Source organism: Dendrobates tinctorius, unplaced genomic scaffold (assembly GCF_039654945.1).
Source record: "Dendrobates tinctorius isolate UK_male_01 unplaced genomic scaffold, ASM3965494v1 ptg000011l, whole genome shotgun sequence".
NCBI lineage: Eukaryota > Metazoa > Chordata > Amphibia > Anura > Dendrobatidae > Dendrobates > Dendrobates tinctorius.
In genome coordinates this window covers 93,305,235-93,593,592 of record NW_027361679.1, presented here as the reverse complement: position 1 = coordinate 93,593,592, position 288,358 = coordinate 93,305,235, and the positions used below count along the sequence as shown (strand labels likewise).

The following is a 288,358-nucleotide window of genomic DNA, read 5'->3' as shown; positions in this document are numbered from 1 at the left end:
CCATAGTCCCCCATATAGTATAATACACTCCCCATAGTCCATCATAAAGTAAAATACACTCCTCATAGCCCTCCATATATTAAAATACACTGCTCAGTCCTCCATATAGTATAATATACTCCTCAGTTCTCCATATAGTATAATGCACCCCATAGTTATCCATGTAGTACAATTCACTTTCCATAGTGTAATGCACCCCATAGTTCTTCATATAATGTATTCCCCATAGTCCTCGATACAGTATAACGCAGCCCACATATAGTATAATGCAGCCACCCCATAGAGCATAATGCAACCACCCCACAGAGTATAATGCAGCCCCATCAAACAATATAATGTAACCCCCCATAGAATATAGTGCAGCCCTTCTCTTATAGTATAATGTAGCCCCCCATAGTATAATGAAACCCCCATACAATATAATCTAGCCCCCCATAGAATATAATGCAGCCCCCATAAAATACAATGTATCCTCCTCATATAGTATAATGTAGCCTGTTGTGAATTCTCTCTCTGGCTTTCCTCTGGTGATTACTGAAGATAGTGGAGCTGGTCAGATTGAGAATTCTCTTTCTGGGCTCCCTCTGGTGGTTACTGGAGGTAGTGGAGCTGATCTGATTGACAGAGGCTTGACACCTGATAATGAGGAAGACGATTGGAGATCTGGGGTTTCTGATTGGGATTTAAGACAGCTGACTCCCTCTATCCCTGATGGTGATTTTCTTCCTGTGCCTCCTGAGTTCTGATTTCTCCTGCTCTTTCCCTACATGTTCAGCTAAGTGGTTCATTTGCTATTCTGTTTGCATTTGATCTGGTTTTGCTTATCTCTGCTTTGTGCGGGTCAGCTAGCTCCGGCTGGGGCTGTGCTGAATCACCGCCCATATGTTACTGCATGTGCCAGTTTGTTTTGTCCCCTTTTATATTGGTCTTTGCTTTCAGAATATACCAGAGTGCTGATATAGTGGGGGGCGAAGTCGTGCGACTTTAGTTTTTTTGTGCATCAGACATGTTGGACTTTTTGCAGGGTTTTTTGCGTGATTGCAGACAGTGTCTTTCCTTTCCTGTCCTGTCTAGTCAGTGTGGGCCCCATCATTTGCTCAGTCTATTTTTCTGCCTGTGTTTGTGTTTTCATCTTGTCTCACCGACAATATATGTTTGGGGGCTATCTATTCCTTTGGGGTCTGCTCCGGGTCAGTTTAGATTTCCCCTTTCTTGCTTTAGGCTTAGTTAGCTCTCCAGCTGTGCCGAGGCGTCTAGGATCATCATAGGTACACTCCACGGCTACTGCTAGTTGTGTAGACAGGATCATCAGGGGTCTGCATCCGCTTAGTTACCAACCTCTCTGGTTTCTGTGGCTTAACCTGGCCTGCTATCATCCTCGGTGACCCATTCATAACAGTAGCCCCCTCAAAGTACGATGCAATCACCCCTCAAAGAATTTAATAAATATAATACAGCCCCCATAGAATATAATGTAGTCCCAAATAGAATATAATACAGCCCACCCGACCTCCCCATAGAATATAATGTAGCCCCCCATATTATATAACACATTCGTCACCATAAAATATAATGTAAAATGTACCCCCCATGGTATATAACACAGCAGCATAGTATATAGCCCAGCACCATATGGTATATAGCCCAGCACCACATGGTATACAGCACAGCCCCACATGGTATATAGCACAGCCCCACATGATATCTAGCACAGCCCCACATGGTATCTAGCACAGTACCACACGTCATCTAGCACAGCACCACACGATTTAGCACAGAACCATACGGTGTATAGCACAGCCCACCATGGTATATAGCACAGCCCACCATGGTATATAGCACAGCACCACATGTTTATAGCACAGCACCATATGGTATATAGCACAGTATGGTATATAGCCCAGCACCACATGGTATATAGCCCAGCATTACATGGTATATAGCCCAGCACCACATGGTATGTAGCCCAGCACCACATGGTATATAGCACAGCCCCACATAGTATATAGCACTGCCCAACATGGTATAAAGCCTGCCATGGTATACAGCCCAGCATGGTATACAGCCCAGCATGGTAAACAGCCCAGCATGATATACAGCCCAGCATGATATACAGCCCACCATGGTATACAGCCCAGCATAGTATACAGCCCAGCATGGTAAACAGCCCAGCATGATATACATTCAGAAAGTTGTGGGAAGCAGGGTGTGTTGCAGTCCGCGCTGCCGAGATTAACAAATCACCTGGGATGCAAGATGTTGTAGCAGTGTACTCCTTTATTTCCTCCTACGTGTTTCGGCGCCCTTCCTGGCACCTTCCTCAGGGATATCCCTGAGGAAGGTGCCAGGAAGGGCGCCGAAACGCGTAGGAGGAAATAAAGGAGTACACTGCTACAACATCTTGCATCCCAGGTGATTTGTTAATCTCGGCAGCGCGGACTGCAACACACCCTGCTTCCCACAACTTTCTGAAGGTTTTTTCCACGTGTGAGTGGTTGGTGGAGGTCCTGCAGCAGCTGATTCTGTGATATGCTCTCAAGCCAGTTGTGGGTTACACAACTGGAATAGGTGAGTGGAACTGTATTATACCGCTCATACTTCAAGTGTCACTAGTGATAGGGCACTATTGCGCCTCTTGTTCCCCCCACCATTTTTTGTATTGATACAGCATGGTATACAGTCCAGCATGGTATATAGCCCCCCCAGAATGGCCCCTCAGTCCAGTACTCACACTGATTAAAAAAAACAAACAAAACACTCCTCACCTTCTCCAAGTGCCTGCGATGCTCCCAGCTCCTGTCTCCTGCACTGCCTGGCACACAGTGAGTGCTCAATGACGTCATCGTGCACCCGCTGTGTCAGAGGCAGAGTGGGGAATGATGGGAGAGGGAGCGTCAGCTGACGCTCTCTCCTCCATCATTGCCTCCTTCAATGCAGCGGTGGGGGGTGTCGGCACTGGGGGCAGGCGGGCCCCCCTGCCTCACAGGGGTTCCATAGCGGCTGCGTGGTCTGCCTGCCCCTAACGCCGGCCCTGGATGGTACTAAGGAATAACAGCGTCACCAGCCTCATCACTGATTGGAGCAATCGGACGATGACGTCCAATCGCATCAATCAGTGAACAGGAATGCAGTCTGAAGCCTCAGTGACCTCTCATTCCAGCTTGGAGACATTGCTGTCATTGTGTCATTCTGCAGCTGATCTACTCAGTCCTGTGGTGCGACAGACTATTTTAGCCTGTGCCACCACTTCTGCTGCAGCTGGCTGAAGAGCTGAAGAAAAGAAGAAAGAAAATCTGTTCCTGCCACTTGCTTTTTTCTAATCCACTCCAATCCCTCTATCCCCCACTTCCCCCCTCTCCCTAACCCCTTCCCAAACCCCTCCTCCAACCCCTCTTCTGTCACCAACACTGATCAGTTGATTTTTGGCATTTTTTCCCCCATTGCACCACCAACGTGCGTGCGTCCTGCAGCCGCTGATCAGTGTCACACATCACTGATCGGCATCTATGCTCACTTTTGGTTTAGGACTTTTTTTTCCCCTGTCCAATTTTTTTAAATTATTTTAAGTGACATGACTCACTGGTTTAAGGACATAAAAATTCAAAGTTTCAAAATTGCAACATTTTAAACATTACATTTTCACCAAATTTCTGATATTTTCATAAATAAATACAAAAATTTCTTTATAAATTTACCAACAGCATAAAGTACAATGTGGCACGAAAAATAATCTTAGAACCCTTGGGATCAGTTGAAGCGTTCCAGAGACACTGGTCAGAATTGTAAAATTTGGTTTAGTCAGGAAGGTGAATACAGGCTGGGGAGTGAAGGGGTTAAAGGGAATTTCTCAATAGGATCAACCCTCATAAGCTGACTATATGGGTACATTTATCATGGGAAGTTAAATAAAATAATGCCTTGATATCTGATATTCGATGTCTTATTCCAGAGAAATCCATTTTTTTTCTAATACGTAAAAGAGCTCTTGTAGGCTTTGGAACGGACAATGATCTGCATGAGAATCTGCCACCAGAGATTATTTTATATGAAATGAGCATTACCAGTTTGATATGTAATGGCTGACAGTCTGTTCTCATAATCACACACAACTATGCAGTGAGAACAGAATCAACACAATATAGCAGAGCTAACACAGTACTACAGGATCCATCTTTGTTCCATTACAAACAGATTTGCACCAAACATCTTCTCATAGTGCTGTCAGCACTGCTGCAGAGCTGTAACTGAGAATAAGACCGGGGTCAGACTTGCGAGAAACTCGCACGGTAATACCCGGCATTGCCGCCGGCACTTGGATCGGAGCGTTCAGCTGCATGTATTTCTGTGCAGCTGAATGCTTTGGTCCTGAGTGCTGGCGGTAGTTCCTGGTATTGACGTGCTAGACTTGTGCGAGTTTATTGCAAGTCTGACCCCGGCCTAACCTACACTATTCAGCAGAATTGATCCTTGTCTCATTACATGCACAACAAACACATTTGCAGTTGTCGTAACATAGTGCATAAACTTCTGTCACACAGACAGCTCATGCTGGGTGGAGGGGCAGTACAGCAGAGCTGGCATCTCTGTGATAAGATAATTACAAATGTTATTATGTTTGAAATCAGGCAATATTAAAGTCTGCTATACTGTGTTGTTTATAATTAGGCACAGCTCTGCAGCAGAGCTGACAGCACTATCAGAGGACAACAGCAAATGTGTTTGTAATAAGGCAAAGTTCACTTCTGCTGTACTGAGTTAGCTCTGATCTCACTGCAGAGTGGTGTGGGATTATGAGAGGAAAGTGTCAGTCATTACATATTACACTATTATCGCACCCTTTCACGTAAAATAAGCTCTGGAGGCAGATTCTCATGCAGATCTGTGTCGGATCGCAGATATCAAGGTATCATTTTATTCAACTTTCTATAACCTGCATGCCTATATATACAGTTTTGGAGGGATCCTTCTGGCAGATTCTCTTTAACATCATACATTATATATCCAAAGTATTGAGAGTCACATCTACACATTCATCCAAAAGAGCATTTATAAGCTCAGCCACTGATGTTGGAAAAGACGGCTTGGTTCAAAATCTCTGTTCTGATTCATCCCAAAGGTGTTCAATGGGGTTGAAGTCAGGGCTCTGTATGGGCCAGTTACGTTCTTCTACACCAAGCACAAGCAATCATAACTTTATGGACCTTGCTTTGTGTACTGGGACACAGTCATGCTGTAACAAAAATAGGGCTTCTCAAAACTGTTCCTACAAAGATGAAAGCATACTATTCTAAAATGTCTTGGTATGGTGAAGCATTAAAATGTTCTTCACTTTCAACAAGGGGCCTTGGTCAAATCTCTGAAAAACAACCTCCCATATCATTATCCTTCCCCCACCAAACTTGATAGTTGGCATAATGCAGTCACATAAGTTTTGCCTTATGCCAGGAGAACAATACCTAAGACTTGTCCAGAAAAAGAAGCATGATTTGCCAACCCACAGAACAGGGTTCCACTTCTCAAGAGCCCAGTGACAGCTACTCAGCCACGAAAACCCATGCGGTGAAGCTGCAGGGACATAGTTTTTTTTTTTTGTGCGCTCATGTTAATGAGAGAGGTTTGGAACTCTTCACCCTGTGGTTTTCCTTTAAGGCTGGAGTCACACACAAGGTAGAAAAATACGGACCGTATTTTACGTCCGTAATACGCATAAATGGTCCCTAAATAGTGCTCCGTATGTCATCCGTTGTCAGGGTGTGGCCGCGTATTTTTCTCATGTAAGCGTCCGTATGTATTCCGTATGGCATCCGTATACCGTTTTTTTCTCGCAACCTTGCAAAATGGACATTTAACGGTTTTGAGGCCTGCACATAATTTAAATCTTCAGCACCAACCCTATTTATTTCCTCAACATCAGGTGGCAGCCTCCAATCTGAACATTTTGGTGCTCTGCTTGTGTGGGTGTCTTGCTGGCTGTTAGCAAACATGTCTGACACACTTCAGTTCACCCCAACTGACCATGTTCTCTTCATCTGGGTTTTGTCCAGGCGCTTTGGCCAGCCATACCCAGTGATTGTGAATCCGAGGAGGAGGAGAAGAATGTGGGTGCATCCGCATTTGAGAAAACGCCTCAATAAAGGCCATTTTCACAGGCTTTATGCAGCTCTGAGGACACATCCTGACAAGTTTTTCCTCTATTGTCGGATGACCGTTTCTACCTTTGATGCTTTGCTGGAGACAATGCGCCCAGGGATCACCTTCCAGGACACCCGGATGCGCAAATGTATCTCTGCGGAGGAGCGCCTTCTTCTTACGTTACGGTATGTATTTCTCAGCTACAGAATGTATGTAGATGATTATTTTCTCAACTAATTATCTTACTCAGTAACCCCTTTTTGGCCAAGAAACATTAGGTATTGGTACCAAATATATGCTCTGAAACTTAGAAGACTTTGATGTGTTATTCTACATTACATAGCCGTGGGACATGTGTATATGTATTGTTCGCCTAGCTTCTTACTTACATACTGTTGTGGTGATCTATATGTAATGTGTGCATCCTTGAGAATGTATTTTAATGTATATATTTTCTACATTTGTTTAATTGTGGGTTCCTCTCAACTGGCCTTTCTTATGCAGCACTCCATCTGGAGTTTTTGATTGGGCGATCGACAATATCCGGCATCGTTCATGCTACATGTTCGAAAATCTGGTCCAGAGTTCATCATCTGGTCATGCCAGAGCCCAAGATGGTAGACTGGTTGAGGATTGCCATGGGATTTGAGTTGTACTGCCAATTCCCCAATTGTATTGGAGCCCTGGATGGGAAGCACATCCGTGTGCGTAAGCCGCCGAACTCAGGGTCCCAATTCTATAATTATAAACAATATTTTTCTATAGTTTTGTTGGCTCTGGTTGACAGCAGCTACAGGTTTATAATTGTAGACATTGGGGCTTATGGAAGAACTGGAGACTCTAGAGTCTTCAGTTCTTCCATTATGGGTCGGCGGCTGCGCAATAACCTGTTGGACCTACCACCACCACGTCAGCTGCCAGGCTCAAATCAAGAAGCGGTGCCTTATGTCCTAGTGGGGGATAAAGCCTTCCAATTGACCAGGCATGTCATGAGGCCATACCCGCGCAGAAACCTTGACCATCGGCGCAGGATTTTTAATGTGCGCCTTTCACGTGCCCGAAGACTGGTGGAGTGCGCCTTCAGCATTCTTTATGCCAAATGGCGTGTCCTCCAGTCTGCCATTCAGCTGAGTGAAGCCAACGTCAATGAGGTCATCAAAGTTGTGTGGTCCTCCATAACTTCACTAGACTGCATGATTGCTCCTCATCTGATGTGACTGAAGGTGTGGTAGACAATGGGGATAGGCCTACGCCACATGTGCTCCCTTTACAGCGTCCTCTCTCAGGACTCAAAGTACGTGATGTGTTCACCCAGTATTTTGTTTCACCTCATGGTTCTACTACTTGGCAAGATCAGGCTGTATCTATGTTGTGATGTTCTTATGTGTGTGTATATAATTTTTTTTTGTTTGGTCTTCTCTGATTTGTGTTGTCTGTTTATATGTGATAAAGTTGACTTACTTATTTGAATGCCTAAAATAATTCAGGAAGAAGGCCAAAGATGCATTTTCAAAGGTTTTATAAATTAAAAAAATAGCTTACAATGCGGTGTACCATATTTTTGTCATATGGCAGATATTGCCCAGGCCATTTAGCCTTTTCTGTATCTAACATTGTCATTTTTTACACACAAAGAGGTAACAAGAAATTATAAATACCAACAAAAAAAATTTACAAAACAATTAGCTATTTTATAACTGCTGGTAGCTTGGCGGAGATGATGGCGGGAGGCCTTCATCTCTTTGTTGGGGGTTGGGGTGCCCAGCTTGACCATCACCCTCTTGGGGTGGATGATCTTGGCCCTGTGGAAAGATGTGGCCATGTTCCTGCAGCTGCGCACCAAAGAGACCATAAGGATACTGTCAATTATAATCCTGTGGCTGATTGTAGCCACGTCCATCATACTCCCAATATGACCATGTCGTCCAAACCCAGGTTGGGGCCAGCCTCCAACACCAGGTCTGTACAAGTGGCCATATTGGGCAGGTTGGTTATAGGCTGCCATTTGGCCCTGTTGTGGCCAAGGTTGATTTGGAGGGGGAATGGGTGGAGGTGTAGGCACATGTGCAGGCGGACACTCAGATCCTAATTGAGCATGCACAGCTGGTTGTCGGACAAGGCAGAGACGGTTACGGGGTGAAAGCTGCCACCTCTCAAGATACTCAAACAACTCTTATGGGTCATTGGGGTGTGTGCATGTATCAATTTGGATCTGAATGGATCTGCGCACACATAGCCTCACCTCACAGGGTAGGGGACGGAGGTACCGGGCCAGGCTTCGGGAATATGCCTCTTCACCCTCATCCTGGGCAGCCCTGGACAGGTAATTTAGGACACCTGTGTCTACATGCCTCCAGGTATCAGAGACAGTGTTGTCCCTTCTCCGTCTCCCACGGCGGCCTACGGCTGCAGGCTGGGGGGACCCCTCAACACGGCCAGTAGGGCTGCTGCTGTTGCAAGGGTCTTCTAAGTTGCTGGCTGCTGGTGGCTCTGCTGGGTCTGGACCAGGTGCAGAACCTGATTCTGGGCCTGATGCTGGTGGAGCTTGGGGGTTGCAAAAGCTCTGGTCAGAAGATGGGCCAGCCACCTCTTCACATCCCCCGTCCGGGTCTACAATGGGCTCAGTATCCGACCCTGTCTCCCTCTCTGTGAGGTTGGACGGAGTTCTGTAAGGAAATGTACAAAAAAAAATGTAGCTCTGACCCTAAAAAGCATACGTGTCATGTGGTGTGATGTCTGTACTTACGGTCTGAAATCCATACTGGGTGCCAAAAATACCAAGCGGTCAAAATAAATGTATTTCCGCTTGGTCAGTGCTGCTGCCCCACTCCTGGCCCTCTGCTGTCTTTCCCGCCGGTACTGGTCGCGAATGCTGCGCCAGCATCTTATCACATCCTCAACTGCAATGTGAAGTGAATAGGGACTGTAACCTTTGGGAATTGTGCCAAGCAATATTCCTAACATTTCACATAGTCACGTGGCCTAGTAGGGGTGGTTTTGATGTAAATTTTTCTTTAGCAAACAGGGATACCTACATACACAGTTTAGGATTGTAGGGGCTACATTTAAAAAAGCTCACTTCTGGCCTTTAAGCTGATTGGTAAAAATGACATTTACTTACGAATGTGTTGTTGCTCCTCACGTGGCCGTTGGGCATAGTCTGGGAACATGTGCACACAGATGCGCCTCCATGCCGCCTCTTTGAGGCCCCGGTCAGAATAATGGGCATCCCATTGGTCCCAAAGTTCGGGCCTTTCCTGTACCAACACAATTAGGAGCTCTACATTAATGTGGCCAGACATGACGCTGCAGGACTCCGTCGAGACGTACTTCCTGGATGTCTGGAGCGCTATTTGAGCTAATTTGCATGTCTAAGCTTCCTGATGATGGATTGGCCCATTTCCTGTGACCAGGTAAAATATTGCGTATTTCTCGCAAGTCACACAGGTGGTCCGTGTGTAATGCGATTTTTTTGCGCACCCATAGACTTGCATTGGCGTACTACGGTCGTAATACGCTGACAGTCGCAGCATGCGGCGATTGGCACGGACCGTAGAAAATACGAGAGAAAAATACGGCTGATGGGAGCTACCCCATAGAGAATCATTGGTCCGTGGGCAATGTGTTTTTCTATCGCCTCTCACTCGTCTGTATTCCTCTCTAGTGTAACGCCAGCCTTATGGTGTTCACTCTGTGGTAAAAAATTACCTGTCAACATGATTCTCCAGGTGAGTTCAATTACAGCAATACTGAACTTCTACAGATTGTTTTTATTATTTAAAGAGAACCTGTCACCAGAAAAAATGGTATTAACCTGTATATATGGGGTTAATCTACATGTTAATAGCGTTATAATGTTGGCCGGTGCCTGCACATAACCTATCGCTGGGGGAGAAAACAAACTTTATTCTCCCCAGCAGTGTTCCCGTCTCAGTCACGGTGGCGGCGCTGGCACTGTTTCAGTCAACTCTATGAGTATACAGAGCAGCGGCTATAACTGTGGCCCCGGCACAGACTGACACTGGCTCTGCATTGGGGCTCAGCTGTCAGTCACGGCCAGTGGAGTGGCTTCAGTTACGGGTACGGCACAAGCGCAGGTTCAGTCACAGTTCTAAGTATACAGTCGGGCCAGCTATCAGTCAGGGTCAGGGGTGTGGTTACAGCCACCTCTCTGTATACTTATAGCGGTGACTGAACCAGCGCCGTCGCCATCCCCATGACTGAAACCGGATGCTGCCAGGGTGCTACTTGCAGGCGCCGATCAGTGTTATAAGGCTGTTATCCTGTAGATTAACCCCATATCTGTAGGTTAATAAAGTTTTTTCTGGTCAAAGGTCAACTTTAAGAACAAAAAAATTCTGAAGTTTAAGGCTATGTACCCACGTATGCAGAAAATTCCTGACTTTCCGGACTCGTTCCCAGAAAACGCGGGTTTTTTTCCGCGCTTTTTTTGTGCGTTTTTGATGCGTTTTTTCCCGGAGCGTCCCCAGTCTCATAGAAAATAGTTAGAAATGCGGATTTTTCCGCGAAATTAATGAGCATGCTGCGTTTATTACCGCAATGTGCTTTTTTCGCGGAAAAAAACTCATCAATGTGCACAAAAAGTGCAGAATTCATTAAAATGAATGGGATGCTTCTTGTAAGCGATTTTTAAGCGTTTTTGCGGGTAAAAACGCTTAAAAAACGCAAAAAAAAACGCTTACGTGTGCACACACCCTAAAACATTTTTTTCTAAGACATGTAACTTTTATTTTCCCATTAACCCCTTAACAACAAATGACGTTTATATCCGTCACAGATCCACCCGTGACTTTTAACTAGTTAAATGCCACTGTCAATCTCTGACCCAGGGTCTGCAGGAGACTCCTGTGGTCATTGTTGCCAAACTACCCTCAAAATAAGCCTTCACGCAGACCCAGATCCTCAAAAATGGAGACGCTATGGGTCTCGAAAAATGGCGGCATTTTTTTTTTTTACAAAGTTTGGAATTTTCTTTCACCACTTAGATGAAAAAGAACCTATACATGTTTGGTATCTACAAACTTGTAATGACCTGGAGAATCATAATCGCTGGTCAGTTTTAGCATTTAGTAAACATGGTTAAAAGAAAAAAAACAAATGTGGAACTGCACTTTTTTTGCAATTTCACCACACTTAGATTTTTTCCCGTTTTCCAGTAGACGATATGGTAAAAGCAATGTGTCATTCAAAAGTACAGCTCGTCCACAAAAAAACAAGCCCTCACATGACTGTATTGACAGAAAAATAAAAAAGTTATGTCTCTGGGAAGAAGGTGAATGAAAAACGGAAACGCAAAAACGGAAATACCCCTGGTCATTAAGAGGTTCATGGAGCTGATCAAGGGCTTACTGTTTGTGCCCTGAGTTTTTTAATGATACCTCTTTGGGGGTAGACATGACATTTTGAATGCTTTTTACAACATTTTTGGTGAAAGCGCGATGACTGAGAAATGGCAATTCTGGCATTTTTATTTTTATTCTTTTGAGCATTTAAATTACGGTTTATATAATTTTGTATTTTGATAGATTGAACTTTTTTGGACTTGACAACACCACATAAGAAAACTGGTGTGATTTACATTTTTGTATATTTTTCATTATTTTTATATTTTTAAAACTTTTTTTTTTTCATTTTGACTTTATTTTTTGAGTCCTCTTGGGGATTTTAAATTTGTGATTGTTTAGTTGCTTTTACTATATACTGCATTACCATAGAATTGCACTATATAGTGAAATCGTGGTTCTCCTGTAAATCTTAGCCCTTTTTAAACCACGTGACCGCTACAGAGAAACTCGGACGAGTCTCGCACGTCAACACCCCGTCACTGCCGCCGGCACTCGGATCAGAGCGTTCAGCTGCATAGAAATACGCTCTGATCCGAGTGCCGGCGGCAGTGCCTGGTATTGGCATGCGAGACTCGTCCTAGTTTCTCACAAATCTGACCCCGGCCTTAAGGTACTGTCACACTTAGCGATGTACCAGCGATCCCGACCAGCGATATGTAGCGGTCAGGATCGCTGGTACATCGCTAAGTGGTCGCTAGTGAGCTGCCACACAGGCAGATCTCACCATAGACATCGCTGGGGTCGGGGGTCGCTACTTACCTGTCACACTAGGCGATCTTGACGTCCTCCCGCCCTGCTCCACGCTCGTCGCTCGTCTCTCCACAGGAAGCTGACGATGAGAAACGGTCCAGGACGTTCTCGCGCGATCAGCGATAACCAGTGGGGGAGCCGGTCGGAGGTAAGTATCACACATAGCGATGTCGCTAGCAATATCGCTATAACGTCACAAGTTATAGCGATATTGCTAGCGATATCGCTTAGTGTGACAGTACCTTTAGTCAGAGAGGTCTTGAACAGCAACTGGTCCCCCATTCGCCCAGCTTTTGGTTTTCAACAGTATCTGCATCTTCAGATTGCAGTTAAGGTTTATTACAATACTGGACAAGGGAGCCTTTGTCTCCTTGATTCACCATTAAGCTTGTTTGTCACAAGCAAGTGCAATGGTGTCATTAAGTCATGACTGTGGCGGGGAGCCTCAGACCACAGACTGAACTTTAATCAACATAATATGTTATGGATAATTACCATAAAGACAAGAAGTGATTTGTAGCTGTATTAGAAATAAATTTCTTTATTAAATAACAATGAATTATAAAAACAATTAAAAAAGACAGGTGACAGAGCTTCCAGTAGAGTGGGGAAAGAGCGGCAATTAATGGTAAACTGAGGGTAGGTGGTAGGGAGGAAAAGAAGGGGAAAGTGGAGGTAGAATTATAAAATCACAGACACTGCTAAAACCATAATTACCTCTGACTTGAAGTTAGTCAGAAGTGCCATCACAAGATGGTGGTGCAGGACTGGTGTGATGCTGCGAACAGCTGTAAATGATGGCTGATAAGTATATTACTAGGTGCAATAAACTTACATTAGTGGCACCGTTCCAGCACTGAAATAAAAAAAAATGCTGGAGTGGTGCTTTAAGTGTGGTAAAGTATATACACACACTGAATATACACTATGAATTTTGAGTTGAAAAACTGCTATACAAACTATAGATATAAATGATTCTGTTAGCTCACATTTTGATCAAATTGTATCTACCAGTGACCTCTTTGGAAGGGAACCTACCAGTAATAGACTTACTGCTCCTAGCATACCAACTCAAAAAACAGGTACGATCCTGCTCTAAGGTAATGTATCTACTCCAAATTCCCCACACCTCAATGTGAGATATGATAATCCGTGGGATGAGCGGGAAAGACAGGTCTGATGCATGGAGGCCACACCTGACAAGTTACATGACATAAGAGCCTGTTACACATAGCGATATTGCTAAAGCATCACCGATTTTGTGACGCAGCAGCGATATAGCTACATGTAACACTCACCTCCGACCGGCCCCCCCGCTGGCTATCGCTGATCGCGCGAGATCGGCCTGGTCCATTTCTCGTCGTCTGCTTCCTGCTGGCGCCAACAAGCGACTCCATGGACGCGGGAGGAAGTCGTCACCCTCGCCGCATCTGACAGGTGAGTAACGTCCGCTGAGCATTGCTGCGTCGTGAGTGAGATCTGCCTGTTTGGCAGCTCACTAGCGACCATTTAGCGTGCACCTGTAGGGAAGGTGACCGGACGGACTGACTGGTCAGGTTTCAAAGGATTTGCACTTGTCAGGCAGGATGTCAGTTATGACAGAAGGGAAAACAGCTAGGAAAGTGTAGGTGACGTGCAGTACCTGGAATTGACATTAGAGGGCAGGGAGGAGTGTGAGCATAGGACTTGACATCAGCTTAGGGCTAAGAAACCTTTGTCATGGGGGGCGGAGTTACAGGGAACCGGGAAAGCTATAAATTTGACAGGAGGGTTCCAGAAGATTCCAGTTCCCAGGGGGAGCTCAAGTGATGAGGAGACTGTGACAGTTGCTGCACTGTGAGGAAAACCTAACCAGGGGGACTGAGGAGAAAGGAAGTCAGGGGGGTGGTCCTGACATGAAGTACCGCAGTACAATCGAGGCCCCGGGGAAACACATACCGAGTTGAAGACGATACCTGACCAGAAAATTACTGTTGGTGTACGGGCCTAAGGCGGCCACAGTGACCGAGCTGACAGGAACGTCGTTAAGCGAAAAGGGACGGTACGTGTATTTACGTCCCTGATGATAAGTACAGTGTGTGTGTAACGGGGCCTGGACACCGAGGGCCATGAAGAGAATTTGCGGCGTATCGTGAGGGCCGTCAGTCGGACGGCGGGAAATAAACTTAGACCTGTTGCACCCAAAATCTGCCTCCATCTTTTGTCTGTGCGTCACTGCATGGTATACAGAGGGACTACCCCCCAGCCCAGCCCACCGACCCTACACACCAGTGATCCTGACCGGGTCATATCGTGGTCGGGATCACTGGTGCATCGTTAAATGTAACGGGGCCTTTAAGGACTTGCTGCTGATTTGTTGGTGCCAGATACCACAACAAACTTCTGAGGTCATGTTCAGACCATGGGTGACAGTTATTAGCAGTTTTATTGAAACTCAAGCATTCAGTTCATAATCAGCCTGTGGTACATACTATGTAGAAATCCTCATCTACCACTAGCACATACAATATTACATTGTGGCTTATTTTTTTTCTTTTTAAATTGAAATAGATTGTTAGCAAAGAATCATTGGATAAACATTTTTTGAGAAACTACTGTCACATGAATGAGCATGGCTTACAGTCACATAATTTTTTGTTATTTGTGTTATTCTGTATTTTTTCTACAAAAAATTGATATATACCTGCTGGGGATATCACATTCAATAAAAAGGATGAAAACAGAATGTTAAATTCCAACTTGCTACACTGTGAATTGTAGTTGAACTCTTACCACATTTCTATAACCATGTAAGATGCCAACAGTACATTCAACAAAATTAACCCTTTTACCCCCAAAGGTGGTTTGCACGTTAATGATCAGGACAATTTTTACAATTCTGACCACTGTCATTTTATGAGGTTATACAGTGCCTTGCGAAAGTATTCGGCTCCCTGGAACTTTTCAACCTTTTCCCACATATCATGCTTCAAACATAAAGATACCAAATGTAAATTTTTGGTGAAGAATCAACAACAAATGGAACACAATTGTGAAGTTGGACGAAATTTATTGGTTATTTTAAATTTTTGTGGAAATTCAATAACTGAAAAGTGGGGCATGCAATATTATTCGGCCCCTTTACTTTCAGTGCAGCAAACTCATTCCAGAAGTTCATTGTGGATCTCTGAATGATCTAATGTTGTCTTAAATGATTACTGATGATAAATGTAATCCACCTGTGTGTAATCAAGTGTCCATATAATTGCACCTGCTCTGTGATAGTCTCAGGGTTCTGTTTGAAGCACAGAGAGCATCATTAAGACCAAGGAATACAACAGGCAGGTCCGTGATACTGTTGTGGAGAAGTTTAAAGCTGGATTTGGATACAAAATGATTTCTTAAACTTTAAACATCCCAAGGAGCACTGTGCAAGCGATCATATTGAAACGGAAGGAGTATCATACCACTGCAAATCTACCAAGACCCGGCCGTCCCTCTAAACATCTCCATTGACACCCACCAGCCAGCAGCCTCCAAACTCCTGTCACTTACCTCATCCTTTGGACTTACTCAGTGGTCCTCCACAGCCACCCACACAGGTGGACATACATTAGACCTCATCGTCACCCGCCTCTGTTCCCTATCCAATCTCAAAACCTCTCCCTTCCCCCTATCTGACCACCATCTCACTTTCTCATCCTTGTCCTTCTTGCCTGCCCCCCATGTCCAGCCACTAGCACATCCTCGCAGAAACCTCGCACACCTAGACATCCACTGACTCTCAGACTCTCTTCTACCTCTGTCCTCCATATCTTCACTCCACAACACGGACAGTGCCACCGCTTTCTACAACGCCACCCTCACATCAGCCATAGACTGAGTCGCTCCTCTCATGCATGGCAAAGTGTGACAAACCAATAGGCAACCGTGGCACAATAACTTCACCAAAAAACTTCAACAAGCATCCAGGGTCGCGGAGCGGTGTTGGAAGAAAATACGCCTGCCAGATGACTTCACTGCTTTCAAACAAGCTGCACTTGCCTTTAAATCAGCCCTCACCTCTGCTAAACAGACCTATTTCACAAACCTTGTATCTTCATTATCCCACAACCCAAAACAACTGTTCAGCACATTCAACTCTCTCCTCCGCCCACAACTGCCACCTCCAACCCCCCTCATCTCTGCTGAGGACTTTGCCACCTACTTCAAAAACAAGATTGACCAAACAAGGCAAACCTTTACAGTTCCACCACCCCAACCACTCCACATACCAGACCTCTGCCCTTCCCTAATAACCTCCCTCTCCAACATCACTGAAGGAGAGCTTACTAATCTCCTTTTTTTTTTTTCTTTTCAGCATGTCTTCTTCTGGCTCAATGTATTCGCCAACACAGCAAGAACTAGCCCAAGCTGATCGTGAGGTGAGAATCTTGCTGCCTTTTGGTAAGTATAGCTGTCTCTAGAAATGTGTTTGAATTTTTTCTTTCTTTACAGACATCAGACATGGGCACTGAAGAAGAAGAGTGGGAGCGGTCTGAGCGGCAGCGGTCTGAGCGGGAGCAGTCTTGACGGGAGCCATCTGAGCGGGAGCCGTCTGAGGATTCTGAGCGGGAGCAGCGTAGTCAAGTCGTGGCGAGGAGACGCAATGTGAGTGTATATATATATTTTTTTTTTTTCTGTCTTTATTTATCTTGCTTCTTTTCTGTTTCTTTTTGTATCTTTTCCAAAATTCTAAACATTCTATTTTTTTTTTTTTAGGTTCCACAACGGGATGACAAAGTCTACATCGACAACGAGCACCTTATCCGCCTTGTTGAGGAGCGTATTCCGTTGTGGGACAGCCGTGGCCAGCAGTACAAAGACACAGTAGTGACCCGGCAGCTCTGGAATGAGGTGGCCGCAGCGATGATGGATGGCTGGGACAGCGCCTCTGCAGCTTCAAAAAGGGCGTTCAGTAAGTATAAAGATGCTCTGTGATACTGCATTGATTTATGGTCCTGATGGTGCTGGTGTTTTTTTGGCAAGATATATTCTTGCATTTAAAACACCAATGCCTTGTGGAAAGCTGTGATTGATTTGTGTCTTCAACTGCTGCATTGATTTATGGTCCTGATGGTGCTGGTGTTTTTTTGGCAAGATATATACTTGCATGAAAAGCACCAATGCCTTGTGGAAAACTGTGATTGATTTTGGTCTTCAACTGCTGCATTGATTTATGGTCCTGATGGTGCTGGTGTTTTTTTGGCAAGATATATTCTTGCATGAAAAGCACAATGCCTTGTGGAAAACTGTGATTGATTTGTGTCTTCAACTGCTGCATTGATTTATGGTCCTGATGGTGCTGGTGTTTCTTTGGCAAGATATATTCTTGCATTTAAAACAACAATGCCTTGTGGAAAACTGTGATTACTTTTTCAACTGCTGTCTTGATCCTTTTTTCACTCTTGCTCCTGATGATACTGTTGTTTTCGCTGATACATATATTCTAGCAGGAAACATAACAGTGTCCTCAGTATCAACAGTGACTGCATTGTGTCTAGAATTTTATTTGTGCTGCAGCATTGACTGTTTGCAAAGTTCTATCCGGTGTGTGTGCTGATAATTAAGTTGCCTTAAGTGCATTTTCTAATTTTTTTTTTCTTTTTTTCCCAACAGGGAACAAAATCCGCACACGTTGGCGCTCGATGAAGGACCGCTTCAACACTGATGTTCGTGCTGAGGGACAGGTTCAGAGTGGTTCTGCGGCAAGGCGCAGAAGAAAGTACCGCTATCATCGCGAGTTGGCTTTCCGGAGACCGGTCCTTGCCAGCAGAGCGTAAGCGTTTTTTTTTTTGGTTTGTTATTACTACGTGCTTTTCTATTCCACAGCAGGTGATGCTTCTTGTAAATGCATGATACTCATGTTTTCCCTTTCTTTCCACAGCACTTGGAGCAGCACCCTGCAACCTGTCCCGGGAGCGGTTCTTCATTGATCGACCTCGGACCCGTCCCAGCCATTCGACAGCCAGGAAGCATCTTGCAGGTCAGCAACACAGACAGCTGGTGACCAGGAAGCTGGTCCATCATGTGTTCCCCTGTCCCAGGTCTCTGTCACTGGTAATGCGGGCCCTACCCGCCAGCGGCAGAGCACCTCGGACAGGCCTGTCATGCCCAACTTCATGCTCTTGAGCGAGGCCTTTAAGGCCAACCTCAAGGCGCTGGCCGTCAGAACGGAAAGCGGTTTTTCCCTGATGGAACGTGGTTTTAACCACATGGAACACTGCTTCCACTCTGTTGACCAGCGCCTTGACTGTCTGGAGGCTGACCTCAACAGACCAGCGCACCATTTTTTCAGTAAAATTGAACAGGGCATGGCGGAACACCTTAGTCCTGAGAAACAGCTGAGTGTGTTACAGGCATACAACACTACTTACTTGCAGGCTATGCAGCAGAATCGGTATGTTCAGCAGTCAGTGGTGTCATTTCCAACAGTTCCACCGCTGACTCGCGTTACCACACTACCGACTTCTGCTGCATACCACTGCACGGCCACCTGCATTCCAAGCGAAGGCGGACATCACTACACCACCTCAAGTCTGAGTGCTGTTGGACACTCTTCCACCACCACCACTATGGCAAGCGCTGCTCCTGTATGGAGCACCACCACAGCCACAGCACCACCAGCTTGGAGCCAAACCACCACAGAACCTGCTTAGGCCACCTACACCACCAGTCAACACCAAAGGAGCACCACCAGCACTCCGCAGCAACACAGCACCGCCAGCACTCCGCAGCAACAGAGCACCGCCAGCACTCTGCAGCAACAGAGCACCGCCAGCACTCCGCAGCAACAGAGCACCACCAGCACTCATCAGCAAAGGAGCACCGCCAGCACTCCGCAGCAACAGAGCACCGCCAGCACTCCTCAGCAAAGGAGCACCGCCAGCACTCCGCAGCAACAAAGCACCGCCATAACTCCTCAGCAAAGAAGCACCACCAGCACTCCGCAACAAAGGAGCACCACCACCACTCATCAGCAAAGGAGCACTGCAAGCACTCATCAGCAAAGGAGCACCGCCAGCACTCCGCAACAAAGGAGCACCACCACCGCCACAGCACCACCAGCTTGGAGCCAAACCACCACAGAACCTGCTTGGGCCACCGACACCACCAGTCATCACCAAAGGAGCACCGCCAGCACTCCGCAGCAACAGAGCACCGCCAGCACTCCGCAGCAACAGAGCACCGCCAGCACTCCGCAGCAACAGAGCACCGCCAGCACTCCGCAGCAACAGAGCACCGCCAGCACTCCACAGCAACAGAGCACCGCCAGCACTCCACAGCAACAGAGCACCACCAGCACTCCGCAGCAACAGAGCACCGCCAGCACTCCGCAACAAAGGAGCACCACCACCACTCATCAGCAAAGGAGCACCGCCAGCACTCCGCAGCAAAGGAGCACTGCCAGCACTCCACAGCAAAGGAGCACCACCACCACTCCTCATGTCAACATAACCGCCACAATTCTCCTCCTCTGAGTCCCCAAGAACTTTGGATGAGATCCCAGACAGGCAGCCTCCTGCTCAGAGCACCGACCCAAATTTCTCTCCTAGGAGCACCGCCACTTCTAGCAGCAAAGAGGTGATCCGCATTCCCTATTTTACAGGGCAACGCCACAGTCCACCGTCACCAGGTGGTCAACAAAAGTAAGGCGGTCACAGGCTGCAAGTCGGTCCGGGCAGGATATTCCTGCGCCAAAGAAGAAGAAAAAAAAAAACTTTGTCCATCCACCGTCTCCTCCTAATGTGTCTCAAGCTGGCTCAATGTCCATTCCAGAGCTCCCTTCCCCCAGTACTTTTGTCACCCCTTCTCCTAGAACCCCTTCCTCTACCTCCAGTTGTTCCTCGTCTCTCCACACACCCAAAGTCTCCCAATCTTCCCCCAAACGTCATTCCTAATAAAAAAATTTTTGGTTCTATTTTGTTACAAAATAAATGTGCACTTGTGCTTTCAAAAAATTTGGAATGGTTACTGTGTCTATCGCCGACTACACACACTGCGCCGTACACACACTGCGCCGTACACACACTGCGCCATACACTTAGCGTTTTTGCAACAACATATATCTCCATTACTGTTTCTTGAGTGAGACATGTTTCTTGTGTCAGTCTTGGAGATATGTGTCATGTCAACAAACCAAATCTACATGACTTGCCTTTTCAACAACAGTCTCTACATTCTAGTAATATTGCACATACTCGATCCAGCAGGGTTCCCCAACTCCAGTCCTCAAGGTCCACCAAAAGATCATGTTGTATGGAATCCTCTTTTTTTGGGGCTCTTGTGAAACAGTTATCAATGGAGCTATGGATTTCATTACAACATGATCTGATGGTGGACCTTGTGGACTGGAGTTGGGGAACCCTGCTGGATCCAGTCTGTCTGTGCAATATTACTAGAATGTCGACACTGCTGTGAAAAAGACAAGTCATGTAGATTGGTTTCGTTGACAAAACATATCTCCAAGACTGACACAAGAAACGTCAGTAATTTAGATATCTGGTGTATTGCACACACTGAATTGAGCAGGGTTTCCCAACTACAGTATTCAAAGCAAACCAACATAGCATGTTTTTAGTAATTAAATTTGAGTTAAAAAAAATTTAAAAAAAGTAAACATGATATGTTGGTTGACATTTAGGACTACATTTTGAAAACCATGGCTATAGAGGATGGTGTTGAGTGCAAGGCATATCTATAGTTCTCATTTAACTATTAGACAAAAAGGAAAGGAACTATAGATATACCTTGTAAATAACCACATAATCTATATAGTCACCTACTCTGGAGTATTAGTGAAATCATGATGCACAAAACACAGCATCATAAATTCACTGGTACACCTGGCTACTTGCTAATGGTATTGGGAGTGTAAAAACAGAGAATGCACTCGGTACAGGTACAAAACAGTTTTTTTTATTAACATACAAAGAACATGCAATAACATTTTTTTAAACCATTTGCTCTTGCCATTCCACCCGTCCTACATCTGAGTTGAAGTATGCCGCAAATTGGTCCCTCAACTTCAACGGATGACCTGAGAGGGTGCTGTGTAAATTCAGGCAATGGATTAGGATCAACATCATCAAGATCAAAGTTCGGGGGCTCTCAAGAAAGTACAAAGTTATGTAGAATAACACAGGCCTTGACCACCTCATCCACGGTTTCCAGTTTCAGATTAATAGCTGTGCCAAGAATGCGCCATCTAGATACAAGGATACCAAATGCACGCTCTACTGTTCTCCTGGCCCTGGTGAGCCTGTAATTGAAAATTCTTTTGTTGTGGTCCAAGTCCTGGCTGGAGTAGGGTTTCAGCAGGTTTTGGCACATCTGGAACACTTCATCACCAACCATTATAAATGGCTGTGGTGGACCTTCAGTGTTGGGAAGAGGCCATGGCATGGGGAAATTGAAGTTGTTGCCATACAACCTCCTGCCCATGTCCGAGGTCTTAAAAGCCTGGGAGTCATTACCACGGCCAAATGCCCCAATGTCCACTGCAATAAACATACAGTCTGCATCCGCAATGGCCATCAGTACAGTAGAAAAGTACTTTTTGTAGTTAAAGAACTCAGAGCCTGTTCTTTTGGGCTTGATAATCCGGATGTGTTTCCCATCCACCGTTCCCAAACAGTTAGGGAAATTGCAGACAGTCCAGAATCTTTCGGCAATTTCCAATCACTTTTCTGCGGTTGGCATGGGCATGAATTCGGGACAAAGAACGTTCCAGAGAGCTCGGCAGGTGTTCGCTACAATTCCAGACAACGTGGAGATTCCAATCCGGAACTGGAAGTGCAGTGACGAGAGGGTCTCTCCAGTAGACATGAATTTGTGACACAAAGAAAACAATAATTAATATTTGTGTATACATAATTTTTTTAACACGTTAAATTAAAAAAAAAAAAAAAAAAAATTCTGCAGCCTTTGGTTCAATACATGCCATCCAAAAATTAGCACAGCTTGTAGTTACCGACATGGCAGAACTGTAATTATGCCAGATTTGGAAGAGTACATGTCACAAGCAAGAAAAATCAACAGGCATTGGTTTAGCAAATCTACCTACCTTAATGTGACCAGAAGCTGTTCCTCAGGAGTAATCGCACGCCGGAGCTGCGTGTCCTGTCTCCGGATGACTTCTTTGACCTGACCAAGCAAATAGTTAAAGGTTTCTTGGGTCATCCCGGTATAATCCATAAATTTCTCCGGGTTTGCCTGTAGCTCACTGTAGAGGGTGTGGTACGCTCCACGGCTCTCCCGGAGTTCAATAATGGGATGTATCCACATACGCCGCTGTTGCCGTCTTCGCTGCCTCTCTCTCTCCCTCTGTTCATGGCAAGCAACGGCATAAGCCTGAGCCGTCCTCATGTCCAGATCCAAGTCAAAGTAAAAGCTCTTCCAGCACAGATCCATGTTTCTCAAGTCAAATGCAAGCACATGTGAAGAATTCAGGTGTAAACAGGGTATATAAAGAATTTCCATAGACACGCCCACTGGTGTCCCATTGGTGGAGTGTGTTGCAAGAATTTTTCAAGGATTTTTTCTCCTGTTTATTGCGCATAAAAAATGCAAACGCTTACAAACGCATAAAAACGCTGTGATTTTTTGTTGTAATGCGCACAATAATGATACAAAATAACGCAGCGTTTACCAGCGTTTGCATGCGCTTTTGGCATGCATCTCATGTGCGCTCCAAACGCAGCGCAAAAAAACGCTAGTGTGAAAGTAGCCTAACATGAACATTCCAGCCCTAACCCATCTCTTCAACCTATCCCTAACTTCTGGTACCTTCCCCTCTGCCTTCAAACATGCCACCATAACACCCATCCTCAAAAAATCAAACGTTGACCCAACTGCTATGCCCAGCTATCGCCCATATCACTGCTCCTGTTTGCTTCCAAACTCCTTGAACAGCATGTCCATGCTCAACTTTCCTCCCACCTCTCATCTAACTCCCTCCTTGGCATCCTACAATCTGGCTTCCGTCCCCACCACTCCAGTGAAACTGCCCTGACCAAAATTATTAATGACTTACTCACAGCCAAAGCTAACAGACAGTTCTCCATCCTCCTCCTTCCTGACCTGTCCTCTGCCTTTGACACAGTTGACCACTGCCTACTGCTACAAATTCTTTCTTCCCTTGGCATCAAAGACCTTGCCCTGTCCTGGATTTCCTCATACCCCTCATACCCCTCCAATCTATTCTAAACTCTGCTGCCCGACTAATCCACCTGTCCCCCCGCTATTCCCCAGCTTCTCCCCTCTGTCAATCCCTTCACTGGCTCCCAATTGCCCAGAGACTCCATTACAAAACCCTAACCATGACATACAAAGCCATCCACAACTTGTCTCCTCCATACATCTGTGACCTCGTCTCCCGGTACTTTCCTGCACGCAACCTCCGATCCTCACAAGATCTCCTTCTCTACTCCCCTCTTATCTCCTCTTCCCACAATCGCATACAAGATTTCTCTCGCGCATCACCCCTACTCTGGAACTCTCTACCACAACATATCAGACTCTCACCTACCATCGAAACCTTCAAAAGAGCCTGAAGACCCACCTCTTCCGACAAGCCTATAACCTGCAGTAACCACCGATCGACCAAACCGCTGCACGACCAGCTCTACCCTCGCCTACTGTATTATCACCCATCCCTTGAAGATTGTGAGCCCTCGCGGGCAGGGTCCTCTCTCCTCCTGTACCAGTTATGACTTGTATTGTTTAAGATTATTGTACTTGTTTTTATGTATTCCCCCCTCACATGTAAAGCGCCATGGAATAAATGGCGCTATAACAATAAATAATAATAATAATAATAATACCTTTCTGACCGCACATTCAGCGTTTCCCACTCCCACACTACCTCCTCATCCCGCCCCCTCTCTGTTGGAGTCCCCCAAGGCTCTGTCCTGGGGCCCCTACTTTTTCCATCTATACTCTTGGCCTAGGACAACTCATAAAGTCCCATGGCTTCCAGTACCACCTGTATGCAGATGACACTCAGATCTACCTCTCTGGCCCAGATGCCACCTCTCTGCTGTCCAGAATCCCGGAGTGTCTATCAGCCATATCCTCCTTTTCACCTCTCGCTTCCTAAAACTCAACGTAGACAAAACTGAATTCATTATCTTTCCTCCATCTCACGTATCTTCATTACCCAATCTATCTATTATGGTAAACGGCATCACGCTCTCTCCAGCACCAGAAATCCGCTGCCTCGGAGTAACTATCGACTCTGAGAAAATGGGTCTGAGCAGAAAAAGTAAATTAATGTGCATGCAAAATGTAATTGCATATGAACACCTGACCTTTACACAGAGAAAACCAAAAGCAAAACACAAAACAAATATCCTGGAATAAAAAAAATATATTGCAAAAACTGCATGAAGGTAGTAATAATAGTAATAATAAGGGTATTTAGTTAACATAATTTTGATCATAATTTTTTTTTTTTTTTATTCCAGGATATTTGTTTTGTGTTTTGCTTTTGGTTTTCTCTGTGTAAAGGTCATGTGTTCATATGCAATTACATTTTGCATGCACATTAATTTACTTTTTCTGCTCAGACCCAGATTCTCATTTGTTTCATTGTGCATTCTGTGCATATATGGGTGTGACCGCCCTGTTTCTGAGTTGGAAAATCCATCCTGTCTGGCCTATACTATTACTGGTGGTTCAGTCCCTCTGTCCTTGTTCACATTTACGTCACTTGACAAGTGGAAAGGTTTTAAATACAAGAGTTAGGACTGTCCCACAAGGGTTGCCGTGACGTGGCGGGATGGCTTCTACATTATTTTGATCAAAATTATGTTAACTAAATACCCTTATTATAACTATTATTACTACCTTCATGCAGTTTTTGCAATATATTTTTTTTACTTTTTTATTCCAGGATATTTGTTTTGTGTTTTGCTTTTGGTTTTCTCTGTGTAAAGGTCATGTGTTCATATGCAATTACATTTTGCATGCACATTAATTTACTTTTTCTGCTCAGACCCAGTTTCTCATTTGTTTCATTGTGCATTCTGTGCATATAAGGGTGTGACCGCCCTGTTTCTGAGTTGGAAAATCCATCCTGTCTGGCCTATACTATTACTGGTGGTTCAGTCCCTCTGTCCTTGTTCACATTTACGTCACTTGACAAGTGGAAAGGTTTTAAATACAAGAGTTAGGACTGTCCCACAAGGGTTGCCGTGACGTGGCGGGATGGCTTCTACATTATTTTGATCAAAATTATGTTAACTAAATACCCTTATTATAACTATTATTACTACCTTCATGCAGTTTTTGCAATATATTTTTTTTACTTTTTTATTCCAGGATATTTGTTTTGTGTTTTGCTTTTGGTTTTCTCTGTGTAAAGGTCATGTGTTCATATGCAATTACATTTTGCATGCACATTAATTTACTTTTTCTGCTCAGACCCAGTTTCTCATTTGTTTCATTGTGCATTCTGTGCATATAAGGGTGTGACCGCCCTGTTTCTGAGTTGGAAAATCCATCCTGTCTGGCCTATACTATTACTGGTGGTTCAGTCCCTCTGTCCTTGTTCACATTTACGTCACTTGACAAGTGGAAAGGTTTTAAATACAAGAGTTAGGACTGTCCCACAAGGGTTGCCGTGACGTGGCGGGATGGCTTCTACATTATTTTGATCAAAATTATGTTAACTAAATACCCTTATTATAACTATTATTACTACCTTCATGCAGTTTTTGCAATATATTTTTTTTACTTTTTTATTCCAGGATATTTGTTTTGTGTTTTGCTTTTGGTTTTCTCTGTGTAAAGGTCATGTGTTCATATGCAATTACATTTTGCATGCACATTAATTTACTTTTTCTGCTCAGACCCAGTTTCTCATTTGTTTCATTGTGCATTCTGTGCATATAAGGGTGTGACCGCCCTGTTTCTGAGTTGGAAAATCCATCCTGTCTGGCCTATACTATTACTGGTGGTTCAGTCCCTCTGTCCTTGTTCACATTTACGTCACTTGACAAGTGGAAAGGTTTTAAATACAAGAGTTAGGACTGTCCCACAAGGGTTGCCGTGACGTGGCGGGATGGCTTCTACATTATTTTGATCAAAATTATGTTAACTAAATACCCTTATTATTACTATTATTACTACCTTCATGCAGTTTTTGCAATATATTTTTTTTACTTTTTTATTCCAGGATATTTGTTTTGTGTTTTGCTTTTGGTTAACTATCGACTCTGCCCTGTTCTTCAAACCACATGTCCAATCTCTTGCCACCTCCTGTCGCCTCCAACTCAAAAATATTTCCAGAATCCGTCCCTTCCTCAGTCCTCAATCTACTAAAACTCTTGTACATGCCCTCATCATCTCCCGCCTTGACTACTGCAACACTCTCCTCTGTTGCCTCCCTGCTAACTCTCTTGCACCACTCCAGTCTGTCCTCAATTCTGCTGCCCAACTAATCCACCTCTCTCCTCGCTACTCCCCTGTCTCCCCCCTCTGCAAATCCCTCCATTGGCTCCCAATTCCCCAACGAATCCAGTTCAAACTACTAACACTGACCTGCAAAGCCATCCACAAACCTTTTCCCCCTATATCTCTGAACTAATCTCCCAATGTCTTCCCTCACGTAATCTTCGATCCTCCCAAGACCTCCTACTCTCCTCCACACTTATTCGTTCCTCACACAACCGCCTCTAAGATTTCTCCCGAATATCCCCTATCCTCTGGAATGCCATGCCTCCACACGTCCGATTATCCACCACCCTTGGATCCTTCAAACGGAACCTGAAAACCCATCTTTTCAGGAACGCTTACAGCCTGCAATGACCATTCTTCTGCCTCACCACCGCCTGAGCTGCCACCTCATCACCCCCAGAGCTGCTGCACCCCCGACCTTCTGTCTCTTCCCCACTATCCCATAGAATGTAAGTCCGCAAGGACAGGGTCCCCTCCCCTCTGTACCAGTCTGTCATTGTAAATTTGTTTACTGTTAACGATATCTATAACCTTGTATGTAACTCCCCTTCTCATGTACAGCACCATGGAATTAATGGTGCTATATAAATATATAATAATAATAATAAACTTTCATCTCAAACAAGGAGAAGACTGATCAGAGATGCAGCCAAGAGGCCCATGATCACTCTGGATGAACTGCAGAGATCTACAGCTGAGGTGGGACAGTCTGTCCATATGACAACTGTTAGGCGTCAGGTTTCTGCGTCTTCTCTGCAGGAATCCAGAGCCTCACATTTTGCGGTCTCCTGCTGTCTATCTACTGCAGAGAGGATTACTTTGCAACAGACCGCTCCAGAGACTAAGTTCCTCTGTGCTCCTACTGGGCATGCTCATGAGACGATCTCCCATTGGAGATCGGGAGTTATGTGCCCAGGTCCTGCTCCAGATCTCATTGGTCCATCTTGGAGATCTGGAAGGTCCTGCACGGCTATAAAAAGCGCGCATGACCATTCGGCCATGCGGTAGTATAAACTTTTCAAGCTAAATGTGTGAATGGTGACGGATGTATGACTCTGGTGACTGACTCATTTGAAACCCCTTCCCTCTGATATTATGCATGTGGATAGGGAATTAGTGCAGCAATCAGCGCCAGTCAGTGGCAAGCCTTAGGCCACTGTGCACACCGCACCTCTTCCCTAGCGTCCGACATTGCGCCTGCTTCCTAGCTTTGTCGACTAGTGGCAGTGTCCTACGCCGCGCTGCAGTTGCAGCCCTCCTCGGCGTCCGCAGTAGTGACACCGCACACACAGTAGGTCTAGACGGACGCAGCTTCTCTGTCTTGGGTCCTGATCCAGTGACCTGATACCGTGTGTGCATTTCCCTGTGGTCTGTGACACTAACAAGCTCAGCGTTTTTGTATGTTTTTGTTGCGGCGCCTCTGTGTGTGAACAGAGCCCGCTTTGCGCACTTCGGGTGAAGTTGAACCCGTGCGCTTTATACTGCCATATTGCTCGTCTGTCATTACCTAGCAGCGGTGTAACACCTACTGCACGGTGGACCCCGAGCGGCGAACGCACTTTATTATTTATTTTTATTTAGTGCGTTCCACCGTTTCTAACAACAACAATCAGTCGTACACTGCACAAATCTTGCTTTTATGGACGAGTAGCAAGAAGAAAGCCATTTCACAAAGATATCCATAAAAAGTGTTGTTTACAGTTTGCAACAAGCCACCTGGGAGACACACCAAACATGTGGAAGAAGGTGCTCTGGTCAGATGAAACCAAAATCGAACTTTTTGGCAACAATGCCAAATGATATGTTTGGCGTAAAGGCAACACAGCTCATCACCCTGAACACACCATCCCCACTGTCAAACATGGTGGTGACAGCATCATGGTTTGGGCCTGCTTTTCTTCAGCAGGGACAGGGAAGATGGTTAAAATTGATGGGAAGATGGATGGAGCCAAATATAGGACCATTCTTGAAGAAAACCTGTTGGAGTCTGCAAAAGACCTGAGCCTGGGATGGAGATTTGTCTTCCAACAAGACAATGATCCCAAACATAAAGCAAAATCTACAATGGAATGGTTCACAAATAAACGTATCCAGGTGTTAGAATGGCCAAGTCAAAGTTCAGACCTGAATCCAATCGAGAATCTGTGGAAACAGCTGAAAACTGCTGTTCACAAACGATATCCATCAAACCTCACCGAGCTCGAGCTGTTTGCCAAAGAAGAATGGGCAAGAATTTCAGTCTCTCGATGTACAAAACTGATAAAGACATATCCCAAGCAACTTGCAGCTGTAATCGCAGTAAAAGGTGGCTCAAGAAAGTATGAAGTTAAAGGGGCCGAATAATATTGTACGCCCCACTTTTCAGTTTTTGAATTTCCACAAAAATTTAAAATAACCAATAAATTTTGTTCAACTTCACAATTGTGTCCCACTTGTTGTTGATTCTTCACCAAAAATTTACATTTGGTATCTTTATGTTTGAAGCATGATATGTGGGAAAAGGCTGAAAAGTTCCAGGGAGCCGAATACTTTTGCAAGGCACTGTAACTCTGGAACGCTTCAACAGATCCAGGTGAATCTGAGAATGTGTTTTCATGACATATTATTTCAAGGTAGTGGTAAAATTTCTTCAATATGACTTTGTGTAAAAAAACAGAAATTTGGAGACAATTTTGAAAATTTTGCAATTTTCAAACTTTGAATTTTTATGCCCTTATATCACAGAGATACAGTATGTCGCACAAAATAGTTAAAAAATAACATTTCACACATGTCTACTTTACATCAGCACAATTTTGTAACCATTTTTTTTTTAGGAAGTTAAAAGGGTTAAAAGTTGACCAGCGATTTTTCATTTTTCCAGCAAAATTTACAAAACCTTTTTTTTAGGGACCACATTACATTTGAAGTCACTTTGAGGGGTCTATGTGATAGAAAATACCCAAATGTGACATCATTCTAAAAATTTAACCTGTCAAGGTGCTCAAAACCACATTCAATAAGTTTATTAACCCTTCAGGTGCTTCACAGGAATTTTTGGAATGTGTGAAAAAAAATGAACATTTAACTTTTTTCACAAATAAGGAAAAAATGAACCCCAAAATTTGTTGTGTAATTTTTTATGAGCAAGGCAATACCCCATAAGAGGGAGAAAACCACTGTTTGGGTGCAAGGCAGAGTTTGGAAGGGAAGGAGACCCATTTGACTTTTTGAATGCAATGCTTGCTGGAACAATTAGTGGACGCCATATCGCGTTTACAGAGCCTCTGATGTGCCTAAACAGTGAAAATCCCCCACAAGTGACACCATTTAGGAAAATAGACCTCTCAGGAAACTGATCTAGATAAGTGGTGAGCACACTGAACCCTCAGGTGCTTCACAGAAATTTATAGTGTTGAGCCGTGAAAATTAAAAAATAAAATCACATTTTCCCCAAATATGTTTTTAACCTCAAATGTTGCATTTTCATAAGGGTAATGGGAGAAATTGCACCATACCATTTGTTGTGCAATTCTCCTGAGTACGCATATCCATTATGAGGGAGAAAACAACTGTGCGGACGCACGGCAGGGCTCGGAAGGGAAGGAGCAACATTTGACTTTTTGAATGTAAATGTAAAATTTCCTGGAATTGTAAGGAGGTGGTGGAGAACCTCGTTTGCCCCTCCCCCATGTGGAGCCCATGCTGCCCTGTTACACATTTTATATGTCATCCTGCTATGTACTACTGTGTATTACCTTGCAAATATGGTCATATTATTTCATGTTGGGAAGTTCTCCTTTAAACTGTCTATATTGTATTGCACTGCACATGTCATGCAATTTTAATGCGCTGACTTCTGTGTTTGCATTGTTCCAATTGTAATGTGCTGTGCTGTGTTTGCCCTGTTTTGCCATGTTCCTGGATGTGTCACTGTTGTAGAATTAGGCAAACCAAAGAGTCAATGATATGAGCTGGGCCAGCAGCAGAAAAGGGTCAGGAAGCTGCTGCTCCAGTTCAGTAGCCCGGCTACGTTGTATGGCCTGAGCCGGGGCATTGACAGACTCCTAGGAGGAAGAGGATCTGCTGCCCCAGGCTAAAAGGGACACAACGGATCATTGCCAGACTCCCAGGAGGGAGAGGATCTGCTGCCCAGGACTAAGGACGTAAAGACCATAACACGGGACCCAGGACTTCGGAAGGGCCCCTCGGTGAAGGGACTATAAGCGACCAGATCCCAGCGAGTGGACTACTGTGTAACTTCGGCTACTATGGATGTTGTGGGTACGGCTATGGATAGTGTCAGGAAGAGAGCAGGAACCAGTGTTGTATTCTTTTCTTCCTCATCAACATTCATTAAAAGTTATTCCCTGTTACCCGCATGCGTGTTTTTGGACTTTACTTGCCTGAAGTACTGTGGCTGGAGGGAGGAAAGGTAAACCGTGGGAAGAAGCTGTGTCAGTCCTGTCTATTTATGCACAAGCGGCAGGGGGTGTTCGCTGACTGTTTGCTCAGTGGACTCTGTCTGTGGACTGTGCCTTTAAGTAACTCAGCCATACCTACCCCCTCGTGCCACCTTTTTACAGAATCATTAGCGGACGTCATGTCCCATTTGGAGAGTTACTGATGTACCTAATCAGTGGAAAACCCCCACAAGTGACCTCACTAGACTCTCAAGGAATGTATTTAGATATGTAGTGAGCACCATGATCCCCCAGTTGCTTCACAGAAGTTTGTAACCTTGAGCCTTGAAAATAATAAAATCACATTTTCCCCACAAAATTGTTATTTTGCCACCAAATTTTACATTTTCAAAAGGGTAACAAGTGAAATTTCACCATACAATTTGTTGTGCAATTTTTCTTGAGTACACCGATACCCCATATGTGGGAAATATTACTTTTGAGACACAGTGCAAAGCTCAGAAAGGAAGAGGTGCCATATTGGAGTTCAGATATAGCTGGAATGGTTTGAGGGTGCCATGTCACATTGGCAGAGCCCGTGAGATGCCAGAACAACAAAAAAAAACCTATATGTGAACTCATTTTACAAACTACACTAGGGGTGCAGTGATCATATTGACACCACATGTGCCTCATGGTATTTTATACCATTGAGTGGTGAAGAAAGAATAAATTACATTTTTACCACTAAAATGTTGTTTTAGCCCCAAGTTTTCAATTTTTCTAAGGGCTAATTGGAATCTTTTTTTATAACGAACTGAGGTCCATTTTTTCCTGAGTGCGCCAATACCCTACATGTAATCGGGAAATATTTTTCAGGCACAGTGCAAAGTAAAGGGGGTTAACTAGTGGGACAGTTATACAGAATGGGTCGTTCTGGATGCAGCGGTACCAAAGATGTGTAATTTTATTGTTTATATTTTTTTTTTCAGACAAATATTTATTTATGGGTAAAATATCTTTTGTTTTCTTTATTATTATTCTTTGATATTTTTATAATTATTTAAAAAAAAATTCCCTTTAACTTTTTTTTACTTTGTCCCTACTATGGGACTATTATTTTTTTGCAAGCTGATCGCTTGTATAGCATGGGGATGCTGCAGCATCCCTATGCTATGCAAACTGTCAGCTCTGCACTGACAGTTAAAGTTGCTGATCATGCACTGCGCATGATCAAGTCACTTTCCTAGCTCTGGTGACCCAGATGTTGTCATGATGGCATCGGGTCACCATGGCAATGATCAGGTCCCGCGTGATATCGTGGGGTCTCCGATCCAAGGGCAGGGGGGCTGTTATCTCTTTTCCAGCTCCCGAAATGCTGCGATTGAGTTCGATCGCAGCATTTATTGGGTTAAAAAGCCAGGAGCCGTGTGGGACTGCTCTTGGCACTTAGATCTGAGTGTCAGCTGTCAGAATCAGCTGACACTTGGTAGCGATCACGCGCGCACAGCATGTGTGTGCACGATCACGTGGACGTAGTAATCTGTCCCGCGTCAATAAGTACCAAGGCATGGGGACATATTATTACGCACCACGTCAGAAAGGGGTTAAAACTTCCCCATTTTTGTCATTTATGTTCAGTCTGTTAACAATTAACAATAATGAACTCCTTGCAGGGAGATAACAAGAAGGGGGAAACCAGGATAAACAGTAATAAAAATAATAAAAATCTTTATTTATATTACGCTAGCATATTCCACAGCGCTTTACAGTTTAACAGTTCTAAAGCTAGTTTCAGACTAGCGCATTTTACATGCAGCGCACGGCGCCGCTAAGCCCCGCCCCCTGCCCGCCCCATCCGGTCATTTCCTCCTACTATCGCACACGGCTGCATGCGATCTGCACACCCTATCCTTAGCATAGGGTGCGCAGACCGTGCGCTGGCCGTGCGCTAGTAGGATTTTTGCATGCGCTGTGCACTTTTGAAGGTGCGCCGAGCGCACCAAAATGCAACATGGTGCATTCGGCGCACCTTCAAAAGAGCGCAGCGCACGCAAAAATCCTATTAGCGCATGGCCAGCGCACGGTCTGCGCACCCTATGCTAAAGATAGGGTGCGCAGATCGCATGCAGCCGTGTGCGATAGTAGGAGGAAATGACCGGATGGGGCGGGCAGGGAGCGGGGCTTAGCGGCGCCGTGCGCTGCATGTAAAATACGCTAGTCTGAAACCAGCCTAAAACACAAGTCATAAGTAACAATGTTAACAATAAAATAACTAAAGCAAAATAAGACAACCCTGCTCGTGAGCGCTTACAATCTACAATCAGTATAAATGTGGCTCAATGCAACAGTCTATCAATTTTCACTTATCGTGACTCTTCTGTCTGTTAGTTGCCTGTAGTCCAATAGATGATGTAATGGTGGAAGCCATCACTGCGTCTTTAGGCTTTCCTTCCCAACACACGGTCATGCTTCTGGTGGCAGCGGGCGGTTTCCGGTTTTGTTCGCTGAACCTCTAGCCCATAGAATGGCAGAGATGAATTGTGAAGCTCTGCACAAGTCTCTACTTGGCATGTGCTCCCCTGCGCACCTGTCAACAACTGGATGCACGCACTATAATGTCTTACTTGTTGGTCATCCCTCAGTACACCCACCGGTAACTGAACATCTGCACCACGCTGCTTCACTCGGCGCCCATCTCTCTGTGCACCCAATGGTACCCAGGAGTCCTCACTGACCCCATCCTGGGTCTCTGCTCTGCGCTTCAACTCACTCCACAGCACGCAGCCGGTCCCTGCTCTCTCTCCTTCAGCAGGAACTTTTTGCCTTTCTGGCTGTTGTGCAAATGGAACAGACAACAGATGGAAGTTATTGGCAATTATCAAGACACACTCAATAAAGTAGTGGTTCTGCAGGTGGGGAACACAGACCACATCTCAGTACTAATGCTTTCAGGCTCATGTTTTGGTCACTTTTGAATGTGGTTGTGCTTTCACACTCGTGGCAGCATGAGACGGACTCTACAACCCACACAAGTGCCTCAGGTAGTGCTGCTCATCCAGGATGGCACATCAATACGAGCTGTGGCAAGAAGGTTTGCTGTGTCTGTCAGAGTAGTGTCCAGAGGCTGGAGGCGCTACCAGGAGACAGGCCAGTATACCAGGAGACATGGAGGGGGTCATGGAGAGCAACAACCCAGCAGCAGGACTGCTACCTCAGCCTTTGTGCAAGGAGGAACAGGAGGAGCACTGCCAAAGCCGTGCAAAATGACCTCCAGCAGGCCACAAATGTTCATGTGTCTGCACAAACGGCTAGAAACCAACTCCATGAGGATGGTCTGAGTGCCCGCCGTCCACAGATCAGGGTTTTGCTAACAGCCCAACTCCGTGCACGCTTGGCATTTGCCACAGAACACCAGGATTGGCAAATTCGCCACTGGCGCCCTATGCTCTTCACAGATGAAAGCAGGTTCACACTGAGCACATGTGACAGAGTCTGGAGATGCCGTGGAGAGTGATCTGCTGCCTGCAACATCCTTCAGCATGACCAGTTTGGCAGTGGGTCAGTAATATTATGGGGTGGCATTTCTTTGAACAGCCACACAGCCCTCCATGTGCTTGCCAGAGGTAGCCTGACTGCCATTAGGTACCGAGAGAAGATCCTCAGACCCCTTGTGGGACCATATGCTGGTGCGGTTGGCCCTGGGTTCCTCCTAATGCAGGACAATGCCAGACCTCATGTTGCTGGAGTGTGTCAGCAGTTCCTGCAAGATGAAGGCATTGAAGCTATTGACTGGCCCGTCCGTTCCCCAGACATGAATCTGATTGAGCACATCTAAGACATCATGTCTCGCTCCATCCACCAACATCACGTTGCACCATAGATTTCCAGGAGTTAATGGATGCTTTAGTCCATGTCTGGGAGGAGATCCCTCAGGAGACCATCCGCCGCCTCATCAGGAGCATGCCCAGGCGTTGTAGAGAGGTCATACAGGCACGTGGAGGCCACACACACTACTGAGCATCATTTCCTTGTCTTGAGGCATTTCCACTGAAGCTGGATCAGCCTGTAATTTGATTTTACACTTTGATTTTGAGTATCCTTCCAAACTCTGACTTCCATGGGATATTAATTTTGATTTACATTGATCATTTTTATGTTTTCCTGTTCTCAATGCATGCCACTATGTAATGAATAAAGATTTGCAGCTGCGATATTTCATTCAGTAATATCTATGATGTGGTATGTTAGTGTTCCCTTTATTTTTTTGAGCAGTGTATGTATATATATATATATATATATATATATATATATATACTTATCTTCAATGGAAGATGTATGCAATTGACAGTAGGACATATTTCCTTGTTTCTTACACTGATTAGTAATAGTAAAGGCCCAGTCACACATAGCGATCTCGCTAGCGAGATCGCTGCTGAGTCACAAGTTTTGTGACACAACAGCGATCTCACCAGCGAGATCGCTGTGTGTGACAGCGATCAGTGACCGGCCTCCCTGCCGGTATCGCTGATTGCTGCAGGAAAGCCCAGGACATTTCTTTGGTCGCTGGGCTCTCGCTGGCCAGCACGCATCGCTGCGTGTGACAGGCGGGAGACCAGCAATCAGCTGGTAACTAATGTACACATCGGGTATCCAAGGGACGTGCGTCCCTTGGATACCCGATGTGTACATTAGTTACCAAGCGAGCTGATGCAGGTACCTGTTAGGAGTCTGATTTCTCCCTTCTCTATGGTGAAATCTAGACCCTTACATGCTGCAGTCTCCTGCGGTTCATCTGCAGTAAAGGAGATTGCAGAGTAGAGTGCTTTGCGACAACTCTCTCCAGAGGCTAAGTCCTCTGTTCCCTCCACTGAGCATGCTCATGGGACGAGCTCCCATTAGAGTTCGGGAGTCACATGCTCAGGTCCTGTGTCTAATCCTATTGGCTCCTCCTGGAGTTTGGGAGATCTCCGGAAGGTCCCGTTTGGTATAAAAAGCGCGCATGACTGTTCTGCCATGCGCTAGTATTTTCATACTGCTGCTGTATGTATGGTGATGGATGCTTGGACTGGTGGCTGACTTATTATGAAACCCCTTCCCTCTGATATTACGACTGTGTGAGTGATTGGGCAGCCGCCAGTAGCAGTGCTAGCGTCAGCGCGCTCCAGCTATTTCTGTCTCAGCAGCTAGCGTCCTGCATCGCGCCAGCGATATCGCGGTGTCTCCGCTGAGGCTCCGTTCTCACCACGCTGCGTCTGCAGTTCTTCGAGCGTTCGCAGTTGCGACGTCTCGCACCTCTCTCACGGTAGGTCTAGATGGAGTTGTCCTGACGTCTAAGGCTACTCCTGTGACTATTTATACCGTGTCTGCTCTGCTGGAGTCTGTGACCTAGAACAGACTCAGCGGTTTTGTATGCTTTAAGTGTGCAGCTCTGTGACTTTAACAGAGCTTGCTTTGGTGCACTCTGGGTGCAGTTAACCCCGTGCACATTAACGCCACAGTGCTCTGTCTCTCTAGCAGCGGTCATATCACCTGCCGCACGGTGGACCCCGAGTGGCGAAGGCACTTTAATTATTTTTTTTTTTAGTGCCTTCCGCCACTCCTAACATAATACTAGCGCCAGGGTCTGGCTAGAGATGGCAGATCAGCAGCAGCTGTTACAGCTTGTGCGTCAGCTCGAGGATCGTCTTGCCACCCTCGAGAGGTCTCTCGCAGCTGCGCAGGCCACAGATGCTGCTGTTCAGGCACTCACAGATGCTGTAGGGCGTATGTCCGTGTCCTCCCTTGTGCCGACAGCTACCCGCCTCCCGTTGCCCGAAAAATTTTCTGGGGATGGCGCCTCCTGCAGGGGTTTAATCAGCCAGTGCTCTATACACCTGGAGCTGCTGGCTGCGCAGTTTCCTACAGAGCGGTCTAAGGTGGCCTTCATTATCTCCCTACTGTTGGGCAAGGCTCTGGAATGGGCTACGCCTCTATGGGAATGTGGTGACCTCGAGATTCGGACTGCGGCCAACTTGCTAACAGCCATCAAGCAAGTATTTCTCGATCCTCGGGTCACGCACGATACGTCTCTGCAGCTGCTCGCCCTTACTCAGGGGTCGCTCTCGGTTAGCCAGTATGCCATCTGTTTTCGGACACTGGCATCCGAGTTGGAATGGTCCGACAGAGTGCTTATCCCTGATTTTTTGGCGAGGTTTAGCAGATCACGTAATGGATGCTCTCTCCACTAGAGAGATCCCCACCAGCTTGGAGGAGCTAATCTCCGTCTCCTCACGTATCGACCTCCGTTTTTCAGAGCGCGGTATGGAGCGGGCTCACTCCAAGCGAAGAGCTGTCTCAGCTCCTAAATTTCTTGTACCTCCTGAGCTGTACGAGCCAGAGGTTACACCTCCTGAGCCCATGGAGGTGTCTCGTATCGATCTCACTACAGACTCTGACCAGGAATCTATTTGCGGTTGTCACCATGTATGTGCGGTTTCTCCGGAGACCAGCTCCCCGCAATGGTCAGAGTCTGAACCGGTCACTGAGACTTTTGTCCCTCCTCATCTTAGGGCTCAAGTTCTCGCATGGGCACATGCCTCCCATGCGCCTCAACATCGAGGTTACATGCAAATCTCGAAGCTCTTGGCTGGAGCGTATTGGTGGCCTCATAGAGCTCGGGATATTAAAAAATGTATCAAGGCTTGCACTTTATGTGCCCAGGGTAGCTCTCCTAAGCGGAGAGTGGTGACGGCCGCAGAGTCACAGCGGCGTTCAGTTGCTTCGCCAGCTCCTGCCATCTCTCAGGTGTCTCTGTTGAGACCTGGTGACCTTGCTCCCACTGATGCCTTCCAGGTGTCCTGGTTTACTGTAACACCTACCAGGACATCAAGCTCGCCTTCGGGTGAGTTTGAGTCCAGGTTGATGGTTCGGAAGGCTCAGGGAGGAGGGGGCCCTAGGAGGGGGGGTAATGTTAGGAGTCTGATTTCTCCCTTCTCTATGGTGAAATCTAGACCCTTACATGCTGCAGTCTCCTGCGGTTCTTCTGCAGTAAAGGAGATTGCAGAGTAGAGTGCTTTGCGACAACTCTCTCCAGAGGCTAAGTCCTCTGTTCCCTCCACTGAGCATGCTCATGGGACGAGATCCCATTAGAGTTCGGGAGTCACATGCTCAGGTCCTGTGTCTAATCCTATTGGCTCCTCCTGGAGTTTGGGAGATCTCTGGAAGGTCCCGTTTGGTATAAAAAGCGCGCATGACTGTTCTGCCATGCGCTAGTATTTTCATACTGCTGCTGTATGTATGGTGATGGATGCTTGGACTGGTGGCTGACTTATTATGAAACCCCTTCCCTCTGATATTCCGACTGTGTGAGTCATTGGGCATCCGCCAGTAGCAGCGCTAGCGTCAGCGCGCTCCAGCTATTTCTGTCTCAGCAGCTAGCGCCCTGCATCGCGCCAGTGATATCGCGGTGTCTCCGCTGAGGCTCCGTTCTCACCACGCTGCGTCTGCAGTTCTTCGAGCGTTCGCAGTTGCGACGTCTCGCACCTCTCTCACGGTAGGTCTAGATGGAGTTGTCCTGATGTCTAAGGCTACTCCTGTGACTATTTATATTGTGTCTGCTCCGCTGGAGTCTGTGACCTAGAACAGACTCAGCGGTTTTGTATGCTTTAAGCGTGCAGCTCTGTGACTTTAACAGAGCTTGCTTTGGTGCACTCTGGGTGCAGTTAACCCCGTGCACATTAACACCACAGTGCTCTGCCTCTATAGCAGCGGTCATATCACCTGCCGCACGGTGGACCCCGAGTGGCGAAGGCACTTTAATTACTTTTTTTTAGTGCCTTCCGCCACTCCTAACAGTATCTGGTAATTAACGTACACATCGGGTATCCAAGGGACACACGTCCCTTGGATACCCGATGTGTACATTAGTTTCCAGCTGCCTGCATCAGTGCGCTGGTAACTAACAGAATACAGCGATGCCGTGCGCTCGGCATCGCTGTGCTAATCGCTGGTGTAGCTGTCTGTTTGACAGCTCACCAGCGATCACACAGCGACTTACCAGCGATCCTGACATGTTGATATCGCTGGTAAATCGTCATGTGTGACGGGACCTTAAGTTCACACACAAAAATCCCCGGGAGGAAGCAGGGTTATGTTTTCTTTCATTCACTTGCTTACAATTCCTTAGTGGGTTTGAGATACTGTCCAGTGATTACACAGGTCAACGAAAAAAAATTTTTTTTCTGGTGTCCAAAATATTTTAATGAATTTGGGGTATTTTTGGGGTGCTGATTCTGAATATGTCATCAGTTTTGCCAGATTGGCTCAAGTTTTTGAGATTTTTGGTATCTTATTTATAGCACTTGTTGGTAAATGCGACGCATCATCTCATTAATTTCTTTGGATTAGTACTTGAACTGAGCAGTTCTCAATATAGTTTTGTGTTAATTAGTGTTCTAAAAGTTTGTTCATAGCTTGATTTTTGCACTAACTTTATGTTGTTGTCTGTTTTCCAGTGAAAAGCATGAACTCATCATGAAGAAGTTGTCTTAACGATCCAGACTCATTCTGTTACATTTGTGGTGAATATACACTGCCAAAACATAGAAGAAACATAACACACTTCGTAAAAAAAGTGTATTTTGCCTATTTTGGGGTTATGCTTGGGGACCAAGACAAGTTTTGGGCACCACACATAGTGTGCAAAGCATGTATCGAATTATTACGAAAATGGAGCAAAGGACAAAGAAAAAGCTTCAAATTTGGTGTTCCAATGGTGTGGAGAGAGCCAAAAAATCATCATGATGACTGTTATTTCTGTGCAGTGCAAGTGCAAGGATTCAATAAGCATAAGAAACGAAAATGGGAGTAACATGGAATCTGCAAGAAGGCCTGTCCCTCATTGTGAAGATGTGCCTGTACCTGTGTTTACCATAAATAACAGTCATCATGATGATTTTTTGGCTCTCTCCACACCATTGGAACACCAAATTTGAAGCTTTTTCTTTGTCCTTTGCTCCATTTTCGTAATAATTCGATACATGCTTTGCACACTATGTGTGGTGCCCAAAACTTGTCTTGGTCCCCAAGCATAACCCCAAAATAGGCAAAATACACTTTTTTTACGAAGTCTGTTATGTTTCTTCTATGTTTTGGCAGTGTGTATTCACCACAAATGTAACAGAATGAGTCTGGATCGTTAAGACAACTTCTTCTTGATGAGTTCATGCTTTTCACTGGAAAACAGACAACAACATAAAGTTAGTGCAAAAATCAAGCTATGAACAAACTTTTAGAACACTAATTAACACAAAACTATATTGAGAACTGCTCAGTTCAAGTACTAATCCAAAGAAATTAATGAGATGATGCGTCGCATTTAACAACAAGTGCTATAAATAAGATACCAAAAATCTCAAAAACTTGAGCCAATCTGGCAAAACTGATGACATATTCAGAATCAGCACCCCAAAAATACCCTAAATTCGATGAAATATCTTTGGCACCAAAAATGCTGTTGACCAGTGTTATTGGCAGAATAGTAAAGGTTTATTGATTTTTCCACCCAGTGCCATTAACTGCATACATTGAACTGATATTCCATTGTTCCACAGTGATAACATATCTGAAGGAATATTACCACATCCAAGCTAAAGTACCAAACAGGGGTAGGGAATAGGGTGGTGGGCAGAGTTTAAAGTGGTAGCAAGAATAGGGATAACATTCAGTACAAATACCGCGTTGTTTTTCACCTTCACATATTATAGTATACTGTATATCATAGTAAGGAGACTGTATGCATAAATAATCATATTATAAAATACTTTTGGATAATGAGGCTGTGTGCACACGATGCAGAATTCCTGCGGATCCGCAGAGGATTTTACCGCGCAGAAAAGCTGCGGATCCGCAGTGTGATTTACAGTAGCATGTAAATCAATGGAAAAAAAAACCGCTGTGCAGACGCTGCGGATTTTTCCGCGCGGTTTTCCTGCGGTACAAAATCCACAGCATGTCACTTCTTTTGTGCGGTTTTCCACCTCCCCAGTCTCCAAATCCGCAGGGGGAAAACCGCACAAAAACCGCATTAAAAATGGAAGAAATCAGCAGGAAAAATGCAGGTCATTTGACCTGCGGATTTCTTCAATTCTGCGCGGAAAAATCCGCAGGGCAAAAAAGTACGTGTGCACTTAGCCTGACTGGGAATCGAGGTATTAGGCTAAGTGCACGCGTTGCAGAAATTTTCTGCTCAAAAAACAGAATCCCTTCCCAGAAACCGCACCTATTTTTCCGCTTGCGTTTTTTGCGCGGTTTTGATGCGTTTTTTTTCCGCAGCGGTTTAAAACCGCATGGAAGAGGCCTAAAACGGGGAAAATCCGCAAAATTAATGAGCATGCTGCGTTTTTTACCGCGATGCGGTTTTTTCGCGGTAAAAAATGCATCAATGTGCACAAAAAGTGCAAAATGCATAGAAATGACTGTGCCGCTTATGTTTAGCGGTTTTATAGCGAAAACCGCGGTAAAAACCGCTAAAAAAACCGCTGTGTGTGAACACAGCCTTAGGTTTTGAGAGAATCACAGTTCATGGAAGCGGCCATCTTGGGATTGGCAGCTCAGCCGTTCTGAGATATGCCTCCAGATTCCAGGCTGGTTGCTAGGCAGCGCCTGATCCTACAGAGTAAAACACTGCATGGGTTACAAATAGAGTTGAGCGATACCAGCCGATACTTGAAAATATCGGATCGGAATGGATCGGCCGATCTTTAAAAAAAGTATCGGTATCGCCGATTCCGATACCGGGAACCAATGCAAGTCAATGGGGCCAAAATATCGGAATTAAAAAAAACCCTTTCTTTCCTTGTAGGTTAATTCTACATGAAGAAAAACAACTAAGAATAATGTAGAATGTATTGTGGGAGGTGGAGGAGACATTAAAGCCATAGAGGTTTAGCCCAATCAAATGGAATAGCAGGAATTAAACTTTTTTTTTTAAAGATGTTAGGAGTTACAAAGATATTGACTATGTTAGCCTCATTTATATTTTGCCAGACATGTATGTCTTCTTCTTCTACTTCCTTTTTTTACATTCTTCTTCTTCTTCTTCTTCTACTTCCTTTTTTTACATTCTTCTTCTTCTTCTTCTACTTCCTTTTTTTACATTCTTCTTCTTCTTCTTCTACTTCCTTTTTTTACATTCTTCTTCTTATTCCTTTTTTTACATTCTTCTTCTTCTTCTTCTACTTCCTTTTTTTACATTCTTCTTCTTCTTCTTCTACTTCCTTTTTTTACATTCTTCTTCTTCTTCTTCTACTTCCTTTTTTTACATTCTTCTTCTTCTTCTTCTACTTCCTTTTTTTACATTCTTCTTCTTATTCCTTTTTTTACATTCTTCTTCTTCTTCTTCTACTTCCTTTTTTTACATTCTTCTTCTTCTTCTTCTTCTTCCTTTTCTTACATTCTTCATATTCTTCTTATTCAACAATTATTATTCTACATATTCAGCTTCTTCATCTTCTTCCTATTCTTCTTCATCATATTCTTGTTTGTGTCAGGCATTCCTGTAGTTGTTATCTAGAAAAGTTAGAAGTTTACACCTTCCGTTCTGCCTGTCACAAAAGATTTACAACAGGATTTGTCCGCGTTCAGTTTGGCCTGCAGAAGCAGGCCTTTTCCAGGGGCACCACGAGGAGGAACGGACTCACCCCCATACACTGCTTAGTCTTCTTCTGCTTATAAATAAGATAATATCATTTGCTCAGAGTATTAGTCTTATGCTTAATGTTCTTCTGCTTTGTTTTTTTTATGCTTCTTTGTCTTCTCTCTCTTGTTGTTCTGCATCTTGGTGGTTGTCTTCCTGTTCTTTGTCCTCTTGAACCAGCTGACGGTACTGGCACCCGGAGGGGCAGCAGAAGGAACAAGAGCCAATGGCACTACCGAGGACCAGCTGACGGTGCTGGAACCCGGTTACTAAGCAGGAGGTACCTGTGCTACAAAGCACTACCAAGGACCAGCAGACGTTGCCGGAACTCGGATACCGAGATGGAGGCACCTAGGCCAAAGGCTCTGACGAGAACCAGCTGACGGTGCTGGAACCCGGAGGGGTAGCATAAGCTGCAAGAGCAAATGGAAATAGCGAGGACCAGCTGACAGTGCTGGCACCCGGAGGGGCAGCAGAAGGAATAAGAGCCAATGGCACAACCGAGGACCAGCTGACGGTGCTGGAACCTGGTTACTAAGCAGGAGGTACCTGTGCTACAAAGCACTACCAAGGACCAGCAGACGTTGCCGGAACTCGGATACCGAGATGGAGGCACCTAGGCCAAAGGCTCTGACGAGAACCAGCTGACGGTGCTGGAACCCGGAGGGGTAGCATAAGCTGCAAGAGCAAATGGAAATAGCGAGGACCAGCTGACAGTGCTGGCACCCGGAGGGGCAGCAGAAGGAATAAGAGCCAATGGCACAACCGAGGACCAGCTGACGGTGCTGGAACCCGGTTACTAAGCAGGAGGTACCTGTGCTACAAAGCACTACCAAGGACCAGCAGACGTTGCCGGAACTCGGATACCGAGATGGAGGCACCTAGGCCAAAGGCTCTGACGAGAACCAGCTGACGGTGCTGGAACCCGGAGGGGTAGCATAAGCTGCAAGAGCAAATGGAAATAGCGAGGACCAGCTGACAGTGCTGGCACCCGGAGGGGCAGCAGAAGGAATAAGAGCCAATGGCACAACCGAGGACCAGCTGACGGTGCTGGAACCCGGTTACTAAGCAGGAGGTACCTGTGCTACAAAGCACTACCAAGGACCAGCAGACGTTGCCGGAACTCGGATACCGAGATGGAGGCACCTAGGCCAAAGGCTCTGATGAGAACCAGCTGACGGTGCTGGAACCCGGAGGGGTATCAGAAGTTACCCCTGAAAAGCAAAGTTGGCATGCCGCAAGCTGGCCACAGTTACCGAATCACACAGTCCTACAGGGGGTGCTTGTCCTACTGGCACTATGGAACAAACCTTTCTTACCAGAACCCGCAGTCCACATAGGAAGCACCTAAACTGCTGGCACCCTAGCCTCGGCTAACCCAACCGCAACACGACATGGCAACTTGGGGTGGCAAACTGACATTGACACTTCCCGGAAACAGCAGGCAGGGCTGGAACCAAGCTGGGCAGGAGGGAGTACCCGTGCCAAAGTCAGTTATGAGCAGCAACTGGCGATGTTGGAGCCCAGGACAAGCACTTAGCAGGCTGAGGCCTGATGTGCTGTCAATTGGGAGGCAGCAGGACAGATTGCCATCAAAACAGCAGGGGAACAGCTGACGTTACTGAACCCCACAAACACAGGAGCTAGTGTTTTACTCTGTGAAGACGGCACTTCCGAGCAACAACTGGCTGTGTTGAAGCCCAGGGACAAGCACGGAGCAGGCTTAGGCTGCATTGAAGAAATTTTAAGATCGGTTGTAGACTACTAATTTGAACCAAGCTCCACTTAGGCCTGTGGCTTCACTGATTTTCGTATTTCCCCTGTCCTCCAACCCCGCCAGTTACAGCTCCGAAGTGGCGTCTGCACAATCCACACTTGTTCCTGTGTTACAGGTGTTCAGTCCGGTCAGTTAATCCCCTGATGTGTGTCCGGCAATGTCGCCTGCTCTGTCCACATTCCGATAATGGGAATGTGGACAGAGCAGGCGACATTGCCGGACACACATCAGGGGATTAACTGACCGGACTGAACACCTGTAACACAGGAACAAGTGTGGATTGTGCAGACGCCACTTCGGAGCTGTAACTGGCGGGGTTGGAGGACAGGGGAAATACGAGAGACAGTGTAGCCACAGGCCTAATTGGAGCACGGTTAAAAATCAGTAGTGGTACGACTGTGTAGGCAGCAGGAGACTTTGCCATCCACACAGCAGGGGATCAGCTGACATTACTGAACCCCACTGAGACACGGGAGCAAGTGTCTCTTTCCGTGTGGACGGCACTTCCGAACTACAACTGGCTGTGTTGAAGCCCAGGAAATAGGAGGGTGTAGGCAGAGGCCTACTGTATTTTGAATGAGTTTACAGCAGGAGAGACTGCCATCCACACAGCAGGGGATCAGCTGACGTTACTGAACCCCACTGAGACACGGGAGCAAGTATCTCTTTCCGTGTGGACGGCACTTCCGAACTACAACTGGCTGTGTTGAAGCCCAGGAAATAGGAGGGTGTAGGCAGAGGCCTACTGTATTTTGAATGAGTTTACAGCAGGAGAGACTGCCATCCACACAGCAGGGGATCAGCTGACGTTACTGAACCCCACTGAGACACGGGAGCAAGTGTCTCTTTCCGTGTGGACGGCACTTCCGAACTACAACTGGCTGTGTTGAAGCCCAGGAAATAGGAGGGTGTAGGCAGAGGCCTACTGTATTTTGAATGAGGTGACAGCAGGAGAGACTGCCATCCACACAGCAGGGGATCAGCTGACATTACTGAACCCCACTGAGACACGGGAGCAAGTATCTCTTTCCGTGTGGACGGCACTTCCGAACTACAACTGGCTGTGTTGAAGCCCAGGAAATAGGAGGGTGTAGGCAGAGGCCTACTGAATTTTGAATGAGTTTACAGCAGGAGAGACTGCCATCCACACAGCAGGGGATCAGCTGACGTTACTGAACCCCACTGAGACACGGGAGCAAGTGTCTCTTTCCGTGTGGACGGCACTTCCGAACTACAACTGGCTGTGTTGAAGCCCAGGAAATAGGAGGGTGTAGGCAGAGGCCTACTGAATTTTGAATGAGGTGACAGCAGGAGAGACTGCCATCCACACAGCAGGGGATCAGCTGACGTTACTGAACCCCACTGAGACACGGGAGCAAGTGTCTCTTTCCGTGTGGACGGCACTTCCGAACTACAACTGGCTGTGTTGAAGCCCAGGAAATAGGAGGGTGTAGGCAGAGGCCTACTGTATTTTGAATGAGGTGACAGCAGGAGAGACTGCCATCCACACAGCAGGGGATCAGCTGACATTACTGAACCCCACTGAGACACGGGAGCAAGTATCTCTTTCCGTGTGGACGGCACTTCCGAACTACAACTGGCTGTGTTGAAGCCCAGGAAATAGGAGGGTGTAGGCAGAGGCCTACTGTATTTTGAATGAGTTTACAGCAGGAGAGACTGCCATCCACACAGCAGGGGATCAGCTGACGTTACTGAACCCCACTGAGACACGGGAGCAAGTGTCTCTTTCCGTGTGGACGGCACTTCCGAACTACAACTGGCTGTGTTGAAGCCCAGGAAATAGGAGGGTGTAGGCAGAGGCCTACTGAATTTTGAATGAGTTTACAGCAGGAGAGACTGCCATCCACACAGCAGGGGATCAGCTGACGTTACTGAACCCCACTGAGACACGGGAGCAAGTGTCTCTTTCCGTGTGGACGGCACTTCCGAACTACAACTGGCTGTGTTGAAGCCCAGGAAATAGGAGGGTGTAGGCAGAGGCCTACTGAATTTTGAATGAGGTGACAGCAGGAGAGACTGCCATCCACACAGCAGGGGATCAGCTGACGTTACTGAACCCCACTGAGACACGGGAGCAAGTATCTCTTTCCGTGTGGACGGCACTTCCGAACTACAACTGGCTGTGTTGAAGCCCAGGAAATAGGAGGGTGTAGGCAGAGGCCTACTGTATTTTGAATGAGTTTACAGCAGGAGAGACTGCCATCCACACAGCAGGGGATCAGCTGACGTTACTGAACCCCACTGAGACACGGGAGCAAGTGTCTCTTTCCGTGTGGACGGCACTTCCGAACTACAACTGGCTGTGTTGAAGCCCAGGAAATAGGAGGGTGTAGGCAGAGGCCTACTGTATTTTGAATGAGTTTACAGCAGGAGAGACTGCCATCCACACAGCAGGGGATCAGCTGACGTTACTGAACCCCACTGAGACACGGGAGCAAGTATCTCTTTCCGTGTGGACGGCACTTCCGAACTACAACTGGCTGTGTTGAAGCCCAGGAAATAGGAGGGTGTAGGCAGAGGCCTACTGTATTTTGAATGAGTTTACAGCAGGAGAGACTGCCATCCACACAGCAGGGGATCAGCTGACGTTACTGAACCCCACTGAGACACGGGAGCAAGTATCTCTTTCCGTGTGGACGGCACTTCCGAACTACAACTGGCTGTGTTGAAGCCCAGGAAATAGGAGGGTGTAGGCAGAGGCCTACTGTATTTTGAATGAGTTTACAGCAGGAGAGACTGCCATCCACACAGCAGGGGATCAGCTGACGTTACTGAACCCCACTGAGACACGGGAGCAAGTATCTCTTTCCGTGTGGACGGCACTTCCGAACTACAACTGGCTGTGTTGAAGCCCAGGAAATAGGAGGGTGTAGGCAGAGGCCTACTGTATTTTGAATGAGTTTACAGCAGGAGAGACTGCCATCCACACAGCAGGGGATCAGCTGACGTTACCGAACCCCACTGAGACACGGGAGCAAGTATCTCTTTCCGTGTGGACGGCACTTCCGAACTACAACTGGCTGTGTTGAAGCCCAGGAAATAGGAGGGTGTAGGCAGAGGCCTACTGTCTTTGTAATGCGGAGACAGCAGGAGAGACTGCCATCTCCACAGCAGGGGAACAGCTGGCAGTGCTGAACCCCACTAACACTTGAACGAATGTGTTTGGCTCTGTGGAGACGACACTTCTGAACACCAACTGACGTTGTTGGAGCCCAGGATTAGGCGAGGAGCAGGCTGGGGCCTACTGGATTTTGGCAGGTGAATGCAGCAGGAGACTTGCCACCTCCACAGCAGGGGAACAGCTGGCAGTGCTGAACCCCACTAACACTTGAACGAATGTGTTTGGCTCTGTGGAGACGACACTTCTGAACACCAACTGACGTTGTTGGAGCCCAGGATTAGGCGAGGAGCAGGCTGGGGCCTACTGGATTTTGGCAGGTGAATGCAGCAGGAGACTTGCCATCTCCACAGCAGGGGAACAGCTGGCAGTGCTGAACCCCACTAACACTTGAACGAATGTGTTTGGCTCTGTGGAGACGACACTTCTGAACACCAACTGACGTTGTTGGAGCCCAGGATTAGGCGTGGAGCAGGCTGGGGCCTACTGGATTTTGGCAGGTGAATGCAGCAGGAGACTTGCCATCTCCACAGCAGGGGAACAGCTGGCAGTGCTGAACCCCACTAACACTTGAACGAATGTGTTTGGCTCTGTGGAGACGACACTTCTGAACACCAACTGACGTTGTTGGAGCCCAGGATTAGGCGAGGAGCAGGCTGGGGCCTACTGGATTTTGGCAGGTGAATGCAGCAGGAGACTTGCCATCTCCACAGCAGGGGAACAGCTGGCAGTGCTGAACCCCACTAACACTTGAACGAATGTGTTTGGCTCTGTGGAGACGACACTTCTGAACACCAACTGACGTTGTTGGAGCCCAGGATTAGGCGTGGAGCAGGCTGGGGCCTACTGGATTTTGGCAGGTGAATGCAGCAGGAGACTTGCCATCTCCACAGCAGGGGAACAGCTGGCAGTGCTGAACCCCACTAACACTTGAACGAATGTGTTTGGCTCTGTGGAGACGACACTTCTGAACACCAACTGACGCTGTTGGAGCCCAGGATTAGGCGAGGAGCAGGCTGGGGCCTACTGGATTTTGGCAGGTGAATGCAGCAGGAGACTTGCCATCTCCACAGCAGGGGAACAGCTGGCAGTGCTGAACCCCACTAACACTTGAACGAATGTGTTTGGCTCTGTGGAGACGACACTTCTGAACACCAACTGACGTTGTTGGAGCCCAGGATTAGGCGAGGAGCAGGCTGGGGCCTACTGGATTTTGGCAGGTGAATGCAGCAGGAGACTTGCCATCTCCACAGCAGGGGAACAGCTGGCAGTGCTGAACCCCACTAACACTTGAACGAATGTGTTTGGCTCTGTGGAGACGACACTTCTGAACACCAACTGACGTTGTTGGAGCCCAGGATTAGGCGTGGAGCAGGCTGGGGCCTACTGGATTTTGGCAGGTGAATGCAGCAGGAGACTTGCCATCTCCACAGCAGGGGAACAGCTGGCAGTGCTGAACCCCACTAACACTTGAACGAATGTGTTTGGCTCTGTGGAGACGACACTTCTGAACACCAACTGACGTTGTTGGAGCCCAGGATTAGGCGAGGAGCAGGCTGGGGCCTACTGGATTTTGGCAGGTGAATGCAGCAGGAGACTTGCCATCTCCACAGCAGGGGAACAGCTGGCAGTGCTGAACCCCACTAACACTTGAACGAATGTGTTTGGCTCTGTGGAGACGACACTTCTGAACACCAACTGACGTTGTTGGAGCCCAGGATTAGGCGTGGAGCAGGCTGGGGCCTACTGGATTTTGGCAGGTGAATGCAGCAGGAGACTTGCCATCTCCACAGCAGGGGAACAGCTGGCAGTGCTGAACCCCACTAACACTTGAACGAATGTGTTTGGCTCTGTGGAGACGACACTTCTGAACACCAACTGACGTTGTTGGAGCCCAGGATTAGGCGAGGAGCAGGCTGGGGCCTACTGGATTTTGGCAGGTGAATGCAGCAGGAGACTTGCCATCTCCACAGCAGGGGAACAGCTGGCAGTGCTGAACCCCACTAACACTTGAACGAATGTGTTTGGCTCTGTGGAGACGACACTTCTGAACACCAACTGACGTTGTTGGAGCCCAGGATTAGGCGTGGAGCAGGCTGGGGCCTACTGGATTTTGGCAGGTGAATGCAGCAGGAGACTTGCCATCTCCACAGCAGGGGAACAGCTGGCAGTGCTGAACCCCACTAACACTTGAACGAATGTGTTTGGCTCTGTGGAGACGACACTTCTGAACACCAACTGACGCTGTTGGAGCCCAGGATTACGCATGCCGCATGCAGAGGCCAATGGGCATCGGTTTTTATGGAGGTTGTGGACTACTACTGATTCTAACCATGCTCCACTTAGGCCTCTGGCTCCACTGTCTCTACTATTTACCCTGGCCTCCAACCCCGCCAGCTACATCTCTGAAGTGGCGTCAGCACAATCTACACTTGTTCCTGTGTTACTGGTGCTCAGTCCCATCAGTTGATCCCCTGATGTTTGTCCGGCAAGTTCGCCAGCTCTGTCCTCATTCCCACTACTGGTTATGGGAATGTGGACAGAGCAGGAGACCTTGCCGGACACACATCAGGGGATAAACTGATGGGACTGAGCCACAGGAACACAGGAACAAGTGTAGATTGTGCTGACGCCACTTCAGAGATGTAGATGGCGGGGTTGGAGGTCAGGGGAAATAGTAGAGACAGTGGAGCCAGAGACCTAAGTTGGGCACGGTTAAAAATCAGTAGTGGTTTGAATGTTGATGGAGCTGGTGACTCTGCCGTCCACACAGCAGGGGATCAGCTGGCATTACTGAACCCCAGTAACACAGGAGCTAGTGTGTTTCTCTGTGCAGACGACACATCTGAGCGACAACTGGCTGTGTTGAAGCACAGGGATTATAGTTCAGGTGGTAGAAAAATGAACACACCAGCAGACCTGGATACAGTTGCCAACCACTAATTTAGTCTGTAAGAGGAATGGCAAAGTCTTTGGAGATCCAGGCCTTGTTCATTTTCAGAAAAGTCAGCCGGTCAACATTATCGGAAGATAGTCGCGTGCGACGGTCTGTTAGTACACCACCTGCGGCACTAAAGACACGTTCCGATAATACACTGGCAGCAGGGCAAGCCAGCACCTCCAATGCATACTGGCTAAGCTCTGGCCATGTATCCAGCTTAGAGACCCAAAACTTGAAGGGGGAAGAGCCATCTGGGAGTACAGCGACAGGGCAAGACATGTAGTCTGACACCATCTGACGGAAGCGTTGCCTCCTGCTGACTCGAGGCGTCGCTGATGGTGTAGACAATTGTGGTGGACACACAAAACTTTGCCACATTTGGGCCATAGTGGTCTTGCCTTGTGCTGCGGCACTGCCTCTGCTCCCTCTTTGTGCAGAGTTTCCTCCACTGCCTCGACGCACAGAGCTGCTTTGTAAAGCACTAGCAACAATGCTGTCGGGTGGAATGGAAAACATTATGGACTGCACCAGTGACTCTTCGTACTCCCGCATTTTACGCTCCCGGTTCAACGTTGGTATGAGCCTTTGTACGCTGTCCCGGTAGCGAGGATCTAGGAGGGTGTACACCCAATAATCAGCCGAGACGAGAATGTGGGCGATGCGGCGGTCGTTTCTCAGGCACTGCAGCATGAAATCAACCATGTGCTGCAGACTCCCAACTGCCAAAGAACCGCTGTCCCCTGTTTGAGGCGTGACCTCGACCTGCTCTGCATCACCCCACCCTCGCTGTACATACTGAGTAGAGGTTTGTGTACCTCCCTCCTCTGGAGAGATGTCTTCCTCCTCCATCGACTCCTCCTCATCCTCCTCACAAAGTGTCCCCTGCCTAGGCCTTTGTGAGGAAACACGTAGCGCAGACTGTCCAGAAGCAGATGGCATTTGGGACTCCTCATCCTCCACCTCTTCTGAAACCTCATCCCTTAGTGCTTGCAGTGTTTGTTGAAGCAGGCAGATAAGGGGGACAGTCATGCTGACTAGTGCATCGTCTGCACTCGCCATCCGCGTGGATTCATCGAAGGCACGCAAAACGAGGCAGATGTCCTTCATAGAGGCCCACTCAATGGTGCTGAAGTGTGAACGGCGCACAGTGCGACTTGTTTGCGCCTGATGCAGCTGGTACTCCATGACTGCTGCCTGCTGCTCACACAACCGCTCCAACATATGTAACGTTGAATTCCACCGGGTGGGTAGGTCACATATGATGCGATGTTCCGGAAGGCCAAATCGTCGCTGCAGAGCAGCGAGGCGCGATCTTGCCGTGCTGGAACGTCGCAAGTGAGCGCACTCTATGCGGACCTTGTGCAACAGTGCATCAAGATCCGGATAGTCCCTCAGAAAGCTCTGCACGACCAAGTTAAGAACATGTGCCAGACATGGGATGTGTGTGAGGTTGCCTAGGCCAAGAGCTGCCACCAGATTTCGGCCATTGTCACACACTACCAAGCCCGGCTGGAGATTCGCTGGCCCAAACCACACATCGCTCTCCAGCTTGATAGCATTCCAGAGCTCCTGCGCTGTGTGGCTTCGATTCCCCAAAGAAATTAATTTGAGTACAGCCTGTTGACGTTTGGCCACGGCTGTGCTCATATCGGTCGTAACAGGCTCCTGCTCTGCTGTTTCTGAGGAACTTGAGTAGGAGGAGGAGTCTATGTGTACAGACTGGAGTCCTGCAATCCGTGGCGTTGGAAGAACACGTACAGCGCCACTCTCCAGATCCGTACCCGGCTCCACAACATTGACCCAGTGGGCAGTGAGGGAAAGGTATCGTCCCTGTCCATGGTTACTGGTCCACGCATCGGTGGTCAGGTGGACCTTGCTACTAACGGCGTTTAGTAGCGCATGTTTTATTTTGCCCTCAACATGTTTCTGCAGGGCAGGGACGGCTCGCCTGCTGAAATAAAAGCGGCTGGGCACGTTGTATTGGGGGACTGCCAATGCCATTAAGTCCCGGAAGGTGTCAGTGTCCACCAGCCTGAATGACAGCATTTCAACTGCCAGAAGTTTGGCAATGCCAGCATTCAGAGACTGTGCTCGGGGATGGTTTGCCGAGTAAGGGCGCCTTTTATCCCATGCCTGTGCTACCGATGGCTGTGATGGATGGGAACGTGCTGTTATGGGTGGAATCTGACAGGGTCTCCGGACAACAGTGGCAGAGGTTCTTCCTTGGCGATCCTGTGAGGAAGCCGAACCAGCAGTGTGTGAGCTGGAGGAAGAGGGCCCAACACGAACTGAAGAGGTGGTAGGTGGTGCTGTACGTTGGCCTACGTCTTCAGGGTGTCTCTGCAACTCCAACTCGTGCTTGGTGCGCACATGTTTCCACATATTTGTGGTATTGAGGTTGCTGACATTTCTCCCTCTTTTGACTCTCTGATGACACAGCTTGCATTTGACAAAGCAAATGTCATCTGCAACTGTGTCAAAAAAGGACCACGCACTGCAACTCTTGTGAGCGCCCGGTTTGCCTTTGGAAGGAGGAATGCTCCTAACGGGTGCCGAAGTGGAGGGTACAGGCAACCAAGTCTTCCCCCTCCCTCTGCCTCCTGTTTTGGCCGGTAGGGGAATCTCTTCCTCCGAGCTGCTCCCACCACCTTCCTGTTGCTCACGCCATGATGGGTCAAGGACCTCATCATCTTCCCTCCCCTCTTCAAACAGCTGCTTCTCCGGGGTTGTCTCGCCAGCACCGTACGCACCAGAAAGTGGCAACTGAGTCTCGTCATCATCTGATGCGTACTGAGGTGTGCTGACCATAGGCACTGGCCCACTCGCCTCTTCAGATTCAGAGGGACAAAGAAGTTGCGCATCACTGCATACTCCCTCTTCTTCACATTCAGGAATGCTGCTTGGCTGGCCCCCTCTTTCCAAGCCAACAGATTCCGAGAACAGAAGTAGAGACTGTGATGGCTCCTGTCCATGTCTCTCTGACTGCCTGGGCACTTTGGCAGGTGGTGAAGAGACAGATGGTTGCTCTTCGGTGCTCTGACCCTGAGAGGATGCGGAAGTAATTGAAGTCGATGCGTTAGCTGCCATCCATCCGACAACGGCTTCAATTTGTTCCTCCCGCAGCAGTGGGGTACGTTGAGGTCCTACAAAGCTGCGCATAAAGGACTGTTGCCTGCTAAAACTGGGGGATGCTGATCCACTGGTGCCCGCAGCAGGCCCAGAATCCCCACGTCCTCTACCTGTAGAATCCCCACGTCCTCTCCCTGCTGAAACTCCACGCCCACGCCCATGCCCCCGCGCCTTACTCCCTGCCTTCTTCATCTTGCAAGACTGCTTAAGATAGGCAAAAAAGTACAAAGGGGGGCCTTAGTGTGCTTATTCCTGAACAGCTGGTTACAGGTACAAGAAACACTAATTTTATGAAGTGTGTGTGTGTGGACTAGACTTTAATAGGAGCTGATGTGGCCTACACAAGTTCAAAATGTAGTGTTTGGTGAACTTTTTATGTGGTTTCTTTGTTTGAAACAAACTCAAAGTATGAGAACAAAGAATTGAAACTGATAGTATCACCAACTTTTTGGAGCTATTACAATGCAGGCAGGTAACCTACAATGCAAAAGATGAGGCTCCAAAAAAATTGGGTAATACTAATCTGGCTGCGCCGGCAGGGCACAAGCCAGAAAAAAAGGCTCCTCTATCTACTCCTATATAGTGTTTGCAACCAACCAATGTTGATGGATACGGATGGATGCACACTAATAGGAGAAGAAAAAATGAGCTGCACTCAAAGACAAATATGTGTGAGGCAGTGACGCACGTTGAGCGTCCTACAACCAGACGTAGCTGCAGGACACTCTACTCAGCGTGAGCTGCACTCACACACAGTCAGAGGCCTCTCAGACAGCCGTCAACAGTGCAGCTAAGTGGGCACTGGCACTGACAGGCTGCAGAAAGGCTCCGCTGTGTACTCCTTTATAGTGTTTGCAACCACCGTAGATGGAGACGGATGGATGCACACTAATAGAAGAAAAAATGAGCTGCACTCAAATAAAAATATGTGTGAGGCAGTGACGCACGCTGAGCGTCCTACAGCCAGACGTAGCTGCAGGACACACTACTCAGCGTGAGCTGCACTCACACACAGTCAGAGACCTCTCAGACAGCCGTGAACAGTGCAGCAAAGTGGACACTAGCACTGAAAGGCTGCAGAAAGGCTCCGCTGTCTACTACTAGTGTTTGCAACCAACGTATATGGATACGGATGGAAGCACACTAGATTGAAATTATTTAAAAAATGCAGCTCAAAAAATAAAAGATGTATGAGGCAGCAGTGATCACACTGGGTGGCCTACAGCCTGACGTGGCTGCAGGACCCACTCCACAGCGTGAGCTGCACTCACACAGCCCTTGCAGACAGCTGTGAACACTGCTGCTAGGGCAAAGAAGGCTACAGTGGTGGTTTATGTAGCCTGGGTAAAGCACTAGATGTTTGGTGGAATCGCTATTTCTAACTGTCCCTCACAGTCTTCTACAGCAGCCTGTCCCTAACTGAATTCACAGCAGAGTGACCAGAAATGGCGGCTGCGGTGGCTTTTATAGTGCATCATGACATCATTTCGGCAGCCAATCACAGCCATTCCAATAGTTAACATGCCTACATGCCTAACAGGATGTGCCCACACTTCGGAGGATTCCCATTGGCTTAATCAAAGCAAGCAGGCTCATAGCATGATGGGAACTTCCTATTCCGATTCCGATCCCGGAATCCGATATGAAAAAAGTATCGGAATTAAGTATCGGAATTCCGATACCGCTAATATCGGCCGATACCCGATACTTGCGGTATCAGAATGCTCAACACTAGTTACAAATATTAACTAATAAACTAGTTTATAGAGAGTGGTCGCATTATAAAAGTTTACATTTAGGCCATGTTCACACATTCAGTATCTGGTCAGCTTTTTACCTCAGTATCTGTAAGCCAAAACCAGGAGTGGAGAAATCTGAGAAAAAGTATAATAGAAACACGTCACTACTTCTGTGTTTATCACCCACTCCTAGTTTTGGCTTACAAATACTGAGGTAAAATGCATTGCTGACCAAATACTGATTGTGTGAACGTGACCTTAGGGTATGTGCACACGCTGCGGACCCGCAGCAGCTTTAGCTGCGGTGTACAGTACCATTCAAATGAATGGTAAAAACAAAACGCTGTGTAGACGTTGCGGAAAAATCCGCGCGGATTTGCTGCGGTTTTGAAACCGCAGAAAGAAGTGACATGTTAATTCTTTCTGCGGAATCCGCAGCGGGTTCCTATCTCCACCATTGTGGAGATGGTGAATCCGCAGGACCAAACCGCAGGCAAAACCGCAGATAATCCGCAGGTCTTTTGACCTGCGGTTTTTGCAAAATCCGTGCGGATTAATCCGCAGCGGATTCCGCAGCGTCTGCACACACCCTAAGGCTGTGTGCACACGCTGCGGATTTTGCTGCGGTTCCGCAGCGGTTTTGGCCGCTGCGGACCCGCAGCAGTTTTTGCTGCGGTGTACAGTACCATGATTCCCTATGGGAATCAAAAACCGCAGTGCAGACGGTGCGGAATTTTCCGCGCGGATTATCTGCGGTTTTCAATCTGCAGAAAGAATTGACATGTCAATTCTTTCTGCGGATTCTCCTGCGGTTTGCCATCTCCTCCATTGAGGAGATGAAAAACCGCAGGGCAAAACCGCAGAGCAATCCGCAGGTAAAACCGCAGGTCTTTTGACCTGCGGTTTCACCTGCGGATTTTACAAAATCCGCGCGGATGAATCCGCACATAATCCGCAGCGTGTGCACACAGCCTTAGAGTAACACAAAGTGTTTCTATATGGATATGTTATATGAACACTCAGTATCGGGCTTGTAAAGGAATTGCTCATGGAAATCCCTCTACCAGCCCAATGCCAATCGCTAAACAGCAGTCAGTCTGCGCCCTGGCTGGCACTGTGACTGTACCTACATATGCTGATCTCTCCTGACAGCTATGGATCACTGGTGTCTACTGCAAGTTAGAAGCGGTGCTGCCTCCTGGTACAAGGAAATGTCTGAGTGCTGCGCATCTTGTTACTCTGATTATCCCTCTACCAGTCCAGTGCTCATCAGTAGCACAATAGTGAATGCGGTTATTCGGTAGGCCCTCAGCCCAAGAGAGTAGTTCCACTTAAGGGCCCGTTACACGTAGCGATATCGCTAGCAATATCGCTATAACTTCAATGGTTTTTGTGACGTAGCAGCGATATCGCTATGTGTGACACTTACCTCCGACCGGCTCCCCCGCGATGATCGCTGATCGCGCCAGAACGTCCTGGGCCATTTCTCATCGTCAGCTTCCTGTGGCGCCGGCGAGCGATGCGCGGGCGTCAGGATCGCCGCGTCTGACAGGTAAGTAGCAACCCCCGACCACTGCTATGTCGTTGGTGAGATCTGCCTGTGTGGCAGCCCACTAGCGACGCACCAGCGATCCATATCGTTGTTGGGATCGCTGGTGCATCGCTACGTGTAACGGTACCCTTATTCCTGTCAGAAGCACTCAGCATATACAGTATTAGCGCTTTCAACGGGCCAGCCACTGGGCTTGCAAGGCCATGTGCACACCTTGAGAATCACCCCAGATGACGTAGCGATCACGTGACTGCTATGTCATCAAAGGCCCATCGCGCAAAGCACGCCTGAGCAGAAGATTCTGGCAGCGTAGCTGAGGGCCAGGACGACTCCGGGGGCCGCCAGAAGGTGAGTATATCCCTATTTTTTAAATTATTTTTAACATTCTAGCTTTACTATTGATGCCGCATAGGCGGCCTCAATAGTAAAAAAGTGGTCACACTTGTCAAGCACTATGCTTGACGAGTGTGACCAACCTGTCAATCACTTTCCAAGCGATGCTTCAAATTGCTTGGAAAAGCGCAAGCATTCTGCAAGCTAAAAACGCTTGCAAAATGCTTGTGTTTTGCGGGAAATCGCATGCGAATTCCACAAGCGTTTTACCCGCAGCAGGGAGTTGCGGAAATGCTGCGGACATTTCCGCAGCATTTCTGCAACGTGGGCACATAGCCTAATAGAAACATGTCATCACTTCTGTATTTATCACCTACTCCTGGGTTTGGCTTACAGATACCGAGGTAAAACACTGACCAAATACTCAACATGTGAACATGACATAAAAGGTTTCACTATTCAGTGCTGGGCTCTAGTCACATGCAGTGCAGCAGTGTCTCTCTTCCACTAGGAGGCAGCACCCCTTCTAATTTGCAGTAGACACCACATCCCAGTCAGTAGAGTTCAGAACATGCTGTACAGTATAAGTTTAACCTTAGCACAGACTGACTGATCGCTGCGCACATCACTGACCAGCCCTGTCACTGTATGTGCTGACATTTAGGTACTCTAATGTAAGTAGCTGCAATATTATGCTGCTATAAGTGGTTGTGTCCTCCCAAAACGGCTGCTGTAAAAGAATCCTAATGTAGCTAATCAAGTAATAAGTGCAATTCCAAATTGCATGTTTTTTTTTTTTATACCATGACTTGGTAAACAGGAAAAAACAAGGCAATGGAGTCTAACTGTGGTGCAATTTCATGACTTGCATCATATTTAATGTGTTTTAGACACTTTGTGCACCTTTTCCAACAAAGGGGTTATGCCCTATTAAAAGGCAGTGTGCCAAAATGTGTCCCGAAACTTTAACGGGGCACATTGTAAACCAACTAATAAGTTGGGTGAACTTAAAAGGGGTTGTCCGGCCCTAGTGTCGCACTGCGTGCTGTGAGGATTCTAGGAATGGACGGCCATGTGACAGCATGTATGTGACTTGTACGCTTCCAGCCACATTCTGACTAGACCTTCAGCCTTCGATCAATACACTTGCATTGAGCTAGGCCGCACACGTCTAGTCAGCATGTGACCACATGTATATAAATAACAAGAGTGACTTCAGAGTTGTAGCCCCTTTAAACTAGACAGTCTAAAGATACACCAGATTTATCAAACAGCAAGAACCACTGTGATAAATCTGGAGCATTTTGAGACTGATAACAATGACAAGTCTATGATTCCATCATCTCAGAATTAGGGTGTGTTCACAAGTTACAAGCTTTTTTTCTGCAAAATAACAGCATTTTACCATCTCAGCTAAGTGACTTGACATTTCTGAAATCTCAGATACATGTTGCATGTTTTCCTTCCAGATTTGAATCAGTTTCATTTCTGCAGAATGTCAGTTCTTTGTATTTTTGCAGTGTTTTTCACCTATTCAAATGAATGGGAAAAATCTCCTGTATTATGTTTCCTTCTAAGAGACACATTTTTGGTAAAGAAATGTCTGCATCCAATACTTAACGTGTGTACATACTCAGACAATATTTATAAATCTGCAAAAATATGCTGATATGAGCCAAAATAATATACCAACAAGGTAAATGATGTAGTTTTCAACTGACTACCCTAAAAGTGGTTTCAATATTAAAAGGCTTTGCCAATTTATTCTATGACTACACAGCTATTGGTAATGAAACAATATATTGGTGGGGGACTGCCAACCGGCACTGCACTAATCAGCTGTTATCACCTTTGATGTTAACAGGGTCCGACACCTGGCGCCTCTGAACCATACACTATTTACATCGGACCCCTACCTAAAGATAGATCATCAATTTAAAAGTAGGGGATTACCCCTTTAAAGATCACAGATTTAGCTAAAAAGCTAATTTTACTCATAAAACATATGTTGTAGCACGTCTAATGGGTTTTCATATTCAGGTCTGTGATACAGTTTTTGAAGCCAAATTCAAGAGTGAATTAACAAAAAAAAGGTCTCTTCGCAGGTTATTGCTGGTTTAGGATTACAGGCTTTGACTTCAAAAACTAAAAAATGCAGACCCTTAAATGGGTTGTCTAGTCAGACTACAAGTCTGCAGTCACTATTAGACTGCAGACTTGTGAATCCTGAGGATGGATTCTCCAATGCCGATAACAGGAGTGGGGGCGTATGACCGCATTTTCCAGATTTGCATACATGCAGTTACATGACGACTAGCCGTGTGCTGCCTAGTTCAATGTAAGCGAGGCTGAGCACGTCTAGTTGGAATGTGGCTGGAAGTATGAAAATGGCATACTTGCGGGCACATGACCACCTCCGACGGAGAATCATCACAGCACGCAGTGCACGTGATGTGAGGATTTACAAGACTTTTGTAACAGAGTGACTGCAGATTTGTAACATAAGGACAGAGGCCTTTAAATATATACCTTGTAGGAGCTGCTTCATGTTAGATACTAATTTATTGAAGAGGTTTGGCTAAAATCACAAGTTATCCCATCCTAAAGATAGGGGAGAGCTTGCTGAATGTTGAGGGACTGATATCTAGGATACCATGTGATCCCGAGAATGAGGCTCTGGACCCCGGAGAAAGGGGCTGCACAGAGCCCCATCTCGAATGGAACAGAGCTAATTTTGGCAGCCCCTTTGACAATGACTTAAAAGAAGGCCAAGTATTGGCACCTTTGCTCCATTAAAGGGGCAATATAGATCCTCGGTCTTTGAATCAGTGGGGGGTCCCACAGGCTGAACCCTCCAGCAATCAGGAACTTATTTATTCTAATAAGGAATAACTTGATTTTGGAAAAAAAAAACCTTAGCGCTTTACCTTCTTATATTAGAATGAATACGCAACAAACCTTTCTACGAACACTCATCAAGATTGGGCGAAACACTTGTCAAATAATGTTCTTAGATACATGTGAAAGCTAAATTCCTGCAGGGAAAAATTGTACCTTCCATGCATCACTTCACAAGCACCTCACAGACCACCACAACCCTGATATTCTGTACTGATGAGGGGCATCCACCATAAAACGGTGCTGTCTTTAGACAGGTGTCTCTGATTTGAATGCTTTTTTCAATTATGGACATGCATTATAACTAGTTGCCTATAGGTGGCACTAGAGGGTTAGTTTTATTATTGGAGAACCATTGTGCTTTTTTTTTTCTGGATACAGCTTAGACAACACTGAAAATAAAGTTAATGCCACATGCAGAGTTGCATGCATACAAGTATCATTTTTAACCTCAAATGTGTGCCCCATATCTAGTTAAAAAAATCGAGCCTTAACACAGATCGTCCCAGAGGACAAAGAATCACTAGCTTGGTTCCTAAATAGCAGTTTTTTTATGTCTACATGAGCTTCACATGCATTTAATACATAGTGAAACATGTTACTGCATGTCCCACCGTCTGGAAACCATCATGTAATCAGGGATTTTTACTTGTACATTGCTCTAATGTGCTTCCATTTTGCTTGGGCAGAGTAAGTGTAGATCGAGTTTCTATTATTGTAGGCTTCAAACCTAATTATAGGTTTCATGTTTAGGAGTTTAGAGATAATTACAGGCACTCCAAAGAAAACACGTAACCAACCACACACTGTACAATAGGTATATATCCGAACACACACAGTGCAGACGGTATAGAAGAAATACAAACTACACAAATCAGTATATGATGATACATACATACACAGACACCACAGTAATGTAGACCAAAGAGAAAAACAAGCAAATGCATCGCAAGTTTCATGCTGAACATACAATTGCCCTTCCATCAAGAACAAAAAATTCACCAAACTATCATTTACACCATACTTTATTGTACATAAGAACACTAAAGTACTGGATATACTGGAATGTGTAGTACAAAAAAAAAGGTTAAAAACATTGTTCCCAGTATAACATAAATATAGCAAGTAAAATCAAACACTTCAAACAAAACAATTTCTGTAAAATGTTACATTTACATTATTTTACAATCTGGTGTGCAAGCGTGGCACACCTAGTCACTACTCCAATGGAGTAGCTTGCAATATCAGAAACCCTCTGGCAAGAAAGAGGTTAGAAGAAACACAGAGGAATGCCCCCTCTTCTCCCTGCTCAAGACCTTGTAAACAATTAAGGCAGTAAATATGCAACCAGCACTAATTGCACTTGGTATATTCAGAGGAAACCAAGTTTGTCTAGAACATGTTTTATGAATAAACTTCTATGTGGTGTAAACGTGGGTCCTGGAGGAGGGGAAAATGCCCCCACGACTATACCCTTCAGAATTAACTCTGCTTCGCTCAGGCACTCCGGATCCATATCTGTCCTGCATGTATAAAACTACAAATGATCTCCTAAAAATAAGTCCTTTTCTACAATGTAAACTGAAGCATGTTTTAACCACTGACAGTTATCTGAGCTTTGCCTCCAGAAAGGAACCAGCTTCACAATGTCACTGCCTCTTGGACAATGGCTATCTATGGTGTTACAACAAACAAGACAATAGTCTTTGGTTGGGCCAATGATTCCTCTTCTGGAATGAAGTTTATCAGTAGGCATAACAAGAGAAACTGGACACAAGCCAAGCTTTAATAAGCTTGGACTTGCTGAGGAAGAAGCTGGCAACCACTGTTGACATGACTCATGACCTTCTGCTTCAGCTGGGCCACCTGTTCCCTCAGCAGGTTCGCAGTAGATGCCAACTCTGTATTTTGAGTTTTAAGGCTTTTTACTTTATCCTCCAGTCTAGAGATCCTCTCTAATTTCCTCTTCCTGCATTTAGAAGCTGCTATTCTGTTTCTTAGCCTCTTTCTCTCAGCCTTGATTCTTTCCTGATTGTCCATATCAATTGGAGACATTGGTGGACTGTCTCCAAAACTTGCTACTTCTGGCACAATTTGAGGTTCATCTTTCAGAATGTGTAATCTAGTTGGTGGTGCCACAGACTGCTGTGACAAGCTTGATGGTGGAGGTGGAAATGGTACAGTTTCCGTGCTGTAGTTTACAGTGGTGCCCATTGATCCACTAGAGTAGCTACTGAGATTGGCATACACAGGGGCATCACCGGGTGGGGGAGGCTGCAGATTGGCTCCAGCAGGTACAGAGCTCAAATCCACTGCATTTGGCATCCCAACTTGGTTTTGTTTATGAAGATCTTCCAGAGCTTTCACAAATCCTTCGGCAAACTCCTGCTCTTCGCTGGCCACCTTTGGGTAGATGAATTGGCTGCTGGTCGGTGTGGTAGTGACCAGGCCATTGGACTGAATTATGAGCCTCTCAAGTTCTGGAGAAGCTAGTTTCAGGAGTCCCAGATCAGGGGAGGTGAGCAGGCCATCAGAATCACGAAGAGGCTTAAGGCTGTTTGCTACCTGCTCAGTCAGGTTGAGGTTCAGGTCTTTCTTCATCATGGTGGCTGCAGTGTAGAAGCTGGAAAACTGATGTAAATTCAACACCTCATCATGGTAGAAGGGTATTTCCATTATACCATAGGACAGTCTTAGGAAGAACAGTGTGGGGTTCAGCTACTTATACCCCATCCGACCTCAGTGGGTACAAGCTTAAAGGAAAAAAGAGTCTTCTGTAGGCGTGCCTGAACTCCAAGTGGAAGTTTCCTGGGAATTTGCTCCTTTGTTCTTGGAGTGTTAGTTCCCCTTTAAGAGGCAGTCAGCTTTTGTCTACACCACGGGACAGGCGGTGCCCACAGATCAGTTCCGCCAGAGTCTTTACTAGGCGGCACCCAGAGATCAGCTGTAATAGGGTCTTTAACAGGTACCACCAAGAGCCAGGAGGTGTTCAGAGATCAGCTCTGCCAGGTCCTATACCGGGTGGCAGCACGGTACAGGCGATGCCCACAGAACAGCTCTGCCAGGTCCTATACCGGGTGGCAGCACGGTACAGGCGATGCCCAAAGATCAGCTCTGCCAGGTCCTATACCGGGTGGCAGCACGGTACAGGCGATGCCCAAAGATCAGCTCTGCCAGGTCCTATACCGGGTGGCAGCACGGTACAGGCGATGCCCACAGAACAGCTCTGCCAGGTCCTATACCGGGTGGCAGCACGGTACAGGCGATGCCCACAGAACAGCTCTGCCAGGTCCTATACCGGGTGGCAGCACGGTACAGGCGATGCCCACAGATCAGCTCTGCCAGGTCCTTTTCCAGGTGGCAGCACGGTACAGGCGATGCCCACAGATCAGCTTTACCAAAGTCTTTTCCTGGTGGCAGCACGGTACAGGCGATGCCCACAGATCAGCTCTACCAAAGTCTTTTCCTGGTGGCAGCACGGTACAGGCGATGCCCACAGATCAGCTCTACCAAAGTCTTTTCCTGGTGGCAGCACGGTACAGGCGATGCCCACAGATCAGCTCTGCCAGGTCCTTTTCCAGGTGGCAGCACGGTACAGGCGATGCCCACAGATCAGCTGTCAGGTCCTTTTCCAGGTGGCACCACGGGATAGTCGGTGCCCACAGACCAGCTCTGCCAGGATGATTACCGGGTAATTCTAGGAGTGAGCAATCCTTCCAGCCCGTCGTCCCCTTGGAGCGCCACTTCCGTAGTAATGCTGAGAAGTGCAGCACCCAGCGAGCGATTATTAAGCCGCGGCGCCGCCGCCCGTACTTCCTTATATAATGTTCCCGCGGACATTATGTCACTTCGCTGTCTCCTGATTGGTCCGATATGACGTTAGCCGTTCCCTGATTGAGCTTGTGGGCGGGCTGAACCGTGTAGTGATGCACCCTGGGCTGATGTCATTGGTTAACTAATTATCCGCTGAGAGCTCCGCTCGTCCAATACGAAGTCGCCTTCGCGTCACGTGTCGCTGACGTCTCGCTTCGCTAAGCGCTCCCTGAGCCCAGAGACGTCACGGGTTATTTTTAGACACGTGGACAGGGAGTGGCGCTCGTCAGAGCGGGGACAAGTGAGTGGCTTCCTTTGTGTATGGACATATGTAGAGGGAAGACGCGCCTCTTCTCCTCAGGCAAGTCACTTCACCGTGGTAATTGACAGTATAGAAGTTCCGTTCTCTTCCAATTCTTCAGGCCTTTATGGGAAGCTGTGGCCTGTAATTGGCTTACATTGAGCAGCACAAGACGTCGGAGGGCACACTGCTAAAATCACCTGACCGCTGCAGCAGATCACCGTCTGCAGCAGTCTGATGGAACAGTGACATCCATTCCTGCACTGGGTGCAAGTGGGTGTCAGTAGGTGGATGTGATTCAACTTGTGACTTTTTTTTACATATACTGTCAACCGGGTAATGGTTTCATTTCTCCTGACAACCCCTTTAAGTAAATGAATTTGAGCATTTACCATTATGCAACAGGGTTGTTTCCATTCAGTAATTGTTGGTCCTTGGCTGCAGGTAAAGAAACAAAGTGCGCTCCCGGTGTCCGGCATTGATTGTGGTGCTCACAGCAACAATGAAGAACCAGTTATGGTGCTGTCACAATGCGTTCTGTGTCCCCGTCGGGGCACCTGTCAGAAATCCCCAGCAAAGTGGGGTCTGCCGATGGGGCCATAGACTGTAATGGTGACAGCAGAGCGAGCGTGAGCTCTGCCATGCACTTTTTTCAGAGCGTACACCGACAGGATGCGGACACTCAGCCGTAGCAGCATGAGCGTACCCAGGATCAAAACTAGGGGCAAGCCATGGTCGCCAACCCAGCACCTGTATACATCACCAGGCAGCCCAGAACCTGTATACATCACCAGGCAGCCCAGAACCTGTATACGTCACCAGCCTAGCACCTGTATACGTCACCAGCCCAGCACCTGTATACGTCACCAGCCCAGCACCTGTATACGTCACCAGCCCAGCACCTGTATATAGATCACCAGCCCAGCACCTGTATACAGTTGTGGCCAAAAGTATTGACACCCCTGCAATTCTGTCAGATAATACTCAGTTTCTTCCTGAAAATGATTGCAAACACAAATTCTTTGGTATTATTATCTTTATTTAATTTGTCTTAAATGAAAAAAAACACAAAAGAGAATGAAGCAAAAAGCAAAACATTGATCATTTCACACAAAACTCCAAAAATGGGCCAGACAAAAGTATTGGCACCCTCAGCCTAATACTTGGTTGCACAACCTTTAGCCAAAATAACTGCGACCAACCGCTTCCGGTAACCATCAATGAGTTTCTTACAATGCTCTGCTGGAATTTTAGACCATTCTTCTTTGGCAAACTGCTCCAGGTCCCTGATATTTGAAGGGTGCCTTCTCCAAACTGCCATTTTTAGATCTCTCCATAGGTGTTCTATGGGATTCAGGTCTGGACTCATTGCTGGCCACCTTAGAAGTCTCCAGTGCTTTCTCTCAAACCATTTTCTAGTGCTTTTTGAAGTTTGTTTTGGGTCATTGTCCTGCTGGAAGACCCATGACCTCTGAGGGAGACCCAGCTTTCTCACACAGGGCCCTACATTATGCTGCAAAATTTGTTGGTAGTCTTCTGACTTCATAATGCCATGCACATGGTCAAGCATTCCAGTGCCAGAGGCAGCAAAGCAACCCCAAAACATCAGGGAACCTCCGCCATGTTTGACTGTAGGAACCGTGTTCTTTTCTTTGAATGCCTCTTTTTTTTCTCCTGTAAACTGTTGATGCCTTTGCCCAAAAAGCTCTACTTTTGTCTCATCTGACCAGAGAACATTCTTCCAAAACGTTTTAGGCTTTTTCAGGTAAGTTTTGGCAAACTCCAGCCTGGCTTTTTTTATGTCTCGGGGTAAGAAGTGGGGTCTTCCTGGGTCTCCTACCATACAGTCCCTTTTCATTCAGACACCGATGGATAGTACGGGTTGACACTGTTGTACCCTCGGACTGCAGGGCAGCTTGAACTTGTTTGGATGTTAGTCGAGGTTCTTTATCCAACATCCGCACAATCTTGCGTTGAAATCTCTTGTCAATTTTTCTTTTCCGTCCACATCTAGGGAGGTTAGCCACAGTGCCATGGGCTTTAAACTTCTTGATGCGCACTGTAGACACAGGAACATTCAGGTCTTTGGAGATGGACTTGTAGCCTTGAGATTGCTCATGCTTCCTCACAATTTGGTTTCTCAAGTCCTCAGACAGTTCTTTGGTCTTTTCTCTATGCTCAATGTGGTACACACAAGGACACAGGACAGAGGTTGAGTCAACTTTAATCCATGTCAACTGGCTGCAAGTGTGATTTAGTTATTGCCAACACCTGATAAGTGCCACAGGTAAGTTACAGGTGCTGTTAATTACACAAATTAGAGAAGCATCACATGATTTTTCGAACAGTGCCAATACTTTTGTCCACCCTCTTTTTATGTTTGGTGTGGAATTATACCCAATTTGGCTTTATGACAATTCTTATTGTGTTTTTTTCATTTAAGACAAATTAAATGAAGATAATAATACCAAAGAATTTGTGTTTGCAATCATTTTCAGGAAGAAACTGAGTATTATCTGACAGAATGCAGGGGTGTCAATACTTTTGGCCACAACTGTATACATCACCAGGCAGCCCAGCACCTGTATACATCACCAGCCCAGAACCTGTATATACCACCAGGCAGCCCAGCACCTGTATACATCACCAGCCCAGAACCTGTATATACATCACCAGGCAGCCCAGCACCTGTATACGTCACCAGCCCAGCACCTGTATACGTCACCAAGCCCATCCCCCAGCCCAGCACCTGCATATGTTACCAGCCCAGCACCTGTTTATACATCACCGGGTAGCCCAGCATCTGTATGTCACCAGCCCAGCCTCCAGCCCAGCACCTGTATATATATCACCAGCCCAGCACCTGTTTATACATTACCGGGTAGCCCAGCATCTGTATGTCCCCAGCCTCCAGCCCAGCACCTGTTTATACATCACCAGGTAGCCCAGCATCTGTATAAGTCACCAGCCCAGCAATTGTATATTTCACCAGCCCCAGCCCAGCACCTGTATAAACAGGTGCTGCGCTGGTGATGTATATACATCACCAGGTAGCCCAGCATCTGTATAAGTCACCAGCCCAGCCTCCAGCATACGTCACCTCCCCCAGCCCAGCACCTGTATATACATCAGCAGGCAGCCCAGCACCTGTATATACATCACCAACACCTATTTACATCACCAGCCCAGCCTCCAGCCCAGCACCTGTATATACATCACCAGGCAGCCTAGCATCTGTATACGTCACCAGCCTCCAGCCCAGCACCTGTGTACGTCACCAGCCCAGAACCTGTATATACATCACCAGGCAGCCCAGCACCTGTATATTCATCAGCAGACAGCCCAGCACCTGTATACGTCACCAGCCCAGCCTCCAGCCCAGAACCTGTATACGTCACCAAGCCCAGCCCGGCATCTGTATATGTCACCAGCCCAGCACCTGTATATACATCACCAGGCAACCCAGCACTTGTATACATCACCAGCCCAGCACCTGTATACGTCACCAGCCCAGCCTCCAACTCAGCACCTGTACACGTCACCAGCCCAGTACCTGTATATACATCACCACCAGGCCAGCCCCTGTGTACATCAACATCACCAGCCCCCAGCCCAGCGCACCTTTATACGTCACCAGCACCTTTATAAAACATCACCACCAGGACAGCCCCTGTATACATCACCATCAATAGCCCAGTGCACCTGTATATGTCACCAGCCCAGCACCTGTATATACTGTATTTTTCCGACCATAAGACGCACTTTTTTCCCAAAAAATTTTTGGGGAAGGGGGGGGGGTGCGTCTTATGGTCGCAATATACTAACCTCCAATCATGGCTGGTGCGGGTGCCGCGGGGCTCTGCGGTGCGGTGGTGGCAGCGGGCGGGGCTCTGTGGTGCGGTGGTGGCAGCGGGCTGTGCTCTGGTGCAGGGGCGGCGGCTCCGCCGGCATTTCCTCGCAGCCCGGAGGCCCCCGCACATCCGTCGCTGGCTGCCGCCATGTTGCGGTGGCCTCCGGGAACATGGACGCCGGGAAGATGGCCGACGGTCCGTGTCGGCGGGTGCGCGGGTTCAGATCTCGTCCCGAGATCTCGTGAAATCTCGGCAACGAGATCTCGGGACGAGATCTGAACCCGCGCGCGCGCCATCCCCGGACCGGTAGCCATCTTCCCGGCGTCCATGTTCCCGGAGGCCTCCGCAACATGGCGGCAGCCAGCAACGGATGTGCGGGGGCCTCTGGGCTGTGAGGAAATGCCGGCGGAGCCGCCGCCCCTGCATCGGAGCACAGCCTGCCGCCACCCTCACCCCGCAGAGCCCAGCTGCCCCAGCCCAGTACAGCCCTCTTGCCCCAGCTGCCCCAGCCCAGCACAGCCCACCTGCCCCAGCCCACTTGCCCCAGCACAGCCCACCTGCCCCAGGACAGTTGCCCCAGCCCAGCACAGCCCACCTACTCCAGCACAGCCCAGCTGCCCCAGCACAGCCCACCTGCCCCAGCCCACTTGCCCCAGCACAGCCCACCTGCCCCAGCCCACCTGCCCCAGCACAGCCCACCTGCCCCAGCACAGCCCACCTGCCCCAGCACAGCCCACCTGCCCCAGCACAGAGCCGTCACCACCGCACCAGCCTGGAGCACTGAATGACAACTGTGACCACTCCTCCACCTGTGCCGGATCCCTTCCCAAGTAAGCTGAATTCGGACTGTAAGACGGACCCCCATTTGACACATTATTATTTTTTTCCCTATTTTCCTTCTTAAAATTGGGGTGCGTCTTATGGTCCGGTGCGTCTTATAGTCCAAAAAATACGGTACATCAGACCCACTGTATTACAGGTGCTGGGGGCTGGGCTGATGTATTTTACGTTAAACTGTCAATTATTATTATTATTCTAATATACACTCAGTCTGGGTGACACACACCCAGTCCCAGAGAGACCGGCATCACTCATCAGAATGTGATGATTATACCCGCGCCACGTGATTGCAGCAGGCAGGGCAGGCCGCAGGCGCCAGGCACGTGCTGGTAGGGAGGATGCAGCGCTCACACCTCATAACCAACTGCTGCAGCAGACCTGCAGTCAGGGGCGGGAGAGCAGAGCACGCTCTCTCCACCCACAAAGAACGTCCTGACGTATAACCTCAGGACGTTCTTAACCCCCTTACCTCTATGTGCATCGCAGCCAAGCACCTTTTAAAGGGCTGGTAGACCGGGTGGCCTCATCATGACAGGTGCGCCCACAGCGCGCCCCTGCTTCTAGGGGGAGCGGCTGCCCCCCCTGCCCCACAGTGGGTACGCCCATGCGTAGCAGACTGCGTACCAGTGTCTGCCTCCTGTAGGCGTATACTCCGAGAAAAGAGCTTGGCAGAGCTCACATTCGCTCTGCCGTCGTCACCATTATAGTCCCCGTTGATGCATGCGTCCTGACACCGTTTTGCGGGGGATTTCAGACATATTCCTCGACCGAGACCCAGAACACAATGTGAAAGCACCCTTAGTGAACTCTGCGGCTCTGAAGGGAGCATTCCCTCTACTCTGGCAGAGCCACTGAGCTCACTTATTGGCTGCTGCACTGTTATCGTGGCGTCAGTGCCACAGCCAAGCATTGGTGGAGTTTTGCTGGTGGACCCAGGGAAGGTGATTACAGACAGTTTTCTTCTTTATAGTAACCTGCAGCCGGGGACCAACATCTGTTGAAAGGGAACACCTACTTTAAAGACAGAGACAGACTGCCTTATGTCTCTGGCGAGGATCGCATTGTACACCTTGTACTGGCTGTATGTTCTTCTGAAATGAACTTGCTGCATAGACATACTGTACATCACACTGTCATGCTCAGGTCAGGAGAGATGCCGGGCCAGTCCGTGCAGTGCGATGCAATCATTGTACGAGTTATACAGCTGTCTCTGCCCTAAGAAATGATGAATTATCCAATGGCTAGGTCATCAGTCTAAAATCAGTGGGGGTCCATCACACACCAGGCCAACTGATCAGCTGAAAACTGCTCTGGTAATGGATGGAACTTGGAAAAAGACTTAGGCATCTTAGTCAATAAGAAGCTAAATTGGAGTGACCAGTGTCAGGCAGCTGCCACCAAAGCAAATAGGGTCATGGGATGCATTAGAAGAGGTCTGGGGACACGAGATGAAAACATAATTCTCCCTCTGAACAAATCCCTCGTCAGACCACACTTGGAGTATTGTGTGCAATTTTGGACGCCGGTGCTCAAGAAAGACATTACTGAACTTGAAAGGGTTCAAAGGCGGGCTGCTAAAATGATAAATGGAGTTGGTTCGCTACAATACCCAGAAAGGTTATCAAAATTAGGTCTATTTACTCTAGAAAAGAGAAGACTTAGGGGAGACTTAATATATATGTACAAGTATATCAGAGGGCAATACAGAGATCTCTCCAATGAACTGTTTGTACCAAGGACTGTGACAAGAACAAGGGGGCATTCTCTTCGTTTGGATTAAAGACAATTTCTGCACCAGCGTAGAAGAGGGTTCTTCACGGTAAGAGCAGTGAGGCTCTGGAATTCTCTTCCTGAGGAAGTTGTGATGGCCAACTCACTGAATGAATTTAAGAAAGGAATGGATGCTTTTCTTGTGAGTAACAGTATAGAAGGTTACGAATAACAGAATATTATAGGTAGATGGTTGACCCAGCTTAGGGGAAGGAATTTTTTTTCCCTATGGAGAAAATTGGCTTCTACTCTGTGGGTTTTTTGCCTTCCCCAGGATCAACAATGCAGAACAGCTGCACTAAAAATAGGCTGAACTAGATGGACATAAGGTCTTCCTTCAGCCTTCAAAACTATGTTGCTATGTTACTATGATGTACAATACACTGCTCAAAAAAATAAAGGGAACACTCAAATAACACAACCTAGATCTGAATGAATGAATGAAATATTCTCATTGAATACTTTGTTCTGTACAAAGTTGAATGTGCTGACAACAAAATCAAACAAATCATCAATGGAAATCAAATTTATTAACCAATGGAGGCCTGGATTTGGAGTCACACACAAAATTAAAGTGGAATGTAATATCCATAAAACAAGTCAAAATGAGGATCAGTATTGTGTGTGGCCTCCATGAGCCTGTATGACCTCCCTACTGTACAACACCTGGGCATGCTCCTGATGAGGCGGCGGATGGTCTCCTGAGGGATCTCCTCCCAGACCTGGACTAAAGCATCTGCCAACTCCTGGACAGTCTGTGGTGCAACGTGACGTTGGTGGATGGAGCGAGACATGATGTCCCAGATGTACTCAATCGGAATCAGGTCTGGGGAACGGGCTGGCCAGTCCATAGCTTCAGGCTGTGTGCCCACGTAAGCGTTTTTTAAGCGTTTGTCCTGGTCAAAACGCTTCACAAACGCTTAAAATAAGCATCCCATTCATTTTAATGCATTTTGCACTTTTTGTGCCAATTGATGCGTTTTTTTTCCGCAAAGGAAACGCTTAGCGGTTAAAAACACAGCATGCTCATTAATTTTGTGGAAAAGTCCGCGTTTTTGCTATTTTCTATGAGTCAGAAACGCGCTGAAAAAACGCATCAAAAAGAGCGTTTTTAAGCAAAAAACGCGTGGAATACGCGCAAAAAAACCGCGCGTTTTCTGGGAAGGTGCCCGGTTTTGAAGCAGAAATTTTCTGCATACGTGGACACATAGCCTAAATGCCTTAATCTTGCAGTAACTGCTGACACAGTCCAGCCACATGATGTCTGGCATTGTCCTGCATTAGGAAGAACCCAGGGCCAATTGCACCAGCATAAGGTCTCACAAGGGGTCTGAGGATCTCCTCTCGGTACCTAATGGCAGTCAGGCTACCTCTGGCGAGCACATGGAGAGCTGTGCGGCCCTTCAAAGAAATGCCACCCCACACTATTAATGACCCACTGCCAAACCGGTCATGCTGAAGATGTTGCAGGCAGCAGATCGCTCTCCACGGCTTCTCCAGACTTTGTCACGTCTGTCACATGTGCTCAGTGTGAACCTGCTTTTATCTGTGAAGAGCACAGGGCGTCAGTGGTGAATTTGCCAATCCTGGTGTTCTGTGGCAAATGCCATGCGTCCTTTACGGTGTTGGGCTGAGAGCACAACCCCCATCTGTGGACTCCAGGCCTTCAGACCATCCTCATGGAGTCTTGTTCTAACGGTTTGTGCAGACACATGCACATTTGTGACCTGCTGGAGGTCATTTTGCAGGGCTCTGGTAGTCCTCTTCCTGTTCCTCCTTGCACAAAGGCGGAGGTAGCGGTCCTGCTGCTGGGTTGTTGACCTCCTGTGGCCCCCTCCATGCCTCGTGGTGTACTGGCCTGTCTCCTGGTAGCACCTCCAGCCTCTGGATACTAAGCTGACAGATACAGCAAACCTTCTTGCCACAGCTCGCATTGATGTGCCATCCTGGATGAGCTGCACTACCTGAGCCACTTGTGTGGGTTGTAGAGTCCGTCTCATGCTACCACGAGTGTAAAAGCACAACCAACATTCAAAAGTGACCAGAACATCAGCCAGAAAGCATTGGTACTGAGATGTGGTCTGTGGTCCCCACCTGCAGAACCACTCCTTTATTGAGTGTGTCTTGATAATTGCCAATAACTTCCATCTGTTGTCTATTCCATTTGCACAACAGCATGTGAAATTGATTGTCAATCAGTGTTACTTCCTAAGTGGGCAGTTTGATTTCACAGAAGTTTGATTTACTTGGGAGTTATATTCTGTTGTTTAAGTGTTCCCTTTGTTTTTTTGAGCAGTGTAGTTACCCCCGTACATTTCTTAGTGGCCACTGCTGAGTACTGTACTTTATCTTCCATTCACTTTACAACTCCTATATTTCACTGCTGCAGGAGAATTTATCATTGATTATGGGGGTGCTGTGGTAACCTATGGATAGGTCATCATTTGTTAAGAGGAACCTGTCACCGGCACTGGCCCCCCTAAACTGCCACTATATATGAATAACAACATTTTTCTGCATTTTAACAAGCCCTGTTATCTGGCTTATTGATTGCTGAAGTAATAGATAATCACCTTTTGAAGCTGCCCTCACGTAATGCAGGTTAGTGGTTGACTAGTTGTGGAGCGTGGGGCCTTTGAATACTTCAAACTAACCCTTTGTCTGCACACACACCCCTGTGGGCATGATTCGCAACAGCAATGTCACTGCTGTTTCCAAGCAAATATCCCGCATGCATGAGACGTTCTCCCTTCCTGGAAACGCACAGGGAAGCTGAGTGTACATCAGCAGCTAAGTTGCCATACTGCACTTGCCAAGAGCAATTTATTTCAATGTGAATATAGTTATCATTGGTTGTTTGTGTGTTTCATTGGTGGCATATGGGGGCTGTAAGACCGACCCTATGTTGTTGGACTATAAATTTGAAGCTCCTTCCCAACTGTCAGAGACCTTGAGCATGCGTAGTGTGCCCATGAAGCGGGAATGGTGCACATCGCAGCATTGTGCATTCCTAGGGAGGGAGAATGTTGCATGCATGCGCAATATTTTCAAAGCGCAGGCTGTGAAGCCGCTCTTTTAAATCATATCTCTTGGAAGTGCTTAAATAATGAGAGGGAGGATTAGTCTAGGGAAATCAACACCTACTGTCCCCAATACAGAAACAAATTAGAACGAAATGCATTGTGTCTGCATCACATAAGATCCTCAGAATTCACATATACTGGGACCTGGACAAACATGTCATTAAATAGGAACACTCATTTAGCAATATGATAAGGAAAAAACACTGAGTGTATATCCTAATTATATAAAGAATGGGTAAGAGTGGCTTTGTTAATATTCTCTGATAGTATTATGCACTTCTCTGGATACTCTTTGCTCTTAGTGGCTATACTTAGCCATTAGGATACTCTTATAATTACTTAGCACCAATTTTTTGTGAATTGCCTTCTAATAGTGGCCTCAGTGCTTAATTGAATGTGACTTCACTATGCACTTTATTACTTTTTTATCCATTGAGCGCATTAGTGTATATTTCTGTGCACTGTTTATTTTGATTGATTTATATTAGTCTGCCGCTCTCCCACCTCTACATATTTGTAAATACCCGACCCGGTGTTACATATTTATTTGTCTGTCTGTCCCCTCTATCATGAATTTTATTACTATGTATTTATGACATTATTTGTTATTGTTGTACATTTTATAAATAAAGTTTTGTAAAAAATTCTTTATATAATTAGGATATACACTCAGTGTTTTTTCCTTATCATATACCTACTGTCCCCAAGTAGTCAACGACTAATCTGCATAGCATCAGAGGTGATCTTATATTAATTAACCCCTTCGCGCCGCAGCCCATTTTCGTTTTTGCGTCTGTTTTTCGTTCCCCTTCTTCCCAGAGCCATAACTTTTTTATTTTTCCATCAATATGGCCATAAGAGTGATTGTTTTTTTGCTGGACAAGTTGTACTTTTAAACAACATCATTAGTTTTACCATATCGTGTACTCAAAAACGCGAAAAAAAATTCCAAGTGCGGTGAAATTGCAAAACAAGTACATGGTCAGTCCGTTCCTCCGTTAGACTGGGTTTATATGAGCGATTGCAATATTTCCCATTACACAGTGGGGGAAAAAATATTTAGTCAGCCACCAATTGTGCAAGTTCTCCCACTTAACAAGATGAGACAGGCCTGCAATTGACATCATAGGTAGATCACAACTATGAGAGTCAAAATGAGAAAACAAATAAAAAACAATCACCTTGTCTGATTTGGCAAGATTTATTTTTCAAATTATAGTGGAAAATAAGTATTTGGTCACCTAAAAACATGCAAGATTTCTGGCTCTCACAGACCTGTAACATCTTCTTTAAGAGGCTCCTCTGTCCTTCACTCATTACCTGTAATAATGGCACCTGTTTGAACTTATCAGTATAAAAGACACCTGTCCACGGCCTCAAACAGTCACACTGTAGCCCTGCACCAGGCTGGGAAGACGGAATCTGCAATAGGCAAGCAACTTGATGTGATGAAATCAGCTGTGGTAGCAATATTAAGAAAATGGAAGACATACAAGACCACTGATAATCTCCCCCGATTTTGGGCGCCACGCAAGATCTCACCCCATGGGGTCAAAATGATCACCAGAACCGTGAGCAAAAATCCTAGAACCACATGGGGGACCTAGTGAATGACCTGCATAGAGCTTGGATCACTGTACCAAAAGATACCATAAGTAACACACTACGCCGCTAGGGGCTCAGATCCTGCAGTGCCAGACGTGTCCCCCTGCTTAAGCCAGTACATGTCCGTGCCTATCAGACGTTTGCTAGAGAGCATCTGGATTAGCCAGAAGAGTATTGGGAGGTTGTCATATGGTCTGATGAAACCAAAGTACAACTGTTTGGTAGAAACAAAAATTGTGTTTGCAGGAGACAGAATGCTGAGTTGCATCCAAAGAACGCCATACCTACTGTGAAGCATGGGGATGGCAACATCATTCTTTGGGGCAGTTTCTCTGCAAAGGGACTAGGACGAATGATCCGTGTACATGAAAGAATGATGATTCATACAGCTCACACTAGTGTGTGCTGAGATTTTTTTACACTAGGATTATCGGTCCACATGTAAAAACTTTTATGTGAATAGCATTGTTCAAGGCATGAATTGGTATTTGTGCTGTCCGTATGCGATTTGTTTTGCATATGGACAGCACATTTAAATAGCTGACGATACTACAGCATTGTCCACATGTAAGAATTGAAGCATCACCCACCAGGTCAAAAACAAGTTACTGGGGAGTCTACAAGTTATGTACCTGTAAGAAGATAAACCAGACCGCGGGTACCTGCATACCGGTCTGGAACTGAAAGGGCTGCATCTTCTGTTCCCGGGGGGAAGCCTGAGAGGGGCAGACCTTCCCCTGAAGCCTGGGGGAAGCCCAAGGGAGACGGAGCTTCCTGCTGACAGGAGGGAGCAGGGAGAGCCAGAAAAGTGCCCACAGCAGGAGGGGGATAAAAGGAAAAAGCACGCGAAGGACTGCAGTCTGGCGCCGGCGGGGAACAGCGCAGAGAGCAGAGCGGTGAGCAGTGCGCTCTGCATCCCCCACCTGAGAGGACTGACTTGGCGACGGGCTACATGGAAGGAGCCACATTGTCTGAGGAGAGAGCCGTGCAGAGCAGAGCTGTTCCAGCAGAGCAGAGTTGTGTCAGCAGAGAGTCATCCAGAACAGAGCTGTTCCAGCAGAGCAGAGCAGAGCTGTGCCAGCAGTGAGAGCCATACCGAGCAGAGCCTTGCACACAGAGCGGAGCCAAGCTGGGTGTCACAGCAGACCAAGAGAGGAGTGCTCCGGCTGGGAGTGCCAGGCAGACCAGCTTCGCCCGCCGCCAATGGCGGGGACCAGGGAGCCGGACGTGCGATGTGTGTCCAGTGACAGCCAGAGAGTACCAGGTGCCGTACACGACCTGACCGTGAGTACCGCACACGCGCTGCCTAAGAGAGAACACATAGGACTGACACTCGTACACTGACGCGAACACAGAATAGTTGTCCTGACCTTTGTGACCTCACTACATCAGTTAAGACAGTTAAGGACTCACATTGGGCTTGTACCGGTCTGTGGCCTGTGCTCTTAATAGCCCCAGCAGTATATGGACAAGGGGCAGTGAAAGGTACCGGAGCCCACCACTGATACCAGAAGACGGGGTATTGCCATCTACCTTATCCCACTAGAAAGGACATCGCGCCAGCCGTTGCGGCGCAATTGAGTTCGCAGCAGGAGAAGCCGTTATAGGACTTCCAGATACTCTTGCTACCTAATTGTCGTGATTTGAACCGTTGTATTGCACTGTGCCTTTAATACCGTTTAACTCTTTTCCTCCCTGTATTGAGTATTTCCCCTTGTAAATAAACCTGTTAACCCTTGCTCTGCCTGCGTCCCGTCACTGCATCCGGCATTCCTGTTCGTACTCTTACATACCCGTAAATATCTATGACAGGGTACACCCACTTGCCAGAGAAGGGTTAATCTTAAGCCACATGTTTGCCAATAACTATGCCAGTTTATAGTATACCTGTTGATACAGCCACGTGCTATTTACAGGCAACACAATGTAAATCATTGCTTATTAACATTTGATAATACACTATGGACAAAAGTATTGAGACACCTACACATTAGGCTGCAATCAGATGAGCATCTGAAAAATCGTCTCCGTTTGACCAGAAAACTTAGATGATTTTTATCCCATTTGCATCCATATTACCATCTGGGTGCCATCCGTATTTCTGTTTGATAATCTGTGTGAGATTCTTGTGGCACCCTTTTTGATACCTTGAAAAATGTCCACGTTCAAAAACCGTTTCTTAGGTGATTACTGGCAATGTATTTGTAAAAATCAGATGCCACATGGATGTTCTGAATGGGATCTTTTTTTTTTTTGGTGGACACATAGATTTGAATGGACAACTCTCTTGCAAGACTTGGACGAGAATAATGCATGTGATTTTTTTTTTTTTTTCATACAGTTCTCACTTGGTTCATGTGAAAAACAGTGCTGGTGAGTTACATGGAACAGTAAGCTGTCCAGTATTTACTCGGAAAGCACATGTCCATATATATTAAAGGCTTGTCTGAACAAGCCTTTACACCTATAGGATCTTTCATTACATCCCTTCCTAAATCCATGGGCATTAATGTGTTTGGCCCCTCCACTCTCATTATGCAGATAACACTGCTTCCACTCTTATAGAAAGGCTTTCTACAAGATTTTGGAGTGTGTCTGTTGGAATTTTTGTCTATTAACGCTTTTACCAAGGTTGCCTCCCATTCCCCACAACTGCACCATGGAGAGAGAGGATTTGCCCTCAATGACAAGAAGCCCTACATCTTTAAAAGAGAGAGTCCACTTGTACTCTTCAGTGGTTCCCTGTCCTTGAGGGAGACCTTACAGCTCCCCAGTGGTGCCAGAGGAGTGAAGATTCTATCTGTGTTGAAGTCCCAGCAGCGCGGAGCCTCTGGCGGGTGGAGCGGCAGAGGTTCGTGGGTCATGTCCTCAGAATCATGGCTGGATAAGGCGGCAGTGCATCCCTGGGAGCCGGCGTAAATGGACTGACATCCGTACTGGGGCACTGCCTGGTATGGTGTGGTGCGTTCCTGGAATGGAGCTGAGCGTCTTCTGGGCGCATGGTCTGAAGTAGCATAGTGCATCCTCGGCAGCAAATTGCAGCAATGACCTATCCATGGATAGGACCAATACCTACTCCAGGCTCGATCTGGGGGTGGACCTGGGAGATATACAGGATTAAAGCTTCCCCTTACTTTGAACCATGCTGTGGGAGGTACTCCAGATGGAGCACATCAACCAGCCTGGAGAACCTTAGTAGTCCTGCGTCAGATGGGGTAAGTCAGGGTTGAATCCCTGGAGAAAAACCTTTCTAAATGCCTATATTTTTCTTTTATCTATATGTTTCATAGGACAGGCCTGCATTCTTTAAGGCCCTGGTTCTATCCAGACATGGGCCCTATGACAAAGTCAAGCAACAGACTAAAAAAAGGGACAGCCTAGTTCTCAAAGTCAGAGAGCTACTTGTCAGGATAAAAGCTTATGACTTGAACAACAGGAGATACAACCACTTGCTATTTTTGCCAGTCTCCCTAGTAATAGTTTGTTGGCATTGTAAAAAAAAAAGCTAACAGGCACTAAAAGAAGGTTAAGTACCCATTGACCATACGATTTAATTAGCTGTATAACTCCATGTTGGCGCCATCTTGCTGGAGAAAGAAAAAAAATTATCCTCCAGGATGGCGCCGTCTGTGCAGTAGCAGCTCTCGGCGATCTCCGAGAGCTGGCGCGGGCGCGGATGGCGCCATCTTGGAGTAGGAAATTTTTCTCCTCCAGCAAGATTGCGCTAACTGTGCAGTAACAGCTATCGGATCTCTATACACACCGATAGCTGCTACGGCGCATGCGCGGCAGATGCCATTTTCAAATTGATTTTTTTTGTACTTGCTCAAGTAGCATCAAGCATAGTTATTAACTGGACACTAAGGCCTCTTTCACACATCAGGTTTTCGCCGTCAGGCGCGATCCGGCGCTTTTGACAGAAACCGGATCCGGCGAAATGCAATGCCGGATCCGGTTTCCCCCCCATTGACTTGCATTTGCGCCGGATCGCGCCGTATGGCCATGCGTTTCATCCGGTTTTCGCCGGATCCGGCAATGTGTCGCGATCCGGCGTCTGGAAAAAACGGCTACTGTAACGTTTTTTGTCTCCGGCGAAAAAGCCGGACACGCCGGATCCGGCACGTCCGGCTTTTTCACACAATGAAAGCCTATGAGCGCCGCAATGCGCCTGATCCGGCGAAAGCCGGATCCGGTGGCCGGATCCGTTTTTTTTGGTCTGAGCATGCTCAGTAGCTCTGCCCACAAGACATATATAAAAGCAAGACAGTGGGACCCACAGCCACACCCAACATGCCACCCAAGAAAGCAACCAAGCGAAGCAGGAGAAGGCAGGAGACCACTGCAGCACCATCAGCACCACCACCCCAAATGGAGCAGCAAATGGAACATGCTGAGGAGGGGAGGCCAGCAGCAGATGAGAGACTGTAATTATCAAATCCCCCATTCCTCCAAACTAGGGCTATTGAATATCAAGATATTCATTGGCCCTTTGTTTCTCTTTATTCAACAGCCGCCCAATAGATGCAGCAGCAGCAATGGCAGCAGCTGGAACACCACCCACAGGCATGGAGTGTGGCCACCAGGAAGACAGCACATCATCTTCTGGGAGCCCTCCCTCGCATCGTCAGCGTTTGACGGTAAGTTTTTATTTCCAAAATCCATCATCTCTGTAATATATGTCTATTCATTGCCTTTTATTTCAAAACAGGATTCACAAGATGAAGAGGAGCTCCCAGAAGAAGAAGGAAGGGATGGACAGACACCTAGAGTGGGCTCACAATTGGTAAGTTTTTTGCATCAAACGCAGAAACACAACATCACACTACACACAACACATAGAAAACAATGTTCTGCAGACCACACACAGCATACAAATGCCTACATCCAAAGACATAACATTTTTTGTTTTCTTCTCTAGTCTTCCCAATCTGGTGCTCGGCCAAGAGGTCCTCGCAGTGCCTCCCAGGGTCGTCGGCGACAGCAACGCGGCGGTCACCAGCGTGTAAGTATAAATATTTTTGCTTTGTTTTTTTGCACTTTTTATTTCATTTCTTTTGTGGAGGCTAATTATGTTATTTTTGTCTTTTTCTTTAACAGCCTTCACAGCGTGCTCCCGACTCTGACGGTGAGGATGGAGGACTCGATGTGGACCACCTCATCGATCTCGTCAGAGAAAGGGAACCGCTCTGGAATATGGCTGACCGCCGCCACGCTGACCTTATCGTTACCCGACGACTCTGGGAGGAAATCTGTTCGCTCCTTGTGGGCCGCTGGGAGGACCTCGATGTTCGGGCCCAGATTAAAGAGCGTAAGTATATACAGTACCGGTTGCTTGATGTAAACCAGTGTTTCCCGAACTCCAGTCCTCGTGGTCCACACGGATCATGTGTTCAGGATTTCTATTTACTATGGAAATCCTGAAAACATGACCCCTGGGGACCATGAGGACTGGAGTTTGGGAAACAATGATGTTGTATACTAACCACTTTGTCCTTTCTCGTTTCAGGGAACAGAATTGTGAATCGGTGGCGGTCTGTGAGGGATCGTTTCAAGAAGGAGTTCAATAAAGAGATGCGGGCCCCGAGTGGATCTGGAGGACGCAGGAGCAAGTACAAGTACGCAGAAGCCCTGTCGTTCCTCCGGGAAACAATGGTCACTAGAAGGTAAATATTACACACCACATGTGAAAAAAAATGTTAGATGTAAATTTTTTTTTTCAGCCAGGGCCATACCATGTCAGTATTTTAATTGTTTTTTTTTCTCTTTATTCCACAGCACGGTGAGCAGCACTCGGGAGCCTGCACGATTGGACCCTTCTGAGGCGATCCCTGAGGAGACCAGCACCGAGGGACACTTCGACCGCCCCGGTACATCTGCCCCTTCCCAGCCTTCCCACACATTCGACCCATCTGTCCCATCCACCAGCACAGGAGCATCGTGGCCGCCTACATTACATGAAGCTGCTGGTGAGGAGATCGCTTTCCCTTTACCCCACCCTTCTGCCCCTGCCACCTCTAGTACCCCTGCGGGTACTGGGCGGCAGCGGCAGAGGGGTCAGGAAAAGAATTATGCGCCAGAGTTCTTGCATCTGAATTCATCTTTCCAGAACTGTCTAAAAGTCTTGTCAGAGCAAATCTCCGCAGGCTTTCAGCAGATCAACTCCAGCATTCTGGAGGTGAAGACACTTCTGCAAACCATGCATTCAGAAGCAAGATCTTCGCCAAACCACACCTTTTTCAGGTCTGTTGTGGAGCGCATGGAAACGCTCTCTCCTGCCCAGCAGATGCATGTAATGCATTCATGCCACGCTGCTCTCCAGCAAGTTACCTCCCAACCTCCTCCTCCCACCACAGTAGTTCCTCCACCTGCACCCCCTCCAGCCACTTTCCATCCTCCCCCTCCTATTACATCTACACCCCCTCCAGCCACTTTCCATCCTCCCCCTCCTATTACATACCATCCACCTCCCCAGTACCAGCAACCTCCCCAGTACCAGCAACCTCCCCAGTACCAGCAACCTCCCCAGTACCAGCAACCTCCCCAGTACCAGCAACCTCCCCAGTACCAGCAACCTCCCCAGTACCAGCAACCTCCCCAGTACCTGCAAACTCCCCAGTACCAGCAACCTCCCCAGTACCAGACATCTCCCCACTTCCAGCAACCTGCCCCGTACCAGACATCTCCCCACTTCCAGCAACCTGCCCCGTACCAGACATCTCCCCACTTCCAGCAACCTGCCCCGTACCAAACTCCTTCCCCATACAACTTGCCATCAACATCATCTGCTCCTACAGTCCCTGCCCAACCCTCCACTCCACCACCCACCACCTCTTCTGCTTCCCACATGTCCACCCATTCTGTAGTTTTTTCCACACCTTCACCTCTAACTGTTCCTTCCCCACCACGATCCCAGTCCTCTCTCCACACTCCCAGTGTCGAAGTGTCCCGCAGCCCCTACAGCAGTATTTCCACCACACACTACACAGATTTATAATGTGTGTATTTAAATAAAAATGACCAGTTTTATGGTTTCAGTTTTATAGTTTCAAAGCTTTATTAAACAAGTTTATTAAAATTTTAAAAAAGTTTACTAAAAAAAACATTTTTCAATAAAAGTTAAATTATTTTACACTGGTTGTCTGTCATTTCTTTCTGCGGCGAAAAAGGTTAAATACAGGGTATTTAAAAGGTGAAATGGTATTCAAAACTAGGTATATAACTGTGGGTAAATTTTAGCTTTTTGCCACAGTTGTGTTCCTGGTTGTGTTTGAAGCAAAGTATTTCACCTAAAAAGTTGTGTTTATTGTTGGTGATTTCCTAACAATGTACACAACTTTTGTTAAAAGGTGAAATACTTTGCATAAAACACAACCAGGTACACATCTGTGGCCTAAAGCTAAAAATAGAGACCATGACAAGATAGCCAACTTTGTTTGGCAAAGGTATATACTGTTGGTACAGAAGGTACACAAGTTTGGTTGGGCACAAATCTTTCACACTCTGTCATCCTGCCAGTGTACTCTGCCTTGAGGTGACATAAAGTATAGTGCAAAATTGTCCCTCATTACTGAAACCGTCACAGAACTTCTAGTGGTAATGTCATGGTAATCTTGCAAGGTGGTTTCTTCAGAGGTGTCCTCAATGGAAATGGGTTCCTTGCAGATAACAAAATTGTGGAGTACCACCCACGCTTTGATCACCTCGTCCACAGTTTCTGTCTTGAGGTTGATCGCAGTCAATAGGACCCGCCATTTGGCTGTCAGAATACCAAAGGTACATTCAACCATTCTTCTTGCTCTTGTGAGGCGGTAATTAAAAATGCGTTTTGGTCTTGTCAATCCTCTGCTAGAGTACGGTTTCAAAAGGTGTTCTGACAGCTGGAAGGCTTCATCCCCTACACAGACAAATGGCATAGGTGGACCAGATGTTTGCGGCAGCGGTCTAGGTGGTGGGAACTGGAAGGTGTTTCCATACAGTTTACGCCCCATGGCAGACAGTTTGAAAACTTGAGTCATTGGAGCGGCCATAGGCCCCAATATCAACCGCAATAAATTTGTATTCCGCGTCAGCGATGGCCATGAGGACAATTGAAAAATATTTCTTGTAATTGAAATATTCCGATCCCGATCCAGCTGACTTTACAATGCGGATATGTTTCCCGTCCACAGCGCCCAAGCAGTTTGGAAACTGACATATCTGTTGAAACTTGTCAGCAATTTCAATCCACCTCTCTGTTGTGGGCTCTGGTAAAAACTCTTCAGCTAAGGAGTCCCACAGTGCACGGCATGTGTACTTCACAATTCCAGATATGGTGGAAATCCCGAGTCTGTACTGGAGATGCAGTGACGAAAGGGATTCTCCAGTTGCAAGAAATCTGTGGGGAATTAAAAAACAATAAATTAGTTTTAAATTACAGCATTACATACCAAAACTGACCTATAACACTTGGAGATACAAACTACCACCAACAAGATTGCAGTGAAAATGTGCTCTGATGCGAGCATATCCAATAAATGTGGCTTACCTTAAAGTCACCATCAGACGCTCTGCGGGTGAAACAGAGAAGCGGCAATAGGTGTCCGCTTTTCTTATGAGGTGTGCAATGCGCTCCACCAAGTAATCAAAATTCTCCATTTTCATCCTAACATATCCAAAAAATTTATCCGGGTTTCGTCGAAGGTCCATGCAGAGTGTAGAATAGACCCCACGCGTCATTCTCTTGGCTGTGATGGGGTGGATCCACAAACGTCGTCTACGATGCCTGATGCGCTGCTGTCTCGCTCTCTCCTTCTCCAGAACAATCACCCTCAAACGATTCGCCTCCGCTGTAAAATCCGCCAAATTCTTCAAAATATTTCCAATCACAACATCCATCTTCGCCAGTAACTTGCTCTTCTCTCCAACCTGCACTTTCTCCTCTACAACCTGTCAAAGAAGGGCTGTAGGAACATGCTATATATAGTTTTCCAGTAGCCAATCCCGTTCGGAAGGCCACAAGGGTCAATTTTAAAAACCGGATCCGGCGTAATCCGTCGAAAAACGGATAGAAAAACGGATGAACCGGATGAGACGGATCCGGTTTTGTCTGTCAAGAAAAAGACGGATCCGGCAGAAAACCGGATCCGTCACATCCGGTTTTACGAAACATTTGCCGGATCCGGCGTTCCGGCACGACGCCGGATCGCGCCTGACGCCGAAAACCTGATGTGTGAAAGTAGCCTAAACGTGATTATGCTGCAGCGCAGGGGCCACAACTGGCACCTGCCTGCAGAAGCTTTTTTTTTTTTTTTCTTTTATGTACAGCTTTTCATTATGCAAACTAGGGGGCAGCAGTCTGCATTATGAATACCTAAGCAGAGCACCACATAAAGACCCCCTCCCTGGCCCACCCCACAGCAAGGGCATATTATTAACTCACAGCTGCAAATAAAGATTAACCAACAACTATAAGATGGATTTTATCAACAAAAGTATCATTTTAATCAGTTTAACAGTGCCGACCTGACACTGTAGGTTACTGTGCACAATCCTGCTGACAAGTTCTCTTTAAGCTAAAAGTAAATCTGTGGTTCAGATGCTGATGTTGGGTGAGAGGGCTTAACTCATAATCTTTATTGTAGTTTATCCCAATGGTGTTCCATAGGGTCAAGTCAGGGCACTGTATGGGTCAGTCATGTTCTTCCACATTAAATTCAGTCAACCATGTATTTTTGGACCTTGCTTTGTGCAATGGGGAATAGTAATATTTTAACAGAAAACTGTCTTCCCCAAATTATTCCCACAAAATGTTAGTATTGTCTAAAATGTCTTGGTATTATGAAGCATTGAGATTTCCCTTTTCTGGAACTATGGAGCCAAAGCCAACCCCAGAAAAAACAACCCAATATCAGTATCCCTCCTCCATCAAACTTTACAGTTGGCACAATGCAGTCAGGCAGGATTTTTGTTCCTGATGAGCCAAACGCAGACTTGTGCATTAGACTGCCACATAGAGAAGTGTCATTCATCACTACACAGAACACATTTCCACATGATACAGTTACTTGCCTGTGATGACCATGGCTTCCTTCCTCTATTACCAGCTTAATCTGTGCTAGTTCGTGCCAAGTTAATGTGCAAGCATCAATTAAGTTAACATCGTAGGCCTTTTAAGGATGTCTCAATGCCTGAGTATTCAGGTATTATTAAGAAGTATAGCACCCTACTGCCACATGCCTTTCCAAGGGTGAAGCTGCAGGGATGTAAAAGTAGGATAAAAAATGGTTCCCATCAACACATTGAAATATCACTTTAGAGAGGTTGTCCACTAATTTTTCATTGATAACCTATGGTCATCAATGTTTGATCAGCTGGGATCTGAGGATTTTGAGGATTGGTTCTGCACATAGGTCATCAATGACAAAGTAGTGGACAACCTCGTTAAGGTAAAGTAATGGAAGTACAGGTGATGGAGGTGAGATAAAAAATGAGGCCATGAAAAATAGGAGAGCGAGGTTTTAGAAGACAGAAAAATTGGGTACTCAATCACTGTTCATGAGTAGTCAGGCCTATAACATTGAGAAAAGAGAAATAAGTCTTCCACTGACTCCTACGGCAGCGCATGTCTGAAAATAAAATCTCATGTTCATTTTAGGGTAAGTTCACACTAGGCATTTTTTCACCTTTTTTTTCTGCAGCAAAACCTGATCTCTTGGCAGGAAAGAAGCTGCAGAAAAAAGCATGTTGTTCTTGCGGTTTTTGCTGCGTTTTTTGTACGTTTTTTGCTGTCGTTTTGACATGCTAGATTTGTCTCTTGTGCATGCTGATAAAGTTAAGCGTTGGGAAAAAGTCCTATTCTATAGAATCTGGTTGTGGCACTAAAAAGGCAGCAAAATCTGATACCTGCATTTTTGGGGTGTTTTTTTTCCAGTGTTTTTTGCACTTATATCAGTTTTTGCAGGATGTAGCTGGACCTCTTTCTGTTGGCTTGGTCTATTGGAGCGTCTGTCACTGTGTGTTGCATACTATAGTGCTGGAGCAGCCCGCCTGATAATACTGTGGGCGTCATTAATAGGTTGCAAGCCAGTCACTTTGCATCACACTTGCCTGTGTGACTAGCATCCTATGCAAGCCTTATCTATGTGCATTTTTCTACTAGGCAGCCAACCCCTCCATGGTCTGGTAGGTGTGGGGTGGCTGTTTTTGTAAGTAGTTTTCACCTGTGCTGCCCCTTGCCTTTATTAGTGGAGGCCTGCTGCATCCTGCTAGATGTGCATTAGTCATCAGACAGGGTTTTGGGAAGGCCATATCTTGTGGTATGAGTTTTTTTTCTATGTTAGCTGTTTTGATATTAGTGTTAGGACTCATAAATATGAGGTGGTACTAAAAAGGCAGCAAAATCTGATACCTGCGTTTTTGGGGTGTTTTTTTTCAGTGTTTTTTCACCACCCATTCATTTCAATGGGTGAAAAAAGCAGAGAAAAAAACACAAAGAAGTGATGTTCTGCACTGTGCAAAAAACCACGCAAAGCACAAAATACTGATGACAAAAAAAACGAAGCTGTGTGCATGAGATTTCTGAGATCTCATAGACTTTGGCAGTACTGTAAAACGCAGTTGAAAATTTGCAAAAAAAAGCATAAAAGAACCACTGCAAAAACGCCCAGTGTGAACTTGGCCTTTGTGGTACACTCATAATTTCAATGGGATTGATCGTCAGAGATGAGACATGAATGAGTATACCACCGTGTACCAGCGCAGCACATAAGAAGTTTACATGAGATTCTACCATAAGGCTAAGTGCCCACATTGCCTTATGGTACCTCCAGACCCTGGGTACCGTCCGCACATGAAGCGCTCACTTTACGCATGGTGGGCATAGCCACATGCGTAAAGCGAGCGTTTCAATGCAATCCTATGGCGGCAGAATCGCTGCGATTCTGCAGATTTAATGGGCATGCTGCGGATTTTACTGTGATGCGATTCCACAGCGGTAAAATCCGCAGCATGGGCACAGCAATTGCAGAATCTCATAGGATTGCGTGGAAATGCTTTTTTAAAGTGTTTCCGCTGTGGCAAAAACATTGTGGGCACACAACCTGAAGGTGTCTATAAAACATGCACGATTCATACTACAAGCAGTATCTAATATTCCCTTGCTTGTGTCCAACTAATTTACAACTTTGTTTCAAGCATGTGATGCTCGTTCAAACTCACCAATGGCAAGTAATAGGTGTGGGCATTATGAATCACACCTGAAACCAGATAAAAAGAGGAAAGGCTAGCTCTATCTTTGCATTGTGTCTGTGTGTGCCACACTAAGCATGGACTGTATGACTGTACCTGCTTAGCAGCATTTTGCTTGTCGCCGCTTATTTGCAAGTTGGAGGAATGAAACTTTAAACCTAAAGAGTTGAGAGTCTCACTTTGTCAGACTCTTATGATCATATATGTCAATTGCTTCAAACTACACAGTGTATCGCCTAAGAACTACCTTATACTTATTGTGATTTTTTTTTAATTAAAAATAATCAATTTCAAAACAAATTGTTAGGACTGGCAGAACGCACCAAATTATAAAATAATAGTAGGTACGTTCGCAGCCCGGGGTCCACCATGCAGAGGTGGTACACTGCTGCTAGGTAATGGCGGAAGAATAGAGCAGCGTAAAAACAGTCACACGTGGGTTACATCACCCAATGTGAACAGGAGCCGACTCTGTTACTTCACAGAGCCGCACAGCCGCTGAACGTGGATGCCGGGGCCTGTTTAACTCACAGAGCCCGGCCAAAGAGCACACAGCAAGCGGCCACAGAACTGTACCCCAACGACACGGGTTAGAGTCCTTCTAGGCCCACTGAGCGAGCGGCGTCGCTGCCATGAGCGCAGCTATAGACGCTGACTATGGAGTGTGGCGCACGGGGCACTGAGGCGTGCCGAGTCACTGATGATGGCTAAAGCCTGACTCAAACTCTGACCTACGCCTAAGCCTGGGCGCTAGCATAGGCTGCACAACACATGCGTACCAAGGGTAGGGGTTTCATAATGAGTCACCAGAGACATTCATACGTGCATACACCACTCACTCCTTATAGTCTGAAAATACAGGCTATCCTAGCACATGGTCAAGCGACCATGCAAACCTTTTATAGCCGCGAGCGTCCGGGACCTTCCTGGCTTCTCGGATGGGCCAGTCCGAACACGAGCAGGACCTGAGCACGTGACCCTTGGTCTCTAATGGGAGATCACTCCACGAGCATGCTCAGTGGCCCGACATGGGGACTTGGAGAATCTCACTGCTGAGCAGCATGCATTGCCATAGCTGTGCCAGAGGTGGCAGCAGCAAGCAAACCCATGGAGCTGGTCTGGGCAGAGCGCCAGGACCAAAGAGTTTGCTGAACAACTTCCTCTGCGGCTGGAGAGGAATGGGAGACTGCTGGAAGTAAAGCTCGGGACGAGGGGCATCACCAGATATTCATAGTGCCCGTCTCTGGTGTTAAATGCTGTCTTCCATTCGTCCCCATCATGGATGCGAATCAGGTTGTAAGCCTCCCCGCAGATCAAGTTTGGTAAACACTCTCGCTCCCCATAGCCTATCAAACAGCTCCGATATCAGCGGTAGAGGATACTTATTCTTAACGGTGATGGAGTTAAGACCCCTGTAATCGATGCAAGGACGTAGTTCCCCACTCTTCTTCTGGACGAAGAATCCGGCCCCCTCTGGTGACACTGACTTCCTAATGAATCCTCTTGCCAGATTCTCCCTGATGTATTGAAACATGGCCTCTGTCTCCGGGAGAGATAGGGGATAGACTCGACCCCAGGGAGGCTCAGCACCAGGCAAGAGGTCAATAGGACAGTCATAGGGGCGATGCGGTGGAAGTGTCTCCGCCGCCTTTTTGGAGAACACGTCCGCAAACTGTCGATAGTATTTGTGAAGCGAGAAAAGATCTGCGGGGTCCTGGTGGAGGCAACCTGGATGCATTCCCTCAGACATCTACCCTCACATGACTTACTCCAACCAAGAATTCTCCCCGAGGACCACTCTATATGGGGAGAGTGATACTGCAACCAGGGGACCCCTAGAAGAACCTGGTCGATACCCTCGAGGAGGGTCGAGGAGGGATATCGTCTCCTGATGAGATGGAGACACCGAAAGTAACAGTGGAGCGGTTTGGTGGGTAATCTGTGAGGGCAGAGTCGTGCCATTCACTACTGTGACGGTGACTGGCTTTGACATCATAAGCAGTGGTATTGCGTGCCGTTGAGTGAAGGCAGATGACATAAAATTGCCCTCCGCTCCGGAATCCACGCAAACCTCCACCGCCAGAGTGGAAGAACCAAACCCAAGTGTCCCCTTTAAGGACAACTTGGAGGAAAACGCCGTGGATTCTAGTGAGCCGCCTCCTACGGCCACTAGGGGTGAGCGTCTTCCCAGCCGCTGTGGGCACTGGTTGGCAAAGTGACCGGACTGCCGGCAACCATGACAGATCACAGGGGCTCGAGCGGTCCGGGGCCTGGATCCCTCGCGGGAAGCCCGCTGACGCTCAGACGCCCGATCGGGAGATTCTAGAGGTTTAGCAAAACTGGGTGCCAACCTAAACCTCTGCCTACACTGGGACTGCTCCAACCTTCGCTCGGCAAAGCGAAGGTCTATACGGGTGGAGACGGTGATAAGCTCCTCCAGTGTAGCAAGGAATCTCCCTGGTGGCCAGAGCGTCCTTCAAATGGCCAGCCAAACCTCTCCAGAATGCCGGAATGAGGACCTTATCTGGCCACTCTAACTCCGAGGCCAGTGTCCGGAACTGGATTGCAAAGTGGCTGACCATGGACGAACCCTGTGACAATGCCAGCAGCCGGAGCGCGGTGTCATGGGTGACTCGCAGTCCCAGGAAGACATGCTTCAGAGTGTCCAAGAACCGAGAGGCACTCTGCACCACGTGACCACCACGCTCCCAAAGCGGTGTGGCCCACTCCAAAGCCCTGCCCGACAAGAGGGAAATAATAAATCCCACTTTGTCCCACTCGGAGGGGAATCGTGCTGCCAGCAGCTCCAGCTGTATCGAGCACTGGCTCACAAAACCCCTACAAGAGGCACTATCACCCGAGAACTTCTCGGGCAGTGGGAGGCGGGACAAAGTCGGGGCAGAGATGGCAGTGGTCACACGGGAGACAGCTGAGACTGGACGCTCGAGAGCCGCCAACCTGCCCTGCAGCTGCCAGATGTACTGCAGCAGTCGCTGTTTGTCCGCCATTACTAGCCAGACCCTGGCTCTAGGATAATGTTAGGACTGGCGGAACGCAACAAATTATAAAATAATAGGTGCGTTCGCAGCCCGGGGTCCGCCGTGCAGAGGTGGTACACTGCTGCTAGGTAATGGCGGAAGAATAGAGCGGCGTAAAAACAGTCACACATGGGTTACGTCACCCAATGTCAACAGGAGTGGACTCTGTTACTTCACAGAGCCGCACAGCCGCTGAACGTGGATGCCGGGGCCTGTTTAACTCACAGAGCCCGGCCAAAGAGCACACAGCAAGCGGCCACAGAACTCTACCCCAAGGACACGGGGTTAGAGTCCTTCTACGCCCAATGAGCGAGCGGCATTGCTGCCACGAGCGCCGCTATAGACGCTGACTTTGGAGTGTGGAGCACGGGGCACTGAGGCGTGCCGAGTCACTGATGATGGCTAATGCCTGACTCAAACTCTGACATACGCCTAAGCCTGGGCGCTAGCAGTCTAGGCTGCACAACACATGCGTACCAAGGGTAGGGGTTTCATAATGAGTCAGTCACCAGAGACATTCATACGTGCATACACTACTCCTTATAGTCTGAAAATACAGGCTATCCTAGCACATTGCTGAGCAGCCATGCGAACCTTTTATAGCCACGAGCGTCCGGGACCTTCCTAGCTTCTCGGATGGGCCAATCCGAACACGAGCAGGACCTGAGCACGTGACCCTTGATCTCCAATGGGAGATCACTCCACGGGCATGCTCAGTGGCCCGACATGGGGACTTAGTCCCTGGAGAATCTCGCTGCTGAGCAGCATGCATTACCATAGCTGTGCCAGAGGTGGCAGCAGCAAGCAAACCCACGGAGCTGGTCAGGGAAGAGCGCGCTCCTCTGCGGCTGGAGAGGAATGGGAGACCGCCGGAAGTAAGGCTCGGGATTCCCGCTGTGCAGCGACAGTAACCTGACGCCTAACACAAATATAGCATGATAAATAGTGTCCTCAATGCAGTGGGATGGGGTGGAGATCCAAATCTAAGTACTGCTTTATTAGTATCGATGAAGTAGTCCCACCCATCTTCTGCTCATAAAACAGATTTAGGTTTTATATTCTTGGCCCTGTCAGCAGCCTTAAAAGAGAATCAGCTGGAAAAACAAATGTGCATTCAAAGGAATTGTGAAGAAATCTTAAAGTCAAAGTTCTTGATTTCCATTTACTAATCAGTATAAAATAGGTCTAGCAAAATAAGTATGAAACCTCAAAGACATTAAGTCGCCTATTTTGTTGAGAACCATATAATCACTGTTTGTCTGTTCATTATTTGTTTCTTGTTCAGCTGAAGGTGTGTCACAGTTTACGTACCCACACATCAGTAGTTTTATATGAAAATATTCTAAGGATACTAAGAAATAATTTTCAATTCATATTTTACAAGCAAACAATACTTTTATGCATAGTGACTTATCTGATATGGGAAAAAAGTAATTTTACGTTTTAGTTGTTACCTTTAGTCAATGTAATTTTTCAGTCTTCAATCTTCATTTCTTCATTTTTTTTCAGACTTCCTCATTTGCAGTTAGCATAGTGACCCAAATATCACATGTTATCAGTTTGGAAGTGTCTCTCCCAGTAATAAAAGTTGGATGTATAGTATCTCACAAAAGTGAGTACACACCTCACATTTTTGTAAACATTTTATTATACATTTTTATTGAATGATAGTGAAGATATGACACGTTGATAAAATGTGAGGTAGTCGGAATTCAGCTTGCGTAACAGTATAAATTTGGTGTGTGCCCTCTAAATAACTCAACACACAGCCATTAATGTCTAGACCGCTGGCAACAAAGTGAAAATGGCCAAATTATGTCCAGAGTTTCAATATTCTGTGTAGCCACAATTATTTTCAAGCACTGCTTTAGCTTTCTTGGTCATGTACAGTGCCTTGCGAAAGTATTCGTCCCCCTGGAACTTTTCAACCTTTTCCCACATATCATGCTTCAAACATAAAAACACCAAATGTAAATTTTTGGTGAAGAATCAACAACATGTGGGACACAATTGTGAAGTTGAACGAAATTTATTGGTTATTTAAAATTTTTGTGGAAATTCAAAAACTGAAAAGTGGGGCGTGCAATATTATTCGGCCCCTTTAACTTAATACTTTGTTGCGCCACCTTTTGCTGCGATTACAGCTGCAAGTCACTTGGGGTATGTCTATCAGTTTTTTTACATCGAGAGACTGAAATTCTTGCCCATTCTTCCTTGGCAAACAGCTCAAGCTCAGTGAGGTTTGATGGAGATCCTTTTTGAACAGCAGTTTTCAGCTCTTTCCACAGATTCTCGATTGGATTCAGGCCTGGACTTTGACTTGGCCATTCTAACACCTGGATACGTTTATTTGTGAAACATTCCATTGTAGATATTGCTTTATGTTTGGGATCACTGTCTTGTTGGAAGACAAATCTCTGTCCCAGTCTTAGGTCTTTTGCAGACTCCAACAGGTTTTCTTCTAGAATGGTCCTGTATTTGGCTCCATCCATCTTCCCTTCAATTTTAACCAGCTTCCCTGTCCCTGCTGAAGAGAAGCAGGCCCAAACCATGATGCTGCCACCACCATGTTTGACAGTGGAGATGGTGTGTTCAGGGTGATGAGCTGTGTTGCCTTTACGCCAAACATATCGTTTGGCATTGTTGCCAGAAAGTTCGATTTTGGTTTCATCTGACCAGAGCACCTTCTTCCATATGTTTAGTGTGTCTCCTAGGTGGCTTGTTGCAAACTTTAAATGACACTTTTTCTGGATATCTTTGAGAAATTGTTTTCTTCTTGCCACTCTTCCATAAAGGCCAGATTTGTGCAGTGTACGACTGATTGTTGTTCTATGGACAGACTGTCCCATCTCAGCTGTAGATCTCTGCAGTTCATCCAGAGTGATCATGGGCCTCTTGGCTTCATCGTTGATCAATCTTCTCCTTGTTTGAGATGAAAGTTTAGAGGGGCGGCCGGGTCTTGGTAGATTTGCAGTGGTATGATACTCCTTCCATTTCAATATGATCGCTTGCACAGTGCTCCTTGGGATGTTTAAAGTTTTGGAAATAATTTTGTATCCAAATCCGGCTTTAAACTTCTCCACAACAGTATCACGGACCTGCCTGTTGTGTTCCTTGGTCTTCATGATGCTCTCTGTGCATCAAACAGAACCCTAAGACTATCACAGAGTAGGTGCATTTTTACGTAAACTTGATTACACACAGGTGGATTATATTTATCGTCATTAGTCATTTAGAACAACTTTGGATCATTCAGAGATCCACAGTGAACTTCTGCAGTGAGTTTGCTGCACTGAAAGTAAAGGGGCCAAATAATATTGTACTCCCCACTTTTCAGTTTTTGAATTTCCACAAAAAATTAAAATAACCAGTACATTTCGTTCAGCTTCACAATTGTGTCCCAATTGTTGATTCTTAACCAAAAATTTACATTTGGTATTTTTATGTTTGAAGCATGATATGTGGGAAAAGGTTGAAAAGTTCCAGGTGGCCGAATACTTTCACAAGGCACTGTAGTTCACTAGATCTTCACAGGTTGCCACTGAAATCCACTTATATCCCTCTATGACAACATCACGGAGTTGGTGGATGTTAAAAACATTGCACTCCTCCATCTTCTTTGTAGGTCTGGAGACATGCTTGGCCAGTCCAGCACCTTTACCTTCAGTTTCTTTAGCAAGGCAGTGGTCGTTTTGTATGTGTGTTTGGGGTCGTTACCATGTTGGAATACTGCCCTGCGGCACAATTTCCGAATGGAGGGGATCATTCTCTGCTTCTGTGTGTCACAGTACATATTGGCATTCATGGTTCCCTCAGGGAACTGTAGCTCCCTACAGCTGGTAGCACTCATGCAGCATCAAACCATGACACCATGCTTGACACTTGTCTTTGTACTCCTCACCTGGTTGCCACCAAACACACTTGACACCATCTGAACCAAATAAGTTTAGCAAGGTCTAATCAGACCACAGGACGTGTTTCCAGTAATCCATGTCATCAGTCTGCTTGTCTTCAGCAAAGTGTTTGCAGGATTTCTTATGCATCATCTTTAGTAGAGGCTTCCTTCTGGGATAACAGTAATGCACACCAATTTGATGTAGTGTGCAGTGTATGGTCTGAGCGCTGACAGGCTGATCCCAACCCCTTTAAACTCTGTAGCAATGCTGGCAGCACTCATAAGTCTATTTTGAAAAGAAAACCTCTGGATATGATGTTGACCATGTGCACTCAACTTCTTTGGTCGACCATGGTGAAGCCAGATCAGAATGGAACCTGTCTTGATAGACCCCTGTATGGTCTTGGCCACCGTGCTGCAGCTCAGTTTTAGGGTGTTCACAATTTTCTTATAGCCTATGTCACTTTTATATACAGCAACAATTCTTCTTTTCAGATCCTCAGAGAGTTCTTTGCCATGAGGTAACATGTTGAAATTCCAGTAACCTGTATGAGAGTCTGAGAGCGATAACACCAAATTTAAGACACCAGTTCCCCATTCACACCTGAGACCTTGTAAAACTAATGAGACAAATGATATCGCTGAGGAAAAATGGCTAATTTGGCACAATTTGTCCATTTTCATTTAAGGGTGTACTCACTTTTGTTGTCAGCGGTTTAGACATGAATGGCTGTGTTGAGTTAATTAGAGGGCACACCAAATTTTCACTGTTATACGAGCTGTACGCTGACTTTGTTTCAAAGTGTCATATCTTCAGTGTTGTACCATGACAAGATATACAATAAAATATTTGCAAAAATTTGAGGGTTGTACTCACTTTTGTGAGATACTGTAAGTTCTGTGTGTATATTGAAACACTGTCTTCACTTGCTTACATTTCATAGAACAGCTTCTATCTTGCACTTATTTCCTCTTTGTGCGCTCCCTTCTCTTCTATAGCCAGTTCTCACTAGCCTCCCTGAGACCCTAGATGGTTTTCCCTCTCCACTCTTGGGAGCTGTGTACGACTCCCCCTTGCCATTTGCTTAGGGCTCATGTAAATGTGTTATCTATGATATTCCCTCATCCTGCAATTTATTTTGGACTCATGCAGATGTGTTTATCACGGATAAAACACTAACCATTATAGTCTGTGGGCGGGTTTATATGCCATCGGTCTGGAAATAAAAAGGGAGGCATCAATTTGTATTGGATTTGCAATTTATGGGTGTTGGAAAAATGGATTTCATTGAGCAGCATGGAGTTTTGGGATTTCCTATCCTGTGTTATTCCCTGCTTATATTGTATGTCTGTTTGATATTTTCTGAGGTTTCTTTTTATACTTCCAAAGTATCAAGCCACTTGGTATTTTTCTCTGTGTACTTATTGACCCTTCTGCTATATCTATATGCAAAATTATAATTTTGTTTAGGAAAAATAACAGTAATTTTATTATACCCACTCTCTATACGTTTCACTGTGAAATTCCCTTTGTGTATGGCCTTCTCCCTTCTATACATCTTTTTTAAGTGATTTTTTTTGTTTTTTACCTTGATGTATTAATAAAATTGTTTTTTATTGAATAATATTTCTTAGTTTGTGTTTGATCACGTTTATTAGTAGGATATAGTACTTGAACTGTGAATATTCACATATGCAATGTTTAGCTACAATTTTTTTTTGGTGGTGGTGTATTCAGTTAATGAAAGCTTAAAAAAAATTATACAAGAAAATTGGATAACACATGGATATATGAGGTTGTTGAGTTTGAGTCAGGAGCCTCATGGCTGGACCTGACATTGCAGCCCGTACTACGATCATATGCACCAGAGCACCTGTGAGTTACTCACATAACCTATCACCATTATGTGGGCGGCGCAGGATTTTAAAAAGGAGGTCAGCAACATAATCAATGACCTGCACAAGAAGCAGAGGAGACTGGTGAGGAGAGGAGAATGAGAAAAAGAACCTGCCCCATATGTCTCATCCCGAAGCACAGAAGATGTCATTTTATGAAAACTACATAAGGTGAGTATTAGGGCTCACTCCCAATTGTGATTAAATCGGACTAATGCAATCCGATTAAAGATCGAATGTCATTTGTTCCAATTTAATGCTATAGTTCTGTAGTCAATTGCATTTTTTTCCTGCTTTGATCGGATTGCGATAGGACAGGAAAAAAATTGTAGCATGCTGAATTCGGATCGCAAGCAGCCATATAAGTCTATGGTTGTGTGTGATATCCAAGCGCAGTGCAATTCTGCAATTCCTGCCGATGCCAGCAGCTGAGGAGATGGAGAAATTAATTTCACTGTGCTGCGGAGGAGACTGATTTTTTAATATATATATATATATATATATATATATATACACACATACATATACAGCTCTGGCAAAAATTAAGAGACCACTGCCCAGTTTTATAAAAATCAGCTTCTCAACATATCTGACAGCCATTCCATTCCAGTGTCAGTTGAATTCCAAACAGAATACACCTCATTCTACTTCATGTGCTTCTGATTAGGTGTTCACCTGAACCAAATCCTCTGAGTGAGGAAAAGAAGAGCTAAATTCTGGCTTTTTTTTAGCAGAGGGATACAGTTAGCATCATGTTGTCTCCATCCTTAAAATTTCTAAGACCGCAGTCCATTACAACAAGGTCAAGCAGCAGACATTGGGGACAACAAAGCTAAAGACCGGCAGAGGATGAAAACAACGCTCCACTGACCAGGATGACCGTCATCCTATTCGAATGTTACTCAGCAACCGCAGGATGATATCAAGTGACCTAAAAAAGGAATGGCAAATGGCAGCTAGGGTGAAGTGCATGGCAAGAACAGTTTAACAGGCTCCTATAGGCAGGGCTCAAGTCATGTAAAGCTATAAAAAAGCCTTTCATCAATGAGAAACAAAGGAAAGCCAGGCTGAAGTTTGCCAAATACCATAAGGATTGGACCATAGAGAACTGGAGTAAGGTGATCTCTGATGAGTCTAATTTTCAGCTTTGCCCAACACCTGGTCATCTATTGGTTAGCCGGAGACCTGGAGAGGTGCACAAGGCACAGTGTCTTGCACCCACTGTGAAATTTGATGGAGGATCAGTGATAATCTGGGGATGCTTTGGCAATGCTAGAATTGGGTAGGTTAATCTTTGCAAAGGACGTATGAATCAAGCCGCATACAAGGTTATCCTGGAAAAACAGTTGATTTACTCTGCTCAGGCAATGGTCCCCAACTCTAAGGGCTGTTTTTTCCAGCAGGACAATGTGCCATGTCACACAGGTCAATCAATGTGTGGATGAAGGACCATCACATCAAATCTGTCATGATCCAAGGTGGATCTGACAAGTAAATGGACAAAGTTAACTTTTTTTTCCTTTGGCTTGGTGCCAAAGTGGTGTGATTGCCCCCGGTGGCCATTAGAATTATTACACGTGGTGTCGTTCATTCTAAGTTGCCCCGGTGGTGGTGAATGGTATTACACTTTAGTTTTAATGTGCACGTATTACAAATCAGGTGTGAGGCTCTATAAAAGAGAGTCAGGTGTGTTCAATCACTGGTGGTGATATTGTGAGTTCGTCATTTGGGAAGCAAGCCTGGGTGATGAAGGAGCTGAACAAGAGTCCTGGGCAGCCCAGCCAGAGGGGTTGAGTCTGCAGGGAGTGCTGGCATGGATTGGTGGAGTTCTACGATGTGGTCTGCAAGAAGGGCTGGCATGGTGTGGTGGAGTCGCAGTTTATGGTGTCAGCAGGAAGTGCTTGCATGGCTTGGTGGAGTGGCGACTTTGGTGAGAGTTGCACTCAGCATGCTGGACTTGGTTACTGAAAACTGGACTCAAGCCTGCTGGACTTTTTGGCAGAAGCTGGACTCATCTTTGGGACTCTGTTTACTGGGCAGCTGCAACTGGTGGTGGACTCTGCTCCAAGGCTGCACTGTGGTGGTGGATCCGGTTATGGTGATGGATCCGGGTGGAGGAGAATATGCACGCAGGTGGTGGGCTCTGTTGCTAGGAGCGTACGCAACAGAGCAAAGCTAAGTGGTGTTTCCCCTGTATTGTCATTTTTCCTCATGTGTGTTTAGTGCAGTGGTGGGATTAGTTTCCGCACCGACCAATTCCCTAGTGAGGGTTTAGGGTCAGGGCGAGTCAGGGTTTTAAGGTTCCGGTGCGTCGCCCGGTGCGGAACCAGCATAGGGAACGTTAGGAGTGCAGGGACTCTGGCTCAGGGGAGTGCAGGAGGTCTCCACGTCCCTATTCCTTATCGCAGGGCCCACCATTGTTAATGTTACCCAGGTTCCCCTTTATTATTTAAATTCGCCTTACTGGAGGCGGGGTTTCCAGACTATTGTATAAATACGTGTAATACCTAAATTCGCCAGGTGGAGGCGATGTATCCAGCTGCACGTCTTATTATTTAAATTCGCCCAACTGGAGGCGGTGTATCCAGGGTCACGTGTGTCATATGGGTTCGCCTTGCGGTACTCGCACAAAATATTGATTTCTGAACTCTTTCCGAGTTAAAACATTAGTATTGTTTTTTCTAAATGATTATGAACTTTTTTTCTTAGCATTATTTGAGGTCTGCAAGGACTGCATTTTTTTGTTCTTTTGACCATTTCTCATTTTATGAAAATACAAAATGTAATGCTCGGAAATTCAGACACATCAGTAGTTTATAGAATAAAAAAGCAATTTACATTTTACTCAAAAACATACCTATAAAGAGAAAAATCAGACAAACTGAACATTTTGCAGTGGTCTCTTAATTTTTGCCAGAGCTGTATGTGTGTGTGTGTGTGTGTGTATATATATATATATATATATATATATATATATATATATATATATATATATATATATATATATATATATATATATATGTGTGTGTATATATATATATATATATATATATTATTTTTTTTTATTTTTTTTTTTAAATTACAAAAAGGAAAATGTACTGATGCTAAAGTTTGGGCAAGCTTGGAGATTTGTGTTCTTAGATAACTTTGCTCTTTTGTCTTCACCATAGTGGAGTTTGGAGTGTGACTGTTTGAAGTTGTGGACAGGTGTCTCTTATACTGATAACAAGTTCAAACAGGTGCCATTACTACAGGTAATGAGTGGCAGACAGAGGAGCCTCTTAAACCTAGCATGCGTGACGTCACAAATCTACACTTATACGTAATGGAGGCCTTTTAGACCCCCGTGCAACTCATATGGAGAAACTCACAAGTTTATTTCAAAATTGCAAAATAAGATATGAATAATGCACAACATTTTAATTATAATTTTTTGCAGAAAACACCCAAAAACATTTTTTTTCCAAATTTCGAACAAAGATATGAAAAGCACAAAAAGATATATAAATCTAGAGTAAACTAGCTGCAGCTACATTTCTTTTCTAGCTCTTTTCAATTTTATTGGTCTTCCAAACAATTTTCACATGTCATCTTTTCTGAAGAATATTATTTACAGACATTTTCCCCACAAGTTGTACAATATCGCTCAGTTTTCCTCTCTAAGTTTCTTTTGTCAAATGAAACAGCAATTTCGTTTTCTTTCTCCTAGCCCTGGAATATCCTTAAACTGTACGCCACACCATTTCATTGCTTCTTTAGTTTGTTTTGGCAAGCATTTCATGTTGCTTCGCTCCATTATGTGAGGCATTACAAGTTCATGGCAAAGGTCCTTCAAGAATAGGCGTCACTTGACTTCCTCTCAACATCATATCATCACAGGTCCTTCAGCAATTAGCTCACAGCGAATACCTCAGTACTCTCTACACAGCTCATTACTGTGTTCAGAAGAACCTAAGATGATGTCATGGCCTTATCACTCTCTCCCAAAATCATATAACCTCCTCATATGGCATGATCCACATCCCGGCCCCTCCACCAGCAACCCTAACTACAAATAAAGTAACTTGAGACAAAAAACACTCCTGAGTACATGATAAAAATAGCAGGGCCCTAAAAGGCCCCCATTCCATACAGATGTGGATTTCTCCAAAAAAACATTGTTACACCAAAATGCTTATAAAAAAAAAATTATATGAACAACTGGATATTACCAACAACGACATAATTGAGGATTACCTAGAGTTTCATAATTCTAACTAAAGTAATTTTGCAGATAATAGCAAAAAAGTAAGCATCGGGGCCTAAAAGGCCCCCCAATCCACATTGTAGGGTTAAAGAAGAAGTTACAGGTCTGTGAGAGCCAGAAATCTTGCATGTTTTTAAGTGACCAAATACTTATTTTCCACCATAATTTGAAAAATAAATCTTGCCAAATCAGACAAGGTGATTTTCTGGATTTGTTTTCTCATTTTGACTCTCTTAGTTGTGGTCTACCTATGATGTCAATTACAGGCCTCTCTAATCTTTTTAAGTGGGAGAACTTGCACAATTGGTGACTGACTAAATACTTTTTTCCCCACTGTATGTCTACTGCTTTTGTAAGTCAAGAAGTAATTTGGTTGAAACAACTTTTGGAAGGTTTCGGCAAGCCATTAGCTCAACCTCCAGTTATCTATGAGGACAACCAAGGATGCATTAAACTTGCCAGCAGTGAGAAGATTAGTGCAAGGATTAAACACATTAATGTAAAACATCACCACTTACGTGACTTAGTGGAACATGGTGTACTCGAGTTTGTTTATTGCGAGTCGGACAAGATGACAGCTGATAGTATGACAAAACCATTATCAAGAGCCAAGTTTGTGGACTTCAGAACCACAATAGGACTAACAGGACAAGTAGATGTTGATTGGGAGTATTGGAATATGTTTGGTGCATCAACTCCATTCCTGTCTATGAGTGTTTAGTTGCTAGATTTGTATGCTGTTTATAAAGGTAAGAAAAACTCCCAGAGGCTCACACAGGGAGAGCACGTGACTGTATTTCCTGTTTTCTTGTGTCTGTGTATGAGAGAAGCAGCCTGCTGTAGATGCTGCACAGATAGAGACACACAAAAGATTTATTCCTGATCTTTTAACCCCTTAAGCCCCAAGGGTGGTTTGCACGTTCATGACCAGGCCAATTTTTACAATTCTGACCACTGTCCCTTTATGAGGTAATAACTCTGCAATGCTTCCATGGATCCCGGTGATTCTGACATTGTTTTCTCGTGACATATTGTACTTCATGTTAGTGGTAAAATTTCATTCATATAACTTGCGTTTATTTGTGAAATAAATGGAAATTTGGCGAAAATTTTGAAAATTTCGCAATTTTCCAACTTTGAATTTTTATGCCCTTAAATCACAGAGATACGGCACACAAAAAATTTGATAAGTAACATTTCCCACGTTTACTTTACATCAGCACAATTTTGGAACCAAAATTTTTTTTTGTTAGGAAGTTATAAGAGTTAAAAATTGACCAGCGATTTCTCATTTTTGCAACACCATTTTATTTTTACGGACCACATCACATTTGATGCCACTTTGCGGGGTCTATATGATGGAAAATACCCAAAAGTGACACCATTCTAAAAACTGCATCCCTTAAGGTGCTCAAAATCCACATTTTAGAAGTTTATTAACCCTTTAGGTGCGTCACAGGAATTTTTTGAATATTTAAAAAAAAAAAAAATGAACATTTAACTTTTTTTCACAAAAAAAATACTTCAGGTTCAATTTTTTTATTTTACCAAGGGTAACTGGAGAAATTGGACGCAAACGTTATTGAGCAATTTGTCCTGAGTACGCTGATACCTGAAATTTGGGGAGGAACCACTATTTCGGCGCATGGCAGAGCTCAGAAGGGAAGGGGCGCCGGTTGACTTTTTTCCAATGCAAAATTGGCTGGAATTCAGATCGGATGCCATGTCGCGTTTGGAGAGCCCCTGATGTACCTAAACAGTAGAAACCCCCCACAAGTGACCCCATTTTGGAAACTAGACCCCCCAAGGAACTTATCTAGATATGTGGTGAGAACTTTGAACCCACAAGGGCTTCACAGAAGTTTATAACGTACAGCGGCACAATTAAAAAATCATATTTTTTCCAAAAAAGTGATCTTTTCACCCTCAATTCTTATTTTTCAAAGGGTAAAAGGACCCTAAAAGTCATTGTGCAATTTGTCCTGAGTGCACTGATACCCCATATGTGGGGGTAAACCACTATTTGGGCACATGGCAGAGCTCGGAAGGGAAGCAGCGCCATTTGACGTTTTTGGCTGGAATTGTGATCGGACACCATGTCGCGTTTGGAAAGCCCCTGATGTACCAAAACAGTAGAAACCCCCAACAAATGAGACCATTTTGGAAACTAGACCCCCAAGGAACTTATTTAGATGTGTGGTGAGCACTTTGAACCCCCCAGTGCTTCACAGAAGTTTATAACACCCGGGCGTGAAAATAAAAAAAATCGTATTTTTTCCACAAACATGATCTTTTAGTCACCAATTTTTTTATTTTCCCAAGGGTACAAGGAGAAATTGGACCCCAAAAGTTGTCCAATTTGTCCTGAGTACGCTGATACCTCATATGTGAGAGAAAACTACTGTATGGGCACACGTCGGGGCTCGGAAGGGAACTAGTGACATTTTGGAATGCAGACTTTGATGGAATGGTCTGCGGGTGTCATGTGCGTTTGGAGAGCCCCTGATGTACCTAAACTATTGAAACTCCCCACAAGTGACCCCATTTTGGAAACTAGACCCCCCCATGGAACTTATCTAGATGTGTGGTGAGCACTTTGAACCCCCAAGTGCTTCACAGAAGTTTATAACGCCCGGGCGTGAAAATAAGAAATCATTTTTTTCCACAAAAATGATATTTTTGCCCCAATTTTTTATTTTCCTAAGGGTAACAGGAGAAATTGGACCCCAAAAGTTGTTTTACAATTTGTTCTGAGTAGACTGATACCCTATATGTGGGGGTAAAACACTGTTTGAGTGCATGACAGAGCTTGGAAGGGAAGGAGCACCATTTGACTTTTTCAACGCAGAATTGGCTGGAATTGAGATCAGACGCCATGTTGCATTTGGAGAGCACCTGATGTGCCCAAACAGTGGAAACCCCCAATTCTAACTCCAACCCTAACCCCAACACACCCCTAACCCTAATCTCAGCCCTAGCCCTAACCCCTAGCCCTAACCCTAATGGGAAAATGGAAATAAATACATTTTCTTTTAGTTTTATTATTTTTCCCTAAGGGGGTGATAACGGGTGTTTTGATTTACTATTTATGGCTGTTTTTATGTTTGGCAGCTGTCACGCTAAAAGACGCTTTTTATTGTAAAAATAGTTTTTGCATCACCACATATTGAGTACTATAATTTTTCCACCGAGTCATGTGAGGTCTTATTCTCTGCGGGACGAGTTGACGTTTTTATTAGTACCATTTTCGGGCACGTGACATTTTTTGATCGCTTTTTATTCCGATTTTTTGGGACGCAGAATGAACAAAAACCAGCGTTTCATGAATTTCTTTTGGGGGGTGCGTTTACACCATTCCGCATGCGGTAAAATTGATAAAGCGGTTTTCTTCTTCGGGTGAGTACGGTTACAGCAATACCTCATTTAGGTCATTTTTTTATGTTTTGTCGGTTTTATGCAATGAAAACTATTTTAAATAAAAAATAATTATTTTTGCATCGCTTTATTCTGCGAGCTATAACGTTTTTATTTTTTTGTGGATGATGCTGTATGGTGGCTCGTTTTTTGCGGGACAAGCTGACGTTTTCAGCGGTACCATGGATATTTATATGCGTCTTTTTGATCGCGCGTTATTGCACTTTTTGTTCGGCGGTATGATAATAAATCATTTTCTGCTTCGTTTTTTATTTTTTAAGGGGTTCGCTAAAGGGGTTAACTAATGGGACCGTTTTATAGGGCGGGTCGTTATGGATGCGGCGATACCAAATATGTGTACTTTTATTGTTTTGTTTTTTTATTTTCAAAAAATGAATTTATTGGGGAATATTTTTTTTTTTTTACTAGTTTATTTAGCGATTTTTAAATTATTTTTACATTTTTTTTTTTTAACTTTATTATATTGTCCCAGGTGGGACATCACTGTCCTGTGACAGATTGCTAATCTGTCACATCACAGATCACTGTGACAGATCAGCGAAGGTCCCCGAAGGTCCCCGTCGTCATCTTGGATCCGGGGGCCTGTAGGGAAAGAGCCCCCCGCAGCAGCGCTGCATATTGCGCTGCCGTGGGGGGCTCAGGGAAGCACGGAGGGAGCCCCCTCCCTGCCGATGCTTCCCTTTAACGCCCGGTACACCGCGATCGTGTTTGATCGCGGTGTACAAGGGGTTAACGTGTCAGGGGCGGTCCGTGACCGACCCTGACACATTGTGCCGGGTGTCAGCTGTGATAATCAGCTGACACCCGGCCGCGATCAGCGGCGCTCACCACGTGGAAGCCGCTGATCGCTATGACGTACTATCCCGTCCCTGGGAATTAAGTCCCAGGACACATGGACGGGATAGTACGTCTCATGGCAGAAAGGGGTAAAGCATATTGTTCCTTCTTGTTCCTGAATAAAGAATCTCTGTCACATGCTTGTAGATTATCCTGAATAATCTGCTGCCAACAGCCACACTATAGTACAGATTTTACTGTTATGGTTTGCTGGTGCCATGACCCACTGGGAGAGTTCCTGAAGTGCCAGAACAGCACAACGCTTCATAATTAACTCCATTTTACAAACTACACCTCTTGATGAATTAATCTAGAGGTGAAGTGATCATATTGACACCACAGGTTTGTCACAGAATTTTATACCATTGGGTAGTGAAGAAAAAATAATTACATTTTTACCACCAAAATGTCATTTTAGCTCCAGATTTTACATTTTCATTTGGAGAAATGAGTAAAATTGGCACCAAATTTTGTAACACGATTTCTGCCAAATGTGGAAATACCCCATATGTGGCTGTATAGTACTACTTAGCCTCCTGGTTTGCCTCCTGGAGAGCAGATTTTCCTAGAATAGCTTGCGGATTCCATATACAGTGCTAGAAAAACAGAATCCTCCCTCAAGTGACCTCATTTTGGAAATTATACCCCTTTGGGAATTTATCTACAGGTGTAATGCTGATTTTGATTCCATGTGTTTTCCAGAAACAAGCAGCAGTGGGTGTTGCCGAGTGAAAATTGCAAACTGCCGAAGTATTGACCATCAAATTGTAGTCACCAGTACGTTTTTCACAGCTAATTCTTCTGGAGACACGCACCAGTAAATTAGGAGGTCTGTCATTGCTACTGAAATGCCATGTGGATTCTAAATGTGGTTTAGGCACACTGGGGCTCAGAAGTGGGGCACATTTGGATTTTGGAGCTCAGAATTTTCTGAATTTCTTTTGTTACTTTTCCAGAGACTTTGTGCTACCAGTAACATGAAAGCCCCCTATATTTTTATTGACAGATGATGGAGTGGTGGCTTTTTTTTTTATTGATTTGAAGCTTTTCTTGGGATCATTTTACATAACATTTAGGATTACATTTATCCTGCACTCTTTGCTAAGCACTTATATAGGGTTTCCATCTAAATCTCTGTGTCGTGATTCAGATGAAACCCCAAAGGATCCTTACACTATAATGAGGGAACAGAAATTTCTGGACTCCATCTGGCCTCTGTTCACCTGTGTCCCACTTTTCAGAAGGGTACAAAAATGTGGCCGATGGCACTTTTACGTACGCCTAAAGAAACACACTGCTGGATCATAGTTCACACTGCATCCACGGTGCCTCCATCTGCCTCATTATCGGGAATCTTCAACATGGGGTTTTGTTTGAATCAGTATTTCAGAGATTTACACGGAAAGCTCCATGTAAGTGCTCAGCATAGAGTGCAGGATAAATGTGAGGCAAGCCTTAGGCCAGGGTCACACTTGCGAGTGTGATGCGAGAAACTCGCGCATCAATACCCAGCGCTGCTGCTGGCACTCGGGACCGGAGTGTGCGGCTGCATGTATTTCTATGCAGCCGCACACTCCGGTCCTGAGTGCCAGCGGCAGCGCCAGGTATTGCTGCAAGTTTCTCGCAACACACTCGTAAGTGTGACCCCGGCCTTAATACTCTCTTTGGGAGGCAGGATGAACAAATCAACAGCAGGTGAAAAATTGTTTTTATTTTTTACACCTTTACTTCTGCGGTATAAATTAGACGACTTTATTCTTCAGGTCGGTGTGCAAGATCATGGGGCAGGATGGATACGATGGAAACAGATGGGGCAGAATCATAGGACAGATGGGACAGGATGTGTCTCCATCCTGCCGGGGAAACATATTTCCGCTTTCAATAATAAAATAAAATTTAAAAAATCTTTCTTCTTACCTGGCTGCGCTCCTGCGGTGAAGATGCAGCTGCTGCTGTGTGTGCCGAAGGACCTGTGATGATGTCATCGTCAGGTGATCAGGGGGCGGAGCTGATAAATGGTGAAGGCCTGTGATAATGATGGCATCACCACAGGTCCTTCAGCTCTTCCGCTTCTATAGCTCTCTGATATCAGCCGCTGTGGCACCTCTGCTGATGTGTGCACCACAGGCCTGGCCGCAGCGCACAGCACTTGGGGCCCAATGACTAGAAGCACAGGAGCGGGGCCCATGACCTGCGGGCCCCTTCTATACTGCTGTTCACCGGGCCCCATACAGCAGTAAGGGCAGTAATGCCCTGATGGCGGCCCTGCTTAAAGGGAATCTATCTCCCTCGGGGACACTTTTCAGCTATTACTCTGGGCACACAGGTAACAGAAATGTTAATCTCGGCTTACCTGTATGCTTCATAGATGCTGTCTAGATGTGGAGAAATAGACTTTTATTTCATTTTGCTAATGATTTCTTCTGGAGCATGCAGTGCCTGGAAGAAATCCCTGCCTCCATTCTTCTCTTCATTATACTGTCATCCCCCTTCCATGCACATCATACTGACCTGTGATATGCAGTTGTGACTCTGGAATCCAATGCGTATGCCCTGCACTCGCTTGACAATCTGTACCTTTTCCTTCTCTCTATGGTCAGTGTATTCAGCATTCTCGTGTGCTTGCGCACAAAAACTGGACTGTCACGATCTCCACTCTGTTCCTGTCTGATATGTTACTTTGTGTAGGGGTTGTGCTGGGTTTGTGCTGCATCATCTGCGTTCACTTTCCTTTATTAGTCTTCTACTTGAGCATGCTAGCTCCTTCACTCTGTGTCCATCGTACACTTGCTGTTGCCTGTGTAAGTCTGATCACTCTGTGCTCTACGCCTGACTTTATTCCCGTCCTTGACATAGACTATTTGCTTGTGACCTGACTTCTCTTTTGCCTACTCCCTGTAAACTATATTGCCTTACTGGTTTTCCTGATTCTGGCTCGTGAATTGGATTTTGTCTCTGACTACCCCTTCTTGTACTACGCCATTTCCTGGACCTGACCTCGGATCGTTTGACCTCTCTTTACGTATCCAGTAAGTAGTATTACATTACTATCTGTTATAGTAGTCTTTCTCTTCATTGTTGGGACTTATTATTTCTATAGTGACTCGCGTCAGATTGCCCATAGAAAGAAGGAAGAGGCACAGATTGTCGAAGTGGAGAGTGCGTGCGCGGGATTCTGATGTGGGATTCAAGCACCACAACTGCACGTCACAGGTCAGTGTGACGTGCATGGGAGTGGGGTAGTATTGTAATGAGTAAAGGAAGCATGGATTTCTTCCAGGCACCACATGCCACGGAGCCTCAAAGAAATCATTAACATAATGAAATAAAAGTCTATTTCTCCACATCTAGACAGCAACTATGAGGCATACAGGTAAGACTAGATTAGCATTTTTATTACCTGTATGCCCATAGTAATAGGTGAAAAGTGTCTTGGGGTGACAGATTCCCTTTAAAGTTAAAAAGCACAGAGTACTGTTGTAACCTGTGTTTGGCTTCAGCAGTCACATAACTAGAAGAGCACGTCATCAGAGAAATATCCAATGATTGCTTTTCTAGTCACCTGACCTTCGCTAAAAATCTCAGCGTTCAGCTGTCTTTTGGCTCCCGAACAGTTCAGGTATCACTTCCGGTGTTCGTGTAGACCTCTGCCTGCATTGGATTCGTGGGGATGCTGGTAGGTGAGTATGCTACCATTTTTATATTTTAAAGCCATCAATGCCATGTTTCACACCACTTCATTGCCTTTGCACATGTTGGGGAAATTCAAAGCTAATTTCTACAATCTAGTATTAGTAGGTGAATATTACACCACATATACATACGATACATGATAATATTAGAACGTAGTTATTTCATAAGTAGGGAGGGATCTTTCTAGGATAGGCTTATGAAACGAGTTGGAGCATGCATGAATCGCAGTTTAGCACTGTCAACTTAACTTTTTACTAATAAGTGGTAAAACACATGGGAATGACAGACAGGCAGTTTCCTGTCCAGACTAATCTCAGTGAATGCCCTAAGCCACACTTATACAGAGCTGACTGCTTACTGCCTACAGAAGGATTGCAAAGGAGTATATAAAATACAGTGGCATGTAAAAGTTTGGACACCCCAGGTCAAAGTTACAGTTATTGTGAACAGTTGAGCAAGTTGAAGATAAAATGAACCCTAAAAGGCTTAATGTTAAAGATGACACATTTTAGGTAAGAATATGTTCATATATTTTCATCTTTTAGATTTTAAAAATTACAAAAAGGAAAATGGTCTAATGCAAAAGTTTGGGCACCATGCATGCTTAGTACCTAGTAGTGCCCTCTTTTGAAGGTATCACAGCTTGTAAACGTTTTTTGTTGCTAGACAAGAGTCTTTCAATTCTTCTTTGTGGGATTTTCATCTATTCTTCCTTGGAAAATCCTTCCAGTTTTTTGATTCCTGGGTCATCCTTCAAAAAAACCTTCAGCTTGCACCTTTTGAAGAAGCCTATTGTTGGATTTTGATGTGTGTTTAGGGTTATTATCTATTTGTAGAAGTCATCCTCTTTTCAACTTCAGCTTTTTTTTTTTTTTTACAGATGTGGCTTTTGATACGGTGCCACACAAAAGGTTGATACATAAAATGAGAACAATGGGGATAGGGAAAAATATGTGTAAATGGGTTAAGAGCTGGCCAGGGATAGGAAACAAAGGGTGGCTATTAATGGAGCACACTCGGACTGGGTCACTGTTAGCAGTGGGGTACCACAGGGGTCAGTATTGGGCCCGTTTTATTTTAACATTTATTAATAACCTTGTAGGGGAATAGAGAGTAGAATTTCAATATTTGCAGATGATACTAAACTCTGCAGGGTAATCAATACAGAGGAGGACAATTTTATATTACGGGAGGATTTATGTAAACCAGAAGCTTAGGCTGATAAATGGCAAATGAGCTTTATTGGGGATAAATGTAAGGTCATGGGCCGAATCCCAGGGTCGACGAACAGTGTCTGCGGGTGACACCACTTCTGCTGTTGTGCGTGAAAGCCAATCCCCTGTCCATGGTGCATGCAAAGATGCCTCCTTCCCTGTACCGGTTGTTGCACACACTCAACTAGCACCATCATCAAACATCCACATCCTTTTCCCAGCGCAGTGTTCTGATGTCCATACCCCAGTCCTTAGAACGCAAGCGCAAAAACGCAGCCAAGGCCCCACAAGCCACACTAGTAAATTCACACATTTCTCGTCTGCTTGAGCTCGAAATGTTGCCTTTTAGGCTTGTGGAGACGGAAGCTTTCCGCAACCTGATGGCGGTGGCCTTCCCTTGGTGCTCTGTATACAGCCGCCACTAAATCTCTGTTGTGCCGTCCCCGCATTACACAAGCACGTGTCCCACATTAGCCGTACCCCCAACAATGCAGTTACTGGGAAAGTACAACTAACCACAGACACGTGGACAAGTGTTTGTGAGCAGGGACGTTACATCTCGCTGAAGGCACACTGGATTAACATAGTGGAAGCCGGAACCCAGTCAGACCTTGGGATGGAACACGTCCTCCCGACACTGAGGATTTTGGGCACTACATCATTCAGGGTTGTCCCCACAGTCTACAGCTCCTGCACATCCTCCTCCTCTTCAGCCTCCATCTTTGAAATGAACACATCAGTCACAAGCTGGAAGCACTGCAGCACTGCCTCATCCCAGTGTTATCAGGCTATACTGAAGCTAATATGTTTAGGTGACAAACCACACAATGTTGAAGAGTTGTGGACAGCTCTGAAAGAGCAGCCTGATCTGTGGCTGACACCGCTGAACCTACAGCTAGGCATGGTCATGCGTGACAATGGCCGGAACCTTGTGACGGCTTTGAAGCGAGGCGAGCTCATACACATACCATGCCTGGCCCATGTGCTTAACCATATTGTTCAATGGTTTCTCAAAAGCTACCCAGAGCTGTCAGATCAGCTCGTGAAAGTATGCCACCTGTGTACCCATTTTAGAAAGTCAGCTACAGCTTCCGCCACCCTTGTCGTGTTTCAGCAGCATTTGTAGCTTCAGGCTCACCGACTGTTTGATGTCCCCATACATTGGGACTCTCCACTACAGATGTTGGAAAGAGTTTGTGAACACAAGAGGGCAGTTGACTACCAGCATCAACAAGGCCATCAGTATTCAGTTCAGACTCCATACATAAGACCTCAGGAGTGGACATGGAGGTCAGACATATGTACCATCCTCCAAAACTTTGAGGACTCCACCAAGATGATGAGCGGCGATGACGCCATAATTAGCGTCACAATCCCACTTCTCTGTTCTCGGAAATGATCTCTGCTCACAATCAAAGAGGATGCATTACAGGCGGAGCATGATGAGATGGAGCAAGGAACCATACAGGGTGAATACACACAGCCCAGGCTCATCTCATCCCAATGTGGATTTGGTGACAAGGAAGAGGAGGTGGAGGAAGAACAGGAGCTAGTTTCATGTGCTATAGACGGTACTACAAGCACAACTGTCATGCTGTCTGTTCAGCGTGGATGGCCTGAGGACAGGGAGGAGGAGGAGAGCATGGTCAGCCCTCTTGGTAAGGACACGGAATTCTTACCTGTCAGCAGTCTGGCACGCATGGCTGAGTTTATGTTACACTTCCTTTCACGTGACCGTCGTATTCTCAAAATTTTTGGTGACCGTTTTTACTGGTTGGTGACACTTCTAGACCCTAGGAGAACTTTCTATCTCTTATTCCAGAGGCAGACGGGTGAACTAAAATGGTGCAGGACCTGAGGACCCTTGTTGCAGAATAATTAAAAAAATTCCCATGTGAAAATGCTGGCGGCAGAGGTCACACGTTGGAAAACCAAGGAGTACAGGTGAGACACAGCTCCAATCCAGCAGAGGCAGGGGAACATTGGCAAAGTTCTGGGAGACTTTTCCTAGACCCTCACATCGCACTGGCCCTGAGGCATGGGGTACTCTCACAAAAAGTGCAAAGTTTGGGAAGATGCGGAGGGAGTACCTTGCTGACCGTACCAACGTCCTCCGTGATTCCTTTATGCCTTATAATTATTGGGTATCCAAGCTGTTCATGTGGCATGAACTGGCTCTCTATTCCTTGGAGGTCCCGGCCTGCCCTGCCACTAGCGTTTTTTCAGAGTGGGTTTTTAGTGCTGCTGGTGGAATTATAACTGATAAGCGCATCCGCCTGTCAACTGAAAATGCTGACAGGCTGACTCTTATAAAAATGAACAAGAGCTGGATTGGGCCTGACTTCTCTACACCACTGAATGATAGCAACAGTAACATAAAGTCAAATCCAGTGTCTTTTTTGGGAGGTCTATTCCCATGCACCGCTTCACACCCACACATGGGTATATGCTTCATGATTTTGGCTATTTGCTGTTGTCCTCCTTCTCCTCATCATCATCCACCACCACCCGATCACCAGGGTGACCGTGCTCCATGATGCAACACCCACACTAGTGTTGTAAATTGTGTTTATGATGCCCGTAACCAAAATTTTTAGACAGTATGTTGATGTATACCCCCCAGGGGGAAATGTTCATCAGCCCATAGTTACTGTATGGGCATTACAAGCTTAGGCGACCCACTCCTTTGTAATGGGAACAGATTTTTAGGAGACCCTCCTTCACTTCTCTTCCAAGGGGTATTGGGTTGTGTCCAAATTTGGTGCAGGCCTTGCATTCACTGCATAGGCAAACAGTGTGGGAGACCCACTTCCTAATAATCTGAACTTTGTTGGTTGGTCAGCTTCAACAATGTAATTCTCCACTGCCAGTTCTTCAGCCTCAACACTGCAATGCTCCACTGTCGGACTTCATGTTTCTGTTCTTCCTTCCAGATCTGTTGTCGCTGCCTTAGGCTTTCCCCCACATCTCATGTTTTGGTGCCATTTTTCTTATGTATTCCTGGATACTCCTTGTTTCATCTGTGATGGTGGCTTGGATGCTTATCAAGCCTCGACCACACTCCTTTCTGTTGGTATACAATCTTTGGGTGCTAGACTTAGGGTGGAGACTTCTATGCATTGTGATGAGCTTTCGTGTCTTCACATCTGAAGCTTTCGTCTCTTCTTTTGGACAGCACACTGTGCCAGCAGGGTATCTGATAACTGCCAGAGCATATGTATTGATGGCACGGATTTTATTCTATCCATTGAGCTGGCTCTTCAGGACCTATCTTATCCTTTGATGGTATTTGGATGTTGCTGCTTTCCTTGCCACCTAATCATGGTTACCATATCCCTGTGGAATGCCGAGGTACTTGTAGCATGTCTGTACATCTGCTATGTGCCCTGCTGGTAATTCCACTCCATTGACTACCTTGCCTCTTTTTATTACCAACTGACCGCACTTCTCCAGTCCAAAGGACATCCCGATGTCTTTGCTATAGATCCTTGTCAGGTGGATCAGTGAATTGATGTTTCGTTCGTTTTTCGCATACAGCTTGATATCATACATGTAGAGAAGGTGGCTGTTGGTGCTTCCACTCTTGAACTTGTATCCATAGCCAGACTTTGTAAATATCTGACTGAGGGGTTCAAGCCTATGCAGAACAGAACAGCAATGGGGACAGTGCTTCACGTTAGTACAGTGGGTACGGAAAGTATTCAGACCCCTTTAAATTTTTCACTGTTTCGTTGCAGCCATTTGGTAAATTCAAAAAGTTCATTTTTTTCTCATTAATCTACACTCTGCACTCCAGCTTGACTTAAAAATATATATACAGCACTGGCAAAAATTACCACTGCAGAGTTTTATAAAAATTAGCTTCTCAACATGTCTGACAGCCATTCCAGTATCAGTTGAATTCCAACCAGAGTGCACCTCATTCTACTTAATGTGCTTCTGATTAGGTGATCACCTGAACCAAATCTTATTTAACAAAGGAAGGTATAAAAAAAAACCCTGCTGCGGTGTTTACAATCCTCTTGCAATTGGACAAGCTGGATGGCAAAACAAGTGCTAGTAATATCTCAAAAGTAATAGGAATGAAAAAAATAACTTTTAACCATGCCAAAGGAGTTGAAAACAAAAGTTTTGAGTGAGGAAAAGAAGAGCTCAATTTTTTTGCTCTCAATTTTTGCTTTACTAGCAGAGGGATACAGTGAGCGTCATGTTGCCTCCATCCTTAACATTTCTAAGACGGCAGTCCATTACAACAAGGTCAAGCAGCAGACAATGGGGACAACGAAGCTACAGACGAGCAGAGGGAGAAAACAACTCTCCACTGACCGGGATGACCATCATCTTTTTCGAATGTCACTCAGCACTGCAGGATGACATCAAGTCACCTACAAAAGAAATGGCAAATGGCAGCTGGGGTGAAGTGTATGGCAAGAACAGTTCATAACAGGCTCCTAGAGGCAGGGCTCAAAACATGTAAAGCTGGAAAAAAGCCTTTCATCAGTGAGAAACAAAGGAGAGCCAGGCTGAAGTTTGCCAAAGACCATAAGGATTGGACCATAGAGTACTGGAGTAAGGAGATCTTCTCTGATGAGTCTAATTTTCAGCTTTGTCCAACACCTGGTCATCTAATGGTTAGATGGAGACCTGGAGAGGCGTACAAGCCACAGTGTCTTGCACCCACTGTGAAATTTGGTGGAGGATCGGTGATCATCTGGAGATTTCAGCAAGGCTGGAATTGAGCAGGCTAATCTTTGCGAAGGATGTATGAATCAAGCCGCATAAGGTTATCTGGAAAAAACAGTTGATTCCTTCTGATCAGACAAAATGTGTGAATGAAGGACCTTCACATCAAATCCCCGTCATAGCCAGCCCAATCTCCAGACCTGAACCCCATTGAAAACCTCTAGAATGTAATCAAGAGGAAGATGGATAGTCACAAGCCATCAAACAAAGAACTGCTAACATTTTTGTACAAGGAGTGGCATAAGGTCACCCAAAAGCAGTGTGAAAGACTGGTGGAAAGCATGTCAAGACACATGAAAACTGTGATAAAAAAATCATAGCTATTCCACAAAATATTGATTTCTGAACTCTTCCTGAGTTAAAACATTAGTATTGTTGTTTCTAACTGATTATGATTTAGACCATTTCTCATTTTCTGAAAATAAATAAAAAATGTATTGCTTAGAAATTCGGAGACACGTTGTCAGAAGTTTATAGACTAAAAAATATACCTATAAAGAGAAAAATCAGACCAACTGAACATTCAAAACAAAAATAAAAATCACAGCAAGTCATTAACTCCTTAGTAACAGAGACAATTTTGTACTAAACGACCGTGCCAATTTTTACAATTATGACCACTGTCACTTTATGAGGTTATAGCTCTGGAACGCTTCAATGGATCCCATTGATTCTGAGATTGTTATTTTCATGATGTATTGTACTTCATGGTAGTGGTAAAATTTCTTCGATATGACTTGCTTTATTTATGAAAAAATGGATATTTGGCAAAAAATGTAGAAAATTTTGCAATTTTAAAACTTTTAATTTTTATGCCCTTAAATCAGAGAATCGTATCACACAAAATATTTAATAGATAACATTTCTCACATGTCTAGTTTACATAAGTACAATTTTGGAAACTTTTTTTGTTAGGACGTTATAAGGGTTAAAAGTTGACCAGCGATTTCTCATTTTTCCAACAAAATTTACAAAACCATTTTTTATTGACCACCTAACAATTGAAGTGAGGTTCGGGGGTCAATATGACAGAAAATAACCAAAAGTGACACCGTTCTAAAAACTGCATCCCTCAAGGTGCTCAAAACCACATTCAAGAAGTTTATTAACCTTTCAGGTGATCCTCAAGAACTAAAACAATATGCAAGGAAAAAATGAACATTTTACTTTTTACACAAAAAATTTACATCAGACCCAAACTTTTTTATTTTCGCAAGGGTAACAAGAATAAATGAACCACAAAATTTGTTGTGCGATTTCTTCTGAGTACACAGATACCCTGTATGTGGGGGAAAGCCACTGTTTGGGTGCATGGCAAGGTTCAGAAGAGAGAGAGCACCATTTGACTTTTTAAATGTAAAATTGGCTGAAATCAATGGTGGGGGCCATGTTGCGTTTTTCGAGACCACCTGAGGTACCTAAACAGTGGAAACCCCCCAATTCTAACTCCAACCCTAACAAAGCCCAACCACTAACCCTAATCCCAACCCTAACCCTTACCACAACCCTAACTCCAACTCCAACACCACCCAAACCCCAACAAAACTGTATCCCAAACACAACTCTATTCCCAACACAACAACCGTAATGCCTACACCACAAGCGTAACACCAACACCACAACGATAGCCCCAACCCTAGCCCTATCCCCAACCTTAACCCTAGCCTCAACCCTAACCCTAGCTCTAGCCCCAACCCTAACCCTAGACCCAAATCTAACCCTAGCTCTAACCCCAACCCTAGCCCTAACCCTAGCCACAACTCTAACCCTAGCCACAACTCTAACCCTAGCTCTAACTCCAACCCTAATGGAAAAAATAACTTTTTTATTATATTATTTTTACCTAACTAAGGGGGTGATAAAGGGGGGTTTGATTTACTATTTTTTTTATTTTGATCACTGTTTGATCCTTTTTTATTTTTCACATACTGCAAACGAGAAAGGCATTTTTAAACCCATTCATGCCTATAGAGGTAGCTCAACTCAATTTTAAAATGTTTCCATTGTATAGTATGTGCTATTGGACATTGAGTTCTTACCTTCTAAAGCTGTTTCAATATCAAATTAACATTGTGCACTGACCACAGCATATCTGGTGATATCATATTCGTTCTCTGCATTGATTTCCTTGAAAGGTAACAGCTAAATTTCCCTAACGCAAAAGAAGATGTTCCAGCTACATCCTAACAGCAGCTGTGAGATTGAAAAATGACTCATCGTAGCACATAGTACTAAACATTAGATACACTTGTAACTGAAATGTCACGATTGTTATTCTGCTCTGTGAAGAGTCCTCCACCTCCACTCTTGTCCATGACACTTATGAGCTCACCACACGGTTTTTCTTTTGCAAAACAGAACATTTTGGTAGCTCTATAGTGTACATTTTACTTGTTTTACTTTTGGTTATTACAAGAATCTGACAGAAATATCAATACATGGAACCACTAGTGTGGTTTTTTGCTGAGGTATTTGGATGTTCCAGTTATGTAATATTCCAAATTAAAAAGCTGTTCAAAAGAAATTTCTGACTCAGTTGCTATTTCTGAGAAGTGGAATTGTGATTTTATATCTACATTGCCTATATATATATATATATATATATATATATATATACACACAGTGGGGCAAAAAAGTATTTAGTCAGTCAGCAATAGTGCAAGTTCCAGCACTTAAAAAGATGAGAGGCGTCTGTAATTTACATCATAGGTAGACCTCAACTATGGGAGACAAACTGAGGAAAAAAAAATCCAGAAAATCACATTGTCTGTTTTTTTTTCATTTTATTTGCATATTATGGTGGAAAATAAGTATTTGGTCAGAAACAAGCAATCAAGATTTCTGGCTCTCACAGACCCGTAACTTCTTCTTTAAGAGTCTCCTCTTTCCTCCACTCATTACCTGTAGTAATGGCACCTGTTTAAACTTGTTATCAGTATAAAAAGACACCTGTGCACACCCTCAAACAGTCTGACTCCAAACTCCACTATGGTGAAGACCAAAGAGCTGTCAAAGGACACCAGAAACAAAATTGTAGCCCTGCACCAGGCTGGGAAGACTGAATCTGCAATAGCCAACCAGCTTGGAGTGAAGAAATCAACTGTGGGAGCAATAATTAGAAAATGGAAGACATACAAGACCACTGATAATCTCCCTCGATCTGGTGCTCCACGCAAAATCCCACCCCGTGGGGTCAGAATGATCACAAGAACAGTGAGCAAAAATCCCAGAACCACGCGGGGGGACCTAGTGAATGAACTGCAGAGAGCTGGGACCAATGTAACAAGGCCTACCATAAGTAACACACTACACCACCATGGACTCAGATCCTGCAGTGCCAGACGTGTCCCACTGCTTAAGCCTGTACATGTCCGGGCCCGTCTGAAGTTTGCTAGAGAACATTTGGATGATCCAGAGGAGTTTTGGGAGAATGTCCTATGGTCTGATGAAACCAAACTGGAACTGTTTGGTAGAAACACAACTTGTCGTGTTTGGAGGAAAAAGAATACTGAGTTGCATCCATCAAACACCATACCTACTGTAAAGCATGGTGGTGGAAACATCATGCTTTGGGGCTGTTTCTCTGCAAAGGGGCCAGGACGACTGATCCAGGTACATGAAAGAATGAATGGGGCCATGTATCGTGAGATTTTGAGTGCAAACCTCCTTCCATCAGCAAGGGCATTGAAGATGAAACGTGGCTGGGTCTTTCAACATGACAATGATCCAAAGCACACCGCCAGGGCAACGAAGGAGTGGCTTCGTAAGAAGCATTTCAAGGTCCTGGAGTGGCCTAGCCAGTCTCCAGATCTCAACCCTATAGAAAACCTTTGGAGGGAGTTGAAAGTCCGTGTTGCCAAGCGAAAAGCCAAAAACATCACTGCTCTAGAGGAGATCTGCATGGAGGAATGGGCCAACATACCAACAACAGTGTGTGGCAACCTTGTGAAGACTTACAGAAAACGTGTGACCTCTGTCATTGCCAACAAAGGATATATCACAAAGTATTGAGATGAAATTTTGTTTCTGACCAAATACTTATTTTCCACCATAATATGCAAATAAAATGAAAAAAAAACAGACAATGTGATTTTCTGGATTTTTTTTTCTCAGTTTGTCTCCCATAGTTGAGGTCTACCTATGATGTAAATTACAGACGCCTCTCATCTTTTTAAGTGGTGGAACTTGCACTATTGCTGACTGACTAAATACTTTTTTGCCCCACTGTGTATATATATATATATATATATATATATATATATATATACACACACACACACACGTGCATCTCACAAAATTGGAATATCATCGAAACGTTAATTTGCTTCGGTTCTTTAATACAAAGAGTGCAACTCTGATGTTATATAGAGTCATTACAAACAGAGTGATCTATTTCACATGTTTATTTCTGTTAATGTTGATGATTATGGCTTACAGCCAATGAAAACCCAAAAGTCATTATTTCAGTAGATTAGAATACTTTATAACACCAGCTTGAAAAAGGATTTTAAAAACCGAAATGTTGGCCTACTGAAATGTATGTTCAGTAAATTCACTCAATACATGGTCGAGGCTCCTTTGGCATCAGTTACTGCGTCAATGCAGCGAGTAATGGAAACAATCAGCCTGTGGCACTGCTGAGGTGTTATGGAAGCCCAGGTTACTTTGATATCAGCCTTCAGCTCATCTGTTGTGTTGGGTCTAGTGTCTCTCATCTTCCTCTTGACAATACCCTATAGATTCTTTATGGGGTTAAGGTTAGACGAGTTTGCTGGCCAATCAAGCACAGTGATACTGTTGTTTCTAACCCCTTCCCGACCTTCACCGTACTAGTACTACTCTGCGGGAACTGCATTTCTGCCCGCAAAAGTACTGGTATGGTGGCACTATTACCACGGTCTCACGTTGAGCGCTGCGGTGATCAGGTGCCGGTGTCAACTGTATGTGACAGCTGTCACCCCACAGCAACGCCCACGATCAGTGCTAGCACTGATCATGGGCATTTAACCCCTCTGATGCCGCTGTCAGTACAGACAGCGGCATAGAGAAGTCTCCCTGCGCGCTCCCACCGGAACAACGTGATCATGGAGACCCATGGCTCGAAGATGGCCATGGGGTCCTTCCGAGTCCTTCAGTTAGGTGGCTTGTGAGCGCCTGCTGAGAGCAGGCGCTGGCAAGCCTCCTTCACTGCCTGTCAGATTGCTGATCTGACACCGTGCTATGCAAGGTGTCAGATCAGCGATCTGACTTTATATAGTAATGTCCCATAATGGGATAATGTAATAAAGTGGAAAAAAATATTATAGTGTGTAAAAATATTTTTTAAAAATCCCCAAATAAAGAAAAAAATAATAAATATATTTTACCAATAAATATATTTATGTAAACAATAAAAAAACAATAGAAGTACACATATTTGGTATCGCCGTGTCCGTAATGACCCAACCTATAAAACTGTCTCACTAGTTAACCCTTTTAATGAACACCATAAAAAAAAAACAAGGCAAAAAACCAATGCTTTATCATCATACCGCTGAACAAAAAGTGGAATAGCAAGCGATCAAAAAGACATACAAATAAACGTGGTACCACTGAAAACGTCATCTTGTCCCGTAAAAAACAAGCCACCATGTAGCTCCATCTCCGGAAAAAATAAAAAAGTTATAGCTCTCAGAATAAAGTGATGCAAAAATAATTATTTTTTCTATAAAATAGTTTTTATTGTATAAAAGCACCAAAACATAAAAAATGATATAAATGAAGTCATCGTACTGACCCAAATAATAAAACTGCTTTATCAATTTTACCACATGTGGAACGGTATAAAAGCCCCCCCCCAAAAAAAAGAAAATCATTAATTGATGGTTTTTGTTCATTCTGCCTCCAAAAAATTCGGAATAAAAAGCAATAAAAAAAGTAATGTGCCCAAAAATGGTACCAATAAAAATTTCAACTCGTCCCGCAAAAAACTAGACCTCACATGACTCTGAAGGCCAAAATATGCAAAAATTATAGCTCTCAAAATGTGGTGATGCAAAAACTATTTTTTTGCAGTAAAAAGCGTCTTTTAGTGTGTGACAGCTGCCAAACATAAAAACCCGCTAAAAATAGTAAATCAAACCCCCCTTATTTATGGAAAAATAATAAAATAAAAAAAGTATTTATTTCCATTTTCCCATGAGGGTTATGGGTTGGGGCTAATCTTAGGGTTAGGGTTGGGGTTAATCTTAGGGTTAGGGTGGGGGCTAAAGTTAGGATTAGGGTTAGAGTTGGGATTAGGGTTAGGGTTGGGATTAGGGGTAGGGGTGTGTTGGAGTTAGAATTGGGGGGTTTCCACTGTTAGGCACATCAGGGGCTCTTCAAACTTGACGTGTCTGGTCTCAATACCAACCAATTCTGCGTTGAAAAAGTCAAACGGTGCTCCTTCCCTTCCAAGCTCTGCCATGCACCCAAACATTGGTTTACCCCCACATTTGGGGTATCAGCATACTCAGGACAAATTGCACAACTTTTGGGGTCCAGTTTCTCCTGTTACCATTGGAAAAATAAAAAATTGGGGGTGAAAAGATCATTTTTGTGAAAAAAAAAAAAAAATTAATTTTACGGCTCTACATTATAAACTTCTGTGAAGCACTTGGGGGTTCAAGGTGCTCACCACACATCTAGATAAGTTCCTTAGGGGTCTACTTTCCAAAATGGTGTCACTTGTGGGGGGTTTCCACTGTTTAGGCACACCAGAGGCTCTCCAAATGCGACATGGCATCCAATCTCAATTCCAGCCAATTTTGCATTGAAAAAGTCAAACAGCTCTCCTTCCCTTCCTAGCTTTGCCATGCGTCCAAACAGTGGCTTACCAGCATATATGGGTTATCAGCGTATTCAGGACAAATCATACAACAACTTTTGTGGTCCAATTTCTCCTGTTACGCTTGGTAAAACAAAGCAAATTGGATCTGAAGTAATTTTTTTGTGAAAAAAGTTAAATGTGCATTTTTTTTTTAAACATTCCAAAAATTCCTGTAAAGCACCTGAAGGGTTAATTAATTTCTTGAATGTAGTTTTGAGCATCTTCAGGGGTGCAGTTTTTAGAATGATGTCACTTTTGGATATTTTCTATCATATAGACCCCTCAAAGTCACTTCAAATGTGATGTGGTCTCTAAAAGAAAGGTTTGTTGAAAAAATGAGATATCGCTGGTCAACTTTAAACCCTTATAACTTCCTAACAAAAAACAATTTTGGCTCCAAAATTGTGCTGTTGTAAAGTAAACATGTGGGAAATGTTATTTACATATAAACTACAGTATTTTGTGCAATCTGACTCTCTGATTTAAGGGCAAAAAAATTAAAATTTGGAAAATTGTGAACTTTTTAACATTTTTGCCAAATTTCTGCATTTTTCACAAATAAACGCATGTCATAGTGAAGAAATTTTATTGCTATCATAAAGTACAATATGTCTCAAGGAGACAGTCTCAGAATCAGTGGGATCCGTTGAAGCGTTCCAGAGTTATTACCTCATAAAGGGACAGTGGTCAGAATTGTAACAATTGGCCGGGTCAGAAAGGTGAAAACAGGCTGGGTCTCGAAGGGGTTAAAGCAGGAATAGGTACTTTTGGCAGTGGACAGGGCGACGAAGGAGTGGCTTCGGAAGAAGCATATGAAAGGTCCTGGAGTGGCCTAGCCAGTCTCCAGATCTTAACCCCATAGAAAACCGTTGGAGGGATTTCAAAATCATTACAGCCCCCCGAGGAAGCCCACACGAAACGCGCGTCGGGGCTGCGTTATCTGACGGCACAGTGGACTTATTGTGGTATGACCCCTTTACTTTCTTTATATCTTGGCTCTAATCTACTGACTGTTTGATGGTTCTATACTCCTGTTAGCTGCGCTATTTGTGCAGGACACTATATATTTGAGAGTGCACTTGGTACTATAGTCAGTAGATATATATACCTTAGTAAATAAAATACATGGCTTGCATTTAAAATTTGGAGGTCTTTTTACCAGGTACTTATATACATAATTTTGTAGCCTCAGATTTTTTTATCTGTCTATGTCCTTCTACATTTACTCTTTTGTCTATACGATGTAATTTTTATAAAAAAAATTTAAAATAATTGATTTACTAAAAATATTTTCAATTTTATATAACATATATATGTTTTATTGCTCCTTTTTTCTTTGGTGTCTTCAACAAAGATGGTTGTGGTCTGAATTACTGCGCCTGCGTGAATTTCGTGCAGGCACAGTGAATCATTAGGCTGATACCAGCGGCAGATGCGTGACGTGTTTACAGGCAAACGAAGCCGGTCACGTTAAAGGGGTTTTCCCACGAACGAAAGTTAATTTTAAAAATTGTCTGTGTCTGACCATGTACCGAGCATATCACATCTTCTGGGCAGGGGAGGAATCAAAATACAATACTGACATTACAGCAGGGGATCACAGAGGATTCTTTTTGTCAGGTAAAATATTTCACTGACTGTTTTTTAACAATATTTTAAGACAGCAGATGGGGGATTGAGAAAGCGCACAGGGGTGAGAGAGACAGAGCACAGGGGGGAGACAGCTCAAACGGGACAGCACATGAGGGGAGGACACAGCACAGGAAGGAGAGAGACTGCAGACAAGGGGGATAGCACATGGGGTGGACAGGTCAAAGAAGGGAAATATAGAGTGGGTAAGTGGGTGAGCACATGGGGGAAGAGATTCTCAACTCTGCAAAGCATGCCCCCACTGTGACATTACCGCCTTCCTGATGCGATAGCATCAGGACTCCATCTAGTGTGTGTATATGTATGTGTATATATATACAGTATATATATATATACACAGTACAGACCAAAAGTTTGGACACGCCTTCTCATTCAAAGAGTTTTCTTTATTTTCATAACTATGAAAATTGTATATTCACTCTGAAGGCATCAAAACTATGAATTAACACATGTGGAATTATATAATTAACAAAAAGTGCGAAACAACCGAAAATACTGTATGTCTTATATTCTAAGTTCTTCAAAGTAGCCACCTCTTGCTTTGATTACTGCTTTGCACACTCTTGGCATTCTCTTGATGAGCTTCAAGAGGTAGTCACCGGAAATGGATTTCACTTCACAGGTTTGCCCTGTCAGGTTTAATAAGTGGGATTTCTTGACTTATAAATGGGGTTGGGACCATCAGTTGTGTTGTGCACAAGTCTGGTGGATACACAGCTGATAGTCTTTGAATAAAGAAAACTCTTTGAATGAGAAGGTGTGTCCAAACTTTTGGTCTGTACTGTATATATCTAATATATAAAGCTCAAAGTGTGTATGTATGTATGCATGTGTGTACAGTTGTGGCCAAAACTATTGACACCCCTGCAATTCTGTCAGATAATACTGTTTCTTCCTGAAAATGACTGTAAACACAAATTCTGTGGTATTATTATCTTTATTTAATTTGTCTTAAATGAAAAAACACAAAAGAGAATGAAGCAAAAAGCAAAACATTGATCATTTCACACAAAACTCCAAAAATGGGCCAGACAAAAGTATTAGCACCCTTAGCCTAATACATGGTTGCACAACCTTTAGCCAAAATAACTGCGACCAACCGCTTCCGGTAACCATCAATGAGTTCCTTACAATGCTCTGCTGGAATTTTAGACCATTCTTCTTTGGCAAACTGCTCCAGGTCCCTGATATTTGAAGGGTGCCTTCTCCAAACTGCCATTTTTAGATCTCTCCACAGGTGTTCTATGGGATTCAGGTCTGGACTCATTGATGGCCACCTTAGAAGTCTCCAGTGCTTTCTCTCAAACCATTTTCTAGTGCTTTTTGAAGTGTGTTTTGGGTCATTGTCCTGCTGGAAGACCCATGACCTCTGAGAGAGACCCAGCTTTCTCACACTGGGCCCTACATTATGCTGCAAAATTTGTTGGTAGTCTTCAGACTTCATAATGCCGTGCACACAGGCAAGCAGTCCAGTGCCAGAGGCAGCAAAGCAACCCCAAAACATCAGGGAACCTCCGCCATGTTTGACTGTAGGGACCGTGTTCTTCTTTGAATGCCTCTTTTTTTCTCCTGTAGACTCTATGTTGATGCCTTTGCCCAAAAAGCTCTACTTTTGTCTCATCTGACCAGAGAACATTCTTGCAAAATGTTTTAGGCCTTTTCAGGTAAGTTTTGGCAAACTCCAGCCCGGCTTTTTTATGTCTCGAGGTAAGAAGTGGGGTCTTCCTGGGTCTCCTACCATACAGTCCCTTTTCATTCAGACGCCGACGGATAGTACGAGTTGACACTGTTGTACCCTCGGACTGCAGGGCAGCTTGAACATGTTTGGATGTTAGTCCAGGTTCTTTATCCAACATCCGCACAATCTTGCGTTGAAATCTCTTGTCAATTTTTCTTTTCCGTCCACATCTAGCGAGGTTAGCCACAGTGCCATGGGCTTTAAACATCTTGATGACACTGCGCACGGTAGACACAGGAATATTCTGGTCTTTGGAGATGGACTTGTAGCCTTGAGATTGCTCATGCTTCCTCACAATTTGGTTTCTCAAGTCCTCAGACAGTTCTTTGGTCTTCTTTCTTTTCTCCATGCTCAATGTGGTACACACAAGGACACAGGACAGAGATTGAGTCAACTTTAATCCATGTCAACTGGCTGCAAGTGTGATTTAGTTATTGCCAACACCTGTTAGGTGCCACAGGTAAGTTACAGGTGCTGTTAATTACACAAATTAGAGAAGCATCACATGATTTTTCGAACAGTGCCAATACTTTTGTCCACCCTCTTTTTTATGTTTGGTGTGGAATTGTATCCAATTTGGCTTTAGGACAATTCTTTGTGTTTTTTCATTTAAGACAAATGAAGATAATAATACCAAAGAATTTATGTTTGCAATCATTTTCAGGAAGAAACTGAGTATTATCTGACAGAATTGCAGGGTTGTCAATACTTTTGGCCACAACTGTATGCATGTGTGTATGTCCGGGATAGGCATCCGCACCGTCGCAGCTACAGCCACAAAATTTGGCACAGTCACACGTCTGGACCCCGAGAGCGTCCTAAGCTATGTTGTGAGGCGAAATTTTAACCCCGCGCGTTCCAATTCACCAAACAATTTTGCCCCTATCTACATACTGGGGAAAAAGTCTGTGCGCGTCAAGCCCCACCCCTCATTATGATGTCATAATGCCTCTATTTGCATAATGGGGAAGCAGTGTGTGCGTATCAAGCCCCGCCCCTCATTATGATGAGACAATGGTTGCCATGACGACTGATGTCATCATAGGTAGCAAGCCCCGCCGCTGCTCATTATGATGTCATAATGGTTGACTATGGGATGGAGGATGTGTGATGGGTATATGGGCACTGGACTATGGGATGGAGGATATGTATGATGGGTATATGGGCACGGGACTATGGGATGCCGGATATGTATATGGGCACAGGACTATGGGATGGAGGATGTGTGATGGGTATATGGGCACTTGACTATGGGATGGAGGATATGTTTGATGGGTATATGGGCATGGGACTATGGGATGGATGATGTGTGATGGGTATATGGGCACTGGACTATGGGATGGAGGATATGTATGATGGGTATATTGGCACGGGACTATGGGTTGGCGGATATGTATGATGGGTATATGGGCACTCGACTATGCTATGGGATGGCGAATATGTATGATGGGTATATGGGCATGGGGCTATGGGATGGAGGATGTGTGATGGGTATATGGGCATGGGACTATGGGATGGAGGATGTGTGATGGGTATATGGGCATTTGACTATGGGATGGAGGATATGTATGATGGGTATATGGGCACGGGACTATGGGATGGAGGATAATTATAATTTGCAATAACTAACCACAGTTAGTTACTATGCCCGGGCAGCGCCGGGCTCTTCAGCTAGTGTATATATATATATATATATATATATATATATATATATATATATATATACACAGTGTCGAACTGGGGTGCCAAGGGCCCACCAATAACATTGACTTTTTACCTGCATACAAATATTGCACGACCCTGGTTAACAAGTTTACCTATATCTCTATATAATAATAAATTGGGTAGTTTGGTTAATAAATGATGAGATGCTGCTTTTTTTCTGAACAGAGTGAATAAAGTGAATTATGACAAGTCCTGTCCATACAGTAAGGCTGGGGGCCCTGATTTGCACAGGGGCCCACTGGCGGATTCCCCTGTTCCCCTATGGGCCAGTCCAAGCCTGTGTGTATATGTGTATATATATATATATATATATATATATATATATATATATATATATATATATATATATATATTAGTACCATTAGACGTCTAAGACTCAAGTGAAAGGTCCTACCCAGTGACTGACAGTCTCCTTCTAAGGCTATCATCATACGCAGCATATTTCCCTTTTTCCATTTTCTCATTGTTTTCTATGGGTGAAAAAAATCCTACAAAAATGCTGCAAAAACTCTGAAAGAATGGACATATTTTAGACTTCAAAAACACTGCGGCTCTCAAATTCAGCCATAAAGGGAATCTTTAAAGGGAATCTGTCACCCATTTTTTGTGATATCATGTAAATATATCACCCAATTGTGTATCCCATAAGGATTCTATTAGGACTTTTGATTCCCCCCAACCATGAACCATTGATGCACAAATACCTTTTTTTTTATCTTGGTGGAGATGTATGGAAATTGGCGCGGTCCGGTCCGATGGGCGGGGCTTATTCACCTTCTCCCCCCCTCCTCGGCTTGCTGAACGTAATCTTCATCTGTGAATACCACAGATGCCATAGTTTTCCACGCTTGCGCATTGAAAAGGCTTCCGGCGCTTGCGCAGTATGCTTTGCCCAACTGTGAGCAAAGCATATAATCAGTACTGCGCATGCGCCGGTATTTTTCAGCATGATCTATGCCCCGGAAGTCTTCACATGCAGGACACACTTCAAGGGGCATAGACCATGCTGAAAAATACCGGCACATGCGCAGTACCGATTATATGCTAAAGCAAAGCATACTGCGCAAGCGCCGGAGGCCTTTTCAATGCACAAGCGCGGAAAACTACGGCATCTGTGATATTCACAGATGAAGATTACGTTCAGCAAGCCGAGGAGGGGGGGGGGAGGCAAATAAGCCCGGCCCATCGGACCGGACCGCGGCGATTTCCATACATCGCCACCAACATAATAAAGGTATTTATGCATCAAAGGTGCAGGGTCGGGGGGAATCAAAAGTCCTAATAGAATCCTTATGGGATACACAATTGGGTGATATGTTTACATGATATCACAAAAAATCGGTGACAGATTCCCTTTAAAGGCTGTAGGTAGAGCACCTCTCCACCTTCAGCTGTGAAAGGCACATGATGATTGATTAAATGAGTCCACATGTGTCGGGAAAGATGTGGGCTCGCTTCCTGAAGGCAGAGAGATGACTTTTGATGTAAACATACGTTAAAGGTCGTGAAGGGGTTAAAGCTTTTTGGTATTAGTTGCAGGACACCTTGTCAGCAGCATAACATCAGGGTACCCTTGACAGTAAGGCTGGCGTCACACTGGAGAGAAACACGGATGAGTGAGAGGCGTTAAAAAAACGCATTGCACACGGACCAATGATTCTCTATGGGGTAGCTCCCATCAGCCGTATTTTTGTCGCGTATTTTTGTCGCAGCATGCTGCGATTGTCAACGTATTACAACCGTAGTACACCAAAGCAAGTCTATGGGTGTGCAAAAAAAACGCATTGCACACGGAACAATGATTCTCTATGGGGTAGCTCCCATCAGCCGTATTTTTGTCGCGTATTTTATACGGGCCGTGCCAATCGCAGCATGCTGCGATTGTCAACGTATTACAACCGTAGTACGCCAATGCAAGTCTATGGGTGCGCAAAAAAAAAACACATTACACGCGGACCACCCGTGTGACTTGCGAGAAATACGCAAGACTTCTCCTGGTGACAGAAAATGGACCAATCCATCATCAGGAAGCTTAGACATGGAAATTAGCTCAAAAAGCTCTCCAGACATCCAGGAAGTACGCCTCCACGGAGTCCTGCAGCATCATGTCTAGTCACATTAATGTGGAGCTCCTAATTGTATTGGTCCAGGAAAGGCCCGAACTTTGGGACCAACGGGATGCCCAATATTCTGACCAGGGCCGCAAAGAGGCGGCATTGAGGCGCATCTGTGTGCACATGTTCCCAGACTATGCCCACCGGCCACGTGAGGAGCAACAACAAATTTGTAAGTAATTTCCATTTTTACCAATCAGCTTAAAGGCCAGAAGTGAGCTTTTTTAAATGTAGCCTCTACAATCCTAGACTGTGTATGTAGGTATCCCTGTTAGCTAAAGAAAAATTTAGACAAAAACCACCCCTACTAGGCCACGTGACTATGTGAAATGTTAGGAATATTGCTTGGCACAATTCACAAAGGTTAGGCTAGTTTCACACTAGCGTTTATTCCATGCAGCGCACGGCGCTGCTAAGCCCCACCCCCTGCCGGCTCCCTGCCCGCCCCATCCGGACATCGCCGCCTACTATCGCACATGGACGCTTGCGATCTCCGCACCCTATCTTTAGCATAGGGTGCACTGGCCGTGCGCTAGTAGGATTTTGGCGTGCGCTGCGCACTTTTGAAGGTGCGCCGTGTGCTCCGAAATGCAACATGCTGCATTCGGCGTGCACGGGCGCACCTTCAAAAGTGCACAGCGCATGCCAAAATCCTACTAGCGCACGGCCAGCGCACGATCTGCGCACCCTATGCTAAAGATAGGGTGCGCAGATCGCAAGCGTCCATGTGTGATAGTAGGCGGCGATGACCGGATGGGGTGGGCAGGGAGCCGGCAGGGGGCGGGGCTTAGCGGCGCCGTGCGCTGCATGGAATAAACGCTAGTGTGAAACTAGCCTTACATTGTCATTTTTTGACACACAAAGAGGTAACAAGAAATGATAAATACCAACAAAAAAAATAAAATAAAATAATTAGGTATTTTATAACTGCTGGTAGCTTGGCGGAGGTGATGGCGGGAGGCATTCATCTCATTGTTGGGGTGCCCAGTTTGACCATCACCCTGTTGGGGTGGATGATCTTGGCCCTGTGGGAATATGTGGCCATGTTCCTGCAGCTGCGCACCAAAGAGACCATAAGGATACTGTTGATTATAATCCTGTGGCTGATTGTAGCCACGTCAATCATACCCCCCAATATGACCATGTCGTCCAAACCCAGGTTGGGGCCAGCCTCAAACACCAGGTCTGTATAAGTGGCCATATTGGGCAGGTTGGTTATAGGCTGCCATTTGGCCATGTTGCTGCCAAGGTTGGTTTGGGGGGGGAATGGGTGCAGGTGTAGACACACGTGCAGGCGGACACTCAGATCCTAATTGAGCATGCAAAGCTGGTTGTCGGACAAGGCGGAGACGGTTACGGGTTGAGAGCTGCCACCTCTCAAGATACTCAAACAACTCATATGGGTCATTGGTGTGTGTGCATGCATCAATTAGGATCTGAATGGATCCGCACACATGTAGCCTCACCTCACGGGGTAGGGAACGGAGGTACAGGGCTATGCTTCGGGAATATGCCTCTTCACCCTCATCCTGGGCAGCCCTGGACAGGTAATTTAGGACACCTGTGTCTACATGCCTCCGGGTATCAGAGGCAGTGTTGTCCCTTCTCTGTCTCCCATGGCGGCCTATGGCTGCAGGCTGGGGCTACCCCTCAACATGGCCAGTAGGGCTGCTGCTGTTGCCAGGGTCTTCAAAGTTGCTGCCTGCTGGTGGCTCTGCTGGGTCTGGACCAGGTGCAGAACCTGATGCTGGTGGAGCTTGGGGGTTGCAAAAGCTCTGGTCAGAAGATGGGTCAGCCACCTCTTCACATCCCCCATCCGGGTCTATAATGGGGTCAGTATCTGACCCTGTCTCCCTCTCTGCGAGCTTGAACTGAGTTCTGTTAGGAAATGTACAAAAAAGAAAATTTAGATCTGACCCTAAAAAGCATATGTGTTAGGCTGGTTTCACACTTGTGGTTTTTTTAGCGGTATTTTAGCGCTAAATAGCGCATGCGTTTTTTTTTCCTATACTTTGCATGGGATGCGCTTATGTGCGTATACACATGCGTTTGTACGCGTTTTTCCGTGCATGCGTTTTTTTGCGGTATGCGCTCGGGCGCACAAAATGCAACCTGTAGCATTTTATGGGCGTCCGACTTGCCTCAAAAAAACGCATGCGCACGCAATGCGTTTTTTTACAGCAAGACACCCATTATAAGTCTATGGTGAGCATATGTGCGCATTGGCATGCTTATGTATGCGTTTTTTTGCACATGCGTTTTTTTTTTTACCATTAGTTTAGACAATGGAATTTAGGGGTTTGGGTTAGAGTTAGGGTTAGTTAAGGGGGGTTAGGGTTAGGGTTAGGATCAGGGTATGGTTTGGTTAAGGGTTAGGGTTAGGATCAGGGTATGGTTTGGTTAAGGGTTAGGGTTAGGGTCAGGGTCAGGGTTAGGGTTAGGGTCAGGGTTAGGGTCAGGGTCAGGGTTAGGATCAGGGTATGGTTTGGTTAAGGGTTAGGGTCAGGGTTAGGATCAGGGTATGGTTTGGTTAAGGGTTAGGGTCAGGGTTAGGGTTAGTAAAGTCATGGTTTGGGTTAGTGTGAGGGGCCACCTAATGTTTGGAAAAAACGCAAACGCGGTAAAAACGCACTAAAAACGCATACAAACGCATAAAAACGCTGCGTTTTTTTCATGCATGCTCATAAAAATGCTTGAAAAAAACGCAGCAGTTGTATGCTTTTGTATGCGTTTTTTCAATGCGTTTTTTTGCGGGAAAAACGCGCTGCATAAAAAAGCAAGTGTGAAACTAGCCTTATATACAGAAAAGGCTAAATGGCCTGGTCAATATCTGCCATATGACAAAAATATGGTAAACCGTATTCTAAGCTATTTTTTGCATTTTTAAAACTTTTGAAAATGCATCTTTGGCCTTCTTCCTGAATTATTTTAGGCATTCGAATAAGTAAGTCAACTTTATCACATATAAACAGACAGCACAAATCATAGAACACCAAAAAAAAAATTATATACACACACATAAGAACATCACAACATAGATACAGCCTGATCTTGCCAGGTAGTAGCACTATGAGATGAAACAAAATACTGGGTAAACACATCACGTACTTTGAGTCCTGAGAGAGGACGCTGTAAAGGGAGCACATGTGGCCTAGGCCTAGCCCCATTGTCCACCACACCTTCAGTCACATCAGATGAGGAGCAATTACTCAGTCTAGTGAAGTTATGGAGGACCACACAAGCGTTGATGACCTCATTGACGTTGGCTTCACAGCTGAATGGCAGACTGGAGGACACGCCATTTGGCACAAAGAATGCCGAAGGCGCACTCCACCAGTCTTCGGGCACGTAAAAGGCGCAAATTAAAAATCCTGCGCCGGTGGTCAAGGTTTCTGTGCGGGTATGGCCTCATGACATGCCTGGTCAATTGGAAGGCTTCATCCCCCACTAGGACATATGGCACCGCTTCTTGATTTGAGCCTGGCAGCTGACGTGGTGGTGGTAGGTCCAACTGGTTATTGCGCAGCCGCCAACCCATAATGGAAAAATTGAAGACTCTAGAGTCTCCAGTTCTTCCATAAGCCCCAATGTCTACAATTATAAACCTGTAGTTACTGTCAACCAGAGACAACAAAACTACAGAAAAATATTGTTTATAATTATAGAATTGGAACCCTGAGTTCGGCGGCTTACGCACACAGATGTGCTTCCCATCCAGGGCTCCAATAAAATTGAGGAATTGGCAGTGCAACTCAAATCCCCTGGCAATCCTCAACCAGTCTCCCATCTTGGGCTCTGGCATGACCAGATGATGAACTCTGGACCAGATTTCAGAACATGTAGCACGAACGATGCCGGATATTGTCGATCGCCCAATCAAAAACTCCAGATGGAGTGCTGCATAAGAAAAGCCAGTTGAGAGGAACCTACAATTAAACAAATGTTGAAAATATATACATTAAAATACATGCTGAAGGATGCACACATTACATATAGATGACCACAACAGTGTGTAAGTAAGAAGCTAAGCAAACAATACATATACACATGTCCCACGGCTATGTAATGTAGAATAACATATCAAAGTGTTCTAAGTTTGAGAGCATATATTTGTAACCAATACCTAATGTTTCCTGGTCAAAAAGGGGTTACCGAGTAAGAGAATTATTTGAAAAAATAATCATCTACAAACATTCTGTAGCTGAGAAATACATACCGTAACATAAGGAGAAGGCGCTCCTCCGCAGAGATACATTTGCGCATCCGGGTATCCTGGAAGGTGATCCCTGGGCGCACTGTGTCCAACAAAACATCAAAGGTAGAAACGGTCATCCGACAATAGAGGAAAAACTTGTCAGGATGTGTCCTCAGAGCTGCATAAAGCCTGTGAAAATGGCCTTTATTGAGGCGTTGTCTCAAATGCGGATGCATCCACATTCGTCTCCTCCTCGGATCCACAATCACTGGGAATGGCTGGCCAAAGCGCCGGGACAAAACCCAGTTGAACAGAGCATGGTCAGTTGGGGTGAACTGAAGTGTGTCAGACATGTTTGCTAACTACCACCAAGACACCAACACAAGCACAGCACCAAAATGGGCAGATTGGAGGCTGCCACCTGATGTTGAGGCAATAAATAGGGTTGGTGCTGATGATTTAAATTATGTGCAGGCCTCAAAACCGTTAAATGTCCATTTTGCAAGGTTGCGAGAAAAAAACGCTCTATGGATCACATACGGATGCTTACATGAGAAAAATATGCGGCCACACCCTGACAACGGATGACATACGGAGCACTATTTAGGGACCATTTATGCGTATTACGGACGTAAAGTACGGTCCAGATTTTTCTACATTGTGTGTGACTCCAGCATAATGCATTTGTCCTTTAAAATCACTTCAGATACAATCTCAGGACTGGACACCTATATTTAGCCTGGATATTTTTTTTCTTTAGTAATATTCTGGTAGTTGTCATGGCAAGTGGTATTGCCTTGACTTTGAGATTAGTGTTTCTCTTCAGTGGGGAATGTGCTAGTTGTAGGCGGCTGATGCGCGTAGTTAGTCATCAGCACAGTATATGAAGAGAGAGAGGCAGGCGTAGCTGACGTCACTATTCTCATTCAAAGCTGAGTTACCTGTCTGAATGCGGCTTACAGGATTACAGACAGAGCCTGAGTGGGCAGTGCTATGCTGTTTGCCTAAGGCCTCATTCAGACGTAAGTGACTTTTCTTGTAGGGTCCGAGTTTCATCAGTGTTTTTGATCGGTGTCATCAGACTTTCTTCGGTGGGTCAGTTATTACCTTCAGAGTTTAATCAGATTTTCTCAGATAAAAAAACTGATATGGGTTTCTCCAGCTTCTCTTATCAAACAGTCTGTGAAAAATGGACAGCACACAGATGACATCCAAGTCCTGTCCGATTTTTTTCAAGAACCAGTAGTCTTGCATTGGCAATTTTGATTTGAGACTTTGATCATAACTGATTGCGTCCCCATGCTTTTGTGTAGACCTCTCAATCCTCCAGAATGCATCTTAATTTCTCCATAGATTGTGATAGTTGTAAGCTCTCTCTGTAAAAATGAAGGATAAAACTCATATGAGAAAGACTAATGTCTGAATGAGTCCTATCATAAATAATGTGGCTTACTGTGCTATGTTGTTTTCGTAATTCCCACCTAGGACTCATTCAGATGTCCGGTTTTCGTGTACAAGTGCTATCTTTGGTTTACATGGAAGGCAGTCGTACCTGCAGAGGTGTATCTTGAAGCAAGGAAATGAAGTGTGTAATAAAGGTCATGATCAACCACACAATGACAACAATATATAGAAAAAAATTATGGCAATTTTATTAATGTAAACACACTCATAAAGACAATATTAAAAGCAGTTAAAAAAGCAAAAAAAAGGCCATATAAGAGAATCACCCCAGGTCCATATAAGGACCCCACCTCCTCCAAAGTTCTAGGCAAATAACATACAATGGTGTATCTAGGTTTTCTGGCACCCAAGGCAAGAATTCAGTTTGACGCCACCACCCCCTCCCAATAAGCACATATGCAATTTGCACACTTAATCAAGTGCCAACTCCCTGCTTTCCCTAATTCAATGTTCAGTGAAAAACTGTGAGAAGCAGGAAGAGAAAATCATTGTCACGTGACTGTGGGTCGCCCTCCCAGGGCTGTGGGGTACTCGGTACCGGGCCGGTGTCAGGGAGGGAAAGCTTCACGGCCGCTGTGACCCGGTCCGTGGCCCTGGGCGCCCAATATCAATGGCGGTGATGTTAATGGTGTTAAAGTTTATATGAATACTTTGTGACGCCACCCGTGGTGTTTGGCAAGGGAGATGGTAAGCCAACGCTGCATACAGATCCACTGGGACTGATGGTGTGGTGCAGCGGAGATGGTATAGCTCCCCACAGGTGGAGCTGTAGTCCCAGGGCAGTGTAGGTGCAATGGATGAGGAGAGGCGCAGAATGGTATGGATGCTGGTACCCAGGTGTAGTGGTGCGGGAATAACTGGAGGACACCAGAGTATGCGGTTCCAAAGCTTTACTCACTGTTTTCAGTTCACACAACTGCCTGCCTCCGTACAGTGTTCTCCAGGTCAGGGCTCCAGCCAACCTCCAGGCAGGATATGATTCTCCCTTCCACACTCCGCCAACATGTACCTGACTGAACAACTCCTCTAATGCACCTTTAGGTGCGAAGCACTCCAGTACTTAGTTACCCTGGAATGCCTCTCTCTAGGTGTTCCTAGTCTTTACTTGTATGACAGACAGCTGTAGCCTGCTTCGGGGACTCCACTCTGCGTCCCGGCTCTCTATTCAGTTGCTGTTGTGTCCCAAGTCTATGATGGGAGCAAGGTGTTAGTGGCTCACTACTCCGGTGTCTGTTGCCGGACATAAAGATCCAATCAACCTCGGGGCCCCGGCCTTTGCGCTCTCTGGACTGGAAGGGTTCTCTATCTTTCTTCAACCAGCTTCCCACCGTCCTTCTATTCTCCTTCGTTCCGATCTGTTTTATCTCTCTTATGGAAGGTTAGGATATCAATCTTATCAGTCACTTTCTCTGGTCTTTCTCGTGCCAGCTGCCCAGATCACTGGGACCTGCTGCAGCACGTCCTTCAGACACCCATCTTCTCTCTTCTCTCTCCTCTAACCAACTATCTCTCACTCTTCCCACTCTTTTGTATCATCTCACTCCACCTGCCTCCCAGCACATCTCGTGTTACGAAGCAGGGTTCCACAAAGGGTGCTCTGCTAACCCCCAGCATGAAGCTGTTAGGTGGCCCCACTGAACTATCCTGTGTGTGGGATACAGGTGTGCAGTGTGGTCAGGAGTTCCCACCTTACCTGGATGGTGGGGCACTACACCTTAGGAGAAGGTGCAATACCTCTGTGGCGACTGAAGCCTCAGGGGCGCCACAACTGTAAGTCCAAAAATCGCATATGAGTGAAGTGGTCCTGTGTGTGGGATACAGGTGTGGAGTGTGGTCAGGAGTTCCCACCTTACCTGGATGGTGGGACACTACACCTTAGGAGAAGGTGCAGTACCTCTGTGGCGACTGAAGCCTCAGGGGCGCCACATACCCCCCCGTTAAACACAGCACATCCGCAGGCTGCAAGACAACAAAAGTACAATACAGGAACACACAAAAAATTTTAAATGCTGGTTAACAATACTTATCTAATCTTCCTAATGTAGGAGGCACATTTCTTAAACATTACAAACAGGCTAACTTCCTATCTTAGTATCAAAAATTTACTTAAGTGCAATTCTCAATTCAAAGTGCTATACTCAACACATTTTCTTTATTACAGTTTCTATCAATTATTCTCTTTTTCTTTTTCTCTCTCTACTGGACGCAAGACACTGACCATCTACGCTTGGCCTGTCACCTGTCACTTTCAATTCTTCAGTCTTTATTCAATTCTCACATTCTATCTCAAAAATTTTCTAATTCTCTATATCAAACATGCTATAAAAGACATTTACTTTTCATAAGACACAACATTATCAAATACGTTATCATAAAACATACAAAATTATGGCATAGTGCTGAACACTGCTCCCAGCTGGGATTTCTTGCAGTGTCACTTGAGGTAGACATCATTCTTCGAAAAGTGTCCATTCAAAAACATCATCTTCGCAAAGAGTCTTTATATGTAAAACCAAGAGAGAGCACCCAAAGGGGTGGAAACTATTTACAATAAAAGTTTTGGATCACAGCGTTCATGATCTCCACAGTTCCATTTGTAGAAAAACACTGCCAATCAAAAGCAGGCAACAAAAGTGCTACCGGAAAAGCATGATAGCAAACTAAGGCACAACTGGTGCAAACAAAACCCTCCTAGGTAACAAGATTTTGTAAATTATTTTAACTGTGGTCCCCTCCTGGGGTTCTGGTAGCTGAACTGGAACTGTTACCAGATTTAAAGTAGTCGTTGGCAATCCGCAGGTACTCCTCTTCCCACGGTGTCAAGCCAGGGATCTTTGGTTTGGGCTGCCGAACTGGAGATGATGCAATAGCAGCCTGGTTCTTGGAAACAGGTACCTGAGCAGTCTGTGGGGTACCAGTGGATAGAGCATTGACGGGTCTTGACGGCAGGTACCTCTTGATGAACTCTGCAGGGATACGGCGTACATTCAGGGCGTACCATCCCCTGAGTCCCTCATGCCGGGTAAAGGTCACATATTCCCCGGGCTGCAGGTCTCTTTTAGGGTGTCCTTTGGGCAAGTGGGGTTCAACGTAATCTGAACCCCCATTCTTGATTGACGTTAAGGACCTGCCCCCATCCTATGGCATCCTGGGAACATGCCCAGCACGGGTCCTCTCTTTTCTCTTCAGATCCGGGCCCAGTACAGCCAATCTCCTCTGCTCCTTCTCCCGGTACTCAGCTGCCATTTTTTTAATGGTGGCTCGGCGATAGGCCTCATTCTGCTCTTCCTCCTCCCGGGACCTGCTTTTGCCTACGGGGGCCTGTGGCACCACCGTTGGGGGTTCCGGTGTCTCCCCCCGGGGACTGGCTTCCTGGTCCCAGATCAGGTCTAGTACAACCTGGCCGGCCTCTGCAACAGTGGGGCAACCCTGGGTCTCCTTGGGTGAAGGGGCGCCGAACATACCTGAGGTCTCTTGGTGGTGCGGCCTCGGCTCCTGTGCAGATGATGAATAAGCAGTTGCGGGTTCTGGATCCGCAGGGGTCTCTGTGGGGACCGGCGCAGCCGCGCCCGGTCCAGGCGGCAGCTCTGCTTCCACTCCCGGGTCCTCCGGTAACCTGTCTGGGCCGGTGGTGCTCAACCGCACGGTCAAAGTAGATGTGTAGGTCAGCGCTGCCTGGGAACAGTCCATTGCGGTAGCGGTGGGTACCGATGGAGAGGATGGTACCGCTGGTGTAGGCCCTGCCGGGGAGCGCTGTCATCTCAGCCTCTCTAAGGCTTCCTCCTTAGCTGCAGACTGGCTGTCAATTCAGCAATCTCGGCTTCCAGTTGCTGGCGGTTCATTCCGGAGTTCGGGTTGGAGCCGTCAGCCATGGCGCCAGGGAGATCCGGTTCCCCGTGCTCCGCAGGCCTCCATCCCCTCACTCTCCAAAATGGCGTTCTTCTTCTTGCTCCGCCCTTCTGCTCGCCACTGGCTTCCTCTGCCCCTCCTTCCAGGGGCGGCGTCTTCTTCCCGCGCCTCCATACCAAGCCAGTATACGAACCCCTCGGGGGGGTGGGCCATGCATCGGTCACATAGTAATTCAGGCAGGGACGGCCCAATACTCTTTGCGGTCTTTTCTTAGGACCTCCCATCTCTTCACGCCCTTCTTCTCCGCACCAGCGGCCATTTCTAATGTCCATTTTACAGTCTAATAAATTTGGTCTTCTGCACATTTTCAAAAGTTGTAAATCCAAGGCACACAGAACCCGATGTCATCGGGTCTCATCATCCTGTTCGTAACGCCAAAATTGGGTCGCCCTCCCAGGGCTGTGGGGTACTCGGTACCGGGCCGGTGTCAGGGAGGGAAAGCTTCACAGCCGCTGTGACCCGGTCCGTGGCCCTGGGCGCCCAATATCAATGGCGGTGATGTTAATGGTGTTAAAGTTTATATGAATACTTTGTGACGCCACCCGTGGTGTTTGGCAAGGGAGATGGTAAACCAACGCTGCATACAGATCCACTGGGACTGATGGTGTGGTGCAGTGGAGATGATATAGCTCCCCACAGGTGGAGCTGTAGACCCAGGGCAGTGTAGGTGCAATGGATGAGGAGAGGCGCAGAATGGTATGGATGCTGGTACCCAGGTGTAGTGGTGCGGGAATAACTGGAGGACACCAGAGTATGTGGTTCCAAAGCTTTACTCACTGTTTTCAGTTCACACAACTGCCTGCCTCCGTACTGTGTTCTCCAGGTCAGGGCTCCAGCCAACCTCCAGGCAGGATATGATTCTCCCTTCCACACTCCGCCAACATGTACCTGACTGAACGACTCCTCTAATGCACCTTTAGGTGCGAAGCACTCCAGTACTTAGTTACCCTGGAATGCCTCTCTCTAGGTGTTCCTAGTCTTTACTTGTATGACAGACAGCTGTAGCCTGCTTCGGGGACTCCACTCTGCGTCCCGGATCTCTATTCAGTTGCTTTTGTGTCCCAAGTCTATGATGGGAGCAAGGCGTTAGTGGCTCACTACTCCAGTGTCTGTTGCCAGACATAAAGATCCAATCAACCTCAGGGACCGGGCCCCGGCCTTTGCGCTCCCTGGACTGGAAGGGTTCTCTATCTTTCTTCAACCAGCTTCCCACCGTCCTTCTATTCTCCTTCGTTCCGATCTGTTCTATCTCTCTTATGGAAGGTTAGGTTATCAATCTTATCAGTCTCTTTCTCTGGTCTTTCTCGTGCCAGCAGCCCAGATCACTGGAACCTGCTGCAGCATGTCCTACAGACACCCATCTTCTCTCTTCTCTCTCCTCTAACCAACTAACTCTCTCTCTTCCCACTCTTTTGTATCATCTCACTCCACCCGCCTCCCAGCACATCTCGTGTTACGAAGCAGGGTTCCACGAGGGGTGCTCTGCTAACCCCCAGCATGAAGCTGTTAGGTGGCCCCACTGAACTATCTTGTGTGTGGGATGCAGGTGTGGAGCGTGGTCAGGAGTTCCCACCTTACCTGGATGGTGGGGCACTACACCTTAGGAGAAGGTGCAATACCTCTGTGGCGACTGAAGCCTCAGGGGCGCCACAACTGTAAGTCCAAAAATCGCATATGAGTGAAGTGGCCATGTGATGACTGCTGGAACCAGCAAGCAGAGCTGAACCCTGACAGTGAGTATATTACAGGCTGTTAGGATTGGCATGGTACCGTGCTTCATTTCATAATTAAAGGGTGTGTCCAGGTTTGAGATGAAAATCTGCAGTCACTATAAGTGTCTGCAAGCTTGTCAATTCTCAAAGCGCAAGCACTGCACACTTTTAGGATTCTCCCTTGCACAAGTATGTGATTTGTACACTTCTGTCCACATACTGACTAGACATGTCCGGCCTCGCTCAATTCATTTTCATTGAGTGAGGCCACACATCTCTAGTCGACACATGACCACATATATTCATATCGCTGGTACGAGGGAATCCTGACATCATGCAGTGTGCACTGTGAGAATTCCGAAGCCTGCAGTCACATAGAATGGCTGCAAACTCATGACAAACATGGAAACCCCTTTAATGCTCTTTACATAAATAAAAATATCAGAATTGATCAGTATCCCAAAAAATCTTTTTACATCCAGGTACCCGATAGATGATGACTAGAGTTGAGCGACTTTTGTTTTTTTATGGTCGAGTTTCGTTTCGTGAAACCCGACTTTTCCAAAAGTCGGGTCGAGCAAGATCGGCCGATTATAGGGAAAAGTCGGGGTCGTCCCGAAACACGAAACCCAATGTAAGTCAATGGGGAATAAAAGTCGGCAGTGAGAGGAGGACAGGAAACACACCTACAGTGCTCATTTGAATGCCAAAAGCATCAATTCTTCTTACTTAAGCTGGTCAACCTTAATTAACTTCATAATACAAGTTACGCACTGAAAAATGGGGGTTATTTGGCTTAAGTTGTGGGGGGGTAGGGCTGGCTCCAGGTTTTCATGTGCCCTGGGCAAAAGAGCGCCCCTTTAACACATAATACCACAACTCATCATGCTCCGATACGGCAGAGAAATAGCGGTATAGTACAATGAAAAATACTTCACTTTTTACATCTCATGACGAGGCCCATCTATTTCTCCATACAGAATCATTGGTCCCATATAATGTTTGAAACAGTATATGATGAGCTCCACATAATGCTACAGTATATGTTGGTCCCCATGGATGAAGCTCCACTGTCTTATGGGCCCAAATAATGCTCCAAACATAATGGGCCCCATTTCTAATGCTCTATTGTATAATGGGCCCTGTAAATGCTGCTCCAGTGTCTGATGTCCACCTTTGGAATGTTCCAGTGTATGGTGGGCCCCATCTATCATTCTCCAGAGTATAGTGCTCCCCAAAAATTGCTGTCCCAACATTGAAAACAATCAAATAAGTCTCCTCGCTAGGGAATCCCTGTACTAGTCTGGACTAGAGTTGAGCGACTTTGGTCGGATCGGGTTTCGTGAAACCCGAATGAAACAAAATAAGTTTCAGATGAAACTCGTCCGACTAGAGCAAAAAAAGTCGGAGTTTCGTCCGACTTTTATTTCCCATTGACTTGCATTGGGGTCGGGTTTCGGACGAAACTCCGACTTTGTTTTGCTCTAGTCGGACGAGTTTCATCTGAAACTTATTTTGTTTCATTCGGGTTTCACGAAACCCGATCCGACCAAAGTCGCTCAACTCTAGTCTGGACTCCTCGTCGTCCCCATCTTCCATCTCACTGCACAGTATTTCAACCTTGCAAGTGCTGTGATCCTGAGCAAGCAGGGGGGGCCCACTCGTTGGCGACGGCACTGGCACAGGGCCCCTGATAGTACGGTGGTGTGTCTGATGGCGGGTGGGCCGAACCTGCACTTTCATCTGCAGCTTCCTCTTTGTCACCGTGTAAGATGGAACTGTATATGGGAAGGGTAACCTGAGTTTCATCAGGGTCAGATTCAGGCCGGGTAGCGTGCGAGGGGAATGTAGTGGTCTGGGTCAATGTACCAGCAGATTCATCGAGCAGTGGCTGGGCATCAGTGCACTTGTGTCGCCCCCAGGAGTACGGTCGCCACAGTGGCATTACCTTCCTCCTAGGGAGTGTGATGTCATGCTTGGGAGCAACGAAGGATCTCTCTAGCAGGTTAACTGATTGGGCGGCGTTATTCCCACGAGTCATGACCCTCCAAACAGCGTTCATGAAGGCAAAGTGTTTGTTTTACGTGGGCAGTATGGTTGCAAAGCTGAACCTTAAAGGAATGTCCAGAAAGGCACCACCAGGAGTGGAGCCTACGGCGTGATTTGACTCAACACGGGCAACCTCAACCATGCCAGCTACAGAACAGATGCACACATTGCAAGCTTAATTCCATTAACGAACGAGACTCCGTCATGCCCCGCGGTCTGAGTCCGGCTTACTAGAGGGACACGTGAGGCTCTGGCACATGAGATTGGCCAATAACTGGTGTGTCATGCCCTTACATGTCCGTGGCTGCATGTGCGCTACACTGAAAAGGCCAGCGTTTGTCGCTTACAGGTGCAGATAACCCGCTGAACAACGTTAGTGATGGGGATCACTGATTACAATTATTACTCGAACGATGATTTCCCAGTAAGTGCAGGTCAACCGCACTTCCGGAATTAGGCCTAACCGTCATTCCTGAAAAAAATGAAAAACTTACGTGTGCAAACCACAGGTGCTGTAGCTTGCTTAACAGCTCGCCAGCCATTCTCACGCCCAGTATGGGTTACACGTGATTGCACAAAGGTGAGAAAGAGTACCGTATCCCCGGATAACATGTATGGATAGCGTACACATTCAAAAGATATGTCTATACATCAGGAGGCAGGCTCAGACGGTGTTAGGCCCAGTATGGCTTGCACGTGATTGCACAAAGGTGAGAAAGGGTACCGTATCCCCGGATAACATGTATGGATAGCGTACACATTCAAAAGATATGTCTATACATCAGGAGGCAGGCTCAGACGGTGTAAGGCCCAGTATGGCTTGCAAGTGATTGCACAAAGGTGAGAAAGGGTACCGTATCCCCGGATAACATGTATGGATAGCGTACACATTCAAAAGATATGTCTATACCTTAGGAGGCAGGCTCAGACGGTGTAAGGCCCAGTATGGCTTGCAAGTGATTGCACAAAGGTGAGAAAGGGTACCGTATCCCCGGATAACATGTATGGATAGCGTACACATTCAAAAGATATGTCTATACATCAGGAGGCAGGCTCAGATGGTGTAAGGCCCAGTATGGCTTGCAAGTGATTGCACAAAGGTGAGAAAGGGTACCGTATCCCCGGATAACATGTATGGATAGCGTACACATTCAAAAGATATGTCTATACATCAGGAGGCAGGCTCAGACGGTGTTAGGCCCAGTATGGCTTGCACGTGATTGCACAAAGGTGAGAAAGGGTACCGTATCCCCGGATAACATGTATGGATAGCATACACATTCAAAAGATATGTCTATACATCAGGAGGCAGGCTCAGACGGTGTAAGGCCCAGTATGGCTTGCAAGTGATTGCACAAAGGTGAGAAAGAGTACCGTATCCCCGGATAACATGTATGGATAGCGTACACATTCAAAAGATATGTCTATACATCAGGAGGCAGGCTCAGACGGTATAAGGCGCAGTATGGCTTGCAAGTGATTGCACAAAGGTGAGAAAGGGTACCGTATCCCCGGATAACATGTATGGATAGCGTACACATTCAAAAGATATGTCTATACATCAGGAGGCAGGCTCAGATGGTGTAAGGCCCAGTATGGCTTGCAAGTGATTGCACAAAGGTGAGAAAGTGTACCGTATCCCCGGATAACATGTATGGATAGCGTACACATTCAAAAGATATGTCTATACATCAGGAGGCAGGCTCAGACGGTGTTAGGCCCAGTATGGCTTGCAAGTGATTGCACAAAGGTGAAAAAGGGTACCTTATCCCCGGATAGCATGTATGGATAGCGTACACATTCAAAAGATATGTCTATACATCAGGAGGCAGGCTCAGACGGTGTCAGGCACAGTATGGATTTGACGGCCCAGACTACACAGCTGAGGAGCAGGGAGAGGTAAAGATTGCAAATGCTGGGGCCCTGCCCAAGCAAGGGGGGCCCACTCGTGGGCGTCGGTACTGGCACTGGGCCCCTCATAGTACAAGGGTGTGTCTGACGGCGGGTGTGCACCACCACCGTCAGAGACACTTGATTGCACTATGAGGGACCCTGTGCCAGTGGCCGCGCCCAAGAGTCGGCCTACCCACCTGTCCAGGGAAACGGCACTCGCACGGTGTCATGCGCTAGGTGGTGACCCCGGCCATGGGGGGGGGAGGCAGCACAGTTAGGGAGTTTTAGAAAGTGGCATATGTTGATGTTGGACATTCAGCTGATGCAAAAGGCGAAATAGGTCAAGTCCCAGGAAGAGGTGGACCAAAGCAAGCCATTTTTCTGTCACCCTATGTGTCATCAGGGGAAGGTGGGACAAAATCCTTGGAAACCCATGCATGGTTCATTTTAATGAAGGTTAGATCATCCACATTTTGGGTTGACAGACGGGTCCTTTTTTCTGTCAGGATTGATCCAGCTGCACTGAAGACTCTTTCCGATAGCACACTTGCAGCTGGGCAAGCGAGCTCCTGTAAGGCATATTGTGCCAATTCAGGCCAGGTGTCCAGTTTAGAAGCCCAATTGTCAAAGGGGAATGACCTGTGTGGGAGAACATCGATATGGGAGGAAAAGTAGTTTGTAACCATAGTTGACAACTGCTGTCTCCTGTCACTTTCCATCGATGCTGTATTACCAGTTGTGTGAGCGGTACTTGAAAAATCAGTCCACAACATTGTCATGAAACCCTTTTCTCCAACGCCACTTCTGCTGTGTGCACCATGAACACCTCTGCCAAGCTGCCCCCGGCCCGTACGGCTCGTGTGAGAACCATCACCGCTGTGTGCTGGGAATGCCTCAAGCAACCGATTTACCAGAGTTGCTTGTTTATTAGCCAATATTAGGTCAAGGTTCTCCTGTGGCATGATGTTTTGTAATTTGCCTTTATAGCGTGGATCCAGGATGCTGGCCAACCAGTAGTCGTCATCGTTCATCATTTTGGCAATGCGGGGGTCCCTTTTTAGGATCCGCAAGGCATAATCTGACATGTGGGCCAGTGTTCCCGGTGTCAATGATGCACTGCGAGTGCTGGTTGGAGGAGCACTTTCTGGCAAATCCACATCCCTCCAGTGCGCACAAACCCTGTACCAGACCTTGCCACGCCAACATTTTCACTTGCCCCACGAGATGCATCCTCCTCCCCTAAGTAATCATCCCCATCATCATCCTCCTCCTCCTCCTCTTCTTCCTCCAACTCGTCCAGGAGAGGTCCCTGAGCAGACAATGGCTGAATGTCATCAACGATTCCCTCCATCTCTTCCTCCTCATCAACATTGGCTGCAGACGCCTGCTCCTTAAGGTGCGTCAAAGTTTGCATGAGCAGACGCATAAGTGGGATTCTCATGCTTAGGATGGCGTCGTCTGCGCTTACCAGCCGTGTGCATTCCTCAAAACACTGAAGGACTTTACAGAGGTCTTTCAGCTTCGACCACTGCACACCTGTCAACTCCATGTCTGCTCTCAAAGTGCCTGGCCGTGTATCCTCCCACAAATGCATTATGGCCTGCCTCTGCTCGCACAGCCGCTCAACCATGTGCAGGGTGGAGTTCCACCTTGTTGCAATGTCGATAATGAGGCGGTGGTTGGGAAGGTGGAGCAATCGCTGCAGCTTCTGCATACAAACGGAGTGTACAGGCGACCGGCGGATGTGCGCGCACAGTCTTCGCACCTTATGGAACAGGGCTGTTAACTCTGGATAATTTTTGAGGAAGCACTGCACCACCAGGTTCAAGGTATGAGCCAAGCAAGGTATGTGGCTGAGTTTTGAAAGGGCTATGGCTGCCACAAAATTACGGCCGTTATCACTAACTACCTTGCCTGCCTCAAGATGTACACTGCCTAGCCATGACTCAGTTTGTCGCTTCAAGTACTCTGCCAGCACCTCGGCGGTGTGTCTGTCGCCCAAATACATCATCTGCAACACAGCCTGCTGACGCTTTCCACTAGCTGCTCGATAGGGGGACACCTCGTGTGCAACAGTGGCAGCTGCAGATGGAGTGCTCGTACGACTGCGCTCTGTGGACGAGCTTTCGCTTCTGGAGGAGGAGGAGGAGGAGGGTGGAACGCCTACAGCCAACTGTTTCCTATACCGTGGGCTAGGCAGCACTGTCCCACCACCGCTGTCCCCTGTGGACCCTGCATCCACCACATTAACCCAGTGCACAGTGATGGACACGTAACGGCCCTGGCCATGCCGACTGGACCATGCATCAGTTGTGAGGTGCACCTTTCCACTCACTGACTGCTTGAGTGCATGGACAATGCGGTCTTTCACATGATGGTGGAGGGCTGGGATGGCTTTGCGAGAGAAGAAGTGGCGACTGGGTAGGTCATAGCGTGGTACTGCATAGGCCATGAGTTCGCGGAAAGCTGCGCTTTCCACCAACCGATAGGGCATCATCTCAAACGAGATTAGTTTGGCAATGTGGGCATTCAAACCCAGTGTACGCGGATGAGAGACTGAGTACTTTCTTGACCTACTCATAGTGTCTGGGAGGGTGAGCTGGACTTGAGAGCTGCATATGGTGGAAGTAGCGGTGGACAGGGCGGACTGAGAGAGGGTTGATGATGGTGATGGAGTTGGTGTTCTTTCTGATGGCCTAGATTCAGTATTTCGTTGATATAACAGTGGGATTCCCTGACTGCTGTGGCCTTGCAACGACACCTCAACATTTGCTGCTGTGCTAACCGGTGGGCTTACAGTGGGGGAAACAATGTAGCGTTGCTGACTACCTTCTTTGTGATCAGTTGCACATGTGGCACTTGAGGTTTGGTGTTGTGTCCACGCTTGCAAGTGCATGCTGGTTAAATGTCTAAGCATGCAACTGGTATTCAAATTTTTCAGATTTTTCCCTCGGCTAAAGGTCTTTGCGCACTTCTTACAGATAACCTTGGCCTGATCATGAGGATTTTGTTCAAAAAAGTGCCACACTGCACTCTTCCTACTTTGGCAGACATTTTGCAGCCTAGCACGCTGTGATGTTTTGACCCTCTGGACAAGCTGTCCAGCAACTCTTTTGATTTTTGGAACCATGTCTTTGGAGTGCTCCGGGCCTGCCAGATAACAGCTGTTGCGATGTTGATGTCTGCTGTGGATGCTCCTCATCTGAGCTATTGGAAGCAGCACCCTCTTCCCCCAATGGATGCCAATCTGGGTCAACAACTGGGTCATCCATCACCTCCTCTTCAATGTCATGTGCACCTTCCTCTGAGTCACCGTGTATGGTGGTATAGTGTGCGGGAAGGGGCACCTGAGTCTCATCAGGGTCAGAATCTGGCTCTGTACACTGCGAGGACAATGTAGTGCTCTGAGTGAATGTACCAGCAGAATCATCTATCAGCGGCTGTGCATCAGTGCACTCCATGTCAGATTCATCTTGGCCTGGGTAATTCACCATTTCACTTGATAATCCAGGCATGGTATGTGAAAACAGCTCCATGGAGTAATCAGTAGTATGGCCTGCGTCATCCTTCAATCTTGGTTGTGGTGAAGGACACAAGGAAAGGTGTGGTTCATGAACATGAGCCTCCAATGACGACTCAGTGCTTTTACTTTTTACAACTTCAGAAGAGGAGGCGATAGAGCGGGAGGCTGAGTCAGCAATGTAAGACAAAACTTTTTCCTGATGCTCTGGCGTTAAAAGCGGTTTGCCAACTCCTAGAAAACTAAGCCTTCAAAGCCTTATGGAGCCAGACGATGACGCAGGCTCAACACCTCCTGCATTCAGTCCTATTTTGCTTTTGCCACTACCATCAGATCCACCACCAACACCATCATTACCAGCTGCCAACCCCCGCCCAATTCCACGGCCTCTTCCACCAGCCTTCCTCATTTTTGGTAGAAATGTAGACAAAATCCTACAAACTATATAGTAATGTAAAACAAGGTACAAGGTGTCTATAGGACAGGGGAGATTTTGAATTTCTGCAGACACTTGTGGACACTGGACACTTGGATTGTGTGAGGCCCACTGAATATCACAGTGCTATGTCACAGGCTCGATGGCACAGGTGTGAAAAAAGTGACTACAGGATAAGGGAGATTTTGAATTTCTGCAGACACTTGTGGACACTGGACACTTGGATTGTGTGAGGCCCAGTATGGGTTACACGTGATTGCACAAAGGTGAGAAAGAGTACCGTATCCCCGGATAACATGTATGGATAGCGTACACATTCAAAAGATATGTCTATACATCAGGAGGCAGGCTCAGACGGTGTAAGGCCCAGTATGGCTTGCAAGTGATTGCACAAAGGTGAGAAAGGGTACCGTATCCCCGGATAACATGTATGGATAGCGTACACATTCAAAAGATATGTCTATACCTTAGGAGGCAGGCTCAGACGGTGTAAGGCCCAGTATGGCTTGCAAGTGATTGCACAAAGGTGAGAAAGGGTACCGTATCCCCGGATAACATGTATGGATAGCGTACACATTCAAAAGATATGTCTATACATCAGGAGGCAGGCTCAGATGGTGTAAGGCCCAGTATGGCTTGCAAGTGATTGCACAAAGGTGAGAAAGGGTACCGTATCCCCGGATAACATGTATGGATAGCGTACACATTCAAAAGATATGTCTATACATCAGGAGGCAGGCTCAGACGGTGTTAGGCCCAGTATGGCTTGCACGTGATTGCACAAAGGTGAGAAAGGGTACCGTATCCCCGGATAACATGTATGGATAGCATACACATTCAAAAGATATGTCTATACATCAGGAGGCAGGCTCAGACGGTGTAAGGCCCAGTATGGCTTGCAAGTGATTGCACAAAGGTGAGAAAGAGTACCGTATCCCCGGATAACATGTATGGATAGCGTACACATTCAAAAGATATGTCTATACATCAGGAGGCAGGCTCAGACGGTATAAGGCGCAGTATGGCTTGCAAGTGATTGCACAAAGGTGAGAAAGGGTACCGTATCCCCGGATAACATGTATGGATAGCGTACACATTCAAAAGATATGTCTATACATCAGGAGGCAGGCTCAGATGGTGTAAGGCCCAGTATGGCTTGCAAGTGATTGCACAAAGGTGAGAAAGTGTACCGTATCCCCGGATAACATGTATGGATAGCGTACACATTCAAAAGATATGTCTATACATCAGGAGGCAGGCTCAGACGGTGTTAGGCCCAGTATGGCTTGCAAGTGATTGCACAAAGGTGAAAAAGGGTACCTTATCCCCGGATAGCATGTATGGATAGCGTACACATTCAAAAGATATGTCTATACATCAGGAGGCAGGCTCAGACGGTGTCAGGCACAGTATGGATTTGACGGCCCAGACTACACAGCTGAGGAGCAGGGAGAGGTAAAGATTGCAAATGCTGGGGCCCTGCCCAAGCAAGGGGGGCCCACTCGTGGGCGTCGGTACTGGCACTGGGCCCCTCATAGTACAAGGGTGTGTCTGACGGCGGGTGTGCACCACCACCGTCAGAGACACTTGATTGCACTATGAGGGACCCTGTGCCAGTGGCCGCGCCCAAGAGTCGGCCTACCCACCTGTCCAGGGAAACGGCACTCGCACGGTGTCATGCGCTAGGTGGTGACCCCGGCCATGGGGGGGGGAGGCAGCACAGTTAGGGAGTTTTAGAAAGTGGCATATGTTGATGTTGGACATTCAGCTGATGCAAAAGGCGAAATAGGTCAAGTCCCAGGAAGAGGTGGACCAAAGCAAGCCATTTTTCTGTCACCCTATGTGTCATCAGGGGAAGGTGGGACAAAATCCTTGGAAACCCATGCATGGTTCATTTTAATGAAGGTTAGATCATCCACATTTTGGGTTGACAGACGGGTCCTTTTTTCTGTCAGGATTGATCCAGCTGCACTGAAGACTCTTTCCGATAGCACACTTGCAGCTGGGCAAGCGAGCTCCTGTAAGGCATATTGTGCCAATTCAGGCCAGGTGTCCAGTTTAGAAGCCCAATTGTCAAAGGGGAATGACCTGTGTGGGAGAACATCGATATGGGAGGAAAAGTAGTTTGTAACCATAGTTGACAACTGCTGTCTCCTGTCACTTTCCATCGATGCTGTATTACCAGTTGTGTGAGCGGTACTTGAAAAATCAGTCCACAACATTGTCATGAAACCCTTTTCTCCAACGCCACTTCTGCTGTGTGCACCATGAACACCTCTGCCAAGCTGCCCCCGGCCCGTACGGCTCGTGTGAGAACCATCACCGCTGTGTGCTGGGAATGCCTCAAGCAACCGATTTACCAGAGTTGCTTGTTTATTAGCCAATATTAGGTCAAGGTTCTCCTGTGGCATGATGTTTTGTAATTTGCCTTTATAGCGTGGATCCAGGATGCTGGCCAACCAGTAGTCGTCATCGTTCATCATTTTGGCAATGCGGGGGTCCCTTTTTAGGATCCGCAAGGCATAATCTGACATGTGGGCCAGTGTTCCCGGTGTCAATGATGCACTGCGAGTGCTGGTTGGAGGAGCACTTTCTGGCAAATCCACATCCCTCCAGTGCGCACAAACCCTGTACCAGACCTTGCCACGCCAACATTTTCACTTGCCCCACGAGATGCATCCTCCTCCCCTAAGTAATCATCCCCATCATCATCCTCCTCCTCCTCCTCTTCTTCCTCCAACTCGTCCAGGAGAGGTCCCTGAGCAGACAATGGCTGAATGTCATCAACGATTCCCTCCATCTCTTCCTCCTCATCAACATTGGCTGCAGACGCCTGCTCCTTAAGGTGCGTCAAAGTTTGCATGAGCAGACGCATAAGTGGGATTCTCATGCTTAGGATGGCGTCGTCTGCGCTTACCAGCCGTGTGCATTCCTCAAAACACTGAAGGACTTTACAGAGGTCTTTCAGCTTCGACCACTGCACACCTGTCAACTCCATGTCTGCTCTCAAAGTGCCTGGCCGTGTATCCTCCCACAAATGCATTATGGCCTGCCTCTGCTCGCACAGCCGCTCAACCATGTGCAGGGTGGAGTTCCACCTTGTTGCAATGTCGATAATGAGGCGGTGGTTGGGAAGGTGGAGCAATCGCTGCAGCTTCTGCATACAAACGGAGTGTACAGGCGACCGGCGGATGTGCGCGCACAGTCTTCGCACCTTATGGAACAGGGCTGTTAACTCTGGATAATTTTTGAGGAAGCACTGCACCACCAGGTTCAAGGTATGAGCCAAGCAAGGTATGTGGCTGAGTTTTGAAAGGGCTATGGCTGCCACAAAATTACGGCCGTTATCACTAACTACCTTGCCTGCCTCAAGATGTACACTGCCTAGCCATGACTCAGTTTGTCGCTTCAAGTACTCTGCCAGCACCTCGGCGGTGTGTCTGTCGCCCAAATACATCATCTGCAACACAGCCTGCTGACGCTTTCCACTAGCTGCTCGATAGGGGGACACCTCGTGTGCAACAGTGGCAGCTGCAGATGGAGTGCTCGTACGACTGCGCTCTGTGGACGAGCTTTCGCTTCTGGAGGAGGAGGAGGAGGAGGGTGGAACGCCTACAGCCAACTGTTTCCTATACCGTGGGCTAGGCAGCACTGTCCCACCACCGCTGTCCCCTGTGGACCCTGCATCCACCACATTAACCCAGTGCACAGTGATGGACACGTAACGGCCCTGGCCATGCCGACTGGACCATGCATCAGTTGTGAGGTGCACCTTTCCACTCACTGACTGCTTGAGTGCATGGACAATGCGGTCTTTCACATGATGGTGGAGGGCTGGGATGGCTTTGCGAGAGAAGAAGTGGCGACTGGGTAGGTCATAGCGTGGTACTGCATAGGCCATGAGTTCGCGGAAAGCTGCGCTTTCCACCAACCGATAGGGCATCATCTCAAACGAGATTAGTTTGGCAATGTGGGCATTCAAACCCAGTGTACGCGGATGAGAGACTGAGTACTTTCTTGACCTACTCATAGTGTCTGGGAGGGTGAGCTGGACTTGAGAGCTGCATATGGTGGAAGTAGCGGTGGACAGGGCGGACTGAGAGAGGGTTGATGATGGTGATGGAGTTGGTGTTCTTTCTGATGGCCTAGATTCAGTATTTCGTTGATATAACAGTGGGATTCCCTGACTGCTGTGGCCTTGCAACGACACCTCAACATTTGCTGCTGTGCTAACCGGTGGGCTTACAGTGGGGGAAACAATGTAGCGTTGCTGACTACCTTCTTTGTGATCAGTTGCACATGTGGCACTTGAGGTTTGGTGTTGTGTCCACGCTTGCAAGTGCATGCTGGTTAAATGTCTAAGCATGCAACTGGTATTCAAATTTTTCAGATTTTTCCCTCGGCTAAAGGTCTTTGCGCACTTCTTACAGATAACCTTGGCCTGATCATGAGGATTTTGTTCAAAAAAGTGCCACACTGCACTCTTCCTACTTTGGCAGACATTTTGCAGCCTAGCACGCTGTGATGTTTTGACCCTCTGGACAAGCTGTCCAGCAACTCTTTTGATTTTTGGAACCATGTCTTTGGAGTGCTCCGGGCCTGCCAGATAACAGCTGTTGCGATGTTGATGTCTGCTGTGGATGCTCCTCATCTGAGCTATTGGAAGCAGCACCCTCTTCCCCCAATGGATGCCAATCTGGGTCAACAACTGGGTCATCCATCACCTCCTCTTCAATGTCATGTGCACCTTCCTCTGAGTCACCGTGTATGGTGGTATAGTGTGCGGGAAGGGGCACCTGAGTCTCATCAGGGTCAGAATCTGGCTCTGTACACTGCGAGGACAATGTAGTGCTCTGAGTGAATGTACCAGCAGAATCATCTATCAGCGGCTGTGCATCAGTGCACTCCATGTCAGATTCATCTTGGCCTGGGTAATTCACCATTTCACTTGATAATCCAGGCATGGTATGTGAAAACAGCTCCATGGAGTAATCAGTAGTATGGCCTGCGTCATCCTTCAATCTTGGTTGTGGTGAAGGACACAAGGAAAGGTGTGGTTCATGAACATGAGCCTCCAATGACGACTCAGTGCTTTTACTTTTTACAACTTCAGAAGAGGAGGCGATAGAGCGGGAGGCTGAGTCAGCAATGTAAGACAAAACTTTTTCCTGATGCTCTGGCGTTAAAAGCGGTTTGCCAACTCCTAGAAAACTAAGCCTTCAAAGCCTTATGGAGCCAGACGATGACGCAGGCTCAACACCTCCTGCATTCAGTCCTATTTTACTTTTGCCACTACCATCAGATCCACCACCAACACCATCATTACCAGCTGCCAACCCCCGCCCAATTCCACGGCCTCTTCCACCAGCCTTCCTCATTTTTGGTAGAAATGTAGACAAAATCCTACAAACTATATAGTAATGTAAAACAAGGTACAAGGTGTCTATAGGACAGGGGAGATTTTGAATTTCTGCAGACACTTGTGGACACTGGACACTTGGATTGTGTGAGGCCCACTGAATATCACAGTGCTATGTCACAGGCTCGATGGCACAGGTGTGAAAAAAGTGACTACAGGATAAGGGAGATTTTGAATTTCTGCAGACACTTGTGGACACTGGACACTTGGATTGTGTGAGGCCCACTGAATATCACAGCGCTATGTCACAGGCTCGATGGCACAGGTGTGAAAAAAGTGACTACAGGATAAGGGAGATTTTGAATTTCTGGGAGATTTTGAATTTCTGCAGACACTTGTGGACATTGGACACTTGGATTGTGTGAGGCCCACTGAATATCACAGCGCTATGTCACAGGCTCGATGGCACAGGTGTGAAAAAAGTGACTATAGGATAAGGGAGATTTTGAATTTCTGCAGACACTTGTGGACACTGGACACTTGGATTGTGTGAGGCCCACTGAATATCACAGTGCTATGTCACAGGCTCGATGGCACAGGTGTGAAAAAAGTGACTACAGGATAAGGGAGATTTTGAATTTCTGGGAGATTTTGAATTTCTGCAGACACTTGTAGACACTGGACACTTGGATTGTGTGAGGCCCACTGAATATCACAGTGCTATGTCACAGGCTCGATGGCACAGGTGTGAAAAAAGTGACTACAGGATAAGGGAGATTTTGAATTTCTGGGAGATTTTGAATTTCTGCAGACACTTGTGGACACTGGACACTTGGATTGTGTGAGGCCCACTGAATATCACAGCGCTATGTCACAGGCTCGATGGCACAGGTGTGAAAAAAGTGACTACAGGATAAGGGAGATTTTGAATTTCTGCAGACACTTGTGGACACTGGACACTTGGATTGTGTGAGGCCCACTGAATATCACAGTGCTATGTCACAGGCTCGATGGCACAGGTGTGAAAAAAGTGACTACAGGATAAGGGAGATTTTGAATTTCTGCAGACACTTGTGGACACTGGACACTTGGAGTGTGAAGCCCACTGAATATCACAGCGCTCGCTATGTCACAGGCTCGATGGCACAGGTGTGAAAAAAGTGACTACAGGATAAGGGAGATTTTGAATTTCTGGGAGATTTTAAATTTCTGCAGACACTTGTGGACACTGGACACTTGGACTGTGTGAGGCCCACTGAATATCACAGCGCTATGTCACAGGCTCGATGGCACAGGTGTGAAAAAAGTGAGTACAGCATAAGGGAGATTTTGAATTTCTGCAGACACTTGTGGACACTGGGCACTTTTGGATTGTGTGAGGCCCAATGAATATCAGAGCGTTATGTCACAGGCTCGATGCAGCAGGTGTGAAAAAAGTGACTACAGGATAAGGGAGATTTTGAATTTCTGCAGACACTGGACACTTTTGGATTGTGTGAGGCCCAATGAATATCAGAGCGCTATGTCACAGGCTCGATGCAGCAGGTGTGAAAAAAGTGACTACAGGATAAGGGAGATTTTGAATTTCTGCAGTCACTGGACACTTTTGGATTGTGTGAGGCCCAATGAATATCAGAGCGCTATGTCACAGGCTCGATGCAGCAGGTGTGAAAAAAGTGACTACAGGATAAGGGAGATTTTGAATTTCTGCAGACACTGGACACTTTTGGATTGTGTGAGGCCCAATGAATATCAGAGCGCTATGTCACAGGCTCGATGCAGCAGGTGTGAAAAAAGTGACTACAGGATAAGGGAGATTTTGAATTTCTGCAGACACTTGTGGACACTGGACACTTTTGGATTGTGTGAGGCCCACTGAATATCAGAGCGCTATGTCACAGGCTCGATGGCACAGGTGTGAAAAAAGTGAATTGTAGAATTGGGCAGAATAGGAATCTCCCTAGAGTGTAGGTCTGTAAGAACGGAACAAGTCCTCCACTTATCCTTCCACAGTGACACACAGATAGCTTCACTGTGGCTGTGATAACAGCCGTTACACGGTACTGTGTGAGGAACGTACACCGCTGTATGGTGTGAATAAATGCACGCTCAGTACCTTAGCAGGACAAAAAAAAAATTGGGATTGCTTTTAAAAAAGCAGTTTGCAGAGCAGTGGGGAAACAGCAATGCAGCTGTCAGGAAGCCTTAGAAGGCAGCCTAACAACCAACACCGCTGATCCACCACAATATAGCCTCCCCTTGCACTGCACACACAGTGACTGGTGTGTTGCACAGGCAAAATCGCTAGCAGCAGAAGCAGTTTTCTTGTCTTCTTCCCTGCCTAATGCTCTCCCTACAGAATCAGCAACCTCTCCCTATGCTAATATCGGCAGAAGTAAGATGGCGGTCGGCGTGCACGCCCTTTTATAACCCCTGTGACGCCCACCAAAGCAAGCCAATCACTTGCATGCCCTTCTGAAAGATGGTGGCGACCCCTGCCTATGTCATCACATTGCCCACAGTGTCCGTGGATCCTGATTGGCTGAAAAAGAGCGCTAAACAAACTTTTGAAATGCGACTTTGGCGCGTAAGTCGCCGAACTCGTGGCCGACCTCATCCTAGGGTCGGGTTTCGTTCCATGAAACCCGACTTTGCCAAAAGTCGGCGACTTTTGAAATTGTTCGACCCGTTTCGCTCAACTCTAATGATGACGTCTCTGGAGTTATTCTCTTTCTTTCCTTCTTCATCTTATGCAGACTCCATGATGGTGTTTCTTATCCACAGCTCATCTCTGCAGACTTCCATCTTCTCCAGTCTTCTGCAGCACATCCCCACATGATGCCCTTAAAGTTACCAGAGCCATTATAATGCTCTTGAATAAAAATATCTGTCCTACACTGAGTCCCTGAATAAATAATTGCCCCTCACTATATTCCATGCACAAACTATGACCCTCACACTGTCCCTCTTATGGTATACTGTATGTCCTCCACACTGCGCCCTCCTTTCCATACTGGGCCCTCTCTTCACTCTGGGTCCCATCTACCAATCTATAGGGCCCAAGCTCTATACTATGCCCCCTCACCACACTCCCCCTCATTGGTATGCCACTGTTCCCTCATGCTATCCCCCAGACTACTCATTCTCTATTCTGTGCCCACTCACACTTTTTCTTCCCCATACTGTCTCATTACGTTTCCCCCTTCCTCCTCACACATTTCCCCCTTTCTTCTCACACATTTACCCTCTCATTTTCCAAACTGCCTCCTCACACACCCCTCTGACTCTCCATACTGTGTCTGCACTCATTCCATCACCCTTGCTCCCCATATTGTGTTTGCACCCATACCCCCACTCAGCATACTGTGTCTGCACCGATCTTCCCATACATGCCCCCATCTCACCCCTTCCTCATATTGTGTCTTGAAATTTCTCCTGCTCCCCATATTGTCTGCTCTTGTCCCTTCTTTGCTCCCCAAACTGGTGTCCTCAAATCATCCCCCATTAAACTAAATACACCCATCACAGTAAATCTCCCCAGGCCCGTTACAGTAAATCTTCACACACAGTAAATACACCCCCCACACACAGTAAATTCACCACCCCACAACCCCTTCCATTTTCGGTGTCTTCAGCTCCACTAACGTGGAGCACTTATCACCAATGCTTTTCTGTGCTGGCTAGTGATATTAGGAGTGTGATCACAAGACCTGATCACGCTCCTGACATTGTTCTGACCCAGCAGTCAGAGCTTCAATAGTACTTTCATCTGAAAGACGCAAGTACAATTGATCAATGGGAGCCGGTGCACTGCAGACTCTTGGAGCCGGCTGTCAGCTTGAAAGCTGGCTCAGAGAACCTCCAGCTCAGAGTCCGGAGGGAGGCAGAACGCAGCCACCAGGGAAGATACTTTGGACTGCCACATTAGGTGGCCCGACTGCACCCCCTGCCGGCTACACCCGGGGCGCATGCCCCTGCTGCCCCCCCCAGATATGCCTCTGCATACCTGTGATAGTTTATGGCACCACTGACATGAGGGTTGGATTAAAATCAAAAATATAAGTTTATGGGTCTGTGAAAACATTTTTCATTGAGTGTCAGAAAGGAGAAGGTATAACAGAAACAGGTTAGCTGTAATTCTAGCCGCCCCGGACAACCAAATATAAACAGGTATCTTTTTTTATGTTGCGGTACATTGGCGATTTGTAAAGCATAATGTTTACATATCTCTTTATCGTGAGGTGGTGGAAGATTGTGGCTAAAGTCTTAACAGTTATGTGTATGACCAGGCTTAACCTGTGGTTGACCTGGGTAAGATTTTTCAGGTGTATGTGGTGAGATTAGTTCTTTTTGTTCACTCAAAAGTGTTCCTCCGTTGGATATATTACATGTGTTACATTATTGATTGTACCTATTTTAACATATTTGTATTGTCCTGGAAGAACCATCAAGCAAACAAAATACTGCACTATGCATAAATGTTAAAGAGAACCTGTCATCGTGTTTGGCCGATATAAGATACGGCCACCGCCTTTCAGGGCTTTTCTACAGCATTCTATAATGCTGTAGATAAGCCCCTGATCTGACCTGAAAGATAAGAAAAATAAGTTTTATTATACTCACCCAGGGGGCCGTTCGGTTCGATGGGTGTCGCTGTTCCAGTTCTGGCGCCTCCCATCTTCTTGCAAGGCCGCCCTCCTGCTTGCTTCACATGCTCACCGGCATTGCGCGCCTGTGCAGGCATAATTATCTGCCCTGTTGAGGGTAGAGTAAAGTACTGCAGTGCGCAGGGAAAGGTCAGAGAGGCCCAGCGCCTGCGCACTGCTGTACTTTGTTCTACCCTCAACAGGGCAGATAAGTATGCCTGCGCAGAAGCGCAATGCCAGGGAGCCATGAAGCAAGCAGGAAGGCGGTATCACAAGAAGATGGGAGGCACCGGACCAGGACCTGACCGCCTCCGGGTGAGTATAATAAAACTTATTTTTCTTATCTTGCAGGTCAGATTGGGGGCTTATCTACAGCATTACAGAATGCTATAGATAAGCCCTGAAAGGCAGTGGCCACATCTTATATCGGCCAAACCAGATGACAGGTTTGCTTTAAGTTCCCACACCTGCACATGGCGTACAGACTGTTGCTGCACAAGGAAAAAAATTCACATCAATAGATTTCCTTTTGCAGCCCTCTTGGTGGTGTTATTAAGAAGAAAGTGTGGATGTCTTGGCGTCACTACTGAGCTGACAGGGCAGGACTACAGGCGTGTGAGTGGGTGGGACAGCATCAGCCTAGACTGACGTCAAGCAGCCCCCACACACACAGCTTGAGAGGACCGTGGTGGAAATTGAAGCTGTGCAAATCCCACACCCCCTCCCTGAGAGGGAAATACAGCATAACGTAACCCTTGCTTTACTGCCAGAGAATCCCAGCTGTACTGCCACAATGAGAGTTGAGGGAGCACCACAAATAAATGGCTGGTTGGGGGAAGTATGGCTTTCATAGATTGTAAGCTTGCAAGCAGGGCCCTCACTCCTCTTGGCATCTGTTGATTTATGTGATTATTGTTATTCTGTAATCTTTTATTGTCTGTACAAGTCCCCTTAAATTGTAAAGTGTTTTGGAATATGTTGATGCTATGGAAGTAGAAATTATTATTGTTATTGGTGGTATCAGAGCTCAGAACTGAGAGGAAGCATTCAGTTACAATCTGTAAATAGCAGGATAATCTATATAGATTCACGTCTGAAGGCCTTGTATGAAAAAAATGCTCTTTTGTAAGCTTCTAAATATTTTGGTATACAAAAAAAACGGCACTCCCGAGAAAAACAGAGGAGAATTGGTGCTCAAGTAAGGTTTCCAACCCATAGAGATATACAAAAATACTTGGTCCTGCCCTCACGGCTGCACCCTGGATTGTTTCAGCGGCCTCTTAGCGCTGCAGCCACTTGCAGATACTGCTACATATAGCGCTGCCACTCTCTCCCTAAGGCCTGCTTCATCCAGTCACATTGTATCCAGTCCCTTTGATAGACTCGAGTCCCAGCTATTACAAAACAACCAGTCTACTCTAAAGAAACAAAAAGACCTTTCTGATGAAGGTCCGTTGTTGGACTGAAAACATTCATATATGACAGGAGTCTATTTTGTCTGGATGCACAACAAAGAAAAAATTGCTTCCCCGATTTTGAGTGCCAAGTATTTTTGTATATGTCTAAATATTTTGGAGCAGACATCACCATAACGCCCAACTTTGAAAGATAAAAACAAGGGCCAAATATGATGGCACATGCAGTTTTTATTTTATGTTAAATCAATTCCCTATCCTCGTTTAGTCCTTTACCTGCCCACACAGAAAAATCTCTCATAGCCAAGAAAATTAACTGTAAAGTGCTGCCAAATTTTGCATAAAATTATTATTATAAATAGTGTTCCTACTTGGTATAATAGCCTTTCATGGTTCGCACAGTGCTCCCCCCCACACACAACATAATGCCCCCATAAAAGATGATGCCCCAACAGCACATGCCGCCACAGCATGATGCCCAACCCCCACTGTATAATGTAATGCCCTCCACACTCCACTCAAGGAACATACAGTATGATTCCCCCCACAGTACCCACCGCACAGTATGCTGCCCTGTACAGTACACCCAAGGAAATTGGAATCCCCAGTATGATGATCCCACAGTCCCTCCCCTACACATAGCATGATGCCCCTACAGACCCCACACTGTAAATTGCCCCACAGCTCTTCACAAACATTAGGATGTTCTTATAGCCCCTACAGAAAATTCCCTCCAGTATCCCCCACACATGATGCCCCTTTTGTCTCTTTTTGCCCTATGGCTACAGGCAGCACACATGAAAGAGACCCAACTTGGATTCTCCACATTTCAAAAAATTATTGTCACACACCACTAAAGTGACATCAATTTCCACAGAGTAGAAACAGTATAATGGAACTCTGATACGCCTTCCACAACAGGCAACCCACCAGATGCGGACTCATCTTGGAGTCCAAACATTTAAAAAAAATTGTTTGTAACATCAGCAGATTGCAATAACCCAAATCAATGCATGACAGTAAAAGCTACACTATCACCTAGGCTGCCCAGTCTGCATCTTGGGTGCAAAAGTCATTGGAGTTCAATGGCTTGTTCATTTTGATAAAAGTTAGGCAGTCTACATTTTCAGTGGACAGCTGGTATGCGCTTATCCGTCAGGACACCAACAGCAGCACTGACGATGTTCTGATAGAATGCTGGCTGCTGGGCATGACAAAATCTGCAAGGCGTGACAGGCGAGCTCAGGCCACGCTTCCATTTTTTTGAAGACCAAAGGGCAAAAGAGTTCCTGCACTCTCCAGTCGTTCACAACATGTCAGATTTGTTCTCTGTTCTGCTGGTGCACGGGCTGGTCTAAAAAATTAGTTAAAATGACTCACAGAAATTGCTTATGCCACTTACTCTGCTGCTGTTTTTGCGGTGACGTTTTGACGTTCCCGGGTTTGAAAGTCTAGAAATGTGAAGCACACTGTGTGCCTCACTGCTGTCTTGGAAAAAATCACTCTTAAGATTGTCTACAAGCATGTTTCAGTACTCCAGCATGTGCGTGTCCCTTTCCAGTGGGGGAAAACATCTGGCAAAGTGTACTCTTGTACTGTGGATCTATCAGAGTGACAATCCAGTAGTTGGCATTATTTCTAATCCTATGAATATGGGCATCATGTTGAAGATAGTGCAGCAAGAAGACGCTCATGTATGGGGCGCTTCCATGAGGTCCAAGTCCACAGTGGGTTGGTGGCAGGGTAACACTCAAGCTTGCTTCCTCCGTCCAACCACGGACAACAAAGAGGGGATCATTATCCTCTAAATCATTTGACTGTTGCGCGCCCATCATCTCTTCCTCTTTGTCTTCCTCAATTTGTCCCTCGGCTCCTGCACCTTCACTAACAGTTTGCCTTGTGCTATAAGGCTCCCTTAATCTCTGTGATCTACTCTTCCATGGCACATAAAGATATTGTTATCCCTTCCGCTTCCACCTCTTCCTCTGGGACCACCACCTCTTCCCACAGACTATTCAAAGTATGCTATTGCATGTAAATGACTGGAATAGTGATGCTGATGATGGCATCAGCGCTAGCCATCTTAGTAGTCATTTCGAAAATGTGCAGAAGGGTGCAGAGGTCCTTCATCTGTACCCACTCCATAGACGTGATTTGCAACACGTCTGTAATGCGATGGCCCAGGCTATGCAAAAGGACAGATTGCATCAAGGCTCATCGATGCTGCCACAGTCGCAGCAACATTTGCATAGTGGAATTCCACCATGTTGATACATTGCAAATCAAACGATTAACTGGTATGCAGAAAAACCTCGATAGCGATGTAAGTCGATGACCTGCTGGGTGCGAATGGCGGAAGTGAGCACACAATGAACGTGCTTTCTGCAACAGCGCATCCAGGCCAGGTTAGTGGCAGAGAAATTGCTGTACCGCTAGGTTGAGTTTGCTAGCCATGCAATGCATGTGTGTGAGTGTGCCCTGGCTATCACCAGGTTCGCACAGGTATCACACTTGGCCTTCCCTGGCTCCAGTTTCAGTGGAGATAGCCATTGCGCTAACACAGCCTGGATAGCTGTCCACAACACTTGAGCTGTGTGACTACTATCTCCAAGGCATATCTACAGGTTCTTCTCACTAAATTAGAATATCATCAAAAAGTTAATATATTTCAGTTCTTCAACACAAAAAGTTAAACATATTATATAGAATCACTACAAACATAGTGATCTATTTCAAGTGTTTATTTCTGTTAATGTTGATGATTATGGCTTACAGTCAATGAAAACCCAAAAGTCATTATCTCAGTAAATTAGAATACTTTATAACACCAGCTAGAAAAATGATTTTAAAATCTGAAATGTTGGCATACTGAAATGTATGTTCATTAACTCCTTCACTACCAAGGGTGGTTTGCACGTTAACTCCCGGGCCAATTTTTACAATTCTGACCACTGTCCTTTTATGAGGCCATAACTCTGGAACGCTTCCATGGATCCCAGTGATTCTGACATTGTTTTCTCGTGACATATTGTACTTCATGTTAGTGGTAAAATTTCATTCATATAACTTGCGTTTATTTGTGACAAAAATGGAAATTTGGCAAAAATTTTGAAAATTTCGCAATTTTCCACCTTTGAATTTTTATGCCCTTAAATCACAGAGATATGGCACACAAAAAACTTAATAAGTAACATTTCCCACATATTTACTTTACATCAGCACAATTTTGGAACCAAAATTTTTTTTGTTAGGAAGTTATAAGGGTTAAAAGTTTACCAGCGATTTCTCATTTTTGCAACACCATTTTATTTTTACGGACCACATCACATTTGAAGCCACTTTGAGGGGTCTATATAATAGAAAATACTCAAAAGTGACACCATTCTAAAAACTGCACCCCTTAAGGTGCTCAAAACCAAATTCTAGAAGTTTATTAACCCTTCAAGTGCTTCACAGGAATTTTTTGAATATTTAAAAAAAAAATGAACATTTAACATTTTTTCACAAAAAAAATACTTCAGGTTCAATTTTTTTTATTTTACCAAGGGTAACAGAAGAAATTGGACTGCAAAAATTATTGTGCAATTTGTCCTGAGTACGTTGATACCTGATATGTGGGGGGGAACCACTGTTTTGGCGCATGGCAGACCTCAGAAGGGAAGGAGCACCGTTTGACTTTTACAATGCAAAATTGGCTGGAATTCAGATCGGACGCCATGTCACGTTTGGAGAGCCCCTGATGTACCTAAACAGTAGAAGCTCCCCACAAGTGACCCCATTTTGGAAACTAGACCCCCCAAGGAACTTATTTATATGTGTGGTGAGAACTTTGAACCCACAAGGGCTTCACAGAAGTTTATAACGTACAGCGGTACAATTAAAAAATCATATTTTTTCCACAAAATGATCTTTTCACCCCCAATTTTTATTTTCCCAAGGGTAACTGGACCCTAAAAGTTATTGTGCAATTTGTCCTGAGTATGCTGATACCCCATATGTGGGGGTAGACCACTATTTGGGCGCATGGCAGAGCTCGGAAGGGAAGCAGCGCCATTTGACGATTTTGGCTGGAATTGAGATCGGACACCATGTCGCGTTTGGAAAGCCCCTGATGTACCAAAACAGTGGAATCCCCCCCACAAATGACACCATTTTGGAAACTAGACCCTCCAAGGAACTTATTTATATGTGTGGTGAGCACTTTGAACCCCCAAGGGTTTCACAGAAGTTTATAACGCCCAGGCGTGAAAATAAAAAAAATCATTTTTTTTTCCACAAAAATGATATTTTTGCCCCCAATTTTTTATTTTCCTAAGGGCAACAGGAGAAATTGGACCCCAAAAGTTGTTTTGCAAATTGTCCTGAGTAGGCTGATACCCCATATGTGGGGGTAAAACACTGTTTGGGCGCATGGCAGAGCTTGGAAGGGACGGACCACTATTTGACTTTTTCAATGCAGAATTGGCTGGAATTGAGATCAGACGCCATGCTGCGTTTGGAGAGCACCTGATGTGCGCAAATAGTGGAAACCCCCAATTCTAACTCCAACCCTAACCCCAACACACCCCTAACCCTAGCCCTAACCCTAGCCCTAGCCCTAATGGGAAAATGGAAATAAATACATTTTTTAAATTTTATTATTTTTCCCTAACTAAGGGGGTGATAACGGGGGGTTTGATTTACTATTTATGGCGGTTTTTATGTTTGGCAGCTGTCACACGCTAAAAGATGCTTTTTATTGTAAAAATAGTTTTTGCATCATCACATATTGAAGCTATAATTTGTCCATATTTTGACCCACCGAGTCATGTTGGGTCTTATTTTTTGCGGGACGAGTTGATGTTTTTATTGGTACCATTTTTGGGCACGTGACATTTTTTGATCGCTTTTTATTTTGTTTTTTGGGACGCAGAATTTACAAAAACCAGCGTTTCATGAATTTCTTTTGGGTGGTGCGTTTACGCCGTTCCGCGTGCAATAAAATTGATAAAGCGGTTTTCTTCTTCGGGTCAGTACTGTTACAGCGATACCTCATTTATGTCTTTTTTTATGTTTTGGCGCTTTTATGCAATGAAAACAATTTTATATAAAAAATAATTATTTTTGCATTGCTTTATTCTGCGAGCTATAACTTTTTATTTTTTCTCTGATGATGCTGTGTGGTGGCTCGTTTTTTGCTGGACAAGATGACGTTTTCTGCGGAACCATGGATATTATTATGCGTCTTTTTGATCGCGCGTTATTGCACTTTTTATTCGGCAGTATGATAATCATTTTTGCTTTGTTTTTTATTTTTATTTTTTAAGGGGTTCGCTTAAGGGGTTAACTAATGGGACAGTTTTATAGGGCGGGTCGTTACGGACGCGGCGATACCAAATATGTGTACTTTTATTGTTCTTTTTTTTTTATTTTATATTATTTTTATCTTGAATTTATTTAGTGATTTTTTTAAAATTATTTTTACACTTTTTTTTTTTTCACTTTATTACAATGTCCCAGAGGGGACATAACTGTCCTGTAACAGATCACTGATCTGTCACATCACAGATCGCTGTGACAGATCAGCAATCTGTCACAGGCAGTGTGCAGGTTTCCTCCTTGCCTGCGCTTTGCAGGCACTGAGGAAGCCAGCTTCCTGCAGGCCCCCGGAGGTCCCCGCCGCCATATTGGCTCCGGGGACCTGCAGGAAAGGAGACCCCCGCAGCAGCGCTGCACATTGCGCTGCTGTGGGGGGCTCAGGGAAGCACGGAGGGAGCCCCCTCCCTGCCAATGCTTCCCTTTAACCCCCGGTACACCGCGATCGTGTTTGATCGCTGTGTACAAGGGGTTAACGTGTCGGGGGCGGTCCGTGACCGCCCCTGACACATTGTGCTGGGTGTCAGCTATGATAATTAGCTGACACCCGGCCGCGATAAGCGGCGCTCACCACGTGGGCGCCGCTTATCGCTATGACGTAATATTCCGTCCATGGTAATTAGGGCCCAGGGCACATGGACGGAATATTACGTCCAATGAAGGAAAGGGGTTAAATGCACTCAATACTTGGTCAGGGCTCCTTTTGCATCAATTACAGCATCAATGCAGTGTGGCATGGAGGCGATCAGCCCGTGACAGTGCTGAAGTGTTATGGAAGCCCAGGTTGCTTTGCTTTGATAGCATCCTTCAGCTCCTCTGGATTGTTGGGTCTGGTGTCTCTCATCTTCCTCTTGACAATACCCCATAGATTCTTTATGGGGTTAAGATCAGGTGAGTTTGCTGGCCAATCAAGCACAGTGATACTGTTGTTTTCAAACCAGGTATTGGAACTTTTTCATCTCCAAAAATCTTGTCGGCAGAGGGAAGCATGAAGTGTTCTAACATTTCCTGGTAGACGCTGCACTAAATTTGATCTTGATAAAACACAGTAGAACTACACCAGCAAATGACATGGCTCACCAAACCATCACTGATTGTGGAAACTTCACACTAGACCTCAAGCAGCTTGGATTGTGTACCTCTCCACTCTTCCTTCAGACACTGGGAACTTGATTTCCAAAAGAAATGCAAAATTTACTTTCATCTGAAAACACCTTGGACCACTGAGCAACAGTCTAGTTCCTTTTCTCCTTGGCCCAGATAAGACGCTTCTGGTGTTGTCTATTGGTCATGAGTGGCTTGACACAAGGAATGCAACACTTGCAGCTCATGTTTAGATAGTCTCTGTGTGATGGCTCTTGAAGCAATGACTCCAGCAGCAGTCCACACCTTGTGAACCCCTCCTAAGATTTGAATGGTCTTTTCTTCACAATCCTGTCAAGGCTGCAGTTATCCCAGTTGCTTGTGCACCTTTTTCTGCCACACTTTTTCCTCCCACTCAACTTTCCATTAATATGCTTTTTAAACCCTTAGGAAGCATTTGCAGGTGTTTTTTTGGTTAATTATTCTAATTTACTGAGATAATAACTTTTGGGTTTTTTATTGGCTGTAAGCCATAATCATCAACATTAACAGAAATAAACACTTGAAATAGATCACTCTGTTTGTAACGACTATATTTACGAATTTCACTTTTTGTATTGAAGAACTGAAATAAATTAAATTTTTGATCATACTCTAATTTTGTGAGAAGCATCTGTATTTAAACACTGCCTGATTGTAGCCCTGGCTGCACAATACAGAGGTGGGGGTATTCTCTCTGAACTGTTGGAACATGTTTTTTTTATTAGGGGAGAGGTTGAGGGCACAAGTGGAAGCCCTAGGGGAAGTGGAGGAGCCAGAAGCAGTGGAGGAAGTGTTGGATGCTGAGATTTATCACACAAGCCTTGGGGATTCCAAGACTTGTGGAACAGCCCCATGACCACCTGCCCCCCATAGCCACCAGAGTCACCCACTGCCCAGTCAGCAAGCAGTAGTGTGCCTGCCCATTTTTGCTCTTCCTGGTGTCAGTGGTGAAATGCTCTATGGCAGATATAGATTTTTTTCAGGGAACGGTTGTAGTGCTGCACCAGCTTTCTTAGAGAAGTAATGGTGACTGGGCAACTGGTATTAGGGGACTGCGACTGCCATCAACTTTCAAAAACTGTCTCTATCTACTAGGTGAAAAGGCAGTATTTCCATGGCCAACAGATTGGAGATGGTGGAGCTCAAGCTCTTAGCTTTGACATGTGTAGGAGGAAGCATTCTTTTATGTGAACACAACTGTGTGACCAAGGGCTGGCTGCTGTGATGAGAGAGGGTGGAGTAGGGTAAACACAACAAACTGCAGGACTGTGTGTGAGGTGTAGGCGGAAATGTTATGGTGGATTGAGAAAGATGTGTTGTACTTGGTGAGACAAAAACAGCAGGCATCTCCACTTTCATAACAGCTGATGGGCTGTCACTCACCCTGCATGTTTGGGGTAAATAGGTGGAGTTTGTGTGGACAGAGACCTGTTCGAGAACACTTGACATGGTGACTGAGGAGGAAGAAACAGCAGGTGCAATTGATGGGACGGCTAGTGGTTGGTGAGGCACGCAAGTCCGCATTTTACCGCAGTGTGATTCCCAGACTAAGGCATGTTGATCACACATGTGCCGATTCATGCATGTATTAGTCAAATTATTGCAATTTTTGCCTCTACCCAATCTTTTGTTGCAAAGTTGGCAGTTAACGCGAGTTGGGTCATCCTTCGTGGTCTCAAAAAAGGCCCAGACTAGGCAACACTTGCATCTCCTGTGAAGTGCAGACTCACGACCGGTGCTGGCCATAGCCACAGTTGTGGCTGAGGATGCTTGTCATGGTTGCATCACTCGTTTTCCTCCTCCTTAACCTCCTCTGCTAAGCTACTGAGCTGTGTGCCTCTGGGATCACTCCCAATGGGATCTTCAACCTCATTGTCATCCTCTCTGTTATCCCACTCCTCACCCTGAGAGACATCCTCTTCCTCTTTCTTACCTGACAGCACAGTACAGTCCGTGTGCGCCTCTGGTATCTGAGTCTCATCAGAATCACCCCCACCCCCAGCGGTTAACATCTGGATTCTGCTGGGAGTCTACTTTGTGTGGCCCCGGATCCAACTGGAAAAAAATTTGGGGCGTCGATGCAGATGCTTTCCTCAGCTGGATTATGTGAATCTTTGGAGCAGATTTCTGATGCCCATGGAATAGAATGTAATAACAAGAACTGGGAGGACACCACAAAATAGCGTAGGGGATACACCTGTAATCAGTAAAAAAGTAAATCACAAACAAGAAGAGAAAGCTACTGACCACAAAATCACCACAGGGATCACCACAAAAATACGAATTTTATTAGGTGCAAACAGACATAACCATATAAAAACAATTAAAAGTCATAGAAATGACACATAAGATAAACCCTTCAGGCTTATAATGAAGCCGTACAAACTCCCATGAATAGGACAAAAGTACACAAATGATAAAATTGGATGTGCAATCAATAGACTTAGTAAATCAATATATTGAATAATTATGTCCATGGAATAGAATGTCTGAACAACTCTGCAGAATGGCTCATCTGTAGTTCCCCACATTCAGATGGGCTGTTGGAAAGTTGTGACCCGGGGGTAAAAAAGGTGATTGGGTTTTCACCTCTAAGGATTTTACTGTCTATGATGTTAAGGTGGAGGAAGAGGAGGAGAATCCACTTGATACAGAACTTGTCATCCACTGGAGCACATGCTCTTTCTGAAACTCATCTACAAAGTGTACTGCTGTGCAACTGCCAAAGAAAGGGAGTCGAGTAGCCCATCCAGTAACAGATGTTGTCAGTTGAGGCGGGGGGGGGCAGGATTGGGGGATATGTCGCCAGCAGAAGAAGCAGAGAACTGGAAAGCAGGTGGGTGACCGACTTGTATTATATTTTATTTGGAGAGGTCTGAGGTTAAGGAGCAGGTCTGCAGATGAAGTGAGGTAGGGGGGGTAAGAGAGAGGGGGAGATAGTTATTTGGTTCGAGGGTGCAGGGGTTTGGGGATAGCAAAGGAGAGAGAATTAGTGGAGCAAAATCGGTGAGGGCAAATGTGAGCCTAATATTGAGGTTCAGTCCGGAGGCCCTATTTGCTAATCCAAATCATTTTGGCTAAAACTGTATTGCAGTCAGTAATCAATAGGCCCCATTTGCTAATCAAAATTGTTAGGCCTAATATAGGGGTTCAGCCCAGAGGTCCCATTTGCTAATCAAAATTGATTTGGTTAAAACTGTGTTCAGTCAGGAATCAGGAGGTCCCATTTGCTAATGAAGATCATTAAGGCTAATAGTATTGTTCATTTAATGACAGGTGACTGACAGTTCTGCTCCTAAGGGTGTGAAACAGCTGATTAAAAAAGAGGAAGGTTACAGACAACATGAGTGGGATAAAGCGAGGTCGTGGTGGAAGGGGGAATAGCCTTGGTGTTCAACATGTACATGGGTTAGGTGTTAATGTTACCAAAAGCTTAACTGAACAAACACCGTCATGTCGACTCCTGGAGTGGACCCTCTGGGTCGTGGCACCAACCCACCTAGGGCAAGCTGACCTAGTGAGGACCGCTCCCTATACAGGGAGCATCAAGGGCAAGCCCAAGGGGGTGAGGTACCAGGACTGCTGGAACCAGGTGGCCGGCTCACAGGAGACACGAGTGAGTGAGTGTGTCTAGCAGGAGGGAATGTGCAAAACATGGACACAGGGACACACAGGGTATAGAACAATACAGGGCAAGTGTACGGGAGCACGGAGAGTACAGGACAATACAAGGCATGTACACGGGAGTGCGCTGGATACAGGATAGTGCAAGGTAGGTACACGAGAGCACGTATGGCGTGCACAGACAAGCACGCCTGGGTGTGAGCAAAGCAGGGCGCGTGCAAAGGAGCACGCCTGAGTACAGGGTTAGACAGAGAGTGCGCAGAGAGCACGCCTGCAAGTAAGGTTAGGCAGAAGATGTGCTAAGAAGCATGACAGGAACAAGGCAGGAGCTGAGCTTGTGCAAAGGAGTAAGACAGAGCAGAGGCAGAGCGTGTGCAATGAAGCATGATAGAACACAGTGTAGAGTGCATGAACGGAGCATGTGCTAGAATGCACAGCAAGGCAGAGTACAGGAATGGAGCACAAGGCAGAGTTCAGGAACAGAGCACAAAGCAGAGGACCCAAATACAAAGCACAGCCAGGCAAGGACCAAGCAGACCAAGCTAGGAAGCACAACAATAATCAGGCACCTCCCATAGGAAGAGGTAGACTGATATAGGGCAGGAGCACAGGGACTTCTGGGTCAGGTCCTCCAGGACCATAGAGAGGACAAGGCTGCAGTTAGAACTGAGAATAGTGCACATACGCACTAGCAATGTTGTGCAGCCACTGTACCTAGTACGAGAGGTGCGCGTGCGCACCCGACGTGACCCCGGAGCGGCTGCAGCGCCGGAAGTGGTGACGTCGGTTGAAAAAGTCAAACGATGCTGCTTCCCTTCCGAGCCCTGCCATGCACCAAAACAGTGGTTCCAGCCCACATATAGGGTATCAGCGTACTCCAGACAAATTGGACAACAACGTTTCTGGTCCACTTTCTCCTTTTGCCCTTGGCAAAATAAAAAAATTGTTGCTAAAAGATCATTTTTGTGACTAAAAAGTTAAATGCTCATTTTTTCCTTCCACGTTGCTTCTGCTCCTGTGAAACACCTGAAGGGTTAATAAACTTATTGAATGTGGTTTTGATCAGCTTGAGGGGTGCCGTTTTTAGAATGGTGTCACTTTTGGGTATTTTCTGCCATATAGACCCCTAAAAGTGACTTCAAATGTGAGGTGGTCCCTAAAAAAAATGGTTTTGTACATTTTGTTGTAAAAATGAGAAATAGCTGGTCAAATTAACCATTATAACTTCCTAACCAAAAAAAAATTTGCTTCCAAAATTGTGCTGATGTAAAGTAGACATGTGGGCAATGTTATGTATTAACAATTTTGTGTGACATATTTCTCTCTCTGTTTTAAGGGCATAAAAATTCAAAGTTTGAAAATTGCAAAATTTTCCAAATTTTCTCCGAATTTCCATTTTTGACACAAATAAACGCAAGTTATAGCAAGGAAATTTTACCACTAAAGTGAAGTACAATATGTCATGAGAAAACAAACTCAGAATCACCAAGACCTGTTGAAGCATTCCTGAGTTATTACCTCATAAAGGGACAGTGGTCAGAATTGTAAAAATTTTCCAGCTCATTAACGTGCAAACCACCCTTGGGCGTAAAGGGGATAAAGGAGTAGTTCTGCAAGTGGTGACCACAGACCATTTTTCTATTCTTATCCTTTTTGGCTGTTGTTTTGGTCAATTTTGCATTTTGTCATTGCTCTCACTCCTAGAGGTACAGTAGCAACCCACAAACGTTGCTCAGGTAGTGTAGCTCATCCAGGATTCCACATCAATGTTAGCTGTGGCAAGAAGGGTAGTTGTGTGTGCCAGCACAGTGTCCAGAGCATGAAGCAGATAAATGGGAACAGGACAGTACACCGGGAGATGTGGACAGTGACGTAGGAGGACATCAACTCAGCAGCAGGACTGCTATCTCCTTTCCAACAGACCACTAACATCCATGTGTCTGCTCAAACTGTCAAAAACAGACTCCATGAGGGTGGTATGAGTGCCTGACGTCCACAAGTGAGTGTTGAGCTTACAGCCTAACACCGTGCAAGGCAATTGGCATTTGCTAAGTAAGAGACTAAGACTGGCAGATTCAACATTGGTGCCCTGTGCTCTTTGAGGGTGAGAGCAGGTTCAAACTGAGCACAAGTGACAGATGTGACAGAGTCTGGAGACGCTGTGGAGAACGTTCTGCTGCCTGCAACATCCTCCAGCATGGCTAGTTTGGCAGTGGGTCAGCAATGCTGTGGGGAGGCCTTTGGAGGGCCACACAGCCCTCCATTTGCTAGCCAGAGGTACCCTGATTGCCATTAGGTCCTGGGATGAGATCCTCAGACCCATTGTGAGACCATATGCAGGTGCACTGGGCCCTGGGTTCCTGCTGATGCATGACAATGCTAAGCCTCTTGTGGCTGAAGTGTGCCAGCAGTGAATGCATGATGAAGGCTTAATGCTATGGACTGGCCTGTTCCCCAGACCAGAATCCAATCGAGACATCTGGGACATCATGTCTCGTACCATTCATCAATGCCGCGTTTCACCACAGACTGTCCAAGAGTTGACTGATGCTTTAATACAGGACTGGGAGGAGATCACTCAGGATAACAGCTGTTGCCTCATCAGGACCTTGCCCAGTAATTGTAGGGAGGTCATACAGGCACATGGAGGCCACCCATGCTACTGAGCATTACACTCACTGGCCACTTTATTAGGTACACCATGCTAGTAAGGGGTTGGACCCCCTTTTGCCTTCAGAACTGCCTCAATTCTTCGTGGCAGAGATTCAACAAGGTGCTGGAAGCATTCCTCAGAGATTTTGGACCATATTGACATGATGGCATCACACAGTTGGCGCAGATTTGTCGGCTGCACATCCCTGATGCGAATCTCCCGTTCCACCACATCCCAAAGATGCTCTATTGGATTGAGATCTGGTGACTGAGGAGGCCATTTGAGTACAGTAAACTCATTGTCATGTTCAAGAAACCAATCTGAGATGATTCGAGCTTTATGACATGGCGCATTATCCTGCTGAAAGTAGCCATCAGATGTTGGGTACATTGTGGTCATAAAGGGATGGACATGGTCAGCAACAATACTCAGGTAGGCTGTGGCGTTGCAACGATGCTCAATTGGTACCAAGGGGCCCAAAGAGTGCCCAGAAAAAATTCCCCACACCATGACACCACCACCACCAGCCTGAACCGTTGATACAAGGCAGGATGGATCCATGCTTTCATGTTGTTTACGCCAAATTCTGACCCTACCATCCGAATGTCGCAGCAGAAATCGAGACTCATCAGACCAGGCAACGTTTTTCCAATCTTCTACTGTCCAATTTCGATGAGCTTGTGCAAATTGTAGCCTCAGTTTCCTGTTCTTAGCTGAGAGGAGTGGTACCCAGTGTGGTCTTCTGCTGCTGTAGCCCATCTGCCTCAAAGTTCGACGCACTGTGCGTTCAGAGATGCTCTTCTGCCTACCTTGGTTGTAACGGGTGGCAATTTGAGTCACTGTTGCCTTTCTATCAGCTCGAACCAGTCTGCCCATTCTCTTCTGACCTCTGGCATCAACATGGCATTTCCGGCCACAGAACTGCCGCTCACTGGATTTTTTTTCTTTTTCGGACCATTCTCTGTAAACCCTAGAGATGGTTGTGCGTGAAAATCCCAGTAGATCAGCAGTTTCTGAAATTCTCAGACCAGCCCTTCTGGCACCAACAATCATGCCACGTTCAAAGGCACTCAAATCACCTTTCTTCCCCATACTGATGCTCGGTTTGAACTGCAGGAGATTGTCTTGACCATGTCTACATGCCTAAATGCACTGAGTTGCCGCCATGTGATTGGCTGATTAGAAATTAAGTCTTAACACACAGTTGGACAGGTGTACCTAATAAAGTGGCCAGTGAGTGTATTTCTGTGCATTGAGGCATTTCCACTGCAGTTGGATCAGCCTGTAATTTGATTTTCCACTTTGATTTTGAGTTTTATTCCAAATCCAGACCTTCATGGGATATTGGGATTTACATTGATCATTTTTATGTTTTATTGCTCTCAATGCATTCCGCTATGTAATGAATAAAGATTTGCAACTGGAATATTTTATTCAGCGATATCTACGATGTGGTATTTTAGTGTTACATTTAGATAGGAGGCAGTAAGTCTGAGTTGCCTTACAATAGCGTTAGTGCAAATTAACACTTGATTTTACAATTATAAAGCAAGTTATAAGAAGGAGCTAATTGGAATGTAGAACAGTATACAGAAAAGACATGGTGGTGATTTAGGGGGCATAGGGCAGCTGATAGGTTCCCTTTAAATTTCAGTATCAGAAAATTCTGTAGTACAGCCATGTGCATATGTTTTAACTATTAATTTAATAAAAGATGCGATTCAATGGTGACCTCAGTGTGATATGATAAAACTAGATTCTCTCCGTAATTGAGGGATACAACAAGTGCTGATTAGAGTAGGATTATATATAGAACTATTTAAAATAGTATGCAAGATATATACATACTTCAGTCTGACCATTATATGTAATTGACAATTCTTATGTACTACAGCTCTTACCTATAATCTCTCTAGGAAACAAGGTAATGCATAGTTTTAGTTTTCACCTGCCCAATTCTTTGGTAAATTAGAAAGAAGACAGCATCAGAGGTGTCTGCTAGATGCCTAAATCGATCAACCTTATATAATTGGCAAGCATCCTTTACTGTATTTTTATAGTTAGCTGACGGCTCTCTCAATATTGCCAGTTTTACTGTCATCTCTATAGAATGTGAAACATTGTTCAGTTCATCATTGACCACAATAATTTGTTTTGCACATAATAGATAAAGGATTCCCCTGAAGCTCCCCAGTCTCACAGTAAAACCCCATGACTTCCCCTTATTACCAACAGTTTGTTTCCATTTCATTTCAGCCAAGTTACATATCGTAAGAGCTGTTATTACCAGTGACATACATAGTCTCTCGTTAGTGTCTCTCTTCCCCCTCATGTTATTGTTTCGCTATTACTAATTACTGTTAAAAGAGTTATTTTTAGGTACATTCCTGTAAATGCTATCTCAGAAAGTAGTCTACAGTCATGAAAATGTTTGATTCTCCAAGGATTCTTTGAAAATAACTAGTATTTTGTGTAGATGCATTAACCCCTTTAGCCCTGAAGGTGGTTTGCACCTTAATGACCAGGCCAATTTTTCCAATTCTGACCACTTTCAATTTATGAGATAATAACTCTGAAAAGCTTCAACAGATCCCAGTGATTCTGAGAATCGTTTTTTTGTGACATATTGTACTTTTACAGTGGTAAAATATCTTTGGTATGACTTGCGTTTATTCGTGAAAAAACTGAAATTTTGAAAACTGACTTTTCATGCTCATAAATCACAGTGATAATCACACAAAATAGTTAATACTTAACATTTCCCTCTTGTCCATTTTACATCAGCACAAACTTTGGAAGCAAAATTTTTTTTGTTAGGGAGGTATAAGGGTTAAAACTTGACCAGCAATTTGTCATTTTTCCAACAAAATTTACAAAACCATTTTTTTAAGGACCACATCACATTTGAAGTCACTTTGAGGAGTCTATTTGATAGAAGATACCCAAAAGAGACACCATTCTAAAATCTCACCCCTTGAGGTGCTCAAAACCACATTCAAGAAGTTTATTAACCATTCAGGTGCTTCACATGAATTTTCACAAAAAATTTACTTCAGATCCAAACTTTTTTATTTTGACAAAGGTAACAGGAAAAAATGGCCCCAAACATTGTTATGTAATTTCTCCTCAGCATGCCGATACCCCATATGAGGGAGAAAACTACTGTTTGGGTGCATGGCAGGGCTCGGAAGGGAAGGTGCGTCATTTGACTTTTTTAATATAAAATTTACAGGAATCATTAGTAGACATGTCCCAGTTAGAGAGATCCCCTCATGTGCTAAAACAGTGTAAACTCCCCACAAATGACCCCATTTTGGAAACTAGACCTTTCACGGAATTGATCTACATGTGTGGTGAGCCCATTGAGCCCTTATGTGCTTCACAGAAGTTTATAACTTTGAGATGTAAAAATAAAAAAAATCTAATTTTCCTCACAAATATGTTTTAAGCCCAAAAAACTGAATTTTCATAAGGGTAACAGGAGAAATTGCACCATACAATTTGTGTGCAATTTCTACTGAGTACGCCGATACCCAATTTGAAGGACAATCTATAATATAACCGTGGGAGCGTTACTCTGAAGCCTTTATAGACTGCGCAAGCATGACGTGCCTGCGCTGTCTGGACCCCACAGAGTAACGCATCCCCCCGGAGATCGTGGTATGTGTAAGCACTGAACGCATACCGCAGTCTCCGCAACACCTTACCGAACCTGGTGTTGCTGTTGCCGGCGGGGTCTTGCGTCTTCAGGTGATGTCTGGACAGGCCGTGTTGTAGTGCCGGAATCGGCGCCTGCGCAGTCCGCGCTTACCACCATCATTTTCTTGAAGACACACTGCAGTGTGTCTTCAAGAACATGGCGGCGGAAAGCGAGGACTGTGCAGGCGCTGAGTCAGGCACTACAACACGCCCACTCCAGACATGAATCAGCGCCTGCGCTTTCCGCGCTTACCGCCGCCATTTTCTTGAAGACACACTACAGCGTGTCTTCAGCAATATGGCACTGGAGAGCGCGGTATGGGCGTGTGCGTACTCCGGCGCCAGACTCCTCCCCCCGGCCTCCGGCAGAACGGGACAGCGCTGGACACAGGGAAGAAAGGTGAGTATAAATGTTTTTTTTTGTTGTATGTGTGCAGTTTAATAGGGGTGAGGGGGACCATGTATACCAAGATTGGGGGGTGAGGGGACCATGTATACCACGATTGGGGGGGTGAGGGGACCATGCACACCAGGATAGGGAGGCGAGTGGACCATGTATACCAGGATTAGGGGGTAAGGGGACCATGCATACCATGAAAGGGTGGTGAGGGGACCATGCAAATCAGGATAGGGGGGTGACGGGACCATGCATTCCACGATTGGGGGGTGAGGGGACCAAATAAACTGGAGAAGTGGGCAGCAACTAACAGAATGGTTTTTAACAGGGAGAAATGCAAAGTACTACATCTGGGCAATAAAAATGGAAAAAACATATATAGAATGGGAGGAATAGGGCTAAGTGACAGCACATGTGAAAAAGACTTGGGTATACTAATAGATCACAGACTGAATATGAGTCAACAGTGTGATGCAGCAGCAAAAAAGGCAAATGCAATTCTAGGATGTATTAACAGAAGCATACAGTCTAGATCACGTGAAGTCATTATTTCCCTCTACTCCTCTTTGGTCAGACCTCATCTGGAATATTGTGTCCAGTTTTGGGCACCACATTTTAAAAAAGACATCAACAAACTGGAGCAAGTTCAGAAAAGAGCGACCAGAATGGTGACCGGTCTGCAAACCCTGTCTTATGAGGAAAGGTTGCAGGATTTGGGAATGTTTAGTTTGGAAAAGAGAAGACTGAGAGGAGACTTAATAGCTGTCTACAAATATCTAAAGGGCTGTCACATTGTAGAAGGATCAACTTTATTCTCATTTGCACAAGGAAAGACTAGAAGCAATGGGATGAAACTGAATGGGAGGAGACACAGATTAGATATTAGAAAAAACTTTTTGACAGTTAGAGTGATCAATGAGTGGAACAGGCTGCCACGAGAAGTGGTGAGTTCTCCTTCAATGGAAGTCTTCAAACAGAGGCTGGACAGACATCTGGCTGGGATGATTTAGCGAATCCTGCTTTGAGCAGGGGGTTGGACCAGATGGCCCAGGAGGTCCCTTCCAACTCTACGATTCTATGATTCTATGATTCTATGCATACCAGGATTGGGGGGTGAGGGTACTATGAGGGGACCATGCAAATCAGGATAGGGGGGTGACGGGACCATGCATTCCACGAAAGGGGGGTGAGGGGACCATGCATACCAGGATTGGGGGGTGAGGGGACCATGTATACCACGATTGGGGGGTGAGGGGACCATGTATACCACGATTGGGGGGTGAGGGGACCATGTATACCACGATTGGGGGGTGAGGGGACCATGTATACCACGATTGGGGGGTGAGGGGACCATGTATACCACGATTGGGGGGTGAGGGGACCATGTATACCACGATTGGGCGGTGAGGGAAACATGCATACCACGAAAGGGGGGTGAGGGGACCTTGCAAATCAGGATAGGGGGGTGAGGGGACCATGCATTCCACGAAAGGGGGGTGAGGGGACCATCATGCCAGGATAGGGGGTTGAGGGGACCATGCATACCAGGATAGGGGGGTGAGGGGACCATGCATACCACGATTGGGGGGTGAGGGGACCATGTATACCACGATTGGGGGGTGAGGGGACCATGTATACCAGGATTGGGCGGTGAGGGAACCATGCATACCACGAAAGGGGGGTGAGGGGACCTTGCAAATCAGGATAGGGGGGGTGAGGGGACCATGCATTCCACAAAAGGGGGGTGAGGGGACCATCATGCCAGGATAGGGGGTTGAGGGGACCATGCATACCAGGATAGGGGGGTGAGGGGACCATGCATACCAGGATAGGGGGGTGAGGGGACCATGCATACCAGGATAGGGGGGTGAGGGGACCATGCATACCAGGATAGGGGGTGAGGGGACCATGCATACCAGGATAGGGGGTGAGGGGACCATGCATACCAGGATAGGGGGGAGAGAGGACAATGCAAACCAGGATAGGGGGGTGAGAGGGCCATGCATACCAGGATAGGGGAGTGAGGGGGCCATGCATACCAGGATAGGGGGGTGAGGGCACCATGCATACCAGGATAGGGGGGTGAGGCGACCATGCATACCAGGATAGGGGGGTGAGGCGACCTTGCATACCAGGATGGGGGGGTGAGGGGACCATGCATACCAGGATGGGGGGGCGAGGGGACCATGCATACCAGGATGGGGGGGCGAGGGGACCATGCATACCAGGATAGGGGAGTGAGAGGACCATGCATACCAGGAAAATAATAATAATTATACATTTTATTTCTATAGCGCCGACATATTCCGCAGCACTTTACATTTCAGAGGGGATTTGTACAGACAATAGACATTACAGCATAACAATAATCACATACATTATAACAAATACCAAGAGGAATGAGGGCCCTGCTCGCAAGCTTACAGTCTATGAGGAAAGAGGTAGACACGAAAGGTGGGTGGTAACAGTTGCCCTGATTGTATGGACCAGCCATAATGTTATGTGTGTAACAGTACAGACACAGAGGGCTAATGGATGCATAAAGCATGTGGGAATATGATGCGGGGAACCTGGTTATGGTAAAACTTTTGGCTGTGCCACACAGGGATAGATTAGGTTAATGTGTTGAGGCAATAGGCCAGTCTGAATAAATGCGTTTTCAGGGCACGTTTAAAAGTGTGGAGATTGGGGACTAATCGTATTGACCTGGGAAGTGCATTCCAAAGAATTGACACAGCACGTGTAGTCTTGGAGACGGGAGTGAGAGGTTCTGATTATTGAGGATGCTAACCTCAGGTCATCAGCAGAACGGAGGGCGCGGGTAGGGTGGCATACTGAAACAAGGGAGGAGATGTAGGGTGGTGCTGAGCCATGGAGGCCTTTGAGGGTGAGGGTAATAAGTTTATACTAAATTCTGGAGTGGATGGGTAGCCAGTGTAATGACTGGCACAAGGTAGAGGCATCGGTGTAACGATTGGTGAGGAATATGATCCTGGCTGCAGCATTCAAGACAGATTGGAGAGGGGAGAGTTTGGTAAGAGGGAAACCGATTAGAAGAGAGTTACAATAGTCGAGACGAGAATGAGTAAGAGAAACAGTAAGAGTTTATGCAGAGTCAAAGTAAGAAAAGGTTGAATTCTAGAAATGTTTTTGAGGTGCAGATGACAAGAGCGAGCCAGTGATCGAATGTGGAGGGCAAAGGAAAGCTCAGAGTCAAGTATGCCCCCAAGACAGCGGGCATGTTGCTGGGGAGTAATAGTGGAACCACACACAGAAATGGCAATGTCGGGTATAGGTACATTAGTAGAGGGAGGAAACACAAGGAGTTCAGTTTTTGACAGGTTCAGTTTCAGGACATGATGTTAGACACAGCGTTTAGACAATCGCCAGTGTTTTCTAGAAAGGCTGGCGTGATGTCAGGAGAAGCGTATAATTGGGTGTCATCAGCATAGAGATGGTAATGGAAACCAAATCTTCTGATTGTTTGACCAATAGGGGCAGTGTACAAGGAGAAGAGGAGGGGGCCTAGAACCGATCCTTGAGGAACCCCAACAGTAAGGGGAAGGTGAGAGGAGAAGGAACCGGCAAAAGATACAGTAAAGCAGTGATCAGAGAGATAGGAGGAGAACCAGGAGAGAACGGTGTCCTTGAGGACAATGGAACGGAGCATAGTGAGGAGGAGCTGATGATCCACAGTGTCGACTTCTGCAGAGAGATCCAAGAGAATTAGCATGGAGTAATGACCATTTGATTTAGCTGTTAGTAGATCATTAGAGACTTTAGTGAGGGCAGTTTCAGTGGAGTGTAAAGAGCGGAAACCGGATTGAAGAGGGTCGAGAAGAGAGTTATCAAAGAGGTAGCGGATAAGACGGGAGTGGACCAGGCATTCCAGGAGTTTAGAGATGAAGGGAAGATTAGATACAGGTCTATAGTTAGCGGCACAGTTTGCAATCACATGTAAGGTACATTTTGGTGATAGGAGCAGACCAACGCCTCCACCTGCTCTATTGTCTGATCTTGGGGTATGAGAGAAATGTAGTCCCCCGTATGAAAGAGCAGCAGCAGTGGTAGTGTCTGACTGCTGGATCCAGGTTTCAGGAAGAGCCAGGAGGTTAAGAGAATTAGAAAGGAAAAAGTCATGAGTGAAGGAGAGTTTGTTACACGCTGAGCGAGAATTCCAAAGTGCACAATTAAGAGAGACAGATGGCATGCAGGGAATATTAATAAGATTAGAGGGGTTTCTGAGTGTAGCAGTTGGGGGGTTTGACTTTCTATAACATGGGGGACTAGGGTTGGGAGCAATGTCTCCTGCGACTAGGAGAAGGAGGATAGAAAGAGTGAGCAGATGGTTAAGTGATTTGTGAGAGCGTCTCTTATGTTGAATGGTGGGACTGACTGGATCTGTGCAATATAACAATGTGAAAAGAGCGTGAGTTCTATACATAGGAGAGGAAAGGAGCGAGCGGCCGATATGGATGGAGTGTATAGAGTTAATGCCAGGGCGGTGGATGTGTTTGAATGCAGCGGCCAGGATATAAATTACACAAATGCATATGGTATATATTTGTTGTACTAAAAATGTACAGGTAGTAGATGTATATAAATGTCTTACCTGTCTCCTGCCCAACTGCCATGTTATAACTGCCAGTACTTTGATACATGTACTTTGATTACATGTGCATAAATGCCGCCTGCATAAATGCCTTCCCCAAGCTATGTCTGAATATATAGGAGCCTAATGCTTAGATTTTTTTTTTTTTTTGTGTGCTCTCTCTCTTCTCGTTAATCAATCAAACTAAATTGAGACAGCAGGACCCAATAAAATGTTGTGGTCAAATAAACAGATGTCCAGCACTACATGGATCACAAAGCACTTTGAAAAGTTTCTTGACCTCACAACATAAGGGGACAAGCAGAGTAAGTTGAAAAAACTATATACCAGATATAAGCTTGCATAGTTGAAAACACATATATAGCATTCAGGATTAACTGCTTGCTGACAATGAATGGAGTGGAGAAACACAGGTTGATTCAGAGCAGAGATTGAAAGAACTGGTTACCAGATATAAGCTTGCATAGTTGAAAACACATATATAGCATTCAGGATTAACTGTTTGCTGCACTTGTTTTTTTTCTAGACGCTCCAAAGAGAATGAATGGAGCTGCAGTCAGATATCCCATCTGCCGTTCCATTTTAAAATGGGGATAAGTGTCCTATCAAAGATAAAACTTTTTCATCCTTCCGATCGGTGCAGTTTCTAATGGTCGGACCTAAGTGATCACCTATCCTGTGGAGCCCATGGATCGGTGAAAACTTGTTCTAACCAAAGAACCCCATTAATGTAAACTACTGTAATTATACATCCCAGTTATGGGGGCACACAGTAGGTGTGCAGGAGCCGCCTGTGTTTTACAGCCGATGCTCCACTATAATGGGGATAACGACTGACAGATATTTGTATATAGCAGTACGGTGGGCCCCTAGAGGCCATTCCCCTGGTGGGCCCCAGATACCCCAGTCCGACCCTGGTGTTATCATTCACATTCTCTGAAAAAAGGGCAAGAATGCAAAAATTCTGCTGGGGTATGTAAACAACTTTGTGTATGTGTGTGTGTGTGTGTGTATATATATATATATATCTACAGATAGATAGATTGATAGATATTTGTGAAATAAAAATGGAACAGCAAACTATATAAACAGTGGGTACACAGACCTCCCAGGCAAATTATCTGTAATTTGCCAAAATATAGAAGTAAAAAAGCAGGCAGCAATCCAATATTTACCCAAATATAAAGTGGACTCTTTAATTAAACTGATAGGACCGGAAATACATGCAGCTGAATGTTCCGATCCGAGTGCCGGCGACAGTCCCGGGTATTGAAGTGCGAGTTTCTCGCAAGTCTGACCCCGGCCTTAGTGGAATAAGAGTGCTTCTTTACTTTTTATTTAGTCATCTCACTGTAGCAGTGACTACAATTAGAAAATGTTTTTTTGCTCATTTCCACTCATAGGCGCAGTGCAGAGAGCAGTTCCAGTAACTGCTAACTATAGAGTGAGCACTGTAAATGTGGCACCCCTGGAGTCTGGTTGCCACAATGGCATTGCCTCCCTCACGGGGGGTGATGACATGCCTGGACGCAAGGAGGGGTTCCATGACCAGAAAACACATCCAATAGTTTTCCTGACTCCAGACAAGAAGGTGGGAGCTCTAAACCCGGTTTCAGGGGAGCTTCTCTATTAGTTCTGGCCTGGAGGAGGGGTCAGTCAGTCAGTGTCTGGGACTGAGAGAGGGAGAGGTGGAGGAAAACCTGGGGAGTGGAGCTTTGACCAAGCTCACCCAGAGTACAGCGCTAAAAGCTGGACGCCAGAATCCGTGGCTGACTGGTACAATAGTCTCAGCAGCTAAATGGGGAGGGCAGGGGATTGCAGGTCTTCTGGCCCAGCAAACACCCGAAGGCACAGCAGCAGACCGGAGCCGCCGTCAAGGAGCGACACCTGCAATAGGCTCAAGCTGCCTGCCATACGGGCAAGTTCTTCAGAACAATGAGGAACAGAGGACTGAGCATAGCTTTAGGCAGCAAGGACCTCAGAGGACAGCGCAGTAAGGAGGCCTCAAAACCCATCTGGCTTAATGGATCCTAAGTTGCTTCCAGGCTCCCCGGACCGCTATTGACATCTGTAACCAGTGCCCTGGCCTACACTTCAAACCGTGAGTAAAAGTGTGGAAACTTCACCTTGATGTGTCCTTGGAGTTATTTACTGCGCCATCCACCCTGCCCCACATCCATCATCACCATCTTTAACAATATAATTGCCCTGGGACTAAGCTCTACCTGTGGAGAGCTGTAACAACTCTGCTGCATCACCATCAGCCACAGCGGTCTCTTTAAGCAGCTTCGGCCATCCTTAGTACCACAGGTGGCATCACAAATCATATCTTATAAACTTTATTTCCCCTTAATCATCATTTTTCATTGGATGCCCAGGGCCATGGACCGTGTCACTGCTGCCCTGACACATCCCCTTAAGAACTGGCCCGGTACCGAGTATCCCCATGGCCCTGATGGGCACTCCATAATCACTCCCTGACTCTTTGATAACCTGCTCTCCACAGGCACACTGCAGGCTGTCATTCATTGTTCTCTGTGATTACAGCTCTCATTGTGTATAGACTGGTGACAATTACAGGCCTCTGCACTGCCCCAATGAATGGAAGTGAGTGGCTTCATGGTGAATATAACTTCATTTTCTCCCTGGAACTTCTGCTCTACAAAGGAAGCCAGGCATGATTTAAAGGCTATTGACTTGGAAATGACCCACATGTCTTCAGGTAAATTGCCGATCTTGGTGACAGGCTCTATTTAAGTTCTGATGTATTATTTATTTAAAGCATTACATTTACCTTATTTTTATTTCATTTATCACTAGCTGTCCTCCTTGTCAAGACTTCTATGTGATAGTCATCAGGATACAACTTTGACATTTTACTTTGTTTTCCTCAGCGTCACATTATACAATGCCAACATCAGAAGACTCCTGCAGTGCTCTACTATAATCCCCCTGCCACTCCCTTGGTTTAAGAACCAGAGAGGGGGTTGACTTTTTACACTGTCAGCTTTTTGTATGCTTGCACAGCTGTACAGTTAAGGATGGAAGAAAGTTGAAATGGATAAACTCTTTTTCCAGTAAAGATCCTTACTGAAGCAATGAGCTATAGAAGAAGAGCAAAACTTAATAAAAAGACAGATTAAATTAAACTAATTAATCTCAATGAAATCTTTTATACAGGCTCCTGTTAATCTGGTGACTAAGAGTTATTTGAAATACAGTTTCTTTTTATATGTGTGTTAGGACTTCAGTTGTCCGATTTTCTCGTACAAGTTCAATCCATGGTTTTCACAGATAGCACTTGTACCTGTGATAGTCTATGGGGCGATTCACATGTCTGTGAATTTTTTGCGGACAGAACCATCTGTAGAAAATCATGAACACTTGTTCAGTTTTTATGTGAGGGTCGAATCAAAATAGACAATGCAAGTTTATAGGTTCGGATAACATGAGTGTGGTTTGATTTTCACAGACTGTCAGAAAGGAGAGTGTGGAGAATTTTTTTTTTTTTCTCCAGGTATGCGAAAAACTTGTGATGACACTTGGATTACACTCTATTCAAACTCTGATCATTTCGTAAGTTACAAAATCGAATGTCTGAATGATCCCTTATTTTTACCTATAGATCATGAATCCATTATACAGTCATGGCTGAAAGTTTTGGCACCCTTAAAATTGTTTCAGAAATTCAGTATTTCTCCCAGAAAATCAGGGTCAGACTGGGGTGTCTGGGGCCCACCAGGGGAATGGACCCTAGGGGCCCTCCCTACAGCTATATGCAAATATCTATCAGTCGTTATCCCTATTATAATGGAGTATCGGCTGTAAAACAGGCAGCTCCTGCACATCTACTGTGCGCCCCCCCCAACTGGGATGTACAATTACGGTAGTTTACATTAATGGGGTTCTTTGGCTAAAGGTCCGACCATTAGAAACTGCACCGATCGGAAGAATGAGGAAGTTTTATCGTTGATAGTACACTTATCCTCATTTTAAAATGGAGCAGCAGAGGGATATCTGATGGCAGCTCCATTCATTCTCTTTGGGGCTTCTATAAAAAACAAGTGCAGCCACAGAGGGAATGAATGGATCAGTGGTCAAGCTGGACATGCCTCTCCAGTCTAATGGGATAAAAAGTTCCACATTTTGCTGAATGGGTTCAAGTAGTCAGACCCCCACCAAGCAATATGTTATCACTTATCCTGTGGATAGGTGATTACTTTTTTCCACAGGAAACCCCCTGTAAGTGCATCTCTGCCGATATGTGCAAAGTATTTAATCTCTAATGGAAATAAAGAATCTTCTAGTTAATATCAGAGAGAACAAATGACAGCCATACACAACACATATACCAATACCACCACATACAGGAAGAAATACCACCACACCATGACCAGACCACATAGTAACCGAATAATACTACATATAAGGGACAAATACTGCCACACCATGACCAGACTACAAATTACCACCACATAATGACCGAATACTAAAACACTGATTATGAATACAAACCACAATACTAACAACACTGTTATTACCACTAGTGACATTATACACAGTACCTCTGTATATAGTGTCAGTGTACAGGTAATACAGTGATCACCAGTGACATTATACATCGGAGCTCTGTATATAGTGTCAGTGTATAGGTAATACAGTGATCACTGGTGACATTATACACATGAGCTCTGTATATAGTCATTGTACAGGTAATACAGTGACCACAGGTGACGTTATACACAGGAGCTCTGTATATAGTGTCAGTGTTCAGGTAATACAGTGATGTTATACACAGGAGCTCTGTATATAGTGTCAACGTACAGGTAATACAGGGATCACCAGTGATATACACAGGAGCTCTGTACATAGTGTCAGTGTATAGGTAATATAGTGTTCACCAGTGACATTATACACAGGTGCTCTGTGTGTAGTGTCAGTGTACAGGTAATACAGGGATCACTGGTGACATTATACACAGGACCTCTGTATATAGCATATAGTGTACAAGGTAAAACAGTGATCACCAGTAATACTGTACACAGTATATAGTGTGTGTGTACATGTAATCCAGTGACGTCTGTAGTTGAAGTAATTCATCTTCACTTTTCATCTACAACCAGCACAGACCTCCATCACTTCTTCCAGACAGGACTCCTCTCTGCAAAAAATAACAGTCATCAATAGCTGATAGCTTCCAGAGCACTTTCCCCGCATTTTACCTGACTTATACGCTACGTCACATGAAGAAGACAAGGGCGACGGAGTGCTGCCCTGCACAGTAACAGGACCCCCATTATGTTCACTCCATGGAAAACCAGTTCCTAAAAAGTAAATTATATTACAGTAGTAATAATGTCCCTAATTGGACCCTAAAGAAATTATGTTCCCCACTTGTCACCATAAACTAATATAGCATGTCCCTCATTCTGTCCCTCGAATAGTAATTAAGTCCCTCATTCAGGCCCCCTTTATTTAGTAATCCCGCCCACCCTGGCCCTCTTTATTTTATAATATGCCCCAGCCTGGCCCCCTATGTCCCTTGTCCAGCCTGGCCCCCAGATATTCATCCCGCTTCCCCAGCTATACATACTGACCCTCATATGTCCCTTGTCCACCATATATCTCTCCTGGACCCCCATATATCCTTCCTGATCCCTTGTCTTGGCTCCCCATATATCCACCCTGCCTCCCATATATATGTTTCCTGGTCTCTTGTCATGCCCCCCATATATCCATCCTGGCCCCATATATATGCAACCTGGCTCCCCCATATATATCCATCCTGCCCCCGATATATATGAATCCCGGTCCCTTGTCCTGCCCCCCTTCCCCATAAATCCATCTTAGCCCCCATATACAGTATATGCATCCTGGATGTACCATATACGTGCATCCTGGCTCTTCATATATCTATCCTGGTCCCTTGTCCTGCCTCTCCCCATATATCTATCCTGCCCCCCACATATATGCATTCTGGTCCCCTCAGATATATCCATCCTGCCCCACCTCCATCTATCCTTCCTTCCCACCCTATATATATGCATCCTAGCTATCCCATAATATGTCTATCTTGGCACCCCCATATAACAATCCTGGTCCCTTGTCCTGCCCCCCCATATATCCATTCTGGCCCCCCATGTGTATCCATCCTGGCCCCCTATATTTATCCATTCAGGCCTCTTGTCTTATCCTTGACCCCCCCGTATGTGTATCCATCCTGGGCCCCCACCCCTTATGTGTATCCATCCTGCCTCCCCCCGTATGTGTATCCATCCTGGGGTTCCCCCATATGTGAGAGAGAAGAAGAAAAAAGATTCCTCTTACCTGCCTGTGCTCTCGGCGGCGCCTCCTCCTCTGCAGATCCGGCACGCTCATATTAAAATGGCATAGCAAAGGCCGGCGGTGAATGTGTGCACCCAACACATAAGCCGGTGAGGACGGGCTCACACTCTTCATTAATCGGGATGTGCGCCGTGGCAGCTCAGTTAATGAACGCTGCATGCGCACACCCCTGCACATACGCGGCATGTGCCTTTAACCCCTTTCTGTCATGTGACATAATATCCCGTCCATGTGCCCTGGGACTTAATTGCCAGGGACGGGATAGTACGTCACAGCGATCAGCGGCTTCCACGTGGTGAGCGCCGCTGATCGCGGCCGGGTGTCAGCTGATTATCACAGCTGACACCCAGCACAATGTGTCAGGGGCGGTCACGGACCGGCCCCGACATGTTAATGCCTTGTACACCGCGATCAAACACGATCGCGGTGTACCGGGGGTTAAAGGGAAGCATCGGCAGGGAGGGGGCTCCCTCCGTGCTTCCCGGAGCCCCCCACAGCAGCGCAATGTGCAGCGCTGCTGCGGGGGGCTCTTTCCCTGCAGGTCCCTGGATCCAAGATGGCGACGGGGACCTTTGGGGGCCTGCAGGGAGCTGGCTTCCTCATGCCTGCAAAGAGCAGGCAAGGAGGAAGCCTTGTGCAGTGCCTGTGACAGATCGCTGATCTGTCACAGTGATCTGTGATGTGACAGATAAGCGATCTGTCACAGGACAGTGATGTCCCACATGGGACAATGTAATAAAGTTAAAAAAAAGTGTAAAAATAATTTTTAAAAAATCGCTAAATAAAAAAAATAAATAAATTCCCTAATTCATTTTTTGGAAATAAAAAAAACAAACAATAAAAGTACACATATTTGGTATCGCCGCGTCCGTAACGACCCGCCCTATAAAACTGTCCCATTAGTTAACCCCTTTAAAAAATAAAAATAAAAAACGAAGCAAAAAATGATTTATTATCATACCGCAGAGCAAAAAGTGCAATAACGCGCGATCAAAAATATGCATGGTACTGCTGAAAACGTCATCTTTTCCCTCAAAGAAACGAGCCGCCATACAGCGTCATCAGTGAAAAAATAAAAAAGTTATAGCTCGCAGAATAAAGCAATGCAGAAATTATTTTTTATATAAAAATTGTTTTAATTGCATAAAAGCGCCAAAACATAAAGACCTAAATGAGGTATCGCTGTAACCGTACTGACCCAACGAATAAAAGGGCTTTATCAATTTTACCGCACGCGGAACGGTGTAAACGCACCCTCCAAAAGAAATTCATGAAATGCTGGTTTTTGTTCATTCTGCGTCCCAAAAATCGGAATAAAAAGCGATCAAAAAATGTCATGTGCCCGAACATGATACCAATAAAAGCGTCAACTCGTCCCGCAAAAAATAAGACCTCACATGACTCAGTGGGTCAAAATATGGAAAAATTATAGCTCTCAATATGTGGTGATGCAAAAACTATTTTTACAATAAAAAGCATCTTTTAGCGTGTGACAGCAGCCAAAAATAAAAACCGCCATAAATAGTAAATCAAACCCCCCCATTATCACCCCTTTAGTTAGGGAAAAATAAAAAAAAGTATTTATTTCCATTTTCCCGCTAGGGTTGGGGCTGAGATTAGAGTTAGGAGTGTGTTATGGTTAGGGTTGGAGTTAGAATTGGGGGGTTTCCACTGTTTGGGCACATCAGGTGCTCTCCAAATGCAACATGGCGTCTGATCTCAATTCCAGCCAATTCTGCGTTGAAAAAGTCAAATGGTGCTCCTTCCCTTCCAAGCTCTGCTATGCGCCCAAACAGTGTTTTACCCCCACATATAGGGTATCAGCCTACTCAGGACAAATTGCAAAAAAACTTTTGGGGTCCTATTTCTCCTGTTACCCTTAGGAAAATAAAATATCATTTTTGTGGAAAAAAAATTTTTTTTATTTTCACACCCGGGCGTTATAAACTTCTGTGAAGCACTGGGGGGTTCAAAGTGCTCACCACACATCTAGATAAGTTCCTTAGGGGGTCTAGTTTCCAAAATGGGGTCACTTGGGGGGAGTTTCAATAGTTTAGGTACATCAGAGGCTCTCCAAACGCACATGACACCCGCAGAACATTCCATCAAAGTCTGCATTCCAAAACGTCACTACTTCCTTTCCGAGCCCCGACGTGTGTCCATACAGTAGTTTTCTCCCACATATGGGGTATCCGGGTACTCAGGACAAATTGGACAACAACTTTTGGGGTCCAATTTCTCCAGTTACCCTTGGAAAAATAAAATAATTGGGGACTAAATGATCATGTTTGTGGGAAAAAATATGATTTTTTTTTATTTTCATGCCCGGGCATTATAATCTTCTGTGAAGCACTGGGGGGTTCAAAGTGCTCACCACACATCTAGATAAGTTCCTTGGGGGGTCTAGTTTCCAAAATGGTGCAATTTGTGGGGGGTTTCCACTGTTTTGCTACATCAGGGGTTTTCCAATCGCGACATGGTGTCCGATCTCAATTACAGCCAAAAAAGTCAAATGGCATTGCTTCCCTTCTGAGCTCTGCCATGTGCCCAAATAGTCATTTACACCCACATATGGGGTATTAGCGTACTCAGGACAAATTGCACAATAACTTTTAGGGTCCTGTTACCCTTGGGAAAATAATAATTGGGGGTGAAAAGATCATTTTTTTTGAAAAATATGATTTTTTAATTGTACCGCTGTACGTTATAAACTTCTGTGAAGCCCTTGTTGGTTCAAAGTTCTCACCACATATCTAGATAAGTTCCTTGGGGGGGTCTAGTTTCCAAAATGGGGTCACTTGTGGGTGTTTCCACTGTTTAGGTATATCAGGGGCTCTCCAAACGTGACATGGCGTTTGATCTGAATTCTAACCAATTTTGCATTGAAAAAGTCAAACGGCGCTCCTTCCCTTCTAAGCTCTGCCATGCACTGAAACAGTGGTCCCCCCCCCCACATATCAGGTATCAGCGTACTCAGGACAAACTGCACAATAACTTTTGCAGTTCAACTTCTCCTGTTACCCTTGTTAAAATAAAAATAATTGAACCTGAAGTATCTTTTTTTGTGAAAAAAAGTTAAATGTTCATTTTTTTTTTTAAATATTCAAAAAATTCCTGTGAAGCACCTGAAGGGTTAATAAACTTCTTGAATGTGGTTTTGAGCACCTTAAGGGGTGCAGTTTTTAGAATGGTGTCACTTTTGGGTATTTTCTATCATATAGACCCCTCAAAGTGGCTTCAAATGTGATGTGGTCCGTAAAAATAAAATGGTGTTGCAAAAATGAGAAATTTCTGGTCAACTTTTAACCCTTATAACGTCCTAAGAAAAAAAAAATTTGGGTTCCAAAATTGTGCTGATGTAAAGTAAACATGTGGGAAATGTTACTTATTAAGTTTTTTTTGTGTGCCGTATCTCTGTGATTTAAGGGCATAAAAATTCAAAGTTGGAAAATTGTGAAATTTTCTAAATTTTTGCCAAATTTCCATCTTTTTCACAAATAAACGCAAGTTATATGAATGAAATTTTACCACTAGCATGGAGTACAATATGTCACGAGTAGAGTTGAGCGATACCGTCCGATACTTCAAAGTATCGGATCGGAATGGATCGGCCGATCTTTAAAAAAAGTATCGGTATCGCCGATTCCGATACCGGAAGTCCCATTCAAGTCTATGGGACTTCCGGTATCGGAATAAGAAAAACCCTGTTTTTGCCTTGTACAGCCTCTCTGGGGTCTGTACGGGCCTTTCGGGGGGTCTGTGCAGGCTCCGGTGGTCTGTGCCGGCCTGCCGGGGGGCTGTGCCGGCCTGCCGGTGGTCTGTGCAGGCTCCGGTGGGCTGTGCCGGCCTGCCGGGGGGCTGTGCCGGCCTGCCGGTGGTCTGTGCAGGCTCCGGTGGGCTGTGCCGGCCTGCCGGGGGGCTGTGCCGGCCTGCCGGTGGTCTGTGCAGGCTCCGGGGGGCTGTGCCGGCCTGCCGGGGGGGCTGTGCCGGCCTGCCGGTGGTCTGTGCAGGCTTCGGGGGTCTGTGCAGGCATCGTCCGATGGGACTACAAGTCCCATCGGGCGATGCCTGCTACCATGACAGTGATTGACACATTAGCCAATGATGGGACAGTAGTAGTCCCATCATCCGGCTAATGTGTTAAATGTAAAAAAAAAAAAAAAAAAAAAAAAATACTACATGCATGCTACATACATACTATATGCTACATACATACTACATGCTACATACATACTACATATATACTACATGCATGCTACATACATACTACATACATACTACATATATGCTACATACATACTGCATGCTACATACATACTACATACATACTGCATGCTACATACATACTACATACATACTACATACATACTACATACATACTACATGCATGCTATATGCATGCTACATACATGCTACATGCATGCTACATGCATGCTACATGCTACATACATACCACATACATACTACATGCATGCTACATACATACTACATGCTACATACATACTACATGCTACATACATACTACATATATACTACATGCATGCTACATACATACTACATACATACTACATATATGCTACATACATACTGCATGCTACATACATACTACATACATACTGCATGCTACATACATACTACATACATACTACATACATACTACATGCATGCTACATACATACTGCATGCTACATACATACTACATACATACTACATACATACTACATGCATGCTATATGCATGCTACATGCATGCTACATGCATGCTACATGCATGCTACATGCTACATACATACCACATACATACTACATGCATGCTACATACATACTACATACATACTACATACATACTACATACATGCTACATACATACTACATGCATGCTACATACATACTACATGCTACATACATACCACATACATACTACATACATACTACATGCTACATACATACTACATATATACTACATGCATGCTACATACATACTGCATGCTACATGCATGCTACATACATACTACATACATACTACATACATACTACATACATACTACATACATACCACATATATACTACATACATACCACACATTCATACAATACATACATAGACATACAGTACATATAACATAGAGTAACATACTTACCAATACTTGTCACATTGTTCCCCGAAGCCATTGTCTTTTCCGGAATAAATATTAACATAACAAACCACAAAAATACTCACCCACGATCCGAAGCAGTCCACGAGTGTGTCCCACGACGATCTTGGGTAGAGAACTGCAGCATCAGATGATGCTGCCGTTCTCTACGGGCTGCAGGAATCCAATGACGGAAGGTAGGTATCCTTCCGCACTGTATTCCTCCGCCACTTAAAAAAAAAAAAAAGTCCCTAGTCTCACTTTATGCCATTGCTGTGTGGGAATTTCCCACGCAGCAATGGCATAAAGTGAGACTAGGGACTTTTTTTTTTTTTTTAAGTGGCGGAGGAATACAGTGCGGAAGGATACCTACCTTCCGTCATTGGATTCCTGCAGCCCGTAGAGAACGGCAGCATCATCTGATGCTGCAGTTCTCTACCCAAGATCGTCGTGGGACACACTCGTGGACTGCTTCGGATCGTGGGTGAGTATTTTTGTGGTTTGTTATGTTAATATTTATTCCAGAAAAGACAATGGCTTCGGGGAACAATGTGACAAGTATTGGTAAGTATGTTACTCTATGTTATATGTACTGTATGTCTATGTATGTATTGTATGAATGTATTGTATGTATGTAGTATATATGTGGTATGTATGTAGTATGTATGTAGCATGCATGTAGCATGCATGTAGCATGCAGTATGTATGTAGCATGCATGTAGTATATATGTAGTATGTATGTAGCATGTAGCATGTATGTAGTATGTATGTGGTATGTATGTGGTATGTATGTGGTATGTATGTAGTATGTATGTAGCATGCATGTAGTATGTATGTAGTATGTATGTAGCATGTAGCATGTATGTAGTATGTATGTAGTATGTATGTAGTATGTATGTGGTATGTATGTAGCATGTAGTATGTATGTGGTATGTATGTAGCATGTAGTATGTATGTGGCATGCATGTAGCATGCATGTAGTATGTATGTAGCATGCATGTAGTATATATGTAGTATGTATGTAGCATGTAGTATGTATGTAGCATGCATGTAGTATGTATGTAGTATGTATGTAGTATGTATGTAGCATGCAGTATGTATGTAGTATGTATGTAGCATGTAGTATGTATGTAGCATGTATGTAGTATGTATGTAGTATATATGTAGTATGTATGTAGCATGTAGTATGTATGTAGCATGCATGTAGTATATATGTAGTATGTATGTAGCATGTAGTATGTATGTAGCATGCATGTAGTATATATGTAGTATGTATGTAGCATGTAGTATGTATGTAGCATGCATGTAGTATATATGTAGTATGTATGTAGCATGTAGTATGTATGTAGTATGTATGTAGCATGCATGTAGTATGTATGTAGTATGTATGTGGTATGTATGTGGTATGTATGTAGCATGTAGTATGTATGTAGCATGTAGTATGTATGTAGTATGTATGTAGTTTGTATGTGGTATGTATGTAGTATGTATGTAGCATGCATGTAGCATGCATGTAGTATATATGTAGTATGTAGTATGTATGTATGTAGTATGTATGTAGCATGTAGTATGTATGTAGTATGTATGTAGTATGTATGTAGTATGTATGTGGTATGTATGTAGCATGTAGTATGTATGTAGCATGCATGTAGCATGCATGTAGTATGTATGTAGCATGCATGTAGTATATATGTAGTATGTATGTAGCATGTAGTATGTATGTAGTATGTATGTAGCATGCATGTAGTATGTATGTAGTATGTATGTAGTATGTATGTAGCATGCAGTATGTATGTAGTATGTATGTAGCATGTAGTATGTATGTAGCATGTATGTAGTATGTATGTAGTATATATGTAGTATGTATGTAGCATGTAGTATGTATGTAGCATGCATGTTGTATATATGTAGTATGTATGTAGCATGTAGTATGTATGTAGCATGCATGTAGTATATATGTAGTATGTATGTAGCATGTAGTATGTATGTAGCATGCATGTAGTATATATGTAGTATGTATGTAGCATGTAGTATGTATGTAGTATGTATGTAGTATTTTTTTTTTTTTTTTTTTTAACATTTAACACATTAGCCGGATGATGGGACTACTACTGTCCCATCATTGGCTAATGTGTCAATCACTGTCATGGTAGCAGGCATCGCCAGATGGGACTTGTAGTCCCATCGGACGATGCTTGCACAGACCCCCAGACATCAGCACAGCCCCCCGGCAGGCCGGCACAGCCCCCCGGCAGGCCGGCACAGCCCCCCGGCAGGCCGGTACAGACCCCCACAGGGTGCACAGACCACCGGCAGGCCGGCACAGCCCCCCGGCAGGCCGGTACAGACCCCCACAGGGTGCACAGACCACCGGCAGGCCGGCACAGCCCCCCGGCAGGCCGGCAGAGACCCCCGGAAGGCCCGAAATGACGGCGCATCATGATGCGCACACACCGCGCATCATGATGACGTCAGGCCGTCAATCAACTTTGAACTTCCGATTCCGATGCCGAATTCCGATATTGAAAAAATATCGGAAGTCGGTATCGGAATTCCGATACAGCAAGTATCGGCCGATACCCGATACTTGCGGTATCGGAATGCTCAACACTAGTCACGAGAAAACAATGTCAGAATCACCGGGATCCATGGAAGCGTTCCAGAGTTATTACCTCATAAAGGGACAGTGGTCAGAATTGTAAAAATTGGCCCGGTCATGAACGTGCAAACCACCCTTGGGGGTTAAGGGGGTTAAAGGGCCCATGACCCTAAAAACTACAGACTTTTTTTTTTTCCTTCTCATTTCCTCCCCACGGCCAAGGGCCCACCGGGGAAATCACCGGTACCCCGCCAGGCCAGTCCGACCCTGCAATTATTCCAACTACACATATTTTGTTATACACGTGTTTTATTTCCTTGGTGTGTATTGAAACAACACAAAAAAACTGAAAAAAGGCAAATGTAACAATTTCACACAACCCCCCAAAATGGGCCGGGTAAAATTGTTGGCAACTTGAACTTAGTATTTGGTTGCACACCCTTTGGAATAAATAATTGCAATCAATAGCTTCCTATAACTATCCACAAGCTTCTTACACTTCTCAACTGGAATTTTGGATCACACTTTTTTTTTGCAAATCTTCCAATTTGATACCTTGCACGCAGCCAGTGCTACAGGCAGCAAAACAACTCCAAAACATCTTTGAATTTCCACCATATTTCACTTTTTTTCTTTGTAGTCCTCATCCTGTTTCAGTAAACAGTAGAATGATGTGTTTGACCAAAAAGCTCTGTCTTGGTCTCATCTGCCACAACACGCTTTCCCAGAAGGATTTTGGATTAATCATGTACATTATGACAAACTGCAATCTAGCTTTTTCATGTCTTTGTGTCAGCAGTGGGGTCCTCCTGGGTCTCCTGACATAACATTTCATTCAAATGTTGACCGATAGTTTGCACTGACACTGATACACCCTGAGCCTGCAGGACAGCTTCATTTCTTAGGAACTTGATTGTGGCTGCTTATCAACCATCTGAACTATCCTGCATTGCAACCTTTTTTAAAAATTTCTCTCTACTGTCCACATCCAGGTAGATTAGCTACAGTACCATGGGTTTAAAACTCTTGATTATGTTGAGCACAATGGACAAAGGAAAATCAAGATCTCTGGAGATGGACTTTTAACCTTAAGATTGTTGATATTTTTCAACAATTATGTTTCTCAAGTCCTCAGACAGCTCTCTTCTCCTCTTTCTGTTCTCCGTGCTTAGTGTAGCATACACAGACATGCAATGTAAAGACTGAGTCAGCTGCTCCCCTGTTTCAAGTGTGATTTTCATATTGTGAACATCTGTTACTTGCCACAGGTGAGTTTGAATGAGCATCACATTCTTGAAACAAAGTTGGTTACCCACAATTTTGGAAAAGTGCCAACAATTTTTTTTCCTGCCCACTTTTGGGGTTTTGTGTGAAATGGTTTCCAATTTGCCTTTTTTTCTGTTTTTTTTTTTTTTTTTAATGTTTTTCCAATACACACAAAGGAAAAAAACCATGTGTATAACAAAACATGTAACTGCAAGAATTTTGTGGGAGAAATACTTTTATTTCATTACCAATTTCAATGGTGCCAATATTTTCAGCCATGACTAATAAATTTGCCTATTTTTGGGGGGACAGATTTTCCATTAAATCCCCCACAAGAAACGGAGACATGTCCTACTATGATTCATGTTTCAAGTCAAACTCCCCACTGCAAGACAGTTGCGCCACGAAAAAAAATAGCTGATAGCACACAGATGTCATGGATTAATGGGTTGGAGAAGGTAATTTTTTTTTTTTTTTTTTTTTTGCAACAAAATCTGTCCAAAATCCCACAGACCAAAAATGGATCCTGCAAGCACACTGAAAAAAACACAGGCCGCTTTTGACAAAACTGATGCTATAACTGTTGTTAAATTTCTACATCTGCAAAATGATATTCGGTGCAGTGTTAAAAGATAGTGAAGAAACACAAAAATTTAACAGTGCTCTGAAATATTATGCCAGTAACTTATACTGCACATAAACAGCACATAAATCTGACAAAGTAAACAGCTCTCCTTTAAAGACTACACATCAAAATATGATGTCCTCATATGTTTTTCATTTGCATGGACTCATCTCTGTCCCTCTCAATAGTAAATTAAATTGGCATTTAAATTTTATTCCCATGGGTTAGATTGTCTCTCTAGTAAAACTGTTTCCAGATGGGACTGCACATACTGAGAAGTCATTTACAGCAGAGCTTAAGCAGACCTACTCACCTCGAGCTGTGAGAATGCTAGCTCTTAAAAAGCTAGCCATTGAAACAATAATTCTGGACAATGTATTTTCTGATAAATTTGTTTGACTAGCTCTCAGACACTGAGATCTGTGCAGTGTCTTCAGTGCCTGATATAATTACTGCACAGCTTTACATTCTTGGAACTTATCTGCTGTCCCTTATTTCAGATCCCTTTGGCTTAGTCGCAAGAATAAATAGTAAATTGGAGACAGACTTTATTATGGGAACCCTTGATCTTACAATGATCATATTGGACAAACAAGGTATTGGAACTTTTCACGCCCGCTGTGTAACGCGTGAGTTTTGGTAAATAATTGACAGAGTATTGATATTTTTTATGAATATTTACTACATTGCACTAAATTATGTTAAAAGTAGATATGGGCAAACTTGTAACGTTCGCAAATCTTAAATTCGGCACGAATGTAGCTCATTCGGGTTTGTGATCGCTTGCACAAGCATTTTGGCTTAAAGTCAGCAAAACTCAGTCACAGTTCGGTAAATCATCATGTTTCCACTAATGATTTTGTTTTTACTTTTATTAGGATAGTGGTGCTGTAAGATGTGTGGGACACTAGGACGTGTTTGATGAGAGGAGGGGGTGTGGAGAGGTTAAAGGAGCAGCGCACTCTTTTTTTTTTTTTTTTTTTTTTTTTTTCTTTTTCCCCTTTAAATTTATGTGTGTTGATTCCAGCAGACAATCAGGGAGCTAAAACCATCCACAACGTTAAGACACAAGGTCTTCTGTGATTGGCTGCCAAAGTCTCATGTCCCTGGCCATATAAAAAGCAGAAATCTTGTTTTGCTGGCGCCACTTTCTCTGTGTCACATTGTAGAGAAGCCGCTACTCATAGTGCTGCTGCTGAAAGTGAATTTGTAAGTGTGCCAGATAGGATCCTGTCAGGGGTGTAACTACCACAGTCGCCACTGCGACCGGGCCCGGGGGGGAGTCAGGGGCCCGGCTTGTCAGACCATGATATCTCCCAACCATCCAGATTCTCCTGGGACAGTCCCGTTTTTGACCCCCCCCCCGCGTTCTGCCCGGGAATCTATTCTTCCTGCACTGCACTGAGCCGCCACGCCCCCCATGCACGCCATACTCGCCCTCACAGATAGACCCACCGCAGCTCCCCACAGCCTGCAATGACGTCCTAGGCTGTTCTCTACTGTGTGCATAGGACCTGTGATGAGGTCACAGGAGAGGAGGAGTGAGGGGTCACATGATCAGGGGCCTCCGTGTCTGCACTCTGCAGGACTTTGCTGTGCTGGATGAGGTAAAGTTTCTGTGTGGGGTCAGGAGGGGATTACAGGGTGGATGTAGCAGGGCTGTGTGTGTACAATTTTGGACAGAGCAGAGCTGCGTGAGTACGAGGTGTATGGAGCAGAGCTGCGTGTGTATGGAGCAGAGCTGCATGTGTACGAGGTGTATGGAGCAGAGCTGCGTGTGTATGGAGCAGAGCTGCGTGTGTACGAGGTGTATGGAGCAGAGCCGCGTGTGTACGAGGTGTATGGAGCAGAGCCGCGTGTGTACGAGGTGTATGGAGCAGAGCCGCGTGTGTACGAGGTGTATGGAGCAGAGCCGCGTGTGTACGAGGTGTATGGAGCAGAGCCGCGTGTGTACGAGGTGTATGGAGCAGAGCCGCGTGTGTACGAGGTGTACGGAGCAGAGCCGCGTGTGTATGGAGCAGAGCCGCGTGTGTACGAGGTGTATGGAGCAGAGCCACGTGTGTACAAGGTGTGTGGAGCCAGTCTCTCGTGTACGAGGTGTGTGGAGCTGCGTGTGTACGAGATGAGCGGAGCCGCGTGTGTATGAGGTGTACGGAGCGGAGATGTGCGTGTATTTTGGCATGGGGGGGCCCCATTTCAACTTTTGCACCAGGGCCCATAACTTTGTAGTTGCGCCACTGGATCCTGTCCTGTGTGAAATCAATCTTCAAGCATTGAGCTAGATTGTGTAAAAACTGTGTGGCAGTCTCCAGAGGCCTCATTTGCTACTCCAAACCGTTTGTGATAAAATTGTTTCAGTGGCAAATCAGAAGTCGAGATTTCCACTTAAAAATCATTAGTTCTAACATTGAGGTGCAGCCACGAGGCCCATTTAGCTAATCCAAATCATTTGTGATAAAACTGTGTTTCAGTGGCAAATCGAAAGGCCAGATTTCCACTTAAAAATCGTTAGCGCAAATAGTTGGGGGACATCTTGGAGTGTCAATTAGTTACTTCAAATTGTTTGTGCTAAACTCTGTTTCAGTGGCAAATGTGATATGTGATAGAAAATACCCAAAAGTGACACCATTCTAAAAACTGCATCCATCACGGTGCTCAAAACCACATTCAAGAAATTTATTAACCCTTCGGGTACTTAACAGGAATTTTTGGAATGTGGAAAAAACAAATGAACATTTTACTTTTTTCACAAAAAAATTACTTCAGATCCAATTTTTTTATTTTGACAAGAGTATCAGGGAAAAATGGAATCTTTGTTATGTAATTTCTTCTAAGCATGCCAATAGCTAATATGAGGGAGAAAACATCTGTTTGGGTGTACGACAGAGCGCCATTTGACTTTTTGAATGCAAAATTTGTTGGAACAATTAGCGGACACCATGTCGTATTTGGAGAGCCTCTGATGTGCCTGAACAGTGAAAATTCCCCACGAGTGATATCATTTTGCAAACTAGAACCCTCTGGTCTAGATATGTGGTGAGCACATTGAACCCTCAGGTGCTTCACAGAAGTTTATAACATTGAGTCGTGAAAATAAAAAAAAATCACACTTTCCCCACAAATGTTTTTAGCCCCAAATGTTGCAATTTCATAAAGGTAATAGGAGAAATTGAACCATATAAAATGTAGTGCATTTTCTTCTGAGTATGCTGATATCCCATATGAGGGAGAAAACTATTGTTTGGGCACATGGTGTTACCGCAACAGAGAGGAGCCAGAAGACCGCAGCGTCTGATTGCTCCTACTCCTGCGCTGAGAAGAAGCACTTCTTTTAAACAGTGTTTATTGGCAGAACATGGGTTAATCAGCCATGTTGGAAACTCTGAGCTCTCAGCTGAGCTCAGTAGGCCACTCCCATCACCTTTATAATCTGGGTCCTGATTCAAACTCACCTCATTGCTAGCATTTGCTATATTCCTTAGGAGGAGAGGTGTTCATATGACAAGGAATTTTGGAGGAGTTACACTGGGGGAAATAAGTATTTGATCCCTTGCTGATTTTGTAGGCTTGCCCACTGACAAAGACATGAACAGTCTATAATTTTAAGGGTAGGTTAATATTAACATTGAGAGATAGAATATCAAAAATAAAATCCAGAAAATCACATTGTATAAATTATATAAATTTTCAATGCATTTTGCAGTGAGAAATAAGTATTTGATGCCTCTAGCAAAGAAGACTTAATACTTGATGGCAAAACCCTTGTTTGCCCACATGTCAGGAGGAATTTTGGTCCACTCCGCTTAGCAAATCTTCTCTAAATCATTAAGATTTTGAGGCTGTCGCTTCGCAGCTCAGAGCTTCAACTTCCTCCATAACTTTTCTATGAGATTAACGTCTGGAGACTGGCTACGCCACTCCATGACCTTATTGTGCTTCTTTGTGAGCCACTCCTTTGGTGCCTTGGCTGTATGTTTTGGGTCATTGACTTGCTGGAAGACCCAGCCACGAACCATTTTTAATCTTCTGGCGGAGGGAAGGGGGTTGTCACTCAGGATCTTACGGTATATGGCTCCATCCATTCTCCCATTGATGCGGTGAAGTAGTCCTGTGCTCTTAGCTGTGTGAGGCACACAGTGTGCATCCCAGTTCTAGACATCCAATCAAAGGAACGTCAAGGCGTCATTGCAAAAACATTAGCAGCAGCAGTGTAAGTGGCATAAGCAATTTCTGTGAATCATTTTACACATTCTTTAGACCAGCCTGTGCACCAGCAGAACAGAGTAAAGGTCTGACACGTTGTGACCGACTGGAGAGCATGGTGCAGGATTATCTGGAGCTCAATATCAATGCCATCAGTGGGGTTTGGACCCTTTTGCGTTTTAGTCTTCAAAAATGGAAGAGTGGCCTCAGCGCACCTGTCACGCCTTGGAGGTTCTGTCATGCCTGGCAGCCTGCGTTCTCTGGTGGTGTTTTGATGGATAAGCGCACCTGGCAGTCCCCGGAAAGTGTAGACTGCCTAACTTTCATCAAAATGAACAAGTCATGACTTCCAATGAAGTTCAATGAACTTCCAATGACTTTTGCACCCCAGTCGCAGACTGGGCAGACTAGGTGATGGTGTTTTAGTCTCATGCATTGATCTTGCATTATTGCAGTCTGTGCCATCTTTGTGGTGTCTTCTTTGCATGCTGTTGTTGCTACTGCTGCTGATGTTACAAACAATTTTTTGAAATGTGGAGACTACAAGTTGGGTTTCCATCTGGTGGGTTGACTGTGGTGGAAGGTGTGTTCAAGGCCTATTTTAATATTTATACTCAGTGAAAAATGATGCCACATTAGTGGTGTCTGAAAATAATTTTTTGAAATGTGGAGACTCCAAGTTGGGTCTCCATCTGGTGGGTGGCCTGTGTAACTAGGGCTCCCAGACAGACAGGCCTGCACTTATTTTCAGTCAATTACCTGTGTTACTTTCCTTTTTCTCACAAAATTACTGTATGAAACTGATGTTTGTGCCATTTGAATGTGGCTGGGAAAAAAAAAAAATTTTTGATATTCTAATTTTGTGAAAAGCACCTGTATTTGCAAGGCCGTCATCCGGTCATTACTGGCGTATGGGGCCCCCTCTTCTGCCACCAGGCTTAAGCGACAGGATTCTGTGGTGCAGGATCATAGGCCAGGATGGAGACAGGTAGGGCAATATGGAGATAGATGGGACAGATGGTGCAGGATGGAGAGTGATGGTGCAGGATGGAGAGAGATGGGGCAAGATCATGGGGCAGGATGGAGAGAGATGGGGCAGGATGGAGAGAGATGGGGCAGGATGGAGCTAGATGGGACAAGGTCATGAGGCGGAATGGAGACAGATGAGACAGTATCATGGGGCAAGATGGAGACACATGGTGCAAGATCATGGGGCAGGATGAAGACACATGGTGCAGGATTATGGGGCAGGATGGAGACAGATGAGGCAGGATCATGGGGCAGGATGGAGGCACATGGTGCAGGATCATGGGGCAGGATGGAGACACATGGGGCAGAATCATGGGACACGATGGAGAAAGATGGGGCAGAATGGATACTTATGAGGACAGGATGAGAAAACATATGGGTGAAGCCAGGAATGAGACACAAGGGGGTCAGGATGGGAGGTATTATTGCTGTAGGGGATAATTAAGGGATATTATTACTGCAGTGATGCATTTTATTCTTTGAGGATTCTGTTTTCAATGGGGAGCTCCTGTTACAGAGTGCAGAGTGACACTATGTCACCTTTTTTTCTTCATTTGGTGTAGTGTAGAAGTTAGAGAAAGATTAAGTAATGTGCTTTGCAAGCAGTGCTCTAGATAACTGTGTTATTTCCTCCAGAGATGAGTCCTGACTGGAAGAATTGATGGTGGACTGTACTTTATGAAGATGAAAAGCAAAGATGAAAGACTTCACCTAGAGATGTCACTGGTGAGTCAGTGTATTACATGTACATGCACACTATACACTGTATGTACACAGGAGCCCTGTATATAATAATGTCACCAGTGATCACTGTCTTATCTGTACACTGACACTGTATACAGAGTTCCTGTGTATAATGTCACTGGTGATCACTGTATTACCTGTACACTGACACTATATGCTATATACAGAGCTCCTGTGTATAATGTTACTGATGATCCCTGTATAACCTGTACACTATGTACAGAGCTCCTGTGTATAATGTCACCGGTGATCACTGTGTTACCTGTACACTGACAATGTATACTAAGTGCAGATCTCCTGTGTATAATATCACTTACGGCGATATTAGTATTGTGTTTTTCTCTTAATGATCAGTATTGTAGTATGCAGTCACTGTGTTGGTAATATGTGGTCCAGCCATGGTGTGGCGGAATTTGTCCCCTGTATGTGGTATTATTCAACGCTATGTGGTCCGGTCCTGGTGTGGCATTATTCCTTGTGTGTGGTATTATTCAGTCACTGTGTGGTGGTAATATGTGTTCCGGCCATGGTGTGGTGGTATTTTCCCCTGTATGTGGTATTATTCGGTCACTATGTGGTACATTCATGGTGTGGTGATATTTGTTCCTTGTATGTGATATTAATGGACATTTTAAAAATTGAAAAATAAATAAAAATATACCTAAAGAGCATTGGATATTTTAACAAATGTTAAGAGCTCATTGCTGCTGCCACAGTCGCTGCAACATGTTCCACTGTGTCGGAATATCACAATTTAAATGGTTAACCGGTAGGCCGATAGACCACTGTAGCGATGCAAGTCATTGCGTTCACACCTGCGGGATGCAATCGTCAAAGTGAACACACAGAAACCATGCTTTCTGCAGCAGCACATCAAGGCCGGGATAATGATGGAGAAATTGATGTACCACCAGTTTGAGGACACGAGTTATGCAAGACACATGTGTGAGGTTGCCCGGTCATAGGGCCACCACCAGGTTGGCACCGTTATCACACAAGGTCTTCCCTGGCTCTAGGTTCAGTGCAGGCAGTCATCGCTCTAACTCGGCCTGGTTAGCTGTCCACAACTCTTCAGCCATATGACTGCGATCCCCAAGGCATATTAATTTGAACACTTCCTGATTGTGGTGAGCCATGACTGTACAGAACGGAAGTGGGAGAGATATTCTATCTGCACTGTTGGAACACGTGTCGGTTTGAGGGAGGGATTGGGGACACAGGTTGAGGCCCTAGAAGATGTGGAGGAGCCAGAAGCAGTGGAGGAACTGTAAGATAGAGGTTTGTCTCTCAAGCCTTGGGGATTCAAATACTTGTGGAGGAGCCCCTGCCCTCACAGCAACTAGAGTCACCCAGTGCCCAGTCATTGAGGTGGCATGCCCCATGTCCATGCTTGCTTGTCCAGTGTCAGTGGTGAAATGCACCCTGGCAGACTTAGATTTTTTTTCAGGGAACGGGTGATGTTGTCTGTGACATGCTGGTGTAGCACAGGCACAGCTTTCTTAGAGAAGAAATGGCTACAGGGCATCTGGTACTGGGGGACTACAATGGCCATCAATTTTCTGAAATTGTATCCACCAAGTCGAAATGCAGCATTTCCATGGTCAACAGATTAGGGATGGTGGAGTTCAACTCTTAGCTTTGACATGGGTAGGAATAAACATTCTTTTACTTGACCACAACTGCGGGACTGAGGGCTGGCTGCTGTGCTGAGAGAGGGTGGAGTACGGAGAACAGGATAAGTTGCTGGGCTGTGAGTGAGGTGCAGGCAGAGATGTTATGATGGATTGAGAAACATCTGGTGGACTAGGTGAGAAAAAAGTAGCAGTCATGTCCACTTCTGTAACAGCTGACGGGCTCTCACTCACCCGGACTGTAAGGGGTAAACAAGTTGAGTTTCTGCAGCCGGAGACCTGTGTGAGACTTGGCATGGTGACGGAGGAGAAAGAAGCAGCAGATAGGGTTGATGGGATGGCCGATGGCCCACTAGTCCTCATTTTAGTGCAGTGAGATTCCCACACTAAGGCATGTTGATCGCACATGTGCCGGTTCATGCATGTAGTTGTCAAATTATTGCTGTTTTTGCCTCTACCGAATCTTTTTTTGTTTTTTTTCAAATTTGAAAGATGACGTGTTTTGGATCATCCTTTGCGGTCTCAAAAAGGCCCAGGCTAGGCAACCCTTGCCCCCCCTGCATTCTACACACTCGCAACTGGTGCTGGCTACAGCCAGAGTTGGCACTGAGAATGCAGTGGTTGTTGTGGTTGTATCACTTTGTCTGTGTGGGAAGACGCAGCGTAACATCCTTGTCGTCTTCTCCTCTGCTGAGCTACTTTGCGTTCACACCAAGTGGGATCTACAACCTTATTGTCAACCTCTCTGTTCTATCACTCCTCACCCTCCTCCTCTTCCTTCCCTGACACCACAGTACAGTCTACGTGCACCCCCTGGTATCTGAGTCGCATCAGAACCACCTCCACCCTTGGTGATTAACGTCTGGTAACGAGGGTCTGGTTTCTGCTTGTACCCTACTTCGTCCGGCTCCAGATCCTACATGAAAAAATTTTGGGCATCGGTGCAGATGCTTTTCTGCTCTGGATTCTATGTTTGTTCGACGCAGACCTCTGATGCCCTCGAAATAGAATGTGTGAACAGCTCTGCAGAGTGACCCATCTGTGGTTCCCCACAGTCAGTTGGGTTTTTGGAAATTTTTGAAGCGGGGGGAGACAAGGGTGATTGGGGTGCCATAAAAAGAGAGAAGAGCCAGCACTGCCAGTGGTCAGAACGCATAACATGAGGTGCATATGCACATATCTTACTGCATTCAAAATGAGACATTTAGCAAAATATTGATCAATATATTGAGCCACCCCGCCACGCCAAGGCAATCTCATATGGGGGGTCCTACTCTACATTTTTATTTATTCACTGTGCCATTGCGGCCTCCTAAATGTTTTAAAAGCAAGACCATATCAAATGCAATCCATACCTGAAGCATATCTGCATCACTCCCGTGCAGCCAGATGGAGAAGGTGCAGATGAAGGCCAACCAGGTCTGAACACAGACATCTCAGGTTTGACCTCCACACACTGCCTGACCAGCAAACACAGATGAAGGGCAATGCAGGCTCAGACATGGATGCAAAAATAAATAAAGCCTGGGGCAGGGCGGGGCTGCCGTGAGTGTGCACAGCAGCCTAGATCAATCACAATAAACACAGAAAAGATGGCGAACATGACCCAGCGTGGCTCACCACCACTGTTGCTGTGCACGCTTGGTTATGTCCGCCATAATTTTTCTGTGTTCATTGTGATGGATTAGGCTGCTGTGCACACACACGGCAGCCCCACCCTGCCCCAAGCTTTATTTAATTGTGCACCTGTGTCTGGACCAACATCGCCCTTCATCTATGTTTGCTGGTCAGGCAATGTGTGGAGGCCATTCCTGATATGTCTGTGTTCAGACCTGGTTGGCCTTCATCTGCACTTGCTTCATCTGGCTTCATGGGAGCGATCCAGTAATGTTCAGGTACAGATTGCACTTGATGTGGTCATGCTATAAATGTATTTAGGAGGCCGTAATGGCACAGCATTTATTAAAAATATATAGAGTAGGACCCCCCATATGAGATTGCCTTGGCGCGGCTGCCAGAATCAACACACAAAGTTAAGGGAACAAAAAAATAGAGCATGCCGCTCATCTAACCTCTCCACACCCCCCTCCCCTCATCAAACACATTACCCCATCCCCTGCTTTTTATACAGCACCACTATCCAACCCAAAGTACTAAGAAAAGCATTAGTGGAAATGCGACGATTTACCGTACTGTGACAGAATTTTGCCAACTTTGAGTAAAAATGCTAGTGAAAGCGAACAGGAATCCGAATGTTCCGAATTTGAGATTGGTTAAAGTTTTCCGAACAAGTTCGCTCATCTCTTGTCACACTGATGTAATAGGCAAAGAAAACCGTTCCTCCTCAGGTACTACTGAAGAACGATTCCTATTGAAGGAGCAGAATTGAGGATGAAAATTGTATGCCCAAAGAATGACGACTTGCCAGTAGATTCATGACAATGGTAATCACTGAGAACTCAGCTAGAGGTAAATGCACATGCACCAAGCAATAACAAAATGCTTTCCAAAACTTGGAAATAAATTGAAACCCCGGGTTGGAAAAAATATCAGATGGAATCCCATGTAATTTCAAGATTTCTTTAATAAAAATTTGCACCAAAGTCTTGGCATTCAGTAAAGCAGGTACTGCAATGAAATGAGCCATCTTGCTGAACCTATCAACCACCACCAATATTAAAGAGTTACCTGCTGATATAGGTATCAGTGATGAAATCTACAGACTAATGAGTCCATGATCTACAGGGGATCGCCAATGGTTGAAGAAACCAGGCTGGACGAGTAGGTGGGGTCTTAGAATGCGCACAAGTACTGCAGTGCAGGCAGCTACATATTCCCAAGTATACTGGTGCACCCTAGACCACCAAAAACGAGTAAATAGATCTGTGGTAACTTTACTACCAGGTTGCCCAGCCAAGACCAAATTGTGATGTTCACTCGGAGCTCCTTGTCCAGTTCCTTTGACCTTATATTCTCATTTGGTCTGACATGCACTGTGTGCCTTTACAAATCAAGTCCTATCAGTTTAATGAAACACAAAATGTCTACATTTCTGCTTTTTATCAGTCAAGATAGGGTGCAGAGTAGAGTTGAGCGAAACGGGTCGAAAAATTTCAAAAGTCGCCGACTTTTGGCAAAGTCGGGTTTCATGAAACGAAACCCGACCCTAGGATGAGGTCGGCCACGAGGTCGGCGACTTACGCGCCAAAGTCGCGTTTCAAAAGTTTGTTTTGCGCTCTTTTTCAGCCAATCAGGATCCACGGACACTGTGGGCAACGTGATGACATAGGCAGGGGTCACCACCATCTTTCAGAAGGGCATGCAAGTGATTGGCTTGCTTTGGTGGGCGTCACAGGGGTTATAAAAGGGCGTGCACGCCGACTGCCATCTTACTTCTGCCGATCTTAGCATAGGGAGAGGTTGCTGCTGCTGATTCTGTAGGGAGAGCGTTAGGCAGGGAAGAAGAAAAAAAAAACTGCTTCTGCTGCTAGCGATTTTGCCTGTACAACACACCAGTCACTGTGTGTGCAGTGCAAGGGGAGGCTATATTGTGGTGGATCAGTGGTGTTGGTTGTTAGGCTGCCTTCTAAGGCTTCCTGACAGCTGCATTTCTGTTTACCCACTGCTCTGCAAACTGCTTTTTTAAAAGCAATCCCAATTTTTTTTTTTTGTCCTGCTGAGGTACTGAGCGTGCATTTTTTCACACCATACAGCGGTGTATGCTCCTCACACAGTACTGTGTAACGGCTGTTATCACAGCCACAGTGAAGCTATCTGTGTGTCACTCTGTGAGAATAAGTCGAGGACATGTTCCGTTCTTACAGACCTGCACCTACTAGTTTTGTCTAGCTTTCAAACAGTTAAATATATTTGCTGTTTGATCACATTCAAAACTATAGAGAGACAGCGTGTGTCAGTCCGTATACTTAAACAACACGGAGCTTGACAATTTTACGTACACCGGACAGCCGTGTACGTGCACGCTCCTCTCAGTACCGTGTAACGGCTGTTATCACGGCCACAGTGAAGCTATCTGTGTGTCACTGTGGAAGGATAAGTGGAGGACTTGTTCCGTTCTTACAGACCTACACTCTAGGGAGATTCCTATTCTGCCCAATTCTACATACACCTTGTAGTTTGTGATACACTAGCCAATTTCTGCCTGTGACATAGCGCTCTGATATTCAGTGGGTCTCACACAATCCAAAAGTGTCCAGTGTCCACTAGTGTGTGCAAAAACGGCGTGAAAGTGCAATGCGGACTGCGCTTGCTTCTGGTGGAGTACAAAGTTCTTTATTCAGCCAACGCGTTTCCTGAGCCTACTGGCTCACTTCATCAGGGCAGATTACATTGAAAGATAATGAAACATTCTTATAGAGAAAAAAAAAAAAAAAAAATTGGCGCCAATGCAGGGTTAAATTACATCAACAAAGGTCAAAAAAAAAAAAAATCAAACAATGAAATTTTATTACAAACAAAAAAACACTACAATAAAAGTGTATTAAAATAAGAAAGTATAAAATTATGCAAAAATAAAAATAGAACAGAGTGCTATGGATCACGGGGTAAAAAGTGACTAAGGTTAATGAAAAAAAGGGGGGGGGAGGGGTGAGACCTCAAGGAGTATTAGAACCTGGCTCATGAAGTGCAGATGTATGCTGTAAAGTGCAAGTACCAGGAATTAGTCCACTAAACCATTGGATTTAGCTGAAGTGGTTTAAGAAAATTTTTTTAGAAATTATTTGTTTTATAAAAATCAAAATCCAGCAAAATAACTTGAAGTGGTATTAGAACCTGACTAATAAAGTGCAAGTACAGGTTGTAAAGTACGAGGTATTAGTCCACTGAACCATTAGAATAAACAGAAGTGGTTTGAAGAACATTAAAGGAATTATTTGTCAATTTATTTTATAGGAATCAAAATTCAAAAAAAAAACAACTTCAAATGGTATTTTTGTAAAGAAATAGTCTTTTCATTTTATTTTGTAGAGGGAAAATCAAAATCGGACATCAAGAAAGAAGAAGAAATAAAAAAAAAAGGCATAAAATTGGGTAAAATGTAATAAAAGTGTATGAAAATCACAATAAGGATGAAATCAAATGAAAGCATCATTGATAATATTGAGGCCATAGGAGCCAATTGTCTTCAATTTATAGATCCAATAGACCTCTTTTCTGTTTAATGCTTGGGTTCTATTGGAAACGTGTTCAGGAATGTGTTCTATAGGAAAAATGATGGCTTTAGAAAAATCTCTTTGGTGAAATGAATCAAAGTGTCGTGACAGACCATGTTGTTGGTATCCAATTTTAGTGTTGTGTCTATGTGAGTTCATTCTACAATGAAGGGGTTGTGTGGTTCTCCCAACATACAATTTAGGACAAGGACACAGGATAACATAAATAACAAAGGCAGACACACAGGACAGGTGATTAGTGATGGTGAATTTTTCTGAGGTGAATGGATGTGAAAAGATGAAAGTATTATGGGCAATATTACTGCAAAGGCTACACCTGGGCCTCTGGCATCTAAAAATGCCTGGTGTCAAGCCGGTATGATTGTCGGGAGTATATTGGCTCAATCTGCTAGGGGCCAGATGATTTTTTAGTGATCTGGCCTTCCTAAATGTAACAGTAGGTTTGTCAGGAAGAACTTTATTAAGTACAGGATCTTTTTGGATAATGTACCATAGGTCCCCTAGTATATTTTTAATCTCCTTATGTTGGGAGTTGTAGGTAGTGATAAAATTGGCCTGATAGCATGTGTATCTTTTTCTTTAGATCTCCCACTTTAAAAGAATTTGCTGGTTAAAATTTTTTGAAACATTATTAAAAGTAGAATGAACCAATTGGGAAGGGTATTTTTGAGCCAGGAATCTTCCCTTGAGGACCTCAGCCTGATTATTAAAATCCTCATCTTCTGTACAGTTCTTTCGGATTCTCTGAAATTGATTATGAGGAATGTTAAAAAGCCATTTAGAATAGTGGCTGCTCTTAAAATGGACATAACTATTGGAGTCTACCTTCTTAAAAAAAGTTTTGGTATAAATTTTGGAGTTTTTTATATAAAAGGTGATATCAAGGAAGTCCATCTGGGTATTACTAATGTGGGGGGTGAACTCCAAACCCCATATGTTGTTCTGTATGGAAGAAGTAAAGACGTCAACTGGAATAAAACTGGTGAAAAAGATTAAGAATAAATCATCAATGTATCTTTTATATAAAACCACGCCCTCTAGAAATGAATCAATGGTAATAAAAGTATTCTCAAAGACCTCCATAAAAAGATTAGCATAAGTTGGCGCGACCTGTGATCCCATAGCGGTGCCTCTGATCTGATGATAAAAATCCCCCAAAAAAGTAAAAAAGTTATTATGTAAAATAAAATCCATCCCATTAAAAATAAAATCCTTTTGAGGGTCAGACAATCGACTGTCAGTAAGTAGAAATTTTTTAAAACAGCTCAAACCCAGTTGGTGATCAATATTGGAATACAAAGCAGATACATCAAATGAAATAAAAACATAAGAATTTTTCCAAGGTATATTGTTAGTTAGGTTGATCAATTGTGTAGAATCCTTTAAAAAACTGGGGAGCTGTAGGACATGAGCTTCATTTGATGTATCTGCTTTGTATTCCAATTATTGATTTTATTTTTAATGGGATGGATTTTATTTTACATAATAACTTTTTTACTTTTCTGGGGGATTTTTATCATCAGATCAGAGGCACCGCTATGGGATCACGGGTCGCGCCAACTTATGCTAATCTTTTTATGGGGGTCTTTGAGAATACTTTTATTACCATTGATTCATTTCTAGAGGGCGTGGTTTTATATAAAAGATACATTGATGATTTATTCTTAATCTTTGACACCAGTTTTATTCCAGTTGACGTCTTTACTTCTTCCATACAGAACAACATATGGGGTTTGGAGTTCACCCCCCACATTAGTAATACCCAGATGGACTTCCTTGATATCACCTTTTATATAAAAAACTCCAAAATTTATACCAAAACTTTTTTTAAGAAGGTAGACTCCAATAGTTATGTCCATTTTAAGAGCAGCCACTATTCTAAATGGCTTTTTAACATTCCTCATAATCAATTTCAGAGAATCCGAAAGAACTGTACAGAAGATGAGGATTTTAATAATCAGGCTGAGGTCCTCAAGGGAAGATTCCTGGCTCAAAAATACCCTTCCCAATTGGTTCATTCTACTTTTAATAATGTTTCAAAAAATTTTAACCACCAAATTCTTTTAAGTGGGAGATCTAAAGAAAGATACACATGCTAACTATCAGGCCAAATTTATCACTACCTACAACTCCCAACATAAGGAGATTAAAAATATACTAGGGGACCTATGGTACATTATCCAAAAAGATCCTGTACTTAATAAAGTTCTTCCTGACAAACCTACTGTTACATTTAGGAATGCCAGATCACTAAAAAATCATCTGGCCCCTAGCAGATTGAGCCAATATACTCCCGACAATCATACCGGCTTGACACCAGGCATTTTTAGATGCCAGAGGCCCAGGTGTAGCCTTTGCAGTAATATTGCCCATAATACTTTCATCTTTTCACATCCATTCACCTCAGAAAAATTCACCATCACTAATCACCTGTCCTGTGTGTCTGCCTTTGTTATTTATGTTATCCTGTGTCCTTGTCCTAAATTGTATGTTGGGAGAACCACACAACCCCTTCATTGTAGAATGAACTCACATAGACACAACACTAAAATTGGATACCAACAACATGGTCTGTCACGACACTTTGATTCATTTCACCAAAGAGATTTTTCTAAAGCCAACATTTTTCCTATAGAACACATCCCTGAACACGTTTCCAATAGAACCCAAGCATTAAACAGAAAAGAGGTCTATTGGATCTATAAATTGAAGACAATTGGCTCCTATGGCCTCAATATTATCAATGATGCTTTCATTTGATTTCATCCTTATTGTGATTTTCATACACTTTTATTACATTTTACCCAACTTTATGCCTTTTTTTTTTGTTTTTTGTTTTTTCCTGATGTCCGATTTTGATTTTCCCTCTACAAAATAAAATGAAAAGACTATTTCTTTACAAAAATACCATTTGAAGTTGTTTTTTTTTTTTTTCAATTTTGATTCCTATAAAATAAATTGACAAATAATTCCTTTAATGTTCTTCAAACCACTTCTGTTTATTCTAATGGTTCAGTGGACTAATACCTCGTACTTTACAACCTGTACTTGCACTTTATTAGTCAGGTTCTAATACCACTTCAAGTTATTTTGCTGGATTTTGATTTTTATAAAACAAATAATTTCTAAAAATTTTTTCTTAAACCACTTCAGCTAAATCCAATGGTTTAGTGGACTAATACCTGATACTTGCACTTTACAGCATACATCTGCACTTCATGAGCCAGGTTCTAATACTCCTTGAGGTCTCACCCCTCCCCCCCCCCTTTTTTTCATTAACCTTAGTCACTTTTTACCCCGTGATCCATAGCACTCTGTTCTATTTTTATTTTTGCATAATTTTATACTTTTTCTTATTTTAATACACTTTTATTGTAGTGTTTTTATGTTTGTAATAAAATTTCATTGTTTTTGAGGTTTTTTTTTGTTTTTTTTTTTACCTTTGTTGATGTCATTTAACCCTGCATTGGCGCCAAATTTTTTTTTTTTTTTTCTTCTCTATAAGAATGTTTCATTATCTTTCAATGTAATCTACCCTGATGAAGTGAGCCAGTAGGCTCAGGAAACGCGTTGGCTGAATAAAGAACTTTGTACTCCACCAGAAGCAAGCGCAGTCCTCATTGCACTTTCACGCCGTTTTTGCAAATTTGTCCTAGGACCCTGTGCAGACTTGCTGCTGCTTCTCATGCGTTTATGGGTGTTGTGACTTTCTCACAACCCCAATAGATGAGAACCTTCCTTTTTCTCTGTATGTGTTTTTTGATACGGATTTTACACAGTGGATGCGCCCTGTATTTTTCCTTTCTATTCACTAGTGTGTGCAGAAATTCAAAATCTCTGTGATCCTGTAGTCACTTTTTTCACACCTGTGCCATCGAGCCTGTGACATAGCGCTGTGATATTCAGTGGGCCTCACACAATCCAAAAGTGTCCAGTGTCCACTAGTGTGTGCAGAAATTCAAAATCTCCCCTGTCCTATAGACACCTTGTACCTTGTTTTACATTACTATATACGAGTAGTTTGTTGGATTTTGTCTACATTTCTACAAAAAATGAGGAAGGCTGGTGGAAGAGGCCGTGGAATTGGGCGGGGGTTGGCAGCTGGTAATGATGGTGTTGGTGGTGGATCTGATGGTAGTGGCAAGAGCAAAATAGGACCGAATGCAGGAGGTGTTGAGCCTGCGTCATCGTCTGGCTCCATAAGGCTTCGAAGGCTTAGTTTTCTAGGAGTTGGCAAACCGCTTTTAAAGCCAGAGCATCAGGAAAAAGTTTTGTCTTACATTGCTGACTCAGCCTCCAGCTCTATCGCCTCCTCTTCTGAAGTTGTAAAAAGTAAAAGCACTGAGTCGTCATTGGAGGCTCATGTTCATGAACCACACCTTTCCTTGTGTCCTTCACCCCAACCAAGATTGAAGGATGACGCAGGCCATACTACTGATTACTCCATGGAGCTGTTTTCACATACCATGCCTGGATTATCAAGTGAAATGGTGAATTACCCAGGCCAAGATGAATCTGACATGGAGTGCACTGATGCACAGCCGCTGATAGATGATTCTGCTGGTACATTCACTCAGAGCACTACATTGTCCTCGCAGTGTACAGAGCCAGATTCTGACCCTGATGAGACTCAGGTTACCCTTCCCATATACAGTTCCATCTTACACGGTGACAAAGAGGAAGCTGCAGATGAAAGTGCAGGTTCAGCCCACCCGCCATCAGACACACCACCGTACTATCAGGGGCCCTGTGCCAGAGCCGTCGCAAACGAGTGGGCCCCCCCTGCTTGCTCAGGATCACAGCACTTGGAAGGTTGAAATACTGTGCAGTGAGATGGAAGATGGGGACGACAAGGAGTCCAGACTAGTACAGGGATTCCCTAGCGAGGAGACTTATTTGATTGTTTTCAATGTTGGGACAGCAATTTTTGGGGAGCACTATACTCTGGAGAATGATAGATGGGGCCCACCATACACTGGAACATTCCAAAGGTCGACATCAGACACTGGAGCAGCATTTACAGGGCCCATTATACACTAGAGCATTAGAAATGGGGCCCATTATGTTTGGAGCATTATTTGGGCCCATAAGACAGTGGAGCTTCATCCATGGGGACCAACATATACTGTAGCATTATGTGGAGCTCATCATATACTGTTTCAAACATTATATGGGACCAATGATTCTGTATGGAGAAATAGATGGGCCTCGTCATGAGATGTAAAAAGTGAAGTATTTTTCATTGTACTATACCGCTATTTCTCTGCCGTATCGGAGCATGATGAGTTGTGGTATGTGTTAAAGGGGCGCTCTTTCGCCCAGGGCACATGAAAACCTGGAGCCAGCCCTACCCCCCACAACTTTAGCCAAATAACCCCCATTTTTCAGTGCGTAACTTGTATTATGAAGTTAATTAAGGTTGACAAGCTTAAGTAAGAAGAATTGAAACTTTTGGCATTCAAATGGGCACTGTAGGTGTGTTTCCTGTCCTCCTCTCACTGCCGACTTTTATTCCCCATTGACTTACATTGGGTTTCGTGTTTCGGGACGACCCAGACTTTTCACTATAATTGGCCGATCTTGCTCGACCCGACTTTTGGAAAAGTCGGGTTTCACGAAATGAAACTCGACCTTAAAAAACCAAAAGTCGCTCAACTCTAGTGCAGAGTGTACATTAATGAGAAAAAAAAATCATCTTTTTTCCATTTACCAAATGGCTGCAATGAAACAAAGAGTGAACAATTTAAACGGTCTGAATACTTTCCGAACCCACTGCAATAGTCGCGATAACTACACCTTTCTGTAATATAGGAACCAGCTTGCAATTACTTCCTCCTCTGGAAGAGGAGATAAAGCATCTGCCTAAATGTTCTTGTGCTCCAGTCTATAAGTCACAACAAAGTTGAATATGGTCAAGAATAATGACCATCTTGCCTGTCTAGGTGTCAGATGTTTTGCAAATTACAAATACAAAACATTTTTATGATTGGTGATTACTATGACCTGGATGAACTACCCCCTTCAAAAAATGATGCTGTGATGAACACCAGGGGGAGCAAGGAGGGAGCAGTAGTGTCAAAGCATGCGGCTGCATGCTAAGTGCGAGCCGCACGAGAACAGGACCTGAGACACGGGACCACCGGGGGAGTGGCCAGAGGTGGAGCTAACTCCCGTATGGGATAGACAATGAAAGTGGGAGTCGGGAGCAAGGCCAGACAAGCCGAGATCAGTAACCGGAGGGTAACGCAGGAGCCTAGGGATGAGACAGAAGGATGGTGCAATACAAGCCGAAGTCAGAAATTAGACAGGAATGCGGTAGCCAGGGGTGTAGACAGGAAAGAAGTCAGAGAACTTAGCCAAGGGTCAGAACGGGAGAAATAACAACAGTACAGAATCACCAAGCAGACACAGAACATGGGACAGGCCAAATCATACACAGAACAAGCACACAGAGGAACAAACGAGATACACCAGAGTCAATATGTGAGCTGCTCAGCCGAGAACGGAAGTATCACTGACAAAGAGCCCAGCACCAAAGCAAGTACAAATATCCCTCCCCAAACCAAAGAAAGGCAATGCAGAGTTAACCAGCTGACGGTACTGGAACCCGGATGGGTAGCAGAAGGAATAAGAGCCAATGGCACTACCGAGGACCAGCTGATGGTACTGGAACCCGGTTACTAAGCAGGAGGTACCTGTGCTAGAAAGCACTACAAAGGACCAGCAGACATAGCTGGAACTCGGATACCGAGAAGGAGGCACCTAAGCCAAAGTCACTGCCGAGAACCAGCTGACGGTGCTGGAACCCGGATGTGTAGCAGAAGCTGCAAGAGCCAATGGAACTAGCGAGGACCAGCTGACGGTGCTGGAACCCAGATGGGTAGCAGAAGGAACAAGAGCCAATGGCACTACCGAGGACCAGATGACGGTGCTGTAACTCGGATACCGAGAAGGAGGCACCTAAGCCAAAGGCACTGCCGAGAGGCAGCTGACGGTGCTGGAACCCAGATGGTTAGCAGAAGCTGCAAGAGCCAATGGAACTAGCGAGGACCAGCTGACGGTGCTGGAACCCAGATGGGTAGCAGAAGGAACAAGAGCCAATGGCACTACCGAGGACCAGATGACGGTGCTGTAACTCGGATACCGAGAAGGAGGCACCTAAGCCAAAGGCACTGCCGAGAGGCAGCTGACGGTGCTGGAACCCAGATGGTTAGGAGAAGCTGCAAGAGCCAATGGCACTACCGAGGACCAGATGACGGTGCTGGAACCTGGTTACTAAGCAGGAGGTACCTGTGCTAGAAAGCACTACCAAGGACCGGCAGACATTGCTGGAACTCGGATACCGAAAAGGAGGCACCTAAGCCAAAGGCACTGCCGAGAACAAGCTGACAGTGCTGGAACCCGGATGGGTAGCAGAAGGTACCCATGAAAAACAAAGTTGCGAGGCCGCGAGCTGGACACAGTTACCGAAACCCACAGTCCTACAGGGGGTGCTTGTCCTATTGGCACTATGGAACCAGCCTTTGTTGCCAGATCCAGCAGCCCACATAGGAAGCCCATAACTGCAGGCACCATAAACTCGGCTAACCCGACCGCAACACGACAGAACAACGTATTGGTGGCAAAGTGACGTTGACACTACCCAGAAACAGCAGGCGTACTGGAACCAGGCTGGGCAGGAGGGCGTACCTGTGCCAAAGACAATGCCGGGATACAGCTGGCGGTGCTTGAACCCAGGGAAAATACAATAAAAAGAGTGGAGACAGAGGCCTAATTGGAGCAAGTTTAAAATCTGTAGTTGTGTGAGTGTGGACCGAGCAGGAGAAATTGCCGGACACACAGCTGGTGATCAGATGACATTTCTGAACCTCCAATAACACTGGAGCATATGTTGACTGTGCAGACTGCACTTCTGAGCAGCAATTGGCGATGTTGGAGCCCAGGGTCAATCAGGGTGTAGGCTGAGGCCTAATTTCATCAAGTTTAATATCTGTTGTAGACTACTACTGATTTTAAACGTGCTCCAATTAGGCCTCTGACTCCACTCTGTCTCTAGTATTTACCCTGGCCTCCAATACCGCCAGTTGCTGCTCAGAAGTTTCGTCTGCACAATCAACACTTGTTCCTGTGTTACTGGGGTTCAGTAATGTCAGCTGATCCCCTGATGTGTGTCCGGCAATGTCTCCTGCTCTGTCCACATTCCCACTGCTAGTGGGAAATGTGGACAGAGCGAGTTTAATATCTGATGTAGTTTGAATGTAGAGGCAGCAGGAGACTTTGCCGGACACACAGCAGGGGAGCAGCTGGCATTACTGAACCCCACTAACATTGGAGCATGTTTTTCTCTGTGCAGACGACGGCACTTCTGAGCAACAACTGGCAGTGTTGGAGCCCAGGTTCAATCAGGGTTTAGGCTGAGGTTTAATTGGAGCAAGTTTTATATCTGAGGTAGTTTGAATGTGGAGGCAGCAGGAGACTTTGTCAGACACACAGCAGGGGAGCAGCTGGCGTTACTGAACCCCACTAACACTGGAGCATGTGTTTTTCTCTGTGCAGATGGCACTTCTGAGCAACAACTGGTGGTGTTGGAGCCCAGGGATTACAGTTCAGGTGGTAGAAACATGAATGCAACAGGAGCCCTGGATACTGTTGCCAACCAATTATTTTTTCTGGAAGAGGACAGGCAAATTCCGGCGAGATCCAGGCCTTGCTCATTTTCAGAAAAGTAAGCCGGTCAATGTTATCGGAGGATAGTCGTGTGCGACGATCTGTTAGTACACCACCTGCGGCACTAAAGACACGTTCTGATAATACACTAGCAGCAGGGCAAGCCAGCACCTCCAATGCATACTGGCTAAGCTCTGGCCATGTATCCAGCTTAGAGACCCAAAACTTGAAGGGGGAAGAGCCATCTTGGAGTACACCGAGAGGGCTAGACATGTAGTCTGTCACCATCTGACAGAAACGTTGCCTCCTGCTGACTGGAGTCGTCTGTGATGGTGTAGACATTTGTGGCGGGCACACAAAACTTTGCCACATTTGGGCCATACTGGTCTTGCCTTGTGCTGAGGCGCTGCCTCTGCTCCCTCTTTGTGCAGAGCTTCCTCCACTGCCTCGACGCACAGAGCTGCTTTGTAAAGCACTAGCAGCACTGCTCTCGGGTGGAATTGAGAACATGATGGAATGCACCAGTGTGTCTTGGTACTCCCGCATTTTACGCTCCCGGTTCAACGGTGTTATGAGGCTTTGTAAATTGTCACGGTAGCGATGATCTAGGAGGGTGTACACCCAATAATCAGCCGTGTTGAGAATGTGGGTGATGCGGCGGTCGTTTCTCAGGCACTGCAGCATGAAATCAACCATGTGCTGCAGACTCCCAACTGCCCAAGAAACGCTGTCCCCTGCTTGAGGCGTCATCTCTGCCTGCTCTGCATCACCCCACCCTCGCTGTACATACTGACTACTAGAGCATTGTGTACCTCCCTCCTCTGGAGAGATGTCTTCCTCCTCCATTGACTCCTCCTCATCCTCCTCACAAAGTGTCCCCTGCCTAGGCCTTTGTGAGGAACCACGTTGCGCAGACTGTCCAAAAGCAGATGGCATTTGTGACTCCTCATCCTCCACCTCTTCCAAAACCTCCTCCCTTAGTGCTTGCAGTGTTTTTTGAAGCAGGCAGATAAGGGGGACAGTCATGCTGATTAGTGCATCATCTGCACTCGAAATCCGCGTGGAATCATCGAAGGCACGCAAAACGTGGCAGATGTCCTTCATAGAGGTGGTGCTGAAGTGTGACCAGCGCACAGTGCGACTTGTTTGCGCCTGATGCAGCTGGTACTCCATTACTGCTGCCTGCTGCTCACACAACCGCTCCAACATATGTAATGTTGAATTCCACCTGGTGGGTAGGTCACATATGATGCGATGTTCCGGAAGGCGGAATTGATGCTGCAGAGCTGCAATGCGCGATCTTGCCATGCTGGAACGTCGCAAGTGAGCGCACTCTATTCGGACCTTGTGCAGCAGTGCATCAAGATCCGGATAGTCCCTCAGAAAACTCTGCACGACCAAGTTGAGCACATGTGCCAGACATGGGATGTGAGTGAGGTTGCCTAGGCCCAGAGCTGCCACCAGATTTCAGCCATTGTCACACACTGCCAAGCCTGGCTGGAAATTCGCTGGCCCAAACCACACGACGCTCTCCTGCTTGATGGCATTCCAGAGCTCCTGCGCTGTGTGGCTTCGATTCCCCAAATAAATTAATTTCAGTACGGCCTGTTGACATTTGGCCACGGCTGTGCTCATATCGGGTAAGCGTTTACGGGTCCATGTGGCGGTAGACCGTGACGGCTCCTGCAGCACTGATTCTGAGGAACTGGAGTATGAGGAGGAGTCACTGTGTACAGACTGGATTCCTGCAATCCTTGGAGTTGGCAGAACACATACAGCACCACTCTCAAGATCTGTACCCGGCTCCACAACATTGACCCAATGGGCAGTGAGGGAAAGGTATCGTCCCTGTCCATGGTTACTGGTCCACGCATCGGTGGTCAGGTGGACCTTGCTACTGACGGCATGTTTAAATTTTTCCCTCCACATGCTTTTGCAGGGCAGGGACGGCTTGCCTGCTGAAATAAAAGCGGCTGGGCATGGTGTATTGTGGGACTGCCAATGCCATGAAGTTACGGAACGTGTCTGTCTCCACCAGCCTGAATGAGAGCATTTCAAGGGCCAGTAGTTTTGCAATGCCAGCATTCAGAGCCTGTGCTCGGGGATGGTTTGCCGAGTATGGCCGCCTTTTCTCCCATGCCTGTGCTACCGATCGCTGTAGAGTGGCCTGGGAGTGTGAGGATGACAGGGAACGTGATGCTGTGGGTGGAATGTCACTGGGTCTCTGGACAACAGTGCCAGAGGTTCTTCCATGGCGATCCTGTGAGGAAGCCGAACCAGCTGTGTGTGAGCTGGAGGAAGAGGCTACAACACGAGCTGAAGAGGTGGTAGGTGGTGCTGTAGGTTGGTGTTATGAATGAATCACCGAAGGAGGAAAAAACAAAAATACAAGCTAAGTCCAGAAAACCGGAGAGGTTGGTAGCTATTGGATTGCAGACCCCTGATCCTATTCACACAACTAACAGTAGCCGTGGGGGGTTCCTACGGTGCCCTAGACCCCTCGTTCACAGCCGGAGAACTAAATAAGCCTAAAGAAAAAAAAAGGGGAAATCTAAACTGCCCCAGAGCAGACCCCAAAGCAATAGACAGCCCCCAACATGTATTGTCGGTGAAAAGCAGATGAAAACACAGACAGAAAGACAGGATGAGCAAACGATGGGGCCCAACTAACTAAACAGGAAAGGACAGAAAAGATGCTGGCTGCAATCCGCAAAAATTCTGCCAAAATAATGTCCAACACGTCTGATAGAAAAAAGGCCCTGAAGTCACTAGACTTCAAAAACACTATCAGCACTCAGGTATATTCTGAAGATTGAGCAAAAGATCAACTTGACCAGAGACAAAAATGGAGCTCAGCCTGTACCAACAAGGGCAGGCAGAACACAAACACTAAGTAAACAAACAATATATCATGGAAAAATAAGAGAGCAAATACTTAGCTTGCCTTATATCCACTCAGTGATTCCGGGTGTCCAATCAGGCTCCACCTGTTCAGATGACAGGTTCTTCCCAACGCAATCAATTTCACTACCTCTCTTCACCAGCAGAGGGAGTTCATCAGACATCAATGGTGAAGGGGAAAATGAACTCACAACAGGTTGGCCTACGTCTTCAGTGTGTCTTTGTAACTCCACCATGTGATTGGTCCGCACATGTTTCCATATATTTGTGGTATTGAGGTTGCTGACACTTTTCCCTCTTTTGACTTTATAATTACACAGCTAGCATTTGACAAAGCAAATGTCATCTGCAACTGTGTCAAAAAAGGACCACGCACTGCAAGTCCTGGGAGTGCCCGTTTTGGGTTTTGGAAGAGGAATGCTCCTAACGGGTGCCGAAGTGGAGGATACAGGCAACCAAATCTGCCCCCTCCCTCTCCCTCCTGCTTTGGCCGTTCGGGGAATCTCTTCCTCAGAGCTGCTCCCACCACCTTCCTGTTCCTCACGCCATGATGGGTCAAGGACCTCATCATCTACACTCCCCTCTTCAAACACCTGCTTCTCCTGGGTAGTCTCGCCAGCACAGTATGCACCAGAAAGTGGCACCTGAGTCTCATCATCTGATGCGTACTGAGATGTGCTCACCATGGGCACTGGCCCACCCGCCTCTTCAGATTCAGAGGGACAAAGCAGTTGCGCATCACTGCATACTCCCTCTTCTTCACATTCTAGAATGCTGCTTGGCTGGCCCCCTGTTTCCAAGCCAAGGGATTCAGAAAACAGAAGTGGAGATGGCTCCTGTCCAGGGCTCTCTGACTGCCTGGGCAATTTGGCAGGTGGTGAAGAGACAGAAGGTTGCTCTTCAGTGCTCTGGCCCTGAGAGGATGTGGCAGTAATTGAAGTCAATGCGTTAGCTGCCATCCATCCGACAACGGCTTCAATTTGTTCGTCCCGCAGCAGTGGGGTACGGCGAGGTCCTACAAAGCTGTGCATAAAGAACTGTTGCCTGGTAAAACTGGGGAATGCTGAGTCACTGGTGCCTGCAGCAGGCACAGAATCCCCATGTCCTCTCCATGCTGAAACTCCACGCCCACGACCAGGTGCCTTACTCCCTGCCTTCTTCATCTTGGTAGACTGATAAAGATAGGCAGAAAAGTACAAAGGGGGAGCTTAGTGTGCTTATTCCTGGACAGCTGCTAACAGGTATAAGAAACACTAATTATATAAAGTGTGTGGACTACACTTTAATATGAGCTAATGTGGCCTACACAACTGTCAAGTGGAGTGTTTGGTGAACTTTGCTTACGTGTTTTTTTTTTTCAAAAAAACAGAAAGGATGTGACCAAAGATGTGAAAGCGATAGTATCGCAAACTTTTTGGAGCTCTTACAATGCAGGAAGGTAATCTACAAAGCAATACATGAGGCTCCAAAAAATACGCTAATACTAATCTGGCTGTGGCTGCAGGGCACAAGCCAGAAAAAAGGCTCCTCTATCTACTCCTATATAGTGTTTGCAACCAACCAAAGTAGATGGATACGGATGGAAGCACACTAATAGGAGAAAAAAATCAGGAAAAATGAGCTGCAATAAAACAAAAAAGGACTATGTATGTGGCAGTGACGCACGCTGAGCAGACTACAACCAGAGGTGGCTGCAGAACACACTACAACGTGAGCTGCACTCACACACAGAGACCTCACAGACAGCTGTGAACAGTGCAGAGAACTGGGCACTGAAAGGCTCTGCTGTCTACTCCTATAGTGTTTGCAACCAATGTAGATGGATACGGATGGATGCACACTAATAGGAGAATTAATGAAAAATGAGCAGCAATAAAACAAAAAGAAATATGTAAGAAGCAGTGACGCACACTGAGCGGCTCACAACCAGAGGTGGTGCAGAACACACTACAGCGTGAGCTGCACTTACACAGACCTTGCAGACAGCTGTGAACAGCGCTGCAAGGCAAAAGAAAGCTACAGTGATTGATAATGTAGCCTGGGTAAAGCACAATATGATTTGGAAAATCGCTATCGCTAGTTTTTCACACCTGGATTTGGGGATCCTCTGACATTCTTCCTTGCAGATCCTCTCCAGTTCCATCAGGTTGGATGGTGAATGTTGGTGGACAGTCATTTTCAGGTCTCTCCAGAGATGCTCATTTGGGTTTAGGTCAAGTCTCTGGCTAGGTCAGTCAAGAATGGTCACAGAGTTGTTCTGAATACTTTCTGTACCCACTGTAGGTCCAGTTTGGAAAATCACTTAGCCCCCATGATCTGGTTAAAGCGTTTTGGAATAAGAGGGAGTGGATATAGATCCCAAACATTGATTCAATTTAATTCCCGGAAATCCAAGCAGGGGAGCAGCCCCCATCTTTTTCTTGACAAATAAAAATCTCGCTGCCACCGGAAATGAGGAGGGTCTGATATGTCCCTTAGCCAGGCTTTCCACAAAATAATCTTTCATGGCCTGTCTTTGAGGACCAGAAATATTATATAACTTGGTCTTGGGCAACTTAGCCCCAATAATCAAATCCACTGAGCAATCATAAGAATCTGGTAGTTACCATAGATAAATGAGTGCACGTGCATTTATTTTAACAGTAATTGCGCCACCTCACTATCTCTGGTGACTGCTAGTCCACTACAGAGTTATGTAATGTCAGCCAAGGTAGGCCTAGAACCACTGGGATAGACAAGCACTCTAACATAGCATTTGATGGATTCAGTGTGCCTAGCCCTACCTGAAGATGTATATCCTGAACAACATGATTGAAACTCCCCTGACTCAAGGGTGCAGAATCTATTGCGATTATTGGAATAGGTCAACTCATGAGGAATAAGGCTCTGGGTCTGGACAAACAGGACATCAATCAGACTAAACCCTAACCACTGTCCAAAAGGGCAAAAATAGACACCTTTCTCCCACCCACAATAATTTTGGCTGGAAGAAAGAACTGGGACCTACCAACTGAGAAAATAGGCTTAGTTTTCCGGGGCCTGTTTGTGGTAAACGCATAGATAGGCAGGCACCAACAAAATGACCCATCCTTCCACAAAAACACACTCCCCTTTTGCCCCTAACTGCTGGAGGACCAGTGCAACGCACTGGACTCAGGCCTAAGTACATTAGACACATGACTTCCTGAAAATTGAGGTGTCACATTTTGCCTCTTTGAGACGGCAGTCTACATAGTAACATAGTTTTGAAGGCTGAAGGAAGACCTTATGTCCATCTAGTTCAGCCTACTTTTAGTGCAGCTGTTCTGCATTGTTGATCCTGGGGAAGGCAAAAAACCCAGAGTAGAAGCCAATTTTCTCCATAGGGAAAAAAATTCCTTCCCCTAAGCTGGGTCAACCATCTACCTATAATATTCTGTTATTCGTAACCTTCTGTACTGTTACTCACAAGAAAAGCATCCATTCCTTTCTTAAATTCATTCAGTGAGTTGGCCATCACCACTTCCTCAGGAAGAGAGTTCCAGAGCCTCACTGCTCCCCTCTTCTATGCTGGTGCAGAAATTGTCTTTCCTCCAAACGAAGAGAATGCCCCCTTGTTCTTGTCACAGTCCTTGGTACAAACAGTTCATTGGAGAGATCTCTGTATTGCCCTCTGATATACTTGTACATATATATTAAGTCTCCCCTAAGTCTTCTCTTTTCTAGAGTAAATAGACCTAATTTTGATAACCTTTTTGGGTATTGTAGTGAACCAACTCCATTTATCATTTTAGTTGCCCGCCTTTGAACCCTTTCAAGTTCAGTAATGTCTTTCTTGAGCACCGGCGTCCAAAATTGCACACAATACTCCAAGTGTGGTCTGACGAGTGATTTGTACAGAGGGAGAATTATGTTTTCATCTCGTGTCCCCAGACCTCTTCTAATGCATCCCATGACCCTATTTGCTTTGGTGGCAGCTGCCTGACATTGGGCACTCCAATTTAGCTTCTTATTGACTAAGATGCCTAAGTCTTTTTCCATGTCTGATTTCCCCAGCAGTTTCCCATTTAGTAAGTAATTATAGCATCTGTTTCTCCTTCCCATGTGCATAACCTTACACTTATCTGCGTTAAACCTCATTTGCCAATTTTCAGCCCAATTCTCCAATTTACTCAAGCAGTTAGGTGCAATTTACTCAATTTACTCAAATCTGCCTGTAGTTGCAAACTGTCCTCCTTTGTGTTAACTACCTTACATAGTTTTGTATCATCTGCAAATACTGATATTTTACTGTGTAAGCCATCCACTAGATCATTAATAAATATATTAAATAGTAGGGGGCCCAATACAGAACCCTGTGGTACCCCACTAGTAACCCTTACCCAATCTGAGTATGCACCATTATTGACTAAATACCCTGTATTTGTTATCCAGCACTTGCTGATTATTGTCATAATTTTTACTGCAGAGTATTTTTGCAAATTTGTCATTTTGTGTTTTCTTGTTGTGTTTCAGTCATTGGGTGGTGTGAGCACTGTCCGACCGACTTGTTCACATTTGTGCATGTCACATATGTTTTTAATCCATTTTTTCGTTGCTTAGCATGGTTTGGGAGACCCCACCCCTCTCGTGTGACATGCACATAAATGAGCTGTCTTATATGTTTTTAAACCATTAATAACCACTCTTTGTTTTCTATCACTAAGCCAGCTACCTACATGGATCGCTAAAGCCATGGAAGCCTCCAAGATAACCAGGGTCTCATACAAGACAAAGGCATCTTTTATCTTTTCAGGCAGCCCCTGATAAAATTGACTTTGGAGCGCAGGCTCATTCCACCTAGTGTCCATGAACCACCAACGGAACTCAGAGCAAAACTCATCTGCTGACCGGTCTCCCTGCTGAAGCCGACATAATTTAGACTCAGCCAGCGAGACTCGGTCAGAACTGTGATAGATTTGACCCAGAGCAATAAAAAATCTTCAACCTTCTGAAGCGACTGTGAGACACAGTAGAGAAAATGCCCAGGCTTGAGGGTCGCCCTAGAGCTGTGAGATTACAATTCCCACCTGTTGCTCCTTGGTACCTGAGGAGTAAGGACGTAACCTAAAATAAAGTTTGGAGGCCTCCCTGAAGGGTCATACAAACTTCCGCTCAGGAAGGAGATGTGTTCTGTCTCAGATGAACATTCTTTGGTCCGACATTGGCATATCAGCCCAAGGGCAAAAGCAAAAGACCTTGTGAAGATGATGGCGGAAGCTTATACGATTGTGTCAATATACACAGTGAAACGAGCACTGTTTCTACATGGGCTGAAAGGCCACTCTGCCATTACTCTAAAAGAAACATAAAAAAGCCAGATTAATATTTGCAAATGCACTCAGGACCCTTGCACATTTTCCGTGCGAACATAGCCTTACTGTTAATTGGGGACAATCACAGACTGAATAATTTATATTATTGGATGGCAGAGAATGTAGTTAATGGGGGACACAGTGCTGCTTATCACTTTATATTTTTAATGATGAGGTACATATCTGTATTGAGGCGGAAGGCCAAAATATGTATACAATATGTGTGACATTGTTATTTTCAGAGCTGTGATGATCATTGTGACAAGAAGAGTCATAACTGGGAGATGTCGACATGAAGGTCTGAGCAGATGGAGAAGAAACAGCAGAAAAAATTAGAAGAGATGTCAGTGGTAAGTGCCTGGATGTAAATATTATTCTTTATCTGTGACGTGGAGGAATAATGTTATCTGTAAAATCCCTTATTCTAGATTCTCACATTTGTGTGAAATGTCCGTGGGCTTCCAGATTTTTTTTTTATCGGACGACACTTGGACTCGTCCACTCACACATCCGTGAAAATCACGGATCTGAGAATAAGATACGTGAGAGTCAGAGAATGCTTTCTTCTGATCCAATTTTGAGAATTAGAATAGGACATGCTCATTGCATTTGTTAAAGCGTGCAGCACACTGACATTGCACACGGATACAGGAATGTAGCCTTAATATGTATAGCACAGTCCCTTAGTATATAGTGTATTTACTTATTTTGTATCATACTCGCTAGATATATATATGGTGCCTTCCCTTAATATATGTATCACTTATTATGTATAGCACAGTCCCTTAGTATATAATGTACTCCCTTATTATGTAAAGCACAGTCCCTTAGTATATAGTGTATTTGCTTATGTATAGCACAATCCCTTACTATATAGTAAACTCACTTATTATGTAAAGCACAGTCCCTTAGTATATAGTGTACTCACTTTTTATGTATAGAACAGTCCATTAGCATATAGTGTACTCTCTTATGTATAGCACAGTCCCTTAGTATATAATATACTCACTTATTATGTATAACACCGTCCCTTATTTGTATCATACTCTCTAGTTATATATGGTGCCGTCCCTTATTGTATAGCTTCCTCTGCTGTTATGTACCGCACTGTCCCTTACATAGTGTATTATTTTTTTTTTTTTTTGTTATTCACAGCACCCTCTTTTATTACATAGTCCCCTATCTTGATAGAATATAAAATGACTGCTGATGGAGCAGTTGGTGACCAGACGACCAGTCCATCAGGTTTACCATTAGAAAAGAAACTTTCCCATGCTCCATCAGCCGTCATTGCGTTATACATCTAACAAGAGAGGACAGTATGTAATAAAAACAGGGCTCTATATAATCTGATATGTAAGAGACGGAGCTGTACATTTTAAGAGAGGGCACTGTTTAATGAGGGACAGCAATATACATAATAAAAGAGACTATGTAAGATATATACAAGTACATGTGTGTGGCTACATGTGTAGCTTTGTTGCCATAAAAGGAGGGGGGCCCAGACAAATTTCTTGTACAGGGGCCCCAAGCTGTCAGTGTCCGCCCCTGAATTGAGTCTTTAGCCACTGCAATGATGCCATGAAAACCCCATCATTTGCATACAGACTAAATTGTTTTTTTTTTTAATGCCAACTAGCCACTAATATTCATACTACAGGTATGATTTTATTTGGGCTAGGTCTCCAACATTCCTGCATAAATGGTTTAGTTAGCATTTTGGGGGAGTGACAGTCTTTTATGCAATGTGGATAAACAATTACAATGGATACCAAATATGTATATACGGTAATCTGGAATGTACAAAAAATTAAGGGGCAAAACTAGTGTTTATAGATGTTTTTATGATGTGATTCTAATGCATATCACTTTTTTTAATCTTTTTTTAGCCTCTGCTTCAAATTTCATCAGATTAGAAAATAGGAATATTGCAAGAACTATGACATTGTGAGTAAAAAAGTCTCCTGTCACATGACGGATCAGTCAGTTATGGTTTCCATTATGAATGGAAGCCATAAAGCAAATGTGAACAAGGCCGTAGGGTGGGCGTTTAGGTTAAAAACACTTTTATATTTCTTACTTTTCTAAACCTTAAAAGTAAAAGCATGTCCAGTCTAAAAAAGTACATGCCGTTCATAAAACTATATCTCGACTTGTTTGACTACTTATTTGTGTTTTGGGTTAGCCTACAGTAAAGATTTTGTACTTTGCTTTCCCTATCACTTATCACTGTTTTATCAGTATTTTCACATGATAATTAACCACTGAGTCATAGGCATAATATAGGCAGCCATGGAAAAAAAACTGTTCTGTGTGCAGTGCTCATACACAACACTGAAAAAAATCAAGATGTTTTAAAAATATGGTCTATCTGGGATATTTTACTTTATTTTAACTTGTAGCTTTTTCTAAGGGTTCGATCACACTGGCGAGAGTAGCATCCGATGAGTCTATCAAGCGAGAGAATTGGATGCTATGTAAAAATGAAAAGTTTTGATGCTCCACCTCCTTGAGATGAAATCCAGTTTTATTTAATCCATGTTAAAACCATACATGCTCCTGGACAGAACTCACAAGAGGAAAAGCAAGAATGGGATCACTGGTGTGGAGAAGATGGAGAAGTTAATTTCTCCATCTTCTCCATTGTGTATCAGCGTATTTTCGACTGCACTCGGTCACATCTGAGCTTGTATGGGTGCACGCCGTCCAATATACACTGCGGCAGTTATATGCTGGCTGTGTCGCCAGCTGGCTACTCCTTTAGGGCTTTATAGGAGACAGTACAAGGTTCTTGGTGGGCCTGGCTAAAAAATCTAATAAACTTATACATGTTTTATATCTATAGATAATGGTCATGTTTGTGGAGTAAAGAGATATAAAGCAAATTTATATGTTTAAATGGATGGAAGGTCTGTTTGGAAAAGTGGTAGTGTGATTTAACACATTCATATACAGTGGTCTGTGTGTCCATATACAGGCTGAAAATGTTTACCTGAGTGCAGCACGCAAATCTAGAAGAATCCAGGATATCTATAAACAGAAAGATAGTGAGGAAACACTTAGCTAACCTAAATGAATTCAAGTTTCCAGGTCCAGATGAATTACACCCCAGAGTACTGAAGGAGATAGCAGAAGAAATTTTTGAACCCCTCTCCATAATCTTTGAAAATTCTTGGAGAACAGGAGAAGTGCCAGAAGACTGGAGAAGAGCAAATGTTGTTCCTATCTTCAAAAAGGGGAAGAAGGTGAACCCAGGCAACTATAGGCCGGTGAGTCTGACTTCTATACCAGGAAAGATCTTTGAACAAATTATTAAACAACATGTATGTCAATACCTGGATAAGAATGAAGTGATTAAACAGAGTCAGCATGGGTTTCTAACTAATAAGTCATGTCAGACTAACTTAATTTCCTTCTATGACGGTATCACTGATTGGGTGGATCAAGGAAATGCTGTAGATATAGTATATCTTGACTTCAGCAAAGCATTTGACAAAGTCTCTCATACAATCCTTATTGAAAAAATGACTAAGTATGGAATGGACAAGGCAACTGTTAGGTGGATTCATAACTGGCTTAGTGATCGGACCCAAAGAGTGGTCGTAAATGGCTGCACATCCAGTTGGAAGAATGTCTCAAGTGGGGTACCACAGGGCTCTGTCCTGGGCCCTGTATTGTTCAACATCTTTATCAACGATTTAGATGAAGGAATTGAGGGTAAACTGATTAAATTTGCTGATGACACAAAGCTAGGAGGGATAGCTAATACTAGAGAAGAGAGAGAGAGAGGATTCAAAAAGATTTAAATAAACTGGAGAAGTGGGCAGCAACTAACAGAATGGTTTTTAACAGGGAGAAATGCAAAGTACTACATCTGGGCAATAAAAATGAAAAAAGCATATATAGAATGGGAGGAATAGGGCTAAGTGACAGCACATGTGAAAAAGACTTGGGTATACTAATAGATCACAGACTGAATATGAGTCAACAGTGTGATGCAGCAGCAAAAAAGGCAAATGCAATTCTAGGATGTATTAACAGAAGCATACAGTCTAGATCACGTGAAGTCATTATTTCCCTCTACTCCTCTTTGGTCAGACCTCATCTGGAATATTGTGTCCAGTTTTGGGCACCACATTTTAAAAAAGACATCAACAAACTGGAGCAAGTTCAGAAAAGAGCGACCAGAATGGTGACCGGTCTGCAAACCCTGTCTTATGAGGAAAGGTTGCAGGATTTGGGAATGTTTAGTTTGCAAAAGAGAAGACTGAGAGGAGACTTAATAGCTGTCTACAAATATCTAAAGGGCTGTCACATTGTAGAAGGATCAACTTTATTCTCATTTGCACAAGGAAAGACTAGAAGCAATGGGATGAAACTGAATGGGAGGAGACACAGATTAGATATTAGAAAAAACTTTTTGACAGTTAGAGTGATCAATGAGTGGAACAGGCTGCCACGAGAAGTTGTGAGTTCTCCTTCAATGGAAGTCTTCAAACAGAGGCTGGACAGACATCTGACTGGGATGATTTAGCGAATCCTGCTTTGAGCAGGGGGTTGGACCAGATGGCCCAGGAGGTCCCTTCCAACTCTACGATTCTATGATTCTATGATTCTATTAAATCTAGATCCACCCCAGCCCATAGCAGTGCAATCCTCAGACGGTTCACACCATGCACCATATGTCCGACTTATACTATACAGTTGGCATTTATATGCATTATATAATGTCCATTTTACATGTACGGTACTTTCTTTGAATAAGCAAACAATTCTTTGCAATATCTTAACCACTTTCACAAAACTAGAAAATGTAGAGAAAAACACAAGTAACAAGCAGAGATATTATTAGTACCCCGACACATGTTTTGACATTAGGATTCAGCCCCATGTTTCAAACCTAGCATGTGCCATTATATGTTGCAATAATTTTACTTACTATATCAATGGTGATTCAAAGATTGTTTTTTTTCACTATTAGTCTTTTTATTTTACAATAATAGTAAACTTAGGATGACAAAGTTTTAGTTTCTTAAAGAAAATAAAGTTGATATTCATAAGACCGTCTCTACTCATGTTTTAAGTGTTTTTGTATGGCAATAATAAAGCTATGTAAAGCTATTTCTAAATTATTTATGGTATGTGTAGTCTTTCTGTATAGTATTAATAATTTTACCTTTGACTACAACCAGTATACTTGGTTTACTCTTGGCTGAGTGACTTTAGTCAAACTCTGTAGGTTTTCATTTATTTAAATAAATTTACTAAAAAAAATTGGAAAAATGTGCAGTTTTCAAACTTTTAATGTTTTAGCCTTAAAACAAACCAGTAGAGATGAGCGACTTTGCTTTTTTTCGGGTCGAGTCGGGTTTCATGAAACCCGACTTTCTCAAAAGTCGGGTCGAACGAAATCGGCCGATTATCGTGAAAAGTCGAAGGCCGACTGAAACACGAAACCCAATGCAAGTCAATGGGGAAGCAAAGTCGGCAGGGAGTGGAGGACATTAAACACACCTACAGTGCCCATTTGAATGACAAAAACATCAAATTTTATTACTGAAGCTTGTCAACCTTAATTTACTTCATAATAATAGTTACACACTGAAAACTGGGGGTTATTTGGCTAAAGTTGTGGGGGGGTGGGGCTAGCTCCAGGTTTTCATGTGCCCTGGGCCAAAGAGCACCCCTTTAACACATACCACAACTCATGATGCTCCGATATGGCAGAGAAATAGCGGTATAGCACAATGAAAAATACTTCACTTTTACATCTCATGACTGATATCCATTTTAAATTCTCCAATAGCTCCAAAAATGGACAGTATATAACTCCATACAGTATTATGGGCACCACATAGTGCGCTATACAGAGTAATGAGGCCCATATATTTCTCCATACAGAATCATTGGTCCCATATAATGTTTGAAACAGTATATGATGAGCTCCACATAATACTACAGTATATGTTGGTCCCCATGGATAAAGCTCCACTGTCTTATGGGCCCAAATTATGCTCCATATACAGTGGGGCAAAAAAGTATTTAGTCAGTCAGCAATAGAGCAAGTTCCACCACTTAAAAAGATGAGAGGCGTCTGTAATTTACATCATAGGTAGACCTCAACTATGGGAGACAACCTGAGAAAAAAAAATCCAGAAAATCACATTGTCTGGTTTTTTTTCATTTTATTTGCATATTATGGTGGAAAATAAGTATTTGGTCAGAAACAAAATTTCATCTCAATACTTTGTGATATATCCTTTGTTGGCAATGACAGAGGTCAAACGTTTTCTGTAAGTCTTCACAAGGTTGCCACACACTGTTGTTGGTATGTTGGCCCATTCCTCCATGCAGATCTCCTCTAGAGCAGTGATGTTTTTGGCTTTTCGCTTGGCAACACGGACTTTCAACTCCCTCCAAAGGTTTTCTATAGGGTTGAGATCTGGAGACTGGCTAGGCCACTCCAGGACCTTGAAATGCTTCTTACGAAGCCACTCCTTCGTTGCCCTGGCGGTGTGCTTTGGATCATTGTCATGTTGAAAGACCCAGCCACGTTTCATCTTCAATGCCCTTGCTGATGGAAGGAGGTTTGCACTCAAAATCTCACGATACATGGCCCCATTCATTCTTTCATGTACCCGGATCAGTCGTCCTGGCCCCTTTGCAGAGAAACAGCCCCAAAGCATGATGTTTCCACCACCATGCTTTACAGTAGGTATGGTGTTTGATGGATGCAACTCAGTATTCTTTTTCCTCCAAACACGACAAGTTGTGTTTCTACCAAACAGTTCCAGTTTGGTTTTATCAGACCATAGGACATTCTCCCAAAACTCCTCTGGATCATCCAAATGCTCTCTAGCAAACTTCAGACGGGCCCGGACATGTACAGGCTTAAGCAGTGGGACACGTCTGGCACTGCAGGATCTGAGTCCATGGTGGCGTAGTGTGTTACTTATGGTAGGCCTTGTTACATTGGTCCCAGCTCTCTGCAGTTCATTCACTAGGTCCCCCCGCGTGGTTCTGGGATTTTTGCTCACTGTTCTTGTGATCATTCTGACCCCACGGGGTGGGATTTTGCGTGGAGCACCAGATCGAGGGAGATTATCAGTGGTCTTGTATGTCTTCCATTTTCTAATTATTGCTCCCACAGTTGATTTCTTCACTCCATGCTGGTTGGCTATTGCAGATTCAGTCTTCCCAGCCTGGTGCAGGGCTACAATTTTGTTTCTGGTGTCCTTTGACAGCTCTTTGGTCTTCACCATAGTGGAGTTTGGAGTCAGACTGTTTGAGGGTGTGCACAGGTGTCTTTTTATACTGATAACAAGTTTAAACAGGTGCCTTTACTACAGGTAATGAGTGGAGGAAAGAGGAGACTCTTAAAGAAGAAGTTACAGGTCTGTGAGAGCCAGAAATCTTGATTGCTTGTTTCTGACCAAATACTTATTTTCCACCATAATATGCAAATAAAATGAAAAAAAAACAGACAATGTGATTTTCTGGAATTTTTTTTCTCAGTTTGTCTCCCATAGTTGAGGTCTACCTATGATGTAAATTACAGACGCCTCTCATCTTTTTAAGTGGTGGAACTTGCACTATTGCTGACTGACTAAATACTTTTTTGCCCCACTGTATAATGGGCCCCATTTCTAATGCTCTAGTGTATAATGGGCCCTGTAAATGCTGCTCCAGTGTCTGATGTCCACCTTTGGAATGCTCCAGTGTATGGTGGGCCCCATATATCATTCTCCAGAGTATAGTGCTCCCAAAAAATTGCTGTCCCAACATTGAAAACAATTAAATAAGACTCCTCGCTAGGGAATCCCTGTACTAGTCTGGACTCCTCGTCGTCCCCATGTTCCATCTCACTGCACCTGGCTGTTTAGGCAGAGGGCGTACAAACGTGATGTCATTGCGCTATGTGATCAGAATATCACTGTCAGGACACGCGGATGACGTCATGGCAGTGGAGCAGGGAGAGGTAAGTATTTCAACTTTGCAGGTGCTGTGATCCGGAGCAAGCAGGGGGGGCCCACTCGTTGGTGACGGCACCGGCACAGGGCCCCTCATAGTACAGCGGTGTGTGTGACGGCAGGTGGGCCCTCCCACCGGCAGAGACACTGCCAGTGCCGTCGCCCATGAGTATGCCCCCCCACCTGCTCAAGGAACCTGCAATGTCATCTGCACCTTCCTCTTTGTCACCGTGTAAGGTGGTATAGTATGCGGGAAGGGGAACCTGAGTTTCCTCAGGGTCAGATTCTGGCTGTGGAGAGTGTGAGGGGAATGTAGTGGTCTGGGTCAATGTACCAGCAGAATCATCTAGCAGTGGCTGGGCATCAGTGCACTTGTGGCGTCCCCAGGAGTACGGTCGCCACAGTGGCATTACCTTCCTCCTAAGGAGTGTGATGTCATGCTTGGGAGCAACGAAGGATCTCTCTAGCAGTTAAACCAACACAAAACACATTTCCCACTCCAGGCCAGCAGGGAGACCTCTGAACCTGACTGCTGAGGAAATGCTCTCTGTGGTCGGGAGGAGGTAAGTTAGGGTACTCTGTGCAGGGAAGGGGAAGTGTGTGGACGTGAGAAGGGGAGCTGGAGGATGAGCAGAGTTAAGGCTCACTCCTAGCTGGAGCGCATGGTCCGGATTCTGGTCTCCAAGTTTGTAGGGACACTGACGTTCCTGTAGCAGAAACCGGAGGAAGTAGCTGTAAATGCTCTGTACCCAACTAAGGCTCGGAGGCCCCAGCATCGACGTATGGGAGCCAGAAGGAAAAGGCTACGGCTGCCTGCCATATGATAAAGTTACAAAAGAGAGTCAACAGGGGGAACTTCATTGAACTCAGCACTGCAGGTACCTCAGATAAGCGCTAGAACGGAGGCCACACTACCTATCTGCAGAGAGAGAATTTGAAATTGGCTTCCAGGCTGACCAACTCCTTCTCCATCTGTGCTCTGGGTCCTTGATGCCACTTACCACGTACAGGTAAAGGAACTGCACGACTGTGTCTGTCATCTTTCTCCTGCGCCTGGCGCATGGCTTTGCTACATCTTGCACTGCACACCATCTACCAACTCTTTCATTTACCCTGCGACTACGGCCCTACCTGGGCAGGGCTTCTACATCTTAGCTGCACCACAACATCTGTTCCCAGAGAAGCGACACTGCAGCGCTGGTCAATATAATCAGAAACCACTGGTGGCGTCACATATCATTCACCTATAAACGAAATTCACCCCTTTGCATGGACGCCCAGGGCCACGGAACGGCTCACCATCACCGTGACACATCCCTGTGAGACACCGGCCTGGTACCGATTAACCCCACTGCCCTGGCTGGCCACCCACACTCCATGTCAGATTCATTTTGGACTTTGGAATTCACGATTTGACTAGACAACCCAGGCATGGTATGATAGAAAGAGCTACATGGACTAATGTGAAGTGTGGCCTGCTGCATCATTCACTTTTGGTGGGGGTGAAGGACACAAGGAAAGAGGTTCTTCCTGACCAGGAGCCAGCACTTGACGACTCAGTGCTTGCATTTTTTGAAACTTCAGAAGAGGAGGGCATATTTGCTGGAGTCTGTTTCGGCCATGTAAGCCAAAACCAGTTCCTCATGTTCCGGCTTTAAAAGCGGTTAACCTACTCCCAGAAAAGGTAGCCTTCCAGGCGTTCCGGAGCCAGACCATGACGCAGGCTCAACACCTCCTGCCTTAGCTGCTATTGTGCTTTTGCCACTACCAGCAGATGCACCACCACCATCAGCTCCAGCTGGCCCCCCCCATGCCCACGTCCGTGGCCTTTTACACCAAACTTAAAAATTTTGCAGAAAATAGACCCAAAATAACATCAGATATATGGCACTGTATGAGCAGCGTACAGTTCTATTCAGTCAAAGGATAATTGTCAATCTCCATAAAAATTCCGTCAGTCACACAGAGACGCTCACAGGCTCAGTATGGATTAGACAAGAATATTAAAATTAGACAAAGTGTACAGCATCATCAGATAGCCGGTATATATAGTATAGTTTAGACATTCTAAATCTCCGTAGATATTTGAGGAGGCACACACAGACACTCTCAGGCTCAGTATTGGATTACAACACAATCTAAAAAGCCGTAAAACGGTAATGGATCTCAAGAGTACAGCTGTACACAGTGTAGGTTTCATTGTTGTCAATCTCAGGATTTATTTCCACAGTCAGAAAATAATTCTCACTTGGTCAGTTTGGATTAGACCAGAATATAACAAGCAGTAAATGGGTAATGTATCCCAAGCGTAGAGCTGTATACAGTGTTGGGGTAATTTTTAAATGTACATCTAAATTGCAGGAGTAACCCATAGACACTCACATGCTCAGGATGGATCACACCACAATATAACAAGAAGATCCGTAAGAAATAATCACACATGTGGGACAATGTTACAGGTGTCAATGATACACTTAGAGTGTTGGTTGGAGAACTTCCTGGCAGAAAGGGTACAGTATCACCAGATACCAGGTATATATAGCATACTTTAAACATTAACAATGTACGTCTAAATATCAGGAGTAGTGTTGAGCCACACCGCTAGCGTTTTGGTTCGTCGCACAGGAGCCAAGTTCGTCGAACACCGTCGAACCCCATTGAAACCAATGGCAGGCAAAAACAAACACATAGAAAACAATTACAAAACACCTTTAAAGGTGTCCCAAAGCAGACAAAATGCTCAGGAGACAAAAATAACATATGGAAAAGGGCAACTACATTTAGAAAAGAGGTGGAGGAGTAAAAGGAGGAGGTGGAGGAGACACAGATATAGGCTTGTCATGCCCTTATGAAGTCCAGAAAGGCTGGAATAAAAATGTAAAATACAAACCAAAAAAAAAAAAATTCTGAAGTCGAACACTATCATATACCGTCGGACTTCCAACCAATAAATTATGCCAACAGCCGATGGGGCGGCGTTATTCCCACGAACCTCCAAACAGCGTCCATAAAGGCAAAGTGTTTGGTTTCTGGGGGCTGTATGATTGCAAAGCTGAACCTTAAAGGAATGTTTTTGTTTTGTTTTCTCTGGTTAATGGTCATGTGTTAATATGCACTTACATTGTGCATACACTTTAACTTACTTTTCTCAGTTCAGATTTGTTTATTATTCATTTCATTGTGCATTCAGTGCATATATGGGTGTGACCGCCCTCTTTCTGAGCTGGGAAAGCCATCCAGTCTGGCCTAAGCTGTTACTAGTGGTTCAGCCGCTCGACCCTTATTCACATTCACGCCACTTGGCAAGTGAAAAGGTTTTAAATACTAGAGTAGGGACTGTCCCACAAGGGTTGTCGTGACGTGGCGGGATGGCTTGTACATTATTTTGATCAAAATTATGTTTACTAAATACCCTTATTATTATTACCTTTATGCATTATTTGCAGTATATTTTTTACTTTTTAGTTCAGGATATTTGTGTTTTTTGTTTTGTTTTCTCTGGTTAATGGTCATGTGTTAATATGCACTTACATTGTGCATACACTTTAACTTACTTTTCTCAGTTCAGATTTGTTTATTATACATTTAAAACCTATGTCTATAGATCAGGAGGCAGGCTCAGACGGTCTCAGGCCCAGTATGGATTTGACCAGATAGTACAAAGTTGAGAAAGGGTACATTATCACAGGATAGCAGGTATATATAGCATAGTTTAAACATTTAAAATCTCCGTGTTCTCAGTATGGATTAGACAACAATCTAAAAAGTAGAAAAAAGGAAATGTATTTGAAGCGTACACCAGTATACACTTTTGGTGGTATTTTTAAATATTCATGTATATTTCTGTCTCAGTAAGACAGTCCAGCCTCTACGCAATAGGAAATGAGATGCATACAATTACTGATATAAAGTCTAGTGATTGCAAAAATCTAGGAATTACTATTCATGGGAAAAACTTCCGATGCTGACTCTCAATTAATTTGTTTGTGGAGACAGCGAAAACATTTCTTTGTGAAGAAAGTGTTGCTGTATCGCAGTACCGTTGATCCCATCAGCGTTATTCATCTCCATCAAATTTTTATCACAGGGAGAGATGTAAACATGGTGCTCACTGCCTATCATGATCTGTCACGTAACTTTGGAGTGCAAAAGACAAGCCACAGGCCGTGGGTGATTCTATGGGATTGGCATGAGAGGGCACATTTTAAAATGTGCGCTGGAATGTCACACGTCTGTGAGTAGGAAAACTGTGAAAGCTGATGATAAACCACCACTGCATGTCACTGTGAGTTGATGTCCATAAGAAATGGAAGCCATTGATCATCTGAAGCTAGAGCCCGGCCAGCGGGACAGGGCATAGCTACGTCTTAACCATCATCTATCAGTTCAACAAATTTGTAGTGGCAGTCCCAGTGAAGGATTTGACAGCCCAGACTACACAGCGGAGGAGCAGGGAGAGGTAAACATTGCAAATGCTTTGGCCCTGCCCAAGCAAGGGGGCACACTCGTGGGCGTCGGTACTGGCACTGGGCCCCTCATAGTACGGCGGTGTGTCTGTCGGCGGGTGTGCACCCCCACCGTCAGAGACACTTCATTGCACTATGAGGGACCCTGTGCCAGTGACCATGCCCAATAGTCGGCCTACCCACCTGTCCAGGGCAATGGCACTCACACGGTTGCGTGCGCTAGGTGGTGACCCCAGCCATGGGGGGTGGCAGCCCAGTTAGGGAGGTTTACAAAATGGCATATGTTGATGTGGGACATTCAGCTGCTGCTAAAGGCGAAATTGGTCAAGTCCGAGGAAGAGGAGGACAAAAGCAAGCCATTTTTCTGGCAACCTATGTGTCATCAGAGTAAGGTGGGACAAAATCCTTGGAAACCCATGCATGGTTCATTTTAATCAAGGTTAGAGCATCCACATTTTCGGTCGACAGACGGGTCCTTTTTTCTGTCAGGATTGATCCAGCTGCACTGAAGACTCTTTCCGATAGCACACTTGCAGCTGGGCAAGCAAGCTCCTGTAAGGCATATTGTGCCAATTCTGGCCAGGTGTCCAGTTTAGCGGCCCAATAGTCAAATGGGAATGACCTGGGAGGGAGAACATCGATATGGGATGAGAAGTAGTTTGTAACCATAGTTGACAACTGCTGTGTCCTGTCACTTTCAATCGATGCAATATTACCAGTCATGTGAGCGGGACTTGAAAAATCAGTCCACAACATGGCATGAAACCCCTGTCTCCAACGCCACTTCTGCTGTGTGCACCACGAACACCTCTTCCAAGCTGCCCCCGGCCCCGACGGCTCGTGTGAGAACCATCACCGCTGCTGTGTGCTGGGAATGCCTCAACCAACCGGTTTACCAGAGTTGCTTGTTTGTTAGCCAATATTAGGTCAAGGTTCTCCTGTGGCATGATGTTTTGGAATTTGCCTTTATAACGTGGATCCAGGATGCTGGCCAACCAGTAGTCATCATCGTTCATCATTTTGGCAATGCGGGGGTCCCTTTTTAGGATCTGCAAGGCATAATCTGACATGTGGGCCAATGTTCCCTATGTCAATGATGCACTGCGAGTGCTGGGTGGAGGAGCACTTTCTGGCAAATCCACATCCCTCCAGTCACGCACAAACCCTGTACAAGACCTTGCCACGCCAACATTTTCTGTTGCCCCACGAGAAGCATCCTCCTCCCCTAAATAATCATCCCCATCATCATCCTCCACCTCATCCACGAGACTTCCCTGACCAGAAAATGGCTGACTGTCATCAAGGCTTCCCTCCTCCTCTTCCTCTTCGGCTGCAGACGCCTGCTCTTTAATGTGCGTCAAAGTTTGCATGAGCAGATGCATAAGTGGGATGCTCATGCTTATGATGGCATCGTCTGCGCTTACCAGCCGTGTGCATTCCTCAAAACACTGAAGGACGTTACAGAGGTCTTTCAGCTTCGACCACTGCACACCTGTCAACTCCATGTCTGTCCTCAAAGTGCCTGCCCGTGTATCCTCCCACAAATGCATTACGGCCTGCCTCTGTTCGCACAGCCGCTCAACCATGTGCAGGGTGGAGTTCCACCTCGTTGCAACGTCGATAATTAGGCGGTGCTTAGGAAGGTGGAGCAATCGCTGCAACTTCTGCCTATGACTGGAGTGTACCGGCGACCGGCGGATGTGCGAGCACAGTCTTCGAACCTTATGGAGCAGGCCTGTTTACTCTGGATAATTATTGAGGAAGCACTGCACCACCAGGTTCCAGGTGTAAGCCAGGCATATGTGTGTGAGTTTTGAAAGGGCTATGGCTGCCACAAATTTCCGGCCGTTATCACTAAATACCTTGCCTGCCTCAAGATGTAAACTGCCCAGCCATGACTCAGTTTGTCGCTGAAAGTAGTTGGCCAGTACCTCCGCGGTGTGTCTGTCGCCCAAACACATCATCTTCAACACAGCCTGCTGACGCTTCCCACTAGCTGATCGATAGGGGGACACCTTGTGTGCAACCCTGGCAGCTGCAGATGGAGTGCTCGTGCGACTGCGCTCTGTGGACGAGCTTTCGCTTCTGGAGGAGGAGGGTCGAACGCCTACAGCCAACCGTTTCCTATACCGTGGGCTAGGCAGCACTGTCCCACCACCGCTGTCCCCTGTGGACCCTGCATCCACCACATTAACCCAGTGCACAGTGATGGACACGTAACGGCCCTGGCCATGCCTACCGGACCATGCATCAGTTGTGAGGTGCACCTTTCCACTCACTGATTGCTTGAGTGCATGTAAATGCGGTCTTTCACATGAAGGTGGAGGGCTGGGATGGCTTTGCGAGAAAAGTGGCAACTGGGTAGGTCACAGCTTGGTACTGCATAGGCCATGAGTTTACGGAAAGCTGCGCTTTCAACCAAGCGATAGGGCATCATCTCTAACGAGATTAGTTTGGCAATATGGGCGTTCAAACCCAGTGTACGCAGATGAGAGGATGAGTACTTCCTTGTCCTACTCAGTCTCTGGTAGGGTGAGCTGGACTTGAGAGCTGCATATGGTGGAACTAGCGGTGGACATGGCGGACTGATAGAGGGTTGATGATGGTGATGGAGTTGGTGTTCTTTCTGATGGCCTAGATTCAGTCTGTCGTTGATATAACATTGTGATTCCCTGACTGCTTTGGCCTTGCGACGACACCTCAACATTTGCTGCTGGTGGTGTGCTAACCGGTGGGATTACAGTTGGGGAAACAATGTAGCGTTGCTGACTACCTTCTTTGGGAGCAGGTGCACATGTGGTACGTGAGGTTTGGTAGTCCGTCCACGCTTGCAAGTGCATGGTGGTTAAATGTCTAAGCATGCAACTGGTATTCAAATTTCTCAGATTTTTCCCTCGGCTAAAGGTCTTAGCGCACTTCTTACAGATAACCTTTGCCTGATCATTAGGATTTTGTTCAAAAAAGTGCCACACTGCACTCTTCCTACTATGGAAGACATTTTGAGGCCTTGCACGCTGTGCTATTTTGACTGTCTGGCCAAGCTGTCCTGCAACTCTTTTGGTTTTTGTAAACCGTTTTTGGACTGCTCCGGGCCTGCCAGATAACAGCTGTTGCGATGTCGATGCCTGCTGCGGATGCTCCTCCTCCTCTTCTGAGCTATTGGCAGCGGCACCCTCTTCCCCCAATGGATGCCAATCTGGGTCAACAACTGGGTCATCCATCACCTCCTCTTCAATGTCATGTGCACCTTCCTCTGTGTCACCGTGTATGGTAGTATAGTATGCGGGAGGGGCCACCTGAGTTTCATCAGGGTCAGATTCTGCCTCAGTACACTGCAAGGACAATGTAGTGCTCTGAGTGAATCTACCAGCAGATAAATCTAGCAGTGGCTGTGCATCAGTGCACTCCATGTCAGATTCATCTTGGCCTGGGTAATTCACGATTTGACTTGATAACCCAGGCATGGTATGTGAAAACAGCTCCATGGAGTAATCTGTAGTGTGGCCAGCCGCATCGTTCAATTTTGGTTGGGGCGAAGGACACAAGGAAAGGTGTGGTTCATGACCATGAGCCTCCAATGACGACTCAGTGCTTTTATTTTTTAAAACTTCAGAAGAGGAGGTGATAGAGCTGGAGGCTGAGTCAGCAATGTAAGCCAAAACTTGTTCCTGAAGCTCTGGCTTTAAAAGCGGTTTACCTACTCCCAGAAAAGGGAGCCTTCGAGGCCTTGTGGAGCCAGACGATGACGCAGGCTCAACACCTCCTGCATTTGGTGCTATTTTGCTTTTGCCACTACCAGCAGATCCAACACCATCATTACCAGCTGCCAACCCCCGCCCACTTCCACGGACTCTTCCACCACACCTCCTCATTTAAAAACAAAACAAGGTACAAGGTGTATATAGTAGTGGGGAGTATTTGAATCTCTCTACAGACTTCAGGACACAGTTGGATTCTGTCAGGCCCTGTGTATTTTACACCTCAAAGTAACAGGCTGATTATGGATGGTGTAAAAAAGGTGTATAGAGGACTGGCGAGAAATGGAATCTCTCTACAGACTTCAGGACACAGTTGTATTCTGTCAGGCACTGTGTATTTTACACCTCAAAGTAACAGGCTGATTCTGGATGGTGTAAAAGAGGTGTATAGAGGACTGGGGAGAAATGGAATCTCTCTACAGACTTCAGGACACAGTTGTATTCGGTCAGGCCCTGTGTATATTACACGTCAAAGTAACAGGCTGATTCTGGATGGTGTAAAAGAGGTGTATAGAGGACTGGGGAGAAATGGAATCTCTCTACAGACTTCAGGACACAGTTGTTTTCTGTCAGGCCCTGTGTATTTTACACCTCAAAGTAACAGGCTGATTCTGGATGGTGTAAAAGAGGTGTATAGAGGACTGGGGAGAAATGGAATCTCTCTACAGACTTCAGGACACAGTTGTATTCGGTCAGGCCCTGTGTATATTACACCTCAAAGTAACAGGCTGATTCTGGATGGTGTAAAAGATGTGTATAGAGGACTGGGGAGAAATGGAATCTCTCTACAGACTTCAGGACACAGTTGTATTCTGTCAGGCCCTGTGTATATTACACCTCAAAGGAACAGGCTGATTCTGGATGGTGTAAAAGAGGTGTATAGAGGACTGGGGAGAAATGGAATCTTTCTACAGACTTCAGGACACAGTTGTATTCTGTCAGGCCCTGTGTATTTTACACCTCAAAGTAACAGGCTGATTCTCGATGCATACCTCCCAACTTTTGAAGAAGGCAAAGAGGGACAAAGGCTGCGGCATTTTCCCCTTCACCATTGAGGTCTGATGAACTCCCTCTTCTGGTGAAGGAAGGTAGTGAGGCTGATTACCAAGCACCTGAGCAGAATGATGATGACTGGGTGACTGGAATTGCTGACTGGATATAAGGCAGCCGACGCCCTTCTGCCTTGGGGGTGATTTCTTTGAGGGATTCTAGGAGACCAGTCTGATTCCTGCTCCTCAAAAGCTAAGTTTTCTGCTCTGCTTTTTGCATTTGTGTTTTGGTTTTGTTTTGCCTTGTTTTTCTGGATTTCTGCCATTCCCTGCTGGGGTGAGCTGAATTCCTTTTTGCTCTGTCTTCAGAAAATACCTGAGTACTGATATAGTCTTTTTGAAGCCTAGCGTCTTCAGGGCTTTTTTCCCTATCAGTCTGTTGGCTCTTGTTTTGATAGGGTTTTGGGCGGCTTGCAGACAGCAGCTTTTCTATCCTGTCCTATTTAGTTAGCTTGGGCCCCATCATTTGCTCAGCCTATCTTTCTATCTGTGTGAGTGTTTTTTCATCTTGCTTCACCATCATTATATGTTGGGGGCTGCCTATTGCTTTGGGGTCTGCTCCGGGGCAGTTTAGATTTCCCTTTCTGTCTTCAGGCTATTTAGTTCCCCGGCTGTGATTGAGGGGTCTAGGGCACCATAGGAACCCCCCACGGCTACTGCTAGTTGTTGTTGATAGGTTCAGGGGTCTGCAATCCGATAGCTGACAACTTCTCTGGTTTTCTGGGCTTAGCTAGTATTTCTGTTTTTGCCTCCTATGGTGACTCATTCATAACAGAATCACCCGCCATACCGCAGATCCTAGGGTACTCAATAGCAGGAAAGAAATGTAAAAAAAAAAAAGTGTGTATATTTTTTCCTCTATATCTCTGAGGCCGTAGGGGGAATTTTTTTTTCTCTCAATGGAGATAAAGCAATTGTCTGATCGTGTGGAGCAGCTCGCTGCGGAAGTGCGGGGAATTTCCGCCTACCTTGCTCATTCACAGCTGCTGAACCAAAGATCCCTACTCCTGATGTGTTTTTTGGGGATCGGTCTAAATTTTTGAATTTCAAAAATAATTGTAAATTATTTTTTGCCTTGAAGCCTAACTCGTCAGGGAGCTCCGTGCAGCAGGTTAAAATTGTCATCTCTTTGTTGCGTGGCGATCCCCAGGATTGGGTGTTTTCTTTGAAACCAGATGATCCTATTCTGACTAATGTGAATGCATTTTTTCAAGCCTTGGGGTTGTTGTATGACAAACCTAATGCTATTGATCAGGCTGAAAAGACCCTGTTGGCATTGAGCCAGGGTCGAGATTCTGCAGAATTGTACTGTCAAAAATTCCGAAAGTGGGCGGTCCTTACTACCTGGAATGATAATGCCTTGGCAGCGCTCTTTCGGAAGGGTTTGTCAGAAGCCGTAAAACATACTATGGTGGGATTTCCTGTTCCCGCTGGTCTTGACGATTCTATGTAATTAGCCATTCAGGTTGATCGGCGTTTACGTGAACGCAGGACTGCACGAGAGGTGTTGCCACCTGTTGAACAAGTGTCTGAACCTATGCAATGTGATAGTTTTGTCCAGGGTGCAACGTCAGGAGTTCAGAAGACATAATAAGCTGTGTTTTTTGTGTGGAGATGCCTCGCATATTATTTCTGTCTGTCCTAAACGAGAGAAACGTTTTGCACACACGTTTTCTGTGGGTGGTGTTCAACCTAAGTTTCTTCTGGCAATTACTCTGATCTGCTCCCTGTCCACATTTTCCGCCAAGGCTTTTGTGGATTCGGGAGCAGCCCTGAACCTAATGGACTTGGATTTTGCTAAACGTTGTGGATTTCCGATGACACCTCTGCGGATGCCTATCCCTTTGAGTGGGATTGATGCTACTCCTTTGGCGAAAAATGAACCTCAGTTTTGGACCCAGGTGGTAATGCGGGTCGCCCGAGACCATCAAGAAAATTGCAGATTTTTGGTGTTGCATAATTTGCATGATACCATTGTTCTGGGGTTTCCCTGGTTGCAAATTCATAATCCAGTTTTGGATTGGAAATCTGTGTCTGTGGTGAGTTGGGGTTGTCGGTGTGCCCTTAGTGAGGCTCCGTTTTTTTCCACCTCTCCCCAGTCGCATGATGTTCCTGACTATTTGGCGGACTTTTATGATGTATTTAGTGAGAATGAGTCTGCGTCTTTGCCTCATCACAGGAGTTATGACTGAGCAATTGAACTGAGCCCGGGGTGTAAATTTCCCAAGGGTCGGCTCTTCAATTTATCTGTACCCGAGCACGAGGCTATGTGATCCTATATTAAGGAGGCGTTGGAGAAGGGTCATATTAGACCATCCTCTTCACCCTTAGGTGCCGGTTTTTTTTCGTGGCCAAAAAGGATGGTTCATTAAGGCCTTGTATTGATTATCGTGCCCTCAACAAAATTACTATTAAATATCAGTATCCGTTACCCCTGATTTCGGATCTATTCTCCAGAGTTAAAGGTGCTTGCTGGTTTACCAAGCTTGACCTCAGGGGGGCGTATAATCTTATCCGCATTAAGCATGGGGATGAATGGAAGACGGCGTTTAATACTCCGGAGGGACATTTTGAGTACCTGGTGATGCCTTTTAAGCTCACTAATGCCCCTTCTGTCTTCCAGTGCTTCATGAACGACATTTTCCGAGACTTTGTGGATAAATTTTTGATTATCTATCTGGATGATATTTTGATCTTCTCCAAGGATTGGGATTCTCGTGTGGAACATGTTCGGACTGTGTTCCGGAACTTTAGGGAGAATTCCCTGTATGTCAAAGGATCGAAATGCCTTTTTGGGGTACAGAGGATTTCATTTTTGGGATTTATTTTGTCTCCGTCAACTATTGAAATGGACCCGGCCAAGGTACAGGCCATTTATGATTGGGTTCAGCCCACTTCTTTGAAGGCCCTCAAGAAGTTTTTGGGTTTTGCTAATTTTTATTGGAAATTTATAGCTAATTTTTCTAGTATTGCCAAGCCATTGACTGATCTGACTAAGAAGGGTGCTGATGTGTTGAATTGGTCTCCGGAGGCTGTTTCTTCCTTTCAGGAGCTGAAGCGAAGATTCACTTCTGCCCCAGTTTTGCGGCAACCTGATGTCTCACTCCGGTTCCAGGTAGAGGTGGACGCTTCTGAGATTGGTGCAGGAGCTGTTTTGTCCCAAAAGGATCCTGTAACATCTAAAATGAATCCCTGTGCTTTCTTTTCCTGAAAGTTCTCTCCATCTGAAAGTAACTATGATGTGGGGAATCGGGAACTGTTAGCCATGAAATGGGCATTTGAGGAGTGGAGACATTGGTTGAAGGGAGCTAAACATCAAGTCGTGGTCCTCACTGACCACAAGAATTTGATTTACCTGGAGTCGGCCAAACGCTTGAACCCTAGACAGGCTAGGTGGGCCTTGTTTTTTACACGTTTTGATTTTGTGGTCTCTTTTCTTCCTGGCACTAAGAATGTCAAGACAGACGCCCTCTCTAGGAGCTTCTTTGCTGATTCTCCTGTGGTGACCAAGCCTGCTACCATCTTAGGTGAAGGGGTAGTTCTTTCTGCCATCTCGCCCGATTTGAGACGTGCTCTGGAAGAGTTCCAGGAGGACAAACCTGAGCGTTGTCCCAGTGGAAAGTTGTATGTTCCTGACCAGTGGAAGAAGAGAGCGATGTCTCAAGTTCATTGCTCTGCATTGGCTGCTCATCCAGGTATTTTTGGTACTAAAGATCTGGTGAGTCGGTCTTTTTGGTGGCCCGCCTTGTCTCGTGATGTCAGGAATTTTGTGCAGTCCTGTGGGACTTGCTCCCGGTCTAAACCTTGTTCTCGCTCTAGTGGGTTGTTGATGCCTTTGCCGGTCCCCAGGAGGCCATGGACCCATATTTCCATGGATTTCATCTCTGACATGCCTGTCTCTCAGAGAATGACTGTTATTTGGGTGATTTGTGATAGGTTCTCTAAGATGGTTCATCTTGTACCACTCCCTAAGTTGCCATCTTCCTCTGAGTTGGTGCCCTTGTTTTTGCAACAGTTGGTTCGCTTGCACGGGATTCCTGAGAGCATTGTATCTGACAGAGGAGTTCAGTTTGTGTCTAGATTTTGGAGGACTTTCAGTTCCAAGCTGGGAATTCAGGTGTCCTTCTCCTCTGCTTTTCACCCTCAGACCAATGGGCAGACGGAGAGAACAAACCAGACCTTGGAGTCGTATTTGAGATGTTTTATTTCCGCTGATCAGGATGATTGGGTTTCATTTTTGCCCTTGGCCGAATTTACTTTAAATAGTAGAGCTAGTTCTGCCACTTTGATGTCACCTTTTTTTGTAGCTTTGGGTTTCATCCTCGATTTTCTTCAGGGCAGGTGGAGCTTTCAGCCTGCCCAGGTGTTGACACTGTGGTGGAGAGAATGCACCAGATCTGGGACCAAGTGGTGGATAAGTTATCTCTCTCCCAGGAAAAGGCCCAGCGGTTTTCCATCCGACATAGGACCATTGGTCCCCAGTTTAAGGTTGGTGATATGGTTTGGTTATCATAAAAAAATATCGCTATGAAGGTGGCTTCTCCTAAGTTTAAGCCTAGATTTATTGGACCTTACAAAATTTTGGAGATTATTAATCCGGTCTCTTTTGGGTTGGCTCTTCCTGTCACATTTAAAATCCATAATGTGTTTCATAAGTCCTTGTTGAAGAGGTTTGTTGAACCAGTTGTTCCAGGGGTGGCACCTCCAGACCCTGTATTGGTTGAAGGTAATATGGAATATGAGGTAGAGAAGATACTGGATTCCCGTCTGGCTAGACGGAGACTCCAGTATTTGGTTAAGTGGAAGGGTTATGGTCAGGAGGATAATTCCTGGGTCTCTGCCTCTGATATTCATGCCAAAAGATTGGTGCGTGCCTTTCATCGGGCTCACCCTGATCGCCCTGCTGGCGTGGATGAGGGTTCGGTGACCCCTCCTCAAGGGGGAGGTACTGTTGTGAGTTCATTTTCCCCTTCACCATTGAGGTCTGATGAACTCCCTCTTCTGGTGAAGGAAGGTAGTGAGGCTGATTACCAAGCACCTGAGCAGAGTGATGATGACTGGGTGACTGGAATTGCTGACTGGATATAAGGCAGCCGACGCCCTTCTGCCTTGGGGGTGATTTCTTTGAGGGATTCTAGGAGACCAGTCTGATTCCTGCTCCTCAAAAGCTAAGTTTTCTGCTCTGCTTTTTGCATTTGTGTTTTGGTTTTGCTTTGCCTTGTTTTTCTGGATTTCTGTCATTCCCTGCTGGGGTGAGCTGAATTCCTTTTTTCTCTGTCTTCAGAAAATACCTGAGTACTGATATAGTCTTTTCGAAGCCTAGCATCTTCAGGGCTTTTTTACCTATCAGTCTGTTGGCTCTTGTTTTGATAGGGTTTTGGGCGGATTGCAGACAGCAGCTTTTCTATCCTGTCCTATGTAGTTAGCTTGGGCCCCATCATTTGCTCAGCCTATCTTTCTATCTGTGCGAGTGTTTTTTCATCTTGCTTCACCGTCATTATATGTTGGGGGCTGCCTATTGCTTTGGGGTCTGCTCTGGGGCAGTTTAGTTTTTCCCCTTTCTGTCTTTAGGCTATTTAGTTCCCCGGCTGTGATTGAGGGGTCTAAGGCACCATAGGAACCCCCCACGGCTACTGCTAGTTGTTGTTGATAGGTTCAGGGGTCTGCAATCCGATAGCTGCCAACTTCTCTGGTTTTCTGGACTTAGCTAGTATTTCTGTTTTTGCCTCCTACGGTGACTCATTCATAGCAAACAGGCTGATTCTGGATGGTGTAAAAGAGGTGTATAGAGGACTGGGGAGAAATGGAATCTCTCCACAGACTTCAGGACACAGTTGGATTCTGTCAGGCCCTGTGTATTTTACACCTCAAAGTAACAGGCTGATTCTGGATTGTGTAAAAAAAGGTGTATAGAGGACTGGGGAGAAAGGGAATCTCTCTACAGACTTCAGGATACAGTTGGATTCCGTCATGCCCTGTGTATTTTACACCTCAAAGTAACAGGCTGATTCTGGATGGTGTAAAAAAGGTTTATAGAGGACTGGAGATAAATGCAATCTCTCCACAGACTTCAGGATACAGCTGTATTCTGTCAGGCCCTGTGCATTTTACACCTCAAAGTAACAGGCTGATTCTGGATGGTGTAAAAGAGGTGTATAGAGGACTGGGGAGAAACGGAATCTCTCTACAGACTTCAGGACACAGTTGTATTCTGTCAAGGCCTGTGTATTTTACACCTCAAAGTAACAGGCTGATTCTCGATGCATACCTCCCAACTTTTGAAGAAGGCAAAGAGGGACAAAGGCTGCGGCACAGTAAATTTAGGCCACGCCCCTAGACTCACCCATTTTAGTAGTCACGTCCATATCCACGCCCAACCGTACCCATTTAGCACTGCTGATCACATTGACTGGTACTGATGGCACAGTGGCTGGCATTATGGGCGCACTGGCACGAAGGAAGAGAGAAAAAAGAAAACAGAGAGAAAGAAAGGAGAGCGAGAGAGAGAAAGAAAGAACAGAGAGAAAGAAATAGGGGAAAGAACAGAGAGAGAGAGAGAAAGAAGTAAAGAAAAGAGAGAACAGAGAGAAAGAAAGAGAGGAAAGAGAAAGGAAGAGGGGAAAGAAAGAACAGAGAGAAAGAAAAACGAAAGATTAGAGAGAGAAAAAAAGAACAGAGAGAAAATGAGGGAAAGAAAGAACAGAGAAAGAGAAAGAAATAAAGAAATATTCTATAAAGATACTATAGCTGCCCGGCTCCCATTGTAGTGCCCACCTGAGCCTCCCAATGCAGGACATATCATGATCCGCTCACATGGCCGGCATCCCTGATTCCAAGGAGATCCTGCTGTCTGTGCTGTCGGAGGAGGACATGTTGATGGATCTGAAGCATTCCTAGTTCCGTCACAATCTCCTCATGAAATTATCTCATTTCCGGTCAGCTTCCAGCACATCACTTCAGGTGGAACGTCATGCAAGAGTTTTAAAATGCTCCTCGGGGCTCTGCCGTGTACTCCTGTGTCCGTGGGAAAAGCCCGCTTTGTATGCTTCGTACACACTTGGCTCCGCTCCGTTCATCCTGTACACATATGGCTCCACTCCGTACACACACGGCTCCGGTCCATACACCTCGTACTCACGCGGCTCCTCTCCGTACACCTCGCACACGTGCGGCTCCGCTCCGTACACCTCATACACACGCGGATCCTCACCGTACACCTCATACACATCCGGCTCCGCTCCGTGCACCTCATACACGCACAGCTCGTCTCCGCACACCCCGAACACACACAGCTCCGCACACCTCGTACACACGCAGCTCCTCTCTGTACACCTTGTACACACACGGCTCCGCTACCGTACACACATTGCTCCGTTCCAAACACACACGGCTCCGCTCCGTACACCTTGTACATACACGGCTCCACTCCGCACACACACGGCTCTGCTCCATACACATGGCTCTGCTCCATACACACACGGCTCTGCTCCATACACACACGGCTCTGCTACATCCTCCCTGTAAACCCATCCTGACCCCACACTTCACTCATCCAGCACCATGACAACCAGCACAGCAGAGTCCTGCACACACTGAGGCACCTGATCACCGCATCCCCTCACAGCCTGCAATGAACGCTAAGCTGTAACTAGTTCTCTTCACTGTGCGCACAGGACCTGTGATGAGGTCACAGGAGGAGAGGAGTCAGGAGTCATATGATGATCATGTGACTCCTGACTCCTCCCCTCCTGTGACCTCATCACAGGTTCGGTGTGCACAGAGAAGAGAACTAACTACACCCTAGCGTTCATTGCAGGCTGTGACTGGCTTCGGTGCATCTGGGAGGGCAAGTATGGGGAGAGGCGTGCGGCTTGTCTCCCTGCAGTGTGGGACAAATAGTATCACGGGCGGGACAGCGGATGGGAGGGGCAAAAACGGGACTGTCCCACGGAATCCGGGACACTTGGGAGATTGTTATGATGAGTCACCGAAGGAGGAAAAAACAAAATACCAGCTAAGTCCAGAAAAACCAGAGAGGTTGGCAGCTATTGGATTGCAGACCCCTGAACCTATCCACAACAACTAGCAGTAGCCGTGGGGGGTTCCTACGGTGCCCTAGACCCCTTGATCACGGCCAGAGAACTATATAGCCTAAAGACAGAAAGGGGAAAAACTAAACTGCCCCAGAGCAGACCCCAAAGCAATAGGCAGCCCCCAACATATAATGACGGTGAAGCAAGATGAAAACACTAACACAGATAGAAAGATAGGTTGAGCAAATGATGGGGCCCAAGCTAACTACATAGGACAGGATAGGAAAGCTGCTGTCTGCCATCCGCAAAAACCCTATCAAAATGAGCCAACCGACTGATAGGAGAAACAGGCCCTGAAGTCGCTAGGCTTCAAAAGACTATATCAGCACTCAGGTATATTCTGAAGACAGAGCAAAATATCAACAGATCAGAGACAAAAATGGAGTTCAGCTCACCCCCGGCCGGGGATGGCAGAACTCCCAAAAAACAAGGCAAAACAAAAACAAAACTGAAGAGTACAAAGAAGAGCAGAAAAACTTAGCTTTGAGATGCAGGAATCAGACTGGTCTCCAAGAATCCAGCAGGAAAATCACCAGCCAGGAAGAAGGGCGTCGGCAGCCTTATATCCAGTCCTCAATTCCAGCCACCCAGTCATCATCTAGCTGCCCAGGTGTTTGGTAATCAGCCTCACTACCTTCCTTCACCAGAGGAGGGAGTTCATCAGACCTCAATGGTGAAGGGAAAAATGAACTCACAACAGGAGATATGTGGATGGTGTAAAAAAGGTTTATAGAGGACTGGGGAGAAATGGAATCTCTCTACAGACTTCAGGACACAGTTGTATTCTGTCAGGCCCTGTGTATTTTACACCTCAAAGTAACAGGCTGATTCTGGGTGGTGTAAAAGAGGTGTGTAGAGGACTGGGGAGAGGACTGGGGAGAAATGGAATCTCTCTTCAGACTTCAGGACACAGTTGGATTCTGTCAGGCCCTGTGTATTTAACACCTCAAAGTAACAGGCTGATTCTGGATGGTGTAAAAAAAGGTGTATAGAGGACTGGGGAGAAATGGAATCTCTCTACAGACTTCAGGACACAGTTGTATTCTGTCAGGCCCTGTGTATTTTACACCTCAAAGTAACAGGCTGATTCTGGATGGTGTAAAAAAGGTGTATAGAGGACTGGGGAGAAATGGAATCTCTCTACAGACTTCAGGACACAGTTGTATTCTGTCAGGCCCTGTGTATATTACACCGCAATGTAACAGGCAGAAATTGCCTAGTGTATGAAAAACTACAAGGTGTATATAGAATTGGGCAGAATTGGAATCTCCCTAGACTGTAGGTCTGTAAGAACGGACAAACTCCTCAGCTTTTCCTTAGTCACACACAGCTTCAATTAGGCCGTGATAACAGCCGGTACACGATACTGTGTGAGGAGCGTACACGTACAACGCTGTACGGTGTGTGTATGTAAAATTGTCAAGCTCCCTGTTTTTGTATACGGACTGACACATGCTCTCTCTAGTTTTGAATGTAATCAAACAGCAAATATACGAAACTGTTTGAAAAACGGACAAAACTCTAAGGTGTAGGTCTGTAAGAACGGACAAACTCGTCGGCTTTTCCTTACAGAGTCACACACAGATTGTCATGCTCCGTGTTTTTGTATACGGACTGACACATGCTGTCTCTCTAGTTTTGAATGTAATCAAACAGCAGATGTACAATACTGTTTGAAAAACGGACAAAACTCTAAGGTGTAGGTCTGTAAGAACGGACAAACTCCTCGGCTTTTCTTTAGAGTCACACACAGCTTCAATTTGGCCGTGATAACAGCCAGTACACGGTACTGTGTGAGGAGCGTACACCGGTGTACGGTGTGTGAAAAAATGAACACTCAGTACCTCACCAGGACAAAACAATAAAATTTGGATTGCTTTTAAAAAAGCAGTTTGAACACCAGTGTGCACACAGCAATGCAGGTAGCCTTAAAAGGCAGCCTAATCACCACCAGCGCTGCTGCACAAAAGCAAAAATCTTCAGCTTTCACTGCACACTAGCTACAGTGAAAAGCGCTATCAGCAGAAGCGTTTTTTTTTCTTTTGGCCTTCCTATGGCTCTCCCTACAGAATCATCATCAGCAGCAGCTCTCCCTATTCTGAGATCAGCATAAGTAACATGGCGGTCGGTGTGCACGCCCTTTTATACCCCCTGTGACGCCACACAAAGCAAGCCAATCACTTGCATGCCCTTCTCAAAGATGGTGGTGACTGCTGCCTATGTCATCACGTTGCCCACAGTGTCCGTTCTTCCTGATTGGCTGAAAAAGGGCGCTAAAGCATCTTTTGAAACACGACTTTGGCGCGATGGTCGCCGACCTCGTGGCCGACCTCACGCTAAGGTCGGGTTTCGTTTCATGAAACCCGACTTTTGAATTTTTTCGACCCATTTCGCTCAACTCTACAAACTGGTCAAACCAGATTTCCATTTGTATTCCTTTAAAAACAGAGCAGGGTACTGGTTGGCTGAGTGATATGGCTATGCGCCGATGAAGGTGATAGTGAAAAATTACCATACATTTGCTTTCTGTTGAAATCATTATTTTATATGTCCATATACATATTTTTGGGGAGTTTGTCACATTTTTAAGATGTTTTTTAGTGACTGATTTTGTTTTGAAGTGCGTTTGAGGGGCCTTTGTAATGAAAGTCTACAGAGATTGCAGCATTTTAAAAATTGCACCCTTTAACGGCTTAGCGAAGGCTGCCATACATGTACGGTGGCTGCGCATTATCACAGTATGGAGTAGGCTCGGGAGCTGAGCCTGCGCCATACTGCCTGGGTGCAAGCTACACTATATAATTGTCACTCAGGAAAGAGTAAGTGATGCAATTTGAGCTAGCTGCATTTGTTTAAATGGGAAATTCACTTTCAATAAATTTCACAAATAAATATTCCAGGCAGAATTTTGTCATAAAAAAAAAAATTTACTTGAATTTATGGTTAATCTTTAACTTCATAAACTCTTAAAGTATGACAGCACATTTAAAATGCCTCAAGAATGGCCGCGATCAGTTTAAAGCTCTTTGCTCCCCCCATGCAACGCAATTGTGGGGGGCCAATGAGTTGACCTTGTGAAGGTCTCCACCATGATATTATTCTTATAAATATGGTTGGGCTGGGCTTTATAGGAGACCAGTAATTTTACAATACACTGTAATAATAAAATATTTCAGTGTATTGCGTAGGCAGTAAAGCAATTGCAGATTCAAGACCCTAAAGGGGACTAATAAAAAGTGCCAAAGACATAAAAAAAAAAAACCAACCCAGTAATTCTGGTGTTTTGATTCTTTTTCTCGCTACACTGTTTACCGATTGGATTAATTCTTTTTATATATTGATAGATCGGGAGATTCTGAATGTGGCGATACCAAATATGTTTTTTTTCATTGTTTTATTTTGAATGGGGGGGTGATTTAAACCTTTAGATTTTTTTTTTTTTTTTATATTTTTGAAACTTTTTTTTAACTTTTTATTGGCTTAAATATTCTCTATGGGAGACTAGAAGCTACGATCGCTTGTGCTACACAGAGTGGAGCTTCGGAAATACTTGCTATGAGTGCCGACCGCTGGGAATACCCATGAATTACAACAGCAAGCAACTTCTGCAGGTTGCTATTCCAACCCGCGGTCATGTGACACGGGTACCGATGGCTGTGGTTTGTGAAGTACGTCCGGCGCGAGCATGATAATTGCCGCTGTCAGAGATTTAACATGTTAACAATCGCAGGTGGATCGAGATTCTACCCTCGGCTGTTAATCGCACATGTCAGCTGAGAGATGTGGGTTCAACGCAAGAGCCCATATCAAAGGGGGAGACCTGACATGCGCCGTATGGCACATGTCATGAAGGGGTTAATAATAAATAATAATCTTTATTTTTATATAGCGCTAACATATTCCGCAGCGCTTTACAGTTTGCACACATTATCATCACTGTCTCCGATGGGGCTCACAATCTAAATTCCCTATATTAGTATGTCTTTGGAATGTGGGAGGAAACCGAAGTACCCGGAGGAAACCCACGCAAACACGGGGAGAACATAGAAACTCCTTGAAGATGTTGTCCTTGGTGGGATTCGAACCCAGGACCCCAGGGCTGCAGCGCTAACCACTGAGCCACCGTGCCACCCTAATATGTATGTATGTATGTATGTATATATATATTTTTTTTTTAAATTCTGAGAATTCATAAATTATCTATTAATTTAGTACCCAAGTTAGCACCCAATCAGCTGATAACTTGGAGAGTGAAATCCACCGTTGTTCTCCTGACCAAATTGAAAGCTAATGGTGTCTTGTAAAGGGCGAGGATTTGAGTGGGTCGCTCTAAACTAACTGTGCCTAACCCTAATGTCAGAACCAGTCCCGAATCAATTATGTTAGCAGCATACCCACAGTCAATAAAAGCCAATTTTGATAACACCTGGCTCTCAAAGGGAATCATCGTATTTATCAGTACTTAATCAGAGGAAGAGAAAGGTACCTTGGAGTCTGAGTGACCTCCTCGGCCATCACCCAGACTCGGACATTCTCCCAATGGTTTGATAACTTGAGGACGACTTGGGCAATTCTTACAAAAATGTCCGAAGAGACCACAGTATAGACAGTCCAAGATCTTGTCTCCATCTTCTCTCTGCAATGCGAAGACCACAGAGTCACATGGTCGATGGTGGGACGGCTTTTATACTATGTTTGATCAAATATAGTATTACTAAGAACTCTGTATGATTTAAATGCACTTTTGCTTTTTACTTATTTAATTACAGCAGGGTTTTTTTTTTTGCCTTTTCTAGGTTTTGTACAGTTATAGTTGGTGTCTTACCGCTGACGTTCTTTCTGATGGAATCGGTCACTTTTCACGTCTTTTCCATCTGGCCCAGACCAACATGATGACTCCTCCAGCCAGGACTCGGCTACAGAGAATACAACAACGACACGTTTCACTTCTCATATTCCAGCCCCATCACCATGTATCCCCAACATGCACAAACCACTCATCCTGCTGAGACCCCAATGCTGAGCCGCTGCTGCCGTATGTGTCCCTATTACAGCACCTGATACTCCAATGCTGAGCCGCTGCTGCCATTTGTGTCCCTATTACTGCACCTGATACCCCAATGCTGAGCCACTGCTGCCGTATGTGTCCCTATTACTGCACCTGATACCCCAATACTGAGCCTCTGCTGCCGTATGTGTCCCTATTACTGCACCTGATACCCCTTATACACACACGGCTCTGCTCCACACCCCCTTTACACACACGGCTCTGCTCCGTAATGCTGTACACATGCGGCTCCGCTCTGTACACCTCGTACACACCTAGCTCCGCTCTGTACACCTTGTACATACACGGCTTTGCTCCGCACACACGCGGCTCCGCACCATACACCTCGTACACATACGGCTCAAATCCGTACACCTTGCACACATGGCTCCACTCCGTACACGCCGCACACACACGGCTCTGCTCCGTACACCCCATACACACGGCTCTGCTCTGTACACCCTGACCCGTACACATTTGGCTCCGCTCCGTACACAAACGGCTCCGCTCACCCCATACACACGTGGCTCCGCTCCTCTGTACACCTCATACATGCATATCTCTGCTCCGTACACCTACACACACGGCTCCGCTCTGTACACCTCATACACACAGCTCTGCTACATCCACCCTGTAAACCAATCCAGACCCCACACAGAAAGTTACTTCACCTCATCCAGCACTATGACAACCAGCACAGCAGAGCCCTGCAGCTGAAGCCCCTGATCATGTGACCCCCTGACTCCGCACCTCCTGTGACCTCATCACAGGTCCTGTGTGCACAGAAAAGCTCAGGACGACGTTGCTGGCTGTGAGGTGGGGGGCCCACTGCTGGCACCGGGGCCCCCCACCGCCTTCTCAGGGGCCCATAGCGGCTGGGCGGCAGAGTAGGGAGATCAATTCTCCCTGCTCTGCCGCAGAATGTAACTGTATGGGCGCGATGTGCACGCCGATACAGTTACAGTAGCGTAGCTCAGTGGGCCCCTCAGAGCTCGGGGCCTGGGGTGACCGCCCCCTCTGCCCCCCCGCTAGCTATGCTACTGGCACTAAATGTGGTTTAGGCACACTGGGGCTCATAAGGGAGAGGGTGCATTTGGATTTGAGAGCGGAGAATTTGCAGAAATTCTTTTGGGGGGCAAGGAGCCATTTTGCTCTTTCAGCACCTTTGTGCTACCAGTAACGTGGAAGCACCTATATTTACATTGACAGATGACAGACCTGAGTGGGGTCTTGCTTTTTTTGTGGATTGAGTGGAAGCTTTCTGTCACGCTCGCGCCTTGGCTGAATGGCGCGAGCCGGGGGGTTGTGGCCCCACTGTGCCACAAACCAGACTACCCTGGAAGGGGCGTAACTACGGCAGCTTCCTTGGTCTTCACTGGAGCCTCTGATGGTGAGGTCAGGCTTGTGTGGCAGGTAGCTGCCGGGTGCCACTCCAGGGTGGTGTCTGGCTGTGGCTGCTGATCCCACTCGGGAACAGGACACCTTGACAGAGGCTATAGACAGGCAGGCAGGTGGACACGACAGGCACGGCTGAGACACAGGGCAGGCGGGCACGGCTTGGAGACACAGGACAGGCGGGCACGGCTTGGAGACACCGGACAGGCGGGCACGGCTTGGAGACACCGGACAGATTGGCGTGGTATGAGAAGGAGCAGGTAGGGACCTGTTCACACAGCAGGTGTAGGCAGGAGGGAGTGGTGTATGCTGGAACAGGATCTGGACCTGTTCACACAGGAGGTACAGGTATGTATCTAGGCAGGAAGGAATGGAATATGAAGGAACAGGTTTGGGCCTGTTCACACAGGAGGTGTAGGCAGGAGGGAGTGGTGTATGCTGGAACAGGATCTGGACCTGTTCACACAGGAGGTACAGGTATGGATATAGGCAGGAAGGAATGGAGTATGAAGGAACAGGTTTGGGCCTGTTCACACAGGAGGTGCAGGTAGACAGAGACGCAGGAGTGCGGAGCAGGCAGAACCGCAGGAGTGCGGAGCAGGCAGAGCCGCAGGAGTGCGGAGCAGGCAGAGCCGCAGGAGTGCGGAGCAGGCAGAGCCGCAGGAGAGCGGAGCAGGCAGAGCCGCAGGAGAGCGGAGCAGGCAGAGCCGCAGGAGAGCGGAGCAAGCAGAGCCGCAGGAGTGCGGAGCAGGCAGAGCCGCAGGAGTGCGGAGCAGGCAGAGCCGCTAGGGAGCCGTGCAGACAGAGCGGCTAGAGTGCAGATGCACAGATAAAGAGGACACAAGGTAAGACACGGCAGGGAAGGAACCACAAACAAGGAGACTGACAGACAGAGGTAAGACTGAGTTCAGACAGAGGCACAGGGACAAAGACACTAGGACCAGGATATTCTGCCTCCTGGCAGGCAGACAGAGTACGGACAAGGTACAGGGAACAAGACTCAAGGGCCAGGATATTCAGCCTCCTGGCAGGCAGACAGGGTACAAAGCAAGACTAGAGTAATCCTCCAGGGAAGGAGACACACAGAACAGGGCCTGGCTTCCTCAGCAGCGAGATACTAACTGAGTATAGACATTGCTCAGGCAATGTTTCAGTGGGAGTGGCGAAACTAAATAGTCAAGGGCTCCAGGTGGTTGGTCAGGGACAGATTACCCAGGTGCACCCAGACTGCATAAGAACCAGAGAGTTCAGGCGCCACCCCCCTATACACACAGTCAGGAAACATGGAGAGCAAGCAGGAAAACAAGAGGCATAGCACATGGAGCTCAGGGCTGGCAACAGACAGATTTCACAGCATGGTTTGAAGGAGAAAGTAAGTTGGTGCGCGGGGGATGGGAGGCCATGCAGTGATGCCAGCAGGGTTGTTACAGTACCCCCCCTTTACGGCCCCTCTTCCTCAAGCCTGCCAGAATGACATGAAGAAGGAGTAAGGGACCACACACAGTCCAGGTTGACACGACATCCTTCACGTAGGGTGGAATATGTGTGCCATCAGGAATCCCAGAGTGCCAAGCTTCTTGGTGCCCGATGGAGTCAGCTTCCAACACCGAGGGTATAAGGACTTGGATCTCTTCCTCCTGAGTGGAAGAAAGCAGGGACCTGGAAGCCTCAGACTTGACCCCTACATCAGCCGGCCAGCTGGAAACCGAAGAGACCTTTACCGAGTCCAACTTCAGCCCGATATCCCAAGAAAATTGGACCTCCTCCAGACGGGTAAAAAACAGAGATGCATAGGCCACTGTTCTCACCTCTTCATCCACCTGACACATGGAAGTTGGAGGCATACATATGGGGAGCCACCTCCGCCTGTTACCCGGAACAGACTGGGCCACTTCTTTCAAGTTGGCGAACGAGTACTGCTTAATCCTGGGACCTTCACCCACTGGCCATAGAGGAGCCGAGGGCATCCACTCAGGATCAATCTTCAGCCCATTATCCTGGGGAAGACTATCAAGTGTCAGGGATGTTCCTGAGGACTGGTCACTGATATGGTCACCGGAGGTGTACGGAGAGGGCGCCACTGTTTTCTTTTCTCCAGTGACGTCAGTACACCATGGCTTGATAGCCGGCAGATCAGGTGGAGAAGGAGATGATACAGAAGACTGACCTTGCAGTAATGGAACTAGAGACCTCTGTTGGCTGGGCAGATACAAATATAGCACCATGCTGGGTCTTTGGACCGGAAGGGGCAATAGAGTGCCCGGCTCAAAACGACCGGTGGGCAAGTTGGTCAGCAGGTGGAAGACACATGTCTCTGTGTATAATGCTCCGATTAGGAGCTGTAGTTGACCCCTCAATGCTGGACTGTTCACAAGTAGGGCTCGGCCATCACCAAACCCCCTGCATGGATTCTGGAGCGGTGGAGCAGGAACCATGCACAGACTTCGTCTGGCTTGTAGCTTGCATACATCTGCATGGCCGAAACTCCCACAAGGCACCGGAACAGTCACAGACTTTAGTAGCGAGGAGGTACTCTCACCAAGGACAGTCTCTCCTACTGGCCCAAGGTTCTGGAGCTTTGGCTTCACAGGGCTGAGACTATCAGGATGTTCCTTCTCAGGACTGGCTTCTTGCGGCAACCTAGCTAGCCCCTTTTTCTTAGACCTCTTGGATCTTGCATGGGGGGCTGCTTTGGCAGGCTGAGGATCAGATGGGTCATGGACGGTCACAGACGGAGAAGATGAATTGGCCACAGGTCTCTTTCGTCCGATCCGTTCCTGGAAGCTAGGAGGGGAAGACTTTTCAGGAGACACTGTACTAGGCTTGTCAAAGGCTTTGCAGAAGGCCACCAGGAAGGCCGGTAAGCTCGAGGTGATGGGTTCCCCTGCTTCCCAAAGGGGGTTGAGCCACTGCAACGCATCTCCTGTTAGGTAGGACATTAGTAATCCTACCTTTACCCGATCGCTGGCGAAGTAGGGAGCATGCCATTGAAAATAGCATAGGCACTGCTCCATAAAGGCACGACACTGCTTGGGGTCCCCATCATATCTTGGCGGGTCCGAGGGAGGTTCAACTTTAGGTATGCCAGCCTCTAGTTGAGCAAACAGTTTATTGGAGACCACAATGGTGGGTGGAGCAGTGAAGGATTGGGCTTCAGACCGGGTAAATTTATTTGGTTGCCCATACTGGCAAAAAAGTTCATCTTGCTCCGAGGGCGAAAGGACATGGGACTCAGCGGGGACCATGGCCTGAGCAAACTGTCACGCTCGCGCCTTGGCTGAATGGCGCGAGCCGGGGGGTTGTGGCCCCACTGTGCCACAAACCAGACTACCCTGGAAGGGGCGTAACTACGGCAGCTTCCTTGGTCTTCACTGGAGCCTCTGATGGTGAGGTCAGGCTTGTGCGGCAGGTAGCTGCTGGGTGCCACTCCAGGGTGGTGTCTGGCTGTGGCTGCTGATCCCACTCGGGAACAGGACACCTTGACAGAGGCTATAGACAGGCAGGCAGGTGGACACGACAGGCACGGCTGAGACACCGGGCAGGCGGGCACGGCTTGGAGACACCGGACAGGCGGGCACGGCTTGGAGACACCGGACAGGCGGGCACGGCTTGGAGACACCGGACAGGCGGGCACGGCTTGGAGACACCGGACAGATTGGCGTGGTATGAGAAGGAGCAGGTAGGGACCTGTTCACACAGCAGGTGTAGGCAGGAGGGAGTGGTGTATGCTGGAACAGGATCTGGACCTGTTCACACAGGAGGTACAGGTATGGATCTAGGCAGGAAGGAATGGAATATGAAGGAACAGGTTTGGGCCTGTGTAGGCAGGAGGGAGTGGTGTATGCTGGAACAGGATCTGGACCTGTTCACACAGGAGGTACAGGTATGGATATAGGCAGGAAGGAATGGAGTATGAAGGAACAGGTTTGGGCCTGTTCACACAGGAGGTGCAGGTAGACAGAGCCGCAGGAGTGCGGAGCAGGCGGAGCCGCAGGAGAGCGGAGCAGGCAGAGCCGCAGGAGAGCGGAGCAGGCAGAGCCGCAGGAGAGCGGAGCAGGCAGAGCCGCAGGAGAGCGGAGCAGGCAGAGCCGCAGGAGTGCGGAGCAGGCAGAGCGGCTAGGGAGCCGTGCAGACAGAGCGGCTAGAGTGCAGATGCACAGATAAAGAGGACACAAGGAAAGACACGGCAGGGAAGGAACCACAAACAAGGAGACTGACAGACAGAGGTAAGACTGAGTTCAGACAGAGGCACAGGGACAAAGACACTAGGACCAGGATATTCTGCCTCCTGGCAGGCAGACAGAGTACGGACAAGGTACAGGGAACAAGACTCAAGGGCCAGGATATTCAGCCTCCTGGCAGGCAGACAGGGTACAAAGCAAGACTAGAGTAATCCTCCAGAGAAGGAGACACACAGAACAGGGCCTGGCTTCCTCAGCAGCGAGATACTAACTGAGTATAGACATTGCTCAGGCAATGTTTCAGTGGGAGTGGCGAAACTAAATAATCAAGGGCTCCAGGTGGTTGGTCAGGGACAGATTACCCAGGTGCACCCAGACTGCATAAGAACCAGAGAGTTCAGGCGCCGCCCCCCTATACACACAGTCAGGAAACATGGAGAGCAAGCAGGAAAACAAGAGGCATAGCACATGGAGCTCAGGGCTGGCAACAGACAGATTTCACAGCATAGTTTGAAGGAGAAAGTAAGTTGGTGCGGGGGGGATGGGAGGCCACGCAGTGATGCCAGCAGGGTTGTTACACTTTCATTGAGAATATTTGCATAACTTTTATGATCACATTTATCCGGCGCTCTACGCTGTGCACTTACAGTACTTTTGGGGTTTCCATCTAAATCTCTGAGTAATGTGGCAGATGAAACCCATGATGGATCCATTCACTATAATGAGGCAGCAGAGTTACCCTGGACTCTGTCTGGCTTCTGTTCAGCATTGTCCTTTTTCAGAAGTACACAACTGTGGCCGAGGGCACTTTTGTGCAATCCAAAAAAGACGGACACCACCGGATCACAGGTCCTATGTCATCCAGTGTCTACATCTGCCTCATTTTAGGGAATCTTCTGCCGGGAGCTCAGTCTGAATCACATATTTCAGAGATTTACACGAAAATGTAAGCGTTCAGCGCAGAGCGCAGGATAAAAGTGCCCTGAGCCTTACTGCGATCTTTGGGAGGCAGAGTGAAAAAACAACATCACATGAAGAATTGATTTTATTTATTTTTTACGCCGTTCCTCATGCGGTATTAGGGATTAGGTGACTTTATTATTCGGGTCAGTACAATTACAGCAATACCAGATTTATAGCGGGTTTTTATTTTTGCCTGTTGTCACATACTAATAGACAGCCATAATTTTTTCATATTTCGACCGACAGTCATGTGACAGCTTATATTTTTTGCAGGACGAGCTGACTTTTTTTTGGTACCATATTCGGGCACATGACATTTTTTGATCTCTTTCCATTATGATTAGTGTTGAGCATTCCGATACTGCAAATATCGGGTATCGGCCGATATTCGCGGTATCAGAATTCCGATACGGAGTTCCGATACTTTTTGCATATTGAATACCGGAATCGGAAGTTCCCATAATGCTATGAGCCAGTTTGATTTGATTCAGCCAATGAGGAATCCTAAGAAGTGTGGGCACATCCTGTTAGGCATGTAGGCATGTTAACTAATGGCATGGCTGTGATTGGCTGCGAGCAGACCACCCAGCTGCTCCTCCCCCAGACACACGCTGAACAGTGATCTATGGAAAGTGAAACTAGTGAGAGAGGAGGAAATAAGTTCTAATTTCAATGCCAGAACACCCCCCCCCTGGAAGTTTATCTTAGAAGCAAGAGATGATATCTTGGAAACCGTGCAGACTAGCCACAGAAGGTAAATTACTTTTTACTATTGTCAGCATTCTGCAGCCTAGATATGCACTGAGATTATGTGAAAAGCCCGGACAACCTGTTCTGTTACGTATTTTCGCCAAGTTGGATCGCCCGGCAGGGTTGGTGGGGTACTCAGTACCGGGCCCGTTGGTTTGAATGGGAGATGTCACGGTAGCTGTGACCCGGTCCGTGGCACTGGGCGTCCATTGTAAAAGGGAAATGTTGAACGTGTGGATGATGATTACAGTTTGAGTGAATGATTCGTGACGTCACCTGTGGTGTTCGGCAATGAAGATGTTAAGCCGACGCTGCAGACCCTCTGGGACAGATGGTGTAGTGCCGCAATGATGATGTGGCCCTCCACAGGTAGGGCTGTAGACCGAGGGCAGTGTAGATGGAGAGGTAGTGAAGAGACATAGATGGTGCAGTGCCAGGCACAGAGATTTAGCAGTGCTGAGTGTGTTGGCGCAGGAATAACTGGAGGACACCAGGGCATGTGTTCCAAAGCTTTACTCAGTCTGTTGTGCATACAGGTGCCCGCATCCGCTATGTGTCCTCCGGGTCAGGGGCTCAGTCAACCTCCAAGCTAGATGAAGCACTCTGTTCCAACACTCCGCCAACATGTGCCTTTTCTGAATGTCTCCCTCTATTGCTACACAACCCCTTTAACATAGTCAATATCTTTGTAACTCCGAACGGCTTAAAAAATAAATTAATTCCTGCTATTCCATTTGATTGGGCTAAACCTCTATGCCTTTAATGTGTCCTCCACCTCCCCCAATACATTCTACATTATTCTTAGTTGTTTTCCTTCATGTAGAATTAACCTACAAGGAAAGAAAGGGTTTATTTTAATTCCGATATTTCTGTCCCATTGACTTGCATTGGTTTCCGGTATCGGAATCGGCAATATCCGATACTTTTTGGGTATCGGTCTGATCCAATCCGATCTGATATTTCCCGATATCGGAAGGTATCGCTCAACACTAATTATGATTTATGGGAAACAGAATGAACAAACCAGCAATTCAGGAATTACTTTTTTTTATACCATTGTGCGTGTCTTAAAATTGATAAGGCAGCTTTATCCTTCGGGTCAGTACGATTACAGCGATACCCAATTTATATATTATTTTTATGCTTTTACACAGTAAAACCTATTTTTTTTTTTTAAAATGTTTGCATCGTTTTATTCTGAGAGCTGTAATTTTTTTTATTTTTCTTCTGATGCAGCTGTATGGCATCTTGTATTTTGCGGGACAAGATATCATTTTCAGTGGTACCATTTTTGTTTACATTCATCTTTTTGATCATGTTTTATTGCTCTCTTTGTTTGACGTTATGATGAAGAAGCATTGTTTTTTTCCTCATTTTTTTTTGCAGTGTTCACTGAAGGGGTTAGCTAGTGGGACAGTTTTATAGAGTGGGTCGTTACAGACATGGCGATACTTTGCTCTGAGAAGGCACTGACACGCCACCTTCCCTGAAGGACCCTGCGGTCCACTTGCCTTCAGGGGTCTCTATGGAGACCATCAGGACACCGAGATCACATCACATTGTCCTGATGGAAGCTCCTCTATGTCGCTATCACTACTGACAGCGGCAACAGAGGGGTTAAATGCCCACGATTGGTGCTAGCACCGATCATGTGTGTTGCTGCAGGGTGTCAGCTCTCACATAAAGCTGACACCAGCACCACATTGCCACGGCACTCAGCGTGAGGCTGTGTGCATGTTTGGCCGTATATATACTGCTGTTTGTGAGGACGCAGCTCCCGCGGAGCAGTTTATATTAGGCGCATGTTGAGAAGGGGTTAAATGGAAGAGATTTGGTCCAGTGGAAAACTCATGGGCAGATACCAAAGACCTACATGCCTATCGCCTAGTGAGGGTGTTCTATCTGTGTTGTCAGCAGTTGGGATCTCGGTGGGTCCAGTGGCCCCTCCTTTAAGGGATGGTATAGTCATACTTCTGGATTTAAACCTTTGATTATGTGTTCTTTTACTTGGGTGTTTAGTTTTGTTATCTTTGTTTCTGTCGGTTTTGGGTAACAGGTGTTTTTCATTTACTATGTCTGACCTATCACCTTTTGGATTCAGCTTTCAATACCTTCTCCTACTGCTTTTTTTTTCTGCTGGTGATAGTTTGTTGGATTAATTTATTGTGCTGTAGTTTGTGTTGATTGCAGTTTCTTTGTGTGGGATTCCTTTATTTCTTAGGGAACTGATACTCTAGCGGTCCTTGGAGCTGCTAAGGATATTCAGGGTAAGTCACTGTTGAGTGGTGGCGCCATTGCATTACCTTAGGGTTGCCAACCTTTCAGTCAGGCTGGAAGAGACCAAGGTCAGAAAAAGGATTTTCCTAGTCTTTGCAGTAACATAACAGTCTGTAACAGAAAGTTAACTTTAAGAAACAATGAGCAAAGGAATATGAAGCTCTTGACCAAAAACTGTTATGAAAAAAGATTTCCCAGAAGATTTTGCCAATCTTCCAAGGATAACTTGAGTGAATACTACCCAGAAAAGAAGATCTAGGCAGTTGTTCTAATGGTCATTAGAAAAGATGCAAGGATATTGCTCCATAGATTGATTAATCCTCTTTTTTGTTTATTACTCTTTGGATGGTATGTCAAAGAGAAATCTGGAGATATTTTAAGGATCTTTGCCTAGAACACTCTAGAATTTTAAAACAAACTGAACTCCATTGACTATGACAATACAAGCAGCAAGTTCACAGAATTGGAACATTTCCTTAAAGAAAACTAAAGACAACTATGGAACAGAGGGTTGGCCAGATTATCTGGCATCTTTTGGGTACATAGTCTTATGAACGTTTCCTTTACAACTTGAAGCATTTTCCACACATAAATTTCTTCCTCTTTACTTTCTTGTCCTCTATACAGACAAAAACCCAAGATGAAAACATAATAAGCAAATACCCTGCAGTAAATAAATAAACAATAGTGCATGAAAATAACATAGGGTGCTTAGTTAACGTAATTTTTTATAAAAAATGCAAGAGCCATCCAACCACATCATGGTGACCCTATTTGGAACGGTCCTTATCTCTAATATTAAAATCTTACCATACAGTTGTGGCCAAAAGTATTAACACCCCTGGAATTCTGTCAGATAATTCTCAGTTTCTTCCTGAAAATGATTGCAAACACAATTTCTTTGGTATTATTATCTTCATTTAATTTGTCTTAAATGAAAAAACACAAAAAGAATTGTCCTAAAGCCAAACTGGATACAATTCCACACCAAACATAAAAAAGAGGGTGGACAAAAGTATTGGCACTGTTCGAAAAATCATGTGATGCTTCTCTAATTTGTGTAATTAACAGCACCTGTAACTTACCTGTGTCACCTAACAGGTGTTGGCAATAACTAAATCACACTTGCAGCCAGTTGACATGGATTAAAGTTGACTCAACCTCTGTCCTGTGTCCTTGTGTGTACCACATTGAGCATGGAGAAAAGAAAGAAGACCAAAGAACTGTCTGAGGACTTGAGAAACCAAATTGTGAGGAAGCATGAGCAATCTCAAGACTACAAATCCATCTCCAAAGACCTGAATGTTCCTGTGTCTACCGTGCGCAGTGTCATCAAGAAGTATAAAGCACATGGCACTGAGGCTAACCTCCCTAGATGTGGACGGAAAAGAAAAATTGACAAGAGATTTCAACGCAAGATTGTGCGGATGTTGGATAAAGAACCTGGACTAACATCCAAACAAGTTCAAGCTGCCCTGCAGTCCGAGGGTACAACAGTGTCAACCCGTACTATCCGTCGGCATCTGAATGAAAAGGGACTGTATGGTAGGAGACCCAGGAAGACCCCACTTCTTACCCCGAGACATAAAAAAGCCAGGCTGGAGTTTGCCAAAACTTACCTGAAAAAGCCTAAAACGTTTTGGAAGAATGTTATCTGGTCAGATGAGACAAAAGTAGAGCTTTTTGGGCAAAGGCATCAACATAGAGTTTACAGGAAAAAAAAGAGGCATTCAAAGAAAAAAACACGGTCCCTACAGTCAAACATGGCGGAGGTTCCCTGATGTTTTGGGGTTGCTTTGCTGCCTCTGGCACTGGACTGCTTGACTGTGTGCATGGCATTATGAAGTCTGAAGACTACCAACACATTTTGCAGCATAATGTAGGGCCCAGTGTGAGAAAGCTGGGTCTCCCTCAGAGGTCATGGGTCTTCCAGCAGGACAATGACCCAGAACACACTTCAAAAAGCACTAGAAAATGGTTTGAGAGAAAGCACTGGAGACTTCTAAGGTGGCCAGCAATGAGTCCAGACCTGAATCTCATAGAACACCTGTGGAGAGATCTAAAAATCGCAGTGTGGAGAAGGAACCCTTCAAATATCAGGGACCTGGAGCAGTTTGCCAAAGAAGAATGGTCTAAAATTCCAGCAGAGCATTGTAAGAAACTCATTGATGGTTACCGGAAGCGATTGGTCGCAGTTATTTTGGCTAAAGGTTGTGCAACCAAGTATTAGGCTTAGGGTGCCAATACTTTTGTCTGGCCCATTTTTGGAGTTTTGTGTGAAATGATCAATGTTTTGCTTTTTGCTTCAATCTCTTTTGTGTTTTTTCATTTAAGACTAATTAAATGAAGATAATAATACCAAAGAATTTGTGATTGCAATCATTTTCAGGAAGAAACTGAGTATTATCTGACAGAATTGCAGGGGTGTCAATACTTTTGGTCACAACTGTATGTCAAGTGATGTGTGTTTATAAGGGCAGAGAAGCATTAAAACCCAGTTAGTGGACATACAAATTATGTTAACTAAGCACCCTGTGTTATTTTCATGACCTGTAATGTAAAGCATTTGACACTGTCCCACATAAAAGATTGGTAAGTAAGATGAGAAAGCTTGGGCTAGGGGAAAATGTGTGTAGATGGGTAGGTAGCTGGCTTAGTGATAGAAAACAAAGAGTGGTTATTAATGGTGCATACTCAGATTGGGCCCGGGTTACTAGTGGGGTACCACAGGGTTCTGTATTGGGCCCCCTACTATTTAATATATTTATTAATGATCTAGTGGATGGCTTACACAGTAAAATATCAGTATTTGCAGATGATACAAACTATGTAAGGTAGTTAACACAAAGGATGACAGTTTGCAACTACAGGCAGATTTGAGTAAATTGGAGAATTGGGCTGAAAAATGGCAAATGTGGTTTAACACAGATAAGTGTAAGGTTATGCACATGGGAAGGAGAAACAGATGCTACAATTACTTACTAAATGGGAAACTGCTGGGGAAATCAGACATGGAAAAAGACTTAGGCATCTTAGTCAATAAGAAGCTAAATTGGAGTGCCCAGTGTCAGGCCGCTGCCACCAAAGCAAATAGGGTCATGGGATGCATTAGAAGAGTTCTGGGGACACGAGATGAAAACATAATTCTCCCTCTGTACAAATCCCTCGTCAGACCACACTTGGAGTGTTGTGTGCAATTTTGGACGCCGGTGCTCAAGAAAGACATTACTGAACTTGAAAGGGTTCAAAGGCGGGCTACTAAAATGATAAATGGAGTTGGTTCACTACAATACCCAGAAAGGTTATCAAAATTAGGTCTATTTACTCTAGAAAAGAGAAGACTTAGTGGAGACCTAATATATATGTACAAGTATATCAGAGGGCAATACAGAGATCTCTCCAATGAACTGTTTGTACCAAGGACTGTGACAAGAACAAGGGGGCATTCTCTTCTTTTGGAGGAAAGACAATTTCTGCACCAGCATAGAAGAGGGTTCTTCACGGTAAGAGCAGTGAGGCTCTGGAATTCTCTTCCTGAGAAAGTGGTGATGGCCAACTCACTGAATGAATTTAAGAAAGGAATGGATGCTTTTTTTGTGAGTAACAGTGTAGAAGATTATGCAAATTGTCTCTTCAGAGAGGAAGAGGACTAGAACTCTAGTGCCACCTATTGGAGGTAGCAATCCTAAAAGTCAATGTTGACCCTTTAACGAGCCTAGTTACATGACTTAGGATAAAAGCCAAGCCAGAATCTCCATTTGCAGACACTGTGTTTCGGGGTACTGCCCCTCATCAGTGCAAAGTGGGAGAAGAACTTTGCATAATTAGCATATTTCCCAGAGGAGCATTGCGGCTTTAAGTCTCCTCACCTCGACATGCTTAGCATGTTATTCTCCGCAAGGAGAAATGATACTTCTTGGATAACAGTGTAGAAGGTTACGAATAACATAATATTATAGGTAGATGGTTGACCCAGCTTAGGGGAAGGAATTTTTTTTCCCTATGGAGAAAATTGGCTTCTACTCTGTGGGTTTTTTGCCTTCCCCAGGATCAACAATGCAGAACAGCTGCACTAAAAATAGGCTGAACTAGAAGGACATAAGGTCTTCCTTCAGCCTTCAAAACTATGTTACTGTTTACCCAGGAACCACTCCTACTCCAGTCAGCTCTCAATATGTCTTCGAGGTAGAGAATATTCAGGCTACTAAAAGACTAAGAGGAAAATCTTTTTTTTCTAGTGGATTGGAAGGGGTCCCGTGCCGAGGAGAAGTCATGGGAGGCCAAGTAGAGCATCAATGCCCCTCTCCACAGTGATTGGACCGAAGTCCTGCCTTGGGCCGAATTCTCCTACAATAACCATGTGAGTGAGTCTGCTAAGTCTCCAGTTTTTATTGTGTATGGTCAACACCCCAATATTCCATTCCCTGTAGCTACTACCTCCGACATCCCTGCAGACAAAGCTCTCACCAAAAGCTTCTCTAGAATTTAGGAGGACACTAAGGCTACATTGTTAAAGTCTTCAGAATGGAAGAAGAGACGTGCGGAGAAGAGGCGTTTGGACCCGCCTCTGTTTTGCCCTCTGGACTAGGTTTAGGTTTCTTCAAAGTTTGTACCTCTCAAGCTACCTTTGTACAAGTTGGTTCCTTGTGTTATGCTGCTGGTGACGGGAGCAAGAGTGGACCCACTGGACCGTGACGCTGAACCCTCCCCGAGCGAGCGCACCAGGTGGACCAACCCCTATACAGGGACCGTTAGGGAGCAGGCTCAAGGAGTTTAAGTGCCACGGCAGCCAGGACCAGGGGGTGGCTCAAGAGGAGGAGCAGATGAGGAGCAGTGGGGAATCCGGCGAGGTGTCCGTGATAACCAGAGTCCGGGGGAGGAGAAAGTTGGAGGCGGAACGGTGTAGGACAGCAGGAGCCTGGAGGAGGCAGGGGAGAAGGTGAACTGCAAAAGGAAAGGAGACACAAAGGGTTAGCAGCGGCACAGACAGGGGAACCACGGGAACCAGGAGAGCAAGCTGAAGCAAACGACTAGCAGAAGCGAGCAGGGCCTAGACACAGCGAGAAACTAACTCGATAGTCAGGCGCCTCCACTAAGGGAGGGCGGCCTGAAATACCTGGTGGTAGCCTCTGATTGGTCAGGAGGTGGGTCCGGGTCAGGTGACGCTAGCAGGTGGCAGTACAGCAGGGACGTGCAGTCTGGCTCTCTGGCGAGTGCGCAGAGGTACTGTGCACGCGGCCGAGGGGAGAGGAGGAGCGCGCCGGGAAGCCGCCTGCTGGAAAGCAAGAGGACCGGAGGCGCGCGCCGGAGCAGTGAGGGTGGAGGAACCCTAGCCGGAGGCAGAAGCAGCAGCGGGGCCAGCGGTGAGTACAGAAGCGGCAGCGGGGCCAGCCGTGGAACAAGGGGCGGTGCTGACACCTTGCTTTATTGATCCTTTCAAGTTTCTCAAACAGGTAAATGCTGTATCCTACAAGGTCAAGCCTATCATCTTAAACTCCTTCTTCAAGAACCCGAGTACCACTCCTGCTCCAGTCAGCTCTGCAGAGGTCTTCACGGTAGAGAGTATTCTGGCCGCTAAAAGGGTAAGATGAAAAACCTTTTTGCTATTGGATTGGAAGTGATTAGGTCCTGAAAAGTAGTTGTGGGAGCCCGAGGAGAACATGCATGTCCCTCTCCTCCTGGAGAGATTTCTTGAGAGCTTGAAGAAGAGGGGGCTTAAAGTGGGGTACAGTAGCACCAGTGTCCATGTGTGAATTGCCATCCTCTCCCTAGATTGGGATGCCGTTCCTGCCTGTACTCACCTGAACCTGCCCATTCCTGCCTTTTACCTATCTGTTGCTGCCAGCACCAGCCTGTATCCACCAGTGCCAGCCTTGCTCACCAGCACCTGCAGTGCCTTCCTTATACCAGCCGTACCTGTCGTAAATTCCTGTATACGAGCTGAGCCCGCCTGCACCTGCTGTGCTTTTTTGTGTACCAGCCATGCCTATCAGCACCTGCCGTGCCTTCCTGTATACCAGCTGTAGTTCCTCTACCACTTGCATTACAAAGAGGAATACCACAAAACTGCAATATCCTTTTTAATTGGAAAATACGGTTGCAAAGTCACCGTATGAGAGTGATATGTTGATTTTTTTTTGTACGGAAACAGTGCACAAAAACACAGAAAGAGAACAGTGGATATTCTTTATGCACTACTGAAAACAGGAAGAGCTCCATTGGGTATTATGTTGTGAAACTTTTAAAACTATTAGAGTGCTCCTTTAGCCATGACATTCCCAGAATTACAGGGGTTACCATGTTATAAAAAACAAACAAAAAATAAAACAAGATATCCTCAAAATAAAAAACTCTTACTTCTGAGAGGATCAGTTGTCAGTAGAGTTGAGCGAAACGGGTCGAAAAATTTCAAAAGTCGCCGACTTTTGGCAAAGTCGGGTTTCATGAAACGAAACCCGACCCTAGGATGAGGTCGGCCACGAGGTCGGCGACTTACGCGCCAAAGTCACGTTTCAAAAGTTTGTTTTGCGCTCTTTTTCAGCCAATCAGGATCCACGGACACTGTGGGCAACGTGATGACATAGGCAGGGGTCACCACCATCTTTCAGAAGGGCATGCAAGTGATTGGCTTGCTTTGGTGGGTGTCACAGGGGTTATAAAAGGGCGTGCACGCCGACTGCCTTCTTACTTCTGCCGATCTTAGCATAGGGAGAGGTTGCTGCTGCTGATTCTTTAGGGAGAGCGTTAGGCAGGGAAGAAGAAAAAAAAACTGCTTCTGCTGCTAGCGATTTTGCCTGTACAACACACCAGTCACTGTGTGTGCAGTGCAAGGGGAGGCTATATTGTGGTGGATCAGCGGTGTTGGTTGTTAGGCTGCCTTCTAAGGCTTCCTGACAGCTGCATTGCTGTTTACCCACTGCTCTGCAAACTGCTTTTTTAAAAGCAATCCCAATTTTTTTTTTTGTCCTGCTGAGGTACTGAGCGTGCATTTTTTCACACCATACAGCGGTGTACTCTCCTCACACAGTACCGTGTAACGGCTGTTATCACAGCCACAGTGAAGCTATCTGTGTGTCACTCTGTGAGAATAAGTCGAGGACATGTTCCGTTCTTACAGACCTGCACCTACTAGTTTTGTCTAGCTTTCAAACAGTTAAATATATTTGCTGTTTGATCACATTCAAAACTATAGAGAGACAGCGTGTGTCAGTCCGTACACTTAAAAAACACGGAGCTTGACAATTTTACGTACACCGGACAGCCGTGTACGTGCACGCTCCTCTCAGTACCGTGTAACGGCTGTTATCACGGCCACAGTGAAGCTATCTGTGTGTCACTGTGGAAGGATAAGTGGAGGACTTGTTCCGTTCTTACAGACCTACACTCTAGGGAGATTCCTATTCTGCCCAATTCTACATACACCTTGTAGTTTGTGATACACTAGCCAATTTCTGCCTGTGACATAGCGCTCTGATATTCAGTGGGCCTCACACAATCCAAAAGTGTCCACAAGTGTGTGCAGAAATTCAAAATCTCCCTTATCCTGTAGGCACTTTTTTCACACCTGTGCCATCGAGCCTGTGACATAGCGCTCTGATATTCAGTGGGCCTCACACAATCCAAAAGTGTCCAGTGTCCACTAGTGTGTGCAGAAATTCAAAATCTCCCTTATCCTGTAGTCACTTTTTTCACACCTGTGCCATCGAGCCTGTGACATAGCGCTCTGATATTCAGTGGGCCTCACACAATCCAAAAGTGTCCAGTGTCCACAAGTGTGTGCAGAAATTCAAAATCTCCGTTATCCTCTAGTGACATTTTTCACACCTGCGACATAGAGCCAGTGACATAGCGCTGTGATATTCAGTGGGCCTCACACAATCCAAAAGTGTCCAGTGTCCACAAGTGTCTGCAGAAATTCAAAATCTCCCCTGTCCTATAGACACCTTGTACCTTGTTTTACATTACTATATAGTTTGTTGGATTTTGTCTACATTTCTACCAAAAATGAGGAAGGCTGGTGGAAGAGGCCGTGGAATTGGGCGGGGGTTGGCAGCTGGTAATGATGGTGTTGGTGGTGGATCTGATGGTAGTGGCAAAAGCAAAATAGGACCGAATGCAGGAGGTGTTGAGCCTGCGTCATCGTCTGGCTCCACAAGGCTTAGTTTTCTAGGAGTTGGCAAACCGCTTTTAAAGCCAGAGCTTCAGGAAAAAGTTTTGCCTTACATTGCTGACTCAGCCTCCAGCTTTATCGCCTCCTCTTTTGAAGTTGTAAAAAATAAAAGCACTGAGTCGTCATTGGAGGCTCATGTTCATGAACCACACCTTTCCTTGTGTCCTTCACCCCAACCAAGATTGAAGGATGACGCAGGCCATACTACTGATTACTCCATGGAGCTGTTTTCACATACCATGCCTGGATTATCAAGTGAAATGGTGAATTACCCAGGCCAAGATGAATCTGACATGGAGTGCACTGATGCACAGCCGCTGATAGATGATTCTACTGGTACATTCACTCAGAGCACTACATTGTCCTCGCAGTGTACAGAGCCAGATTCTGACCCTGATGAGACTCAGGTGCCCCTTCCCGCACACTATACCACCATACACGGTGACACAGAGGAAGGTGCACATGACATTGAAGAGGAGGTGATGGATGACCCAGTTGTTGACCCAGATTGGCATCCATTGGGGGAAGAGGGTGCTGCTTCCAATAGCTCAGATGAGGAGCATCCACAGCAGACATCAACATCGCAACAGCTGTTATCTGGCAGGCCCGGAGCACTCCAAAGACAGGTTCCAAAAATCAAAAGAGTTGCTGGACAGCTTGTCCAGAGGGTCAAAAGATCACAGCGTGCTAGGCCGCAAAATGTCTGCCAAAGTAGGAAGAGTGCAGTGTGGCACTTTTTTGAACAAAATCCTCATGATCAGGCCAAGGTTATCTGTAAGAAGTGCGCAAAGACCTTTAGCCGAGGGAAAAATCTGAAAAATTTGAATACCAGTTGCATGCTTAGACATTTAACCAGCATGCACTTGCAAGCGTGGACACAACACCAAACCTCAAGTGCCACATGTGCAACTGATCACAAAGAAGGTAGTCAGCAACGCTACATTGTTTCCCCCACTGTAAGCCCACCGGTTAGCACAGCAGCAAATGTTGAGGTGTCGTTGCAAGGCCACAGCAGTCAGGGAATCCCACTGTTATATCAACGAAAGACTGAATCTAGGCCATCAGAAAGAACATCAACCCTCTCTCAGTCCGCCCTGTCCACCGCTACTTCCACCATATGCAGCTCTCAAGTCCAGCTCACCCTCCCAGACACTGAGTAGGTCAAGAAAGTACTCAGTCTCTCATCCGCGTACACTGGGTTTGAACGCCCACATTGCCAAACTAATCTCGTTTGAGATGATGCCCTATCGGTTGGTGGAAAGCGCAGCTTTCCGCGAACTCATGGCCTATGCAGTACCACGCTATGACCTACCCAGTCGCCACTTCTTCTCTTGCAAAGCCATCCCAGCCCTCCACCATCATGTAAAAGACCGCATTGTCCATGCACTCAAGCAGTCAGTGAGTGGAAAGGTGCACCTCACAACTGATGCATGGTCCAGTCGGCATGGCCAGGGCCGTTACATGTCCATCACTGCGCACTGGGTTAATGTGGTGGATGCAGGGTCCACAGGGGACAGCGGTGGTGGGACAGTGCTGCCTAGCCCACGGTATAGGAAACAGTTGGCTGTAGGCGTTCGACCCTCCTCCTCCTCCTCCAGAAGCGAAAACTCGTCCACAGAGCGCAGTCGTACGAGCACTCCATCTGCAGCTGCCACTGTTGCACACGAGGTGTCCCCCTATCGAGCAGCTAGTGGAAAGCGTCAGCAGGCTGTGTTGCAGATGATGTGTTTGGGCGACAGACACACCGCCGAGGTGCTGGCCGAGTACTTGAAGCGACAAACTGAGTCATGGCTGGGCAGTGTACATCTTGAGGCAGGCAAGGTAGTTAGTGATAACGGACGTAATTTTGTGGCAGCCATAGCCCTTTCAAAACTCAGCCACATACCTTGCTTGGCTCACACCTTGAACCTGGTGGTGCAGTGCTTTCTCAAAAATTATCCGGAGTTAACAGCCCTGCTCCAGAAGGTGCGAAGACAGTGCGCGCACATCCGCCGGTCGCCTGTACACTCCGTTCGTATGCAGAAGCTGCAGCGATTGCTCCACCTTCCCAACCACCGCCTCATTATCGACATTGCAACAAGGTGGAACTCCACCCTGCACATGGTGGAGCGGCTGTGTGAGCAGAGGCAGGCCATAATGCATTTGTGGGAGGATACACGGCCAGGCACTTTGAGAGCAGACATGGAGTTGACAGGTGTGCAGTGGTCGAAGCTGAAAGACCTCTGTAAAGTCCTTCAGTGTTTTGAGGAATGCACACGGCTGTTAGCGCAGACGACGCCATCCTAAGCATGAGCATCCCACTTATGCGCCTGCTCATGCAAACTTTGACGCACCTTAAGGAGCAGGCTTCTGCAGCCAATGTTGATGAGGAGGAAGAGGAGGAGGGAATCCTTGATGACATTCAGCCATTGTCTGCTCAGGGACCTCTCCTGGACGAGGTGGAGGAAGAAGAGGAGGAGGAGGATGATGATGGGGATGATTACTTAGGGGAGGAGGATGCATCTCGTGGGGCAAGTGAAAATGTTGACGTGGCAAGGTCTGGTACAGGGTTTGTGCGTGACTGGAGGGATGTGGATTTGCCAGAAAGTGCTCCTTCAACCAGCACTCGCAGTGCATCATTGACACCGGGAACATTGGCCCACATGTCAGATTATGCCTTGCAGATCCTAAAAAGGGACCGCCGCATTGCCAAAATGATGAACGATGACGACTACTGGTTGGCCAGCATCCTGGATCCACGCTATAAAGGCAAATTACAAAACATCATGCCACAGGAGAACCTTGACCTAATATTGGCTAATAAACAAGCAACTCTGGTAAATCGGTTGCTTGAGGCATTCCCAGCACACAGCAGCGGTGATGGTTCTCACACGAGCCTTACGGGCCGGGGGCAGCTTGGCAGAGGTGTTCATGGTGCACACAGCAGAAGTGGCGTTGGAGACGGGTTTTATGACAATGTTGTGGACTGATTTTTCAAGTACCGCTCACACAACTGGTAATACTGCATCGATGGAAAGTGACAGGAGACAGCAGTTGTCAACTATGGTTACAAACTACTTTTCCTCCCATATCGATGTTTTCCCACACAGGTCATTCCCCTTTGACTATTGGGCCGCTAAACTGGACACCTGGCCTGAATTGGCACAATATGCCTTACAGGAGCTCGCTTGCCCAGCTGCAAGTGTGCTATCGGAAAGAGTCTTCAGTGCAGCTGGATCAATCCTGACAGAAAAAAGGACCCGTCTGTCAACCCAAAATGTGGATGATCTAACCTTCATTAAAATGAACCATGCATGGGTTTCCAAGGATTTTGTCCCACCTTCCCCTGATGACACATAGGGTGACAGAAAAATGGCTTGCTTTGGTCCACCTCTTCCTGGGACTTGACCTATTTCGCCTTTTGCATCAGCTGAATGTCCAACATCAACATATGCCACTTTCTAAAACTCCCTAACTGTGCTGCCTCCCCCCCCATGGCCGGGGTCACCACCTAGCGCACGACACCGTGCGAGTGCCGTTGCCCTGGACAGGTGGGTAGGCCGACTCTTGGGCGCGGGCACTGGCACAGGGTCCCTCATAGTGTAATCAAGTGTCTCTGACGGTGGTGGTGCACACCCGCCGTCAGACACACCGCCGTACTATGAGGGGCCCAGTGCCAGTACCGACGCCCACGAGTGGGCCCCCCTTGCTTGGGCAGGGCCCCAGCATTTGCAATCTTTACCTCTCCCTGCTCCTCCGCTGTGTAGTCTGGGCCGTCAAATCCATACTGTGCCTGACACCGTCTGAGCCTGCCTCCTGATGTATAGACATATATTTTGAATGTGTACGCTATCCATACATGTTATCCGGGGATACGGTACCCTTTCTCATCTTTGTGCAATCACGTGCAAGCCATTCTGGGCCTAACACCGTCTGAGCCTGCCTCCTGATGTATAGACATATATTTTGAATGTGTACGCTATCTATACATGTTATCCGGGGATACGGTACCCTTTCTCACCTTTGTGCAATCACGTGTAATCCATACTGGGCGTGAGAACGGCTGGCGAGCTGTTAAGCAAGCTACAGCACCTGTGGTTTGCACATGTAAGTTTTTCATTTTTTCAGGAATGACGGTTAGGCCTAATTCCGGAACTGCGGTTGACCTGCACTTACTGGGAAATCATCGTTCGCGGGTAATAATTGTAATCAGTGATCCCCATCACTAACGTTGTTCAGCGGGTTATCTGCACCTGTAAGCGACAAACGCTGGCCTTTTCAGTGTAGCGCACATGCAGCCACGGACATGTAAGGGCATGACACACCAGTTATTGGCCAATCTCATGTGCCAGAGCCTCACGTGTCCCTCTAGTAAGCCGGACTCGGACCGCGGGGCATGACGGAGTCTCGTTCGTTAACGGAATTAAGCTTGCAATGTGTGCATCTGTTCTGTAGCTGGCATGGTTGAGGTTTCCCAGGTGGAGTCGAATTTAACCGTAGGCTCCACTCCTGGTGGTGCCCTTCTGGACATTCCTTTAAGGTTCAGCTTTGCAACCATACTGCCCACGTAAAACAAACACTTTGCCTTCATGAACGCTGTTTGGAGGGTCATGACTCGTGGGAATAACGCCGCCCAGTCAGTTAACCTGCTAGAGAGATCCTTCGTTGCTCCAAAGCATGACATCACACTCCCTAGGAGGAAGGTAATGCCACTGTGGCGACCATACTCCTGGGGGCGAAACAAGTGCACTGATGCCCAGCCACTGCTCGATGAATCTGCTGGTACATTGACCCAGACCACTACATTCCCCTCGCACGCTACACGGCCTGAATCTGACCCTGATGAAACTCAGGTTTCCCTTCCCATATACAGTTCCATCTTACACGGTGACAAAGAGGAAGCTGCAGATGAAAGTGCAGGTTCGGCCCACCCGCCATCAGACACACCACCGTACTATCAGGGGCCCTGTGCCAGTGCCGTCGCCAACGAGTGGGCCCCCCCTGCTTGCTCAGGATCACAGCACTTGCAAGGTTGAAATACTGTGCAGTGAGATGGAAGATGGGGACGACGAGGAGTCCAGACTAGTACAGGGATTCCCTAGCGAGGAGACTTATTTGATTGTTTTCAATGTTGGGACAGCAATTTTTAGGGAGCACTATACTCTGGAGAATGATAGATGGGGCCCACCATACACTGGAACATTCCAAAGGTGGACATCAGACACTGGAGCAGCATTTACAGGGCCCATTATACACTAGAGCATTAGAAATGGGGCCCATTATGTTTGGAGCATTATTTGGGTCCATAAGACAGTGGAGCTTCATCCATTGGGACCAACATATACTGTAGCATTATGTGGAGCTCATCATATACTGTTTCAAACATTATATGGGACCAATGATTCTGTATGGAGAAATAGATGGGCCTCGTCATGAGATGTAAAAAGTGAAGTATTTTTCATTGTACTATACCGCTATTTCTCTGCCGTATCGGAGCATCATGAGTTGTGGTATGTGTTAAAGGGGCGCTCTTTCGCCCAGGGCACATGAAAACCTGGAGCCAGCCCTACCCCCCACAACTTTAGCCAAATAACCCCTATTTTTCAGTGCGTAACTTGTATTATGAAGTTAATTAAGGTTGACAAGCTTAAGTAAGAAGAATTGATGCTTTTAGCATTCAAATGGGCACCGTAGGTGTGTTTCCTGTACTCCTCTCACTGCCGACTTTTATTCCCCATTGACTTACATTGGGTTTCGTGTTTCGGGACGACCCCGACTTTTCCCTATAATCGGCCGATCTTGCTCGACCCGACTTTTGGAAAAGTCGGGTTTCACGAAACGAAACTCGACCCTAAAAAAACAAAAGTCGCTCAACTCTAGTTGTCAGATGCAAACAGTACATTGAGGCTCACTTATATGGTTTTTGGCTGACCCTCCATGGGAAGAGATTTGGGAGTAGCTTGTGATAGCCTATGTTCCTGATTCTTCTCTTGCCTTCTTTCCTGGAAGAGTAACTCCACTGGATAGCAAGAGTGACTGCACCATCAACAGAAGTTGGCGGATCACTAAAGGATAGTTCCTCTTTAATCCAGCTAGAGGCCAGCATAAAAGGCTGCTAAAAGAGTTTTGTAATTGTAAAAAGTTCAGAAGCACATTAACTAGCCTCTAATCTCATATATATTTTACTATTTAACCATATTGTCAAGAGGAAGATGAGAGACACCAGACCCAACAATGCAGACGAACTGAAGGCTGCTATCAAAGCAATCTGTGCTTCCATAACACCTCAACAGTGCCACAGGCTGATCACCTCCATGCCACGCCGCATTGATGCAGTAATTGATGCAAAAGGAGCCCTGACCACTTGTTGAGTGCATTTACTGAACATACATTTCATTAGGCCAACACTTCTGATTTTAAAATCATTTTTCAAGCTGGTGTTATAAAGTATTCTAATTTACTGAGATAATGACTTTTGGATTTTCATTAGCTGTAAGCCATAATCATCAACATTGACAGAAATAAACACTTGAAATAGATCACTCTGTTTGTGAATACTACATATAATATATGAGATTCACTTTTTGTACTGAATAACTGAAATAAATTAGCTTTTTGATGATATTCTGATTTTGTGAGAAGCACCTTTTGCTATTATCATTGACAGAATCCCCTGCTTCCATCACTTCACATGGTTGGATTGTAAGCTCTCACAACCAGGGTCGTCTTATTTTGCTTTAATTATTGAATATTTAATGTTGTTACGCATGACTGTTGTGTATGAACTGTAAAGCGTTGCGGAATATGTTGGCGCTATGTAAATAAAGATTATTATTATTGTTCTTTAAAAAGATGATGTCACTCTAGAACAGGGGTGGGGAACCTCCGGCCTGCGGGCCGCATGCAGCCCTCAGTGACTTTTCATGCGGCTCGCGGGCAGGTCCTCGGAGTCCCCAATGCTTGGGCAGCAGCCATACCCTGTCAGCTGCTGGCCCTTTTAACCTCCAAGTGCACGGCACACAGCATTCATTACAGAACACTGCCTGCCCTGCACATGAATGATGACTTTGTCTGGGTGGGTAGGGTTAGCGCCCAGTGCTCTCCCAACTTCCTGTCCCAGAAGAGGAGCTGCTGCCAGATAGTCCAGAGCGATCTCTGTGCATGCCGGCAACTCTGCAGCTTTGTGCCTCCCCAGGGATCTATGTGCCTCTCCAGGAAGCTCTGTGCTTTACTATTGGTGATCTGTGCCCCTCAGCTATGTGCCCACTGTGAGCTATGTGCCCCCCAGCTATGCATCTATGTGCCCCCTTATGATCTCTGTGCCCCCCAGCTATGTGCCCCCCTGTGATCTATTCCACCCCAGCTATATGCCCACTGTGATCTCTGTGCCCTCTAGTTATGTGCCTCCTGTGATCTGATTGAACACAAGCTCAGTGATACAGCAGAACTAGGTTTATCTGACTAGTAGACTCATTAGTACAGATGTAGCAGAGCCCAACAACATAGAGTTGGGCATGTCAAGAGGGACCATTGTGAAAATGTAGCAGAGTCCAGCGACACATTGGAGCTTGGTATATATGGAGCCTTAATGAATATAGCAATGCTGGAGCAGGGAAATAGTTCATAGTAGTGGCTTGAACCCCACGACTACCTGAATACTCATGTAGAATTCTGTTGCATGAGCTGGGTTAATAATGTCAAATTCTCCCCAAATACCAGGAAAAGCTATAGGCAGGAGGAGTAAGCAATGCATAGTGCTGAATCTAGGAGTGGTGAGTAACAACATTTAAAGGTGCCAATAATGTTGTCCATAACTATAAGGCAAGGTTCAGGAGTGAAGGAGCACCATGTGTATTTAGATATTTACAAAGTATTAGTGATGACCGACTGTGATGAAAACCAAATTTGGCAGTTTGCTCAAATTTCACCAGGAAATTCGATTTGCATCAAAATTATTTGATACGGATTGAATGCTCCTTTTTATGCTCTGACCTCCCTCCAGACAGCATTTCCCTAGGATAGACATTAGCTAGACATTGGTCTGGTAAACACACATTCCAGGCACAACCATGCAGAACTTATTTTATAGTGCATTACGGAATAGGAGAAAACCTGATAACAACAACAGGCGTTTTTGGCAGTCATTAAATGGTTAACTGAAAGAAACATCATACATGGACAAGTAAAGGATTCCCCCTTTCATCTGTTTTATTTAATTTAGCAATTGACCCACTTGCAAGATATGTAACACAGACTATAAGCAAATTAAGTTTTGTTTCTAAAATATAAATTAAATTTTTTATATGATTTTGTCCTTTTATACTAATTTTAATTATTTCATTTTGTGGGTAGATATAGTTTGGTTGCTTAGTTTGTTTGAGGAAATGAACTTTTTATAATTGTATCAAAAATGTGTGTGTGTGTGTGAGTATTGGTTTAGCTATTAGTCTCAACTAGTACAGTGCCTTGCGAAAGTATTCGGCCCCCTGGAACTTTTCAACCTTTTCCCACATTTCATGCTTCAAACATAAAGATACCAAATGCAAAGTTGTTGATTCTTCACCAAACATTTACATTTGGTTTCTTTTTGTTTGAAGCATGATATGTGGGAAAAGGTTGAAAAGTTCCACAGGGCCGAGTACTTTCGCAAGGCACTGTAAGTGGAGCTGAGAAGGGTTAGGACAGAGTGTCCTACTGTTTGCAAGTCGTAAAAGAGAAAATTCTCTAAAATGAGATTTTGCACACCCCGCCTCATCAAGAATTGATTGATCTTTGAATGGTCAACAGGAAATGTAAGGAAATATATCATAAAACTGCAAGATACTTTGTTCTAAAGGGGACACGTTGGCTTTCACATGCAGATATCGTAGGAAATAGGAAGGAAGAAGATGTTACGCTAAACTAAAGAGATCATTTAACATCCTTCCTGGTTGGATATGAGGATGCACTTTGTGTTGCCGCATACTTACACATACATTTTATTGTTATCCTAAAAATAATTTCAGTATATCATTTTTTTTTTTTTTTAACCAGATACTGAAATTTTTGAATTTAAATGTCTCCCTATTTCTGAGTACTGGCTGTCCACATGGGTTTCTCCAGTTTTAAAATAATTATTGAGATTGTAGCTCTCTGCCCACAGTAGTAGACTGTCGGCTCCCTTCTTCCAATATTCAGCTCGTGCATCTAAAACTCAGCGCAGCAAAGTTTCCCTAGATCCTGCTCCACAGAGCCTCAGACTACATGATGCACAGACCAGACAAGTACGCCGAGGGAATGGACGCAAGTTGTGATAAGCGACCACTAAAATGCTCGGGTGCTTGTGGCTCAGGTTGAGCAAATTGAAATGCTTGATTGCTCGACCCGAGCAACGAGCCCAATGTAAGTCTATGGGACACTCAAGCATTTTTGCCGCGGCCCTCCCCTGTGGTCTGCAGATGGACTAAAAATTGCTGAAATTGTTGGGAACAGGGCTCAAATGACATGGAAACAGCATGGGGAAGACCCCTGGAAGCATTTCTGACTCCCAGATCACTGCTGTGAACAATGCTGTCAGTCTTACGCCACTTTTACAGACTCACAAAAAAACAAACAAAAATAAAACCAAAAAAGATATTCCTGGGAAATATGGTAAGGGACATCATTTCCAGGGTAATAACTTGCATATAAGGCAAAATAAATAACCAAAAATGCTCCTACACACCTTGGGCTATGTTCACACGTAGCGTTTTAGATGCATTTTTGAACTTTAGCATTGCTTTCAACCAAGACAAATGCATTCACTGGGAAATGTAATTTTAATATTTTACAACCTTATCTCGCCATGTGGTATGTGACACATCATCAGAAACATCCAGTTTCATTTATGAACGAGGGACTCTGAAAGTCACAAAGCCTATTTTTATAGGGCCATCAGGCGACCATTACTATTCTTAAAAGGCCAGAAGTCTGCCCTCACTATTCTTAGAGAGCCATCAGCTGGCTATGCTTTGTTGTTCCCATTATTAAATAGTGGGTCTCCTATACTGTGGTTGTGTATGCAGTGAGTGGCAGGGCTGCCCCAAATTTGGATGCACCCCAATAACCCTTTGAACACATGTAGAGGAGGGCCACCTGAAAGCAATGTTCCCATTATTAGGAAGCTGGTACTCCCATACTACATAGAAGGGAGACTTGGAGCTGCTTCGAAATTAGTCCATATGTCCAAATTGGTTGAGCCAAAACACATGACGCAGGAGGGTGCACATCCAAGCTAGTAAGCGTAGCAATCACAGAAAGGAGAAAATTGACGGCACTCCAAAAGTAGAAAAATAAAAAAAGTTTATTTTGGCAAATTAAGCCATATTAAAAACAAGAAGCCTGACGCATTTCGAGTGCATCAAATGCACTCTTAGTCATAGGATCCTGCACTCGATGTCCCAGTGCAGATTTCAGCATGTACAGTATGTCTCTTGCCAAATAGCTAGTTAGATAGAGCATACATATTCTTTAGCACTTTACATTGTCCGGTGATGGACAAAGACCATTGCTGACTTTGCCAGGCTCCTAAATGAGACCTTTGTCATGACCAGAGCTTTTTTGGTTTTGTGTTTTCGCTTTTTGCTCCCCTTCTTCTCAGAGCCATAACTTTATTTTTCCGTCAATATGGCCATGCAAGGGCTTGTTTTTTGCGGGACAAGTTGTACTTTTGAACGGCATCATTGGTTGTACCATTGGGAAAAAAATTAAAAGTGCGGTGCAATTGCAAAAAAAAGTGCAATCCCACACTTGTTTCTTGTTTTGGCTTTTTTACTAGGCTCACCAAATGCTAAAACTGACCAGCAATTATGATTCTCCTGGTCATTACGCTTATAGACACCAAACATGTCTAGGTTCTTTTTTATCTACCGTATGTGGTGAAAAAAATCCAAACTTTGTTTTAAAAAAAAAAAAAAAAAATGCGCCATTTTCCGATACCCGTAGCATCTCCATTTTTCAGGATCTCGGGTTGGGTGAGGGCTTATTTATTTCACGCTGAGCTTTTGTTTTCAATGAGATCATTTTGGTGAAGATGCGATCTTTTGCTTGCCCGTTACGGCATTTTGATGGAATGTCGCGGAGACCAAAAAAACAATTCTGACATTTTGAATTTATTTCTCGCTATGCCATTTAGCCATCAGGATAATCCTTTTTTTATTGATAGAGCTGGCGATTCTGAACGCGTCGATACCAAATATGTGTGTGTTTGATTTTATTTTATTTTGAATGGGGCGACAGAGGGGTGAATTAAACTTTTATAATTTTTAATTTTTTATATTTTTTAAAACTTTGTTTTACTTTTGGCATGCTTCAATAGTCTCTCTAATGGATCACATTGCCTGTATGTAGTAGAATTACTCACTTGCTATGAGAGCCGACCACCGGGTGGCGCTCACAGCAAGCCGGCAGTGGTAACCATAGAGGTCTCCAGGAGACCTCTGATTGTCATGCCTACATACTGGTGACCTGCGATCATGTGGGCGGATTTCCGGCCTAATGGCCGGAACAGTGAGTTAAATGCCGCTGTCAGCATTTGACAGCGTCATTTAACGGGTTAATAGCCACGGGTGGATCGCGATTCCACCTGCGGCTATTCCAGGCACATGTCCACTGTTTAAAACATGCGGACATGTCCCAGGAAAGATGTGAGCTCACATCAAAGGGAGGGAGTCCAACGTTGCCGTACTATTACGCCTGACGTTGGAAAGAAGTTAAACTGTCGCTTCCCTTACATTTGGGTCTTTACAAAAAAATGGTGGTGAGGTATTGGCCAGTTTCTGTACATTTAAAGCATGTCTAAGAGACGGGGTTAATAAGCTCCACAGACCTATTCAGGCCACAGCCTTACACATATTGGAACATGGTCACTGCCACGCTAAGGCCTTTACCTGAGCTCTGTAGCACTGCCTGTCCCCTGAATAAAACACTCCACAGACCTCGACACTCTTTGAAACATATCCTGTAATTACTCCATTGTTGCTCAAAGCCATACAAAAGATACATTCTGCATGGTTGGGTAGTTTCCAGAAAAACTGCGTAGGCTTGTGCAGATTGGTCAATGGCACTCCTGTCTCTTTTACTTAAGGAGGCTACTTCCAAGTAAAATGAGGCTTGTACATGTTCCTGACATGGGTTTCAGGCTTGACAGACTGACCACAATACAGGCCCTCGCTTACATACACTGCATTCAGAATTTAATTCTCATGCTTTTGGTGTCTGGTAGAATCCAATTTACTGACATTGATCACACTGCTCCCCCAACTCCTGTATTATATTCACCTTTCAGCAGCTTCACCTGCTATGACAGTGGCTCGAATGGGATCCGGTGGCAAAAATGAACTGTGGAGCTCACAAAACTCAGGTTTCATGGCACCTGGTGGCCCTCTGAAAATTTGAAGCTTTGAAGCGAGGGCCGCATAATGACATGGCGGTGAACATGGTGGTGGTGGGCGAAGCCCAAAATTCAAATGGGCATGTTTGAACTAGCATTGTAAAAGGATGGGGAATATGTATCCCACTATCTTGCTAACTATTTGGAATGAGGGAGGGACGTCCCAAATGTGGGAATGAGAGCCCTCACAAACGTTAAAGGAAAAAGGAATGCCAAAACGCTCTGTGTAAACATATGCTAAAGGGGAGGTATAATCTTTTTTATTTTTTTTATTTTTGCTTTGCTTTATATACATGTAATTATGAAGGAAAAAATGTTTCTTAGGCTGGTTTCACATTTGCGTTTTTTTGCGCTGGAAAAAAACGCATACGTGCGCATGCGTTTTTTCCCCTATATTTAACATGGGTGCGCATACCTGCGCGCTGGCAAGCGCACGTATGCGATTTTCATGCGCTGCGTTTTTTTGGGGTGTGCGTTTGTATTTTACAGACGCAGCATGTTGCATTTTTTGGCCCTGCAAAAAAGCGCATGCGCACGTTTTGCGCTAAAAATGGCCATTATAGCCTATGGATGCGCATACGTGCGCACTGGCATGCTCATGTATGCGTTTTTTTAGCGCTGCGTTTTTTTGGTGGTGTCCACTTGTTGTACTAGTTATAATCTTCTAAAGTAAAAAAAAAAAAAAGTCTATATAAAGGAGGTGCCTGCCAAAACTCTGTCACTACTACACTGACAGATTGGAGAGCAGACAGTCAACAAGGAACCCATCTTCTATCAGCGAAGAATGTGAGTATATTACATTATATGCCTGTCCTTTTAAATTATGTATGTACTAATGATTTTTATTATTTTTACATGCAGTATGTCTTCAGAATCCGAGTATTCCCCATCGCGGCAGGAATTGGCGCAAGCAGACCGTGAGGTGATTATTTTCGTGCATCTGGTAAGTATATCTGCTGCTTCTCCAAATCTCTTACGTTTTTTTCAACTTTTTTAAGACATCGTCATCATCATCTTCTTCTGCGGACGGGACTAGTGAGGGCGAAGAGCAGGAGCAGCGAAGCCAAGTCCCGGTGGTGATACGGAATGTATGTATCAAATGATTTGTAATGTTCTTTATTTTTTATCATCTATTTTTACTCTTTTTTATGTTTCTTTTTTTGTAACTTTTTATTCAATTTAAATTTGATTATTCTAATGAATGTGTTTTGTCTAGGTTCCACAACGGGATGAAGACGTCTACCTGGATAATGAGCAGCTCATCA

The 288,358-nt window shown here is 45.5% G+C and overlaps 1 protein-coding gene and 1 long non-coding RNA gene across 2 annotated transcripts; one reads left to right on the top strand and one right to left on the bottom strand.

The window, feature by feature from the left end:
- Positions 1-61,300: 61,300 nt before the first annotated feature.
- JUND (JunD proto-oncogene, AP-1 transcription factor subunit) lies at positions 61,301-64,096 on the bottom strand. The gene has a single exon (XM_073544842.1). The coding sequence runs from the start codon at positions 62,967-62,969 to the stop codon at positions 62,079-62,081; it is 891 nt and encodes a 296-aa protein (XP_073400943.1). The 5' UTR covers positions 62,970-64,096; the 3' UTR covers positions 61,301-62,078.
- A 44,491-nt stretch (positions 64,097-108,587) lies between these two features.
- On the top strand, positions 108,588-230,178 carry LOC141048809 (uncharacterized). Its single transcript, XR_012220158.1, has 4 exons — positions 108,588-108,808; positions 226,829-226,936; positions 228,476-228,533; positions 229,564-230,178. It is a non-coding gene; the product is annotated as an uncharacterized lncRNA (long non-coding RNA).
- Positions 230,179-288,358: the final 58,180 nt, after the last annotated feature.

Excerpts from the sequence above, each read along its gene's own strand:
- JUND (XM_073544842.1), bottom strand. The coding sequence starts at position 62,969 with ATGGAAATACCCTTCTACCATGATGAGGTGTTGAATTTACATCAGTTT.